The sequence below is a fragment of the Electrona antarctica genome (genome assembly GCF_951216825.1).
Source record: "Electrona antarctica genome assembly, chromosome: 16".
NCBI classification, from domain to species: Eukaryota; Metazoa; Chordata; class Actinopteri; order Myctophiformes; family Myctophidae; genus Electrona; species Electrona antarctica.
In genome coordinates, this window is record NC_136797.1 from 20,590,076 (window position 1) to 20,878,433 (window position 288,358).

The 288,358-nt window shown below is 43.3% G+C and overlaps 4 protein-coding genes across 17 annotated transcripts; 2 read left to right on the forward strand and 2 right to left on the reverse strand.

Moving 5' to 3' along the window:
- Window positions 1-30,769: 30,769 nt before the first annotated feature.
- Window positions 30,770-59,260, forward strand: egfl7 (EGF-like-domain, multiple 7). Of its 3 annotated transcripts, none has more exons than XM_079523644.1 (10): window positions 30,770-31,011; window positions 38,097-38,361; window positions 40,955-41,077; window positions 45,037-45,149; window positions 46,722-46,817; window positions 47,490-47,556; window positions 48,127-48,317; window positions 54,786-54,862; window positions 56,469-56,631; window positions 57,750-59,260. In XM_079523644.1, exons 2-10 carry the CDS (start codon window positions 38,279-38,281, stop codon window positions 57,767-57,769), a joined length of 933 nt encoding a protein of 310 aa, XP_079379770.1. In that variant the 5' UTR covers window positions 30,770-31,011; window positions 38,097-38,278; the 3' UTR covers window positions 57,770-59,260. The 3 variants fall into 3 exon arrangements, with proteins under 3 accessions (XP_079379770.1, XP_079379771.1, XP_079379772.1); XM_079523645.1 differs by lacking the exon at window positions 30,770-31,011 and adding an exon at window positions 31,574-31,625; XM_079523646.1 differs by lacking the exon at window positions 30,770-31,011 and adding an exon at window positions 33,550-33,685.
- Window positions 59,261-59,401: 141 nt separating this feature from the next.
- On the reverse strand, window positions 59,402-89,994 carry agpat2 (1-acylglycerol-3-phosphate O-acyltransferase 2 (lysophosphatidic acid acyltransferase, beta)). Its single transcript, XM_079523871.1, has 6 exons — window positions 89,327-89,994; window positions 76,176-76,309; window positions 71,329-71,504; window positions 68,654-68,749; window positions 64,524-64,596; window positions 59,402-63,233 (listed from the first exon to the last, which is right to left on the reverse strand). The coding sequence occupies exons 1-6, from the start codon at window positions 89,500-89,502 to the stop codon at window positions 63,055-63,057; spliced, it is 834 nt and encodes a 277-aa protein (XP_079379997.1). The 5' UTR covers window positions 89,503-89,994; the 3' UTR covers window positions 59,402-63,054.
- A 9,373-nt stretch (window positions 89,995-99,367) lies between these two features.
- Window positions 99,368-100,102, reverse strand: LOC306939342 (ubiquitin domain-containing protein 1-like; the record flags this gene model as incomplete). The annotated part of the gene is made up of 1 exon (XM_079523927.1): window positions 99,368-100,102. One exon carries the CDS (start codon window positions 100,100-100,102, stop codon window positions 99,368-99,370), a length of 735 nt encoding a protein of 244 aa, XP_079380053.1.
- A 1,382-nt stretch (window positions 100,103-101,484) lies between these two features.
- fnbp1b (formin binding protein 1b) lies at window positions 101,485-230,067 on the forward strand (the record flags this gene model as incomplete). Of its 12 annotated transcripts, XR_013791888.1 has the most annotated exons (19): window positions 101,485-101,827; window positions 139,501-139,616; window positions 149,933-149,989; window positions 151,371-151,518; window positions 168,844-168,906; window positions 172,127-172,231; window positions 187,613-187,741; window positions 188,796-188,942; window positions 190,972-191,163; window positions 193,813-194,007; window positions 206,124-206,138; window positions 210,895-211,004; window positions 211,840-211,972; window positions 220,914-221,050; window positions 221,281-221,447; window positions 221,762-221,920; window positions 223,298-223,347; window positions 225,044-229,494; window positions 229,526-230,067. XR_013791888.1 is itself a non-coding variant. In XM_079524169.1 (17 exons), the coding sequence occupies exons 1-17, from the start codon at window positions 101,804-101,806 to the stop codon at window positions 225,049-225,051; spliced, it is 1,905 nt and encodes a 634-aa protein (XP_079380295.1). In that variant the 5' UTR covers window positions 101,486-101,803. The 12 variants fall into 12 exon arrangements, 10 of the variants coding, with proteins under 10 accessions (XP_079380289.1, XP_079380296.1, XP_079380295.1 ...); XR_013791889.1 differs by lacking the exon at window positions 223,298-223,347 and having other exon boundaries at window positions 101,486-101,827; XM_079524169.1 differs by lacking the exon at window positions 223,298-223,347 and having other exon boundaries at window positions 101,486-101,827; window positions 225,044-230,067.
- Between the last annotated feature and the right edge of the window lie 58,291 nt (window positions 230,068-288,358).

A 288,358-nucleotide genomic window follows, 5' to 3' on the forward strand; every position in this document is an offset into this window, starting at 1 on the left:
CAGGATCAGGGCCCTTCCTTAGGGTCTCTGCAGTGGCCCATGGGGGTGGGGAAAGGGCACAGGGGTGTGTGTGTGTGTGTGTGTGTGTGTGTGTGTGTGTGTGTGTGTGTGTGTGTGTGTGTGTGTGTGTGTGTGTGTGTGTGTGTGTGTGTGTGTGTGTGTGTGTGTGTGTGTGTGTGTGTGCGCGCACGCGCGTGCTTGTATCAGTTCTGACTTCAAAATGTCTTCACAAGCATAGTAGAAATTAACATTGTGAGGACCATTTCCTGATCCTCACAAGAGAAATGCTTGTTTAATCGTTAAAAAAAGGAATATTTAGAGTTAAGATTACAAAAAGAGTTAGGTTTAAGGATTAGACATTTAGAGATTAGGTTCAGGGGTTGGCATTAGAGTTTTGCCTGATTTATACTTAGTTGTGCTTTAGTGTCGTGCGCCGAAAATAGCCGATATACAAGTTGTTAGTTTCAGCTTTAGGCTTCGGGTTGAAAATGGTGCGAAATTCAAAAAATGTCATTCACAAAATCGCCCATCCTAAAATAGTATAGTAAGTCGGCCTATAGTAATACAAACCTGTGCACGCACACGCGTGTGTGCGCGTTTGCTGAGGGAGGGTGTGTGTGCGTGGGGGTAATGAGGCCGTGGCCCCTGATGAAGCCCAGGCCCTTACAGGCAGAGATAAGTCGGGGGCCAAAGAGGGATTTGAGTTTCCTTTGATAGTGCAAAAGCTGTAAAAAGAAGCAGCTCCTTGGACAGGCTGAAAGCTGAGAGGTTACATCCCAACACACACTCTGTCCGTTCCTGCTACACTCCACTCCTGCCACTGATTTCCTATACTGTATGTCATCAGTGACAATCTGCACAAACACTCCGGTCAGATTCAGAAAATAAACCCCCATATAACTTTATTGTTTTCTCTCTGAAAAAAAAGGTCATTAGCTCTTGATGAGACGGGAAAGCGCCTCGTAGAGTTGAATTTATTTTTCCGTGAGTGAGAATTGTATTTTTTTATAGGGGGAGATTTCCTCTTTTCTGAAAAAGTGTTCATATAAAAGCATTTGCATTTGCACTGTATGCATCTTTTTACAACAGCAAAATGATGTATTAACTGTTTTGGGAATGTTTTGCTGTGGTCTCAAGCAGTGAAATGTTGATGGCATATTGATAACATAATACTGGAGTTTAATGAAATAAAAAGAACAAGAAGATACCATAAAAACATAGAAATAAGGTTAAATAGTACTGGTAAGATCCACACTCTAATCCTAAAAGGAACATTAGCAGCGAAAAAACATGAGAAATGAGGGATGTGCAATAGGGGATGTTCAGAAGTGGGGAGCGGGAGATCATTTAGATGCCAACAGATATATAATTTGTGGTTATAGATAACACATCTATATTATCAGGTACATCATCAGTATCTTTACTAGATTAAATTTGCAGACTAGATATCTTTATTGTGAGATTAGTCCAAAGACTGAACTGATTTAAAAGATTTGACAAAAGCATAATGATTTTGAGGCATCACATTTACATAGCTCCTACACAAGTTGGTGGCAGTGGCTCAGGAGCTGGAGCGGCCATCTTGAAATCTGAAGGTTCCGGGTTCGAACCCCGGCTCCTCCTGGCTACACGTCAAAGTGCCCTTGAGCAAGACGTCCGACAACCTAGGTTTATAGTCCTGCCTGACAGCGTGTCGCCGCTTCGAATCCAGATCCCGACGACCTTTGCTGCGTGCCACTCCCCATTTCCTGTCATTCTATTGTACACTATCAAATGAAGGCAGAAATATCTTTAAAGAAAAGACTGTCCTAGCTAAGACACTGAACCCCTAACTGGTTCGGATCAGATATTTAAAAAAAAATAGATGCCTCATTGGCCGTTGCAGTTCGTTGGAGCCATGTGTGTTGACGGGAGGGTGGAACAATTTACACTCTGGGGCGGAAGTGCGCCGGAAGTGCGGAAGACACACTACGTCACGCTGCCACTCAAGTGACTACTGGCCAATCACAGCGCATCTTTTCCGGGACTTGTCAGACCCGAACATCCACTCTGTGACGTACGTAGAAGCTTCTGTGAAGCACCAACGTGGAAGCTTGGCCTCTAATTGAGAGCATTCGCCCCAGAGCCGGAAGAGGCGTCTACCTTTCTATGTCTATATGGTTCCAATGAGCAGATTGGTGCCTTGCATGGTTTCCTCCACCATCGGTTTGTGCGTGTGCGCGTGTGCGTGTGTGTACATGCGTGCGTGCGAGTGTGAATGGTTGAATGTAAAATACACTGTATTAGCGTATAAGTTATACAGCCACTATTCCTCTGCAGAGTTTAGTTCACTTCATGCCGCTCTATGAGCTTGTAGAGCTGCTATTTTAGAAAAATCGTGAAAATGTGTGCAAATCTTTGAATATATATATATTTTCAAAGAGAACCATTTTAACTCAATTATTTGCTTCTGGGTGTCCCTGGAACAACATAGTTTCAGATGGGGGTCCGCAGCCAAATACATATAATGTTGGGGGTCCTTGACATGAAAACGTTTGAGAACTACTGACATTTGTAGAATCGACCTCAGGTCTTAATGGGTTAAAGGGTAAGACCACTTTTGTAGAGGTTTGGGTTGTGTAGTTACCTTGCCATGATGTAACTCCAAATGTGGACAAGAAATCAAAAATAATTTCTCCAGTGATTAGAAATTGATAATTCAAAATATGCTCCTCATTGACTTACATTGTACGCTGAAACAGCTCTCAAAGTCACTCTTTTAGTATGTAAACAAACACAAACAAAGTTGTTTCAGACAATATAGAGCAACACCAAAACTCATGTGGTTTTATTTCTTCATAAAAATGGTAACTTCCTGTTGATTTTACTATATGAAGATCTGGATCCGGATCCATGGATCCAGTCCGGGTTTTCTTCTGAATAAAAATGGACAAATCAACAGGAAGTTAACATTTTTATGAAGAAATAAAACCACATGAGTTTTGGTGTTGCTCTATATTGTCTGAAACAACTTTGTTTGTGTTTGTTTACGTACTAAAAGAGTGACTTTGAGAGCTGTTTCAGCGTACAATGTAAGTCAATGAGGAGCATATTTTGAATTATCAATTTCTAATCACTGGAGAAATTATTTTTGATTTCTTGTCCACATTTGGAGTTACATCATGGCAAGGTAACTACACAACCCAAACCTCTACAAAAGTGGTCTTACCCTTTAACTCTGGAGTGTACAAATGCAGCCAAATCTAGTTATATTTGTACACTCATCGGAGAACTCAAATGGATAAATGAACACTGGGAGTTTGTGTGTGTAGTCTGACCTCAAGTAAAGAGAGTAAAGGCACCCAAAGGAGAAGAATAATGTAGAGAGAAAACATTATTCGCTGTAGACATCGGAAAACCATTTGATGATTTTGGCTGAAGATGAATATTATGTTTGTACTTAAGCGCTTAAATTTACATAAAACCGAATGTGGTCCTCAAACTTGATGATCCGACTGTGCAAATAACTATATGAAAACATTGGCTCTGTCACGTTATTTAGCAAAGTCTATAGTTTTATTTAGTTTTTTTGGAAGGGGAAAATAATATATCTATGTCACTTTGCATCAGTTTTCCCCCCTAAATGAATTCTTTCATGTCCAGGAGAAAGGAGAGAGGGCATATGTGGAGGTCTAAAGGGGACGGGGACAGGTCATTTGCTAATCGCAGTATAAACAGAATCTATTAGCACTACAAAGACCGCGCTCGCCTCTCACTCACCCCCCCCCCCCCCCATGCAAGTGCCCCCCTCTCTTCACCTCATCTAGCATTGATTAAACCAACCCCTTTGTAGTCCTGGTGGTATGAATGAAACTAGTAGAATAGGACAAAAGTAAAGCTCTCTCTAGGCTAGATCGATGAGATCTGGTGAATTTATTAGAGCATCGAATTGGCATAAACATATACGTATAGTAGCAAAAGCGCTCATTAAGCACAATGTCCCGTTTCACAAGGTGTAAAACAATGTATTAGCATCTTTTGTAAATAGCAGAGCTTGTAGATCGGCTATTATCAAATAGCAAAAGTTCAAATAGGGCTGAAGTGGTTAATGTATGTTTTGTAATAATAATTAAAATCTACAAAGTCACTCACTAATAACTTGTAGTTAGTAAAAGTAAAAAGTATTTAAAATTGTAAAAATGTAATTAGTTACTGTGTGTGTGTGTGTGTGTGTGTGTGTGTGTGTGTGTGTGTGTGTGTGTGTGTGTGTGTGTGTGTGTGTGTGTGTGTGTGTGTGTGTGTGTGTGTGTGTGTGTGTGTGTGTGTGTGTGTGTGTGTGTGTGTGCGCTTCTCATTCGCGGGCGAATTTACCCACACAAGAATTCTGTAGGTAGATTACAGAAGAGATATATATGCCCGAGTCTGTTTCACTTCACAATGTCTGTCTCTATATTTGACGAGACGTGGAGCACATGGGAATACCGGCCAGGGTATGTCCTTCAGTTATGTTTGAAACAAGCTCTTTCTATCCAGATCTCAACAATGTTTTCTAACAGGCCATCTGTCTCTCTGACTTCTGATGCAGAGCAACTAATGAGCATGTCTGCTTGACCAAAGGCGCGTGCGCGCACGCACACACGCGCGCACGCACACACGCACGCACGCACGCACGCACGCACGCACGCACGCACCATATTTTTACTGTATTAAGCCCTGAATGGAAAAGAAGGAAAGCTTCCCAACACAGCGTGGCCCTGGAGAAGAACAAGCACAGAGGGCATCAAACGGAGTTAAGAAGACATATAGCTCATAGTGAGGAAGGAAACGTCCATTGGACACACATAAGCTGAAACACCTGTTCCTATAAGCCTAGTCTACTGTACCGGATGGTCCTTCTCTTCCACTCTGCTCCATTCACGCTCCGTCGCACCACGGTTTCACGTGCCCAAAACAGCCGATCTACAACAAGCTTGATATCAAATAATAATAATCTGCACCACATTTTCACGACTTTCAAAAATAGCAGACCTACAAGCTCGTAGCACGCCACTCGGTGGCGCGCTAGGACCTTGTAGATCGGCTATTTTTCAATAGCTAAAGTATAATGTAATGCTTAAAACACCAAAAGGGGTTCCTGCCCCAAAATGGGTTAAAGATATATTTTTGGGCTTTTTCTGCCTTTATTGGATAGTGTACACTACAGTATGGTGACAGGAAATGGGGAGAGAGATGGGGGGGGGGGGGGGGGGGTGACACGCGGCAAAGGTCGTCGGGCTAGCAGTCTAGGTGCCCGGACCGCTGCCGTACACTAGACTAGCCACCCGGGCCGACGTCTGCAGTTTTAAGCGTCATTCATTCACACTCAGCACTATAACTAAGACGATAACTATAACTATCTCGTTCACCATTGTATTTATTTTATAGTTGGTGAACTGCCGTCCACTTGACTTGACTTGATTTTTAAAACTATATTGTTATAGTGATACTGTGATCATGTCAGTTCTCATATTGTGTTTCTTGCCTGTTTGTTTTGCTTCTGATCTGTATAGCACTTTGGTCAATCTTGGTTGTTTTAAACGTGCTCTATAAATATAAAAGTTTGGTTTGATTTGATTTGATAGTTAGTGTGCTTAATACAATAAAGATTAGTCATCCTAGTCCTACATTCATAAACTGTTTAATACAATATGTAAGAGATTGATTGATTGATTGATTGATTGACAAAAATGCATACCCACAAGTTAATGACCATTATATTGGTACACATCTTTCAAAAAGAGAAACACAAAAGGAAGGAACGCAAAAACAAGTCCAAAGAAGCTTCGTTCTTTCCATTGTGGTCCTCCTTTGAGTGTGAACGTGTGTAAATGGAGTGCCATGTGATCCTGCAATTCAAGTTTCATTTGAGTGAATTCCACGCCCACATTCCTCTATCTGTGGCACACAGAGGTGTCGACATCGATGGACCGAAACTTTATTTCTCGTCAGAAGCGGTAACATTGTAACCACATCGAAGCATATAACATCAAATCGGTTCTGTTCAATCACCGCGGACGCGATTGGCTATACGCCCGATCACGTGACACGCGCGTCCAATGCAGTGCAATGCATGTTGGGTTATACGGATGCATGACGGGCTGCCGAGTTGAGGGTTTGTCATGTTAGGCTTGAGCGAACCGGAGGCGCGAGTACATTCTAGTACAATACAAGTAAGGGATCCTGCATTCGTATAAGAATATAGAAGTGAGAGAGAGCCTGCATTCATACAGTTTTAATACGACACAAGACGTTTAATACATACAATACAAAGTTTGTATTGTCATGCAACAAACGCTCTCTGAGCTAGCCAGTGTCCCCATTGTGTCAGCTGATGGCAGAGCCACCGTCGGGTAAACATCCCCCTCATAATTCATACGTGCGTCTATATCGAGACCGTAAGCAGGAAATGACTTCATGTCCCACATCCCGCAGTCTTCCCCTCTCTCTCTCTCTCTCTCTCTCTCTCTCGACTCACAGGAGAGAGCTCTCGAGAACAGGGGAAGATGGCGCTGGGAAAAGTGGGCGGAGCACATGTGCTGAAGCTGATGTGGGCCGGCTTTAGCAATTTGGATGGTTTCAACAGCCCTATAGGTCAGTGAGGTGGACATGCAGCTAATGGGTAATTGTAATTAGTATTAGTTATTCAAAACTATACAAATTTACAAAAGTCAGTGCGTTGACGTTTTGAAATGTAGAATATTTCCAATATTCATATGAAATGTTCAGAAATTCTCCAAAATAAGTGAATATATAGTACCTGGATTCAGTGGACTGAGAGGTCAGGGCCCTTAAAGACTTGAGATAATGAAATCATGCACTTAAATATGAATTGGACTTAGATAAACCTTTCTCCGTGGCTACAGATGGCTCCCTCTTTCAGTTGCTGTTCCTATGTGTACTGTCCTTATATACTGTCTTATATTAGTATTTATATCGTGTTTTTGCATGGTTGTTTGTATCGTCTGTTGTGCGTTTGTTTTGTAACAATGGAAACAAGTGTGTGTACAAGTGTGTGTGTGTGTGTGTGTGTGTGTGTGTGTGTGTGTGTGTGTGTGTGTGTGTGTGTGTGTGTGTGTGTGTGTGTGTGTGTGTGTGTGTGTGTGTGTGTGTGTGTCTGTCCATTTAAGCACGGAATGTGCTCAGCTGATTGGCTGAGCACGGAATGTGATGAATGATGATGTATGATGATAAGAGCGACCCTCACTTCACACAAGTGTGATTTTTCAGGGGCTCCTATATGCTCAGCTTTCCAGATGTGTGTGAACAAACATTGAAGCTAAAAGTGAGGGAAGAAAATTGAAGACGGAAATGTGAGGACGCAAATTGTGATTGGCCGGAATTACATTTGTGAGGATTTGATTGGTTGAGCACGGAATGCACAAACGCACACACGCACTTATAGATCCAGTCCTATTTTAAAGTGCGTTTATGCAGGGCTCGTGTGTGCGCGTTTTATGCACACACACGCTCGGTGTAGCTCGGCCGTGATGATAAGAGCCCCCTCACTTCACACGGGTGTGATTTTTCTATTCTGTATCCATTTTTGCGCATTCTGTCAGTAGGCCAAGGAAGACATTCCACGCCAAAGGTGGCCAATAACTCCTGAAACGTAGGTCGCCAAATACAAATTAAAGTTTCCCTGGATTCCTTGGATTGTGATGCAACTCCCAAGCATGGTCGTCTCCACCTATAACTGCATTTCTCACCATTTTGCATTTTCTTCATAACACACTTTATACTCCTACATATCCTTTGTCCAAAGCACACATTCCGGGATGGACCTATTTCTTCGTACCAAAGAAAATTACAAACATAATATATCACAAATTAGGTACAAATGATCTTGGACGTCATGGATGTGACCATAGGTCCCAAACAGGGTTTTGATATTCCATTTAGTTTGCCTGTAATTGGCTTCCAAAATTGATGATAGGGGCCTATTTCTTACAAAAAAATCATTAACGCAACCACCAATAAAGCCCTAATTGTAATCGTTTATTGAGAGGCCTCTATATAGAGCACATCTGGGGGCACCACAAACATAAAGTTTCACCGTATGTCGTAAACGCTACTTCCCCTCGCAGCGTCCTCGTCACCTGAAGGCTGCAACCTATGACTTACACCGCCCAGGCTAGGCAACCCAGGCTGGCAGAGACGTGCACTCTGAGGAGCACCACTTTCTGGCTCCTTTCTAAGTGCACTCTTCTGAGAGTGTGAAAACTCTGCACACTTGGACCAGGACCACACGGACCACAGGTAGGTCACCAATGTCACCAAACCCACCAACGCCATAGCATCGATGTAAATGTAAACGCTGATGAAGTTAAAAATGGCCATAACGCGGTATACTCTACAAGCAAGCCACAGCAACAACGGTCCAACTCTAATACTCTGGGTTATTAAACCGACCGACATGTTTATATTATGTCCCCAACTGTCCCAAGTTGGCGGCATCACAGGCGATTGGACGGGATTGAGATGAGGTCATCATGGTTACTATGGTAGCTGCCTGGGTTCCAACCATGCCCCGAGGACCGGGAGGAAGGCTGGTCTGTGACGAAGACGCATAAAGGAACTCTGTCTAGACTAGTATAGAGTCTAGAGTACTGTACATGTTTATGGGCCTCTGGTGTCACCAAAGCCCAGAGGGACAGAGATACTTTGGGGCGCCAGGGGACATGTGTTCTGGGTGAGCTAGTTTCATTGAAAAGAGTGGGTGGGGATTTTCTGTGCCCTCTCTCCGGATCATATTTAGCTCAATGGTTCCAACGTAGGGTAGGTACCCTCACAAAAAACATGCAGTATAGGCCTAATCTTGCTGCTGCTGGTGCTGCTGCTGGTCGAGTTCACGACTAGCAAGAGGAGCAGGGGTGATCGTGCTTTTGCGGCTGCGGGCCCCAAACTCTGGAACATGTTGCCCCACCACATTAGATCTGCCGAGTCAATTGGGGCTTTTAAATCCCTCCTCAAAACTCATCTGTTCTCACTCGCCTTTAATTGCACCTGATTTACCTGTTTATTGATTTCCAGCTCTGTGCTATTGTATGCTCTGTTTTATATTTTATTGTCTCTTTCATTGTTTTATATTGCTATGCTCTACTGTCTTGTTTTCACTCTGTTCAGCACTTTGGTCAGCTTTGGCTGTTGTGGTGCTATACAAATAAAGTTTGATTTGATTTGATTTGATAATCTTGGTCTCTATAATATGGCTTCCCCCTGGTCAGCCCGGGGCGTCTGATGGAGGGGAAGAAGCCAGTTGATAGGAAGCGGCCTGCTCACTCCTCATGCATTGCTGCAAACTGATTAGTGAAGTGGACAGGTGTTGTGTGTGGTCAGGCAACTCCAGGGCTGATTAGGGAGTGGAGAATAGATAAGTGAGTTACTGCTAGTATTTAAAGCTGCTATAAGCAATAATAATGGCTCCCAAATAAATGTAGTCTCTGTGACACATCTAGGGGCCGCAATCTGCATTCAAGGGTGTTCCTATAGAAGCTTTGTCATTGGTCGATAAAAACCCGGTCGCAAGGACTAAGCAGACAGGCAAATCGACCAATGACAAAGCTTCTAGGTCTAGGAAAATATTTGAATGCAGATTGCGGCCCCTAGATGTGTCACAGAGACTACATGTTTTTGGGGGGCGATATACCCATTGCTGGGTAAAAAAAATTTAATAAAAAATTTGACATATTATTGCTTATAGCAGCTTTAAAGTGAGATGGAATGCAATGTGAGAGTGGCCGGAGTCTATAGACAGCAGACAGACACAGAAGGAGAGAAACAGCTGTTTCGGAACCAGCGTTTTGGGTGACCAAATACGCAATTTTTTTAAACCAGGTCCCAGCGTGAACAAATCTGAAGATGCAATGCTTGCGTCTCCATGTGTACTACAAATACGCATCTTTCCTGAACCTTATAGCCTTTCAACCCTATAGCATCCGTAATCTGAGGGGAACATAGCAGATCTACAAGCACACAGTAGCAACGCACGCGGCGAGCTTGTATATGAGCGATTTTCGGCAAAGAGGTTTGGTGCAGAGGAAAAGAACAGCAACAGGTCAAGTTTACTTAGTATCGAGGGTTTACATGGTTTATTAGTGTCTGAAAATACACATGACCATGAATCCACCATATTGACAAGTCAACAAAACAAACATGAATTTACACTGATGATAGTCTATGACGCTATGAAACCTACGAAATGTTTAATCTGCAACACACACACACACCCACACACGCCCACCCACCCACCCACCCACCCACCCACACCCACACACACACACACACACACACACACACACACACACACACACACACACACACACACACACACACACACACACACACACACACACACACACACACACACACTCAGGAGGTAGAGCAGGTCGTCCAATGATCCATGGGTCGGCGCCGGCGGTTCGAATCCCGGCTCCTCCTGGCTACATGTCGAAGTGTCCTTGGGCAAGACACTGAACCCCAAATTGCTCCCGATGTGCTGGTTGGTACCTTGCATGGCTTCCGCCGCAATCGGTGTATGAATGTGTGTGTGAATGGGTGAATGTAATGCAGAATCTATGTAAAGCGCCTTGGATAAAGGCGCTATATAAATGCACCATTTACCACACACACACACACACACACACACACACACACACACACACACACACACACACACACACACACACACACACACACACACACACACACACACACACACACACACACACACACACACACACACACACACACACACACACACACACACACACACAGGATGTGCTTAAGTCTTTAGCCTGATATGTTGCATATGTTGCAACAGAAGGATGATTTGTCACCGACATCCTCCGACGAGCTCTTTGCTGTTGACATGTGTTTTTAAAGTTATACACGACATGCTCTGAAACGCTACAGATGCAGTAGCAGGTGGCAGGACGCTGAGGACGGAGACAAATCTGTTCCACCATCATGCTCACTTGTTTGGTATCCCTGAACGCAACTCAATCCAGGCTGAGGGTGGTCACGAAAACACGGGCGTTTGTTTAACTTAGGACCGTTTCAAAAAGAAACAAGCGTCTCAGTTGAGCTGCATGTTCACATGTGCGATCTATTCTATAGACCAGTTCTGGACGAACCTTTTCTGGATCAGGGCCTGCACTTGAAAATCTCAAAAGTGTTTTCTGCCCACCAATTTGAGGGTCCTTCGACATCAATATATGTGAGAACCACTTGGCGTACAGTGAGTGCTCCCTTCAACAGAATATAGCACAGAAAAGAGCTTAGTATTCTTTGAGACACACATACCGGTATTTTGGGGCGTGGGCCGCGGGGCCAAATCCGCCATTATTGTTTAGGGCTAAAGAACGCATGTGCACCATATAGGAACCTACACATTGTTTAATTTTATGGTTTTTCTTCATCCTACAGCTATATGGTATGGTCATGTATTGTAGTGTCGGGAAAACAGCAGCAACGTAAGAAATAAAAATGGGGACACCCAAATGGACTTTTTCCCTTGATCCCCAGCCATGAAAAGGAACCGGAGAGAAGAGCAGTCACACATATTTCGGTGGCGTGGCCCGGCCAGGGCATCTCCGGGGAGTGTGTATGGACACTCTCACACTTTTGTTTATACCGAGCTAACGTGCTTGGCTCCCTACAAAGTCAGCTGCCATTTTAAAACGGATAAGTCGATAAAACAACAGTTTAATGAAACCAACGACGAAAACTAGGAATTCTCACCGGAAACCCAGACTTTTGACGACTTCTGCACCGATTCCCACTTGTTTCAAGCTAGGGCCTTAGCTAGGGCTAACAGTCAGCTTGAAACTTTCAACCTGACTGTTAGCCCTTGCTAAGGCCCTAGCCATATTTCAAAATGGCGCAGACCACGCCCTGAACCAAACGTCACGCGTCACGCACGGCACGTGTAGGTAGAAGAATAATGAAATTCTCTCCAACGAGAGCAATCGGATCCATTCCCCGACACCTCACTGCGAGTTCTGGATCTCATCTGCAACGCACAGCTTCTTTTTATACGTGTGTGTGTGCACGGTCGTCCAGCCACCCTTCCTCCTCGGCCCAGTCCATCTCCTCGTCTATCAGCCTCCTGTGTGAGTCATGTATTATTGTAGCGTTAACACAGGGAAGCACCCGTCGGCCGGAAAATCTGCTTCTGGAGATTGAGTTGGTGGCTAAATGGCTCTTCCTGCCTCCCCACCTCTTATTCCCCTACTAATGTGACCTGCTAAACCTTTACATCAACAATGTCCTCATACTATAGTCTATGCTGACGCTATTAGTCTGTTTGAACTGGAGACTCCAGCCGCACGGCTATAGGCCTATAAGACCAGTAACACTCCTTTGAAATGTCATTCGTGCTAAATACCAAACGAAAAAATTCCAACTGTTATCGTGCATTCCCATGGACTAAAATGTATAACATATACATTTTTGTATTTATTTTTTGATCCTGGGAATAATCAACCACACCGCAAAAATGCGATTGTATACTGTGACTACTGTGATTTTACTGTGCGGGAGAAATGTTCAGGATTTGTGTCAATTTATATCAAAGAACCAGTCAAGATGAATCCTCTGTGGTCATTTATCCGTTTTTTGTAAGAGTATACAAATGTGTCCGCATCTGCATTCAATGAACAATTGAACACGGATGATTTTACATTTTGTCTCCCACAACAAGCCATGGTCCCCACAGCAAAATGGCATTTGAATCTGTGGAGAGCACACATTGCCAGTGCAGTCAGCATGGCTGTCCCTTTGTGCATTCACAGTGTGAAGAGAGAACATCATCTTCACCGAGACCTGTGTGTGTAGTGGTGGGTTTCTTCTTAATGGTTGTCACAACACAGCACGATTATGGCTTTAACGGGATTGCCTAATCCGGAGTTTTGGTGAAGATGAAGAAGTTGATATAGCCAATTCACAAGCTGTTACAAGATTTTGAATACAAGATTTTGAAAAATAAAAAAAAACTTGTTTTAAGTGGACCAAGCACAACTTTAGCCATTTTCAACCTATAGCTTCGTGCAATTCCTCACTGAGGAGTGCTGTCTGTGGACGGTTTGGAGGCCTGCGCTGCGCCGCGCCTACCAGGTACATCATCAGAATCAATATTTATGGTCACATCACATTACAAGTAAGGTGGGTGAAATATTCGTAGTTGTGCAGCCACGTCAGTGCAGTTAAAACCAGAGCAGCATACAGTACACAGCTGCAACCGTGCAACCGCGCCACCACGCAATCTTCCAATCCAATCCAATCCAATCCAACTTTATTTATAGAGCACATTTAAAAACAACAGAGTTGACCAAAGTGCTTTACATAACATAACAAAAAACACAAATAAAAGTGCACAAAATCGTCAAAAACATATTATAGACATACATACATATTATATTATTATAAAACAAACAATAAAACAAAAGATAAAAATAAAATAAAATAAATAAAAAATAACTCACTCTGGGGTAAAAGCTTGGGAATAAAAAAGTGTTTTAAGACGGGATTTAAAAATAGGGATAGAGGGGGACAGTTTTACTAAGAGGGGGAGTTAATTCCACAGTTTAGGGGCAGCTACAGAAAAGGCACGATCTCCCCTAAGTCTCAGTTTTGACTTAGGGACCTCCAGCAGAAGTTTGTTTGCTGATCTCAATGATCTTTCTGGGACATACAATTTTAAAAGATCTGAAATATAAGGAGGTGCTAGCCCATTAAGGGATTTAAAAACAAACAATAAAATCTTAAACTTGATCCTAAAACATACAGGGAGCCAGTGCAGTGAAGCTAATAGACATCAACCTTTTCAACCCGCTGCGATGTGAACCTGAAGGATAAAATAGGGCTGTGCCCATTGAACACCCAGTGCAAACATACCTGAATGTGTGCGTTTGGCTGGTGACAGGGTGGGGCTTTCGGGGGGGAAGGTGGGGGTTAGCCAGCCTGCAGGATTGAGATAATTTCAGAGCGGAGCAGATAGGAAGTTCCCTCACATCACTTCCTCTCTTTGTTTCGGGGCTGCTATTTTCAAGGTTTTGGAATGCAGTTCCTGTCGAGAGGTGAAGGAATTCAAAACAAGTTCATTAACCCCTCTCTGTGTGTGTGTGTGTGTGTGTGTGTGTGTGTGTGTGTGTGTGTGTGTGTGTGTGTGTGTGTGTGTGTGTGTGTGTGTGTGTGCGTGCGTGCGTGCGTGCGTGCGTGCGTGCGTGCGTGCGTGCGTGCGTGCGTGCGTGCGTGCGTGTTTGCGTGCGTGCGTGCGTGCGTGCGTGCGTGCGTGTGTGCGCTTGCACATGCGTGTGTGTGCGCTTACACATGCGTGTGCGTGCGTGCGTGCGTGCTGCTACGTTCAAAAACGTTTGTAACAAATGTAACCAAATGTACCAGATAATTAGCTGTCTGTATTCTCACAATGGATTGCAGTTTTAAACAGATTATTGCAATCACATGGCAATCCCAGATTTCAGATTCATAACTCGGAGAGCATACAAACGCGTGTGACCAAATGGACCCGCACAGGTCCATTTGGTCACACGTTTGTATACTCTCCAAGTTCAATTGCCAGAGAGTCTTTGCCTGCGCAGCAGTAGGCAGTGATCTGTATGTATGGGCTTGTGTGGGAGACTGAGAAAGCGGAGTTACCACACCCTGCACACATCCTGTTGTACCAGCCCAGGCTGTCCTTGTGTCTCAGGCCAGGGTCCCCGAGCAGAGCAGCATGCATACCAGAGCCCTGCGAATCCCACAATCCCACAGCACGCTGACATAAACACAGAGCCCTAAAAGGAAGTGTGTGTGCGTGCGACCGTGCGTGTCTGTGTGTGTCTCTGTACAACTGTGAATACATGAATGCACGCTCGCACAGTGCAATAAAGAGAAACCGACTGTGTGTGTGTGTGTGTGTGTGTGTGTGTGTGTGTGTGTGTGTGTGTGTGTGTGTGTGTGTGTAATAATGATGATGCCCCCTATTCCTGAATTATTTCTATCTACTAATCAAATTGATTGTATGTGCAACTTGTGTGTGTGTATGTTCACGCATACTTGCGTGAATGCATGTTATAACTTCAAATATGTTAACATACAGTACTGTCTGCAAGTCACAAATTACTTGTGACTATGAATGCCTCATATTTATGTACGAGTTATGATGAAGATAAGATGCATATACCACACCAAACGTAGAAGAAAGGAATGTCAGTCACTCCTCAGAGATAAACAGACGTCCGCTAATCCTCACGACCTCGGCCCTCCAGAAAAAGACCTCAATCTCCGTAACGACTCTCTAGGAAACTGCTTTCCAGCAGCCATGGGAGTTGAATTGGAATACGACAAGCCTTTTTCCAAGCCCACTTTGAGTGTTGACATAGCGTCAATTTATAACTTTATGTGAGAGAAATCAGGGACAGAAACCCGAGCGTGTGTGTGTGTGTGTGTGTATGTGCATGCGTGCGTGTGTCCATCGCACGCACGACTGCACGCGCTTCTATCTATAAAGGGACGCAAAGTTGATTCACAACTATTTTTACTATCACAACTAGACTCTCTCAGACAGGCCACTTGAGAAAACAAAACCAAAAACCCACTATTAGAAATACTGTCAGCAGGCACTTCTCTTGGTAGATGCTTTGTTTATCTTGTGGACCTGTGAACTTTACTTCCCTCGTTTTATCACCTTCCCTCAGCCAGCGGTCACCCATACCTCACTGCCGCGCTCTATCCCCCTTTCATCCCCTCCTTGTATCCCCTCTTTCGCATCGCCTCTCCTCCCTCCCGCATGCTGTCTGTATAGCGGTCGGTCTGCTCCATACTGTTGAACTGGAGATGGTTTGTTCACAGGACAGTGGCACTATACAACATGAACCCTTAGCGTTCACATTTTGGGGGCGAACGTTTGAGGAAAAAGTGCCGATCTACAAGCTCACAACACGTCGCAATTCAATGTGTTACTTAGCAGAGTCAAACAGATCATCATAAGTATAATACTGGATGTAATGAAGTCAAATGTTTTATTACAAATAAGATAGAAATATTTTAAAGTGTGTGGAGTTTGCATCTTCTCCCCGTGTCCCCTAGGGTAGGTACCCTCACAAAAAACATGCAGTAATCCTGGTCTCTAAATTGCCTCCCCCTGGTCAGCCAGGGCGCCTGAAAAAGGAACTGGGAAAGGAACTGGTTGGAATAACGTGTTCCTTCCACGCACTACGTCCAACCAGGGAAACTCCCCCCCTGTCAGGTGAAAAGGAGCGACATGAAGGAATCATGAGTTCAAGTCCGTTGCTCTCCCCAGGTTGGCGGTGGGTGTGTAGGGCCCAGGACCACATTTGATAATTGACACGGGGGTGAAAAATGGGTTACAAAATCGTGGGATAAAAAGTATTTAAAAAAAAAGGAAAAAAATATATTAAAGTACAGATAGCATGATAACCTTAAGATGGCATAGTGCCCTGCATGGGGAACCGCTGTGGTCAACTAAGTATATATAGGGTTTAAGTGGTTAAACAACTGCGGCACATTAGAGGCCTATACTGCTAACGTCTTTGACGCGGCCATGACAGCGCCGCGACTCATAAAGCTCACCACGGTATACTGCGAGGCGGCCATTACCAAAGTTAGCACTTTGTCAGGCTTGTTTGCAACCGCCAACCGCGAGCATGTTGTCAGGTTTAATAGACGGTCCTCGTTCACGCATGTCGGGCTCACTTTTTAAATGGTTTAATCTAGGCGTCCCTATTTTGGGCATTGTTTGGCCGAAACATGTCAAAAGTGGTGCATTGATCTACCACAGTGGTTCTCAACCTGTGGGTCGGACTCGGGGCCCTAAGGGTCCCCACATGTTGATTATTTTCACATGACAGTGAAGTGGCAATTTAAAGGACAACTTTAGTTTTTTTCAACCAAGGTTCATGTTTTAGGTTGTTATTAGAGAGAGTAAAAGATGAGTGTTAATTTTTTTTCATTTGCTGCTTTCTTTCGTTTTAGGGATTTTAACTGTTTTTGACAGGGGGGCGGGGGCATTCGAGCATGGGGCTATATATGTATATGTATGTATATGTATGTATGTACGCATTTTATAGCGATTTATTTTTGTATTATTTACTATAGTCCTACTAGACCCCAAGAAATTACATCTGGCCAAACTGACATATTGAGCCTATGACACACAGTGTGGCTCATTCAGTAGATCCTATGATCTTCTGTGGCCAGATGTAATTTCCCGAGGTCTATTAGGGCTATAGAAATCGCCATAATATTTTGTAAAAAAATACATATTTAGCCCCATGCTCGAATGCCCCTGCCCCCCTGTCAAAAACAGCTAAAATCCCTAAAACGAAAGAAAGCAGCAAATGAAAAAAAATTAACACTCATCTTTTACTTTCTCTAATAACAACATAAAACATGAACCTTGGTTGAAAAAAACTAAAGTTGTCCTTTAAGGACTTTATTACCTCAGACGAAAAAAGCTGGAATCATGACTTAAATCAGTCGTGGCGACTGAGAACTTTAACCTGTGTAAGATGCACACAGACAGACAGAACAGAAACATTTCTCATATATCCTTCGTCGCCGGGTGGAGCAAAAGCTGAAACAATGTAAGCACACTTTTCAGCCGTGCTTCCAAAGTACATGAGATTCCATTGTGCTTCCATAATAACGCAATGTGCTTCCAATGTGAAATGAGGTGCACCTTAGCGTTAAGTCTTCACTTCTCCATTGGTTCAGGGCCTACGTACACAAATATGACCAGATTTGACTGAGAGACTGCCATCGCGCAAATTCCAGCTTTTCATCAGAGGAGAAAAAAACGTTTTTTGTTTTTTTTCAAAATGAGTTAATTATACAGGCAGACTCTTCACATACCAGAGCATGTCTGAAATAAGTGTCAGAGCTGAAATCGACATGTAAATATGAAATAAATGCTTAAACATGTAGCTAGGTGTAATGTTAGAGACCACATAAGTGAACCTTTCAAGCCTGTTTTCTCAACTTGTTGTTTTCTGCAAGACATTACTCTTGCCGTATCTTCAAAACTGGTGAAAAAACGAAAATTAAAACAAATCCAATGGCAGTCCCTCAGTCAAATTTAGTCACAAATACTGACCCACAAGCCAACCACATAATCAGTCAGACAAACAGTCATTATCAGTATAAATCTATTGCTCTGAACATACCGATATCAATATCATCTAACTTTCATCTCCATCCAGCATAATGAAAAGTATAAGCCCATTGTCTCCATTCTCACGGTCCTCATTGTTTATTTTTCCTTTTTTTCTTCATTTACTATCATTATTATTACCTATGCTGCTGCACTGTCTGATGGAAGCCAAACAAAACACACACACACACACACACACACACACACACACACACACACACACACACACACACACACACACACACACACACACACACACACACACACACACGCACACACACGCACACACGCACACACGCACACACGCACACACACACACACACACAGAAGGGCAGGGGAAACCATGCAGACACCATCCTGCTCATCCAGAGCAGTCAAGGACACTTCAACACTAACCCAGGAGGAGCCGGGGATCGAACCGAGAACCTTCCAATTCCCTTTCAATCAGCCGCTGAACCACCTGAGCCACTGGTGCCCGTTTTTTAAACGCCATTGTTTGACAGGTCAACCAGAAAACATTTTTTAACTTTAATACAATTTATTCCTTATACATCTCATGGCAATACATGTTGTATGCAAGAATAGAACATTAGATCACTTTCTAACTGTAGGGGGAATTGTTCAGGATTGCTGTGGCCATGTGAACGTCTACACATATCAGGGTTCCAGCCAATAGCTGTGGGGAGATATTGGATCAAAGTCAACATGATCCCATGCTCCAAGCATTAGCCTCATAGTGGGAGAATTTGATCACTTTTGTAAATAAGCCAATTCTGGGGTGCCAAAATTGATTACGGTTACTGAAAAGAAGCGCTGCATGGGCAAGAAATGAATACGGAAGAACCATACAATTGCATATTAAAAGTTACTTACATAGTCATTGATGGTCAAAACAAGACAAGAGTATTTTTGTTTGTTTAATGGTCTTGTTTAATCCTATGCGTGCCGTTTGTCGTTTAAAAACAAGAACTCATTTTTCAAGATTTCAACACCCCGCAGGATTTGTTATAAAAGAATCCTTGAAGTCCGTTTATGTGCGGAACCGTTATTGTTTGGATTTCCACAAGGCCTCCAAGTGATTAGGTAGTTATTGTACTGGTGCACAGTGAAATCCTCAGTGTTACTTTATCCATTTGTAACTCATTAAGAGTTTGCGGGTTCATTTGGTTCAATTTGTACACAGAGTTAAATGAACACTGATTTTACTGCGTAGATGATGGCTGTCGGTGCTGAGAGGTGTGTAGGTGTGTGTGTGTGTGTGTGTGTGTGTGTGTGACCTTTATTACCTCAGACGAAAAAAGCAAGAAACTAGAAAAAGTGCCCTTCTGGCCATAGGTCTCCACCAGGAGGATGTTGTGTGTGTGTGTGTGTGTGTGTGTGTGTGTGTGTGTGTGTGTGTGTGTGTGTGTGTGTGTGTGTGTGTGGTGACCGGGTTGGTGGAGTATAGGCCTTGGGAGTAGGATATCCTCTTTGTCTGGTCAGCATGGAATACATACAGACCAGAGATCAATGTAGCATCACGTCAACCCACTGCTTTCTTTATTACAAAAACTAAAGGACAGTTGTGGTTAAATCTAAGAATGTTGCATAGGTAGAATGTTGTGATTATATGATTTAGGAACCGACATTTATCCGCTTGGCCCAATAAATGTGTTGATGCGCTCTCGGTTGGATCATCATCGGTTGTCTTTTGTCTATGTTGTTGTTGGTTGTTTTTAGGATTGATTTTAAAATTATGTTACTTGTTTATAAAGCTCTCAATTGTCTCGCACCTTCCTACCTACATGACTGCCTGCCTAAATATGTCCCAAACCGCCCCCTAAGGTCTTCCACTGCTGGCCTGCTCGCTTTGCCTAAAAAAATGGCAACTAAAAAATATAGGGAAGCAGCGTTTTGCTTCTACGGGCCGACGGCGTGGAACAAACTCCCACTGTACCTTCGACAGGCAGCCTCTGTAGACATTTTTAAAGCGCAGCTCAAGACCCACTTCTATACTCTTGCTTTTAATTGATCTTTTAATTATTATTATTTATTTTTTATTTATTTTGTTATTCATGTCCTCACTGTATTGCATTACTGCTCTTGTTTTTTTTTATGTTTATGCCTTGCTTTTCTTTTTTTTCTCCATTGCTCTGTAAAGCACTTTGAGCTGCATTTCATGTCATGAAAGGTGCTATGCAAATAAAGTTTTATTATTATTATTATTATGTCTAGAAATAAAAATTGGTGTGTCTGTCTGTCCCTTTTCTGCCCATTGTAGGATTCCTGATGTAATCAACTAGAGAGGGTCGGGCGGTTAAAGACAGATTCAGCCCGGAAGATGTTTGATTCCTAATGAAGCCCCAGCGGAACACATTGCTGGTGTACCGGTTTTTCTAGCCAGACGTTTTATACCGTAACACAACATCGCCGTCTGTTCTGTTGATTAACTATAACTAAAAATACATTGCGTGGATGCACCTCGGACGTATCCTCAGTGATGTATCCTGAGGTCAACAGGGTTTCGGGTCTATCAACATCATACCCCTCACTCAGGCGACCCAGCCGGGGTTGATCAAATCCCGATTTACGTCCCAGTAGCCCCTCGATCAGTCCATCAGGTAATGAGCAAGGACCAGATTCTGGCGCATGGAAGGACTAGGCTGTGTGGGTTGACTCCTGTCCGGGCCCCTCCTACGTCTCACCAGGTCCACTCCTGCTCTCACCAGGCCCAGGACCTGTGCGTTGCACCAGACTCCCAGCACCAGGCACTTCATTCAGGAGTGGTTGGATTATAATGCCCCTCCTAAAGGCCTCACCGAGGTTTGTTGGGCTTCCTCCTCACGGAGGACACAGGCTGGGGCGCTAACCCATACTGCGATTGAGTCATTTTAAGACGATAATGTGGCTAATAATGTTCTCTTTGGGCTGTACATGACACGAAAACTACGGAAACAACAATGGAGTAGGCTACAGACATTACGGCGATGGACTGCAAACAGTCAATCGCATTATAGTTCCCCTATGGCAGTGATGGAAGAAGTATTGACATAAGTAAAAGTATCAATACTGCAATGTAGATAACGTATCGGCATCATGTACGGTACTTCAAGTACCAAAAATGTCCCATATTCACACATTGTGAGTTTGTATGGTAGATCTGATATTTTCAAATGGCCGAAATATAGGGCTGAAGTGGTTAGTGTGTTTAGTTAAGAGTAAAAGCACAATATTTGTCTCCGAGATATAGTGGACTAGAAACAAAAGTATTGATAAAATGCCTCATAATTGTAAGTACAGTAGCCTACTTGAGTACATGTAGCCTACTAATATAATAACTATAGTAACTAGTACGTCTATAAACTCTACAGAAGATTACTATCAAACAACAACGCCACACACTAAAGCAACGTCTACTCCAGTAGTGTGCATGCAGGCACTGACACACAACACAAGTATATCACATATCTAAAAGCTCCAGAGAGTGGTAAACACAGCCAGTTCTGCTGTCTATGTTTGTGCCTTCACATTCCTTTATTTCTGTCAGCCAAAGAAGCTAAAACGCAGCACTGGATCCAAACTGACATTTTGACCCAGGGCTGCCAATCCCCCTGGATCCTGCAGGAGTCTCCTGGATCTCATCTCCTAGCTAGCAGACTCCTGCATTGTCCTTTCTCCTGGATTTGGTATAAAACTCCCCAAATTCACCAGAACAGGGGAAATCACATGTATTATGTTAAAATGGGCAGCGAATGCAATCATACAGATATGTTCACTTAAGTAATGAATGGTTGATTATTATGAAAGATGGGGCTTATACATTGCTTCAGTCATCAAATCAATTTCTGCAGGCCTATTTTTTTCATTACATAAATAACATTGCAGGATTTTAACACAAGGTAAGCAAGTAGCATACAGTTTAATGAATGGAGATGCAACTTACATACTAATAATGCATCAAGGTGGACACAGACATGGGGTTCTACCTCTTCACCCTTCAGCGTTCATACCAAAATGTTTGCTCTGAGAGTTCTACCTGGGCCTATATAGGCCTACCTCAGGTGTACCAGATTAGACTAACGCCAGGCTCCACCCACAACTACATGAAATGATTACAACCAGAGCCATAGAGTAAGACAGAGTTACGACAGTGAGGGGGCAGAAAACTGAGCTCTCGAGCGCTGTTCATGCAGCCTGGATAGAGAGGGACAAGCTGGAGTTGGAAATACATTGTTTTCAACGAGGCCGGCGCAAATATAAGCAATTTTAGGCATGTGTGCAACATGGCAACTGTTATACAATACAAAAGTATTGTACAGTGACAATAACTAAAGTCTCTGTACTTTTTATTTTGTACTATTACAAAAAAAAACGATCTAAAATAAAGGGATTTAAGATCATCATTAAAGCTGGGCTGTTGGGAGTCCAGTGCATTCTGCCAACTTCCGGTCCAGGACATTGTCACTCTTTGCCCACGCTGGGCAAGACCTACGCTGCCTGTAGAAAGTATCATTTGTTTTGGGGCGGCAGTTGCGGGATTTGGGCGGAAGTACCGCTGAAGGAAATTACGTTGACGCTTTACAAATCTGTTTACATCTCCGTGAATGAAACAAGTGTTTTCCGGGGGAAATACATCTGATGGATGTTCCGGCCCGACACATCCACCGATAGCGTCTCTGCCTTTGGCTGTGACCAGGCTTTTCTCTTCGCAGATGAGTAAGCCTGGGACAGAGGCTACTCTTCGCCTAGCACTTCGTCAATAGAGCGTCGCAGTCCCGCCCCCTCGAGAGACCCGGAAAATAAATCCCCGTTCATTTTCCTCATAGACTTTTCAGAAAGTATTTATTTAAAGACGTTTACGCATTGGACAAAGCCAACTCTTGTCGTGACAAATCATGACAATAAACACAATGTTTTGGGCCAAACAAAGAATTAGAAAGTAGAAAAAAACGGCAGGTTACAACACTTTTTTTGTTGTTTTTCTTCTTTGTAATTATTTGTTTGGTCCAAAATATTGTGTTTGTTGTCATGATTTGTCACGACTCGAGTTGGCTTCGTACGACGCTTAAAGGTCTATAAAATAAATACTTTTTGAAATGTCTATGGGAAAAATGCATTGGGATTCATTTCCTGGGCCTGGCGTCGTCATGAAAGGGGGCGGGACTGCGACGCTCAATAGAAGCCTATATGCTATGTAGAAGAGCCGCCATTGGACTGGCCCCATCGAAGTGAACAGAGTTGTCGTAACTCTGTCTTACTCTGTGGCTCTGATTACAACAGCATAATCTAACTCCACACCCTCCCAGCCAGAGAGTGAGGGGATTTTGTACAGATCTGAAATGCTCAGCCAGAATAGGGACGGCAGGGCTCATGTGATTAGGTGGTTAAAAATGAACCCTGAGGAGTTACATTAACACTGGAGGATTTGACTGTGTCCTAAAATAAGACCACATATCAGCACTCTATCTTGGACTGTCTCAGTCAGAATCAACCTCTGTATCATGGCCACACCGCACGCGCACACGCACACACACACACACACACACACACACACACACACACACACACACACACACACACACACACACACACACACACACACACACACACACACACCATTGTATGTGTCCAGACAATAAACAAGCAGTATGCGGTAGACTAGAGAAACTCCAGTTTCCAATACGCTTGCAAAGCAACACCAATATTTACTCTATGGGACGTCCTCTCCTTTCCCATACGTTTTGATGTGTTTTCTGCTTTCTCAATATTCTCCATCTTTACGTATCCTTCTGAATGTAATGTTATTCACTACGGTATTGTTCATTTGAACATTCACACAGGTGTATCGGTGATAGCTCTATATTCTGATAGTACTCGTTGAGAGCATACATGGGCAACTGCCGGCCCGGGGGCCACATGCGGCCCCCACCATCACTTAATTCGGCCCTCAGGTTAATATCAGAATATTGATATTACTGACTTCAGCTAATTACTAGACTTAAAATGTTATTGTCTTTTTTTATGTCCAATGTATTTGTATATAGTTCATGAAGTTAACATAACTACAACGAAATAGATTTGAAATTAAATACAAATATTACTTTTCAGGATTCCAGATTTGAATTTAAATATTTTTGTTCAATATTTAAATTCAAATATAGCAAAAATAGCTGTAGATCAGCTATTTTTGCCACGACAGTATATGCAATGTGGCCCTCTGGAGTGAGTGTGGAACTATAGTGGCCCTCTGGAGTGAGTGTGGAACTATAGTGGCCCTCTGGAGTGAGTGTGGAACTATAGTGGCCCTCTGGAGTGAGTGTGGAACTATAGTGGCCCTCTGGAGTGAGTGTGGAATTATAGTGGCCCTCTGGAGTGCGTGTGGAAATATAGTGGCCCTCTGGAGTGAGTGTGGAAATATAGTGGCCCTCTGGAGTGAGTGTGGAACTATAGTGGCCCTCTGGAGTGAGTGTGGAACTATAGTGGCCCTCTGGAGTGAGTGTGGAAATATAGTGGCCCTCTGGAGTGAGTGTGGAAATATATTGGCCCTCTGGAGTGAGTGTGGAAATATATTGGCCCTCTGGAGTGAGTGTGGAAATATAGTGGCCCTCTGGAGTGAGTGTGGAACTATAGTGGCCCTCTGGAGTGAGTGTGGAACTATAGTGGCCCTCTGGAGTGAGTGTGGAAATATAGTGGCCCTCTGGAGTGAGTGTGGAAATATATTGGCCCTCTGGAGTGAGTGTGGAAATATATTGGCCCTCTGGAGTGAGTGTGGAACTATAGTGGCCCTCTGGAGTGAGTGTGGAACTATAGTGGCCCTCTGGAGTGAGTGTGGAAATATATTGGCCCTCTGGAGTGAGTGTGGAAATATATTGGCCCTCTCCATCGTCAAAGTTGCCCACCACTGCATATAGAGGGTTTGTTCAGTAACAGCCGTCTCCTTGTCTCTCCAGCTCTTTAGTAAACAGAAAATAGGCTACATTTTGAGGTTGGGATACCAATTTCTTCCACTCGTGAAAATAGAAAACTCATACAGGATACAGAATGAACAAGTGAAATTGGAAGTAAGTGATGAAACAAAAACAGTGAGGTCACATTTTGAACTGGAACACTATAAAATTGAAGCTGATAAATGGGTTCTTTCTCCTGATTGGATACAATTGGTGACCTGAAAATGTATTTTCTTTTCATTAAAGAGCTGGAGGGAAGGGGAGACTCCTGTTACTGAACAAACTCTATAGCAATCATTACTGGAAAAACAGAATATAGAGCATTTTAACACAAACATCTTCATTTTAACCAAAAAACAAACAGTATCTTTAAGCCAGCTCTATACTGTGTTGTATGCCGGTGTAGCGCGCCCAAAATAGCAGATATAAAAGCTCACAACGTGTCACAGACTCAACAATGCAGTGAGCTTGTAGATCTGCTATTTTTGTCGCACGACACCGTCATATACGATGACGTGCAAAAATAAACCGCAGGGTTTCGCGGTATACGGTGGGGGCATGGCTGCCTATAGCTGCGCCTTCTGTTCATGCTCATGCCCCATTCAGGGTCACTGCTTCTGCCCTTTGGCGAAATCTGTCAGGCCCCCCTTTGACGCATGTCCGCTTCCCGTCCAAGTGGGATTTCTATTGTTCCAAAGGAGCAGACTCCAGAATCTCAGTCGCTCAGCCTTTTCCTGTTTCCTCTTTAAGAGGAAGTATTGCAATGCTTCATTCACCCCCCCACCCCCCCACCACCCCCCCACCCCCCCCCCCCCCCCCCCCATCCCGCCCTGCCCTGCCCCCGCCACCGTGTTGCATCTTTTCTGGGCCAAATCTGGAACTCTAACGACAACAAAAAAACGTTGCATGTCGGCCAAGTCTTGATTTCAAAGAATGAAGAGAGAGGTTCTCTTAAAAAAATATATATATATCATTCCCCTCCGTCTGCAGCACACACACCCATGCATGCATGAGCACACGTGCACTCTCTCTTTCTCTCTCTCTTGCACTCACACAATTTATGCTCCATGATGGTATGCCAGTGTGGCACACCAAAATAGCGGATCTCCAAGATCACAAGGTGTAGCAGGGCGCGCGTTACGACATTCAGGCGTCGCTCTCACACGCACGCACACACACGCGCACGCGCGCGTCATTAATAGCTTTGTCCCTTCGAGGTAGCAGGTGTGTGTTGAGCTGTGTATAGTCACCTGCGACCCCATATCGAGGCGGTCCCCGTGGCATTCCAGCACGTACACTTTTTGTTATCAAAGTGAAAACAGCTCTTTTGTCATGTGCAGGGAGGGTCGTCGCAGCGTACATTAATTCAATAGGTCCTTAACTGAACGCGAGCAATATAATACAGACACGGACAAAGCACTCTGAAACGTTCTTCTCTTGCACATTAGAGGTTACAAACATAAAGAGAAGTTCAAGTGCGTGCGTGCGTGCGTGCGTGCGTGCGTGCGTGCGTGCGTGCGTGCGTGCGTGCGTGCGTGCGTGCGTGCGAGTATGAGGTTGGGCAACATACATACATGACAAGTGAACAACGGTGCGGCATGCATGGACAGATTATCAACCGGGCCAGTAGAGCCAGTACCCAGCCAGGGGACCTTGACAACCAGGCCAGTAGAGCCAGTACCCAGCCAGGGGACCCAGTAGAGAGGGTACCCAGTAGAGCCAGTACCCAGCCAGGGGACCTTGACAACCAGGCACCCCTAAAAGAGAATTGGCCCAGAGAGGCCTCTGTGACTCTTAATCCATCTCTGCATGCAGTTCTTTATCTCTGGTTAAAGGACAGGGAGTAGGGACGTCAACTTAACTTTGCAAAACCATTCGCTATCAAAATGAGAGTATACATGTATACATTATATTAGATTTCACTCCACCCCTAACACATATTTTTGGGGCTTTTCCGAGCCTTTTATTAGATAGTCCAAGTGTAGAGAGAGTTGGAAACATGGGGACAGAGACAGCATAGGAGACTGACATGCAGCAAATGGTCTAGTCTAGCTGAGCAGGAATCAAACCGGGGACTCCCTGTCAGACGTTAGAGGCTATGTCGTATGCACCCTGGCCATGACAACTCCCTGTCAGACGTTAGAGGCTATGTCGTATGCACCCTGGCCATGACAACTCCCTGTCAGACGTTAGAGGCTATGTCGTATGCACCCTGGCCATGACAACTCCCTGTCAGACGTTAGAGGCTATGTCGTATGCACCCTGGCCATGACAACTCCCTGTCAGACGTTAGAGGCTATGTCGTATGCACCCTGGCCATGACAACTCCCTGTCAGACGTTGGAGGCTATGTCGTATGCACCCTGGCCATGACAACTCGGCTATCGTGTTACCCTTTCCCTTCTCTCTTGCATGATTTAATTCACACAATAAACAGAAGCAGAGCTCACATAATATGTCACGTGGGTCTTACAGAGATACTGTAATGTGTTACAGAGTAACACATTGACAACTTCACATGCACGATGAATGCACACACAGGCCCGTCACAATTCTGACATAATCGTCTGATTGCAATTATTAGAGATAATCACAATAATTTTTTTTAACATAATTGAGTACCACAGACGAAAAACAGTCCAAATTTCATTCTGACCCCTCCACGAAAAGGCCTCGTTGTCCTGAACCCTTATCTATCATTTATACATTATTTATGGATCAATAGTGTGGACTTAGACTGTTTTTCGTCTGTGGCATTCAATTGTCAAAATAATTTCCATGTTAAAAATGTTCAAGCATTTTCAAATATGGTCGAAAGAACAGATCTACAAGTTGTAGATGTTTTGTTGTTATCTGTCCTGTGAACCTATTTTTTTTTTTTTTTTTAATTTAAATTTTTATTTGCAGGTAAACATGAAATGACAGTCACAGTGCAAGGGTTCAAATACATCATTAATAAACAACGTATTCCAGTCCATTTATGAATGTCCATCATTGTTAACATCGGTGTCGTTCTGTTGATTTCTATATTCAGTCCATTTCTCCCATTTTTCAATGAATAGTTCCTCTTGTAGTCTCAATGTATGAGTTAGTTTCTCCATTACAAATATCTCCTCCACAATGCTCTGCCACTGCTCACAAACTGGAGGTTCTGGTTTGTACCAAAGCCTTGTTGCCCTGTGAACATTTAGCGAAGCCTAAAAGCCAAACAGAAATGTACTTTTTAAAATCGTTTATTGTAAACTATTTGAGTGGCAATTAACGGTCAAGTATAATTTCCCAATGGTGACAGCCCTGTGCACCTCCTCAGCAGTGGCGTGCACAGATAGACACTAGTGGGTGCTAGAGCACCCCCTGCCCTTTTCCCTCTGGATAAATGTGCCCTTTTGAAAAAAGAAATATGTTTTTTTTGTACAGTGTACAGTACACACTGTACAGCATGTGGACCATGGTGACATGGATCAATTCTTGATCAAAGGTTCTAATATATTATTTATGACCTAAAATCAATAAATCTCACACTATTAAGGCAACCTGCCGGTTCCACCCGCTGCACAAGGTGCCCTTTTTTCACTTGAGCAAAGCAAAGCAAAGCAAAGTTACTATATTTACCCAGGGTAACTGGACTAAGCATCAGATACTTGTTTCCAGCCAGGCCCTGCTCATAGAACATTTCATGGTAGTGGTTCAATGCCTTGCTCAAGGGCACTTCAGCGGTGGTAATTTTAACGTGCCGGTCCGGGGATACGAACTGGCAACCTTCCGGTATCAAGACCGCTCCGCAAACCGTTCGGCCACCGCTGCCCCTCTAAATGTCTGTGCACGCCACTGCTCCTCAGCGATACGAACTCATTACACGTCTCAGGTGGTCTGGGACAGGGTCTGCTTTCTGGAGCCAGAAGCCACTAAACGTGGAAAAGCAGTGTTCCGTTTTTATGCACCACACACATCTGGATAAAACACCCACAAACCTGCAGTTCTGCTACGACTCTTAGATCAAGACTTTTCTTTTTTGCTGATGTTCTCATGTATCTGTTTTATTTTGACCTCACATTTGAAATTGTATTCAAATGTCCTGTTATAATGTAACGTGTTTCTTGGCTTAATTAATGTTCTAATATTTCGTGTGGCACTTTGAATCGCATTGTTGTTGTCTAAATGTGCTATACAAATGAACTTGCATTACCTTTACAAATTGGAAAAGATAAATATTAATATTATTGTTATATTCAATTCCATATTAATTCTGTCTCTGTGCCAAGGTCAGTGTCAGGGGCCTTCGTGATTATTTGTGAAGAGGTAAGTAGGTAATTGACTTACTAATAAATTACTTTGATTTAAAAAGAATATCCACGGCACAAACTTACAATAAACTTAGCAAATTTCATGCCGAATAGAAACATTGCAGCCCCATAACATGACTGCATTTTGTCAAACTTGTCTCCCAGTTGCTGTTTTGTTGATAGGCGAGGGCCCACGCGTTTAGCCAGATAACGGCAGGATATGATTTGAAAGAGAAACAGACAGTGATTTTTAGAGAAGTCACCGTCAGCTGCAGAGTGTCACACCTCTGGTAAAACACAGGAGAAACAAAACATGAAAACTAAATTCTCAGCAGAATCCTGTCTTGTCACGTTCAGCCACAGTTTCACAGTTAACTTCACACAGATCTAAATCACATCAGATTGTAATGGTCTTAATCAACTGGGCTCTTTTTCTTTTTTTATTATCTGGCACGTTTTAACTGTTCTGAACAACATTTTTCATATGCACAGGGTATATGTGCACACTGAAATGTTTAGTGATAAGTTATCCAGAGTTTAGGGGCCCATTTGGTTACATTTGCATACTCAGAGTAAATTAACATAAAACATTGTACTGTGCTCTGTACATACAGTAAGGCATGAAAAGGTCCATGCCCCTTAAATCCGCTGAAATCCGAAAACGTCATAATGTCCCAAGATCTAAATAGGGACCGAGTAGTAGGGAGACCAACTACTGTAGATGTAGTACATAACATACTGTACTCTTCCATACAGATGTACTAGTTATATTGTATTAACATACTCTAACATACAGCTGTATATTGTATTCACATACTCTACCATACAGTTATATTGTACTGACATACTCTATACAGATGTACAGGTTATAATGTATTGACATATACCACCATACAGATACATTGTATTAACATACTGTACCAACCTATACAAAGCCATATAGTGTCCCTATTCTGGGGTGAACATTTGGCAAAAATAGAAGATCTTCGTTGTGAGAGCTCGGCTATTTTCGGCAAAGGGATTCGGTATGGAGTGAAATACTAGAGGATCCAGTATAGAGCCCTGTGGGACTACAGTGGACCAAGTATAGGCTATATAGGGTTTTAAAAAGTGGTTGAAATCAGTTTCCTGCATGGTGGCAGCTTTAAAGATGCCTATACCAGACCAGAGAGGACAGAAAGGTGCTTGAAAATGAGCCTCACAAAGCGGTTTGAGCAGGATGGGGAGTGTTTGTGCAGGAGAAGGATTTTATCAGCGCGAAACACTCACAGGAAGTCCGGTTTGGGGATTGTCCGTCCAATTCCTGCGTTCCACAGGAAACGCTGCATAAAAAGCAAGCGAATGACGCCCAAATACACCTCATTTCTCCGCGGCCGGTTCACGAGGAGCACCGACAATTAAGCCGTCTTGAGGTTTTTTGAATACTAATAGTAAAAAACCGTGGGATGACGAGCTTTTAAAAAGAAAAATGTATACGGGGGAAGAGTCAATCCAAGCCAGTCCACTGGGCCGGCACTGCAGCAGGCACGCTCGGTCCGCAACACGGCCTCTGACCCTCCGGGCCGGCCCGCGCCCAGAGCAAACACCCACCTACCTGATGACTGCATACTTGTGGGGTAAGAAGAATGTTTCTTTGAAAGTCTTTATCAGTGTTGCCGTGATTGTCGGCTTATTATAAGCACCTTGGGGCTTCTTTGTAATGTTGCTTGTAAATTGGTAGTGGTTGTGGGTCATATAAACTTAAATGTTGTTTTAAACCATGTGGATCTCTAACGTGTTCATGTCACGGACCCCCAAATTAAATATATTCGTCCCTAGCTCCCTAATCCCCATCTGAAAATATTTTGTGACAGGCAGTCCCGTACCAGATTTGTGTTGTTCAAATGTTTTAAAAAATCGTCCAAATATTCCACATTTAATTTCAAGATTGTATTATTTTAAATAGCTACACACTCACAAGACTATTGCTTATAGTAACTATTGCTACCTGCTTGCTTATATTTCTCTCACAAAATCTGAAAATCCCTGATGTCCACTTGCACACAAAGCCTTTCTCTATTAGACTATAGTAGCCTATACTTTACGGCTGTTTCCCCAAACATGGGCTTTTGAGAAATGTTCAAAACTAGGGCTTAGTTAGTGGTTCATTCATAATGAATTTACTACTTTTTTGTATACGTTTGTTTGTGTCCCGCGAAGAGACACCATTCTGGGGTCTCGATCTGAAAAGGTTTGAGAATATCCCTCTTCTCTTGGATAGCCTATACTGTGTAATGCTGCCTGTTTTATCTTTTATTTTGGTATAGTGTAAACAAACACAGGAAGCATGCAACGCCATGCTTTGGCCTTGAGGGTCAATTAAAAGTAACATTAAAAAACCCATAGACCTATCTGTAAAGATGTCTGTGATCAGATTGGTCATGTTTGTTGGTCAATGCTTTGTTGGCCTTGATCGGCTCTAAAATGTATATAGTTTACAGTATATTTTACAGTATAATTTACAGTATAGGCTATGTTAAGAGATAAACACACACATACTGTACAGAAAATGATATCCATATGGCTTTAGTCAACCAATCAATCAGAGTAAAGCAATACCACAATGTGGAAATGAATACAAAATGTGCTTGAGTAAAAAAAGTCATCAATATGTTGCAGCTGATAAAGGTGGGGTCGCTTTTAATTACCCAGTGCTGAGTAGCTTAACCCATAATAATACATCACGATACAGGCTATCAGTTAACCCATTTTGACCTGAGATCAGTTTCTAAAAATGTCTTCTACATCCTGACTATGTCAGTCGTTCTTCGATTTTTCAAAAATAGCAGACCTACAAGCTCGTAGCGCGCCACTCGGTGGTGCGCTATGAGCTTGTAGATCTGCTATTTTTCAATAGCTAAAGCATAACACCAAAAGGGGTTCCCGCCCTGTTTTTACTAATATAAATCTACCTAACTATTAACTCACGAAAATTGCAGTAAAGAGTAAAACGTATATGTACACTGTATATATTTGCCAGGTGAAGTGGAGTATAGTCAGAGGAAGTATAGGCCTATGCATGACATTTTAAATACTAAAGTAAAGTAAAAGTTGTACTTTTAAGTAAACGTATACAAGGCCTTATATCTGGTACTTTCCACCACTGGTTTAGTGGTGAGGCCTAAACTCCCTTAGGACATAATTTCTACTTCTGGACAAACCCATGTATTTAGAAGGCTGCTTTAGGGTTAGGCTGACTAGTGTTTTTAATTATTTGAGTCAGCAGATGTTTCCAGAAACTGGCTGTGATCCTGGTTTGTATATATAGGTCTATTTTATATGTTTGGAATGTCCCTCATAATCATACCCATTAAACGTTAAAACCATACAGTTGTAAAACAAATAGTGATGTATTTTCTATTGTCCATCTTCATTTGCCATAACTTGTATACACTCAGAGTAAGGGTTCATTATTTGGAATCCCCTACAATTCTACAAGCTCACAATGCAATGCAATGCACATAGACCTGCTATTTTCGTAATTTTTTGAACATTTAAAAATGTGTCTTTACCAGGACTAAAGTGGTTAAATAAAGTTTAAGTCCTATAGACATATACTATTTCCATCACCGCTAAACCCCAATATCCCTAAACTTTTTGCCTTTTTAAAATATTTTGCAAAACATTTTTGAATAGTTAAAATGGCCAGTCTACAAGCTCACAACGTGTCAATGTAGATTGGCTAGTTGAACTATTCAAAAATGTTTTGCAAAATAGTAAAAAAGGCAAATAAGTTCAGGGATAAGGGGTTTAGCGGTGACAAAAATGGAGCCCTTCAAGGGTTCCCAAACTAACTTTTCAGGCACACGATCATATACCCCCTCCAAAAAAATAAATAATAAATAATAACAATAATTTGGGGAAAACCACTGGCCTAACTCATGCAGTGACGTCACGGAAGTGTCCCCCATCTGATCTAGCCTCTCAGATGCAGGACACCCACCCTAACCCCCATCCATCCCATCCACGCTCCAGCTGTTCCACCTTACCCCCCATGCATGCAATGCGCGCTGCGCTGCGCTCTGCAGTGACAGTCCGATAGATCTGGGTGGGATAGGATAGGCTGAGGCTGAGCTGCGCTGCGCGTGGAGGATTCCGTGGTGGAACGAACAACAACTGAGAGTTTGATGATCATAACAACAACAGAGCAAACAGCAGATAAGAGGGAAATTATTACACGCGAGTCTGTGGAATATAAACGGGAATTACTTTGTTCAAGCACTTTTTCCAGTGGAATCAATCTGTGTTGTTGTAAGTTGCGCGATTCGTTTATAAGTTCATTGATTGCCGATTGCCCTGCAGACTCATATTGACCAGTGTAGCATAGGCTACTGCTTATTATTATATATGTGTAAGTGTATATAGCGTCTAATCCGTCTATATTATAACTTGTTGTGAAAATGTGTGTGGACTCATTCGCGAGAGAGAGAGAGAGAGAGAGAGAGAGAGAGAGAGATGATGGGGACAGAGAAAGATGGAGAGAGAGATGGAGCTGGGGGGGGGGGGGGGTAGATTGCGTGTGAATTGCTACACATTATCTGTCCACAGACAGTGTCCAGTTAAACAGCGCCACCCGTTGGCCATAGTAGCCTATTAGGACTATAGGCTGTGCTGTGTTTGGAAACTCCAATGATGTTTTCTTTCCATGTTAGGACGCACGGTGCTAACTACAGTATGCTGATATAATAGGCAATTAGTGAATTACAATTAAACGCCCCTCTCTCGATGACACAATATTTAACTAGTCCAAGATCCGTGCAGAATGTCATAAAAAAGTCTGTTTTGGATATTCATTATATTAATATAGCACCATGTGCACTCTTTTGATGACAACATTTTCCATCAGTTAGTAGCCTATGTTGTATTGTATAATCAATGCATGCATGCCTCAAGTCTGAAATCATCCTGCAGTTATACACCACATGCAAAGCTATTTGATGTGATTGCACTTTATGGTCAGAGTTTAGTGTGTGGCTTTTTGTATTGTCGTGTGTCTATTTTCAAACCAAGACAGTTGCACTGTGCGCGCGCGTGCACACACACACACACACACACACACACACACACACACACACACACACACACAATCTCTCTCTCTGTCTGTCTCTCTCTTTCTTTCTCTGTCTCTATCTCTGTCTCTCTCAAACACACACACACACACAGACAGTCCCAAAAACACACACACACACACACACACACACACACACACACACACACACACACACACACACACACACACACACACACACACACACACACACACACACACACACACACACACACACACACACACAGTCCAGTGAGTCTGGCTGCACGGTGATTTGTGAATGAATGCAGGCTTTAGCAGTGCATGTCCAATCTCCAGGCGTTGAGCCAGCAGCAGCGAATCAGAGGAGCATGCAAACTGTCAACCCAGGGCTTATAGCATCAATTGAATCCTCTTGCAGACCTCTTGCAGATCTCTCTCTCTCTCTCTCTCTCTCTCTCTCTCTCTCTCTCTCTCTCTCTCTCTCTCTCTCTCTCTCTCTCTCTCTCTCTCTCTCTCTTGACCTTTACTATCACACCAGGCAGGCGAGCCTGCCAAAAGTCCCCGCTGAACCAATACTATAGTGTCATGAAGAGCAGCTTCAAGTTTGACTCCAACACCACTCTTCATTTAGTTTGTCAGACTCATATTTTCAGAGAGCTGTCTTATACAGGACGGGAGTTCAGGGCTTGTTTGTTCCCACATGCCATTTAAATCATATATATAGCCTATATGAAATAGAGGAGGGAACTGTAAATTGCAAAAAGCACACGTTCCTTTGTCTTGTTGTATTGCTCACAGTCTGCAAGTGCGTGTTAAGATTTACTTCTCTGCATGCTGGAAAATAGCCAACATACAGCGCAATTAAGACTCGTTGTGCATGATGTGAGCTTGTAGATCAGCTATTTTCAGCACCGGTGTCGCTCGCACACATATACATACATATACAAGTACAAATTGAGCCTTTTAATTTAGTTTGGTTTGTACTTTGTCCTCAGGAACATAGTCATATGAACTCCTCGGTATGAGCTTACAATGCTTACGTAGGCTAGTGCATGTGCCTATTTCTGTACAGGGGCCTCTGTGGGTGGGTGGGTGTTGAAGGTGGGTCACAAGTTCAGCATGAAAACCACTAAAACCGGCCTGATACCACAAAGCCACTTCCTGAACAACCAGCCGCACTCTAGGCCAGGCAGGCAGACACCCAGCAGCCAGCGGGGAGGGCCATACCGGGGGGCAAATAATGCCATGTTTGGGGAATAGAATTCTCTTAACCCATTGAGACCTGTCCTGAGGCCGATTCTACAACAGTTTTCAGAAAAACGTATGTTTCTATTACAGTGGTTCTCAAACATTTTCATGTCAAGGACCCCCACAATTATATGTATTTGGCCCCCAACCCCCATCTCAAAATAATCAAAACCACACTATGTAAATACGTGCAGGAATGTTCACACCCCCAAAATGCGCAAATAAACTGTAAATACAGACATTTTTGCAATGTAATTGCAATGATTTAATGACACTAAAACGACTATCTGTTGGAATAAAAACCTTCAACATTCCAACTGTGTTAATGTGGCTAAAAACAAAAACCACCAAAAAAAAGAATCAAATGTATTATTTTGGTCGTTTGGTTTCATTAACGCCGACTTGTGATTGAAACCACTGGGACTGGTCACATATTTTGTTCCAGGGATCCCAAGAGCAAAGATTGGAGTTAAAAAATATATTATATTATAGCCTATATTCAAAGATTTTCACAAAATTGTTCACAATGTTTTTTAATTGGCAGAGCTATAAGCTTATAGTGCGGCACAAAGTGAGGTTAAGACAGATTTTCAATAAAAACAAAAAACAAATGGGTTCCCACCAGACTGGGAGAGCGGTAATCTAACCTCCTGAGATAAACTTGTAACTCCTTCCCATCATTAACACACACACACACACACACACACACACACACACACACACACACACACACACACACACACACACACACACACACACACACACACACACACACACACACACACACACACACACACACACACAACAAAGTAAGTGCTCTTAAACAGAGCATGACGCGCAAATAATATGGCATAAGGCGTTTTTACTGCCAGTCATAAATCAGAGGGAAAGGAGGTAGCTATAAGTGCTAAATCTGGGGCATCCGAACCTCCCACTATGGTACTTTCACCACCCTCCAGCCTCCATCCTCAATGTCAATTAATGTCCACGCCTACATGTAACAGTGTTGATCACATTAAAATGACTGAAGATTTATAAATATAAATATAACAAAATATTATTATTAAATACTATTTTATTAAATATTACTAGATTTGTTTGCCGCCTCAGCCATTTCTACTACTGTATGTGAAGGAATATTACATTAATTGATTCTTTTTTATATTCATAGTGTGGTTCTCCTAATGGCATCAAGGCAGTGATTTATGAATTGATATTGATAGCTGAGATTCTTGACAGTTTAATATTTCAGATGATCGCTGCTTTGAAAAGCAGTGAATGGCCCGTTCTCTTCTCATGTTGAAAAGTAGTAGCACACAGGTGCAGTGTCAATATTATTTGCAGAGCAGGGACGACCTTCGATTTGTAAAAGGAACAGACAGGGGAAAATCTTCTTAAAACCACTTATCCTGTAGGTAAGACAAATAGTAAAAACAAATAATAATAAATAAAGTGCCACACTACAAGAGCACAAATTGTGACTTGAGCTTGTAGATTAGCTACTGTTTTTGAATAAAAAGAGAAAACAAAACTACTCTTCTATACTGCTACTGTATATATCGTATATTAAACACTGTTTATAGTTCAGTAAAGCTCCCCAGAAGACAGTGCAAGGCTGCACACAGATCATACATAGTGCCGGTCCATGCATGGGGTCTGCTTTTGGTACGGCTGAGTTTCTGTTAGGATTGGCCAGAGCAGAGCTCATCTCTCCAGTGGTCTGCCTTCAAAGCATAGGAACTGAGCCAGCCTAGAGATGATACGTTTACAAGGACACTTGGGGAAAAAAATATGAGAATGTTGAAGTGAAATATTTTGGAAGATGAGTGGCATCCATTTTTTTGTCCTTTCTTTAGGCCCTGCATGTTTTTCTTTTCATATATTTCGTTTTACGATGGTGTCGTGCAGCGAAAATAGCTGAAGATCCACAACGCAACAATGTCAAAATTCAAGAGGTGTTTTTTGCATGTGTTTTAACCCATTTTGACCTGAGATCAGATTCTAAAAATGTCTTCTACATCCTGACAGTTTTCTGAAAAAGCTATGTTTCTATGTCAGTAGCTTTCTATGTCAGTAGCAGACCTACAAGCTCGTAGCGCGCCACTCGGTGGTGCGCTATGAGCTTGTAGATCTGCTATTTTTCAATAGCTAAAGCATAACACCAAAAGGGGTTCCCGCCCAAAATGGGTTTTAAAGTGCGGTGAAATGTGTGATGATTGGACGTGTCACTTTCTCTACTAACGTTTCCACTTACAGTACCCATGTAGATTTCAGCTTTTAGTTTTTGCTGTATGTCTGCGTTCTTGTCAATAAAAACAGAAATCAAATCAAAACTATCAATCAATCAATCAATCAAAACTAACCATTGATCTCTCTCTGTCTCAGGTAGGTGGAGTCATCACCCCTGGAGGAAGAAGAAGAAGTCCTAACACATCATCCTCATCTGAAGACCTCAGCCACAGACGTCCCCTCCTCGTCTCGTCTGTCCTCCTTGTGTCTCCTCCCGTCCAACTGGCAGAGAGAGAGAGAGAGAGAGAGAGAGAGAGAGTGGGAAGGACGGAGAAGACATGTACCAAACACTGCTCCTCTCCTCCACTGTCTTCATCCTTCATGTGACGATGGCGTCTCCTCACTTGTCTGGTCACCATGGGTAACTACTCTACTTTTTTACTCTGTTGTTTTAGTCTATCAACTAGTCACCTATACAGCAGTGGGTCAAAAGGGGCCAATTGGAAAAGAGAGGAAAACTATTAAATACATATTATTTATTATGATTATTATGATTGCGATTATTGTATAGCAATTGTGTGCGCAAGATTATTGTGCTAGGTTGACCACTCTCAATCCAGCCAGCGTCCCTATTTTTGGCATCTCGTTATTGTCAAAACAATTTGATAGCTAATCTACAACATCGCAAAACACTAGGTGTTATAATATATATATTTTTGAATTAATTGTATTCTCTATTTCACAATAGAGGGGGCGCAGCCTATGTTCTTCCAGGCTTGACATGGAGAAGTTTGGGAACGCCGGACTTGATTGAATGATTTTGATTGACTTAAGACTGCTTTGGCTCACATTGACTTGGTCCTACTGGCTCAATCTGTAGTTAAACATCTTTAGTTCAAGCCTAAATTAGGCTGCTTTGTTTGCAAAACCCTAAATGCTTGACCCGACATCCTCACCCTCAGTAAAAGTATGTCGAACGCTCAGATAACGTTACACATCTCTCTGCCACGTCCCTGACCTCAAACCAACCCTCTGGGTCATAAACTACTCATTTACGTTTTCAAGCTCTCCCACAAACTCCAAAATAAACTGAAAACCTTAGAGGAGAATGACAAGGGCCAAAGATCAACTTGTAACCACTTTCTATCTGGTGTCGCTATTTTGGGCTTGGCATTATAGGTGGAAAATGGTCAAACATTGTCAAGATTTTTCAAGAATTGTAAGAAGAATTTTAGCAAAATTGATGAATTGCAGATCAAACTCAGCGTTTTCCTTGATTGATTGAATATTTTATTAGACAGAAATGCAAACAGCACGAGTACAGTCATACAGTTTGTCTGAAGGGATAGACACAAAAAAAGTCCAGTGGACTTGTTTCCATTGAGGTGCTACAGTACACATTCAAATAACTCAGTTATTGTGAGTCTGTGTCCTTGTAGATCAGCTATATCTTTGCACGACCAGAGTATACTATGCATTGGGATGCATTCAGCACTGATCATAGGCCAAACGAAAGTAATTAACATATCAACTTTCAGAGGCACACAGAAATGTTTGTTAATATTGGTGAAGCAGAGCGAAGCAATCTGTCCTCAGCATTCTTTGGTAAATCCGTTAAGATGCCTCTTATATTCCAGAAACTGTCACAGCTCATCTTGCTGTTCAGTCTCTAGGAAGCCCAAGGCTAATTGTTTGGTTAGCTGAAGCTAGTGGTTCTCAAACCTTTTTATTTATTTATTTTTTCTCGTGTCAAGGATGCCCCAAATTAACCCCCAGATAAGATTTGTGTTTGAACATTTTTCATTATATTTTAAATCTACAAGCTCACTCTACAAGCTCACAACGCATCCTATCACGACACGCTGTGAGCTTGTAGATCGGCTAATTTCAATAGTTGATAGTTAAATTGACTTTGATGCTGTATTAAAGGAGTAGTTCACCCAGAAATGACTTATTTTCTATCAAGTCCATACCCCACAAAGCCTTGAATTCATGGAGATCTGTTTGTTTTTGTTGCATTCCGGAGCGAATAATTGGATGACCGGGTGGCTGGTCAGCAGGAGACCCAATGGGCTCTATGCACACAGAATAACTCCTCCTACTTCCGAGCTGCTTATCCCTACTTGGTGTTACCGACGGTACAAATTAAGGCTCTGTTCCATTTAGTGTGCAGTGGTTCTCAAACCTTTTTTAATTTCAAGGACCCCCATAACTCTTAAGAGTGTACAAATGGAACCAAATGGACCCGTAAGGTTCCATTTGTACACTCTCAGAGTTACACACATGCACCGTACGTACGGGGCCAGCATTTGGAACCCACTCAAGGACACTTTGAGACCCACTGGAGTAGCAGAGTGTTTCCAGTGAGCCAATAACACGCACAATAGCAGCACCCTGACTCTGTCTGCCCAGAATGGAACAGTTAGCCTTCATTAGTATCATTAACACTGACTCTGTCTGCCCAGAATGGAACAGCTAGCCTTCATTAGTATCATTAACAGTGACTCTGTCTGCCCAGAATGGAACAGCTAGCCTTCATTATTAGTATCAGCGGTAACACCTGTGAAGGAAGTAAGGAAGGGGCCCCAAGTTCTTTCCAAAATGGTGTGTGTGCATACTGCATAGAGCCCATTGAGTCTTGTAATGGTCATCAAATTATTAAGAATGCGACAAAAACTAAAAAACGAAATCTCCATGAATCCAAAGGCTTCATGAGGTGTGTAATTGATAGAAAATATGTTTTTTTATTTTTTTAAAGGACCACTTTTCAACCTTCTTCATATAATAGGTCCTCACTAATCATAATAATCATGATAAAATGGCAATTTTATCATGATTATTAGTGAGGACCAATTATATGAAGATAGGTGGAAAAGTGTTGAAGTGGTCCTTTAACTCATTTCGCTGCAGGTGACCCCCTGGAACCCACCCGACGACCCCTTGTGGTTCCCCCGGACCACCAGGGAACCAGTGCACCTGATGATGTTTTTCTTGTTTTCTTCCCCTCCACGCAGGAGGAGAGTGTGCGGCCATGAGGTGCGTCAGCGCGTTGTCACGACAACAGAGTCCTACATCCAGCCGGTGCACAAGCCGTATATCACACTGTGTCAGGGCCATCGCCTCTGCAGCACGTACAAGTAAGACTCACCGCACACACTGGAGCGCGCTGACTGACACACAGGGTTACACTTTTTAAAAAGACAAACACATTTTGTTTAATTTATTTGTTTATTTGCGAGGGACCGTATATAAGACCTGGAAAGCATCTGTGTCGTTTTAGATCTTTGCTAAAAAAAAAAAGAATGAAAAAAAAAGCATTATTTTGTACTTTCAGAAATATTCAGAAATAGCAGATATACAATTTGAAAAATCTTGAAAATGTGTGTTAAATCTTTGAACATGAATATATATTCTAAAGCAAACATTTTCAACTCAAATATTTGCTTCTGGCTGTCCCTAGAAGAAAATATTTTGAGATGGCGGTCTCGGCGGTCCAAATGCATATAATTTTGGAGGTCCTTGACATCCACGAAATAGTTTGAGCACCACTGATATAGAAACAGAAAACTGTTATAGCGTTTAAAAGACAATTGTGTAATCAGCCTCAGATATGAACCCATGTAGGACTGTTGCACCTATACGTTGTTATACCTTTCAAGGTGGGAACGCCTCTGTGTCATTTTCCTTTCTTGTTGCTATATTTCGCCGTTGTCTGGCAGAAACCTCTCATCTCCACATTCAAATTGTTCTTTCTTCTCGTAAATTAATACCCTACAATTAACACCCTACTTGATCACAGTCATCACACTACATGCGTCACGCAAAAGTATAAAAAATAGCAAATCGACAAGCTAGAAACGCGGCGCGAGAGCTTGTCGATCTGCTATTTTTGCTATATTTTTTTATTTGCCACAATGTGTTGTGTGTGGAAAAAACCATGGTGCAAACAGGACACATGGTGCAAACAGGACACTTCTTCCAGCTCTGAGAAATGCCATGTATACATTCTGTGACATGTCGACCATAACCGACGGCTCCACCCAAAGACATCATGTCACATATAGTCTCAACATGACCGTACTGATAACTGATATGAACGCCATCATTAAGATCAGAAGATCGCCATTTGTTGAAAGAGTAAAAAAGAGTTGAGGCTTGAGGGCCGCCCCATACCAAGCTCTAGAACTACAGTAACTATAATGTTGTGCCAAAACAATATACTGTAAAGTGTAAATATAATATAAAAACAATACAGGTATATCGTCGCTATCTACATATTTTACCTATTTTATTTATTTACCGTTTTTTTTTGTGTGTGTGTGTAAAGTAACGCCCTACTTGATCACACTACGGCGTCACACAAAAACATCAAAAGTAGCAGATCTGCAAGCTCTTAAGCGCGGGGCGACGAGACACATTTTGAGCTTGTAGATCTGCTACTTTCGCCATTTTCTAATTTGAATCGGGAAAAGTAACCATTTTTGGACAGAGAATGGATATTCATATCATAGTTACAGTGTGTTTGTCTTTTCTTTCTCTCACAACGGTATACTGTACAGTACACACACACACACATGTAAATACTGAACTGGGTCAGGGCATCGCATCACATATTTGGTGGGACTCTAAATATCTAAGTGCTCTGTGTAACTACGGGAAATGAACTGCCTGCCCACAGAGACCGCAGCGTTGTTTATCTTGGACAACCTCTCCCTCCATGCTTTACACACTCTCAATCTCTGCCCTCTCTCTCCCTCTCTCTCTCTCTCTCTCTCCCCCCCTCTCTCCCCCTCTCTCTCTCCCTCTCTCTCCCCCTCTCTCTCTCCCTCTCTCCCCCTCTCTCCCCCTCTCTCTCTCCCTCTCTCCCTCTCTCTCCCTCTCTCTCCCCCTCTCTCTCTCTCTCTCTCCCCCTCTCTCTCTCCCTCTCTCCCCCTCTCTCCCCCTCTCTCTTCCACACTCCCCGCATTCTCTCCCTTCGCCTCTTTGTCCCGGCCTTCCCTTTCTCTCTACACCAGTGGTTCTCAAACGTTTTCATGTCAAGGACCCCCAAATTGACACTGATTAGCCCGCGTACCCCCATTTGAAGAGATATGCCAGGGACCCCCACATAAGAGATTTTTTTACAGCTGACTTTAATTTTAAGGACCGCCGACATGAATTAGGCTACCCCCATTTAATGGCATTTCTATCGCTGAGACCCCAATTTATATTTAACTCTGAGAGTGTACAAATGGAACCAAATGGACCATTTGGTTCCATTTGTACACTGGTTCCATTTGTACACTCTCAAGAGTTACAGACCCATAAGGGTTCATTTGGTTCCAAACTATAATTTAGCTGGGGACCCCCTGGAACTCCCTCAAGGACCCCTGGGAGTCCCCGTACCCCACTTTGAGAACCAATGCTCTGTCTACACTCTTCTACGCTCACTTTCACTTTCTCCATTCTTTTGCTCTGAGACACACTCTAACAACTGTATGCAGTTGCACAACTTTAACCATTTCTTTGCTTTTAAGCCTTTTTCCTTTTTCTGAATTGTCGTCCATTTATTTCTGAATGTTCTCCTATCATGACGTGCCCAGACATGGCAGGCTGCTCCGAGTTAACATTTAAAGCTCCGTTTGGTCCGTTTTAGTCGGGCAAATCCAAAGTCTTTTCCCCCCTTGATGTCTGTCTTTCTTTTACCTTCATACACACCTCGTTCATTCTGTAGCTTAGCCTGTGCCAATTAAAGACCTCATGAGGCCGAAAAAAGGTCTTCTAAATCCTAACAGTTTTCTGAAAAACTTGTTTCTATGTCAACCTATGTCAACCCCAGAATTATCTGTATTTGGCCGTGAACCCCCATCTGAAAATATGTTGTTCCAGGGACGCCCCAGAAGCACTGAGCTAAAAAACGTTCGGTCTGAAAGAATATATATATTCAAACATTTGCGGCACATTTTCACGATTTTTCAAAAAGAGCAGATCTACAAGTGGCGCGCTATGAGCTTGTAGATCTGCTATTTTTCAATAGTATAACATAATGCTTAGTTAAAACACCAAAACGGGTTCCCGTCCAGAACGCGTTAATACCTAATATATTATCAGTGACATTTTCGCCACCAGCAAAAGCTCTGAATGTAGATTTGGGCCTTGCATCATGAACTCACTCATTCCCTGTCGTCCTCCGGCCACTCCATCCTCTCCTCATCTCTCTCAAACACTCGGATGTCAGCGGTCTGTGGTTCAGCTGTCCGTCACTGCCAAGCCAAAGCTTTTTGGGGGAGTGCTTGTTTTGGTTCACTCCACGTCTGCAGGCCGTATTATGCGCAAGGTTTTACAACAATTTTATATATATATATATATATATATATATATATATATATATATATGGTAAATGGTGCATTTGTATAGTTCCTTTCTCCAAAGCACTTTACAATGTGCATTATACATTCACACACACCACTGGCGGAGGAAACCTGCTCATCATCAGGAGTAGTTTGGGGTTCAGTGTCTCGCTCAAAGACACTTCGACAGTAGCCAAGTATACAGACCCACATCAACAAAGTATTTAAGGTTCATGTTTTTGAATCACCTTATTTATTTATTTAATGTCTACTGCTCTTACTGCATTTACTTATACCTGCATTAATGTATCACTTTTTACTGACATGTTTGCTCTCTGGTGAGATGCGGAAATACCTTTCGCTGTACTGTACTGTACTTGTACATTGACAATAAATTGAATCTCATCTCATCATCATCTCAAAACAAGTCAGGCGCACTGACAGCGGCCAGTTGAGTGCCTGCCCTGCACCGAGCGCAGTGTCCAAGTTGGCAGGCCGCAGTGGGACAGAATTAGGGTTTAATGTGACACAAAGCGAGCGCTCCCTCCGCACGTCACCCTGCTCCTTCTTGGCTCGGGCTTTGGCAGTGGCACACATGCACACATGCGGCTCCATATCCATGTGCATTTCCATTCTCTCATTAGCATTCTTGTGGTCTGATATGACATGGAAATGACTAGCGTGGCCTTAAACCACACGCAATGGTGATGACAATATAATGAATGACTGGTAAACCCTAAACCCTTTGTTTTCCCCCTTTTGAACAGGACCGTGTATAAGGTGGCATCGCGGCAGGTGAGCAAGACAGCGCCGCAGTCCCACTCCCACCCAGAGTGCTGCCCGGGGTGGCGCCGGTTTCACTCTCACAACTGTAATCAAGGTAAGTTTGAAGGACGATGTTATTAGAAGTATGTATGACCGGGTCCGGTTCAGGGTTGGATCATGTAGATCAACTTAAAACTTGCAATCCGTCATTTTTATGTCTTGCCCGCCGGCGCGGGATTTGTCTCTAGTCTCACGCATGATATCAAATGTCTAGCGGTCATCCAAGAGGCAATCACCCACTATACGCAGTACTACTTGTCAACCACTAGGTGTCCTACCCAAGTAGGGAGACCATCTCCAAGTCCAACCACTAGTTATATTGTATCAACAAGTTAACAAGTGAAACCCTATATTTTGTTGTCCAGGGTATCGCGAGGGAACGGTTCCTCGCCTTATGTTTAGTTTTGTTTTTGCCATTTTACTGAAAATAGACGATCTACAAGCTCACAAAGTATCACGTTGTGAGCTTGCAGCATCAGCTATTTTCACCAAATGTTAGGCTATAGTTTCACTGAATGTTGTTCAACTATTCATGACATACCCAGAACAGGGATGGGCTCATGTGGTTGACGACGTACTCTAAAATAAAGTTTTATTCATTCAAATGTGTTATGGATTTGCAATGTCAATAGTGTCAGTCAGAGCAGTGGTTTTCAACCAGTGGTCCTTGAAGAAGGGGTTCCAGGTGGTCCCCAGCTTAAATGATGTCGAGTTGGTAACCAAATGGACCAGATCTTTAACTCTTGAGAGTTAAATTTTTGTTAAACATCTGTATAACTTAATTTTCAAGAAGTCGACACAATTGGAGAATGTAGAATGATTGATATTTTCATCCACGCCAGTTGTCTCTCCTAGTCCTACCACATCACCACAACAATACAGCATGGAATTAAAATCTCATCCAATGACGGAGTTCTGGGTCTGAGAGGCTAAATGTCATCAAATGGCGGTCCGTGTGGCTCAAATGCCAAATAAATAATGGACCTCGATATGAAAAGGCCGGGTTGAAAATGAAAACAGGGCTGTGACTCTGAGTGTACAAATGAAACCAAATGGACCGCTACAGGGCTGTAACTCAGAGTGTACAAATGAAACCAAATGGACCGCTACAGGGCTGTAACTCAGAGTGTACAAATGAAACCAAATGGGGGCTGTGACTCTAAAGGCTCATACATAGTCTGGATTTTCGGACCACCGAACTACAACATGACGTCACGAGCTGCGGTGAAGAGCAAACCACCGCCACCGCTCCAGCCCTTCTCTCTGTTTTTACTCACCACCGCTCAACGTTATTTCAGCTCCGGTGGTCAGCTCACCACCGGAGCGGTGGTCACCTCACCACCGAAAATCCAGACTATGAATAGGCCTTGAGTGTACAAATTAAACCAAATGGACCGTTACAGGGCTGTGACTCTGAGTGTACAAATTAAACCAAATGGACCGTTACAGGGCTGTTTTTTGATTGATTGAAATATTTATTAACAGTTTGCAGAATTACAGTACATTTCAAGCACAACTCAATACAAAGACTGTTAACTGTGAGTGGACGACCCAATAAAGCATTACACTTGTTTACATATATATATATATATGAGGTGTTAAACTTGAAACACTCACTCTCTCACAGCAGTGTGTGGCCAGTCCTGTGTGAATGGAGGAACCTGTTTACGACCCAACCACTGTGCATGTCCACTGGGCTGGTCAGGACAACACTGCCAAACAGGTACACGCACACACGCACGCACGCACACACACACGTGGTGAGAACCCAAATGCAGGACAGCCAGGCAGAATTTAGTTCATAAGACCTTACAGACAAAAACACAATCAATGATTTGACAAGAACTGACTGGGGTTACAAGACTAATATACACATGAGGGCTGATTACACATGGGATACAGCTGGGGATTAAGACAAGGACATAGAACCAAAACAACAGGAATATAACAGAAATACAACACCTAGACATGCAAAGTCTGTGACTGAGACACACACACACACACACGCACGCACACGCGCATGCGCGCGCGCACACACACACACACACACACACACACACACACACGCACACACACGCACACACACACACACGCACAGAAACACAATGTCTGCACATATTCTTGTAAACACACAGACATGTTTGAGCAGCACACAGTACAATTGTCAGTTAGTGTTAGTGAACACATTTGTTTTTTTGTTTTTCGATTAATCGAATAATCGAGAAACCTCTTTTTCTTTTTTTGGGCCGTATCTTTTTTTTAAATTTAGTACTGTACATCACTGAATCAACATGAAAAACATTTACCATTTTTTACTTGAATCAATTGTTCTTTATTATGGACTATACTGTGGTTGCAGCCCTATTGTGTCTTAATGCTGTGGTGTTTGTTCCAGACATGGATGAGTGCAGCGAGCAGCAGCCCTGTCCCCAGCGCTGTGTCAACACGGCAGGCAGCTACAGGTCAGTGCTGACTGAGTCCACTATGAAACTATGACGGAATACCTTTTTTCACTGACGTAAACTAAATAAAAACGACGAGCCACGATGATTAAAACTATGACGGTGTGTCGACTACCTATTTTCACTGACGAAAACAAAATAAAATAAATGAGCCATGACGACTAAAACTGTGACTAAATATACTGACAATTTTGACTAAAATGTTAGGGAGGGACTAGTGGAGAAGAGATCATTTCATTTTTGGTTTGCTCGGGCATTCTGAAAATAGCACATCTACAAGCTCACAACGCGCATTGTGAGCTTGTAGATCGGCTATTTTCAGCATGCAATCAAGTGTAAAATCAGGCATTACGACGACGCCATCAAGGCCCCGGCAAAATGCTTCTTTGGTCTCGACAAAATCAACTGTAGATTTAGTCGCATAAAATCGCATGAGATTTAGTTGACTTCACTAGACTAACACTAAAACATCTCAGGTGACTTAAAATATGCCCCAAAAACAAGATGAAATTGTATTCAAAAAGACTATGGCTAAAACTAAAGTTGCTGTCCAAATCCTCCCTGCTACAGGTGTGTGTGTACAGAGGGCTTCACGCTGGCAGAGGACGGACGCTCCTGTCACAGACTGCACCCTAACGTCCCCGCTGTGCCCCATCGTCATCATCATCATCATCATCATCCTCCCCCCACCACCACCACCACTACCACCCAGAACAGCCAGATAACCATCCACGAACACAGACCCCACCCCAGTGGTTCAGGTAAAAACTTCACTTCACTTCACACCTGTGTGAAGTGAGGGTGCACTCTTCTCATGACGTAAAATAGACACTATGCCTATATTTGCTCAGACACTATGACGTAAGATTCTCCATTCATTGTCAATGGGAATTTAATGTTTGTGTAGGACAAGGTTTGTGAACATACACGAAAAGCTGGATATAGGAGGGGCTAGCGCCCCTCAAAAATAACCTAATACAGTAGGTTCTCGAACCTTTTTCATGTCAAGGACCCCCCAGATAAATGGGTATTTGGCCACGGACCCCCCCCCCCCCCCCCCCCCAGCAGAGATGATTTGTGCAACAATAGCTTACATGCGTGGCATGAAGGGACCCCCCCCTGCTCATTTCTTCTTCTTTTATTTGGCTGCCCTGGGGATAACTTTGTATCCCTGTCCCGGTCAGGCTGAATTAAATACATGCATTAACTTCCTGGGATGAATGATATGTTTGATATTTATGTTGGATCACAGTTCATCAATTTAATTAAAAATGTATCTTAACCACATTAACCCTTCTGGCCTCCTTATCTCGGGGCTTGGGCAAATTAGTATTTTCTTTTTTTTTAAATATATTTCAAATGTACGGTACTTTTGTTGCACGCCGAAAGTATACATAGGGCCTTATAACGTATAAGTGGTTAAGAAAATGCCCCCACCTCCCTCTGTTTTCTTTTACAAATTGAATCCTGGTGCATACAGTGTGTGTAGTGTGCGTGTGCGTGTGCGTGTGTGTGTGTGCGTGTGTGTGTGTGTGTGTGTGTGTGTGAATGTGTGTATTATTGCAGCAGCACGGCATTCAGAAGATGGGAACATAGCCAGCTTCGCGGTCCATTATTACTTTTGGTACGCGCTATGCCACTCTCAACTCGTACCGTGAGTAATAATGCACTGCGACTGGTGCCGACTGCAGAAACCACGTGACGTGGTCCAGACAACAGGAGCGACCGTGGAAGGAATTAAGTACTCGGACATGTTACCTATTGGTGGAGGTCAAGGACCCCCCAGTTTGACATGAATTAGGCAAGCTACGGACCCCCATTTGATGGCATTTCTATCTCTGAGACCCCAATTTATATTGTAAAATCAATGGTAATTTAACTCTGAGAGTGTACAAATGTCCCCAGCTAAATGATAGTTTGGAACCAAACGGACCCTAACGGGTCCATTTGGTTCCAAACTATCATTTAGCTGCAGGGGACCCCCTGGAACTCCCTCAAGGATCCCTGGGGGTCCCCGGACCCCACTTTGAGAACCACTGATCCAGACAACAGCAGTTGAGGTCCTATAGTTAGTAAGACCTCAACAGCTCTGCATGTATACAGTACAGTACAGTACAGTACAGTACAGTACAGTACAGTACAGTACAGTACAGTACAGTACAGTACAGTACAGTACAGTACAGTACAGTAGGACCTGGCTCCTACTGTACATGCAGAGCGTGTGATGTGGCCCAGACTCCAGACAAACAGCAGTTGAGGTCCTAGTTAGTAAGACCTCAACAGCTCTACATGTACAGTACAGTACAGTACAGTACAGTACAGTACAGTACAGTACAGTACAGTACAGTACAGTACAGTACAGTACAGTACAGTACAGTACAGTACAGTACAGTACAGTAGGACCTGGCTCCTACTGTACATGTATGCAGAGCGTGTGATGTGGTCCAGACTCCAGACAAACAGCAGTTAGTTGAGGTCTTACTGTACATGCATGCAGGTCCCATGGAACCCTCTGATAACATCTGAGCTAACAGAGGCTGATGCAATGTAAATATACAGTGTATGAGCAAAGCAAACATCCCACCGACTGTACTGTACTGTACTGTACTGTACTGTACTGTACTGTACTGTACTGTACTGTACCACGCTGGAAAAATCCTGGGTGTTTAACTAACCCTTTTTTCTTTCTTTTTTCCCAGTCAAAGCTTCTATATTCTGACTGCAATCATTGCTAAAGAGTGTTTGTTCGGTATAACATGGGTCGCGGTCTCTCCCTGTTTCTCCCAAGCTCTTTAATAAAAAAAACAGAAAATAGAATACAGTTTCTGGATATTAATATCCAGAATGAATATGAGAGAGAACAAACGCCACATGTATTAGCAGCTTCAATTGTATACAGTTCCAAAGGAGTTCGCCTTGTTGTGTTTCATCACTTCACTTCAGTTCTCGATACTGATCTAATCAAATCAAATCAAATCAAACTTTATTTATGTAGCACACAGTGGTTTTCAACCCTTTTCATTTCAAGGCCCATTATTTATTCTGCATTTGAGCCCACGTACTGTACGGATCGACCACCATTTGATGAAATGTATCCTCTCAGAGGCTAAATGTAGAATACTTGTCCACAATTCCATGCGCTGTGGTACCATTAGGAGAGATAACTGTAGGCAAATGTTGATAACAATTCTTCTACATTCTCTAATATGTAATAAGTTTGTAAATTAAGTAATGCAGATCATTAACAATAATATACTCTTGAGAGCATAAAAATTAAACCATTTCATTTTTCGCTCTCTAGAGTTAAAGATCTACATGTATCTATTCTATTCGAACCCCCTCGACCACTGGTGGTCCCCGGACCACTGGTTGCAAAACCACTGATGTAGCACATTTAAAACAAACAGAAGCTGCTTTAAGGGCATCGGCAACAGAGCATCGGCAGCGCCCATTTTGTGTTTACTAAAGAGATCGAGGGATTACAGGACAGGCCTACCGCTGTTATTGCACACTCTATAGCACTGGTTCATAAAGGTTGGGTCTGGGGACCCCCAGGGGTCCTTGAGGGGTTTCAGGGGGTCCCCCAGCTGTTAATACAGCATCACAATCATTTTTACTCACTTTATCCATTTATAAATGTTTGGAAACTCTTGAATATTCTTTTTTTATTGTATTTTTTGAGGGGCGCTAGCCCTACATGTTTAATGTTTGTCTGTCGTTCATTGTTTGTTTTTCAAATGTACGTCATATTGTGTCTTTATTGTTAATGACGTTTAATGTTTCTGTTCTGCACCTATTTTTTTAATCACCATTACATCACCTAATCAACATGAGTTGTACTTTAATATATTAGTGCCCCTCACTTCACACGCCACACGGTGTGTGATGTTTAACACAAATCTTCTCTTCTTGGGGCTCCTGGTGGCACAAAACCTTTTCAGATGGGGGTCCAATAGGCCTATCTCACAGCCCCCTTTCCACGCCCCCTTCCGGTAGATAGTGGTGTCATTTAACATTAGCATTTACATGTTTTTTTCTCTGGAGAATCTAAGTACATTTCCTAATGTAAAAACGTGACAGACCAATATTATTATGAAGCAAACAAGATGGTAAATCAGCTCGAACAGATAGAACAAACCTTACCTTGAGAAAACAAAAGTTGTAGACTTCTTAAATTACCTCTGTTAACATGTAGTGTCTATGGAGTGACGTCACGCTATCACCACTAACGCGGAAAGGGGGCGTATTAAGGGGGCAGGGAAATTCTGTGAGATAGGCCTATATGGCCAAACATATATAGTACATTTGGGGGTCCTTGGCACAAATAAGTTTGAGAACCACTGCTCTATTAGCAGTCATCGTCATTTGGATATTGAGCTATTTAACACGTATCCCACATTCATTCTGAGAGTGTAGGCTACACACAACACCCTCTCAAAGTTAAAAACAGATCAAATGAAGCACTGAGCATTTTACTGTTTAGTGCAGAGCCTCCTTTTATTGACCATAGCGACCCAGGATACTCCTCTCTCTCCCACTCCCACACTCTCTCCCTTCCCAAAGCATTTATCTCATTCCCGTACTACGAGTGTTTACTGTATCCTAGCAACAAGCAAACTATGTTGCATTTAAAACCCAGGGAAAATCTCTTTCATTCCCACCGCATATGTCAGCCCTATATATACTGTATATGTGCACCTCGGAGGATTACATGCAAATTAACCAATTTTTGGCGGGAACCCCTTTTGGTGTTTTAAACATTATGTTATAATTTAGATATTGAAAAATAGCAGATCTACAAGCTCATAGCGCGCCACCGAGTGGCGCGCTACGAGCTTGTAGGTCTGCTATTTTTGAAAAATCGTGAAAATATTTATTTCAGAAAACTGGAGGATTTAGAAGATTTTTTTTTTTTAATTTCGAGGTCAGGCCTAAATGGGTTAAGCTTTACAACGCTCCTCGCGGAAGACGTTTTGGGGATGATGACGTTCCTATATGTGGAATGATATGAAAGAATTACTAAGGATGTTCAGTATAAAAAGGCGATATGTTGGCCCGTACGTGTCCACGCATTTCTTGTCCCCTGTCTCCACCTATGGCTCCTCGACGCTCGGTGTCCGTTTCTTTCGGAAGGTTTTAAACACCAGATTTACAGATGAATCTGTTTATAGCCAGACTGAGGTTGTTCAACCCCCTGCAGAGTGCGCTCACTGGAAATGGATTGATGAGGGACATAGCTGTGTGTAGAACTATTGCTTAATACAGCACAGAGAGAGACACACACACACACACACACACACACACACACACACACACACACACACACACACACACACACACAGAGAGAGAGAGAGAGAAGGAACATTTCGTCTCTGTCGGGTGTGAACCTCATATGTCCCAAACTGCAGTCACATTCAAAAATAGCAAAAGTAGCTGATCTACAAGCTCAAAGCGTACTGCCGTCGCGCCATGTTTTGAGCTTGTAGATCTGCTACTTTTGATGCTTTTGTGTGACGCTGTATTAGTATGATCAAGTAGGGGCGGTCGGTCATTTACAGGAAAAAAACTAAAAACAAACACATAAAGTTAAAATACGGACATAAGAGTTTTCTGCCCGACAGCAACGATATATTACAAAACTCAACGTGGCTAAACTGAACTCTGTTTTTTTTGTTGGCCTGAGTTTCATCAGCGAGCAGCTTCTCACATGCAGGAATGCAAGGAGACAGCAACAGAGCTTTCACATCAGACTACTTTTTCTTTTTGGGGGGGGGAGCGTTTTACCCATTGCTGGCCGTCTCTGAATACCCCCCCCAAAAAAAGGGAAAAAAAGGTCATTAAAAGTTTGACATATTATTGCTTATAGCAGCTTTAATTGTTTATATCCATGTGGGGTGTTGCTTGTGATTACAAAGATAAACACACTTAACGAGTTCTCCAAATTTCAGACCGAAACAAAACATCTACAAGCTCACGACACGCTTTGAGCTTGTAGATCGTCTCTTTTCCAGCCACGCGATAATGGCATGCAACAAAGTATAAAGAGAATTTAGTTTCTTCTCTCTCGCGGGCGCGTGCTCTCTCTCTCCCTCTCTCTCTCTTCCTTCAGCTCTTGGCCACGACTCGAGTTCTCATTCCAGCTCCATCAACCTTGTCTGCTGGGGGTCACCCCCCCTCCCCTCCCCTCCACCTCACCCTGTTATTCAACTCACTCTTGTCTCAGTAATGGCCCACATCTGGGAGAGATTCAGCCGTTTCTCTCGGTCCGACTCGACTCGGGGGGGCCAGGCCAGGAGGACCGAGGACCTGGGGGGGTCTCCTTATTTCAGTGTTCTGATCTGACCGCTTGCCCCCCCCCCCCAAGCAGACACTTGTCGGTGACATGTCGGGATCACGGACCGACATGTCCCACCTCTGTCCCCTGGAAAGTGATACGGGGTGAGAAAGGATGATGGAGCTGTTTCTCTATTTAAAGTTCCCCTCTCTGTCAGTGTGTGCGTGCGTGCGTGCGTGCGTGCGTGCGTGCGTGCGTGCGTGCGTGCGTGCGTGCGTGCGTGCGTCCGTACGTGCGTGCGGTTCTCGTGTAAAGCGGTATTGTACATTCGCTCCCAAAAGGCCTGAACTCTCGTCATCGCCACCCTCTGGTCCGTGTGTCTTTGCTCGGGTTGTACTTCGGTGCACCTCAAGTGTGGCCATGAATCATCCTGGAAGGATTGATGATGTGGCAGGATGCTTTTAAACGTATGAACTTTGGTTCCGAATGAAGGGGATTAAACCACCATCATTTGATCTACGGTCCCAAGCACCACCTTTTCACCCATGCACTCTTCTAAATCAGGTCCGTCCGTCCGTCCGTCTGGGGACCCCCAGAGGGGTCCTTGAGGGGGTTTCCAGGGGATCCCCAGCTAAACGATTGATAGTTGGGAACCAAAATGGACCGCTACGACTATATGGGTCTGGAACTCGGAGAATGTACATTCCATTTGTACACTCTCAGAGTTAAATGAAAACTGATGATTCACAGTGCGGATTGGGTTTCTAGCTGGAAAAAACCTCTTATCTCTATATTCTAATGTGTGTTTTTTCTTTTTGTTGAGGGACGCTAGTAGTAGCTAGCACTGGTATAGGTCCCCGGACCACTGGTGGAAGACCACTGTTCTAAAATCAACTAACATAAATAGTTTATGTTTAATGTCTATAATGCTTCCATCTCCATATGTTGTGTGCAGATGAGACACTTGGCCTTGTGGAGAACGTGACAGAAGAGGTCCAGAGCCTACGCAACAGAGTGGAGATGCTGGAGCAGGTATAATTTAAAAAGATTTCTTCTAAATCATGACAATTTTCTGAAAAACCTCATGTCTCTATATCAGTGGTTCTCAATATTTCACATCAAGGACCCCAAAATGTATATGTAATTGGCCGTCGACCCCCATCTGAAAATATGTTGTTCCAGGGACCCCCCCCCCCCCCCAGAAGCAAAGATTTGAGTTCAAAACGTTCGCTCTGAGAGAATGTAAATTCAAAGATTTGCACTACATTTTCACGGTTTTTCAAAAAATAGCAGACCTACAAGCTCATAGCGCTATGAGCTTGTAGATCTGCTATTTTTCAATAGCTAAAGTATAATATAATGCTTGAAACACCAACAGGGGTTCCCGCCCAGAATGGGTTAAGCCCTTGATACCTGGCACCAGATTCTACAAATTCCTTCTAAATTCATGACGGTTTATATATGATGATAATATACTGACCTGACGAATTTGGATCGAAACGTTGTCGAAACATTGTAGAAACATTTTTTTTTAGAATCGGCCTCAGTCCTAAACGGGTTAAACACTTTATTGGATATTCAAACAGAGCAGATCTACAAGCTCGTGCCACACTGCAAGCTTGTACATGTGCTATTTATTATTATTATTATCTCGAAAAGAAGATTTTGAATAATTGTTGAACAAATCTTCTCTTCAGGGGGGGGGGGGGGGGGGTCGTCCCTGGCTCAAAACCTTTTCAGATGGGGGTCCGCCGCGGCCAAATATAAACAATTTGGGGGGCCAAAAAAGAGAGAAAAGAGAACCAATACTTTGTTCCCACGCAGTAGCCCTTAAAGAAATACTTAGTGTCTTTCTTTAGAATCATTCCTCTTTGCTCTTGGACCCAGTGGGAAAGAAAAGTAAATACAGCAGTGAGGGATTGGATGAAGGCTTTTTATTTCATTTCCAGTGCTGGAAAAAGTACTTAAAATACTATGTTTCAAGTAGTAACGGAAATTCTAAATTGACTTGAGTAAAAGTACAAAGGTATATCTGGCATCAAAAGTAAAAGTACTCGTTATGCAGAATGAATGTCCCATTTCACAAGTTTTCACAAGTAAAAAAGAAAATAAATCTTTTGAAAGTAGCCGATCTACATGCTCGCAAGGCTTGTGAGCATGTACATAGATATGCTATTTTCAAATGGCCGAAATGTTATATAGGGCCGAACTGTTGGCATACTGTTGGTTAGTGTGTTTTGTCCTAATAATAGTAAAATCACACCTGTGTGAAGTCTGAAGTACACAGTGGAACTATACTGTAATTGTTATACTGTACTGAACTCCTGTACAGAGTAGACACACTCAGACTGGTGTTACACTAAAAACTCAGCTTCCCATCATGCACTTGTGCACAGTGTGAAGCTCAACAGCGCCACTTTCTCACCTGTTGGTACCCTAAACAGACATAGGGACACACATAGGGACACACAAAGCTACATGTTGGAGACGGTGTGCCAACCGCTCAAACCGGTGACTAAAGTTGTCAAATAATTGTTAGTGAAGTAAAAGTATGAATATTTGCCTCTGAGATGTAGACAGTGGAGTATAGACATAAAAGTAGTGACAAGTGCCGTCCGTTCATAATCTCTGCACACAGAAGCTGCAGCTGGTGCTGGCGCCCTTCAACAGCCTGTTCCCACTGTCGCTGGACGAGGGTCTGTCCGAGAAGACCACCTTCCTGTCCCACTCCTTCCAGCAGCTGGACCGCATCGACTCGCTCAGCGAGCAGATCGGCTTCCTGGAGGAGCGCCTCGGCACTTGTGAGTAGTAGTGGCGCCTCTTATATTCTAAAAAGGGTATCTTTGAAAACAAGTAAGACGTGCGAACGCGGGAAGCGAACGCAGCTCGTAAATTGCAATAACAACAATTAGAATAAATTACGTACTTTTTAAAGTTTTTTTAAGTATTTTTTTTAGTGTGTGTGCGTGCGTGCGTGTTTTTTTAAAAAGTTTTCTTTACGTTTTTTTTAAAGTTATGTTTTTGTGTGTGTGTGTGTGTGTATGTTTTTGTGTGTGATACAGCTGTGCCCTCTGGTGGCGGGCCGGTGGTGTTACAGCATGACACACACAGACAGACAGACAGACAGTTTAGGCCATCTTCTATAGTTAGTGCTCACTGCGTTCGCAAACAAAGAAAAGGTCCCGCACACTGTCAGACACTTGCCAAAAATGTTGCTCTTTGTTAGGTCGACGTTTCGGTCCATTAGAGCTTCATCAGGACAAGACAATACAGTGCACAATAACCACCAAACATTTATAGACCACACACCCCCAGTGAAACCACTCAAAACCATATTAGACAATTAAGATAAGTCATATTAGTGGACCCAAAACCTCTTATATTCTAACTTTATATTCTAGTTATATACTTTATATTCTAGTTATATACTTTATATTCTAGTTATATACCACCTGGAACCCCTGGAGGGGGTTCCAGGTGGTCCCCAGCTAAATGATGGAGAGTGGTTAAAATGGTAACCAAATGGACCCATATAGATCTTTACCTCTTGAGTGTAAAATGAAACCAAATGGACCCTCCCGGGTCCATTTATTATTATTCTTGAGAGTGTATTATTACTCTTGAGTCCATTTGGTTTCATTTCATTCTACTGTATGTTCTAGCTTTACAGTCACTATATGTAGCCATGCCTCTCTCTTTCTTCCTATTCTCTTCTCTCTACACATTAATGTTGATAGATATATATATACACTTCAATTATTTTGTCTCCCTATTTAAGCGGTTTGTCTATCCTAGGAAAAGCACTCACAGAAAAGCTGTAGTTAAGTTAAAAGGTTAGTTTTGACCCCAGTCTCCCCTATGTATGTTTGTATACTACATAATAATAATAACACAGTATTATTTCCTCTTTCTACTGTAGGTGGCTGTCATGAAAATTAGAAAACTGGACACGGCTGAAACTTGAGGGCTCTTCACACAACTCCATGACATCATGGCTAGTAGATGGTTTGCTCTTAGGGATGTTTGACCGGTTTTGCTTTTTGGGAGAATTGACCACGTGGCGGCCATTTTGTAACAGTATCCTTGGTACAGTAGGGGTATCCTCCCCAGCACACATATGAATCAAACCACCCAAGCAGGGGTCTTCAATGTTTTACAGGCCAAGGACCCGTTAGCTGAGAGAGATAAAGCAGGGACCCCCCCACACACACACACTACATTGTATACAATTATGTTGTAGATTTAAACTTTTTCATCGATTTCATAGACAAGCGTTTCGGCTATCCAGCCTTCGTCAGTGTGTGTGAATTCCACACACTGACAAAGGCTGGATAGCCGAAACATTTGTTTCATTATGATGTAAAGATACAATATGAAGAGATAAAACTCACTCTTGCCACTGTGCTACCTGGTACCTTTTAAGGTAGAAAAGTAATTTTCTTTATTTCTGACATTAACCACTTAAACCCTCAATAGTAAAAGTAAACTTGACTTTAGCCTCTGTAAGTGGTTTGCTCTTTTTCCCCTTCTACACCAAACCTCTTTGATGAAGTGAAAATAGCCGTTGTTGTGAGCTTGTAGATCTGCCATTTTCCGCTAATGTTCCTCTGAGAATAGGGACGCTATAGCTATGCAATCTGGGAACCCATTGGCAAAACAAAGGAAAAAACAGAACCCTCTTTCGTGAGTCAACAGTCTGTCTCGAGAGACTAGGGTCCCGGACCTCCTGTTGAAGACCCCTGACCTAGAGCAGTGCTTCCCAAAGCTTTTCATGTCAAGGACCCCCAAATTGATACTCATTAGTCCCCATTTGAAGAGCTATGGCAAATCTTCCCCATAAGAGAATATTTTTTACAGCTCTAGCAGTGATTCTCAACCAGTTTATTTTTCACTACCACCAGTTTGACATGCATTAGTCTACAGACCCCATATTTAGTGGCATTTCTATCTCGGGGACCCCAATTTTATATTGTAAAATCAATTTGAGAGTGTACAAATGGAACCAAATGGACCCATTTGGTTCCATTGGACAGTGTTACAGACCCATAAGGGTCCATTTGGTTCCACACTATCATTTAGCTGGGGACCCCCTAGAACTCCCTCAAGGACCCCTGGGGGTCCCTGGACCCCACCTTGGGAAACACTGACCTAGAGAGTCCATGCTTCATTTGTACGATGATGATGTGTATGTAAAACAGGCCTCAGAGTGGAACTGGACATGTTTGTGTCTCTTATCCTGTTTCCATGAATGTTTGAGATCAGTGCAGCTGTTGTCTGCCCCACCCACATGTCCAGGGGCAGGGCAGACGTGAACATCCATATTTATCTATTTAAGTTATGATTACTTTTTATGTACTTCTCACTTTGTCCAATAGACTTTGTACTTTTTGTGTTTTTGTAAAATTTTCGAATAAAATGTGCTAATCGATATTGTATCGTGTGTGTGTGTAAAACCTGTGTAGATGTGACTCTACGTAGCCATTATTGAACAAGCACTAATACTATGCAGGGAAAAGAAAAGCAGGCCAAGGATAGAACCCTGTGGGGCTCCGGGTCAACGACGTATTGGGTTTAAGGTGTTTTAATAGCTTTGGTGAAAATCACATTTATTTTATTTTTTTTATACAAATACACCATCTAAACTCAACATGAAAAGTGCTTTATTTAGAATGTGAACACTTTTGAATCTTTTTTTCCCCATTTCTCCAATATCTTTAAATATAATTTAGTCAACGGTCAAATCAACCAGTGAGGTTGTTGCCGAGCCTGTTAGCCATCAGTCATTTTCTGTTCAGGAGACAAAGCTTACAAACCAGGAAATTGTATTTTACAAAATAACTTAAAAATGTAAAAAGAAAAGAGAGAGAGAAAAGAAAAGCAGGTACAACAACTGCAAAGAAATGTTGACCGTTTACATTTTGGAAGAAAACCAACTTGGTAGCAATAATGGTGAACATTCAAATCTCGTGGAACAATAAAAAAAAAAAAAGTTTATGTAGAATATACTTATAAATATGTTAAAGAAAAGAGAAACATCACAGAAGTTGATTATTTGCTATTAACTGAGGCATATCCCTCCAATACACGGTGGTGTGCTGGCTTTGAACAAAGATTAAACCCAGTAGGAGCAGTGGTATCCCAACGTTTTAGCTCGAGACCCCAAATAAAAATAAATGTTATGTCTCCCCAGGACACAACGGATGAACAAGCTTGTGAGCTTGAAGATCACCCATTTTCACTACTTCTTAAAAGTTAGATTTGGGGGTGGGGGGGTGTGTTGCAAATCTTTTGAAATAATATATTAAAAATAAATGTAGGAAACAAACAAAATAAAGGGATATTTACTTGCGACCCACAAATGGGTCCCGACCCACTGATGCCACGACGAGCCCAGCAGGGATAAATAAAAACACTCTATGAAGAGCAGTATACAGGCCTCTGTTTCTGTGCACATCAAATCAATCTAGGGGTGAATTTTACATCTAAATGTTTCGAATATAAATACATTTCCTATACTTGATATCAGCTGTATGCAAGACAACATCCCACCGGAATACAATAAAATAGTTTTTTATCCCATTAGTACACAAATATCCTGAATGTTGAAATACATTCTTAAGATGGTGCTGGGGGGGGGGGGGGGGGGGGGGCTGCAAACCAATGCATCTTTGCAAACTTAAATATAAAGGCAGCGAGCGAAATAAAACGTCCCAGAGGCAAATTAGACAGAGATGCTGCATTTTTCACGAATACATTTTCACTCATACCAGGTTAAATGTCATTGTCGATACATATTACAAAATATAAATCCTCTCATAAGTGTAATAGACTATTAGACTAACAGTCCAAAGTGACATGAAAACCCAACTCAAATATAGGGACACAACCTCCAGAATGAGTCAGTTATTTACCTAAAAAAAAATAAGAATATAGCAAATGCCACGACTGGAAATAAATTTGATTTTTTTTTTGCTTGTTTTTTTGCTTAACAAAAGCTGTTCTGTAATAGAATTCCCTTCTAACTGTAGGCCTATCTCTTCTCATCTACCGTAATTTAACAAAACATTTGAGTAATTACGATGCCTCTGATAAGCTACTGTACTGTATTTAGTAATCAGATACATTTCAGGTTCATCGGAAACGGAAGAAAACAAACCAGCCGGATTGTTTGCGATCTAAAGCCCTAACCACACCAGACTCGACCAGAGGGTCTCCATGCAACTCCTTGCAACCATTATTCCCAATGGCATGTTGCATTGGTGTGGTTTGTTTTGTTACAAGAAGTTGCAGCGGTGTGGTTTGGGCTTAATACACGTAATTGCTCGTCTTGCTACCACCCACGTCTTCATAGCAAAAAAACAACTTGCATGTTTATCAATGAAAACTGTAAACCTAAAGGCGATTTATACTCATTCGCACGCCGGCGTCTTGAACCGGAAACAGCCGATCCGCAAGTCCACAACGATGAGACACGGCATGGCGCAAACCAAGTGTAAATCAGGCATAACTGACCCATCACGGCATACGGCGTAATAGTGGCTTATATGAAGATCCCCCCTCCAAAAAAATAAAAAAGAGGCAAAAAAATAACACTTTGACATGGCACAACAGGTAGCTTGCACTTTGGAACACAGAACGATGGACATTGCACTTTATGAAATTACCTTTGACACATCTTGAGAAGTTTCCCATGGAGTTGCTTCTGAGGTGCGAAATGTGTAACCAACCACATTGTTTTTTTTTTTAAAACATCAAATCAAGTCCGTTGGATGAAGAAATAAATATAGCGCAACAAAGAAAAACAAATATAGAGAACACAGCAAGAAGACACTTTTTCAATGTACCATGCAGATTATTTCTCTTCCATTAGAAAAGTATAAGACAAAGCAAATGAAAGAATGTATGTACAACGACAACAATGCACATTGAATATTCAGTCAACTAATTCAGTCAAGATTTGCGTTGACGTTACCTTAAATCCTTTGCGTCTTTTGGCGTCATGTGCTGTAATGTCATTGAGTTATTGGTCAGTGAGTTGAAAAGCCCAAAATATGGATACAGTTGACTTCACGGAGACATACATCTTAAAGACATCCCTGGTTCACCTGGTCAACCTCTCAACTCCAAGCCTTTACACTTCTCCTGGAGAGCCAGCTCCTCTTGTCTTTCACAAAATAACTAGGCAAGAGACTGGATTGCAGAAAGAGAGAAAGGAAAGGAGGGGCATTCTTATTTGGAATACATGAGATAAGGGGTACAGGCTTTAGTTCCGACACTATTGTTGGTCCGACAGTCATTTGACCGACAACCTACCTCAAACCCTAACCGAACCATAAACCGCAAGCACGGGAGCAGCGCGTGTTCGAGCGCTAGTCCGACCGTTGTTGTTCCTGCATGTCGGACTAATGCTCCGTCGGATCTCGAGATACGAGGATAAGGGCCAACATCAGAGGAACACAGGAAATAACCAAAGATTCACGATGTGAGCAGAACAGAGGGAATAAAACACCCACGGTTCACAAACATAAAAAAAGGACAATAAAAAAAAGGAAAGGAAAACTTAAGGCAAAACGAATATACATGACTGTCCCAAGTAAGACGATTATAAAGACGGCCACTTTCAATCTGGTGTCCCTATTTTTGTTTTGTTTTTCTCTCAAAAAAAAATAATCGAAAACAAAATAGCACAAATAGCAGATCTACAAGCTCTTGATGTGTATTGTAGATCGGCTACTTCCGTTATTTTTCAAATAGGGCTTAAAGCGGATTAAAGCCAGACATCGAACAGACAAACCAACCAAGACAACGGAAGACGGAGAACTATCCTCCCCCCCCCCCCCCCCCCCCCAAAAAGGCATGCATTGATGAACGCGCGTCCATACTGTCGGAAACCGACCGTCCGTCACTCCCCTCACTGGCGTGTCGTCGAAGCCGCCGAGGAGGAGGACCCCACTTCGGGACACCGTGAGGATCGGGACGCGTCCCGGGACAAAAACGGACCCACGCTATATAGAGGCAGATTTTGGGGGAACCAGGGCTCTCAAATTAGACCACCAAAGTTGAGAATAGCATGACATATTAAAGACCTTGGGTGTCATGTTGTTTACTGGCCAGTTTGATAGGAACAAACTGGGGCGGGGGGAGAGAGTGTGTGTGTGTGTGGGTGACGTGTGAGGGGGGTGGGGGTTGAGGAGAACATGTGTAGCGAGGTTGGTGGTTATTGTTCAATGGCACGTGGTGGGGCCGTTGCTCTGGGGCACGGCGATGTTGTTGGAGGAGATGTTGGAGACCTCCTGGAAGTTGGCGAGCATCACCTCGAAGGTTTTGTCGAGGAGGGACGACACGTCCTCCGACGTCATCCCCTTCGTCTCGATCTTTGGAAGAACCCTCACCCCGATGGTTCCTGTTGTTGAGGTGTAAAAACAAAAAAAACGTGATCAGTTTGCACATTAACCCATTTGGGGCGGGAACCCCTTTTGGTGTTTTAAGGATTGTTATGCTTTAGCCATTGAAAAATAGCAGATCTACAAGCTCATAGCGCGGCACTGAGTGCCGTGCTATGAGCTTGTAGGTCTGCTATTTTTGAAAAATCATGCAAATGTGGCGCAAATCTTTGAATATATATTCTTTCAGGGCGAACGTTTTTAACTCAAATCTTTGCTTCTGGGGGTACCTGGAACAATATATTTTCAGATGGGGGTCGGCGGCCAATTTCATATAATTCTGGGGGTCTGTCATGATTGTCATGATTTAAAAGACTTTTGAATCGGTCAGGTCTTAAAGCCGGAAGTCGTGGTTTACTGTAGATTTGACAACAGCTAAGAGGCGTAGGGAAGCATGATGCTGAGCAGAGTGCTTCCGACCCTCTTGGCCGTTCTAAAATCAGGTAAACCGCGGCCTCTTGTCTTATTGCCAATAAATATCACTTACCCTACCTTTAACTGGTAGTTAATTAACTGTTTTTTTATTTTTTTAAGAACAGAATAATTTCGACAAGAAATTTCCACAAAGAGAAGTGCAAATGCTTGGAAGGTACCGAACAGTAAAATGAGCGCTTGTCTTAGGGCCGATTCATACTCCTATTTTACCGCAGTTTCGGCTGTAGTGCCGAAATGATTTCGGCTCGTCAGAAACTTTCAGTAGCACCGAAGAGCCGACTTTAGGACGGTACCCGCCCCCCCGAACCTCAAATGACGTCACATTGTAGGCTCTACAGAGCCGAACCGACTTTTATTCGGCTCTAAAATAGGAGTATGAGTATGTCTTAATTAGTTGTCAACTCTGCAAAAAAAAAAGCTTACCACTAGCTTTCTTCACAAATGTGTTCATAAAAGGTGACTACCTGATCAATTTGTTCCAACACAAGTCCCTTGGGAAAACTTGTGACAGCTGCTGAAAGTTGGGGTACGCTTTAAGTAGCATGTGACGGGTCAAACTAGGAGGTTCATGATTCTGAATCCATTGCAAGCATTAGTTTTGCACGAAAAACGAATTTAGCCCAAGGAGTGTTTTTCGTGCAAAACTAGTTTCGAAACTATAGTAAACTTGATGTTGGCGTTGGAGTGATACCGACACATGCAGTCTTTTTTTTTTTTTTTTGCAGAATCAAGCAATAACTATCCACTTTAGAATACCTATACCTCAATACTGATTTAGGAATAGCTCATAAATGACGAGAGCTGATTCCAAGTACCTGATTTAAACTGCTTTTCCTTCCGTAGGTAGAAGCTGCTGTACGACGAGAACACAATGGGTATGATGGGAACCTGGGAGGGAGGCGGAAGCACAGAAACATGGTTAACACAATGGGTATGATGGGAACCTGGGAGGGAGGCGGAAGCACAGAAACATGGTTAACACAATGGGTATGATGGGAACCTGGGAGGGAGGCGGAAGCACAGAAACATGGTTAACACAATGGGTATGATGGGAACCTGGGAGGGAGGCGGAAGCACAGAAACATGGTTAACACAATGGGTATGATGGGAACCTGGGAGGGAGGCGGAAGCACAGAAACATGGTTAACACAATGGGTATGATGGGAACCTGGGAGGGAGGCGGAAGCACAGAAACATGGTTAACACAATGGGTATGATGGGAACCTGGGAGGGAGGCGGAAGCACAGAAACATGAGAACACAATGGGTATGATGGGAACCTGGGAGGGAGGCGGAAGCACATAAACATTAACACAATGGGTATGATGGGAACCTGGGAGGGAGGCGGAAGCACAGAAACATGAGAACACAATGGGTATGATGGGAACCTGGGAGGGAGGCGGAAGCACATAAACATTAACACAATGGGTATGATGGGAACCTGGGAGGGAGGCGGAAGCACAGAAACATTAACACAATGGGTATGATGGGAACCTGGGAGGGAGGCGGAAGCACATAAACATTAACACAATGGGTATGAGGGAACCTGGGAGGGAGGCGGAAGCACAGAAACATTAACACAATGGGTATGATGGGAACCTGGGAGGGAGACGGAAGCACAGAAACATTAACACAATGGGTATGATGGGAACCTGGGAGGGAGGCGGAAGCACAGAAACATGAGAACACAATGGGTATGATGGGAACCTGGGAGGGAGGCGGAAGCACAGAAACATTAACACAATGGGTATGATGGGAACCTGGGAGGGAGGCGGAAGCACAGAAACATGAGAACACAATGGGTATGATGGGAACCTGGGAGGGAGGCGGAAGCACAGAAACATGGAAAGCAACGGTTAACACAAAGGGGGGAAAGAAAATAAGAAAACACAGAACTAGAGTGGATTTACAGGAATTATGAAATCAAACATGAACCGTGATATTAATCCAATTCTGTACGGGAATCCCTTCTGGTGTTTTAACCCATTCTGGACGGGAACCCCTTTTGGTGTTTTAACACATTTTGTGCCCAAAACGTCTGTGGACGTCTTGGGTATTACCGCACGTGCATAGCCCAAGACGTCTGTGGACGTCTTTGAAAAACAAAAATATATATATTTTTTTTTATTAAAAAAAGAAATCAGAAAAATCAAAACCTTTTCTTTTTCTTTTTTTTTTTTAATACGTGGTGCCAAAGTTTGTGTTTTCGCCATTGAGAATGCATTTGGCGTTTAAATTAAATAACTCAGAAACTATAAAACATTTCAAAGTAAAAAGTTCCAGCATGTGTCTCCACAGTCAGCTGAATTATAAATAATGTGAATGGATTTTCTAGGTGAAAGTGATTTTGGGCAGTTTTGCGTGGGCTCTCAATGTGTTAACTAAGCATTATGTTATACTTTAGCTATTGAAAAATAGCAGATCTACAAGCTCATAGTCAAAATCGTGACATATCTTCGAACATATATTCTTTCAGAGCGAACGTTTTTTTTATTTCGACGTCAGGTCTAAATGGGTTAAGCATTATGTTGTACTTTAGCTGTTGAAAAACAGCAGATCTAGAAGCTCATAGCGCGGCACCGAGTGCTGCGCTACTAGCTTGTAGGTCTGCTATTTTGGAAAAATCGTGAAAATGTGCCTGAAATCTTTGAAAATATATTCTTTCAGAGCGAGTTTATAACTCAAATTGCTACTGGGAGAGTCCCTCAAACAACATATTGTCAGATGGGGGTCGGCAGCCAATGTCATGTCCTTGACATGAATATGTTTGAGAACCACTGACATAGAAACATGGGTTTTTCAGAAAACTATCAGGATTTAGAAGACATTTTTTTTTATTTCGACGTCAGGCCGAAATGGGTTATTAGAGCAACAAAGTCTGATGTAATTTACAAATCCTACCTGTTTTTCTGTTTGTTTTTTTTCTCCATTCTAAATTCCCATAAACCATTCTCATATCGCGACTGTTTGGAATGTGTGTGGGGGGAAAATGGCGGACCGGCGACTAACACTTCCGGTTCAAGTGAGGACACAGCAGAATAAGGACCCATAATGTTCCAATGCTCCTAATAGAGAGACAGAGGGCCCCAAGTGGCCCTTCATCGGGACCGGTGGAGCCAAACGTGGCGCCCACTGGGGGCTGTCCCGTTTCCACTCAATCTGGCTGGCTGAATACAAAACAGACAGGCAGGGCTATGCTGGGCAACAGGGACATGTTGTGACAAGTTATCTCGGCTGAACGAGGCTGAAATGATGTAGCCTCGAAAATAGGAAAACACCAAAACGGAGAATATAATTCATCCAAAAGAATAAGTAGTCCATCACCTTAAACAGCAATACTCTTTTTGGGGTCCTGTTAAGTGTCTTATGTCAGTATATACGACAGTTCTAATATAACTCTAGGATTTGTGCTAATAGGGAGCAGCAGGTATTCATTTTTGTGGTTCCTCGCTGATGCCAAACAAAAATACCCACTGCTTCTGCCTAGGGGAGGCCTCCTTGTGGTTTAGAGCCAAGGTTTGATTGAAAAATTACTTTTGCTCTTTTTTTTGTTTTTTTTTGTTTTACTCCATTCCTTTAATTCATACCACTTGCATGATCTTAAATGGATGCTACAAGTTAAACTATTAAATAACTATTAAAGAAGACCACCCAAGTATACATAAACAGTCAAAACACTTTCTATATGAAAAGTCTATGGTCCAGTACCTGTAGTTTTCCCATAAACTCCTGTCTTAAACCCTATATATTTTGTTAACTGGAGCTCCCCATGGCTCTACACTTGCCCCCATCCCCCATACATTTATACCCCCACACCAAATCTCTCTCTTTCTCTCTCTCTCAAAAAAAAGAAAAGGGTCATGCAACTGTTCACCTACTTTTTTTCCTAGCATGACATTCCCAGAATACGGTCGACGTTAACACGTGGTTTTAAAAAAAAAAGGGCTATCTTTTATGCCCCAAACCCTGCCTTTCCTGATTAGAATGGCAGAGCCTGCACAAAATAACCAGGCATGAAATCAGTTGTATGTGATGTTGGCTCCCTCAGGGCCATGTCAAAGAAGAGAACAACGCAATTGTCTCCTCGAGTACTCCAGAGGGTCATGTACAGCGGGAACAGGGGAATAATATGGTCTCATCTTTCCAACAATGGTCTCACCGTACCAATGCTATCAATTCAACCCAGAACTCTATAGACTTTAGTATCAGTGGAGAACATGTTAGTTCATAAACTGCTTAGTCTTTAGGTGTTTTGTTGCTAGCTCCCTCATGTGTCTAAAAACTGCACAACACAGGCAAAGTGCCTGTGTTTTTTGCCTGTGTTGTGCAGTTTTCAACCCATTTTGGGCGGGAACCCCTTTTGGTGTTAGCATTATGTTATGCTTTAGCTATTGAAAAATAGCAGATCTACAAGCTCATAGCGCGCCACCAAGTGGCGTGCTATGAGCTTGTAGATCTGCTATTTTTTGAAAACTCGAAGAACGACTGACATAGAAACATAGCTTTTACAGAAAAAACATAGCTTTTTCAGAAAACTGTCAGGATGTAGAATACATTTTTAGAATCTGATCTCAGGTCAAAATGGGTTAAACCACAAAAAAGCATAAGGGCCCTTGAATAAACCCAGGGTCAGCAGCCTTTTGTGGCATGTGTGTATAATGTGTAAATACACGTGTCTCACTGGCATGCCCAATAAGTGAATTAACCTCCTTTGTTCCCAGACCGTTCCTTTGGTGGATTAAAAAACTAAATGCCAAGAGGAGAGAACTACTTGTGGCCACAAATAAAACAAGCCCACACAGGCGCACACACACACACACACACACACACACACACACACACACACACACACACACACACACACACACACACACACACACACACACACACACACACACACACACAGACACACACACTAAAGAGGGATTAAAGCAGAGTTAACCAACTTGTGCCTGCACTGCCAGGTGGAAGGCCCCCTTCTTGAACGGCAGCAAGTCTCCTCTCTGGTTGCGGGTTCCCTCTGGAAAGACCCAGAGCCGAATCTGGGGAGCACAATTCGGTCCAAATTTAGACTGACAGGAAATGGGAGACAGAGGGAGAGAGATGGGGAGTGACATGCAGCAAAGGTGGTCGGGGATCGGGATTCGAACCCGCGACACTCTGTCAGGCTTGCTTTGCGCGACTAAATCTACAGTTGATTTAGTCGAACAACATGTATTTTGGCAGGCCTTGATGCCGTCGTAATGACAGGTTTTTCCACTTGCTGAAAATAGACGACCTACAAGCCCACAGCCCCTTGTGGGCTTGTAGATCGTCTATTTTCAGCATGCAACTAATTGTAAAATTACTTATACCGGATCTCTTGTCCACTAGTCCCTTCCTAACATTTTAGTTTAGTTTTTATTTGTTGAAGAAATTGTCAGTATATTTAGTCTTAGTTTTAGTCGTCATAGCTTAGTTTCCATTTGGTTTCCATGTAGTTTTCGTCAGTGAAAAAAGGTAGTCGACGAACATTTTTCGTCTTGGTTTTAGTCGACGAAATCAACACTGCCCGGACCACCAGGCCGGCGGCCCAGGCCAGCATGTCATTTTTGAGGGGTTCTATCTATGCACCAGTGGGTCTCAACCTTTTCAAGCTGCTACACCCCAAAATAATCATTATTATTTGTGCTGAGGCATTCGGTTCCACAGATTAACTATTGTGGAAAGCCCAAAAGCCCACTAGATAAATGTCTCACCCAATTTTCAAAGCTCAGAGGCTTTATCTCCCACTTCTATCAGTTTATGGATACTCTGAACAAGCATAACATAGATAAAGTAATATCATCCTGGGAAGGGGACTTTAGAACTCACTACCAAATGGCAGACTGGAAGGCGAGCATTCTTTCCTGCAGTAGCACATTTTGCTGTAACAGACTTAGGGAGACCCAGTACAACATTTTGCATAGACAACACAGGACGCCATACATGTTGAACAAGTTTGATCCTTCAAGATCTCAGCTATGCTCTAAATGCAAAGACAAAACCGGTACTTACATTCACTGCTTTTGGGACTGTTTGACAATTTCTAAATTCTGGTCCTCTATTTCTAATGAGATAAATACAAAATTTAAATGTATAATTGCAAAAAAACAGGTCTCTTTTTGCTCAGCCTTCCGGAGCGGTATATGTCCCTGAACAACAGCTAATGTTATGCTTCTTAAAAAATTACTAGTTCTCGCCAGAAAATTGGATTATGGACAAACTACCAACAGTTACACAGTGGTACCGGGACATATATAAAATCTTACCCATGGAGAGAATGAGTGCTAGGTCTAAAGGCAATGAAGACATTTTTACCAAAATATGGAAACCTCTACTCGACCACCTACCGTCCAGCTGCCCTTAGCTAATACAGTATGTCTCTGAATAGCTGTTTTCAACCAATGGAAGGGAAGGCTTGATGGGTCTATGTAAAGCTGCTTTCTGCTCTGAATTAATGAGTCTCTGTTTAGCTGGTTAATTGTATCAAATGCATGCTGTGATTTGATATAGCTGATGAACTGCTCTGATTAACTAATACAAAAATAACCAATGACCAATGACAAAAAAAAAATTAATCATATTTAGGTATTTATTTTTTATTTTATTTATTTTTTTGTCTATTGTTTGTCTGCTTCTGTTAGCCTGTTTTGTACTTATCGTTGAATGTATTGAATGTAGGTGGTTTATTATTTGTCTTAAAAAAAATAAAATAAAGCACAGGGACGTTACAATGTAATGATACAAGCACGTGTATGTGTATACTGTAAATTGATGTGCTCAAATAAAAATAAAAAACTATTGTGGAAAGAGCCGATCTACTGTACGAGCTCATAACGTCTCTTGTAGATTACCCTTTTTTTTGTAGATTAGTTATTTCTTTATATTATTTGCAATTTGGCCAATGTTTCACCAGTTTATATAGTATACCAGTAGTTTGACTACTTTTGATTAGTGAAGTGCCAATGAGACATTTAGTCCGGTATCGATATCCAATATAATTAAATGCTGTTATGGCCGATTACCGATATTACCGATGTCGATATGATCTCATTATGTGTTAAAAAAAAAGAAGAAAATTGTCCATTCTGAAAAATACATGCAACAGGGTATCTGCACTGCAGGCTTAGGCAAGTCAGATTTAACTACAATACCTTATTTAATATTGTGAGCTTGTAGATCTGTTCAAGCTGTTACTTTGGGCTTGTTTATCTGTAAAGACAATCAGACCGATTAATGAATCGGTCCGATTGATTAATCATAAAATCTATGTGAATACAAGCAAAAATCTATGTCAATACAAGCAGATTAAAATTATGAACAGGTTTGTTTCAAGATGCGAATATAAGGATGTCCTGAAACGGCCAAAAGAGGAAATAGATTTGACAGAAAGAGGAAGCACATTCACAACCACTTCAGCTTGTTTCAAAGTTTGACATTAATGTTTTGTGCGCCGCACATCGAGCTTTCAGATCTGCTACTTTTGATACTTTGTGTGTAACGCTGTAGTCACAGAGATCAAGTATAGGGCATTGATTTACAAAGAATATACAAAAATGCAAAAAAACGTTTCTGCCCGATCATGGCATGACAGGTTTACCTGGTCGTCCAGCATGGTTTTGGCGGCGCCCGCCATGACAGTCTTGGCGTCGTTGGTCTTCTTGCGGTTGATGAAGACGATGCCCCCCAGCCAGCAGATGATGCCCACTGTGCCAGCGTAGATCAGCTCCTTCTTGGCGATCATGGTACAGCGGTCCGGAAGCATCTCCATCAAGCCTGACCAAACAACACATCATCCATCAAGCAGTGATTCTAAAACCTCTGTCCCGTCTCAATATAATAATATATGGCCAGTGGTTCTCAAATGGTTTCATGTCAAGGGTCTCCAAGTCGAGGTATTTGGCCGCGGTCTCCCATATCAAAAGATTTTGTTCCAAGACCCGCAGAAGAGAACACAGAGTCACTTTGTGACGTGCTGTGAGCTTGTAGATCAGCTATTTTTGAATAGGCATTAGGCAAAGTATAAAACAATGTGGTTTAAAAAAAACTGATTATTTTCAAGAGATTCAAGGATGCCTGGGGGTCCCCGGACCCCACTTTGAGAAGCAATTAATGCATTAGGCCACGGACCTCCATTTGATACAATTCATTTTATCATTCGTACCTCATTCTATGTCAGTGTTTTTATTTAGTGGAATTAAATGGAATTCTACCCTTTCAATATGCGACACGGGCAAACCAATGGGAAAAACTAAAACATTTATGGGTGTCCATTCTCAAAGTTACGGACCCATAAGGGTCCATTAGGAGCGATGGTGCTCCAAATCTAGCCTGGTCAACACTGCGGGTCTCGGAATTCACATTTAAATTTATTTAAACAACTTATTTACGTGAATTCCAGGCTAGTCCAAATCTACAGTACATAAGTAACACTTTAGAGCAAGGATTCTACATTAACATTGCTTTTGAAATATGCCCTAGTGGACACAGAACAAATGGAAGTAGGAAAGAGGTTAAACATTTCCCAATGGTTTGCCAGTGTCACACATGTTGAATGTAGCTATACGTGTAAACTGTAACGGCAAATGCACCGAGCGACCCTCCCAGATGAACTTTGGCCATGCCATTCTTATCTCCTCCACACAGTCTTATCAATGTCATTGGGAGGTCTGGTGATGTGCTGCTCATGGCTGATGTTGAAACAGAAAAGAAACGTCAAAATCGTCTTTGATCTCGCCGCAAAGCAGGTGCCTATGGGCTATATAGTTCCAAACATTGGAACTATCCCATTGGGATAGAATGAGCACTTTCCGCATTCCATTGTTACAATGGGAGTCAACGCTAGTGTCGCCACTCTCCTACTAGATAGACTAGATAGATTACTCTCCGAAAGGCCACACGTTAAGATGAATCCAACACGACGCTACACAAAGATAGTGCTGTCAAACAAGTCTATGAAGCGCTCTATTAATCTATGAAAAATGAAATGAAAAATCTGCAACACATTTTTATACATGTAGTGGGGGTTCCTGCTTCATCTCTCCCTCAGCCAGGGGGTCCTTTTTGGCCTGAAAAACGTTGAAGACCCCCGCATTAGACAATTGAAATGAAACTTGAAACATACTGTAGTGCTGAATTATGTTAAAACGGCTTCACAGCTTTTTTTGTTTTGTTTTTTTACAGCTGTATTGTATCTCTCTGGTGTATTCCGAGTTTAGAATTAAAAGGTGTACTTTAACTTGTCACAATGTCATGTCAACTTTTAAATGACCCTTGACGTTGATAAGGACGTTGGCTGCCAAGTTATTTGTGTCCAAAGCGGCGACTGATACCTGCAACCCATTCACTTTCACTTACTTCACTTTCAATGTTTTATTTTGGTCTTCAGTTCATGTACATAATGAAACAGTATAAAGATACATTTCTATGACCAAAAAAGGTGTATACTGAAGCTAATTAGATTATTTTGCCTACCCTCACCAACTACAAATAATATATATGACAAACAAAGAAAACAAAAATCAAAGTAATAAGTCTCTGTATGAATACAGGAAAAACATTTTTTTTTCTTAATATTGTGATAAGTATGATATGGTATGCAGATGTATGTATGTACATATACATATAATATGTAATGCCACAATATGAAATACAAGGTCATTCAGCAAGGGAACCCCTTTGTGTTTTAAGCATTATGTTACACTTCAGGTAACTTCACAAATCGTGAAAATGTGGCACAAATCTTTGAATATATATTCTTTCACTTCAAACGTTTTTTAACTCAAATCTTTGCTTCTGGGGGGGAGGGGGGGTCCCTGGAACAACATATTTTCAGATGGTGGCCCGCGGCCAATTACAGATAATTCTGGGGGTCCTTGAGTGATTGAGTTGAGTACCACTGGCACTGACATAGAAACATAGGTTCTCACACACAGCAGTATCAGGGCCTCAAAAAGACTGCAGACTGACAGGATGTGCCACCCACACCTCACTGTGTGTGTGTGTGTGTGTGTGTGTGTGTGTGTGTGTGTGTGTGTGTGTGTGTGTGTGTCATCGGAAATAACAGATGAGACACAGACGTCTGTAAAAATGCACAACAGGACACGAGAGACAGTCGATGCACCTGGCAGTGGGCACAGCAGCAGGGCTGTCACGATTATGACTTTTTACGCCAAAAAATATGTGATTTAACGATTTGTGTTTCTGTCGTAAAAGAAAATCTGTTCCGTTGGGCTTAGTGAACAAAGGTTGCGCAGGGCCGAAATGACAACCTAACTGATACATTTAATAACTTCATAAATAAATAAATACACATCAATAGTGAAAATAACTAATCTAAGTGCTCAAAACCTGTCGCACCGTGACACGTTTTGAGCTTGTAGATCTTCCATTTTCATAATTGTTTTACATGTTTGAATGTTTTCAACATGGATATGATCGTGATGATTATGATAAAAAACAGTAGGGCAAATGACAAACTGTTAACATTTTCTCAAACCTAACATTAACCCATACATTCACGCACACGGAATGGCGGAGACAACCACGCAAGGCACCGTGCTCATCAGCAGCAGCCGTTGGTTGGTTCGTTAGGGGGTTCAAGTGTCTTTCTCAAGGACACAAAGCCATGCTGTGAAGCTCATGGAGATAAAACACCCTCCATGGTCATCATTATCGCGTACCTATTTAAGATCAGCCGATATAATTGGCTGTGTGCTGCTACTGTACAGTTGGTATGGTAACCCAGATCAGCCTCCCGCTGACTTTCCTCAGGCATAGTAATTACATGAAGTGTCTCTCTCCCTCTGTGTCGCTCTCCTCTGGGCCTCAGCCAGGCCACGTCACTCAGTAGTGACTGCCATGCCTGGGCCATGGCTCAATGGTCCAGGCACCTTGGCTGGTAATCCAGTCTGGCAGTGTGCCGCAGGTTCGACTCCCGATCCCGACGGCCTTTACTGCATGTCTTCCCCCCCATCTCTCTCCCCATTTCCTGTCAGCCTACTGTCTGTCCCTCCATAAATAAATATAAAATAAAGGCGAAAGCCAAAAAAAAAAAAAATGTCTTCTAAATGATGACAATTTTCTGAAAAACCTCATGTTTCTATTAGGGGTGTGCTGAAATATCGATATGGCGATATATATCGATACGTCCTCCCGCGATAAATAATCGATATTGATTATTAAAATATCGATATCGAAAAAGAAAAAAAAACTTTTCGAGGGCCTAATATCGCGATATATATCGTATCGTGAGGAACCCATATCGTCCCACCCCTAGTTTCTATATCAGTGGTGCTCAATATTTCATGTCAAGGACCCCAAAAAAATAATATGTAATTGGTCGCCGACCCCCCATCTGAAAATATGTTGTTCCAGGGACCTCCCAGAAGCAAAGATTTGAGTTAAAACGTTCGCTCTGAAAGAATATGAATATATATATATATATATATATATATATATATATATATATATATATATATTTGAGCCATTTTCAAGATTTTTCAAAAAATAGCAGACCTACAAGCTCGTAGCGCTGCACTCGGTGCCGCGCTATGAGCTTGTAGATCTGCTATTTTTCAATAGCTAAAGTATAACATATGCTTGAAACACCAAAAGGGGTTCTCGCCCAGAATGGGTTATTGATAGGACAGTACTAGGCTGACAGGAAAATGGGGAGAGAGAGAGAGAGAGAGATGGGGAGCGACACGCAGCAAAAGGCTGTCGCGATCAGGACTCGAACCGGCGACATGCTGTCAGGCTGCATTGTAGCCTAGTAGTTGCCTGCTCGGACCTCAATTGAACGTTTTTAACTCAAATCTGTATTAAGGTGCCGTGTCGGCGGCCAAATAAAGTGTCATTTTGGGTGGTCCTTGTGACGATGAAAGAAGTTTGAGAACCACCGATATAGCAACATTTTTTTTTTATAGCAACAGAAAAGCGCACTAGAAGTTTCATATATATCCTAAAAAAAACGGGGTCGTATTATAAATCAGGACTAAGATTATTTGACATTCAATGTTCTTTTTCTGCAAATGAGTCTTGAAAAAAATGGGGATCGTCTTATGATCAGAGTCATCTTATATTCGGGCACAATACGGAATTATTTATTTATTTCTTAACCCATTCTGGGCGGGAACCCCTTGTGGTGTTTTAACTAAGCATTATGTTATGCTTTAGCTATTGAAAAATAGCAGATAGCTATGAGCTTGTAAATAGCAGTACAAGCTCATAGCGCGACACCGAGTGGCGCGCTACGAGCTTGTAGGTCTGCTATTTTTGAAAAATCGTGAAAATGCGGCACAAATCTTTGAATATATATTCTTTCAGAGCGAACGTTTTTTTTATTTTGACGTCAGGCCTAAATACCGTGACAAAAATGACACATTCTTTGACTAGTAGTGTAGTGTTGTTGCAAGGAAGGATCAATGAAACCCAACAATTACCCACCTAGAACGTCCAGGGAGCTCTGGTGGTTGGAGACGATGACGTAGGGTCCTTCCGTCTGCAGATGCTCCCATCCACTGACATCAAAGCGGAGACCGAGGAAGTACTTCACGTGACGAACCAGGCCGCGGATTATCCTGAGGGAGGAAAAGGGCTCATTAACGACGTACAGATAACGTATGGTTCTATCGCGCAATACATGATGGGCAACTGGAGGCCCCGGGGGGCCACATGTGGCCCCCACCTTCGCTTAACCCATTTTGACAAAAATGTCTTCTACATCCTGACAGTTTTCTGAAAAAGCTATGTTTCTATGTCAGTGGTTCTTTGATTTTTCAATAGCTAAAGCATAACATAATGCTAACACCAAAAGGGGTTCCCGCCCAAAATGGGTTAATGTGGTCCTCAGGTTCATCATCAGAATACTGCTATATTATTGCAAACATGACCTGCTTTAATTACTTCAGTCTAAATTAGTAGCTCAAGGAATAGTATTAAAATGTTAGTCTTTTTTTATGTCCAATGTATTTGTATTTAGTTCATAAAGTTTACATAACTATAATTAAAGGCATTTGAAATAAAATATATATATACTTTTTACGATTCAAAAATAGCAAAAAATTATCTCAGGATTTCAATTCAAATACAGGTAATAGCAAAAGAGCTTGTAGATTGGCTATATTTGCTACAACAGTAATATGCAATGTGGCCCTCTGGACTAGTGAGTCCTCTCCATCGTCAAAGTTGTCCACCCCTGGGTTTTTTGTGCGATACAACAGTACACTACAACCTACAACCCGTGCAGCAAAGCCTGAACATCAAATGAATGAACCAAGGTCATAACTAATGAAATATTCAAATATATTTCAAAATGGGACACAAATACAAATTCTGAGCACAATAAACCAGAGCGCTAAATCTGGGCTGTTGTAATGAATTAGTCTGCATGCAGCAAGCACAACGCTTCAATGAGTCTTATCAAACCGAGTGTTACCATCTGTCCGACATGCACTATAATAAGCAGGCTGATTCTGACACACTGCATACATATAGAGCGTCGCAGTCCCGCCCCCTACCATGGACCAGGAAATGAAACCCAATGCATTTTTCCCATAGACAAAGCCAACTCGAGTCGTGACAACTCATGACAACACAAACAATATTTTGGACCAAACAAAAAATTACAAAGAAGAACAACAACAAAAAAGGTGTTGTAACCTGCCGTTTTTTTCTTCTTTCTAATTATTTTTTCGGCCCCAAAAATTGTGTTTGTTGTCATGATTTGTCACGACCCGAGTTGGCTTTGTCCGCGGCGTAAACGTCTTTAAATAAATACTTTCTGAATTTTTTTTAGCGGAAATAGTTGATCTACAAGCTTACAACACGTGTTGTAAGCTTGTAGATCAACTATTTCTGCCATTTTTTTTTTTAAGTTTGAAAATGTATCTGGACATTTTTTAACATGGAAACGACTGATTATGCAGAAATAATTGCGATTATCTCAACTAATTGCGATTAGGCAATTATGTACTAATAATTGTGACAGGCCTACAAACATAGGCTACAGCAACTCGGCAAGATTCAGTCAACTCATTATATTAAGCTGTCTCGACATCCCAATTTGCCAAATCAATACATGATCCGAGAGGGATTGTGTCAGAAGTAAGTACACAAACATGAGTTTGACCTGCTCTGTGTAAATATTTTTGCACAAACTAATTATACTGTGCAAAATGTCACTCTGAACTTGATCCAACACAGATTGTAGGAGGGGGCGTGCAGTGCACACACTCCTCTGATTATATCATTTAGAGGAATTGGCTGACGGGTACATCTACATTGCACCAACACTGCATTAATTAAATTCACGGGGTCAGAAGATAGAGCATTGATGCTTGCTTTGATTAACCCATTTAGGACAGACATCAGATTCTATAAATGTTTTCTAAATCAGTTTGCTGAAAAACCTATGTTTCTATATCAGTGGTTTTCAAAATATTTCATGTCAAGGAGCCCAATTATATATATTTGGCCACCGACCCCCATCTGAAAATATGTTGTTCCAGAGACCCCCCAGAAGCAAACATTTGAGTTAAAAACGTTCGCTCTGAAAGAATATATATTCCAAATTTGTGCCTTTTTCAAAAATAGCAGACCTACAAGCTCTGAGCTTGCAGATCTGCTATTTTTCTAGCTAAAGCATAACATAAAAACATTAAAACACCAAAAGGGGTTCGCGTCTAGAATTTGTTAAAATACAAAGCTAGACCTTAAAAATAAAACCTTGCATTAGCTAGAGAATCATGAATCAAAAGTAGTATAATACATTTTATTCATAAGGTGCCTTTCAGGGAACTCAAGGTCGCCGTACAACAAGTTAAAAACAGTTAATAAAAAAAACACAGTTAAAAAGCAAAAGCAAAAAGTCTAGTACAGCTTGCAGCAGAAATAGAAATGTCTGGGTTTCCGAGGCTAGCAGCAGATAGACACAGAGGTCAGGCATGTCTAAACAGGTGGGTTTTGAGGTGGGTTTGGAGTATGGTGCCCGAGTCCACGTTTCTAATATCAGGAGGGAGGGAGTTCCAGAGGTGAGCGGCTGAAAGCTCTTGACCCCATGGGTGGACAGACGGGCTGGAAGGACATTCAGATTGATGGAGGAGGGCAGACCTAAGAGACCGGGTGGGAATGAATGTCGATGTGAACAAGGTCAGACAGGTATGCGGGGGCGAGGTTACGAATGGCCTTGAATGTATGAAGGAGGATCTTATAGTCAATGCGGTATTTGATGGCAAGCCAGTGGAGTTGGTGTAAAACAGGGGTGATGTGACTGATGACAGGGGTTCTGGTGATGATACGGGCAGCAGCGTTCTGGACCAGTTGGAGATAAGCTTTCTGCCAGACAGTGACGATATAGGATAAGGGGCTTTGTCGACTTTTATTCGACAGTTTTTTTTTGTTTTGTTTTTTAAGAGTGCAGCTTATGTTTTGAATTGTTTTCAAAGGGAGCGCAGCGTATTTATGCTATGCTGTAAACACCAGCAGCGTGACGAGGCAATGAGAGCCTATTCTGTGATGCGTGTTCACAAATGTTTCGTATCTGGTCGCACAGTTTACTTCTTTTTTTTTTTTTTTTAACTCTTTTCAGTTGGAGGGAAAAAAACACTTTGGTGGACAATCTGGACATGTACTGTACTATTTTAAGCTGTATAAAAGTGGTTTTCATCAACCAAAGTTCGGAAACCCCCACTGCTGTATGAGATAAAGTATCATGACACTGACAACTATTGACAGAAGTCCAATGTCACAAGCAATTTGTCATTCATTGAAGACTAGGGGCGGCCATAGCGGAGTGGGTAGAGAGGACAGGAAACTAGAAAAAGTGCCCTTCTGGGCACAGGTCTCCACCAGGAGGATAGGATGTTTAGGAGTAATATAAACATGTTTATGTGTTTGTTTTTTGCAACAATTGTCTTCATTTTGTTGAGGAAATGCAGAGCCTGATCACTCATAGCATCTCTGAGGATAGAATTCTGGATGAGCAGGACATGTGCAGCATTTTGAACGAAACGGGCCACTCCTGAAAACTTTGGAAGGCAATGTTAGCCAATCAGTGTAGAATCTGAGAAATCCAACAGACTCGTCTTGATCACATGACTACAGAGATCATGTGTACCGATTTGCGTGAGATTTGGATGAAATCTGTGCGACTAACATAAGCAATGTGTTTAGCAGAAATCGGCCTCATGGTGGCGCTATAACCGGCTGATGTGGAGGTATGCAGGGAAAATGTTTTTCCATGGCATCTAGGGAGTGCGCATACATAAGTTGTATACAGATTGATGTAGTTATAGCTAAAAACAGGAATTGGCCTGTTATAGCGCCACCATGAGGCTGATTTGGAAAAGAATGAGTGGCATGTCGTCCTCGGCCTAGTGGAATGTGCGTGTATAATTTCACGGAAATTGCACACTGTTTTTGTGATTTGTGGCATTTTGTTCGAAACGGACCAATCATGTGAGCTTTGGAAGCCAATATTAGCCAATCAGGATGGAAGATGGGAAATGGTGCAGATCCGTGTTGATCACATGACTATGTAGATAGTGTATACCGAATTGTGTGATGTATGGATAAAATGTGTACGGGTAATCTACAGAAATGTGTTTTGCCTAAATCGGCCTCATGGTGGCGCTATAACAGGCCGTTGAGGAATATTTGGGGCAGAGGTTCATCGTTGGCATCCATGGAGTGTGTGTGCACAGTTTGGCATGGATCGGGCAAACGGTGGCGGAGATTAGCTGATAACGGACGGACGGACGGACGGAAGGAAGGACACACACACACACACACACACACACACACACACACACACACACACACACACACACACACACACACACACACACACACACACACACACACACACACACACACACACACACACACACACACACACACACACACACACACACACACACACACACACACACACACACACACACACACACACACACACACACACACACACACACACACACACACACACACACACACACACACACACACAGAGAGTGCAAAACATACTCTCTCCCCATGCCTTCGGCCTGGTGGAGACAATAATATATCGATGCCAATGAACCAGTGTTACCAGATTTTGCGAGAGAAATAAGCAACCAGGTGTATGAAAACAAGCCCCCCCAAAAAACGACTAGTCTACGGCTATTTGAAAACAGCCGATCTACAAGACGCGTCTGCCGCTTTCAAAAAGGGCTTAAAAATATATATATAAAAAATGAAAAAAGTTAAAGAAAAAATGCAGACCCCTCATGCATTAGATAGAAGGACCCTCTAATGCATGAGGGGCCGTATTGTTTTTCTTTTTGAAGACATTTTTGCAAATATACGTGACAGTATACCGCTGAGGAGTTTATTCATTATCATTCACTGAAGAGGACATGAATTATTGACAAATTATTGTTAAGCCCTACTAATTCTAGTTATTCAAATAGATTAATCCCAGTGCATTTTGTGCATAATGGAAAACAGCAGTACACCTAAAAATAACCTAATTGATTAGACTGGGTGTTTGGCAGGTGGCTCCAGGGCAAAGACAACTTACCGTACTTATAGTCAGTTTAATTGCTTGGATTCCAGACACTGGGCTAATGCACAGAAAACGGAATGCTAATGTCCTACTAGCATGATCAGCACAAGAATGTGTAGGGCATTGTTTAAGGTTTAATGAATTCAATCCACACGCTGCTGGGTCTGTGCTCGCTGAATCTGCTTACATGAGCTCAGCAGCTGGCATTGCTCCCAAAATGTCCTGATTGGAATGCAGGAATTCATTCGGGAACGTATGTTAGTTAGGCTTTTAACCCGTTAAAAACCAGAGGCCGATTCTACAAATAAAAGAGTTAAATAAAAAACAGTTTTGAAAATATTTTGTTCCAAAAGCAAAGATTTGAGTTAAAAATGAAAGAAAATCCGTCCTCATCGAGGTAAAAGTCAAGTGTAATATTGTTGCTGCTAGCCTCTGACAAGCATCACAGCTGAATGGTTGAGACTGAGGCTGCCTGGTAGTCAGAAGAAGGTCCCAGGTACCCACCCCCCTTAGGGCTTACTTACATTTTTACCACTGAATTTCCAAATATCAATAGCCAAAACAATGCAACTATTTTTCCACAACCCTTGAAAGAATTCCAAACCTTTTCCAGGACTAGAAAATGATATATATTTTTTCTAAATTGAAAATATTTCCAAGCCTAACCCATGGCTCAGTGGTCCAGGCACCTTGGCTGGTAATCCAGTCTGGCAGTGTGCCGCGGGTTCGACTCCCGATCCCGACGGCCTTTACTGCATGTCCCCCCCCCCCCATCTCTCTCCCCATTTCCTGTCAGCCTACTGTCTGCAAAAAACAACAACAACAATGTAATTCAGTTTTTGTCAAGTAAGATTCCTTCAAACAAGCCCCTATGGCCGGCTCTAACAGAAGGAATGTTTATGTACCTTTCACCACGGAATTAGGACAGAGGAAGAACTTTACTTCATTGGCCGTTAGATGGAGTAAAAAAAAAAAGAACACACACTTCTAAACACTGTTTAACACATTACTACAGTATTTATAAAAAGGTATTTCCAATGCCGTTTTGCAAGCTACTCTACTTACTCTAGCGTGGGATACTGGACTAGAGTGTGCAATCCATCACAGGACATATTTCTTGGCTTGCTTTCAACGACATCAACTTGCTCTGGCCTGCATTATCTCGCACACTGGTATTTGGTACACGTTTTGGCTGCACTGGCTGCTTGCTTCATGCCATGATGAAAAACACTATTTTTATTTACACACACACGCACGCACAAACACGCACGCACGCACACATGCACACATGCACGATCTGGGAAGGCATCGGTGTGTCATTTTAGACTGCACATAGCAACATACTTTTTTCAGAAAACTCATTAAGATTTAGATTAGAACAGTGGCTCTCAAAAATGGCAGATATACAAACTCACAGCGTGTCACTTTGCGCCACAAATGACAGGAGTTTCAGTCACAGTCTGCCCAACTCAGTAGGAACATCGACCAAAGTGCCTTCTGCTCTGGGAAAGACAACAGATGAATAGACTTGGAAATTGACTCAAAAGCGCACCTTTGATGACGGTAATGATGCTCCTAGCTTTAGCGCTGTATGCAACAAGGCAAAACAGAAGAGTAAATCTTCCCCAGGTGACAGAGTGACAATGCAGGACGTAATTATTATTATTATTAGACTGTGTCAGCAAGAACAGGCCGTTGACAACTACAGAGAGGGACATTATAGTAGGGTTGCCGTGCATAAACCCTTCATTACAAAGACGAATGCACTTAATTGAGAGTTCAGTGTTGTATAAATCATAGGCACTGGTCAACAGAGGTGCGGGGGAAAAAGTGTTGCGGTCAAATGTAGGGATGGGATGGGACGATAACAGTTATCGTTTATCGTGGTATAAAAATGATCACAATAATCTTATCTCAGACATTTTTAATTTATCGTTAGATTGTCATCCGTTTTGTTGAGCTGCAAATTCAGTACCACTTTAAACCCTCCATACTTACTAAAACGGGTTGCATTTAGATTATTGCGATAATATTATCGTTAACCACAATTTATTTTTGTCACAATAATCGTGACATGTAATTTTCATATTGTCCCATCCCTCCTTAGGACCAACATGTTATACACAGAGCTTTCTCCACCACCATCGTCAAAAGAGCAAATGAGGAAATATGTTTAGTTAACTCAGAATGGAACTCCATTCTGAAATGGAGTTCCAGAGACTTATATCTATCCATCTACTACACTGCAGCATGCCAAGGCACAATTAATCGTTCCTGGCAGCTCATGGTAGCACAACACCTTACACTTCATTTACGGTTTCCCACAGTAAATGTCGCACTTGTGTGTGTGTGTGTGTGTGTGTGTGTGTGTGTGTGTGTGTGTACTGACACAAACACACACACACACACACACACACACACACACACAGTAGCAACTGTAGTATATCTATATTTTCTATCCATCCATCCATCTATATCCCCTATCTATTCAATTGTTTAGTGCTCTAAAGAAACTTAATTTTGGTTCAGAGCACTTTTTGCCTGGTTATGTTTATTGTTTTACTGGTTGTTGAGATGTGATATAACTTTAAAATGAATAAAGTATGATACTCCCCTCTTTTCCTCCAGTGACCCCCTCCCATTACTATCGAACATTAGGCCTAGGCCTACATCTACATTATGCTCAAGTGCATTTTAAGCCCGAAGGGGGAAAAAGGGCTGCTGCTAGTTAGTTTCTCTGCCATCTCACAATATGGTATACACAGCAGAGAGTCACATTATTAGGCTACAACTTTCAGAAATATTTTCAGAAATGCATGCAACCATCAGTTCCATGCAGCCAGCCATATCCAATAAGTGGTTCAGCTTCGAGCGTTCAGATCCCTGGCTGCTGGAAAACATCTTCCGTCCGGTATTCCAAATGACTAAAATATTTAAATGTGTTTTATGTACTCGTCGAGCTTCAGGACTACATTTAAAATCATGCTTGGCAACCTAGATCAGTGGTTCTCAACCTGTGGGTCTGGACCCCCAGGGTGGTCCCCACATGATTTGGGGGAGGTTCACAGATGACAGCAAATTACTTTTATAAATAAATAATGAAATGAAAAAAGACCATTACTGCATCAAAAGTAATCATATACTATAAAAATCATCTAGGAAAGAGGCAAAAATTGTGAAAATAGCCGATCTACAAGCTCACAACGCTATTTTCACAATATGTATCTGTGTAACGTCGGACTACTACTAAATGTAAGTAGATGCAGTTTTTTTCAAGGCAAATGTAACTGATCTGATCTTAAAGCTTTCAGTGTTTTAAACTAATGACAGACATGTGAGACTTTTTCCACTTAGCCTTGTTCGGATTGTCTCCATGTCTCATGACTCCAATTCAGCTTTATCCTCACACATTACTGGCACACGAACACGTGGACAATAGCCTGCCATTTACACTTCATTAACATAAACAAGACATTTCAAGCCAGGCTGCAAACTTCACCCATTATCTGTCAAGAAAGTGTGATAAAACATCTAGGCTTAGTGTTGTACGAAAGGCCTCTTTTAGTGATGCAACGACAATGGCTCTAGCAGGGCTGAAGCAAAGATTTGTAAAGAGGAATGAAGTGGCCATATTAACTGTGCACCGTTATGTCAAATCCATTTAACACACTCCCTTTGATTTATTTTAGGATCACAAGATAACCTTGCTGGTCAAAAGTTACACGTTCAAAATGGCTTAAAGGGACATTTCACTTAAAAAAAAGGGTCCATTTATCGTCTACTCTGGCTTTTGTGAACACCCCAGTAGGCCTGTCACAATTATTACATAATCGCCTAATCGCAATTATTTCAGATAATCACAATTATTTTTGCTTGGATGTTATGGATGATATGGACACAAAAGGGGGCATAGTACACAATTCAGCACACAACAAACTAGGACTTAAGTTGTCAAATGATCACAACTCGTTATCACAGACACTAGCATAAAAGTGTCAGGTCTGTTGTCATGCAGTTGTGGTGTGAATCCACTGAGAGTGATTTTTCAATCTTTAGTTATGGTGCTTGGTATGACTGTGGACAGCCTGCTCATTTCATTAGCTATCTATCACATTGGATGAAACCAGAGACTGAGATACTTTGGTACTGTGCGACACAAACAACAAGTGTCTACTTTTCAATATGTTGCAAGATCGATTTATCATGTCAAATAACTAATGTTACATGTGGTGTAATGGACTGATCTGGCCAATGTTACCTAACCACCACCATAACCGTTTTGCTGGTTTTGAGGAAGGTATGTGGTTCGAAACCATTAAATGTTACTACGCAGCCAGTGTGTGCACTACTTTTTCCCCCTCTTTTAAACTGACCACCAGTCTTACTTGCCTACTGTAATCTATTGGTCTAGGTTCCCAAAAAAGTAGGCAAAAACCTGGAATGAAGGCTTTCTGTTCCCCATAAGAAGGCAATTATGTCTGCGACAGGCTGCTGTGTCCTTGATGAATCTGTGAAGCGTGAAGACTTTCTGAAAAACGACGCATGTTTTATATGTCTTTTGCACCCTATGCCTCTGGAGTGTCTGGAATAAAGTTTGAAATGAACTGACCGCACACTTGTCTACAACTCCATTCTCTCCCTGTCCTTCATTAGTCACAGTGAATGGGTTCCAGATAACCTTTGAACTAACAGAATGGTGCGTTGGGTGCAACATGACACCGCCACAACAGCCAACATGACAGTTATTCTAAGGGCACTGGGGGGCAGCCAACGAGGCTGCTGTTGTTACTGACAGAGCCAACAATGTCCAGGAGAACTGGGCATTGATTACTAGGGGTGTACTGGGGTGGGCTCCAAGCCTCCAACATCTACACCAAAAATGTAAAAACCTAGCGAAGAGGAACACATGATCTGGCCTCTTCAACCCAATTAAATGCAGTTACTCCATGTCCAACAGTCTGAAGCCACAACACAGAGTTCCTCTGACGCAAAGTGGAAGTGGATACTGAGACTGAAGGCGTAATATCTCTATATCCTGGCCTGGGCAGTTGACCCAGTAAGGTCAGGTTTGACATAACAAACTTCCTTAAACATTAAGAACATAAGCTAGTGCATAACCAACGCATAGACCCTGGTACCTGTGAAAACAGGCGTTCTAAAACGGTTAGTCCCAATACTTGATTCTGATTGGCTGGTTACCGTCACGTGACCGTTGAAAATTTCACCGATAATCCACACCTTCAATCACTTTGTATCATCCTGCAGCCTTGTAGCTGTACTGGGGAAGGGGAGCACTTGATTGCCTTACACACACTGGCCGTGCGGGCGTGTAAGCACCGCCCGCACTCGTATGACTGTGAATGTGTGGCTCCAGGCAGCCCCGTAAAGACATCAAGCGCTATTCTCCCGTCACATAGTCTACTTGCAAGCAAAACAAGGAAGTGTGTGGCTCGCTCTGGTGGCGCAAAGCGTAGCTACTTTTGTGAATTTAATAGTTTTATGAGGTTAATATTGCTATATGTTTGTAACCGTTTTAGAAAAGCAATAAGCCACTCGAGGCCCCAGCTTACCAGGTATTTTACAATGGCTGGGAGGGTAGAAGACCCTCCGCTACGCGTCGGGTCTACCTACGCCTCCCAGCCATTGTAAAATACCTGGTAACCTGAGACCTCTCGTGGCTTATTGCTTAAATCTACAAGCTCACAGACCTGCTATTTTTGGCAAAGAGATGTGGTGTACAAGGAGGGGCCCTAGTTTAGACCCCTGGTGGACCCTAGTCAACTAAGTAGGCGGGTTTAAGTGTTTTTTTAAGGAGGCAATATTGTTGGCCTCACACATTTGATAAGGGTTAACGGATAGGTAACACGTCACACATTAATATTAGCCTTTGTTAACACTCCCATCGCCCAGGACGAAGTACTTTGTCCTTTCTATTAGTAACGCCCGATGCCAGGGCGAAGTATTGTCCAAAAGACGAAGATTATTGATATGAGAACGGATCGCATGGCTCTATATCCCAGGCGCGCCTGCTGGGCAATCCTCTGTGACGCGCAAGAGTGAGACGTCATTGAAAAACGCCCTCCCCTGTTTAGCTGATAAAAACGAAAATCTTAAAACGTTCATAACTCGCGATCTAAATCATCCCGTCTTTTCCTGAAAAAAGATTCTGTGTTAGACGGCGCTCCGCGGTCCAGTCGCTAGTCTCGATAGATTTATTCTTGTCTCCCGTTGTTGTCGATCGACTCGAACAACTTCTGCCGGTCCGTCCGGAAAAGGGGTCCGTGTTTATAAATCGAATGGGCGCTATAATGTAATGGATTAAATAACCCCGGGCAATTAAAGTGTTAACACCAACCATAATGCTGCTTACATTGATAACATTAACAAGTGACAAGTAAAGTGTTGGGAGTTTGGAAGTACTTGTTTTCATTAACGCAACGTGCTGCTTCTTCCTGCATTATGTGCAAATTCGAAACAGGTGGCACACGGGACCATTGAGTGTCTTCCAACGAGCTCTTCCAAACTCCAACACTATCGCCTGCACGATAGCAGAAAGTAGCTCATAACATGTCTAGGTGGATTCTTATGAAACAAACACTTTGCAGACAGAGGATAATTCAAGCTTTCCGTACAGCTGCAATGTTGGTGAGTTTAACATGGTTTAATACAATCAGCCCATCAATGAATGGGCTGTCAATGGTCGATCTAGTGTTGCAAATATGAGTTTTTGGAAATAATTAACTAACACGAAAAACAAGTAGGCATATTAGTACTGTCTGTGGCATACTATTAATTGAGGCTTATTTTTCTTATCTTATAATTTACAAGATTTGTTGGGCAGCAACTTTACCCCTCTACTGACAACAACTCAGCCCTGGCACTTGGTCCTTGGATACAATAGTTATGTTGTCATGAATGTTAGCCTGCTAACATTAGCATTAGAACATAGGTGTCGAGGTAAATGTTAGCGTTTTTAGCGCTAACGTGTTGCCTCTGCATACCCCCTGTCATCATAGTTTAAATAAAACATCACTCAATCTGTGCACGTCCATTGCTCATTTACATTCCAAAAGGGAAAGGTTTTTTTTTTTAGCACTTTGGTTGTAAAAGCTCCACCACAACCAACACTAGTACCATTTTATACCCACCACGTAACGTTTTTTAAAGTTATACAACGTTGCATAAAAGTGGAAGCATGTTATGTTGTGTGCATTAGTTTAATGTTATATATTTATAACGCGGCTCGCGGGCTAGCCGAGTGGCTAACAGGCTGTGCTTTAATTAACCAGGCAGGACCATAGGGCAGGACTGTGTGGGGAAAAAAGCCTGGTTCCCATTCCCGTTGTAACCGGTGACATCCTGCCTAGAGAGGCTAGAGCCCGCCTACTCTAGTCTACAGTGTGTAATATGTATCCCAACTGTATACCAGTGGTTCCCAAACTTTTTCATGTCAAGGACCTCCATTTGAAAAGATATGCCAGGGCAGGGAACCCCCCCCCATAAGAGAAGATTTTCACGGCTCTAGCAGTGATTCTCAACCCGTACCGCAATTTAAATAGTAAAAATCAATTTTAATTTAATTCTGATACTGTAGAACCAAATGGAAGGGTCCATTTGGTTCCATGTGTACAAGAGACCATTGCAGATATTTGGTTCCAAACTATAATTTAACTCTCTTCCCCCTGGAACCCAACTTTGGGAATCATTGTTGGTGTATGCCAGATTCCCAACTGTATATACTTGTATATACTTTCCATTTTCAACTATTTTTATTATATTTTGACACTTGCTTTGGCAACGTAAACGTCTTTTCTCATGCCAATAAAGCTCATTTGAATTGAATTGTGTATCCCGTCCACGCACATTAATAATTTCATGCAAAAAACCAAAAACAAGACCGTTTCCGTATCCGTCCGATTCTCCCCAGGCCCGGATACGCACACACAACTGGGAATCCCAACGCTACGGTAACAGCTCCTCCTTCCTTCCTCACGCCTGTGTATTATAGCAAAATAAATATACATATAATAATAACAACAACAGCAACTCGTACCTCATGTTTTCAACGTCTCTGCCGCCGCTCTTCAGCACGCACAGGGGAATGGCCACCAGGGCCAGGCACATCATGTACGCCACGTAAAAGCACTTCTTGAAGTAGAAGACGAACGTGCTGCTGCTCCACATCAGCAGCGGAACGACCAGCAGGGGAGTGATCCACATCGCATCCATGCTTGCTTTGCTTTGCCTTAGCGGCGGCGATCGCAGCCAGCCAGCCAGCGGGTGTACGGTCCACCAGGCAGCCCCGTCCACCAAAACACGAGCCCCCCCCCGGCTAGTAGCCAGGAACACGCACCGTTTGACGGGAGTGGCGCAAGCAGACCCCGCCGCCGCCGCTGCTTGGCTGCTCTTGGCTGCTGGGTGGTGGTGGCGGTCGTTGGCCACTACTAACTGTCACATGCGAGGCGATTATAGCTGCTCGGTGGTCCCCCGATGAACATTACAAGTTGAAAAGTAAAAGTGCTCTCTCTCCTCGATGTTTGGAGCTGTTTACATGCATACATACATACACCACATGTAAGAAGAGAGAGCGAGAGAGAGGGTCGGTAGTGTTGGTTGGTTTGGTCATATAAACGTTCTGAGTGAGTGAGTGAAAAATGAACGTGGTGCTGCCTGCCTTGCCTGGAAGTGTAAAGCTGTTCATCTGTTGCTAAATAGCATCATCATGAGGTGGAGTCAAAGTGCAGGCGTCATCATCATCGTCGGGGCTTGGAAGTTTTTCTTCCATTTCCGGTTGTTGCAGAAATGCAGATGTGGTGGACACCGTGGTTTGGTTTGGTTTGAGATAGTGTTGTTGTGACAGTCACACAGTGTCAGTTCTCACAGACAGTCAAAAGGTTTCATTTCAAGGACGCTCGCCATAACTCTCAGAGTTAATAGACCTGTAACTGTAATAAGGCCCTTTGGAATTGGAACACCCTCAAGGTCCCCTGGGGGTCCCCACTGAGAAGCATCTGTTTTTAGGTGGTGAATGGTGATGATGATGCTACTGCACATTGTGACCTCGTTTTAGAAGGTGCTGTAACTGAAGTGATATATGTTTGGTTAAAAACACAAAGTTTATTGTTAAAACAAAACAACAACTCCATATTATTATTTTTTGAACTTTGTTTTTATTTATTTTTTAAATCTTTCCACCAAATAATGAATAAATGAACAAAAATCAAACATAAATGTGAATCCAAGAAAAGAAACAAAAAACATAACAACTCCATATTATAATATAATAATAATAATATATTATAGAGTTCAGTAATATTGATTGATAATTGAATAGGCTACTTTTTTATCAATATGGAGAAGGTAGGACTGGCCTACAGACGTACGTTATACAATAATGCTTAAAGGATAACACAAAAAGCACTGAAAGCTTGTTTCCATTATATATACACAGTCACATACGCACGCCGAGACACACACACACACACGTTCTTTTGGTGGTAGCCTACTTTTGTACTGTACAGCACTATCTGCACCTGTGATGCAGACAGACAGATTGACCACATTAACTCTGGCGTCCCTATTTTGGTCAAAAAACGTGCAAACATTTTCAAATGCTTTCGGAGCTTGTAGATCAGCTATTTCCGCTATTTGTCCATTATGACAAAGTATATTTATTAAGTAGTTAAAACTGCCATGATGCACAGCCACATTGCTTTGTAGAGATGTGAGTGGAATGAGACTTATGCTTGCCTGGTTTTCTCCTCTCCTCTCTGACTGGCTTTCTGACTGTCACTGTCTCGCCCTGTCCAGTTGTAGGACATTAAAGGCTATATTGCTTTCTTATTATGTTGTATGTTAAGCATATGAAGGATGTGATTATGCCATCACTGGACTCTCAAATCCGCTCTCTGGACAGTTATACTGATAAGATGATTTACATGAGTCCGTTTGACAGACGATTACATGTAATTAGATTAGTGGTGATAATCCAGTCCTTGTCTGTAATCTGACACTGCAGTAGCCTATAGGCCTGTCAAGTAGACTCAATCCACGCAGAACAGCTCAAATTGAAATAATTTCGAAGTTTAGGATCAATTGGTCATTAATCCTAATGTAATACAGTAATCCTAATCGTGGTGTACCATCAACTGAACTTGGCATCAGTTTACTCGAACACAAATTGCATGATGAAAGCTAATGCATGATACTCGACTAACTCAAAACTAAGACCAAGAACTGGATACAATTACAGTATTGATCAATCAATATGTGCGCCACAGAGTTTATATGAGGAAGCCTGTGTTGTAGTAGTAATTAGCAAAAGGTACAAAAAAATCAAATGCATCTCTACTGTGCTCATGTTACTGTACTCGGTGCAGTACAGTACACTACGGTGTACTACAGTATGGTCTATGCCTGGTTATGCATGACCGTTACAATTACGCCGATATATTATTCATATGCATTGCATGACTACCGTACATGCACTGACTGCATAAAACGTTACTGTACACATGTAAAGTCTTATAGTCTTAAATGTTGGTGTTTATTCATAAAACAAAACAAAAATATGATTCGTTTTTTACTAATTGTAACAATTCACTTTGCATCCTTTACTTAAGTAAGACCACATTTATACAGTTACAGTAGTATGCAGATGCACATATTAGGCAAGGCAATTTTATTTGTACAGCACATTTAAAAAACAAGGCAATTCAATGTGCTTTACACAGAACATCAAGCAAAACACGATTATACAATTATAAAATGACATTAGGATCCATACAACAAAAGAAGTAACAATGTATAGATCTAGTTACAGTGCAGAAGAGAAAAGAAAAGAGAGAAAAATAAAATAACTCAATCAAAGGCAGCGGCAATCAGAAAGGTCTTAATTTGTGTTTTAAAATAAATAAGAGTGGCAGCAGAGCTGCAGTTTTCTGGGAGTTTGTTCCAGATACTGTATGTGTTGCATAAAAACTAAATGCTGCTTCCACGTTTATTTTTGGTTATAGGGACAGAAAGCAGGCCTTTCCCAGAGATGCCCTTAGAGGTCTGGATGGTTCATGATATTGTACATCAGAAATGTATTTTGGCCTAAAACCATTTAAAGCTTTATAGACCAACAGGAGTATTTTGAAATTGATTATTTGATACACAGGGAGCTAGTGTAAAGGCCAGTCCACACCAATGCAACTCCTTGCAACATGCAACTACTTACAAATACTTGCAATCATTATCCCCAATGGCAGTTGCAAGGAGTTGCACTGGTGTGGACTGGCCTTAAAACTGGAGTTGTGAGTTGCATTGGTGCGGTCTACCCTTAAGGATTGAAGAACTGGAGTGATGTTATGATTTGATATGATATTAGCACGGATACATACACAAGCGCAAACCCCACCAAACTTCCACTCCACAATGCATGGTCTTTTCATCTTTTCAATGCCAATATATGGACTTTGGTATTTAAACCAAAGCTTAATTTATAAGCGTCCCCCAGGGCTCTATACATTTACAGTATTTTATCCCTCTATACACCAAACCACTTTGCTGAAAATAGAGGAATGTTCACCCCAGAGCAGGACTGTAGGGTAATGTTTCATGTAGTTAATCTGTCTTTCTTTTGGCTACCTTTAGTTTTTCTGAGTTTGAAGACTGCATAGTGTTGACTGTAAAACCTTTGTTACAAGTTTCTTATCAGAGACAGAAACCCTGAAGTATCGTAAAATCCTCATGTGTGGCCGTGTTCCTGTCAGTTTGAGGTGGAGGGAGAAGCAGTTTGCTCTCTGTTGTGTTGTCAAACTACCTTTTCACAATTTACCCTTATCTAATCTCTCAAGACAGATCCTTCAGTTAAGATTTCAACAGAATCAGTTCCCAGAGTGACCCCTTTCAGAACGTTTGCATGTCCAAAAACATTACTTTTCACGAAATGGAAAGCCTTAATTAGTATCATTGGTAACAGTATGTCCCACGGCGCAAGTTTGGGTTATTGTTTTATTTATTTGTGTCATTATTTTAATATAAGTTATGCTTTAATTTTATGGGGAAATGGTGTTTACTTCATGGTTGACGTTTAAACTGAGACATGCCAGCAGTGAGATCCATTTAGTACACTGAAACATGCCAGCAGTGAGATCCATTTAGTACACTGAAACATGCCAGCAGTGAGATCCATTTAGTACACTGAAACATGCCAGCAGTGAGATCCATTTAGTACACTGAAACATGCCAGCAGTGAGATCCATTTAGTACACTGAAACATGCCAACAGTGAGATCCATTTAGTACACTGAAACATGCCAGCAGACGGTCAGATTCATGGCCATTGGAGCCTGGTAGGATGATGGCAAGTTGCCAACTTATTACTGTATATACTGTATATATTACAGTAGCTGCTGCATTTTGGTCTTGTAGATATCACCCCAGAAAGTCTGTCAATAGAGCGTCGCAGTCCCGCCTCCTACCCTGGACCAGGAAATGAAACCCAATGCATTATTCTCATAGACATTTCTTAAAGTATTTATTTAAAGACGGTTACGCCGCGGACAAAGCCAACTCGAGTCGTGACAACTCATGACAACACAAACAATATTTTGGACCAAACAAATAATTACAAAGAAGAAAAACAACAAAAAAAGTGTTGTAACCTGCCGTTTTTTTCTTCTTTCTAATTATTTGTTTGGTCCAAAATATTGTTTGTGTTGTCATGAGTTGTCACGACTCGAGTTGGCTTTGTCCGCGGCGTAACCGTCTTTAAATAAATACTTTAAGAAATGTCTATGAGAATAATGCATTGGGTTTCATTTCCTGGTCCAGGGTAGGAGGCGGGACTGCGACGCTCTATAGGGCCTGGGTTCAGTTTAGAGCAATGATTGATTGATTGATTGATTGATTGATTGATTGATTGATTGATTGAAATTTTTATTTCACAGTATGCAGAATGGGTACATTTCAAACGACAGCACAAGTCAATATAAAAACTGTTACTTTGTGGACGAACCATGATAAAGCACTAAACTTCTTTACAACCAGGGTCCACCTTTTTCAATTCATCAGATGCCAGCATTAGCTGGTGATTCAAAAAGTTAATTTCAAACCATGAGCTGTATATGTTCATGTCATGTGTGTGTTTTAGCTGCTGTGAGGCGTAACCGTCGGTCTGACGTCAGTGGCCATCGACATGACAAAGAAGTGTATTCAGACATCAAAGGATGGCTCCATCTGGCTCCTGACAGGGCTGGCGGCAGGACAGAGCACGTGAGAAGACACGAAGACACACTGCAGGATGTCCAGTAAGAGAACACACATTGAAGTTGTGAACTTAGTCCAATAGCTCCACACATCCTAGGCTCTTTTCTCTCCTGGCTCCCAAACTGTGGAATAAACTCCACCTTGCCAGGGCTGGATCCTACGTAAATCCATCCATAGGTCCCTGGGTGGGTCTGAGATTGCCTCAGAGCGCCCCCTGACCCGCACCGGCGCACCCCACCAACACACTTTGCCTTGTTTAACTATTTTTAAAAACATTTTTGAATAGTTCAACTAGCCCATCTACATCGACACGTTGTGAGCTTGTAGATTGGATATTTTAACTATTCAAAAATGTTTTTCAAAATAGTTTAGGGATAAGGGGTTTAGCATGGACAAAAATAGAGCCCTGGATGTATACACTCCACACAACTGCTGCCTGTCTATTTACATCCATAGGAAACCATAAACACATGTAATGTGCACAGACTTACCACCTGGAAGTTTGTGAAAAATATTACGATAACAAACTTGTGGAAAATAGGTTTACAAAGGGCTTTACGATAGCAGGATAAAATACAGCCAAAAGGAATAAATATAGTTTGTTTTTTTATGCTGAAATTAAATTAAATATATCGCACTCTCTCTGTCACACAATGTGGTGTGACCCCGATATATACTGATACTATATATGTCATGTCACACATTATACCCTGCATCTGAACCTTAGAGTATATGAATAGAGACGGCACCCGAGTTCTCCTCCCATCCACTTGCATCTAGTGCATTCTGGGATGGTTTGGGCCCAAACACATGAACGCGCTGCCGTTGACTATCATTGCACACGTTCATGTGTGTTCACGTATGAAACAGCTACATATTCAGTCAGACAACTCACCCCGAAAGTGAAGACAACTCACCCCGAAAGTGGCCGAAAGTGAAGACATCTCACCCCCGAAAGTGAAGACATCTCACCCCTGGTGAGTTGTCCGGACGTTCGGGGTGCCTGACAACTCACCAAAAGTGGCAAAAGGGGTGAGTTGTCTTGTTACCCTCATGAATCACATCAGCCCTATTATACATTTCGGCCATTTGAAAATAGACGATCTACAAGCTCACAATGTATCATGCGAGGCACTGCTATTTAAAAAATATTTGTATACATTTGAAATAGGACATTTTGTATAAAGACACAAGAGTACCTTTACTTTTAGTACACATTTTTATGCCAATTGTATTTTTTACTTGAGTACATTTTGTAGCATAAACAAATTAACTAGTCACCGAGTGACCTTAACAAAAGTCCAGTAGCATGGAACTCAAACAGTGAGTCCAGGTGGCACCAGGTGTGTGTGCGTGCGTGCAGTGGAAAGGGGAAGTGATGTATATTGCATCACAGCAGTTCTATTGAAATGTTGTGCAATAACATAGTGGAGTTTCATAATAACTGTACATTTAAATTGTGCAAGTGCATTAACAGTGAGAAAATGAATAGAGGGTATGCGCATGCTTAAAGTGAATGGCACATCGAGTGGCAAATCGAGTGGCAAATCTTAGCAACATGCAAAGTGAGTTTAACATTGTTTAACGTTGTTTAATGCAATCAGATATGACTTTTCTGTGTGGATGAATGGGCTGTCAAGGCCAGAAAGTAATTTTTTGCCACTCAGTAGGCCTTCCTGCATAACTTCCTGGTTTGATGATGATGTCAGTGTCACGTGCATACCCTGCCTTTTGCAGAAAAGCATCTAGCTCTGCATGGTCTTTGCCTGGCGGAAAAGGACCAGAGCTATAGAAAGCATCTATCATCGTAGGCATAATACAATTTATGTTTAAATTGTGTTGAGTTAGTTTGAGCTTGTGTGTGCTGTGAGACCCTGGCGAACGCTCCTCCGAACTCCATAGTGGCTATCATGCAAGTTCATTAACGGTGAGGGAAGCAGCTATCATTGTAAGCATAATACAATTTTTGTGTAAGATGTGGAGTCATTTTGAGCTTGCGTGTGCTATAACAACGATAACAATATAAACTTTATTTTTTAAATGTAATTAAATATAGCACTCTCTCTGGCACACAAGTGGCTATCGTAGTATTAGTGTATTAACGGTGAGGAATGCAGCTAGTATCGTAGGCATAATACTTAGCAATGTTTTTGTAAAATGTGGAGTCATATTGCGCTCGCGTGTGCTGTGAGACCCTTGCGAACGCTCCTCTGAACTCCATGGTGGCTGTTGTCAATTATTAGTAGTCGGCCAAGCGTTTCCGTTTTTCTTTTTTCCCACGCTGCAAGTTGAAGCCGCGCGCTAGCGTCATTTACATCCACCACCTGTTTAAAAACCCGGAAGAGATGCCTGGTCTAGGTGCTTTCTTGACGCCTCTTGGTAAATGGTAAATGGTGCATTTATATAGCGCCTTTATCCAAGGCGCTTTACATAGATTGTGCATTTACATTCACCCATTCACCCACACCGATGTCGGCGGAAACCATGCAAGGCACCAACCAGCACATCAGGAGCAATTAGGGGTTCAGTGTCTTGCTCAAGGACACTTCGACACTAACTCTGGGGGAGCCTGGGTTCGAACTGGCAACCTTGCGGTTGCCATCCGGCAACTCTACCCCTGAGCCACCGCCGCTTGGCGCTTATGTCTGGTCAGTCTGGATGTACCCAGTGCCAGACCTGTCACCCCACTCACTGACAGCACCTAGATCACACCCCCTGCCACATATGCCCAAAACTGTTACTTTTGGGGATTCAAAAATACCCGAGCTACAAATATACTACGTATACATACTGAATTCCAACATCCAACATTCCAACATCTATCTGAATGGATGCAAATTTGTCACTTTGTAGGATTTGGGTGTTTCTTCACCAATGGCCCAGAGAAGGAGAACTGAGTCCTCTATGGAAAACTCCTTCCTACAACAACGATTAAAACGTCCATCATTTCCGGTAAGAGAAAAGATATTGAAGTTGGGACCTTTAATGAGGTATTGATTGATTGATTGATTGATTGATTGTATTTATTTATTTATTGTTAACAAGTTTGTTAACAGTATACGTGTAGGTAGTACAGTCAAAGCTATGCTAAAAGTATAACCATTCATTGTGATACTATATATGTCATGTCACACATTATACCCTGCATCTGAACCTTAGAGTATATGAATAGAGACGGCACCCGAGTTCTCCTCCCATCCACTTGCATCTAGTGCATTCTGGGATGGTTTGGGCCCAAACACATGAACGCGCTGCCGTTGACTATCATTGCACACGTTCATGTGTGTTCACGTATGAAACAGCTACATATTCAGTCAGACAACTCACCCCGAAAGTGAAGACAACTCACCCCGAAAGTGGCCGAAAGTGAAGACATCTCACCCCCGAAAGTGAAGACATCTCACCCCTGGTGAGTTGTCCGGACGTTCGGGGTGCCTGACAACTCACCAAAAGTGGCAAAAGGGGTGAGTTGTCTTGTTACCCTCATGAATCACATCAGCCCTATTATACATTTCGGCCATTTGAAAATAGACGATCTACAAGCTCACAATGTATCATGCGAGGCACTGCTATTTAAAAAATATTTGTATACATTTGAAATAGGACATTTTGTATAAAGACACAAGAGTACCTTTACTTTTAGTACAGGTACTCTGTGGTCAGTCTCTAAGCTCACAATGCGATGCGTTGTGAGCTTGTAGATCTGCCACTTTAAAAAGATTGACATACATACTGACCTTGTGAAACGGGCCATTCTGCATAATGAGTACTTTTACTTTTGGTACTTTAAGTATATTTTGATGCCAATACTTTGTACTTTTACTCAAGTAAATTTAGATTACTAGACTTTTTACTTGTAACGGTGTATTTCTAGATTGTGGTAGGCCTATTTATACTTTTACTTACTTGCTACCCATTCAAGACGGGAACATTTTTGGTGTTTTTGTCATTTTTGAATTAATATTTGAAATTATTCCGAAAACGTAGTTCAGTATTTAGAAGGCGTTTTTTAGAATCGGCCTCAGTCCTAAGTATAACTTCTTGTCTTCTTCCACACTGGTCGAAAGTGTTCAAAAAGGGGGACACATCGGATAACCTGACTCCGCCAGATGGGGCAGCAGAGAGTACACTGGGTTCCCCGCTCCTGCTCCCATCTGGGAACTCTCAGGCAGACTTGATGCCCGGCCACAAAACGGCCTGGCCAATCAGCAGCAGCTATCCCGCCTCTAGCTGCTGCTGATTGGCCAGGCCGTTTTGTGGCCGGGCATCAAGTCTGCCTGAGAGTTCCCAGATGGGAGCAGGATGGGGGACTCTCTGCTGCCCCATCTGGCGGAGTCAGGTTACACATCGGATGCATAACATGTCAATATCAATGTTGTCACAAAAAGACATGACCAATAATGGTCAATGATGAAATAAACAAAAATGAGACGGGGTCTATCAGTTACCCATGTGGATCTCAGACTTCATGTGGTCAGTCTCTGACATCAATAATCATCAGTAATGTTAATGAAAGTAATCAGTAATTTTCCCCCAATAGAAACAAGCCAATAGGTTGTCCTTTCTTGGATTCATCCTTTTAGCAGACATTGTATTGTACTGTACTTCCCCGGGCGTGTCTCCATGTGGGCAAGGTTTCAGCCAGATCTGAACATTAACATCTATTCTAAAATGAAAGTTAAATATTTAAGAAAATATAAAACATTACATGTGGGGCGAGGGAAATTATGGCGATTCCTCCTTGGCCTATTGGCAGAGTGCACAATAATAGTGGCATTGAAAATTGTAAATTAAACAAGCAGCACACTTTTGAGTTTCTTCCTTTCTTCCGGTCAATAAATTCAGAGGCCCCCCGTGTTCACCATAATGACCTGGATAACGAAGTCCTTCTGGAACCTGCTGTCCTGCAGGCGGCTTTCATCCGTCAGCAGCTTCCCGAAGAAGTACCAGCGCTGGTGTGACACAGCGATGCCCTCTTGTGCCTGGAGCTGCGTCTTCAGCTCGCCGATGGTGTCCGTCATGCTGGCGCTCAAAAGCACGTCCTTCGCCGTCGACAGACGCACCTTAAGTTGAAACTCCTTCTTGGGTGCTACGGCGGGGCGCTTGGGGCCGTCGCTTTGGTCCTTATCGCCCGGCTCTGGGATGAGGTTGGCGGGTGGAGCCAGGCAGTAGCCGGGAATCTGGTAGCGGTTGCCCAGCTCGTCGTAGCAATCCGCCAGGGTCCCGTGTGGCAGCGTGATGCAGGCCCCGTCCACTATCGCCTGGGCCAGTTCCAGGTCGTTGCCCTCCAGGGCCGAGGCGGCGGCCCTCAAAGTGTCCCAGATCTCCTGGCGGCCCTCGAAGGCCGGAGCCGTGTGCCAGAACTCGTCCCGCTTGCTCCCGAGCTGAGCCTCCGACATCCGCTCGTCGCCGTTCCAGCTGGGACGGATTGTGACGACCCGCTCGTTGGGGCGCTCCTTCTTCAGAGGCTTGTTACGAAATCCGCATTTCCGGAGGCCTCGCCCTCTGTTGTTCCTGGACGAGCCGTGGGCCAGCGGTGTGTATGCCCATCCTATCCTGGCCAGACATGCTCCCATGGCGAGAGAGCTGGATATTCTTAAAGTGTCTCGCTGGCTGTTTGTTCCCCTGTTCTCCGTCCGTGCAACATTAAAAAACGTGAGCCACTACTAGAACCTTCAATAACAGCCTTGTGAATTCCTCACTCTGGTGTGAAGGACCGGGTAAGTGGGTGTCGAGATGTGAAGGATCCGACTTATACCCTCACACTGTGTGTAGTGTAGACATCAAACATGATGTCAGTCTTGCCGGATATGGAGTTCCACAAGGCTCCATGACTGGCCTTCACGTTTTGTTCCGGAACTGGTTACTACTGCTGCTGTTCTGACATCATAGACTACATATATGAGCATGGCTGACTCGTATAGTGACACGAGCATCCCGCCAAACCGTATGTGACCAAATTTGACTGAGGGACTACAATTGGATTATTTTGAATTTTCGTTTTTTCATGTCATATGAAAGCAGGGAATCATAGCTTCAAATTGGTTGTTCAGTTTGACCCACCAGTTTTGGAGATATGGCTTATAGAGTAATGTCTTGCAGAAAACAGCGAGTTGTGAAAACAGGCTTGAAAGGTTCACTTCTGTGGTCTCTAACATTACAATAGCTACATGTTTAAGCATTTATTTCATATTTACATGTCCATTTCAGCTCTGACACTTATTTCAGACATGCTCTAGTATGTGAAGAGTCTGCCTGTGCTATCGACCCATTTTTCTCCTCTGGTGAAAAGCTGGAATTTGCGCGATGGCAGGCTCTCAGTCAAATCTGGTCACATTATAAGCAGTCGTATAGTCTCAGTCTCAGAGATACCGCTGGCCTCCACATATCAACACTGACTGTGTACCTCAGATAACCAGGACAAGCATCCTGCAGTAGGAAAATCAAAACACTAGATGGCACTGTTGTACAGTATTACTCTGTGTTAGCAGGACTGATGATGATGATGATTTTTGACCATTCTGAAACGAGATGATAGTTCATAACTAAGTCAGCAGCACAGAATTAACACCATGTAATCCAGCCAGTCAACAGTCACATTGTTCACATTGCAGGGGACCACCCCGTTGTTGTGGATCATGTCTATAAAAGGAACTAGCTTTATTATACAGCCCTAAAATATATTTTTGATTAGGCTAATTTATGGGAACATCGTAATGATGTTTGAGAGGGAACCTTCAACCACTGAGTTCCAGAACATCACTTTCTTTGTGTTGGTAAACACAACCTACCCGCGGGGGGGCACCCCCCCCCCCTGCGGGGCGCCCCTGTTCCGTTGCAGCGTGATATGAGAGAGAGAGAGAGAGAGAGGCAGAGAGGGAGGGAGAGAGAGAGAGAGAGAGAGAGAGAGAAAGAGGCAGCAGCTGTCATTTGGTTAGGGGAGGCGGGTGCCCGCTCAGCGCATACACTACTACCCCACCGTTTGAAGATTATGCAGCAGGCAGCTACTGGCCATCTTGTATCAGACAGAATGAGGAGGTAAAAAAAAGAAAGAAGATACAGACAGGTTCTTTTAATATATATGAATATATAGGAACCCCAGATAGAAGCTATATTCTGAAAGGCTAGACACATATAGCCTAGCAAAAGCTGCCGCGGTGGGTTATTGAAATAATTAAAAGCCCCCCCCCCCCCAAAAAAAAGCCCCCCCTATACCCATCGGAGCTGTGGATTACTTTACTACGGGGGCTGGAGGAGAGTGAGACCGCTTTGGAACCATGAGTTGGGGGACAGAGCTATGGGTGAGTGTTTAAGAGCACTATCATTATTCTAAAACCCGCTTTTTTTTATCTGCACTGACTGGCGCGTTTTAGAACGTAACGGCTCTCTGACTCTCACACAGTCGCAATGGCTCAAAATCACAATGCATGCATTGCTGCTGTGTCTGCTGCTGCCCAGGGGGCTAATATATACACAACACACTGTTTAACTCCGAGAGTGGAGAGAAATGTATGTCTTATTTATTTGGTTATAGCTTTCAATGCCTACATTTTTGTTTGACTCTTTATGGGATTAGAAAGCTTTAAATCATGACATGAATGCCGAGACACTGTCTGTCTGTGTGGAGCATGCCTGCATGCTGCAATAATCGCGGTCGCATTTTTACTCGTAGGCTTTATTTGGTTCTCACGCGTGATGATGAGAGATTATAGGGCTATTAAGCCATGTTCTGTGACTGGAGGAGGCGTAATTATACTGCTTATTAGGCTACACATCGTAAAAAAGAATCACGTTATTGGTGGTCTAGTTAGTAGTCAAAATGGTAGCCAAGAAGATAATATGAGCCTTCATCATCATCATGCACAGACAGTAGGCTACACACACCCCCTCTCAGATAGGATATTATGTGCAGGAGAGCTTCACCATGACGTTATTGTTTGTTATGGCACAGATGTGCAGCTGGCTTCTTCTTGGAGATGTTGGCACACTGCGGCCAGCTTCTTCACAATGAGAGTGACGTTACGTCAGTGACAGCCATGGAGGCAAGAGTTCTTTGATGTAACATTTCTATAGGCTATATTTCTCGTGTCATTTTGGTATTTGTGATGTCAATTGACACAGGTGGCAATTTAACAATTTAAACAATTTACCAGTGATGAAGAAGTTGGCTACTCACATACTGTACTTAAATCAAAGTTAATATGCGATCACATAGAAATGCTTTACAATAAAAGTCAAAATATACTTACTAAAAGTAGGCTACTGTCGTATATTACGGAGCCACATTACGATGACATTTTATATAATGTTATATACTGTCTGTGCATGACGAACCTTCACTGACTGAGTTTCTGCATGTGAGCTCTGAGAGGCTTGATATTAGCTGGCCCACAGACACATTATTGAAAGGCTATTGAATTGGGCCGTGGGTACCTTTGTTTAGATTGTCATTAAAAAAGTGCTTGAATAGACAACTCAAGAGGCTACACTACCAACAGTAGAAGTACATATTGTTGTCCAAAGTCCCATTTCACAAGTTTCACAAATGTTTAAAATGTATACAAATATTTTGAAAATAGGAGATCTATAAGTTAATTTACAGTTACACCACTGCAATTTACAACACCTGACCTACTGTAGTACCTATTGCAATGCAGGCTACTTCTTTGCAACTTTGAAAAATAATAATAACATGCCTTCTAAATAGAAAACGGTGCATATCTCCACCAGGCCGGGTTGCCTATAGCCAGGGCGTGAGTTGTGCAGTTCCCAGGCTGTCGGCTTGGCAGACATAATTTAGTATTCTATGCAATGCTATTGGGCCACCTGTAAGTTTGCCTCTAGTCAAAGAAAACCTCTTTGACTAGAGGCAAATTCCTACGTCGTCATTGCAAATAGTTGACCTACAAGCTCACAACGCATTGTGGATATGATGTGTTGTGAGCTTGGAGGTCTTCTATTTGTGGTGAGCAACGCCATCATCCGGAAAAAAATTAAGCATTACAATGAAATTTGTGCGGGAAGACATGCATCCTGAACTCTTGTAAATGATGCAATAACTGTTGATGTTGTGGTTGATTGCAACATAAGGAATGCAATCACCCTCAGAACATGGGCTGATATTAGACGAGGATTCAGTAGAGGTTTAACTTGGGCGTCATGATATTTATCCTCGAGGGTATTTGCTGCACTCTTTCTGTCTCCAACAACTACAACCTTTTCATGTGGTTCTTTAGTATACCATTACATGGCCAAATGATCATGATTCAGACAGCTGTCTGCTACATGACACTAACAAACATGAGTCCATCGCTTTACCCACCAAAAACAGGAAGAAGAGAATGCTAAATTGTAGCCCTTACACATGCACCTTACAATAATACATTCCAATGCTATGATGTCACCAGTGGTGGAGAAAAAATCACACCCGTGTGAACTGAGTGGTGCAACTACACATTTATTGTTATAGTTACTGTACATTAGAACCAGGAAAGCATCTGTGTCATAAGTACAGATGTCAGTGACGTCACATACTAACCATAGCAACCGTGCTCGTTTTTTTGGTTGCTAACCATAGCAACCATGCTCGTTTTTTTGGTACGAACCAACACGGGTGCACGGGTACAAAGCCAGTTGTTGGAGTGGTTTGCACCACTCAAAAAGTACTCAAATGTTTTGAGGAAAAGTATCAATACTGCAACATAGAAGTAGTCAATTTAATATGTAAATGCGACATGCATTTGAGTACAAAAGTACAAGAGTATCGGCGTTGGTACTATAAGTATGTTTTGATGCCAATACCTTTTGTACTGTAAAGTACAATTTTGAATTTTACGTGGAATAATAGTTTTAAATGGTGGTATTTCTACTTTTACTTTTTAACTACCTATAACCACTACCAGATAGCGGCCTTTATCAGAACAACTCTAAGAAGAGCCTGCCGTTTATTACGCCAGACCTGCTAGATCTGACAACACGTACCAATCAATCAGCTTCACTTCTTCTTAACCACTTAAGCCATATACAGTACGTGTATTATGACTGGCATTGACTAGTAGTGAAAATAGGCAGCCGATCTGCATGCTCAAAACATTGTCGACTATGCGACACAATGCGAGCTTGTAGACCTGTTATTTTTTGCTAGGCATGGCCATTATACATTTTATTTTGGAAAATGTTTGCCTATAATGTCGGGACAGCGGGGTTGAAAGTGGCTTGCCTATATCTGTGGGACACTTTGTCTACATAGGAGTTCATCTGGAACACTTTTCCATGTGCAGTGTTGATTCCCCCCTGTCCTTTCTTCAGCTTCATCAGTCAAAGGAAGAGTCGGGTCTGGTCGTCTGGAGATGGTTAACCACATGAACCCTAGCGTTGCTATTCTGGGGTGAACTTTTTTGCAGAAATAGCCAATCTACAAGCTTACTGACATGCTGCAGTCGTGTATAGAATCCTGGGGGACTCTGGTCAATAACGTTTGACGTTTGCACAGCATAGGCTTTAAGTGCTTTAAGTCTATAACTATTTATTTATTTGTACAGTTGATCAGATTGTCGGTGTTTTCTTTCTTATGATTATGAATCAGGCTATGGTACAATCGTTAGGCCTACCTGAGAGTGTTTTATAGGCCCTGAGTGCTCGGTACAAACGTACTAGGCCTACCTGAGAGTGTTTTATAGGCCTTGAGCGCTTGGCCTCTGACGAGCTTGTGCAGCCTTTTGAAACAGACGGCGCTCTTGCAGAAAATAACGTATTGCAACCAGATGCTCCCCTTCTCCCCAGATTGGCCGAATGGAATCCAGACACTTGTTGCTTTAATCTTATGTTCTGGACACCAAGCTGTAATCGAGCTGTATTCCATCCATATACAGTTTAATTCGGAGAAGTTCAACACAGGAACCCTATACTTCCCATTGGGGTCCATTTTTGCATATACTGCAGTTAAAGGGACACCGGGGACATTTCTGTGCCGGTGGTCACAGTTTGAGAATGTAAACATCTTGTTTACTCAATGGGAAAAACAGAAAAGTAATTATATCAAAGTGGCGGTTGTATAGCATTCTCATATACCTTCTTCTGAGCAAGAACAGGGTAGCCTATTGTGGCCACCAGGCACACAGCACTAAGGCTTAATGTATTGCCTATATAGGCTATGGCGTTTCACACCAAAAATAGCCGATTGACAAGCATACACGTTGCGAGTCCACCACGTTGCAAGCTTTTAATTTAGATTGTCTGTTTTTGCCAGGATCAGCAGTGCAGAAGTTAAATTATGAATGAAGTCATCGTCTTTGCCGAGAAGAGGAAAGTATGTGATATTCTTGGAAATGAGGTTCTCAACCTTTGATGAACTTCATTGCAAGTCATCCTGTGATATTGCTCTCTGTTTTCCATTTCATAGTCCACTTTAATTGACTACAGCGGCGCCCGTTGGGCACTGTCCTACTTGGAACGATGCAAGTTGGAAATGAATGCCCCAGGCCACCCAGTTATTATGTCCGTGTCCCTTTTATGCCCATATATGGAGTTATTTGTCAGGCATGCCCAAATGTGGAGTCTATGCAGATGTCAGAACATCATTGTGATGTCAGAACAGGCCAGCTCCATATGTGGAGATCTAGGGTTGATCAGGTGTGATCAATAAATCTAATTTAGGATTACAGATGTACATACACTGATACACACGTACAGAGACGTGGTGAATGTATAGATAGATACTGCCTTCTTATTTAACATCTCTTTTTTCCACAAAACATTTGACCAAATAGTAAGTATAGCCTCTGCATACAGACATCGCCATGAACGTACGCCCTTTCTATATGGACTGTACCAGAGATAGAAAGAGTTGCGTTGATGAGGGGTCAGAAACACTACAGGTCACGTGGCGGTGCGTGTATCGTGTGTTCTTCACTATCACCCAGGATGCAACGTTTAACCTATTCTGGGCATTATGTTATACTTTAGCTATTGAAAAATAGCAGATCTACAAGCTCATAGCGAGGCACCGAGTGCCGCGCTACGAGCTTGTAGGTCTGCTATTTTTGAAAAATCGTGAAAATGTGGCGCAAACCTTTGAATATCTTCAAAGCGCAAGAGCGAACGTTTTTAACTCAAATCATTGCTTCTGGGGGGATCCCTGGAACTACATATTTTCAGACGGGGGTCGGCGGCCAATTACATACAATTCTGGGGGTCCTTGATATGAAATAGTTTGATATACTGATGATATGATACTGATGATAACTGATATATAGAAACATAGGTTTTTGTAGAAGCGACCTCAGGTCTAAATGGGTTAAAGTAGGTAAAGTGTAAGTGTTTGTGTAACTGCTGTACACAGTGTACAGTAATATTTGGCAATATGCACTAGCGATTGTTTGTAACTACACAGACACTACTATACAGTAGTCGTGTTTGTAACTACACAGACACTATAGAGCGTCGCAGTCCCGCCTCCTACCCTGGACCAGGAAATGAAACCCAATGCATTATTCTCATAGACATTTGAGTATTTATTTAAAGACGGTTACGCCGCGGACAAAGCCAACTCGAGTCGTGACAACTCATGACAACACAAACAATATTTTGGACCAAACAAATAATTACAAAGAAGAAAAACAACAAAAAAAGTGTTGTAACCTGCCGTTTTTTTCTTCTTTGTAATTATTTGTTTGGTCCAAAATATTGTTTGTGTTGTCATGAGTTGTCACGACTCGAGTTGGCTTTGTCCGCGGCGTAACCGTCTTTAAATAAATACTTTAAGAAATGTCTATGAGAATAATGCATTGGGTTTAATTTCCTGGTCCAGGGTAAGAGGCGGGACTGCGACGCTCTATAGAACTATACAGTAGTCGTGTTTGTAACTACACACTAGTGTTTGGAACTGTACTGTAGTTTTTGGAACTAGTACACACTTGTGTTTGGAACTATGCAGTGTTTCTAACTGTACACTTTGTACAGTAGTGTTTGGAACAACATGGTAATGTTGGAAACTGTACTGTAATGTTTGAAACTATTACAGTGGTGTTTACTATCCGTTGTCCAATGGCAAGTGTTAGTTCCACGTTCTGGTAAAATTATCTCTGATCACCAAAACATTCCAAATCAACTGTAAACTGGTTTTGGCAATATAAAAAAATATATATTAATATGAATATTCTTCAATCACATGATGTGTCATTGCTGTAAAATAACTGGGCTGATGGCGTGAACAGAGATGATGCAACTCTTTCATTGGCTATGGACTAGCTGTACCAATGCAGTCACTGAAGAAGGAAGTCGATTGTACTAAAACATGTGATTGTTTCTCAGTGGAACATAGTAAACAGATAAATAAAAGATAATAAAGAACTGGACCTGAAAAGACTCATGGAAGCTAATCTCTCTAGAGGCCAAGTATAACTTTGGCTAAATTAGCTGTTGCTTAAATGACACCAATTCAAACCTACACAATGTTTGACAAAGATCTTTGGGAATGAACAACTTGAACCCTATATATAGTTCTTGACCGGAGTCCCCCAGGGGACTGTACTTGGTGGGAACAATATACACCTTTATACCTAAAAAGGGAAACGGGACATTAAGTGAACCGTGTCCCCTGATGTTATGTTTCACGCACAGTCACCGGTTCATCTTTACGCACACACACACACACACGCACGCACGCACGCACGCACGCACGCACGCACGCACGCACGCACGCACGCACGCACGCACGCACAAATCAAATGTTTCACTTCTTTCAAGTGATTTTGCGCGTGTACGACTGTATGTACAGTGCGTTCTTTGTCATTCTCACACTGAGACATAGCCGGTCTAGGCAGACGCAGTAACATTTCATCCACACCGATGAGCCAAAATGGACAAGGTTGAGTTTCTAGTCAAAGAGCAGCAGCTGAAGGTGAGTTTGTGCACCACATGTCATCGGCATTAGCCTCGCCAGGGCGACACTATACCACCAAAGCGTCTTTATTTTATCTGTGACAGTGTAGTCTCTCAAGACAGTCTGTTGACTCACATCAAATTCAAGGAAAAGAGGGCACTGTTTTTCCTTTATTATTTGACGATGGGTTCTCAGATTGGTGACAGTGTGACACTATATAGGCCTGGAACTAGTATTTGTCTGACAGCGACGCGGTGGCAACAGGAGCGAGGAATGCTACGGTTGCTCTTGTAATCTTCTGTTGGCCCTCCAATGTACAGTACATGCAAGTGATGAGCAAAGGGTGACTTGATTGGAAAGGCTACGTGCGAACCACTTGAAGCACATCGTCCCTATTGTGAGGCGAACATTGTTAACATTCTTTCTACATGCCGCGTTGCGCCGCATTGTGAGCTTGTAGATTGGCTATTTTCAGTGGGTGCATGTGTTTGGTCCGACAGGCATTAGTCTGACACCCTACTAACCTAACCCTAACCTCGCAGGGAAGCCACAGGTTAGTTTTAACCTGCCACGCATGTTGGGAGCCACAGGTTAGTTTTTACCTGCCACACATGTCGGGAGTCACAGGTTAGTTGTAACCAGGGGCAGTGGCTCAGGGGCAGCAGTGGCCGCTTGGGAAGCGGAAGGTTCCCAGTTCGATCCCGGGCTCCTCCAGAGTTGGAGTGTCGAAGTGTACGTACTTGAGCAAGACACTGAACCCCTAATTGCTCCAAATGAGCAGGTTGGTTTCCTCTGCCATCGTGTGTAAATGGGTGAATGTAATGTGTGTAAAGAGCCTTGCATAAAGGCGCTATATAAATGTACAATTATTTTTAACCGGCCACGGGTTAGTTGTTGTCGACAGTGTTGTCGGTCTAATGCCTGTCGGTCTGTTAGTATGTCTATTTCTAACCAACGCATGCACCCATTTTCAGTGTTGAGACAAAACTGGAGGGGGGCCTAGTGTGGACCCCTTGAGTGGTCCAGGACACTAAGTATAGGATATACTGTAAAGTGGCGAAATAAAAACATCACTTTTTGCTCTCTCTCTCTCTTGTCCACTTATAGTGAACCTCCAGACATTAGACACATGCAGGCCCAGGGACACAGACAGGCTTGTTACTGCACAAGTTAAATCAAAACCTCATGGGTTTGCGCTGGTTAAGAATTGTATTGATTCATTGACGGTTGTGATATGAGAGCTAAGTTCCTGCCAGGTTTGTCTGAGCCGCATGCAAAGCCCACGCATCAACCTGCTGTCCTGGCTGACCGGTAAAATCATCAAGGTCCTTGCAGACTGGACGAGTTTCTTTTGGAAAACCGGCGGGAAAACACTGCTAAAAATCCGAAAAACGCAGCTGTGTGCAGTGACCTTTACTGTTAATGTATCCATTTGTAACGGATCCAGTTGGATGCATTTTGTACACTCTCAGAGTTAAATGAACACTCCGGATTTTGCAACGTGGTTTTCGATGTTGTGGCTTCACGCCCGTGCCTCGTCCCAGAAGCCCCTAGGATCCAGTCAAGTCACAAAGGCCCATCTATCATCATCATCATCATCATCATCATCCGTTGACCGCAGTTGATATAAAAGTCAATCTGACACGCCACTCTGGTTTAACCCATTTTGGGCGAGAACCCCTTTTGGTGTTTTAAACATTATGTTATAATTTAGCTATTGAAAAATAGCAGATCTACAAGCTCATAGCGCGCCACGAGCTTGTAGGTCTGCTATTTTTGAAAAAACGTGAAAATATTTATTTCAGAAAACTGGAGGATTTAGAAGAATTTAAAATGTTGAGGTCAGGCCTAAATGGGTTAACTGCCATTACTTCAGCCAGATGTTTCACTTGGAGAGGCCAGTGTCTCAATAGCATCTATCGTAGATAGTAAATGGACTTCTTCCTCTACTTGGGACATGGATAAGGACATAAGGTGATAAGGTGTTATCTCTGTGGCAATGTCCAGCAAAAACAGCACATCTTTGGGGGACTGTATAGTGGAATCTGGTGCCATGTCTCCTCCATACGGTATGTAGCCATCGACACATTTCTAAAATTCATTTCAGAACCACAGGATACTTTAAACACAGGCTTTTTTTTAGTCTAAAAAAAAAAGGAAATCTTGGTAGCTTTGGAGACTCTTGACTGCCAGATTGTATGTAGCCTGTTGCAGGCTGCCCTGCAGGCTTGACCCTTTCTAAAGGAGAAAGTCCTTTCTCCTGCCTGTCATAAAGAAGCTCCCCCCTCCCCCCCCTATAGGGGTCCAGCCTGGTCCCAGAAGCCCCCGGGGGGTCCAGTCTGGTGCCCTGCTGCTCACTTGACATTCAGGGCACTTCCAGGACTGACTGAAACCCGAGCCGGCTTGTTTCCCTTCTGCCCAGTGTCTGTGTCAGGGGGGTCAGTGGCGGCTGAGTCCTGGCATGGGGTGGGACGTATACGGTACGGGGGGGGGGAGCCTCGCTCCTCTTGTTTACATACATACACAAATCAATCGCTGGCCACCTGCTGGCTCTCAGTGTTATTTATGCTACAACACCCCAAATGTTCCCTTTACATCGTTTCTTTGACCCCAAGAGGGCGAAACCACGATGAATGGGTCCATTGATTTAAGTGGCAAACATACATTATATACAGAGAGAGGTGGAGAAGTCACCGGTCACTGAAAGAGTGTATAAATAAATCAATTATCCAGGAGTCACTGGCGTAGCAATCAGTATAAATCGCAATATTGAGTGACCAATAGTACAATGTTCATGCCTTTTTCAATGCCTTTTCTTCTTTTTTTAGAAGAAAAATAAATCGCTGATTTCTCTAATCATCTATTCTGGTGCTGTGCTAAAAGCATGACGTTGGAGTACAGTGAATGAAATGAAACGTGGAAAGCTCACAATCACAATGGCAATAACAAGTTTAATAGTTTATGGCGAAAATATTGAACATTACTTATTGTCGATAACATGCCCTACTGTATGAGAAGCATACAGAGGAAACCCACAAGGAAGTGATATTAGTTTTATAGTAGCCTATGCAGACAGACAGATCTCTCATTTTAACTGACTGACATGGAGAGGACACTGGACAGCACTGTTGTTGATAAGCCTTAATCTTCCCAAGACTTGGCATTATACCTTCAAAGGCATGCGGACATTTCAGCAGTCTTTTTTTCCCCGCGGCGCCCCTCCTGTTTCTGACTCATTACTGACTCAGATATCCAAGGCACTAATCTATCGGACGTGTCCCTTCTGCTCCTTGAAAAGGTGTCATCATAGCTGTTTTCATGACTGTGACACACTGGCCATTATTATAACACTGTTACTGTATGTGAATCCGCGTCACCGGAACACTGGCTTCTTTAACTGTATATAATATACCTGTAATCACAGTGACACAGGCTGTTGGATATGACTGTCATTTGTTAGTTGCAAGTTCCTTGTTTTGGACAAAAACAATATAAAAAGAAAAAGAAAAATTGTGATCCTCTGGCAAACAGACAAAAGAAACAACAGGTTGAAGACTAGTGTAGCTCTTGAACACACAAGCACATATAAGGCCTATGGTGTAGTTACAGTATAGGCTACTTCAGAGCATACCTATTTACACGCGCCTCGACAGTGGGTGCAGGGCCAATAAGGCAATCATGGAAGGTCAGTATACTGACCTGACGAAGATCTACTAAAATCGAAACGTTGTCGTTTATTCAATAAAGTAATGTTTTACCAAAAGAATGGTGTGCGGGCCCTACCTAGTATAGGCTACTCACACATGCACTGACTGCATACGAAAACGCACGCACACACATCTTACTTGGAGGTTATTGTATGAGATGGCTATAGCTAGCTATCCTATTTTGCAAAGCAAAGCAAAAGCAAAGTTCTTTGTTTACCCAGGGTGAATGGACTAAGCTCGAGATGCTTGTTTACAGCCAGACCCTGCTCATAGAACATTTCATGGTAGGGGTTCAATGCCTTGCTCAAGGGCACTTCAGCGGTGGTAATTTGCCTCGATGAGACGTCTGTCTACATTTCTCTCTCTTTTCTTTCTCAGCAAAGGAAATGTCCTAATGATTGCATCAGTTCTAGAAACACGTCTCAGTTGCTGAAAGACACATTGAGTCCAACCTGTTCATTGTAACGCTCTGGGATGTTCAAAGGCTCAAAGCTCACATCATGCACACAACACTAATTCAACAGCAGAGAGTTTGTTACAGAGTTTAACAGGGTTAAATAACAACTTTAAATCTGGTGACACAATGTCACTGTCATGACACACACACACACACACACACACACACACACACACACACACACACACACACACACACACACACACATACAACATTATTTCCTCAAATCTTTAGAGATAGCAGAAGCTTAATTACTTCTGCTCACTCACGATGCAACACTATTTTTGATATTTTCTCTTGACACCTTTTTACGGCAAAGAATAAAACTGAGCTTAAGTTAGCGGTAATCATGTATTTTACTGTATAACTTAGATGTTCCTGTTTTGTGATTTCACTTCACCTGGCCGACTGAAAATCTGAAATGTCTCCCAGTTCCATATTTCTACCTTTTAACTTCCATATTCCCCCCAAACTCATAAGCCTACCCGTACAATTTGATTCCTCTTTTACTTGGTCTAGCGAGAACCAATTGCCACATAATAAGATACTGTACAAATGTCATAGATTTCCCTTTGTGATTACAAAATGAGTTGTTATGAAAGAAGCAAGGCCTGCTCATCATGCTAGTCTGTTAATATTAATACAGATACTCATTAACGTCCTTTGGGTGTAAATGCTTAATTTATCCGTTCTGGATCACCTGAAATCACTTCTGGGGTCACTTTCACGTCTACTCTGGCCTTTTGGTGCACCCCAGACAACCTTTACGTTGCTTGAGTCACTATAAATTTGATTTTGATATTTTGTTTGATCAGAAACACCCCATCCTACTGTACTGTATATAATATGTGACCTGCCATTGGATTTTTTTTAATTTTCGTTTTTTCATGTCGTCATGAAAGCAGGGAATCATAGCTTCAAATTGACATATTGGTTGTTCAGTTTGACCCACCAGTTTTGGAGATATGGCTTATAGAGTAATGTCTTGCAGAAAACAGCGAGTTGAGAAAACAGGCTTGAAAGGTTCACTTCTGTGGTCTCTAACATTACACCTAGCTACATGTTTATTTATTTCATATTTACATGTCGATTTCAGCCCTGACACTTATTTCAGACATGCTCAAGTATGTAAAGGGTCTGCCTGTGCTATTAACTCATCTTTATTCAAAGATTTGCACACGTTTTCATGTTTTTTCAAAAACAGCAGATCTACAAGCTCGTATCGCTGCACTCGGTGCCGCGCCATGAGCTTGTAGATCTGCTCTTTTTCAACAGCTAAAGTTTAAGCGGTTTTAAAGTGTTTTTTTTAAAAAAGCTATAAGGCGACACAGACACGTCCTCGGGTCTAAATGGGTTAAAATGACCCCAGAAGTGTTTTTAATCCCCAACTCAGTTACGAGCAGCATGCCCATCTATCTATTCTGCACCATCAAACCTTTTTAATCTCAGCGACGGCGGCACGTTTTTGACTGTTTGAAGTGGAGTGTTTACTTTTCGAAATGAAAGAGGACCGCTGATTGGTCTCGTGGGAGAGATCCAGGCCCAGCAGTGTCTTGTTGGCAGTTTGCTTGGAGAGAAGCTGTCAACGTTATACCCGCAGAGGAAACGGCAGATGCAAACAGGAAGTTGTTGCAGTGGCTTTGATAGCTCTGCTCGTTTACAGGGGAATCCTATCGGTCATCAGAAACGCTCTCTCACAAGCAATAGCAAAATCACAGTCAAATTGTGATGTTCTTTTATCTTTTATCATGTCAAAATTAATACTAGAGGTGCAACAGTTAACCGAACTAATAGATTATATTTATTTTATAAATTTTAAATAAGATTTGTAAATTCTTCTTTTACATTATCATCATTCATTTAAACACTTTTGGCAATTAACTAACATCAACAGAAAAAGAGAGCATGTGCAACTTAAATGACAAAAATAGATTTATTGTAATATCTTTTAAATGGATCATTTGGATTTCTGCTGGAGAGAATTGTTACACTCTGTGAACTGCATGTTTAAAGATGACCTTTATTTAGCTGCATGATGTTTAGTTTCCAAGGTGATTCCATAGCTTCATAAAACACATTGTGATTGGTCCCATTTCTCCCGTATTCTGTCTCTCTACTGGATCATTCCTCACAGATGAGGTCATTACCTGGCTGTGTCTCTGAGGCCTTCAAGCGTGGCGGCATGCGGAATGGGCTTTTATTGTTTCAGTCATTTCTAAAAGAGCTTGCATAATGATACACAGAACTCCTCTGGATCAGTTTAAACGTATAGCCTGGCCCAGCCTGTATGATTTCTGGTCCAGAGGGGCGGGTGCCGGTCTGAAACAGGCGGTGGATCCTATTGGTTCACCGATCTGAGCGCCCACCCCTCCCCTTCTCCTGGAAGAAGGTTCAACCAAAGGGAAAACCAAATAGCAGTAGCGTGTGCTGTTGCATGGTGGGAGATCTTCCTCTCCCGTCATGACCTGTACGTCCTAGACTTGAGTCCTAGTCTGAAGACTGTGCAAGCTAGCGGTCGTTCAGTATGGTCTGGAGCAGTCTGGACTCCCACATGACATCAGGTGGGAACTGGCAGCATGACTACCAACAGCAACTGAAAAAGAAAATTAAGTCCACTATGACTCGCTGGCAAAGAGTCATAATCCACAGATAGCCTGAACACAGTCCATCATGTGTGTCTGTATTTCAAAGAGCAACCATTAGTAAGAGTTGTTTGGTAGATGCACTAAATGAGCACTTTTTGATTGTGATTTGTGTTCAATAATGAGACCCAGTAAGAACCTTGCCTATTTTAAGGCCGCAAATTGTTTTTCCATTTATTGGTGGCTTAATTCACACGTGACGTCATTTGACAGCCAAGCCGTAAATGTTTTCTTTAAGCAGCCCCCCCCCCCAGTGAACCCCCCCCCCCAGTGAAACCTCCCACAAGCGCCTTTATCCAAGGCGCTTTACATAGATTGTGCATTACATTCACCCATTCACAAACACACACATCCATACACCGATTGCGGCGGAAGCCATGCGGAAGCCATGCAAGGTACAGTGTCTTGCCCAAGGACACTTCGACATGTAGACAGGAGGAGCCGGGATTCGAACCGCCGACCCATGGATCATTGGACGACCTGCTCTACCTCTTGAGCCACAGTCGCCCCTAGTCTGTGTAGTTTGATGTGATCCGTGAACGCATTGTCGGCAGTGCTCGCCCCGGCACAAAGCCACAGGTTGAGAATCACTGCTCTATAGTCCACTTAGACCGAGGGCCGTTTGTCCTCCCCTGTCTAGCATCTATTTGAACACCTGCACTCTCTCATGCCTGCTTAAGTGGCTGCTATTTTTGTCGAACGTTCGCCTCAGAATTGGGGACGCTATGGGTTCGAGTGGTTAATAATTGCTGAGCCACATGAAGCCTAATCACCCGGGAACTGTGCTAATGGGCTGATGTGGCTGGATTCATTTCACTGACAACCATCACATCCTAGTCTTCAGTCATCCATAGCCACGCATTAAGATTACATTTCCCCGGCTGCATACAAAGAGGCTTACTGTATATACTGTTTACTGTACTAGCAAAGCGTTTAGTCTCAATGTCCCTTGCTCACCGGTTGATCAAGCTGTCCTTTTTCATGTCTTCCAGCATGTTTCTCAACAGCTTAAACCCATGTGTACTTTGACCCATGGATGCCCAAGGGTCTGGTATCGGGTCCCCTCGATCCTCCTTTTGTCCCTCTGTATCAAATATCCTCGCCATTACCCTGCGACTGTGGCTCAGGAGGTAGAGCAGGTCGTCCAATGATCCATGGGTCGGCGGTTCGAATCCCGGCTCCTCCTGTCTACATGTCGAAGTGTCCTTGGGCAAGACACTGAACCCCAAATTGCTCCCGGTGTGCTGGTTGGTACCTTGTATGGCTTCCGCTGCAATCGGTGTATGAATGTGTGTGTGAATGGGTGAATGTAATGCACAATCTATGTAAAGCGCCTTGGATAAAGGCGCTATATAAATGCACCATTTACCATTTACCCAACCTACAAGCTCACAACGTGTTGCAGCAGGACGCGTTGCAAGCTTGTAGATTGGCTGTTTTTTTTTTTTTTGGCTGTTTTTTTCCCCAAATGTGCACCTTCATTTTCAACGTTATGACCATTGCTATAGGGTTATTGGTCTTCATTATGCCGTATATCATTATAGCAGTGGTTCCCAAACTTTTTCACGTCAAGGACCCCCAAAATTGACACTAATTAGCCCGCAGACCCCCATTCGAAAAGATATGCCAGGAGCCCCCATAAGAGAGAGATTTTAAGGGCTCTAGCAGTGATTCTCAACCCGTTTCATTTCAAGGACCCCCAGTTTGACATGCATTAGTCTACGGTCCCCCATTTAATTGAGTGTACAAATGGAACCAAATGGACCCGTTTGGTTCCATTTATACACTTATTACAGACCCATAAGGGTCCATTTGGTTCCAAACTATCATTTAGCTGGGGACCCCCTGGAACTCCTTCAAGGACCCCTGGGGGTCCCCGGACCCCACTTTGGGATCCACTGTCATATAGGACCATAGGATACTTTAGATTCCTGCCACAGAAACGTTAACCCAACGTTCTCCATAATTCCAGAGCATGTGTTACATAAGAATTAAAGAGCATTATCTTCTTAAAAGAACAAAAACAACCTCGGGCAGAACAATGGGTAATGTGTGTGCTTGCTGGACCAGAATGGAGTGTAATCCTTGGAGAAACAGAGGTGTTGTATTGGGTGGTAGGGCTAGTTAGTGGGGTAAGAGTTCTAATCGCAGTGTAATCAGATTAATGGCATTATCAGACTGAGGCATGCAAGCTTGCAGGACATGTTTCAAACAGGAGAGTTGCTAGTACCGAAGGTTGATGACCGATTTGTCTTTCGAAATTCAATTTGTGTTCCTTTTTGTTTGTCAATCGATCTCCGTGAATTGAATGTGTGAGTTGAGAAGCAAAATGTGTGGGCTGGAGTTGAATGTGTGTTTGAGTTTATAAGGCATTACTGAGGTTCCGTTTGAATGCCCTGCATGGATTACGTTATTTTTCTAAACCCAAGCTGGACACTTTTATTTCTATTTCTCGATCAAGACAACTTCCGAATCTTCTGGAATTGAATAACTTCTTGGGCTTTCCCAATTGTCTCATGAGGACTACTGTGACCATGTTGAGTAGACGAAGCGAGTTTTATGTTTTCCTGGAGAGCATTCGCTCCTCTGTGAGACCACAGCCAGAGCCGGGTGATAAAGATGAGCACCAGCTTGCTGGAGCTGAGGAATACATGCACTCGGCCCTGCATATGAAGATGGTCACTGCTGTAAGTGGACACGTTCTTTTATTTTATTCTTTGTTTAAAAAAGGGGTTTCCCCCACCTCACCCCCCCCACCCCACAGGTTGAACAGCACTGCTGTAATTGGACAAATAAGGAGTATACCGTAGTAGCCCTCATTTTAGGATTAATATGTTATCAGTGGTGTAAAGTACTGTACTGTACTGTACTGTACTGTACTGTACTGTACTGTATTTATAACTTTGAGCTATTTTTAACTTTACTGTAGTATTTCCAATTTTCAGTAAAAAAGAAAATCACGTGTGTGTGCGACTGCGTGTGTGTGTGTGTGTGTGTGTGTGTGTGTGTGTGTGTGTGTGTGACTGCGTGTGCGACTGTGCGTGCGTGTGTGTGTGTGTGTGTGATAATCGATAATGTCAACAGTGCTCAACAACGGTGTACTGCCATGGGCTGACTAAATGAAAAGCTGCTGCAACATAGCCTGAGATCAGTTACTGTCAGTGGTAGTGGTGTTGTAAAGTAACATTTGGAACAGAGGCCTTTCACTTGTAACCGAGTACTTCTATATTGCGGTATTGCTACTTTTACTTAAACCATTTAGGCCTGACGTCGAAATAAAAAAAACGTTCGCTCTGAAAGAATATATATTCAAAGATTTGTGCCGCATTTTTACGATTTTTCAAAAAATAGCAGACCTACAAGCTCGTAGCGCGCCACTCGGTGGCGCGCTATGAGCTTGTAGATCTGCTATTTTTCAATAGCTACACCAAAGGGGTTCCCGTCCAGAATGGGTTAAGTAAAACATGTCTTAGTAGTAGTACGTCTCGGTTCAATAAAAAGTCCTAACCAGCAGAATCCTGAAACTCAGAATAGGGCAAAGGGCAGGCCTTCAATGTCATGAATGAGTCGACCAGCCTTCTTCCAGTTACTGTGACTCAATACCAGTTTCCTGTTGCTCAACCTCTGTGAGTGTGAACAATGTACGGGTGATTTATAGCCGTGCGCCATGTTGTTGAAAATAGCAGATCGACGCGCTTGCGTGAGCTTGCAGATCGGCTAGTTAAAAGACCTATGTTTCTATGTCAGTGGTTCTCAAACATTTTCATGTCAAGGACCCCCCAAAATATATGTAATTTGCCACAGACTCTCATCTGAAAATATGTTGTTCCAGGGACCCCCCAGAAGCAAAGATTTGAGTTAAAAACGTCCGCTCTGAAAGAACATAATATTCAAAGATTTGTGCCACATTTTCGCAAATCTTCAAAAATAGCTTGTAGGTTGTAGAGCTTGTAGATCTGCTATTTTGCAATAGCTAAAGTATAACATAATGCTTAAAACACCAGAATGCTTCCCGTCCAGAATGGGTTAAGACGAGCTGCCGTCACACTATAGTGAGCGTCGAAATAGGCAACTGTTATTAATGTTATGATTTCTTTCATTGAGAAAATACGGCTATAGAAAATGCATGTACTGTACTGTACTGTACATGCTGGTGGTGGTGCATGTGAACTGCAGAATGCTACATGTGTCTGTAGACGCCAACACGCACATTTCTGAGCAGCTGTGGTGGGTTTTCTATAAATAGCCGCATGCCATGGCATACAAACAAGTGCACATTAAGGTCATGCACACGCTGGCCCCAAACTGCAATTCATATGGCACAACAAGAATGTGTGTGTGTGTGTGTGTGTGTGTGTGTGTGTGTGTGTGTGTGTGTGTGTGTGTGTGTGTGTGCACATGAGCGTGTGCATGTGAGCACGTGAGAGTGCGTGTGTGCATGGGTGCATGCATGTGTGAATTGTAAATGGTGCATTTATATTTCATTTAATTTAGCGCCTTTCTCCAATGCACTTTACAACGTACATGAATTCAGACACTGGCTGTGGTGGAGGAAGCCACCATTGGTAGCAGTTAGGGTTTCGGTGTCTTGCTCAAGGACACTTCGACACACAGGGCCAGAAGGAACAGGGGATTGCACCCCCCTCCCCCTGTGGGTCGGTCGGTCCGTCCGTCCGTCCGTTGGTGTGTGTGTGTGTGTTGACAGAGAGCTGTGGGGCTAATTGTTCTGCGGTCTGCCTCACTTATATAAGACTTTATATAATTATAAATTGAGAAACATTTTGTATGTGACTCTCTAATCCCTGTTGTTTAGTTTGGCGTGTCGTGGAGATTTATCGGCACCTGCTTTGCATCGCTGCTCTTTCAGTTCACACAGGAAACCAGACCGACCTGTCGATCTGACTTGTAAACAAGTCTTGACCATAAAATTAAAAAAAATCACTCTGCTAGTGCTACTCCAATATCCAGTGTTTATACAGGATGACTCACAGATGTCTTGAAATTATCGCCCTTCCTGAACAAACATTTTTTTATTTAATTTTTTTATAGCCATTGCCATTTTAGGTATTTTGTGTGTGTGCAAGGGAGTACAACTCCAGAGCCATTAACCTGTTCAGTCCGGGAAAAGATAGGGGTCCGTAGCCATATATATAAACATTTGGGGGTCCTTCACCGTCCTTGGCACGAAACAGGTTTGAGAACTGATTATAAGGCATTCGTAGAATCGGCCTCTGCAGATCTTCATGGGTTCAGAATCTTCAGATAGGAAGAGTCTCAAGCAGCCAGACTATGTATGACCGAAAGCATTTGGAAATTGTGGGAGGCAACGGTCTGGCCACGTGAGACTTGGAACTATACCGTATAGAGTTTGGAACTATACAGTAGTGTTTGGAACTACTGTATACAGTAGTGTTTGGAACTATAGGATGGCAAGAGATACTGATGGCAAAGTGCTACTTTTGCAAGTTGACTTTGTCAATACATTATGCTTTGTTTACAACAGAAGCCTATATGGGAGTGTTGTAACTCTCTCTCTCAATGTCTCTGGGCTGTAGTGAAAGCGAGTGTGGGAGGGACTGAGGATAGTGTTTATTGAGTGTGTGACAGTTGGGACATGCCTTCCCAGCTCCCACTGGGGCTGCACGGTCGAAACCAAAAATTGCAACATTGACTAAACACAATATCTGGGAGTTAAGAATCAAACTTGGCACCGCCAGTGCTCAGACTGGCTAGCTCCCCCAGTGCATGGGCTCCATTCCTGGCAAGCGGTGCCTCTGGCCTGACAGGGAGGGAGCTCCAACAAACACGGTTTGCCAGCTGGTGTGTGTGTGTGTGGTGTGGGTGGGAAGAGAAGAGAAGAGAAGCCAGCAGGGGATTGTTGTGTCCTTGTTGCCGCACAAGCAACACTGACTGTTGTTCGGCAGGGCTAGGGGAGGGAGGAACTGGGAGGGGGAGAGATAGCGTGAAAAACCGCTGCACAAAATGCTAAGCTCTGCATAACATGGTAAAGCTGTACTGTATATATACTGTACGAGTGCAACGCCTCGTTGTCATGTTGACAACAAGCAGCTGGTGACTCAATTCAATTCACTGACTCCAGGTGTCAGGGGAGGCATGGTGGCCTATAGTCTATACCAGTGGTTTTCAACCAGTGGTTCCGGGGACCACCAGTGGTCCTTGAGGAGGTTCCAGGCGGTCCCCTGCAGAGAAATGATGGAGAGGTGGTAACCAAATGGACAACTTATTAGATCTAACCCATTTTGACCTGAGATCAGATTCTAAAAATGTCTTCTACATCCTGACAGTTTTCTGAAAAAGCTAGAAGCTAGAATGTAGATTTCTTTTGTTTGCCTGTTACAGCATGGCATTGTGTCCAAAATCTTATTCAACGATAACAAAATATTGTTTAGTTTTGGATCTGAGTGGCTAAATGTCATCAAATGCTGAATAAATAATGGGCCTTGATATGAAAAAGGTTGAAAAACTTTGGTGTACCTTCCACGACTGTAACACGACTGTTAGCCGGGCACAGGTTTATCTTCTCATCATCTCAAATATGATCCAAACGTTGATATCATGCCATCGTATCGTAAGCTGGTGAATACAATTATTTTTTTCTATAGGTGAGCCTCATCCCCATAACTCTTTTATTTAGCAACATTGAACAATACATCACAATAATATATTATTATGTAAGCTTAATCCAGAATAAACCGATAACCCAAAATCATATGCTAGCAGCTGAATCATCTGCAGACGACGTCCGGGACCACATGCTTTGATTGTGACGCATTTGTGACACATTTTACAGAGTATCTTAGTTTGCGGACTTGACTCAAACTGGAACAAACACTGGAGAAAGGGACGGCTTGGGGCCTCTCTGAGTAATCCGAGGTAACGGTGATTTAGACGCAGGGGGTTTAATGGGCATTTAAGTCTTCTTTGACTTTTTACGGCACAAAGTGAAATGTTTGTGGGAGACTCACTGGTTCAGCGCTACAGTATGCTGCTCAATATGTGCGTGCGTGCGTGCGTGCGTGCGTGCGTGCGTGCGTGCGTGCGTGCCTTCTGTAGAACAACGTTTTCGTCCAGGGTGCTAATATTGGTCTAAAATGGTCCATACTCCTTTTTCTTTTAGTTTTTATTGCCTTGTAGGTGGTTGTGAAAAATAAACATAAAAACCAACATGAAAAAAGAATCGTGATAACATCGTGGATCGTGATATTGTGATATAATATCTTTCCATATCGCCCACCCCGCCCTAGCGTGCGTGTGTGTGTGTGTGTGTGTGTGTGTGTGTGTGTGTGTGTGTGTGTGTGTGTGTGTGTGTGTGTGTGTGTGTGTGTGTGTGTGTGTGTGTGTGTGTGTGTGTGTGTGTGTGTGTGTGTGTGTGTGTGTGTGTGTGTGTGTGTGTGTGTGTGTGCGCGTGTGTGTCTGTGGTGTCCACTGTCCATTTGTTTACTGTCCATTTTCCTGGGACTGCATGAGTGCATGCTCTCTGGCACGTGGAGGACCGCTACAGAGGGGGCCTGTGGAAGCATTGTTCTGCACCAACGTTGTCGGACAAAGACTTGTGTGTGTCCAAAAGAAGGTTCGGCATCTCCCCCCCCCCCCACCCCTAAATATTTGTCCTTGTGGTCGGACGCCCACTTCTGTGAGGCACGCTGAAGAAATGCATTGACCTACTCGCGGCTTTAGTTCGCTCTTCTCCGACTCCTCTCTTATGTTCTGGTCATTGAGGGACACAGCACTGGTGGAGGAAGTATACTCGCATTTCTTTACTTGAATTTAAGTAGCGATATGTTGAAGTTCTGTATTCATGCATTATTGCATTTACAAAATGTATCAAAAGGCATCAAAATATATACTTGAAGTACCAAAAGTAAAAGTAGGCATTGTGCAGAAAATGTGTCAACATCGTGAAACGCATCGCGATGCGAGCCATTGTGAGCTTGTAGATCGGCTATATTTCAATAGACTTGTAGAAAATAGGGCTTAATTGGTTAATGTATTGTTTAGTGATAATTAATTATCCTCCAATGGAGTAAAAAGTACAAGAGTTGCCTGGACATCATATACTAAAAAAAGTATATAGTAAAAGTACCTCAAAACTGTACTGTACAGTCAGTAATTGAGCAAATGCCTATCACCTGGTTGTGCTAGCTGGTCAGTGAGCGAAAGCGAGGGAGAGGAATGAAATGGTTGCTAAGAGAACAACCGCAGGGGATAGACATTTGCTCATTTGCTCAACCACGCTGTTTATGGAGTAGTAGTTTTAAGTCCAGTTGATTCATGCATTTTCTTTCACTTTCTTCTAATTCCGTGTGCAATTAAGAAGAGCATTTTTATTAACAGACTCGGTGAGACTGGGAGGCCGGGGGTTGAGTCATACCAAAGAGTCATACCAAAGACTATAAATATGGTGCCAATGCCCCCCGGCTCCGTGCTTGGCACTCACTCAGCATCAAGGGTTGCACTGGGGGTAAGTCCCTGTTACAGACTACATGCAAGGGGGGTACATCATATGACATACTAGCCTCACGTCCAGGGGGTGTTCTTGTACATAAAGCTGCTTCTTTCTTTTTTTTAACAATATATTCATTGCATTTTTTTTTTGTACAAACAGACAATACATAATACATCAGACAATACAATTACTTAAAAAACAAAACAAAAAACAAAACAAAAAGCAAAACAAACATACAGTACATACATATAAATACAGTATATTAAAATAAGGGCACTTAGACTGGTAACAACAACAGAGTCCTTATGGCCACAAGACCAAATAGCTGCAGAGAATACAATTAGACATTTTCAGTTTCCACCATTAAATAAGATAAATCATTAACCGTAATATATTGGATAAACCGTCCCCATATCTTATCAAACATCTTTTGTTTATTTTTCAAAGTTTAAGTGATTCTTTCCAGAGGAAGACACAATGACAGCTCCCTAAACCACTGAGCAATACTGGGTTTGCCTATCTTTTTCCACGATAAAGCTATAGCCCTTTTGGCTTGTAGTAAACATAAATCTAGAAATCTTTGTTCGCTACTCTGAATCTTATGGCCAGGTGGGTAAAGACCTAATAGAAACAGTTTCGGGTCAAGCTCAATATTTATCAACAATATCTTCTGAATCTCCCTCCTTACTTCTTCCCAGAATTCTTTCACTCTTGGGCATGCCCACAGACAATGGAAAAGTGTACCTTTGTCTTTACCACATCTGATACAACAAGTATCTGGAATATCTACACTAAATGTATTTAATTTCTCTGGAGTGATATACACCCTCATCAGCCAATTATATTGCAATAGTTTTAACCGAGTGTTACCCGTCTGGGATTGAGCCTCCATACAGGCTGTGCTCCACTCTTCCAATGTCAATTCCTCTTGTAGATCAGCATTCCATGCATTATATTTGGATTCAGAGGATTCGGGAGAGAATTCTATAAAGCTGCTTCTTGGCTCGGGAACGGTTTGTTCCAGGGGCTAGAGTTCTCAAATTCTGCCCGAACCGGACCATACCCGTCCCAACGTTTTTTGGGCCTGGCCTGGTCCAAAATGTATGCTAGTTAGTCGGGCGAGGCCGAGCCTTTTGTGTTCCGTGAAAAAACAAAACAAAATCTACTACCCCCAAAAAATAATGTTTTTTTTGGGGGGGGGGGGGTAAGGCTGACAAATGGATGTGGATGTGTTGGATTTGTCGCCGTCCCACCTTCCTAGACCGTGGTATTAAAGAAAAACGGGCGACAATGGCCAACACTCAATCGAAAATCGGCGATCGAAAATCGGCGAAACTGGCCATTATCTCCGGAACGGAAGGTTTCATCTGTTCAGTTCAAAGCTTTTTGGACGCGTGACTTTGAGGACATTAAGCGCATATTGACACTTTTTCGGGTTTTCAGGGCCTAAAGGTATGGTAATTGTTCAGGTCGGGGCCAAGCCTTGAGCCGTCCCAGTAGGGCCCAGTTAGGGCAAGGCCTTCAGGCCTATTAAGAACTCTATCCAGGGCTACGTGCTTTAGTCAAAGTACAAAAGTATTGGCATCAAAAAATGATACTTATAATAAATATATGCCCCAAACATATTTGAGTGAACATGTGGAGGCCACATTCTTAACCACTTAAACCCTATATTCCCCAGGGGGGAGGGGGGGGGGGGGTCTATACTTAAGTTGTGCCCACTTGTGGATCGGCTATACTTTCAGCAAACATCTGCCGAATGTGACGATGGGTTTCATGCGGTCAAGTGGACAAAAGAAAAGAAAAGGAGTGACTCAGACAATAGCCTCCATAGTCCGTGCGTGTAGTTTGACAGCCATTGTCCTCACTCCCTCCAGCAGCCAGTTGGAACATCTGCTCAGGCCTGCTGTGTGTGGCTATACTTTCAAACCACCTCTCTGGCATCTGCTCTCCTCTCCTCTCCTCTTCTCTTCTGGACAGCTTTCCTGTCAGAGGGATAATCTTAAGCCTTCTTTTGCTTTTGTTTCGGAAGACTATCACTTTCAGACTATATGTATGATCCATGTTTCTGGCAGCATCCCTTATTATCACGGTATACCGCATGTGCAGTGTTCAGTGTGCACGTATTGTTGCGTGTTGCATGCAAAGTCTGCATTGTACCTATTTTGTCCCTATTTAAAAAAAGATATATAGAATTACAGATTGTACAAAATGTGCAAAAATTGCACACAGTAGTTCACAACACGTCACACTGCGATCCCATATGGGCTTGTAGATTGGCTATTTTGCATATTCATTGTACAACAATGTTTACGTTGTAGAAATACGTAACAGCATCGCCGTTTTCCTATTCATTCCCCTGAACCAGCCATGAAAAAAAAGAGAAATAAACGTATTTTACTGTCAAGTGACTTGTGCAGACTAGGTATACTGTAATGGTGGCTGTAATACAGCAAAGACCATCTTAGGATGATCATGCCTGTTCTTTGAGGGCTACAATAAACATTCCTGTGATGTCATGCGTCTGGCGATGCTGCTGCTTTGAAGTGTGTTGTTCAGCTATCAGCTCGTCGCTTATTACAACCCACCATTTCAGAAAAAAGGAGGCACTTAGCAAGGAAGTCTTTGAGTCCGTCACCCAACAAGAACTCCGTTAAACAGTCCACACGTCTGGGTGCTGTTGGTTTGTTCCATTATAACGTTTGTTGTTGCCTTTCATTTCCTAATGAGAGGTGGCCTTGACGTGTGTTTGCTCAAGGCCATGCAGTGCAGTCCTCATGCATCATGTCGTGACTTTTACAGGTGTGTTATTACGCAGTTCATGTTCTCTTCCTGCACATTGTCTAGTTTCTGTATCTGTCTTGTCTTGTTGTTTTTCATAACAGCGGACTGTGATACTTATTTCTTACTGCCTGTATTTCCCCCAATGGGATCAGTAAGGTTCTGTCTTATATCTATTGCATTGGTTCTCAAAGTCGAAGCCCAGGGGTCCTGGGGGGGGTTCCAGGGGGTCCCCAGCACAAGTAGTTTGACGACGACGTAGCATCACAATCATTCTAACCACTTTATCCAATTATATGTTGGCTATTCAAAAGATAGCTCTTTGTGAGCAGTGTGCAAATAGACATGCAGGTGAGGAGCTGGAAAGTCCATCTAACAGACATGGCAGACACATGCAGTGTCACCAGACACGATGATGTTGTCAGAACTGCGCTGTTGAATCAGCTGCTTCGAATCTGCAGTCAATCCTTCAACGTGGATGTTAAGGTGTGATTGGTGCTGGAAGCTCATATGGGCTCTATAGTCAAGCCCCCAGTGTGAGGCTCTCCAACGTTGAAGCACTGGGCCCTAGTGGTAAGAGGTGGGACCACATTTTGGTGTCCAAATTGGAAGTAGACAGTTCTTCCGGGTGCTTCAAAACGCCACTGAGCAACTTCCACTGAAATTAATAGTCGGGGGGGGGGGGGGGGGGGGGCTCTAGTATACACACGCCATTTTGGAAAGAACTTGGGGCCCCTTCCCTACTTTCTTCACATGTGTTGCCGATGATACTAATGAAGGCTCTGTTCCATTCTGGTCAAGCAAAGTCAGGGTGCTGCTCTATTTTGCATGTTGGCTCACTGGGAACACTCTGCTACACCAGTGCGGTCTCAAGGTGTCCTTGAGTGGCTTCCAAATTATGGCCCTGTAATGGGTGTGTAACTCTGACAGTGTACAAATGGAACCCAATAGTCACTTACGGGTCCATTTGGTTGCATTTGTACACTCTTAAGAGTTATGGGGGTCCTTGAAATTAAAACGTTTGAGAACCACTGTACACTAAATGGAACAGAGCCTTCATTTGTATCATCAGTAACACCTGAGGGAAGTAGGGAAGTGGCCCCGGAAGTAGTTAGAGTTATTGTGTGAACCCATGTGCATACAGAGTAGAGATGCCGCCGATTAATCGATTTTCCGATTAATCGCCGGAGTCTCCGAAATCGATTTTAATATTTCATAATCGAAAATCGAAAAAAATAGCCAAAATATAGGCTAATAAGTAAGGCTGCATGATATATCAAACATGTACCTTCATCAGAGTGGAGAATAAATCAAGTTGAGCAAAGCCACTCTTCTCTGCCCCTCTCTCTAACAGACACAGTTAACGATTGCTTGTTAAGTGCCTGCCAGGCAGACAATCAGATGAAATGAAGGCAGTTGTAGAGTAGAGTGTAGACTAGTGAACTGAACGTTTTCTGTTTATATCAAGTACTTCATACCAGCTCATCAAAACTGATTATAAAACTGTAACCATCAAAGCATGCACACAACATATAATGGTTGTGTGACCATGGCATGTGCATAATATAAAATCTTAAAAGTTGTATCTGATATTGATAATGGGGGGGGGGGTTCAATTAATCGATTATTAATCGGCAGAGCTGTTATTCGATTTGGCTGATGGTCACTTTCTGGCATCCCTAATACAGAGCCAATTAATCTGAGTCGATGGCCGAATTGGATGTCAAATTGAAGAATGAGAAGCAAGGGGGCGTTTTGGTAACATGGAGGTCAAACACGCGCCCACCAGCAGCGCACAGGCCTGTGTTCTGTTCCCATGCAGCGCCGGTGCTTCCCAACAGAATATTTCAGTGTTCATGAGTGGGAGGGCATCGGGGGAAATGCGTCCTTGCTTTCCTTGTCGCTGAACCGGCGATTCCTACAGGTTTGATCCTGGGGGGGGGAAGGTATGTGTGGATATAGTGTGAACCTCTGCATGTCCATTGTAAATAATAATAGGGGAATCCCGCCAATACTGTACCTTGTTATAATAATAATAATAGTTAGACCTATTTCATCGCACGTGGGGGAATTCAGTTTTCAGCTTCACCCACACCCCTAGCTTTTCACAGAGGGGTGTGCGGGGATCATTGGGTGTAAGTAATCTCTTTGCCGATGGGGTTAAGTGTCTTGCTTAAGGCATCTCAGACCCAAATAATGTACTTTTTTCTTTTTTTAAAGATTTGTTTTAGGCTTTTCTGCCTTTATTGATAGTATCAAGTGAAGATAGACGGGAAAGAGGGAGAGAGAGAGAAGGGGAGAGACACGCAGCAAAGGTCATCATGAACGGGACTCGAACACGCGACGCGGGCCAAGCCTACATGTGGCATGCACCACTTGGCCAGCGGGCACCCCAAATGTTGTACTTTAGTTACTACTACTCTACTACACTATATTTTCGGGCCGGTGCATCGCGGTCGGGCCGGTGCATCGGGCCGGTGCATCGCGGTCGGGCCGGTGCATCGGGCCGGTGCATCGGGCCGGTGCATCGGGCCGGTGCATCGGGCCGGTGCATCGCGGTCGGGCCGGTGCATCGGGCCGGTGCATCGGGCCGGTGCATCGCGGTCGGGCCGGTGCATCGGGCCGGTGCATCGGGCCGGTGCATCGCGGTCGGGCCGGTGCATCGGGCCGGTGCATCGGGCCGGTGCATCGCGGTCGGGCCGGTGCATCGGGCCGGTGCATCGGGCCGGTGCATCGGGCCGGTGCATCGGGCCGGTGCATCGCGGTCGGGCCGGTGCATCGGGCCGGTGCATCGGGCCGGTGCATCGGGCCGGTGCATCGGGCCGGTGCATCGCGGTCGGGCCGGTGCATCGGGCCGGTGCATCGGGCCGGTGCATCGGGCCGGTGCATCGGGCCGGTGCATCGCGGTCGGGCCGGTGCATCGGGCCGGTGCATCGGGCCGGTGCATCGCGGTCGGGCCGGTGCATCGGCCCGACCTAGTGCTGCGCTACGAGCTTGTAGATCTGCTATTTTTCAACAGCCAAAGTTTTAACATAATGGTTAAAGTGGTTCAAAGGTGACACAGATGCATTCACGTAGTAAATGGGATAAATTTACAGTGGGGATTATACTGTCTGTAGTTATAAAAGTAATCGTAGGGCCCTCAAAACGCTCCTATTGATTTTCATCCCCATATACAGTACTTGATCTGCTATTTCAATCAAGAAATCGGATTGGCAATAGGAGGTCAAATAATGCGCATTAGTTGAGATTAACTGGCACTATGCACGTGCATTAAAAAAAAAAGGAAAAACTCTCTGTAATCTCTGTGACCAGTTGGAAAGGGTGAGAGGCCAGTGGGTTGATCCTTAAACAAGCAGGAGTTGTGTTTGCTTGTTTTGGTTTGTACAGTATGTGTATCCTGCGCGTATCCTGGCTGTCGAGTGGAAACCTTGTATGTCCAAAACCGCCAGTAAATGGAAACATAATAGTAAGAACCTGTGTTACAATGAAGCCAATGTGGTTATTATTTAGTCACGTAAGCTCATACTTTTCTATTGGTTAAATGTAAATGGTATTATGGTGCATTTATATAGTGCTTTTATCAAAGGCGCTTTCACTTTCCACGTTCACTTTCAAAATGTTTCTATAAAATAGTGAAAATAGCCGATCTACAAGCTCACGACATGTCCCGATGCCAAGCGTTGTGAGCTTGAAGATCTGCTATTTTTTGATACGTTTGCTAATGTGCGACAAAGTATACAAGAGCATTCATCATTTACAAACAAAACACATTAAAAGTTACAACAGGGATATAAGGTTTCTGCCCGACAGTCGCCAACGATATATTTAGTACCACTACCTGCTATGGATCTCCTTTTAAGACCCGAGTTTACAAATGCTTTCTAAATCAGTGCTTCTCAAACGTCTTGTCAAGGGCCCCCCCATCTGAAAATGTTTTGTGACCAGCTAGGGAGTCTGGACCCCCCCCAGAAGAGAAGGATCTGCAGATCTGCAGTTCAAAAAGACACTTTCAAGATGTCTCAATAAAATACATGCAGACGGGAGTCGAATTGGCAGCCGAGGTGCCCGGACCACTATAGGCCGGCCCGGACCACTATAGGCCGGCCCGGGCCACTATAGGCCGGCCCGGACCACTATAGGCCGGCCCGGGCCAGTAGCTAAATTCTAAAATGACACAGATGCTTCCCCTCACTTTTCATTTAAGGGGTTAAGTGAGAATCCTGTGGGTGTTTTGAGCATGAAGCAGATGTTGTTATCCTCAGTGTTAGAGAAGAGCTGTGCCACTATACTACTTCCAATGGTTTATCTACAAAGCATGAGTCACACAATGATTCATTCGTACTAGGAATCATTCAGAACCGTACAGAGTACAACGCGATTGCAATAAGTGTATTTAAATTACAGCAACAAACCTGAGGTACCCTGATTGATTGATTGATTGATTGAAATATTTATTAACAGTTTGCAGAATTACCGTACATTTCAAGCACAAACTCAATACAAAGACTGTTAACTGTGAGTGGACGACCCAATTAAGCATTACACTTGTTTACAAGAGGGTCCACCTTGTTCAATTCATCAAAACATTTAGAGACGTACAAATAGACACTTCTATAATAGTCAAAGAACAGAACAGGAATTCATCATAAAGGAGGTAAAAAGGGAAAAGAAACATATACAGTGAGGGGAAAAGGGGGTGGGGGGGATTCACAAAAAACATGCAGTAATCCTGGTCTCTATACCGCCTCCCCTTGGCCAGCCGGGGCACCTGATGGAGGGGGAAGGAACTGGTCGGAATAACGTGTTCCGTCCACGCGCTACGTCCGGCCGGGGAAACTCCCCCCCCCCCCTGTCAGGTGAAAAGAAGCAGCTTGGACTCCTCATGCATAGAAGGTAGCATGAGGCTAAATCAAAAATATTGTTTAGTTTTGGATCTGAGAGGCTAAATCTCAATGGTGGTCCGTGGCTCAAATCTGCCAAATAAATAATGGACCTTGATATGCAAAAGGTTGAAAACCACTGCCCTAAATCCATATATTATAAGACAAAATATACACAGGCTATAGTTTGTGATGTGTTGCTATACTCAACAGTATCCCATGTGTATTCTGTAGTTCTCTCTCTCTGTGGCTTTCTTGATATTTTCCTCACAATGGTTAATAATTGATTAATGGCCACTTTTCTCTTGCACTCGAGGGCTTGCATCGTTGCCGGTGAATTTTCCCTTTCAGCGGAGCGGGCATTTCTCCCACGCCACGCCCCCCATCTTCTGTCTCACGCACAATGATTAGTTTGTTCAAAAAGCAGACGCCATCGCCATACATTATCAGTGCTGTATGTAGTGGAGGTTATATGGACAAAGATAATATGCTGTATTCCAGTAAATCTCTGCAAAAAATAAATTTGGCCAGGCGGGACCCCCAAACCAGTGAAAACAGCAGATCTACAAGCTCACAACCCCGTCTGGATCCCCATCAAGGACCCCTGGGTATCCCCAGAACCCCCACATTAAAAACCTCCGCTGCAAATACATGTATATACGCACTAGTGATGCACAGGTCGACCCACAGGTATAGCGTGGTATTGGACTGACCTCCCGTTAGTCCGAACATTATTAACACTATCCCTAACCTAACCCTAACCTCACAGGAAGCCACGAGTGATTTGTAACCCGCAGCACGGGTGATTTGTAACCCGCAGCACGGGTGATTTGTAACCTGCAGCACGGGTGATTTGTAACCTGCAGCACGGGTGATTTGTAACCTGCAGCACGGGTGATTTGTAACCTGCAGCACGGGTGATTTGTAACCCGCAGCACGGGTCATTTGTAACCTGCAGCACGGGTGATTTGTAACCCGCAGCACGGGTGATTTGTAACCTGCAGCACGGGTGATTTGTAACCCGCAGCACGGGTGATTTGTAACCTGCAGCACGGGTGATTTGTAACCCGCAGCACGGGTGATTTGTAACCTGCAGCACGGGTGATTTGTAACCCGCAGCACGGGTGATTTGTAACCCGCAGCACGGGTGATTTGTAACCTGCAGCACGGGTGATTTGTAACCCGCAGCACGGGTGATTTGTAACCCGCAGCACGGGTGATTTGTAACCCGCAGCACGGGTGATTTGTAACCCGCAGCACGGGTGATTTGTAACCCGCAGTCACAGTCTGTTCTTGAGTTGTAAGGCATATCGTACAAATATGATGAGCCATGAGACGGATAAATAAAACCTGAGTCAGCGTTCTTCTGCGCCGCAGAGTAAAGAGCAAGCCGCACTCTACAGTCTACACAGGCTCCTTCTTCTCGTCAGCAGCATTCTACCAAGAACACAATTTGCCACTTTGCAGCAGAAAAATAATCTAAACTCCTGGGATGAGGTTGTGTGGAGTTCTGCTATACTCTGCCCTGCGGCCGTTTGATGTGGGGTGGTGTAAGGGCTGTGTGGGTCGGGTCAGGTTCAAGTGCTTAACGGATGCATATTTCTGCATATTAACAATAATTTGATGACCGGCGGAGTCTATCCGGTACGAGACTCAAAAGAGTCTGAGCAGCCACCCGGTCATCAAGCTATTGGCTCAGGAATGCGGTAAAACATGTATAATAACAATAATATTAATAATAATGGATTTTTATTTATAATGCACTTTACATTTGTGTGCAAAGCTCCATGAATTCATTCACGGGGTGTGTGATTGATCGAAAATAAGTCATATTTTGGGCCGGACTATTCCTTTTGAAACTATAGGTGAATATGGAAATCTCACTCGCCACACAGGATGGTTGTGTGTGTTATATTTATCCAGCAATGTGGGCTAATGCTTCACCGACAAAAAAAAAAGTGTCCCGTCAATTTAATCTCCTCCCATAATCCCTCCTCTTCTATTCTTTGCGCGGTACTCCCTTTTGTTGTACCTCCGGTCTCTTCTCCCCCTTTTATTCCACCTTATGCCTGACGGAGCATTAATCTCCCAACGCTGCCTGGTGTGGGAGGCTCTGGGGCTGCCCCTGACCTCAGATGCAGTCAGTGTGTGTGAGAGAGAGAGAGAGAGAGAGAGAGAGAGTAGCGGTCCCGGCTTTTGCTTCCTGCTTGGAATTCTCTCCGCTTCCCGACAATCAGGGGTTACTTACTCACTCAGGCAAACCGCGGTGTGTGTGTGTGTGTGTGTGTTTGTGTGTGGGTGGGTGGGTGCTGTGCCTTTGTGTGGGAACGGGGTCATGGAACCAAGTTCCTAATCTATAACGGGGGGGTCCTTGGAATCTTTACAGCCCTCCTCGCTCCGTTTCGGATACACAGAGAGGATATGGGCTCACCGCGGATACCCTTTCTAACCTAAACCGCTGTACGCCTTTGCCTGTCCGTCCGTCCGTCCGTCCGTCCTGCTTCTTTGGAAAGGGAAGAGGGTGGACAATCGTTTGGGATTTTGGGATAACCGTGTGAGACAAAGCGGACACAATGGTGCCCCTGCAGAAACGGGTAATCTTGACTTGTCTGTGTGGAGAAATGCACGTGTGTGTGTGTGTGTGTGTGTGTGTGTGTGTGTGTGTGTGTGTGTGTGTGTGTGTGTGTGTGTGTGTGTGTGTGTGTGTGTGTGTGTGTGTGTGTGTGTGTGTGTGTGTGTGTGTGTGTGTGTGTGTGTGTGTGTGTGTGTGTGTGTGTGTGTGTGTGTGTGTGTGTGGGGACTGTTATGTGCATGTCGGTGTCTGTGTGTCCTATATACAGTACAGTGTCTTTGTGGCCAGGGGTTTATTTGATATCATGATGAGACCGTCATGATTAATCAGGAATGACTGACTGCTGCCCAGCGTTTAATGAACTAAATGCTGCAATAAAATGAGCTGACTGTGTTTGAAACGTAGGTGGAACAATGGGCACACACTTTAAGAAGACAGATACTACTTGGAGACAACAACAGAACAAAACAACAGAGAAGGCTTAAGCCTTAAGGAGTGTGTTCAGTCTATTTGTTATACCTATATCATTTGCTTTGGTCGACGAACAGCAGACATCGCCGAACTATAACCTCACAACTGCCTCGATGTGAAATATTGTGAGCTGCTATTGTTTTTGAGAATTCACGGGAGTTTGTTTTCTCTCTCTTTCTCTTTTTTAAGTCGTTTTGTAAACCTAAGCTTATAGTGAGTAATGAAATGCCCAGAATGGATTGCCAATCGTGAAAGGGGTTAATATTAAATATTTACTAATTGTTTTCGTTCCATCTTGCCAAAGTTGCTTCCGTTGAGAGATGGATGAATGATGATTGCTCATCGAGACCGAGTAATGACGTGGAATAATGATGATAATAATAAATGGAATACCCCCCCGTTCATCAAATCGGGACTCACTGCATTAGTAATCATTTTCTCTTTAACATAGTGTGGCCTAAGAGACCAACATTTGTTCTCAACGCAGGGTCTGGGGACTAAAATAGACACTTATACGGGTCTTCTCAGTGCTCATTTGACCCTTTCCGACCTGAGTCCGATTCTGTTTATAATTGAGAAACACTTGCTGATAGAGATGCTCCGATAATCGGCAACCGATCAGAGATCGGCCGTTTCGGCCGATATTCACTCCGATCGGTGATCTATAGTGTAATATAATTTAGCATTTTTGTGACCTCCACACACAAGAACAGTTTTGATGTGGGTTTTTACATAATTATAATAATTTTGGAAATATTCAAATTTGCCTCTTACGCACAAGATCGGTATCGGCCATATCGGTATCGGCCGATCATGAGAAAAACAATCGGTGATCGGGGATCGGCCCCAAAAGACCTGATCGGAGCATCCCTACTTGCTGAGACTATGGATGAAACAACTGATACGTAGTACTGTACTTACTGTAGTTGTATGATCCTTGTAGCCAGAATAGCCAAACAATATGCTCATTGTGGCATGATGATACATGGACTTGTTGAGCAGCAGTGTTTTTTTTAAACTTTCCCTTTCGACAACCACTTCCTGCATGTGTCTCAGTCAGTGCAGTGTCAGAAATGGGTGTATAAAGGTGTACAGATGGGCTTAGTTAGTGGTAGTGTGCAGGAATAGTGCAGGCTTATGCACCACCTATTGTTCCTTCTGACTGGGCTCAGACGGGACGGACCGTTGTACCAGGAGGAGTCGTTGGAACCCGGCGGGTTCACAAAGAAATGTTAGTAGCGAAGATGGGGGACTGTTGGAGCCAAACCAAGGTCATATTCAATTATATCATAGCTCGCATATCATCATAGCTGTGTTTCATTTTTATGTTTTCCTAGCTGTGGCTTGGAGGTGATTTGTATGATAAGTGTCTTACAGTATGTCGCTGTGTGGACGTGTAAGAAAATGTTCCTTTGGTATCACCACCGATGGTAACGTCACGTGTAATGATGGCCTATTTGCGCTGTGGTGAGTTTAGCTTAAAACAAACTAGGCTTTTTGTTTTAGAGGTTTTCTAAATTAGATGGCTGCTTATTATATTCGATAATGGTGGTGAGGGGCGGCAGGGGGCTCAGGTGGTGGAGCGGCCGACCGCCTTGGGATCGGAAGGTCGACAGGTTCGATCTCCCCGCTCCTTCTGCTGACTACTACGTGTTGAAGTGTCCTTGAGCAAGACGCCAAAAACCCCTAATGATGAGCAGGTTGGTGGTCATCGCCATGTTGGCTTGTCAACATGTTTTCTTTTTGCCACAGACATACAAAATGAGTGGACGATAATATGACCAGAATCACAAATTGATAGCCCTGAATAACAGGTCTGTGACTCTGAGAGTGTTCAAATGGAACCAAGCGGTCCATTTCGTTCCAGAGTTAAGGAGATCTTTGCAAATAAAACATTTGAGAACCACTAGTACTAGTTTGGCCATAGTTTGGACTATAGTTTGGCATAGTTTGTCATAGTCAATAAATAATTGAAATACATATTCTGAAGAAAACCTGGAGATTGACATTCAGTATATGGGTGTTATGATCAAAATGAGAACATTATAATGGTGTGTGTGTAAAACTAAAATTGGTCACGGACACATTTGTCCGTGTACGGACTGTATGTTGGTGACCCCTGGGTTGGTGGCTTGCACGTTTTTTCTTCGCCTGTGTGTGTGTGTGTGTGTGTGTGTGTGTGTGTGTGTGTGTGTGTGTGTGTGTGTGTGTGAGAGTGAATGGGTGAATGTGAAAATGCATACATTGTAAAACGCTTTGGAGAAACAAATGCAGTCCATTGACCATTTGTTTTAGAGGCTTTCTAAATGAGATACTTATAATAACGACGACATGCAGCCAAGGGTTTGGAGATCACACATGGTGTCTTTATTTCCTGGAAGCTACAGTTTACAGTACAGTATCAGACAACGCTGCTTTGCCGTGATGATGCTGTGGTACGAAGCGGAGAGACAATGTCTAGCTACACAGGAAACCGTTGCAGTGTGTGGGGGAGCACATGTGACGGCCATGATAAGATAGATGACCTCAAGCTGTCGTCACGTCAGCCATGTGATTTGTGCAGATGTCACAGAAGAACAAACGACCCTGCACAGCTTGAATAGCTCCATGGGTTATTAAATCTGTAGGGCAGGGGTCATTTTTCAAGCCAAGGAGAGAGAGAGAGAGAGAGAGAGAGATGAAGCAGGGACCCCCCCACTACATGTTGTATAAAATTGTGTTGCTGTTGCACATTAAACCTTTGGCACTGGCCTACTTGGAATGATGCAAGTTGGAAATGCATGCCCCCACCCAGTTATTACGTCTGTGTCCCTTTTAGGCCCATATATGGAGTTCTTTGTCAGGCTTGCCCAAATATGGAGTCTATGCATGATGCCAGAACATCATTGTGATGTCAGAACAGGCCAGCTTCATATGGAGATATAGGCGGTGATCAGGTCCAGTGTCCGGACAGAGGCATTTGTGCTGGTTCTGGACAACCGGCTATCCGACGGACTCGACACCGGGCACTGACTGCACTCCCTGTGGGGGTGTGGAACAGTGGAACCACTCCCTGTGGGGGTGTGGAACAGTGGAACCACTCCCTGTGGGGGTGTGGAACAGTGGAACCACTCCCTGTGGGGGTGTGGAACAGTGGCACGCGGTTGTCGAATTTGAAGTCGGTGGGACGAACGGTTCTGGAGTTACAGTACATGGATGACAGACGTACGTACTGTACACACAGAGACAGATAGATTTCATAGATAGCTTCATATTGTTTGACAGCTCCATCGTTGTGTTGGATTCACGTCCATGTGTATTTTCAGACAGTTATGCTCAAACCTCTTTGCTGAAAATAGCCGATGTACAATCACACCGCCTCGCGCCGGTGTGAGCTTGTACATCGGCTATTTTCGGCTAATGCTTCCCTCAGAATAGGGACGCTAGGGTTCGAGTAGGTAAATGTAAAAAAAAAAAAAAAAAGCTCTGAGGAGTGAGGACCCCCTAGGACTTGGGGGTCCCGGACCCCTGTTGAAGACCCCTGCTATCAGTGCCCTAGTAATGTAACTAGCCCTTAGTTACATTTGCAAAATGTTGTTTAGTTGTTTAGAGGTTTAGAGGTCATTTGCCTTGCCCTTTACCCACCCCGCTTCTGCTTCTGACGAGTGGAGAGATACATGATTGCTCGTTGAAACTGAGTAATGTCATTAACTAGAATAGGCATTATTTTTGTCTGGAAAGCCCCAAACTGATGTCTTTGATCACTCCAATTAACCATCACACTACATGTGCTGCGTGCACCACTGCATTCCACATTCCTCTCTATTCATCATAATGTGGACAAGACTATTGTTCGTCTTTCTTTACCCACTTAGATATTATATAAACTAAAGGCATTACTGATATGGAATTTTGATCTATCAAAACTCTCACTGTGTAAATGTTGTGTCAACAAACCAGCTAGTCTTCAGGTATTTGTTTTATGTTTGATTTTTTTTTGTCCATAATGTCCCGGCTCTAAGTGACTTCACGTTGGTCCATAACAGAATAGGTATACTTGTAGTATAGCCTATACATAGTTGTTGTACTGTATACGGTTGATGAGTACAGACGTAGGCTACTGGTGATTAATTAGACGAAATATAAAAATGTATCGTTGTATCAAGTTTTGTTGCATTTTGCACAAAGTGGAGAGATAGAGAGATAGATAGATAGATAGATAGATAGATAGATAGATATTTTGGGGCGTTTTTGCCTTTATTGATTGGGTACAGTAGATAGGAAAGGGGGAGAGAGATGGGGGGGAGACATACGGCCTTTCGGGACCGCTCAGCCGCGGCCCAGGCCGAACTGAGAGCACAGTTTAGAACTGAGAGAAGACAAATATGAAAAATGATATTATGAATATAAAGGATAAAAAGCATTAAAAAGGTGTCACTCACTGGGAATTATAATCCTTTGTTATTACACATAGCCCATCTGTAACTAAAACCAGGTGTCCAGTTCGTTTTATAAGCCTAGCCGCACAAGCTGGTGCAGCTAGGCTTAAATAATATAGTAGTAGGGAGCGTTGCATAATATTATTCTATTTCATTTCTTATTTCTCTATGCTTCTTTTCATTATTGCAGCGGATGATGCAGCACATGTTTGATCATTTATACCAGCGGTTTTCAACCAGTGGTCCGGGGACCACCAGTGGGCCTTGAGGGGGTTCCAGGTAGTCCCCAGGAAAAGTTGGTAACCAAATGGACCCTTATATATCTTTAAATCTTGAGCCGGGACCATTTGGTTTCATTTTACGCTCTCAAGAGTCACATTATTGTTAAACATCTGCATTATTTAATTTACCAGAAGTCTACACAATTCAACGTTTGCCTGTTATCTCTATATGGTACCAACATCGATACAGCATGGAATTGTGGACAAAATCTTGTCCAACGACAACAAAAAAGTTTTGGGTCTGAGAGGCTAAATGTCATCAAATGGTGGTCCGTTGTTGCTCAATTACCCAATAAATAATGGGCCTGGATATGGGAAAAGGTTGAAAACCCACTGATTCATACTATCGCCAACACCACTCTCTGACTTCGTCGTGTTCTAATCGTCCGCTCCGTCTTTCTCTCCTCCTGCAGGATCAATTTGACAACTTGGAGAAGCACACGCAGTGGGGCATCGAGTTTGTCGAGCGGTACACCAAATTTGTCAAGGAGAGATCGGAGATCGAAGCCAGCTATGCAAAGCAAATGAGGTGAGCACTTATAGGTCTTAGGAGGAGGAGGAGGATGCGTGAGCGATGGTGTGTTGGGTTCGGTGTGTCCATCACCGCGCTGCACGTACTGCTGCAACCAGGGTGACGTTATTGCTCCTCGGTGAGAGACGGGCTGCTTCTTTATCCAGGTGTTGTAACGAGGCGATGTTATGTTATTGTTCCTGCAGTGAGAGATGAGTTCAGGTGCAAACCTTGGCCTGGAGCATAAATCTAGCTCAGGCTCTCGGCCTCTGTTGTTTGCTATGCCTCGATCTGCCTCTCTCTCTCTCTCTCTCTCTCTCTCTCTCTCTCTCTCTCCCTCAGTCCCTCTCTCCCACCTCTCTTTCTCTCCATCTCTCTCTCCCTCCCTATCTCTCTGTCTCACTCTCAGTCCCTCTCTCCCACCTCTCTTTCTCTCCATCTCTCTTTATCCCCCCCCCCTCTATGTCTCTCTCTCTCTCTCTCTCTCTCTCTCTCTCTCTCTCTCTCTCTCTCTCCCCCTCTCTGCCCCCCCCTCCCCTCTCTGTTTTTGTCACTGGCTTGTGCTTCAGGGCTCTGAGAGGAAGTCAGGTTAGGTTAGTGGGGGATGGGGGTGGAGCTTGTGTTTCCATGGTGACTGAGGTATCAGCGTTATCATCCTCCAACAGTCTGACCCACATTTGTTTCTCCCTCCAACCACAAGTGTTGGCCCCGCCCCCCACCCCCCCCATCACATACTGTGCGTGCCTGACGCCTCCACTGGGTTTACTGGCAAAGAGACGAGGCGTGTGACTGGTCCCTTTGCTCTGAGAGATGGGCCAATGGGCTTAGGAGATCCCTCTCCTACTGCATTTACGTCCCAACAACAAGCTGCAGGAGACCCATCCTAAAACCTATACCAAAAAAAACATAAAACCAAGTATTATGTGACCCAATTCCATACCGTCTGACCGACATATCTATACCCATTCAGAATGCCAGATTGTCTACAGCTGTGGTTTTCAACCAGTGGTCCTTGAGGGGGTTCCAGGTGGTCCCCAGCTAAATGATGGACAGTTGGTAACCAAATGGACACTTAGGTCTTTAACCAAATTTTACACGCAGGGACCGAAACGATGCATTATTAAAGAAAATACTCTTGTACCGAGAAAATACACAGTGTGCGGGTGTATTCTATATTCCTTCCATTGATACACACTCAAGAGTTAAATTATTGTTAAATATCTGCATTACTTAATTTACAAGAAGTCTACACAATTAGAGAATGTGAAGAAAGTGAGATGAGAACGTTTTGGGTCTGAGAGGCTAAATGTCATCCAATGGTGGTCCGTGGCTCAAATGCCTAATAAATAATGGACCTTGATGAGAAAAAGGTTGAAAAGGAGGAGGAGGTCCAATTATTATTTTGAAGATAGGTTGAAAATCACTTTAAGCACTTTATCAATTTACATGTTGGCTATTGAAAAGATCCAAAAGCGTCCAGATAATAGATAGTCTATAACTAGAAATGCACTCTCTCTCAAGGTGCCAACTTGTGCGCAAGCAGAGCACGCCATGAGGTGCGCTCACCACTGGCATCACCAGGAATACTGGTCTCTCATTGGCTGTTAACAATGACGTTGCCAGAGATGCTGGTCCCTGATTGGGCTACGGTCTTAAACAAGAGACACCGACATACATACCACGACATACATACATACCCAGCCGATCGCAGTACTTGCGTGCTCTGCTTGCGCAAGTAAATATTGAAAATGTTTTTTTTTTATATCTATAAGTCTATATATAAATCTTCTCTTCTGGGGGTCTCTGACGCAAAGCCTTTTCAGAGGGTGGTCTGCGGCCAACTTCTGGGGGTCCCTGTCACAAAGCTTTTTCAGATGGTGGTCTGCGGCGAAATACGTATCATTTTGGGGGTCCGGGGTTACAGACCCGTAAGGGTACAAATTGTTGTTCCTAACTATCAATCATTTAGCTGGGGACCCCCCTGGATCCCCAGGGGGTTGGAGGTTTTTTGACCCCCAGGGGTTAGCTGGGGACAGGGAGGAACTCCTTATATGGTCAGCACACTATAGTATCACAACAAAACAAAAAAAATATTTGAATTAAGTGAAATCACTGAATATACCTGGAACATTTTACTCTTTCTACATTGAATATAGGTCTACTGTGTATATATACCATAACTTTACTGGCTAGAGTTTCCTTTTTAAACCATTTAGACCTGAGGACGATTCTACAAATGTCTTCTAAAATCCTGAAAGTTTTATGAAAAAAATGTTTCTATGTCAGTCGTTCTCAAACATTTTCATGTCAAGGACCCCCAAAAATATATGTAATTGGCAGCCGACCCCCATCTGAAAATATGTTGTTCCAGGGACCCCCCCAGAAGCAAAGATTTGAGTTAAAAACGTTCGCTCTGAAATAATATATATTCAATGATTTGCAGCACATTTTCACGATTTTTCTAAAAAAAACGCAGACCTACAAGCTGAGCTTGTAGATATTTTTCAATAGCTAAAGTGTTACATAATGCTTAAAACACCAAAAGGGGTTCCCGCCCTGAATGGGGCTAATTTGACCTTCTGCAAAACAAACTTGGAGTGGTGTGAGAGAGAAGAATACTTGAGGTGCACAAGTACATACTGTACTGTACACACTGTTCTTATTTTTTTTATTTTTTTTATTATTATTCATGAAATTTTCTTTTCTAACATTTATTTTTAATTTCTGAAAATGTTAGATAAAAAAAAAGGCATATTGGGATATGGACAACAGTGCTTTACATTTTATTTAGTTATAGTTTGATTATATTATTCACTCTTTCGCAGCTTAATGCAAGATTTTGGATGGCTTTTATTGAACCTGGGACTCAACAGATGGCGCAGCTGTTTTAATTCACTTCAATTCACTCTCTCTCTCTCACACACACACACACACACACACACACACACACACACACACACACACACACACACACACACACACACACACACACACACACACACACACACACACACACACAAAAGAGGAAATTAGGTTTTACAGAGATTATGTATGTCAAAATATAGCGTCTAGTCGGGTGGAAACCTCATACTGTATGTCGAAAACTGTTACTACTTCAGGATTCATATTCAAAGGTTTTCTGAAAATCCTATGTCAGTGGTGCTCAACCTTTTTCATGTCAAGGACCCCCAGACTTATCTGTATTTGGCCGCGGACCCTCATCTGAAAATATGTTGTTCCAGGGACCCCTCCCAGAAGCAAATATTTGAGTTAAAAATGTTCGCTATGAAAGAATATATATTCAAAGACTTGCACCACATTTTCATGATTTTTCAAAAATAGGGTGCCGCGCAACGCGCTTGTAGATCTGCTATTTTTCAATAGCTAAAGTATAACATAATGCTCAAAACATCAAAAGGGGTTCCCGCCCAGAATGGGTTAATGGTATTGGCCATTCCACTTTTGTCTATTCAATTTTATTTATTGGGGCGGCAGTGGCTCGGGAGGTAGAGCGACCGCTTGCCTCGGGAATCGGAAAGGTTCCCGGTTCGATCCCGGGCTTCCCATGTGTTTGTGTCGAAGTAAATAAAACGTCTGGGTTTCCGAGGCTAGTGTCGAAGTGACGTCCTTGAGCAAGACACTGAACCCATAACTGCTCCTGATGAGCAGGTCGGTGCCTTGCTTGGTTTCCTCCGCCAGTGGTGTGTGAATGGGTCAATCAATGTAACGCACATTGTAAAGTGCGTTGGATAAAATATAATACCAGTAAGACGCCTTATAGGCGAGAGCGACCGCAGGGCTGAGCCACTTGTTTCATTTTAAATTGTCTCATATAAGCAGGGGGGAACATTATTATTTTTGGCTAGTACTCAAAGGAGCACCTGTACGTATCCTGCCACAACGTTATGCTGCTTTCACACGGGCAGATGCAAAAGATACAAAGATGCAAAGCTGCCCAGTGTATTTGTAGTCAGTCGTTAAGCAGCAGGAGGATCCCACTAGCAGCAGGTGTCCGTTTATCACTAGCACAACCACAAACGTCCAACACATATAATTACTCGCCTAATGCTGCAGGTTCCATGTTTAATTCCAACGTGTGTAACCTACATTGTTTAAGTGACAGATCATACATGGTTTTCATATTGAAAATAGCCTATATGGTCGCTAACGTGGCGACTAGCACTTTGACAGCTCATCCATCGTAGCTTGTTTACAAAATGTGAAATGGACTTCCTGTGCAGAAACGGCCTCATCAAAATAAGAGCCACTTGTAATGAACAACACTAGTTTTATTTCTAAGTCTACTTACAAAGACGGGATGAACATTCTGTATGTCATGTACATTTTAACCACGTGAACCCATAGTCCCTATTCTGAGCATGTCATCAAAGGCGAAAATAGCGGATCTATGCGAGCTCAAAAGGTGTCACAATGCAACGCTGCTGTGCGCTTGTGTAGATCATCTATTTCCAACAAAATACAATTGACCACGTGAACCCTATTCTAGGTGAAAAGAGCAGATCTACAACACGTCGCGCTGCGATGTGTTGTGAGCTTGTGAATATATATATATATTTTTTACAGACATACCAGACCACACTAGAACTGTGCTATTGCTGTTACTATCACCCACCAATCTCTCTGTCTCTCACACACGCACACACACGCACACACACACACACACACACACACACACACACACACACACACACACACACACACACACACACACGTATGCACACTTGTGTAATCCAGGATTAATCCTCTTGCACTGTAATGGCCTGTAGCCTGGTGCAGGGCAATGTGAATGACCTCCCTCCCCCAAAATTCCACTGACCTAATAATCCATATTACAGTAGATAGAGAGAGTACAGTGGTTCTCAAAGTGTGGTCCCCGGACTGGCTGATTCTTAAAAAAAAGGCTTCTAAATCCTAACAGTTTTCTGAAAAACCTATGTTTCTATGTCCGTGGTTCTCAACCTTTTTCATGTCGAGAACCGCCAGAATTATCTGCATTTGGCTGCGGACCCCCATCTGAAAACATGTTGGTCATGCAGGGACCCCCCCCCCCCCCCCCCCTCCAGGTCCCTGCATGACCAAGATTTTAGTTCAAAAACGTTCGCTCTGAAAGAATATATATTCAAAGATTTGCGGTACACAATTTTTCAAAAATAGCAGATCTACAGTATAACAGAATGCTTAAAACACCAAAAGGGGTTCCCGACCGTCCAGAATTTAATATACACCCAAATCCTTCTCTAAAATCAGAGAGAGAGAGAGAGAGAGAGAGAGAGAGAGAGAGAGAGAGAGAGAGAGAGAGAGGATGACTGAGAAATGAAGAGAGTGATATTCTGCCTAGCAACAGAGCAGACAGGGAGGGGTATAGTAGAGAGAGGAGGATGGAGTGCAAACAGAGTGCCAGAACATTACTGTTTTGGAGCATGCATTATTAATTTCCGTTGGAATTATAACCATGCACCTCCACACAACAGAGACATTCATTTTAGTGTCCATTATACTGTCTATTCCCTTCAGTGCCTGGTGAGTTATTGTATTGTCATGTAAACTGGTGAGTGCCTCATATAATTATATGAGGCACACTAATTATGGTAACGGTTTCATCAAACATTTCTCACATTTCAAACGCGTCTCGGAAACCTATCTATATAGTGTATATATTATATTATGGGGTAAACATTCAGTGAAAATGGCTGATCTACCATGAGGCTCACAACTTTAGGATCCGCTATATTTCCGGTGAGGTACAACAAGTAGGGGCCTAACGTAGACCCCTGGAGGGTCCTGGTTAATATTAATATATCACTGATGTCGTCGCACGGATACCTCGTATCTCCACATTTTCATGCATCGTTTGTGTAAATGAATACCCTATTTCTTCACGCAACGGTGTCGTCGTGTGTATAACAAGTTACTTGTTACACAAGTCTTAGCTTGTATAGATCATGTATTTTTTTTGTTATTTTTAAGATTTAACATTTAACATTTAAAGTGAGACCCTTCACTGTCGGGTGAAAAGAAGATGGTGGCTTGACGGCCCTGAGTACCGGGTGGAGAACCGAGGCTATATCTTCACCCTCCCAATGACTTATCGTGGGGGGTTAGCGTTAGCAGAGATGGAGTACTCGTAGAGAGGCTGGGGCATTGGGAATTGGCATACATATCAATTGGGACAAAATCAATAAATTGGGAGAAAATGTTTTTTTTCCTTATGTGTGTGTGTGTGTGTGTGTCTTTTCATTATTTGCCTTCCCCCCCAGATCTCTGAGATATTGAAAAGAACATTGCAGTGGTTTTATAAAAATGTAACCAATAACAAGAGCTTGTGACTAAATAACAACGACACTGGTTCCACGTACACGTACAGGAGTGTTCTGAAAAGTATAGCGGTTTTGAACAAGGTTTCCACCTGCCAGCGCCAATATATAGGGTTTAAAGGGTTAATGAGAAACACAGTGACATCATGCATCAGACGACACATCGCTGTGTGTGAAGGCAACACATCGGTGCTTTTTGATGTGTCACTATGTGAAATGTGTCATTATGTCACTATAGCGGACGTAGAATACGCACATCGACAGGCTGGGCTAAAGAAACTTCAGTAGATATTGGATGGAGCCCTGTTGCACACCACAGGTACAAGAAAGGACGTCTTTCTTGTCAGAATTCTCAATAAAGAACGTCTTTCTTGTACCTGTGGTGTGCGCGGGCTCCATCCAATATCTCATTATGTCACTATGTCAGACATGTCCCCCCTACCTGAATGCTCACCTCTCATTGAAAATTAATGACTAGGCGGCAAGCGTGTTCACTCGCTTCCCGTGCGAGAAGGCCTTCAGGCACCTGAACAACAGCTGGAAAAGAGACAAGAGTATAAACCCACCCTTGACTATCCCACAAAGTCTTGGGAAAAGGCCTTTAGGCGTGATCATTAACCACGTCATTCAACATAACGACATGCCCAACACATCTTGGGCATGTCATTATCTATAGGCACACAACCTTTTTCATTTCAAACGATCCCCACTAGATTGTGGGCTCTAGGGGCGTGTTAACCACGTCATTCAACATAACGACATGCCCAACACATCTTGGGCATGTCATTATCTATAGGCACACAACCTTTTTCATTTCAAACGATCCCCACTAGATTGTGGGCTCTAGGGGCGTGTTCATCAGTGCCAATACCCTATAGGTGGGTTTGGCGAAAGGGTCTTTCTGTGTGGAGTTTGCATGTTATCCCCGTGTCCCCTGGGGGTATAGGTACCATCACAAAAAACATGCAGTAATCCATGGTCTCTAAACTGCCTCCCCCTGGCCAGCCGGGGCACCTAATGGAAGGGAAAGGAACTGGTTGGAATATAATGTGGTCCTTCCACGCGTAACTGGGTAAACTCCCCCACTGTCAGGTGAAAAGACGCGGCTTGGACTCCTCATGCATTGAAGGAAGCATGAGGTAGGTCCGTTTCTCTCCCCAGGTTGGCAGAGCGAGTGTATAGCGCCCAGGATTGCATTAGACAATTGACACTGGGTAAAAAAAGAAAGGGGTGAAAAAAAGTTAGAGACCTGTGAAGGTCCATTTGGACCCCTGGTGGTCCGCGGACCTGACGTTGAGAAACAGCAGTCGCTCAGGAGGTAGAGAGGCTGCTCGGGAACCGGAGGGGACCTGGGGGACTTGGTCCCCCAGAGTTAGTGTAGATCGGCTATTTTCAGCAAGTGTAAAATCAGCCATTACGACAGCATCACGGCTCGCCAAAACACATTTTAGTCGACTAAATCAACTGTAGAATTAGTCGACTAAAATCACATGACATTTAGTCGACTAAAACTAGACTAACACTAAAACATTCCAGGTGACTAAAATATGACTAAAACTAAATGAAGTTTCATTCCAAACACTAGGACTAAACTAAAATAGAAATTTGCTGCCAAAAACAACACTCCCCCAGAGTTAGTGTCGAAGTGTCCTTGAGCAAGACACACTCAACCCCTAACTGCTCCCGACGAGCATGGGGCATTGCATGGTTTCCTCCTAACTGCTCCCGACGAGCATGGGGCATTGCATGGTTTCCTCCTAACTGCTCCCGACGAGCATGGGGCATTGCATGGTTTCCTCCTAACTGCTCCCGACGAGCATGGGGCATTGCATGGTTTCCTCCTAACTGCTCCCGACGAGCATGGGGCATTGCATGGTTTCCTCCTAACTGCTCCCGACGAGCATGGGGCATTGCATGGTTTCCTCCTAACTGCTCCCGACGAGCATGGGGCATTGCATGGTTTCCTCCGCCATCCATCGGTGTATGAATGTAATCGGGGAAGGTAATGCACATTGTGAAGTGCCTTATGGATAAAGAGCATATACTGCTCATTTGTAAATTGTATGTAAGCGGCGCGCTAGGGCTTTAAGCAACTAGTCGACTATTCAACTAGTCGACTAGTAAATCCACTATACTAGTTGACCTCGTTGGTCATGAAAACAAACAAAAACAATCAAAACGTTTTTGTAGGCCTCAAGATCAGGTAGATTATAGTTATAGTCACCAATGTACACCGTTTCTAAATGTACACATATTATTAAAAAGAATAAAAATAAACGTATTTATAATGTAATTTTTTTTTACATAATAGGTAGGACTAGTTAAACAACTAGTCGACTAGGCAACTAGTCAACTAGTAAAAGTCACTAGAAGTGAAAGCCCTACGGCGCGCTGTCTCAGCCATATACTTATACCATACGCTGCCTGTCCATCCATCATCCATCTCCTCCTCCTGCTTGGTGACAGCAGTGTCACCATGGCTGGCCTGGCCTACAATTCAACTTAACTCCTCCACGCCACGGGCCCAATGCCACTCAATGTCAAAATGGGGACATGGCCAACATACAGTGTACTGTGCGGAACTCCAGCTCTCTCGTTCCTGATGACTGCTTCTGTATGTGTGTGTGCTTCTCCTGAGTCCTGGGGCAATGACTTATACTGCTACTGGAAGAGAGGGGGGGGGGGGGGGGGGTCATTCATTAACCCATTTTGGGCGGGAACCCCTGTTGGTGTTTTAAGCATTATGTTATGCTTTAGCTATTGAAAAATAGCAGATCTACAAGCTCATAGCGCGGCACCGAATGCCGCGCTACGAGTTTGTAGGTCTGCTATTTTTGAAAAAGCGTGCAAATGTGGCGCAAATCTATGAATATATCGTTTTTAACTCAAATCTTTGCTTCTTGGGGGGTCCCTGGAACAATTTTCATATGAGGGTCGGAGGCCAATTACATATATTTTAGGGGGTCCTTGACATGAAAATGTTTGAGAACGACTGACATAGAAACATAGGTTTCTCAGAAAACTGTCAGGATTTAGAAGACATTTGTAGAATCGTTCCCAGGTCAAAACGGGTTAATATGAGAGAGTAGTACTCTGGCAGACCAGTTCTGCAGTGGACCATGTGACATGTGTACACATAAGGACAGTAATAATAATAGGAAGAAATGCAGTTAGTCTACTGAAAATTTAATGAACCCAGAAATGGTGGTTAGTATATAAATTTAATGAAATTCAGCTTGTTGCACGTTGAGCAATTTGAGTAATTAGCATAATAAGTGACCATATACCATTAACATCCTGTATAAGGCAAAATATATATATCTAAATTTCACCAGTCTTTAAGTATCATGTGATGTGTCAAACTATAGGGGGTTTTCACGATTATTAATCCATTCCACGCATTAGTTTTGCACAAAAACACAAAAACACGTCCATAGCCACTTTTTAGCATCATGAAAACCCCCTAGTTTGACACATCACATGATACTTAAACAGGATGTTAATGGTATGGTCACATATTATGCTAATTACTCACATTTCTCAACGTGCAACTTTTAGCAACCAAGCTTAATCGCATCTGCTAAGCTGACATTTGTGGCGCGCTACGAGCTTGTAGGTCTGCTATTTTTGAAAAATCGTGAAAATATTTATTTCAGAAAACTGGAGGATTTAGAAGATTTTTTTTTAAATTTTGAGGTCAGGCCTAAATGGGTTAAAGATTTATAAGGGTCCATTTGGTTACCAACTCTCCCCTCATTTAGCTGGGGACCACCTGGAACCCCCTCAAGGACCACTGGTGGTCCCCGGACCACTGCTTGAGAACCACTGCCTTTTTGTTTTAATCTTTGGGACCCCAGAGATAACATTTAACTCTGCTATAGTAACTGTCAGAGTTACAGACCCCAAAAGGGTCCCCTCGTGGACCCCAGACCCCATGTTGAGAAACAGTGGTCGTGTATTCGTATTTCAAAACTGACTGGATCTTTTTTTCCCTTACAGAAATCTATCAAAGAAGTATCAACCCAAGAAGAGCTCGCGAGAAGAGGAGGAGAGCAAGTGAGTTTATTTTCATTTTTCTGTTTCCGTGTTTTTTTTTAGAAGAAGGCAATTGGCCGCTTTTAAAGCAGACAATCCGGGATTTATTTGAATGAATACAATGTAATTTGAATGATTCAATTCAATTCAAACGTTATTCCAGACACACAGGGAGGGGGGCCAAACCCGGTCTCACCCAAACACGGTGAAATAACACGGATTGGCAAATCAATACTAGAACCCACCCTCAAACAACTGCACTGGCTTCCTGTCAAGTTCCGTATCAATTATAAACTCCTCCTTCTCACCTACAAAATGTCAAAAAGCCCTGTAGCTCCACAGTACCTCTCAGGCCTCCTCCATAAACCTTCCGTGACACGGAACCTGCGGTCCACAAACTTGGACCTCCTCTCTGTCCCCGCAAGGCAGTCAAGCGAACCTTCGGGGACAGAACGTTCAGTGTGGCAGCCCCCCCCCCACCCCCACCCTGTGGAACTCTCTTCCAATAGAGATTCGTCATGCTCCAACACTGGACTCTTTTTAAGGCTGCCTTGAAAAGACACTTATTCTCTCAGGCTTATGGCATATAGTTGTTGTTTGTTGTTGGTACATTTGGTAAAGCGTCCTTGGGTTCATGAAAGGCGCTATATAAATTCAAGTTATTATTATTATTATTATTATTATTATAAAACCCCACATCCGTACATATTACACTGAAGTCCTTTCCATAGGCCGCGATGGAGGGGCGCCGTCTCAAGCGAACTAGAGCCACAAGAGACGCCACAGAGCGAGCTAAAGCGAGCGAGTTGCCGTGGCGAACGTTGCGAAGTCGACTGTTGGGCGAGCAGTGAGCACCCAATAGCCGACCTGTACAGAGGCCTGTACAGAGGCCTGTACAGAGGCCTGTACAGCCTGTACAGAGGCCTGTTGGGCGAGCAGTGAGCACCCAACAGCCGACCTGTACAGAGGCCTGTTGGGCGAGCAGTGAGCACCCAACAGCCGACCTGTACAGAGGCCTGTTGGGCGAGCAGTGAGCACCCAACAGCCGACCTGTACAGAGGCCTGTTGGGCGAGCAGTGAGCACCCAACAGCCGACCTGTACAGAGGCCTGTTGGGCGAGCAGGAGGCACCCAACAGCCGACCTGTACAGAGGCCTGTTGGGCGAGCAGTGAGCACCCAACAGCCGACCTGTACAGAGGCCTGTTGGGCGAGCAGTGAGCACCCAACAGCCGACCTGTACAGAGGCCTGTACAGAGGCCTGTACAGAGGCCTGTACAGAGGCCTGTACAGCCTGTACAGAGGCCTGTACAATGGATTACTGATTTAAAACGTTCATACTGTAACTGCCTCGCCACCTAATCGTCTCTGTGATGTCACTTCCTGTGTATTTTTTCCGGCACAGATACACATTCTGCCGAGCGTTCCTGGCGAGCCTCAACGAGCTGAACGACTACGCCGGTCAACACGAGGTCATCTCGGAGAACCTGAACTCTCAGATCATCAGCGTGCTGACCAACTACCTGCAGGAGCATAAGACCGAGAGGAAATCGGTAAGACGCCTTTTTACATTTCTGTGAGTTGTTGTCACTGCTGTTGCATCCTAGCCTCGCGTAGCGATACTAATATCATTGCGTGGATATCTCAGGGTTAGATTTTTTTGGGGGGCTTTTACTTTTACTTATTGATAGTTATTAGTGAAGACAGACAGGAAAGTGGGAGGGAGAGATGCAGCAAAGGTCGTCATGAACGGGACTCGAACACGCGACGCGCTGTCAGGCCATATGTGGCATGCGCCTGGACCGTTTGGCCAGCGGGCGCCCAGTGTTAGATTTTCTTTCCGCGACTCCCGCCCCATATTTGAATACTGAGCCCTGGTTGGTTATAGCCTGGTTCCAGACGAGTCTGGTTGGCCGTCTCCATTTCGTCCTCCCACTTCAGAGAGGGGCCAGACTTAATCCTCCTGGGGGCAAAATGCATTGATAAAGGCAGATGAAGGCTGGCTACGCGATGCTATAGTTGCATCCTCACCTATACCACTGAGGAGCCCCCACCGGGAGGACATAGCGCCTTCGCCCTACTCCTCCCGGCCGCCCCAACGCTCCAACTTCCACCCCAGATCGTATAGGAATACGTGCAGTGACAAATATGACCCTCCCAGCCCGGCTTCCCCTCCCTGAACAATCTGTTGACCCCCCCCCCCCCCCCCCTCCCATCTATTGTTGTTACTCTACAAAAGCATATTTCACTTCAGCCCATCCTGTTGTACTGTTCCTCATGATTCTTCAACATAGTGACCGTCTCCAACTAAAACAAACTCAATCAGCATCGCACACATACACAGTCCCGCTTCTAGAATCCTTCCCATACCCGTATACTTCTAAAGACACGAGCCTGTCACGCTCCCAGCACTGACAAGAGAGAGCGGAATAACGCTGAGATCACCCCCTTCAGTCGTCACTGAAGGGGGTCCAGGCCATCTGGACGGAGACGTAGCACTTTGAGGTGGCGGGGGGGAACGTAGCTTTTGTAGGAGTCTTTTTTCCACTCCGTCATTTGCAGCATTAAACAGACCCCCCCCCCCCCTCTCCCTGACACGTTGTTGTGTGTGTGTGTGTGTGTGTGAAGCCTGATTTATACTTTAGTTGCACACTGGTGTTGTCCTCAGTAAACAGCAGATGTATTGTAGACTGTACGGGTGCAGTATAGAGCGTCGCAGTCCCGCCCCCTACCATGGACCAGGAAATGATTCTCCGTTCATTTTCCTCATAGACATTTCAGAAAGTATTTATTTAAAGACGTTTACGCCGCGGACAAAGCCAACTCGAGTCGTGACAAATCATGACAACAAACACAATTTTTTGGGCCGAACAAATAATTAGAAAGAAGAAAAAAACGGCAGGTTACAACACTTTTTTTGTTGTTTTTCTTCTTTGTAATTATTTGTTTGGTCCAAAATATTGTTTGTGTTGTCATGAGTTGTCACGACTCGAGTTGGCTTTGTCCGCGGCGTAACCGTCTTTAAATAAATACTTTAAGAAATGTCTATGGGAAAAATGCATTGGGTTTCATTTCCTGGTCCATGGTAGGGGGCGGGACTGCGACGCTCTATACTTAGTTCAGGCTATAGTCATTGGTCCGACAAACATGCGTGTTTCTACAGTATGCTACCGTATACCTTGTTGCGTGTTTCTACAGTATGTCCAACGGGCTCTGAAAACAAATATCACTCTGGGCCCCATGTCTAATCTAAAAACTAATCTAGTTGAATATTACAGTCGAGTAGGGGTTCCCAGACCCTTCAGCCCCCGAGTCAAGACCCCCAAAAAAAGACACAAAGTAAAATAAAACAAACAAACATGACATTATGAATTAAGCACTTAAGCCCTTTTTTTTCTCCAATACATAAATACAAATAGTGTGTTGCAGATTGGCTTGTAGATTGGATATTCTCACCACTGTTTTTAATTAGGAAACATGGATCTTTTTATTTTTTTTATTTTTTTTTAACATTCAGATTTTTTTTTTGAAAAACCTTGTTTATTTTAGCGACCCATTATAATGGGTCCCTAGTGTGGGGACACACTGCACTATAGTATAGGACTATTATCTCACACACACACACACACACACACGCACGCGCACACACACACACACACACACACACACACACTGCCGGGGCTAACGCTAGTACGCTGAAAGAGAGAGAGCAGCCGTTCCCTCCTTCCGTCCAGCCGATCCTTCCTGCGCTGAGGTCATGGCTGAGTAAATATAGATACACACTGGGACAGCCGGGAACGCCGGCCAACAGCATGACCGGTCCGGGACCCCTGTGTCCTCCTGGCCAACAGCAGCAGACCCTCATGACCGGTCCGGGGCCCCTGTGTCCTCCTGGACACAGAAATAATGTCTTATCTTATACTCGTGTTGTCTCGTCTTCTTCAGAGATTACATGTCTGGGACCACATAGAATTCTTTAAAAGCCACGTCCTCCCTGGTCAATATCAAAGCAGATTATCTCTGTCGGGTGGAAACCTTGTGTGTCCAAAACTGTTACTTTTCACGATCCAAATACAAAACCATCAAAAGTATAGCATAAACTCAGCTATACTCCTTTTTCATGTCAAGGACCCCCAGAATTATCTGTATTTGGCTGCGGACCCCCATCTGAAAATATGTAGTTCCAGGGACCCCCCCCTGGAAGCAAAGATTTTAGTTAAATACGTTACGTGAAAGAATATATATATTCAAAGATTTGCGCCACATTTTCATGATTTTTTCAAAAATAGCAGCTCTATAAGCTCGTACCGCGGCATTCGGTGCCGCACTATGAGCTTGTAGATCTGCTATTTCACAATAGCTAAAGTATAACATAACACCAGAATGGGTTAAACTTGCAGTGACACATTGTGAGCTTGCCGATCTGGTATATTGGCTGAATGTTAGCCCCCCTCAGCAGGGCCCCGAGGGTGATTAATCTAACTCAGAGGAGTGTACTGTACAACTGTAACCAGATGGACTCGTGCACTCGCCCAGAAACACACAAACATATTAAAGAACACCTGTTCGCATTATAAACACAGTGTAGAGACTGTGAGCTGCAGCGGTGGCCATATGCGGTGTCACTATCTAAAGCCCATTTCCTGCGCTTATTTCTGATGATTCCGCACGCACGCACGCACGCGCACGCACGCACGCACGCACGCACGCACGCACGCACACAGGAAGCTCTAGTGCAGACGCTGACTCCAGACCAGCTAAGTACAGTACAAGCTGTGCTGGTGTCTGCAGTGCGCAGTGGTGGAAAGTAACTAAGGACATTTACATTAACGGTATACTGTCACATCCGCTTCATCGCTTGTTCATGATCAGAATTGAGAGCCGCCGTTGCTCCAGACTGTATGGCGGAAGCATTTGATCATTGTGGGAGGCAACAGTCTGGCCATGTGTGCATGGATTAAAGTTCTCAGTCTCCATGGCTGAGTTCAGTCTTTTTGATTCCATATAGAAGCCATCCATCATCATGTCTTCTTTGGTTGCACAGCGAAAACATGCTCTCAATGCGTCGCGCATTGAGAACTTGTAGATCGTCTATTTTCGGTTGTTCTTTTAGAGCATTTGATGTGGTCAAAAAATGTTCTGAAGCATCTTCTTAATAATAGTAATAGTCTTGGTCGGATATCTCATATGAAAGCAAAGGTTAAAGCCTCAATCTGTGATTTCTTTAACCTGGTTGACAGCAGGGACAATACTAATGTTACTAAAACGCCATGACGCCATGTTCCTGACCAAAAACCTGTCATGAAAATGTGGTCTCACTTCCTTCCTGGACTACAAAGTCACACCTCCATGCAGCCTCCCCCCTCTCCAGAAGGAGGGGAAGTGCACTAAAGCAGGGGTTCTCAACGTTTTTGGCCGGGGACCCCCGGAAATGCTTTGGCAATGTCTCGGGACCCCCGCCCCGCCCCCTCCCGACCCCCAATATAAATTGACTGCTACAATAACCTTAAACCATTTTGGGCGGGAACCCCTTTTGGTGTTTTTAGCATTGTTATAATTTAGCTATTGAAAAATAGCAGATCTACAAGCTCATAGCGCGCCACCGAGTGGCGCGCTACGAGCTTGTAGGTCTGCTATTTTTGAAAAATCATGAAAATAAATTTTAAAAAATATATATATATATATATTTTTTTAAAATAATTTGGGGACCCCCTAAAATAATTTGGCGACCCCCCGAGGGGTCGCGACCCACGGGTTGAGAACCCCTGCACTAAAGCATTATGGGCATTGTAGAAATTCAGCAATGCATTCGAACGCTATAGTCAAACACACAGACCTTTTCTGGCCATAGGGTGCAAATTTCAAATGTTATCTACTAGAAATACTATTAGTGACTGCAGTTTCTTCCAGCGGTGAAATGTCCCTTTAATCCATGCATGCAAGACTAGTGCTTGGTGTAGGAGATATCCAGGAAGCTCTAGACACTGACTCCAGACCAGTTAGTATAGTACAGTACACGCCGTGCTGGTGTAGGAGATATCCAGGAAGCTCTATAGACACTGACTCCAGACCAGCTAGTATAGTACAGTACAAGCTGTGCTGGTGTAGGAGATATCTAGGAAGCTCTAGACACTGACTCCAGACCAGTTAGTATAGTACAGTACACGCTGTGCTGGTGTAGGAGATATCCAGGAAGCTCTAGACACTGACTCCAGACCAGTTAGTATAGTACAGTACACGCTGTGCTTGGTGTAGGAGATATCCAGGAAGCTCTAGACACTGACTCCAGACCAGCTAGTATAGTACAGTACACGCTGTGCTTGGTGTAGGAGATATCCAGGAAGCTCTAGACACTGACTCCAGACCAGCTAGTATAGTACAGTACACGCTGTGCTTGGTGTAGGAGATATCCAGGAAGCTCTATATACACTGACTCCAGACCAGCTAGTATAGTACAGTACAAGCTGTGCTGGTGTAGGAGATATCCATGAAGCTCTAGACACTGACTCCAGACCAGTTATAGTATAGTACAGTACAAGCTGTGCTGGTGTAGGAGATATCCAGGAAGCTCTATAGACACTGACTCCAGACCAGCTATAGTATAGTACAGTACAAGCTGTGCTGGTGTAGGATAGTGAATAGTGATACACAGGAAGCTCTAGACACTGACTCCAGACCAGCTATAGTATAGTACAGTACAAGCTGTGCTGGTGTAGGATAGTGGATATAGTGATACACAGGAAGCTCTAGACACTGACTCCAGACCAGCTATAGTATAGTACAGTACAAGCTGTGCTGGTGTAGGAGCTATCAAGGAAGCTCTATAGACACTGACTCCAGACCAGTTATAGTATAGTACAGTACAAGCTGTGCTGGTGTAGGAGATATCCAGGAAGCTCTATAGACACTGACTCCAGACCAGCTATAGTATAGTACAGTGCAAGCTGTGCTGGTGTAGGAGGATAGTGAATAGTGATATAGTGATACTTAAAGTAGAAGCTATTCTGCTGTAACGGTGGTAATAGCAGCTTGGTGAGTACACACGCACAGCTCTCACAAAATGTACAAAACATAACTTGTAGTGTGTGTAGTAGTAGTGTACCCTCTCGGTTGTACTCTCTCGGTTACATGTTCTACCCTCTCGGTTGTATCGTCTAGCATGTTGAATGAACACTGTGTACGGTGTGTTCCTCTCTGGGCGTGCCCCCCAGCCTGCGTTGGTGGCTGTTCACTGCTCCTTATAGGAGGACACATTTACCAGGGGGATAATGAAGTCAAATCTAATCATTGCAGTCTGAAGCATTAAAGCTACAGGCTAATAATAATAATGACCCCGCACCGACATTATCGTTGCCGTTGGGCAGACACCTTGCATCCTTCAATATTATGTCCACATTGTGTTATTGTTTGTAAATGTAATGCTACTTGCTACTTTCTCTATAGAAAAATCATGTGTGTGTGTGTGTGTGTGTGTGTGTGTGTGTGTGTGTGTGTGTGTGTGTGTGTGTGTGTGTGTGTGTGTGTGTGTGTGTGTGTGTGTGTGTGTGTGTGTGTGTGTGTGTGTGTGTGTGTGTGTGTGAATGTAATGCACAATCTACTGTATGTATTGCATTCCCTGAAGAAGACCTTACATGTCGAAACGTTGGCTTCTTTTTAATAAAATGGTGGCAATGAGTGTGCACTGCCTTTTTATCGCCTTAGGCCTTCAGCACCTCACCAATACTGGTGTGCGCCCTTCTCCTGTTTGCCTGTTTGTCTGTGCTCCCTTCTCCTGTTTGCCTGTTTGTCTGTGCTCCCTTCTCCTGTTTGCCTGTTTGTCTGTGCTCCCTTCTCCTGTTTGCCTGTTTGTCTGTGCTCCCTTCTCCTGTTTGCCTGTTTGTCTGTGCTCCCTTCTCCTGTTTGCCTGTTTGTCTGTGCGCCCTTCTCCTGTTTGCCTGTTTGTCTGTGCTCCCTTCTCCTGTTTGCCTGTTTGTCTGTGCTCCCTTCTCCTGTTTGCCTGTTTGTCTGTGCTCCCTTCTTCTGTTTGCCTGTTTGTCTGTGCTCCCTTCTCCTGTTTGCCTGTTTGTCTGTGCGCCCTTCTCCTGTTTGCCTGTTTGTCTGTGCTCCCTTCTCCTGTTTGCCTGTTTGTCTGTGCTCCCTTCTCCTGTTTGCCTGTTTGTCTGTGCTCCCTTCTCCTGTTTGCCTGTTTGTCTGTGCTCCCTTCTCCTGTTTGCCTGTTTGTCTGTGCGCCCTTCTCCTGTTTGTCTACCCATCTATGTAAAGCACCTTGGATAAAGGCGCTATATAAATGCACCATTTACCATCTTATTTAATTCTTTCTTCAATTTCAGTAAGAGTTATTTGGAGGTACAATAAGGTTTCATTCAGTGCTCCTGTGTGCACAGCAGCAGCAGCAGCAGTGCTGCTGCTGCTGGCGCATGGTGGAAGCAGACAGGGTTAATATGGGATGAACGGTCTAATAGTCTCAGTGGCCTCTCAGTGTTTGTGCTGAGGAGAGCGGCATTAGAAACGTTGGGCTCAGCACAACGGCCGTCCCGCTCCACTCCGCTCACCCGTCATGGCTACCTGAGATCACACTCGGCTTAGGTGTCTCCTCTAATGAAGCCTGATAAAGACCCTTAAACACGACCAGGCCAGTCCCCATGGGGAGTGACAGTGATCCGCGACACTTGTCGTAATAAACTGTACACAGTGCAGTCGTTGTAAAGTGATACCTGACAGTTTATAAACTGTACACAGTGCAGTCGTTGTAAAGTGATACCTGACAGTTTATCGACCTTCTCTGTTGTGAGACAGAGGTTCTTCTCAACCTTTTTACAGGATCAGGACCGGACTTGGAATATCTCAAAAGTGTCCGCGCGGCCCCCTAAAGCAGGGGTTCTCAACGTTTTTAGGCCGGGGACCCCCGGAAATGCTTTGGCAATGTCTCGGGACCCCCACCCCGACCCCCAATATAAATTGACTGCTACAATAACCTTAACACTTAGCGCGCCATTGCCGACGATTAAAGTCAATTGAAGCCTAATTTTGATACTGCCGCTTAACGCCATTGCCGACGGCCTTCGGCAATTGAGCTTTTATAGCGCGTTCGATTGCTTGAGCCAAAATGCTACTCACATTAGCCGGTTAGCTAGCTGTGTTGTTAGCACAGCACTGGATCGCCCATCTTAGATCGTCGTCGCCATAAGAATCCATTCTATCCATTTCTTTCAATCGCCTGTATCTCCTATTCCTTGTCCCAGATGGCATTTTGGTCAAAACAGCGTTTCTTTGGCGGCACAGATCGGATGATGTAGAGCTCTCCAGAGCTCCGGTCTGGCTTCAGATGGTAAACAAGGCCTGTCCGCTCCGTGTAGCTTCCTAGGTTATGACTCATGGACCGGAAATGGCGGCTTTTCAAAATAAGAGCTCAAATTAAAAAAATGCTGGCGTGAATTAGATCCTAATTTTTCAATAAATGCTAGCGGCCTAAGTGTTAATAATAGAGACAATACACCATAAATAAATACTGAAAGCAGATATAATCATTAGGGAAGGTGTATGCATGTACTATGTGTACCATGTAAACTCTTCATTTCCATTTTCCAGCCATTCAGTTGCAAAAAAAATAAAATTTGGGGACCCCCCCCCAAAATAATTTGGCGACCCCCCGAGGGGTCGCGACCCACGGGTTGAGAACCCCTTCCCTAAAGCACTGTTTCCCAAACAGTGGGTCGGGGACCCATTTGTGGGTCGTGGACACATTCTTATGGGTCCCTTTCCGACATTTTGTTTTTAATTATTGTTTCAAAATATATATATTTTTTAAATGTAACTCTACACTGGGAACTAATGGGAGGCAGACGGGCCAACCAGGGTCCACCGTTGGCCGGCAATCACCCACCCCAGCCTCCGATGCTGTGTCTCGCCCCGGTGGCCGCGGCCAGGGGGGGCATTCCGTCTCCATTAGGGGGGGGGGGGGCGTTTTTCTCACTTGTAGTGAAACATACAGTATATATACAGTATATTATGCACATAGGTGAAATTCGTCCTCAGCATTTTCCCATCGTATACCAACTACGTCAGTGAGCAATGGAAAAAGGCCAGTGAGCAGCCATTCTGCGGCGCTCGAGGAGAAATTCGGGTTTAAGAGTCTTAACCCATTTTGGGCGGGAACCCCTTTTGGTGTTTTAAACATTATGTTATAATTTAGCTATTGAAAAATAGCAGATCTACAAGCTCATAGCGTGAAAATGTGAAAATGTGGTGCAAATCTTTGAATATATATTTCAGAGCAAACATTTTTAACTAAAATATTTACTTCTGGGGGGTCCCTGGAACAACATATTTTGAGATGGGGGTCCGTGGCCCAATAGAGATAATTCTGGGGGTCCTTGACATGAAAAAGGTTGAGCACAACTGACATAGAAACATAGGTTTTTCAGAAAAATGTTAGGATTTAGAAGCCTTTTTTTTAATCGACCTCAGTCCAAAATGGGTTAATGCTCAGGGACACATCGACACATTGCTGACCTGGCTTGGAATCGTACCCATGGGACAACCAGGAGCTCCCTGGTTCCCCCGGGCGGGCTCACTAACCACTCAGCTATGGCCGCCCAAACAAATATATGACCTTGTCTTAGACATGTACATTAGTTTATAAATATGCAGCAGTTCCAGACGTGTGTAGGTAATGTGCATAATCTAACAGGCAATGTGCATATTATGCATACTGTAATAAACTGTATAATAGTTCCACAGAAATATAAACATGGAGACATCATCATAGATCTGGCCACATGAAGTCCCAGATCCACATGGAAGCCACGCCGTAATTAGTCCCTGTCTTGTTTATTTTAGTCATGGCTTTTTTTATTATTTGGGATGTTTCTGTGCCAGGAGACAGATGCTACTGTAGGTTCATTTATTTATTTTACCTGGTATCCTACTTTCTCTGAGGCACTAACATTGTTCTCTCTCCGTGTGGCTATTTACCTTGTTGTTTGAGAGAGAGAGAGAGAGAGAGAGAGAGAGAGAGAGAGAGAGAGAGAGAGAGAGAGAGAGAGAGAGAGAGAGAGAGAGAGAGAGAGAGAGAGAGAACCCCTTAGTGAATGTGTGTGGACAGTAGCATACATGGGAGGAAAAAAGAAAATAATGAAATAAGAAAAGTGTGGAGATTTAGATATTTGCATTTGAACCGAAACCAAATACTTTTGTCAGATATGTCACATCATCCTGTGACATGATGTACTATCTTAAACAAACCACCGATGGCTCCGTCTGTGTGTTCAACATGAACAACTGAAAACATCACATGGGCTGCATGTGTCTGTTCAACCAAACATGTCCTGATTATCATCACGCTTTTCCTCTACGTTTTCCAAGTTTGCGCAGCTGTCGTAGGCTATCCTCTGGTGCTGTGTGTGTGTGTGTGTGCGTGTGCGTGTGTGTGTGCGTGTGTGTGTGCGCGTGTGTGCGGCGCGTGCGTGTGTGTGTTGGTGTAATTGGTTTATCTTCAACGGGGAGGACGTGTTGAGAGACTTTGGAAGGTGTTGCCATGGATACTAATAGGGTGATGGTGACGTCATCCAACCGCGCCGCTCGCGTCGTGTTGTGAAACGCCCGTCAACATGCGGATGAATAAAAATTTTGACGATCGTCTCAGATTATGAACCCGTCGTGGAAATAACTCGTTTTCACAATGGTAAATGGTAAATGGTGCATTTATATAGCGCCTTTATCCAAGGCGCTTTACATAGATTGTGCATTACATTCACCCATTCACACACACATTCATACACCGATTGCGGCGGAAGCCATGCAAGGTACCAACCAGCACATCGGGAGCAATTTGGGGTTCAGTGTCTTGTCCAAGGACACTTCGACATGTAGACAGGAGGAGCCGGGATTCGAACCGCCGACCCATGGATCATTGGACGACCTGCTCTACCTCTTGAGCCACAGTCGCACCACAATGAACTGACACGGCTCGTAAGCCCAAACCACACCAGTTGCAACTACTTGCAACACAACCGTTTTAAGGTCAACCTTAAAACGGTTGACCTTGACCCCTTTAGACCTGAGGCAGATAAAAAAAAAAAGGCTTCTATAAACAGTTTTCTGAAAAACCCATGTTTCTATGTTTCTATGTCGGCGGTGCTCAACCTTTTTCATGTCAAGGACCCCCAGAATTATCTGTATTTGGCCGCGGACACCCATCTGAAATCATGTTGTTCCAGGGACCCCCCCGGAAGCAAAGATTTTAGTCAAAAACGTTCACTCTGAAAGAATATATTATTCAAAGATTTGCACAGATTTTTCAAAAATAGCAGATCTACAAGCTCGTAGATCTGCTATTGAAAAATAGCCAACGTGTAACATAATGCTTAAAACACCAAAATTGGGTTCCCGTCCTGAATGGAGGTCAACCACAACCAATGCAACTCCTTGAGTTGGTGTGGTTGACCTTAAAACGGTTTTGTTGCAAGGAGTTGCAACTTGGTGTGGTTTAGGCTTTTAGCCCGCGTCATTATGTGAAAGGCCAACATACTTCAGTTCAATCAGCACACCTGGCCGTTGAAATGGATCCGCTAACGCAGTCTCCACAACGTCCCCTTTCCTTTAAAGAGCTCAAGTACTTCCTCCGAGCACGGTGGAGCACTTCCTTATTTGGCTTATCTTCCCTAACATTGTCAGGGAAGTGAGATCGCGTCAGTTAAACCATGGTCTCACATACAGAATCGTCAGTATCCTTTATGCAATCATATCCACACTGTCCACCACACTGGGCTTGCTTATAAACTTAACTGTTATTTTGCAGTTACAAGCAAGATTATAATGCATTATAATCTGTCAATCATAGTTGACCTTATAACTTAGTCACATGTTATGATTATCTTTATAAAGGATTCCGTGTATGAGTTCATTCATATATAACTATAATTCTACACAGTAATATTATTATGAGCAGATTGTAATGCATTTTTGACAGGGGGCAGGCAGTCTACTGTACCACACTTTGAATGCTAGTGAGAGCCTCAACTTCTTGCAATTAGAAGCATTTGTGACTAAATTTGACTGAGGGACTGCCATTGGATTTTTTTGAATTTTCGTTTTTTTCATGTCATATGAACAACAAAATGGACATATTGGTTGTTCAGTTTGACCCACCAGTTTTGGAGATATGGCTTATAGAGTAATGTCTTGCAGAAAACAGGCGTGAAAGGTTCACTTCTGTGATCTCTAACATTACACCTAGCTACACCTAGCTACACTTATTTCAGACATGCTCTATAGTATGTGAAGAGTCTGCCTGTGCTATTAACTCATTAAAAAAAAAGGGAAAAAAAAGGTTTTTCTCCTCTGGTGAAAAGCTGTAATTTGCGCGATGGCAGTCTCTCAGTCAAATCTGGTCACATTTGAAGTTCCGGTGAAATCCACCCAACGGCTTTTCGTCGTGTCCGTCTGTGTCTGTCACTGAATGGCAGGAGAGTCATCAGTATTCATCTCAGCTATACTGTTGCCAGCACCGGTGGCCTGGGAAAAACCCAAAATCAATAGCCTGTTCACTTAGGTTCAACATTCCTGATACACTTGTATTGACAGCTGATATACCTACAACACATGATCAGTTAAGCCTCCGTTATACCTACTCCGTTTTGTGCCGGTGTCGTGCTCCGTTGATAGCAGATCCACAAGCGAGCTCACGCTCACGAATGTGACGCGCCGTGAGCTTGTAGCTCTGCTATTTATGGCATGCAGCACTAGCGTGCAATGAAGTATAACTGAGGCTTTTACTGTCACCGGTGTCATCGGTATACAAACGCCAAAGGGTTTGCGAAAGATGTGCGCTCGCTAATATCCCATTTCATAAGTTTAAAGTAAAAAAAAGTACAATATTTGCCTCTTGACACGCAGTGGAGTAGAAGTAAAAGTATTGGAAATTGGAAATACACCAGCAGTATTTGAGTAAATGTACAGAGTACCAGTTAGGTTTCACCACGCAGTGTTTTAGTGGTGGTTTTCCGCTGGATCTGGCTGTGATCCAGGATGCACAGGGCTGGGTGTGGACAAAGTGCTCTGTCTGCTCCCCTGCTGGAGTGAGTCGGGTCACAGCGTCACGTTTCCAGTGTGCAGCGTATACTGCAGACAGTACCAGCTGCCTGACTCCAGCTAATGAGACTCGTGAGCTGGCTGTGATGATGACACACCTGTTGTGCATCAAGCTAATCGATGCACAAGAGCATGAATCAGCCACCCCGCCCCTCCCCACACACACACACACACACACACGCACACGCACACACACGCACGTGCATGCACGCACTCAAGGGAGAGAGGGGGAGGAGAGCTTCTGTTATGGCAGTTGTTGTGTGTTGTTGCTGTCGAACAGAAGCCTCTTATCGCCATATTAGTCTTCGTGTTCTTTGGTACATTAACGCCCTACTTGATCATACCTCACACAAAAGTATCCAAGATGGCAGATCCACATGCCTGAGGAAGGTCCGGAGGGACCGAAACGTTGCTTCATTAAATAAGACAATACTCATGTACCGAGCAAATACACAGCGTGCGGGTGTACCTTATTGCTTTCATTGAGATCCACAAGCTCGAAACACGGTTCGAAGCTACGCGTCTTGACTTGAGATCTGCACATCTGCTACATAATGCTGCTTGAAATCCTGAAAAGTAACCGTTTTGGTTTCCACCGGACAGAAACAATACAGTTGGGTGCCACCGATATTGTCCCTTATCATTTGACCCATTTAGGCCTGACCTCAACATTTTAAAAAATCCTTCTAAATCCTCCAGTTTTCTGAAATAAATATTTTCACGATTTTTCAAAAATAGCAGACCTACAAGCTCGTAGCGCGCCACTCGGTGGCGCGCTATGAGCTTGTAGATCTGCTATTTTCCAACAGCTAAATTATAACATAATGTTTAAAACACCAAAAGGGGTTCCCGCCCAAAATGGGTTAACTGTCCTTTTGCGCAGATCACGCAAACCTCAGCAAAAAGAAAAGGACAATATCGATGGCCTCCAACTGTATGTCTGCTCTTGTTTTCATGGGATGATACAGTACATACTCCCGTGGCGATAGAATATCGTAGGGTTGGTTACGATAATATCGATAACACTTAGCGTAAGTAATATCACAATATCCTAGATGATATATCTAGTGTCATGTCACACTATTGATTATAGTAAGCCTTGCCGAGACATGAGGCCCATAGGGGCCTATCTCCTGTTTCTGACACTAGTACGTCGCAGGGACTTTACCCCCCAATCCGATGCTACCAAGCAGGGTCCCATTTTTCATAGTCTTTGGGTATGACCTGACCCCGACCTCCCAGTCCCAGGGCGGACACTCTAACCACAAGGCCACTGAGCTTATTGACATTGATTATAGTATCGATACATTTGCCCAGCCTAGTTTGAATGGAAACGCTGCAGTCATGTATATTATAGAGCGTCGCAGTCCCGCCCCCTTTCATGACGACGACGACTTTTTCCCCATTCATTTTTCCCAAAAAGTATTTATTTAAATACCTTTAAAGCCTCGAACAAAGCCAACTCGGATCGTGACAAATCATGGTAAATGGTAAATGGTGCATTTATATAGCGCCTTTATCCAAGGCGCTTTACATAGATTGTGCATTGCATTCACCCATTCATACACAGATGGCAGCGGAAACCATGCAAGGCACCAACTAGCACATCGGGAGCAATTAGGGGTTCAGTGTCTTGCTCAAGGACACTTCGACAGTAACTCTGGGGGAGCCCGGGTTCGAACTGGCAACCTTGCGGTTCCCATCCAGGCACTCTACCCCTGAGCCACCGCCGCCCCAAATCATGACAACAAACACAATTTTTGGGCAGAAAAAAAATGAATGAGAAAGCTGCCTGCGTGCGTGCGTGCGTGCGTGCGTGCCTGCGTGCCTGCGTGCCTGCGTGCGTGCGTGCCTGCATGCGTGCGTGCGTGCGTGCGTGCGTGCGTGCGTGAGCGCACTCACAACACTCATTCACCCTCTGGTGGAGCACAGAGTTGAAATGAGGATGTGAGAGTCGTACTGTAGGTCACGTTTAGAACCTCTGGGCTTTTGCACTGGATCTAATTCTCACTGCATTGCACAGCACTTCTCTGCAGCATGCACTTTACACTCTCTCTGATTTTCAACTCTCTCTCTTCCCATTTATCGCTCTCCGTTAGGGGGTGTAAAATCCCCCCTAATCCGTTAGGGGGTGTAAAATCCCCCCTAATCCGTTAGGGGGTGTAAAATCGACATTCCGATACAGTTACTATATCGTTACACTCTTACTTTCATTTATTTCTTTTCAAAATCTTTTTATTTTGGTTTTATAACAGTATGGGTGTCAAGTCACAGGTTCATAGAAAAAAATAATAAAACATCAGATTTTAGTATCAGTGACTGAGCTATACAAACGTACTGTATGAATCACAGAGATCGTGGGCAGACTATATTATTGTGCAAAACATGCCCCTTTCAAGACAAAAGAAAAACATTTTCTCCCCTTCAAGTCCCAATTTAGTAATATATTTTTATATTTAATTCGGAATGTTGTCTGAATTAGAGTTGAATCTCAATTCCACTGATTCGTGCAGGTCTTTGCTGTTATTTATTACGAAGTGGCTTTTTCGTCGTGTCCGTCTGTGTCTCTCACTGAATGGCAGGAGAGGAGAGTCATCAGTATTCAGCTCAGCTATACTGTTGCCAGCACCGGTGGCCTGGGAAAGAAACCCCAAATCAATAGCCTGTTCTCTGGGACGCTTAGATTCAACATTCCTGATACACACACACACACACACACACACACACACACACACACACACACACACACACACACACACACACACACACACACACACACAGTCACACACAGTCACACACACACACGCACACACACACACACACACACACACACACACACACACACACACACACACACACACACACACACACACACACACACACACAGAGTGCAAGATTTTTGTCTCGATAGCTGATACACCTACAACTAATGATCGGTGTTGTGCTCAGTAAATACAACAGCTTGGGAAGTATGCTTCGTGGGGGTGTGTGTGTGTGTGTGTGTGTGTGTGTGTGTGTGTGTGTGTGTGTGTGTGTGTGTGTGTGTGTGTGTGACACTTATTATTGCTATAGAAACCATAACCGATAAATATTTGTATGAAACAAACCGCGTCACATGGTTGGACCATTTCCTCTTCTGTGTTTTGACTCGGAGGCCCAGTGTTGCTATGAGTGGACATTCTGTACACCAGTACAGTGTTGCTATGAGTGGACATTCTGTACACCAGTACAGTGTTGCTATGAGTGGACATTCTGTACACCAGTACAGTGTTGCTATGAGTGGACATTCTGTACACCAGTACAGTGTTGCTATGAGTGGACATTCTGTACACCAGTACAGTGTTGCTATGAGTGGACATTCTGTACACCAGTACAGTGTTGCTATGAGTGGACATTCTGTACACCAGTACAGTGTTGCTATGAGTGGACATTCTGTACACAAGTACAGTGTTGCTATGAGTGGACATTCTGTACACCAGTACTGAACTATCAGGCAGTGTTGACTAAAACTTAAGAAGAAACATGTTCGTCCACTATACCCTTTTTCACTGACGAAAACTATACATGGAAACAACATGAAAACTAAGCTATGATGACTAAAAACTAAGGCTAAATATATTGACAATTTCGTTCAACAAATAAAAACTAGACTGAAATGTTAGGAAGGGGACTAGTGGACAAGAGATCCAGTATAAGTCATTTTCCTGGTGACTAAAATGTGACAAACTAAAGGAAAACTATTCACAAGACTGTGGCTAAAACTAAAATCAAAGATTGCTGCCAAAAACAACACTGGTATCAGGCTAGTAAGCTATACTGTTTATACAGTAAGTTATGGATAGGTAAGTTTAGGGATAATGTTTAAGGCGGCGCGCAGCAACAGCCCCCCCCTCCCCTCCCCTCCCCTCCCCTCCCCCTGAGCGCTCATCATGACCACCTGAGTGGCTGAAACTGAATTAATTTCCCGTTTTGGACTAATAAAGGTCTTAACCCATTTTGGGGCGGGAATCCCTTTTGGTGTTCTAAGCATTATGTTGTACTTTAGCTGTTGAAAAATAGCAGATCTACAAGCTCGTAGCGCAGCACCGAGTGCCGGGCTACGAGCTTGTAGGTCTGCTATTTTTGAAAAATCGTGAAAATTTGGCCCAAATGTTTGAATATATTCTTTCAGAGCGAACGTTTTTAACTAAAATCATTGCTTCTCGGAGGTCCCTGGAACAACATATTTTCAGATGGGGGTCGGCGGGCAATTACATATATTTTTGGGGGTCCTTGATGTTTGAGAACGACTGATATAGAAACAGAGGTTTTTCTGAAAACTGTCATGATTTAGAAGGAATTTGTAGAATCGTCCTCAGGTCTAAATGGGATAAACAACAAAAACTAAAAAATCAGTGTGAACTGAGTGGTGCAATTCCCCCCCCCCCCCCCCCTCTCTCTCTCATTAGCAGGCAGCAGTGCAGCACTATCTCTCTCTCCGTTTCTGGCACAACAGCGCCACTTTTGGTACTCATTGGTACTGGTGCTCATTAACGTCACACACATGTCACACACAAACATAGTCACGGACATTGCTGTTCCTTGGAGTGGTTGCACCACTCAAAAAGTATACAACCCTGGGGGACCCTGGTCAACAATAATAACTTAAGAGGTTACATTCCTAAGCAGTTTAAAAGGGCTTTGTATAATTTCTTGCGTGCAGCGTCGCGCACCAAAAAACATCAGATCTTCAAGCTATAAAAGCACACTATAACTCCTGCCTCTCTTTCTCCTTGTTGTCCTGACAGCATTTCCATGATGGAAGAAAGGCACAGCAACAGATCGAGAGCTCGTGGAAGCAGCTGGAAGTGGTGAGTGACATCGACAACTTCTCCTTTGTTTCCATTCGTTTTACCTCCGTCAGTGGCGTGCACAGATAGACACTAGGGGGTGCTAGAGCACCCCCTGCCCTTTTGGAAAAAAATATAATTATTAATTATTATTATTTTTATTTTTTTGTACAGTATGTGGACCATGGTGACATTGATCAATTCTTGATAAAAAGCTTCTAATATATTATTTAGACCCCAAAATCTATAAATATCACACTATTAAGACACCCGGCCGGTTTCACGCGCTGCACAAGGTGCCCTTTTTTTCACTTGAGCACCTGCCCCTCTAAATGTCTGTGCACGCCACTGGCCTCCGTTCAGTGGCGGCTCAAAACTCTTACAGAAAAGTAGGCTGCAACAGTAACTGATAGTTCAATTCATTATCTTTGTGATATTCACACGGTTGTACCAAGGGGCTGTTGACAGTTTATATATTCACACGGTTGTACCAAGGGGCTGTTGACAGTTTTCCCTCAAGGTCATTCACAGAGTGTGCAGCATAAGCGAATAGCAACATTGTGATGTGTGCCATTGAAAACGTGCCAAAAGCTAATCTCGCATTCTTTATGGCACATTTTTGGCAGTAGAAAATACAGAAGGCTTAAGTTCATGGCCAGCGGATACTCCTTATATACTTGACCCTAATCTTGGCAGCGTTGACCTAAAGGTGAGAGGAGGTGCAGCTTGCCACTGGCCACAAGGTCCCCGGTTCAATCCTCCATATACATACCTGAAGGAGTACGGGGGATTGAAGTGAGTGACTATACCACTCATATCAGCCATCCTTGAGCAAGGAACTGAAGCACAAACTACAGCAGAGCTGCTCAGCGGTCAACAACCAGTATATAGGGCCTTTCAAACGTGAAGCGATTTAACGCGCCTATAGTTCGTTTTCAATGAGACCGCGGAGCACTGGGGAGCAGTCGCGGTGCGACAACGCAAGCGTATTTACGCGAGCGCGGTGCCGTGAATTTGTTGCGCGCGTGCTCGTTTCGTACACACGCCCGCGACTCACCAGACCTGGATTCTGTTTTACGCTTGCATTGTTGCGCCTCTCTTGAGCAGACCTGTAGAAGACCTGTCGTTGATCCAGGCAACGAGAGGGAGAGGGAGAGGGAGAGGGAGAGGGAGAGGGAGAGGGAGAGAGAGGGAGGGAGAGAGAGGGAGAGAGAGAGAGGGAGAGAGAGCAGACACCTTGTATCTCCACATTAAAAAAAGACAGAGAAATCTGAAAATCACTGCCCTACTTTGTTGTATAAGAGTGTATAAGCACAAAAGTAGTGAAAAAGCGGATATATACAAGCTCACGACGTGTTCGCATCGCGGCGCCTTGCGGGCTTGTAGAACGGCAAACAAAAAGTAATGATTATTCATTTGGAACACATGAGGTTCTTTTTTTTTCTCTCCACATCCTGAAAAGTATTGGATTTTGGACATACAAGGTTTCCACCCGACAGTGACGATATAATATATGACTGCCTTGTCCCCCGTGCGTGCGTGCGTGCGTGCGTGTGTGCGTGCGTGCGTGCGTGCGTGCGTGCGTGCGTGCGTGCGTGCGTGCGTGCGGGCGTGAGACTGTTGCGCGCTCAATGATTCCATTGTGTGCGTGGCAGCCTGGCAGGGTTCAGAGGGCACACTCACACAACAACCAGTGATTGTTCAGTCCGAGGGTCAGAGAGAGGGACGGATGAATCGCCTTTCTGTACACAAAGAAATGGCCACCATGAACATTTGTTTAATCTGCGGACTGTAAAACTCAGACAGAACCCGGCTTTTTGCTGCCGAGCCCTGCAGCCAGAGACAGACAGCGACTGGCCTCTGTTGCGTTTTACAATGCGCGCTCTGATATGCATATGACGAACGCGCATATGCTCTCTGACGTCCATTGAAATCCTTATTTAAAGGTCGTTGCATATATAGAGTATAACGCAGTATAACTGTGCGTGTGCTATATTAAATGTATATGTATGTAATGTATATCAAATGCCGGCTAAGGTGGCAGTTTTTTTTTCCAGCTCCAGTCTAGTTAGAATCTAGTTTTTGCGAGCCAGACCGTTGCCTCCCACAATGTTCAAATGCTTTCCATCACACAGTCTGGAGCAACGGAAGCGCTGGAAATGATCTCCCCCCCAACTGTAAATCAAAAAGCTTCAAAGCATAATATAGCTTGGTCCTTAGCAGAAATGAAATTATGACGAAGATATGACGGGAGGTGTAGTTCCAGACTCTACAGTATACAGTATACATAGCATTCAGAGATTGTGGAATAGTAGTTTGGCCACACGTCACACGTGGATATTTTCAAATGGCCGAAATGAAGTGGTTAATGTAGAATCAGAATGTCAGAATCTACCAAGTCACCAGTAACTAAAGTTATAAAATTGTAGCGGAGTAAAAGTACAATATTTGCCTAGAAGTGGAGTGGAAGTACTGAAAATTGGAAATACTCCATCCATCCATCCATCCATCTTCAACCGCTTATCCGTAGTCGGGTTGCGGGGGCAACAGCTCCACCAGAGTTTAGTGACTCCCTCCTGGGGGATTCCGAGACATTCCAAGGCATTTCCAAGGAAATAAGTAAAGTAAAAGTACCATAAAATTGTACTTAATTACAGTACGTAAGCTAATGTCATTAATTACTTTCCACCACTGGATATAGATATTCGTCCATGGGACGATTACATCAACCAATATCTATATCCGGTCTAGACCGGATCACACTACCGTAGTCAGTAAAAAATAAAAATAAAAACTCCTTTCCACCATGTGGTAAACCTGGTGGCGTGAGGTTATTAACCCATTTAGACCTTTTAAAAAATGTCTTCATGACAGTTTTCTGAAATACCCATGTTTCTATATCAGTGCCGCTCAATATTTCATGTCAAGGACCCCAAAAAGTATATGTAATTGGCCGCCGACCCCCCATCTGAAAATATGTTGCTCCAAGGACCCCTCAGAAAGAGTTAAAAAAGTTCGCTCTGAAAGAATATACATGCAAAGATTTGCGCCACATTTTCACGATTTTTCAAAAATAGCAGCTCTACAAGCTCGTGGCGCGCCACTCGGTGGCGCGCTACGAGCTTGTAGAGCTGCAATTTTTCAATAGCTAGAGCATAACATACTGCTTAAAACACCAACAGGGGTTCTAAAGCCTGCAGTCAAGTGATGTGATTGTGTTTTTCCTGTGGACATTCTCCAGTGTAAAAGACGGTTCGAGAGGGACTGCAAAGAGGCGGACAGAGCACAGCAGTACTTCGAGAAGATGGACTCTGACATTAACGTGACTAAAGCTGACGTGGAGAAGGTACGTAACGTAGCATCATTCATTCAGAGTTTACAGACGTGTAAGGGTCCATTTGGTTCCATTTGTACACTCTCATATAGTTACAGACCTGTAAGGGTCCATTTGGTTCCATTTGTACACTCTCATATAGTTACAGACCTGTAAGGGTCCATTTGGTTCCATGTGTACACTCTCAGAGTTACAGACCTGTAAGGGTCCATTTGGTTCCATTTGTACACTCTCATACAGTTACAGACCTGTAAGGGTCCATTTGGTTCCATTTGTACACTCTCATATAGTTACAGACCTGTAAGGGTCCATTTGGTTCCATGTGTACACTCTCAGAGTTACATACCTGTAAGGGTCCATTTGGTTCCATTTGTACACTCTCATATAGTTACAGACCTGTAAGGGTCCATTTGGTTCCATGTGTACACTCTCAGAGTTACAGACCTGTAAGGGTCCATTTGTATACAGTACTCTCAGAGTTACAGACCTGTAAGGGTCCATTTGTATACAGTACTCTCAGAGTTACAGACCTGTAAGGGTCCATTTGGTTCCATTTGTACACTCTCAAGAGTCACAGACCTGTAAGGGTCCATTTGGTTCCATTTGTACACTCTCAGAGTTACAGACCCGTAAGGGTCCATTTGGTTCCATGTGTACACTCAGAGTTACAGACCTGTAAGGGTCCATTTGTATACAGTACTCTCAGAGTTACAGACCTGTAAGTGTCCATTTGGTTCCATTTGTACACTCTCAAGAGTCACAGACCTGTAAGGGTCCATTTGGTTCCATTTGTACACTCTCAGAGTTACAGACCCGTAAGGGTCCATTTGGTTCCATGTGTACACTCTCAGAGTTACAGACCCGTAAGGGTCCATTTGGTTCCATGTGTTACACTCTCAGAGTTACAGACCTGTAATGGTCCATTTGGTTCCATTTGTTCACTCTCACAGTTACAGACCTGTAAGGAACTGGCCTTGAGTCCAGACTGTATATTTTTTTTCTCAGGCTGGTACACCTGCTATTTGCTACTGTCAGAACGGTCCCGACCAATCAGAGGCGCTGCGGCTTCTGATTGGTCTCTAATAAAGTCACTTCCTGACTTGCCTACATATAGGTGACGTTTGGGAAATCCAGCTCAAACAGTATGATAGCCAGACGGAGATGCAAAGTGGGGGGGGGGGGGGGGGGGGGATTTGGAACGCCCTAAATTAATCAATGAAGGGAAGCGTTAAGGAAATCGGACCGTAGGCCTTATATACACAGATAAGAGAAGTGTGTTTGTCTCTGCACATCTCATGCACAGTAAATCTATGACCAGCATGTGCTGAAGTGTAAGTGTGTGTGTGCGTGTGCGTGTGTGCGCGTGTGTGTGTGAGTGTGTGTGCGTGTGCGTGTGTGTGTGTGTGTGTGTGCGTGTGCGTGTGCGCGTGTGCGTGCGCTTTCTGCTGGCTCATATCCATCAGTATACGATCAATGCATGCAGTGATGAGCACACAATATGAAGCAGCCCTCTGGCAGCTGATATGTCACGTCTAGGGGTGCAGAAGAGATTCATCAAACTAATTGATTTTACCATAAAAAAATATTTTGAGTGAAACGTTTGAAATGTTATTTTTTTTTTCTTTTTCATTCAAGTTTATTTTTTCTCGAAATTACACTGAGTAATTCAAAGTCATTTTCAGTGTTGTCGAGTAATAGAAAATGTGAATTAAAAGAAATCTAAAAAATACGGGAAATAGAAGATCGAAAGTCGTCGTGAGACATGCAGAAATAGTAAATACTCGGACTCTCCAATGGAAGAGTAATCGTGAACACAGCTTCTGAACCATTCTTTAGCCCCATGGTCACTGAACGAAGTATTGGACCCCATAGACACAACAAGCCACACAATCTTCCCAAGATGTTTCATAATAAAATGGCATTTTTTTCTCCCCCAGAGAGAAAATCAACTTGCAGGGTATCGACCTTTCGCTGTCCCAGCAACGCACTCTCGCGGGATCTATAGCACCAGTCAACGATACATAAAAGACGCCCACTTAGGAGACCATTTGTAGGATTTGTGTACCATTTCGCCTCTAGTGGCTTCCAATTGGGACGGTCTATCTTCCTAAATCAACCATCTTTGGTGCTAGTGCTTCTCCATTAACATTCAGAGCAGGGCGAGCTTAGCAAAGCACTATGGGTAATGATTGTGTGCTGGTGCCGCTTCATCAGCAGTCGGAGCAGGGCGGGCTCAGAGTCGACGTGCTTTGGACACGATTGTTATGCTAATATGGACCAGAACAACGACTCCCTCTGTCCCGCCGGACCCCGCGGCCAAAGAGCCACAATAGGCTGAGAATAGCCCTGACTGGACCGAGAGTATCGGGCCTTTCTGTCTGGACTGTATGTAGGCTATATGAGTTTAGAACACACACACACACACGCACCCACATGCGTGCACGCAAGCGTGCATGCACGCACACACGCACGCACGCACGCACGCACGCACGCACGCACGCACGCACGCACGCACGCACGCACGCACGCAGCATGAGGCTATTTTCGTCAAAGAGTTTTTGGTGCAGAGGCAAAATAACGCTAGCGGACCTAGAATAGAGTCATGGGGAAACCAGCCAATGAAGTATACAGTATAGTTCATCCAGGTTTGTCTATAGATCACACCAGCATAATATAATATTGAAGTATTTAAGTAATGTAAATTGATCTGACTGGTTTTAAGTGATGAACACTTGCTGTATGCTAGAAAGACAGATGCCACGATCGACAAGCCTGGGGCTCGCCAGCCCCAGGCTTGTCAAAACAAAGTCAAATAATTTAAAGTAATTTACTGTAGATCGATCTGAGCAGCAATACATGCTGCATTATAGTACGCTACGTTACAATTAGGTTAGGTTAGGCCAATCCTTTGAAGAAGCCTTATTTTGTATCTTAATTCAGTGAAGTCTCACTGAAAGAACAGGCCTATATACAGTACATGTGCGCAGGCATGTTGATGTGCGAGTCTGTGTTGTCATCTGTCTTCAGGGGCAATATACAGTAGGTCAGCTCTCGGATTACAATCATATTACGCCTTATTTATACTATAGTATAAAAAGAAACATGTAAAGGTCAGCTTGGAATATATCCCTAACATTAACATTTTATTGTGCTGCCGGGATTCCACGTGGGAATCTATTATCTGTTTTGGATTTAGTTTGATTAGATTTTCATCTCTCGTGCAGGGCCCTATCTGACCTCGTCTTTTCCCAAACCCTCGCAAAAGTGACATACCGCACAGGGAGAGCAAAAAAATGGCTGCCGTGTGAACATGCCATATCGGGCTTTTATTATTCCCCCCCAAGAGTCATTAGAACTCTATTAAAAAGTGAATTTCAGAAGGCCTCCTTTGTCCCTGATCTGTATCTCCCCCGGTCAGGGCTAATGAATAGAGACGGGTGTTTATGGAGCTGTGCTTTTTTTGAGGTTTGCTGTGTAGTTTCTAGCAAAACCTCAAAGTGCTCCCTCGATCCTCTCGCTGGAAGACAGAACCCTCAATTTGGGGTCTGGATTCCACAGCCCTGATATCCGGGCTTCCCTTCATGCGGTTCTTTAGGCTAGGGGATCCCTCAAACGCACGCACGCACGCACGCACGCACGCACGCACGCACGCACGCACGCACGCACGCACGCACGCACGCACACACACACACACACACACACACACTGGTGAGATGTATTAGTAACTAAGTACATTTACTCTAAGTACTGTAATTTTGGGGTGAAAACAAAGAGGTATTTTGTTAAAAGGTTAACCCATTAAGACCTGAGGCTGATTCTACAAATGCCTTCTAAATCAGTAGTTCTCACATTTTCATGACCAGCGATTAGGCTTTGGTGCACTACTCCTCCTTGTGGATAAGGGGAGGGCTGTCTTACTGAGACGACATGTAGTCCAGGAAGTAAGTTAGCCCAGTGTCCATGACATCACGGACACTAAAATATCTAAAAAACCCACATGTAAACCCCCAGGAAACTGTTTCTTGTCTCCCAAACATCATTCAAATAAGATCTGGTTGCGAAAGGGGTGAAGTGTCACAACTAGTAGACCCAGTAGTGACTTCCCCCCCCCCCCCCGACTGTGGAGAAGCGTAATTGTAAACCATCGAGGAACAGGAAACAACGGTCCCGCCCTCCACTTCCCCGACAGTTGAAGTGGTTTGGCCGTCATGTGGAGGGTGGCCGTGTTGATACTCATTCCAACATACCCACTCACTCACTCACACAGTCTGTGGTGTACGTATGTCAGGCCCCGTGGAGGTCCGCGGACTCCGCGCCATGCTTCTGTAACAGGATATCGTTACGCTGGAAATGGCTTTCTCTTTGAGGGGCGCTATACCCAGCTTTTAGTTGTGTGTTCACAAACTTTGTCTTACGCAAACATTAAATTCCCATTGTCGATGAATGGAGAATTTTACGTCATAGTGTCTGAGCAAATGGACATAGGGCTGCATCTTGCACCACCCCATCCCTAAACTTATTTGCCATTTTTTACTATTTTAAAACATCTAAAAATAGTTCAACTATAGCCAATCTACATCGACACATTGTCAGCTTGTAGATCGGCTATTTGTACTATTTTAAAATGTTTTAAAATAGTAAAAAATGGCAAATAAGTTTAGGGGTAAGGGATAAGGGGTGGCGCAAGATCTAGGGCAGAGTGTCTATTCTACGTCATGATGATGTACGATGATAAGAGCGCCCCGCACTTCACAGGGGTGTGATTTTAATTTGTTTTTCCCACGATTTTGCAACCCATTCTTTCACCTAGTGTCAATATTATTTCATGTAATCCTGGGCGCTACACTTCCTCTGCCGACCTGGGGAGAGCAGTGGACTGCTGGAAATGGCTAACAATTCTTTCTGCTTGTGTGTGTGTGTGCGTGTGTGCGCGTGTGTGTGTGTGTGTGCGTGCGTGTACGTGTGTGTGTGTGTGTGTGTGTGTGCGCGCGCGTGTGCGTGCGTGCATTTGTGTGTGTGTGTGTGTGTGTGCGTGCGTGTGTGTGTGTGTGTGTGAATGTGCGTGCGTGTTTGTGTACATTTTATTTTTCTGCCATGCCTTGAAGCGATGTTCGAAGGTAGGTAGGTCCACTGGACACAGAATGAGTGGGAGCACAATGTGGGAATGCACGCACACACACACACACACACACACACACACACACACACACACACACACACACACACACACACACACACACACACACACACACACCCCTATATATATATACAGTGGCGTCTGAGACACGGCCGCAAACATGTACACACAAATCCACAGTGTTGATTTAACGCTTAAGAGTTAAAGGCCATTCCCTGTGTTTTTATGTAACAAAACAATACATATTTTCTTTACCCGTCATTTCCCTATAGTTAGGGACAGTCATTCTGTCCCTATTCCAGCAGTCAGCCACTACCCGTAGGTAGTTGTATATTGGTGTTTTCACTGTTTATTTTGGGTAGACGAGGCCGTTTCTGGGGCTACCAAAACACCAACATACAGCTATGAAGGCTTATGTATGTTTCTGCGGGTAAACACCACCACCACACACTAGGGCATTAAGCAACTAGTCGACTAGTTTACTAGTCGACTAGTAAATCCACTAGTCGACCTTGTTGGTACTAGTTGACTAGTTGATAAGAAAAAAATAAAAATAAAAAAGTTTATTTTTTATTTATTTTTATTTTTTCCCGATTTTGTAGGCCTCAAGATCAGGTAGATTATAGTTATAGTCACCAATGTACACAGTTTTTAAATGTACAAATATGTATTTTAAAACAACTAGTCAACTAGTAAAAATGACTAGAAGTGAATGCCCTACCACACACTACTCCAGTGGCTGGTGAATGGTGACGCCTGCCGGTATAGAGGAGAGAATGATGGGTACAAAATGTTATACACAGGTTTGTTATGTAAACACAGGGCAAAGTTCCATATACGCCTTATGCCTTTAAAACTATATGGCCTATAGTTCAGACTCGCGCTTCGAGACGAGATCAGGGTTTTTTAAGCCCGGTTTTCACCGCGGCGTACGGCGGTGTCGCGCGGCAAAAATAGCCGACCTACAGGCGACGCGTGAGCTCGTGTTGGTCGGCTCTTATCGGTGAGCGACACCAACGCACGCCGGCTGTCCTGGAGCATAACTATAATGTCGTCTCTTGTCGGGTGCAAACCTCATATTATGTCCAAAACTGTTGACTTTTCAGGAATCAAATTCGAAAAATGGCAAAAAGCAGCAAAGATCGACACGCTCCTGTCAGTTTTATGTGACAGGAAGAAATGTTTTATAGATCGGAGGTTTCTGCCCGACAACGACGATGTGTTTAGACATTAGAACGTTGTGGAGACAAATCAAAGCGGTCTGAATCACCCTTTGACACTGTGCGTTTGTTTTGTATGCCGATCCCTCCGACACACACCTCTTGTCCCATCTGCCCATTCTGCTCTGCTGTCCATGCCACGGTCTGCCTCCCTGTCCTCCACTGGGCCTTGTGTTTCTCCTAGAGGTGTGCAAAAAGAAGAGACAAAGGGGCTTTGGTATAATGTGGGCTGAGCGTTGTGTCTTGAGTTGGTGTCTGTCTGTCTGTGTCTTAATCAAAATATCGTTTTACAAATTCTAATAGTCTATGACTGTGTCAAAGGCATAGCCATTTCCCCAGTTCAATTATGATTATTTCAGGGGGGTCATGGCCTAAAAAAGGTAGAGAACCCCATATTGCTGTAGTGTAGATATAGCTAGTGGTACAGTACTTCCTTGTCAGCGGCAACAGGATGTGGGGAGGTTATGGTGACAGTAATCTCGCGTTGCCAGACTGTTGCCTCTCGCAATTTTCAACCGCTTCCGTCATAGAGTCTGGAGCAACGGAAGCTCCGTCATGAGTCAAATATAAAGCGGAAGTGGAGCCTCCTCCCCACTTCCGTTTCCTCTTTACAGTCGCACAAATGTATCCTACTGTGATATAAATAGAAATAATATAAGCATATATTGCTTGCTTGCTTGCTGCTTAGCAGGAATGGAAATAAAATCATAAAATGTAGAGATATTAGGGTTGCCATGGTGACATAGTGTACAGAATCATGCCTCGTCATAACACACCTGCTTTGCAGTTCAACTTGCATGCGTACACACACACACACACACACACACACACACACACACACACACACACACACACACACACACACACACACACACACACACACACACACACACACACACACGTGTAGTACATTGCACACACATGTAGTGTGCATGTCTGCACCACATGTGCACGGTCCGTGAGATGTGTTGTGAACGCATGCACACATGCAAGCACTCACACACGCAGTAGGCCTGGCTGTCACTACATAATCCTAAAGCCTGGATCGCAATTCTTCTAAATAATCGCTATTACTTTTGCATAATTGTCCGAATTGATTCCATTCATCTGTATTAATTAATCTGTTGAAAAAAATAAGATGATCGGCAAGCTCACAAACTATTTTAGATATTTTTGAAAAGTTTTGTACAATTAGTAAGTATTATGGCCTGCTTTGGGCATATTTTATTTTGTTTATGAAAAAAACATTTGTTATTTCCAGTGTTCAATATCAAAAACACAATTAAATCATTAATTGCATTTCGGATAACTCACGAATAGATTGAACAAATATTTATTGTAGAATGGCGTTCGACTCTGCTACCTTTTCTCCCCGTTCGGCACCAATTATACAGCCCTCATTAAACATTAAGAGCAGGGAGATAGATATACAATAACAAACCCCCCCATGGGGAACAGAAATAGCAGAGCCCACCGGTGTTGCTGGGGTGGCGGTGGGAGCAAACGGCGCATAACAACCAACCAGGAACGCATAACAGAAGGAGCAATGCAGTCTTATAGGTGAGCTTAAATACCCCACCCAATTGGTCAGCTGATTGCCACGTCAGCGTATATATATGACATGTGGGTCTTGCATAACACTGAATTCACCCCTCGAGTATACATCCGACTGAACTAACTCCGCGAGCTATACGTATCATTTATTTGTACAACAAATCTATCGCCAACAAAAACATTATGGTGACCGTCCTTGTTCACACGCCGTGGTAGAGCTGTTTCCTGGATTAGCCCATTCTTCTTTTTATTGGCCGTGGTGGATCGTGTCATTTTCCACTGAGGTATTATTAATTGTCAGGCTTCCAGTGCTGGAAATAATAGAGCATCTGTGTGACTGTCTGTGTGTGTGGGACGTCCTGCTGCAGTTTACCTATCACCTAACCATGTGTGCATGAGAGAGAGAGAGGGAGGGAGAGAGACAAAGAGGGGGAGAGAGAAAGAATCAGGACACAGACTCAGACATATTTGTCTGTGTGTGCGTGCGCATGTGCATGCATGCGTGCGTGCGTGTATGTGTGTGACTGTGCGTGCGCACGTGCACGCATGTGTGTGTGTGTGAGTGTGTGTGTGTGTGTGTGAACAGGTATTATCATACTGTACTTCTGGGGGCCAGATGTCCCCTTAAGACTTAAGTAAAGTACAAGTTGAGAGAGAGAGAAATGGACCTTGTGAGAACCATTTAACTTGAGCCCACAAGGGAAACATTTTCATGGGTATAAGAAAGGATTTCTTTTTTTTTTAGAGTTGACGTTATGATGAGGAAAAGATTCATGCTGGGACTTGACATTTAGGGGTTAAGTTAAAGGAGCATTCAGTGATTTGGGTGATTTGGAAAACCACCCAGTCCGCCCCGGTAACAAAATGTGCACATGCACGCTCTACAGTGGGGGGAAGTGCAACAGGCCAACAGCATGTGCACCAAGGCCCGCCCCCACTCGATCATGATTGGAGGAAGGCCCCTCTCATCCTGATTGGATGAAGGCTTTGCCACCCGCCACCAAAACTGAAACTAGGGGTTTTTGACCCCAGGGGCTCACTGGGGACAGGGAGGAACTCCTTATATGGTCAGCACACTCTATAGTAGGGAGGATTATCCAGAAAAAAAGAAAAAATAAGTGATATTTGAATTAAGTCAAATCACTGAATATACCTTTAAGGGGTTAGGATTAGAGTTAAAAATGCTAAAAAAAAAAGGGGTATAAATGTCCTTTAGTAATCCCATTAAAACGTAGCCTGGTTTCCAGCCCATAGACCCCGCCCACTCCACTGAGCTCAGAGTCTGACAATCAGGCTAATTAAAACGGGGAAAGCTTCTGTGTCGTGTTAGATTTCACCGTCGGCTATTCAAAAAGCAGCAGATATACAAGCTCACCGCACGTCACTTCATGCCATGCTGCAAGCTTGTACATCTGCTATTTTTGAACATTTTTGGAAAAAAATCTTGCAACAAGTGAAGAGAACTACTGATTCAGAAGACATGATTTTGGTAGAATCGGCCAGTGCGCAAAGCAGAGAATTATTAGCTTAGAGACTAGACATTCGATCCGTCCCCCCTAGACTAATTTATAATCCAGTACTGTTTTACAGTATGTGGGAGAAAACTGGACATGTTATCCTACCAGCCCCTTAGCTGGTACCAATAAAACCTGCGATTACCTCATAAGATACCACATTTTAATAATATCTCTGCTGTCGGGCAGAAACCAGATACATTACCAAAATATGAACTTTTCAGGAAATTAAGAAAAAGAAAAAAAAAAGATCATAACTTTTTTTTTTTATATATTTTTTTGGGTGGATTTCTGCCTTTATTGACACAGTAGAGAGAGACAGAGACGGGCAGTGACACAAAGGCTGCCGGGCTTGGGAATTCGAACCGACGACTCGCTGTCAGGCTGCAATAGAGCCTTATGTGCTCATTATTCACCTTAACCACTAGGCCAGTGGCGGTCCTTTGGAAAATATGAGCGTCGAAATGACGGTGCATTTACCTAACCTCGGATCCCAGTGAAATGACGGTGCATTTACCTAACCTCGGATCCCAGTGAAATGACGGTGCATTTACCTAACCTCGGATCCCAGTGAAAGGTGGATAGAAGGGATTCGGCAGGAGGCTGCGTTCCAGGTGGGAACATCAATAATGTCCAACTTCAGCGAATAACCACACGCCAACTAAAGCTGTCGATGTGTGTCGTCGTGTTTGTTTATAGTCTAGTGCAGTGCACATACCTCAGGCACTGGTTTAATAATACATTCAACTCTAACCGATTTTGTTGCCAGATATACATTTTTTTTTAAGATATTTTTTTTGCGGCTTATGCCTTTTATTGGTTTTTGAAGGGACAGACAGTAGGCTGACAGGAAACGGGAGAGAGATGGGGGAAGACATGCAGTAAAGGCCGTGTCGGGCTCGGGAGTCGAACCCGCGGCACACTGCGACTGGATTACCAGTCGGGTGCCCAGACGGTTACGCCACCGCCTGGGCCAGATATAAATTGTTTGATCAAATTTTAGGTTGGCAGTTTGGCACATTCGGTCAGAGAAACACAGAAGGACTCTGCATACTAATTGTTTAGCCACGCCCTCAGCGGGTGAGCCGTTCACTCTTTTCCAGCCGTGCTGTTTGAGAAGAGAAATGTCTCCGATCCGAAATCCACTCGGAGACGACATTGGAGGACTGGACCTGCAGTGTCGACCTCCAATGCATCGAGACATATTCTGAGCTTATATAGATGACGGCTACTATCAAAAGGCCGAAATGTATAGGGCTGAAGTGGTTAATGTATGTTTAGTAATAATCTTCTAAAGTAGTAAAAACAAAAGTACAATATTTGCCCCTGAGGTTGTAGTGGAATATAGAAGTAAGAGTTCTAATACTTCATGTCACTGTGGCCCTGAGTGCACCACGGCTCCGGGTCGCTGCATGGCCGACACGGCCCATTATGGATGGATGAGCCAGTGTAATCAGTGTTTCCACTGGGGGGGTGGAGGACTGACTGGGCCTCTGGTTCTGCCAGAGGACGTTCTGTCTGGACTGTGTCCACTGCTGGAGATAACAGACACACATGAGGAGGAGGAGGAGGTCGAATACAGCAGTGGTGGAAAAACCCACTCACTTTTTTTTAATTTTTTTACTGCAATGTAGAAATTGCAGTAACATTTACTTGAGTAAATGGTGTTGGCATCGACCGGAACGCACTAAAAGCACTCGTTATGCGGAGCGTCGATCCTGTTTCACAAGGTGTCATAATGTACAGTATGACGTGTGTTAAGGCCTGACGTCGAAATTTAAAAAAATGTCTTAGAAATCCTTGTTTCTGTATCAGTAGTTCTCAAAAAAGGCACATTTTCACGATTTTTCAAAAATAGCAGACCTACAAGTTCATAGCGCGGCACTCGGTGCCCAAGCCGACCCTCGGAATAACAATTTTCTCCGCGGCTCTGCCGCGTAATAACGAGCGGGCCGTGTGTGCGTCCGTCCTCGCAAACGGCGAAAATAGCCGATCTGCTTGAGGACAACAAAGCGCTCTCGTTGGGAGGGGGGGGCAGCACACATATCCTACGAGTAGGGCAACCAAATGGTCAGCTACGTCCCTGTCTACAAGCTCACAACGCACTGTGTCACTTGACAAAATGCACGCACTTATGCAATGCACACACCCATGCGTTCCACACACCCACCCACCCACCCACGCACGCACGGACGGACGGACGGACGCACGCACGCACGCACACCACATGTTGTCTGGCTGAGATAATCTGGTCTCCATCTGGTCACGATTGATCTCTAATAGGCTCTCAGGCTGCTATTCTCTCTGCCTTCTCTTCCATCTGCCTTCTCTTTTGCATGGGCTCAAATAAAATCATCCACATTTCTGTCAACACAGATATAGGCTTGACTGATATTATGCATGTAGTGTGAGTTAAGTGCTTCACAGTTTAAAAAAAGTAGTTTGTTCCATAAAAGTATAGTTCCATAAGACTCCATAACTACTTTCATAAAGACAATATTCTGTACAGTATTACTGTACAGTACATTATAGAGTCTGTAACTATTTCAAGTGCTAGATATAGATAGATAGATAGATAGATAGATAGATAGATAGATAGATTTTTAACATCAACGTATACAATGGACAATTTGAAAGTGCTAGAGAAATACACAAAAGAGGGTCTTTACCACAAAAAAAAACATAAAAAAGAGGGTCTTTAGCTGCTTTTAAATCATTTAAGTAAAAAAAAAAAAAGAAAGAAAATATTTAGCTTCTCTAATATCTATAGGATGTTTGTTCCATAGGTTGGGTACAGAACTTGAAAATGCTCCGTCCGCAAATGTTATTTGGCCATGGTTTTGTACAGTATATGTCTAGTGGAGAACCTCAGGGGGGCTGGTGGTGAGGGAGGCACTAAGGAGACAGTGAAGAATACTGCATGGCGTAGGCCGTTTAGAGCTTTATCCCATTCAGGCCTGACGTCGAAATTTAAAAAAAAAAAGTTTTCTAAATCATGACAATTTTCGGAAAGATTTGAGGCACATTTTAACGATTTTTCAAAAATAGCAGACCTACAAGTTCATAGCGCGCCACTCGGTGGCGCGCTATGAGCTTGTAGATCTGCTATTTTTCAATAGCTAAATTATAATATAATGTATGTACTGTAACACCAAAAGGGGTTCCCGCTCAAAATGGGTTATTAATGAGTTGGAGAGCTCTGGAATCGATGCTGTATGCCACAGGGAGCCCGTGCAATATGTGAGGCTTGAAAGTGTGAAAACTGACCTGTGTACTGGTCCATTTGCGTCCATTTTTACTCTCTCAGAGCATCGACAATAAATCAAATACAATAATAATAATACCTGCAGACTGCCAGCCTGCGCGTACAGGAGCAAAACTTTAATTCAGGAAGCTAATGTTTCGGTGTCACACACACGACTTTCCCCAGGCACACTGTAATACAAACTTTACTTACTAAATACACACACCTGGCTCAGGATCAACCAATCAGAGTTGAGTATGTGATTAATACAAAGAGGTAAACTGATCGGTGATCAACGGCATCATTAAAATTACATGACACAAGCGCATAATAATAATAATAATAATAATACGATAAATACGTCATTGAAAGTGTGAACACCCAAAATTCATAAACATTCATACAATTAGAACAATTACAAGGAAGTCAACAATAATAATCCAACGTGAAGAAGTCACAAAGTCACAATCGGTCCTGACCGAAATGGTCAGAGAGTACAGCGAATACAGCGCCGTGAACACCATTTCACTCTCAATTTAAAATGAAAACTTTACGATTCCGATGGTTCTGATGCGAGGAGATCAACACCTACAAAGTATGTCTTCTGTGAATTTCTCAGTGAAATGACTTGAGCGTACGGAATGTATATATACGACCAATGACGTCAACAGAGAAACACACAGAAAAGACAGGGCATTTATTTATTTTGAAGTTTTCCTTCAACACTGAGGATTTAACTGTGTTTACACACTGAGTTACAGGCAGCACACCTGTCATTTTGTGTGCTATATGTGTGTGCGTTGCGTTCGTGTCCTGCGCATGTGCATGCACGAATGAGAGTCTCCAATAATACGTGAGGGGAACGTGTAGGCGGGCCTGCCCATGTGCCTGTACATCTGTCTATAATGTTTTTATAAGGGGACATTTCCTGGGGGGGACATTTATCTATTTGTAACTCTTGCAGGTCCATTTGGTTATATTTGTACACTTTTCACAGTTAAAGTGATATAAAGCTTTGTTAAAACAAAACCTGTATAGTTAAATAGGTAAAGCTCTCATAGTAATTATTGCTATAGAGTGTTTGTTCAGTAACAGCTGGGGTTATGTCTCCCTGTTACTCAAGCTCCAACTTCCTTGGCGTCGCTCACACATAAAAGACAGCGAGCTATCTTGCTGTCCTTGTGGGAGGGGGGGGGGCAGAGCAACTCGCAATTCATTTTCAACGGGAGACAGTCACATGGTTTTGACGAGACAAGCTTGCTCCGTGGCTGTCTTCGGCCTCATTCACACCTAAAAGACACCTGTCTTGTCCGTGTCTTGTGTCTTGTCCGTGTTTAATGGCCGCCCCCAATGCATTTCCAATGGAAGTCACATGGTTTGACCAAACATTTTTGTTTGATGGCTGTGTTCTGCCCCGCATCAAACAAAGATGTTTGGTCAAACCATGTGACTTCCATGTGGAAATGCATTGGGGCGGCCATTAAACACGGACAAGACACAAGACACGGACAAGACAGGTGTTTTTTAGGTGTGAATGAGGCCTTCTGCCCCACCCTCCCCCACAACACAGCCACGGAGCAAGTTTGTCTCGAAAAGTGAATTGCGAGCTGCTCTGCCCCCCCCCCCCCCCCCTCCCCCAAGGACAGCAAGAGAGCACGCTGTCTTTATATCGTGTGAGCGTCGACGCATTTTCAGGTGCGTTAGGATTAGGAACTTGGTCCAATCAGGAGATAGACCCCGCCCACCCACAGAGATCATTCATCAGCTTGTGTTCAAGTTCCGGCTGCTCATTGGCTGCTCATTTTGTTTGTTTCATCACTGATCCAATTGTCACTTGTTTATCTTGTTTATACTGCATGAGTTCTCTCTCCTGATTGGATGAAATTGGTATCCCAAACTGTTAAAATGTATGTTCTTCTGTTGCTAAAGAACTGAGAAGATGGACAGACAGACCCAGCATGTTACTGAATTAACACTGTATGGAAAAGACTACTAACAGGATATAGAGCTAACACCATGGCTATTAACCAAACATACTCTGTGCCTTTACAGTTCCTTTACCAGGGGTCTTCAACAGGGGTTCCGTGACCCCTACAAGGGTCCTCAGACTTACTGCAGGGAGACCACCAAATATTTGTGTGATAGGAGTTTATATATTAAACACTTGAACATTGCATCGCTATTCTGAGGAGAAATTAGCAGATATATACAACAAGCTCACAACGCCTCCGCACCGTGAGGCGTTGAGCTTGTAGATCGACTATTTTCGGCGAAGGGGTTTGGGTATATAGGGGGGGAGAATAAAGCAGACTAAGTACCGAGTGAAAGGTGAGGTTGACTAAGTATTGACGGTTTAAGTGCATCGTTGAATGTCTGAAGATACACATTAATTAACATGAATCCAACATCATGCGCTGATGTCACAGTGCTGTCAAACAAAAACTCTATGAAGCAACCTATGAAATCTATGTAAAAAAAGTTCAATCTGCGACACAAATGTATACAATATGTAGTGTGGGGGGGGGGGGGGGGGGGGTCCCTGCTTGGGGGTCCTTAATTGGCATGAAGAAATGTTGAAGACCCCTGTTTTAATGGAACACTCAGAGTTTCATCATTGTGCGTCCAGGGTGTTCCAGGGGGTACAGTGAGGCATTGCGAGGACGTTGTGTTTGTGATGATGATGATGTTGTGCATGTGTTCATGTGTTCATGTTTGTGTCCTCAGGCACGGCAGCAGGCTCAGACACGGCACCAGATGGCCTCCGACAGTAAGAATGAATACTCCTCCTACCTCCACAAGTTCAACCAGGAGCAGAACCAACATTACTACACCGTAATCCCAGACATATTCCAGGTATGTAGAGTCTATAGGGGCGTGTGTGTGTGTGTGTGTCCATGTCCAAAACCCCTTTGTCAAAGGCAGGGCCATATTTGGAAAAAAATATGAAAATGCCTCAGGGCCTCATGCTGTGTACTGTAGCCTACCTGTTTGGACCGTGACAATGGCACATGCAAATGCATCGCACAGTGCAATATTGACAACCTTGCAGGCTTAAAAGGCTAAAATGTAATTTAGATAGCATGTACTGTACTATGTAAACTGATGCCAGGTTAATTTGTAGACCTGTCATTCTATAGTGTGTATAGTTTCAATGTAGGCTACAGTACACACACACACACACACACACACACACATTACTAGATTACTATTACTATGCGTTTGATGTACAGTATTATCTCATGTTTTCCTGGCTCCATCGTTCTGGATTAAGAGTGTCTGCTAAAGGCCTAAATTGTAACAATAGTCCTTTTGTAGGCAGTGTAGCCTGCATGCACATGCATACTGCATACACTGCATTACTATTGTTTACAGTCCAATACGTTGTCTTTTGCTTAAATGGCAATGTAGTCTGATGTACAGTATGAAGGGTGAAAAGGTAACACCTGATTCCCCTGGGAAGGAGCAAGCAGTTAGGAATCCTTACAAATGCTAATGAGAAATATAATTAAATAAAATACAAAAGACCGTTACGGTATTCTTTGAGTCATTGAGTCACAGCAGTGGACATGTATACAAACAGTGGCGTGCACAGATAGACACTAGGGGGTGCTAGAGCCCTTTTGGCAATGTGCCCTTTAAAAAAAAAACTTTTATTTTTATTTTTTATTTGTTTTGTACAGTGTACACTGTACAGTATGTGGACCATGGTGACATTGATCACTTCTTAATAAAAAGCTTCTAATATATTATTTAGTCCCCAGAATCTATAAATCTCACACTATTTAGGCAACCGGCCGGTTCCACGCGCTGCACAAGGTGCCCTTTTTTTTCCTTGAGCACCTGCCCCTCTAAATGTCTGTGCACGCCACTGTATACAAAACACCGTTTTTCCCCCTGCTGTGTACAGAAACTGCAGGAGATGGAGGAGAAGAGAATCGAGAGGATAGGAGTGTGTATGAAGTCGTTTGCAGAGGTGGACCGCCAGGTCATCCCCATCGTAGGGAAATGTCTAGACGGGATGACGATAGCTGCTGAATCCATTGAGCCCAAGAATGTAAGGAGAAACTTTATCGTCAAGTCCTGGTTTATACTCTGTTGTGTGCCGGTGTTGCAAAGGGTGTTCAATAGCATTGATTTATAAAAAAAAAAAAAGATAATCAAAAACCTGAAAAATGGAGTTGGTTTTTGCCGGACAGTAACCATATGCCTTTTGAGTACTTTGAATGCCAACCTGAACCATGTGAAAGAAAACCAACAGTGAGTGTATTACGTAGATGGAGATGTCTCATGTTGTCCGTCTGCCTTCCCTGCCAGAGAAAGCTGTCCCCTCGTGTGTGCGTGCGTGTGTGTGTGCGTGCGTGCGTGCGTGCGTGCGTGCGTGCGTGCGTGCGTGCGTGCGTGCGTGCGTGCGTGCGTGCGTGCGTGCGTGCGTGCGTGCGTGCGTGCGTGCGTGCGTGCGTGCGTGCGTGCGTGCGTATCTAGCTGTGATCGTGGACTAGCTCCAAGGAGATGACTAAGACCTATGACTGTAGTCCAGTTTTCAGTAAACAACAGCAGAGGAAGAACAGATCTCATGTCCGCTAGCATCTCTTTCTCCGACTGCTCTCTTTGGTTTATAGCGCACACCAATAGCCAGGCTTTGACCCTTTCAGACCCTTAACCCGACCATTTGCCCCCATCAGGTCCGACAGGGAGATGCACGTTGCTCACTGATGATGAATCTGCTTTTCCCTCTCCCTATTGACACGTACAAGTACCTGTGTTGTTTTTTTGACCTAATTGTGTTCGTCATAACTCCAGCTAGACAGATCTAGGTCTCCGCTTCCTTTCTCTGGTCAACAGAGTGAGTGAAGACAGCCTTTCTCCTCCTCACTGCCTGGAGGGGGGACAAAAAAAGAGAGAAAACTTTCCACCAGGTCAACGGAATGATAACGGAAAGACCCTCAGTATAAACAATTAAGTCACCAACAAGTCACACATTATCTGGAAGTTGTATGTTCACACAACCCCTGATTAACCTCAGCTAAATGGCGACTCTTGGCTATTGTATGATTCTTTATTTACATAACTAGAATGTGTATATAGTTTATAGTTGTTTTGACATCAAACACAGTATAGAAATCCTTATAAAAGAAACCTTGTATCTCCAAATGTCATGTTTCTATTGTCGTCATAAACTAAATCCCATATATACCGTATATTGTATACTTAACGCCATCGCACAGTGATTTCTAGGCTATAATAACAGCTAGGCCAGGTTGAAAGTTATTACGTTTGTCTGTGGAATTCTGAGAAATATTTAACCAATGAAAATTATTAACAAGAGCTTGTGACTAAATAATAAGAACTACATTTGGATCCATTGGAACACATTTTTTCCATTTCCTGAAAAGTTCAATTTTTTTTCCCTTTGGACATGCAAGGTTTCCGCCAAAAGCAACAACAGACAAAATATCAGTCATTGATTGTTCTCACTGGTGGAGGAAGTATACTGACATTTTGTACTTGAGTAAAAGTACAAACGTACGTGGCACCAAAATATACTTATAGTTATAGGCTACTCATTGTGCATTTTCCACATTTAATAAATCCTTTAAAAATAGTAGATTGACTATTTTCAAATAGCCAAAGTAGGTATTCGGTATAGGTCTGAACTAGTAACTAAAGTTTTCAAATAGTTGTAGTGGAGTAACATTTGCCTCTGAGATGTGCATTACAACTGAAAGTATTGATAACTGGAAATACTCCATCAAGTAAAAAGTACAAAGTCATCACAGCCGTGTGAAGTGAGGGGCACTCTTTATCATATACATCATCTCATTCCGGCCAATCACAATTTACGTCCTCACTTTTGTCTTCAATGTTTGAAGACAAAAGTTGTGTCCTCAAAGCTGGACATTATGAAGGGCTAGCGCCCCTCAAAAACTCCTACTCAAGTACAGTACTTGAGTGCATGTACTTATATTTACTTTCCACAACTGATTGTTCTGCTCTCTCTCTCTCTCTCTCTCTCTCTCTCTCTCTCTCTCTGTGTGTCTCTCTCTCTGTCTCTCTGTGTCTCTCTCTCTCTCTCCGTCTCACAGGACTCCAAGCAGGTGGTGGAGTCCTACAAGTCGGGTTTCGAGCCTCCGGGGGACGTGGACTTCGAGGACTACGGCCAGGCCATGACGAGGACGGTGTCGGAGACCAGCCTGGGCAGGGAGAGCGTGAGGGAGAGGCCGAGCGGAGGCAAGAGCAAAGGCAAACTGTGGCCTTTCATTAAAAACAAGAACAAGGTAGGAGGACACGATGAGCAGCGAGTACTAGCTCCCCCATTGGCCGAACCTGTCGTAGTACGCGGAAGGCGTATGGATACTGTACTTCGTTTGGTTTTCCATCTTACAGTATGTCCCCGTTTTTTGAAGGTCGGCTTGTGCTGGAGTCCGTGGTGACACTCTGGGGACATTTTTGTATGAGGCAATACCGTGTAATTAATTAGTGGCTACATTTTAAATGCCCTTCAAACGTTCAATTCTTGATAATGACACGGTTTATTTGTTTGTTTTTGTCTTTATTTTTGGTCTATGCTAGAATACATAGAGTTTTATTCTGTTCTGTTTTAAGTTTAAGAAATTAGTTGCTGGCTCACTGTTAAGCCTTATTTATAACTTTGTCGCATGGCGGTGTCGTCGCGCGTCGAAAAATAGCTGAAAGCTCACGGCGCGCTTTCATTGATCGGCCTATTCTTTCGCCGCAACACACTGCCGTACGGCGAAGGTTTGTCGTTGTAGTTATTATTATTTGCCACCCCTGTCTGTATCCCTCCTCTGCTGGTCATTCACTGGCATTACCCCTCACTGGTGGTGTGTGGAGCCTCCCCATCTGTAACGTTAACACACTAATGCATCTCTACCCCCCTCTCTCTCTCTCCCTCTCTCTCTCTCACTCTGTGGATGGACTCAACTGACAGATCTTAACGTGCTCTTTGTAGATGTAGGGAATAACAGTCTCCGTCACCTTGTTCCATTGTCTGACTGACTGACTGACTGCTGATCAGCCTCTAGCGGTCAACCCCTCTGCTCACAGTGGTAACCGGAAGGCTCGCCCCCAAAACACACTCGCCCCCGTTTTTTTGCCCCCTTGTATTTCTTATATTCGTTTTTTACTGAGGATAAGGTTTGGAATAAGTTTAAAGTTAGGCATAGTTTTACTGAGGTTACGTTTAGGAATAAGGTTAGGTTTAGACATAGTTTTACTGAGGTTAACTTTAGGAATAAGGTTAGGTTTAGACATAATTTTACTGAGGTTAACTTTAGGAATAAGGTTAGGCTTAGACATAGTTTTACTGAGGTTAACTTTAGGAATAAGGTTAGGTTTAGACATAGTTTTACTGAGGTTAACTTTAGGAATAAGGTTAGGTTTAGACATAGTTTTACTGAGGTTACTTATGTTTGGGAATGCGTGTTGGCGACCGCGCTGAGGTCGCCGGATTTGACCCCGGGGGCGAGCGTGTTTTGGAGCGAGCGCTCTTGTATTCCTCACAGCTGGCCTCTAATTGGCCACATCGTTAATGGTTCTGTGGTGGAAGGGTGTAGTACGGCTGAAACCATCATTTATGTACTTCTCAGCCACCATTCTATCGATTACGCTGCCGATGAATCGAAAATAATCGAGAAGTCTAGTTTATTCTAATGACTGATTTAGAGATGGAGATGGTGTGTGAGTGAGTGCGTGCCTGAGACAGAGAGTGAATGAAGGAATCAATCAAATGGCAAATCAAAGGAAGGATTGCTTTTGTAATCCCAAGATGTAAGGGTGGTCGATTTAGTAGAGGCATATTATACTGTACCACACAACGGTACCACTGCTTTAGTAACATAAAGTAAGTTACATATTGCATGGGAGTGATCAGGAGCACCGAAATGATTAATAGTATACACAGGCAGGTGCTATGGCCCCTAAAAATAAACACACAGACAACCACGCACGCACGCACGCACGCACGCACGCACGCACGCATGCACGCGTTTGCCTTCTTAGGTCCCCGAGCACAGACATATAAACTCCTCAGTGAATAGAAAACAGTAGTAATTGTCGGAGCCTTCGTTGACACCGGTGTGCACTCCTTGCTTTGATTCAAGGAAAAGGGGTTTCTGAATCCCTCATCGCCCCGGTCCGTGCACGCTCACCAGGAGGCCTATCAGAACTAATCACAGCAGCACCCAAACCCACTAGCTTATTAACTGGGCAGTCGAGGCTTTTTTGTCTTTCTTTTTCCAGAAAGCAAAAAAAAAAAGGCAATTAGGTTTGTGTGATGATGACCTAACTTTCGGGCTGCTAGCTGGAACATCCCGGGGGATGTGAGTGATTTTCTAGTCCAAGAGCTTTGCATGTGATGAAGAGGTTGGAGGAATAACAAGGATTCCTGCACAGGGATGGTTGCATGTGCTTTAATGCGATCCTTGTTCGCTTCGTCGCAGCCCGCTTGCTTTAATACCCCCCCCCCCTAACAGCTTCCTGTACTTACTTACTTACTCCTTCTCTGGTTGACATGTCGTTGTTAATTGTCGTTTTCACCACGTTTTTTTTTTTTTACATTTTCGTTTTATGTTTGATTGACAAGTCAGAAATTGCATAACAAACAGCTCAAACAACTGGATTCAATATGTCACTAGTCCGGTTTTGTCCTTCTCGTGTTTCCGTTTTGTGTTAATTTTAACATTTTGTTGGCGGCTTATTTATTTCGTTTTGTGTTCCCCTCCTCCTCCTCCTCCTTCTTCTTCTTTCTTCGTCTTGTTTTTGTTCGATTCTTGCCTCCCCCTCCCCCCCCCAAAACCCCCCACCACCCCCCAAAAAATCCTCCTCTCTCTCTCTCTCTCTCTCTCTCTCTCTCTCTCTCTCTCTCTCCCCTCCTCTTCGTCGACGGCTCCTTGTCTTACCGGTAGCTTATGTCCCTGTTAACGTCCCCCCACCAGCCCCCCCCTGCCCCCCCACCGGCCCAGACCCCGCCCTCACCCTCTGCTGTTCCCACCGACCCCCTCCCGTCTCCCAAGCAGCACAAGGAGCCCCTCTCGCACCGGCTCAACGACTTCATGACGTCCAAGCCCAAAATGCATTGCCTCCGGAGCCTGAGGCGCGGGGTAAGTCGTGTTGTGACGCTGTGTTGTTGTTGTTGATGTTGTTGTTGTTGTTGTTGTGGCTCGTGTTTGTTTTGCATGGTGCGTGTCCCTCCCTCCTGCCTCTCCTCTCCTCTCCCTTGTCAGAGCTTCTTCCTACTTGCACCGCTGTATGGGATAGGGTCAGTAGGGGTTCCCCAAACGTCTCCATTAGGGCTGTGAATCTTTGGGTGTCCCACGATTCGATTCCGATTCTTGGGGTCACGATTCGATTCAACTCGATTCTCAATCCAAAAACGATTCAAAATGATTCTCGATTCAATACATAGGATTTCATCACAATCTACTCCAGTCTTGAACTGAAGTGACTACAGTAACTTGAAAATGACTGAAGACATGTTTACTGTGATTAGGGTAAGCTTACATTTCATATCACAGACACCATGTAGTCAAAACTCCTCCCCCACACACACACACACCCCTGATTGCAACCCCCTGATGGATTCATATTAAAAATCCAAAACCAAAATGGCCGATCTAAAAGATACCAGATGTGTCACGACGTGGTGTGTCGTCGTGACCTTGTAGATTGGCTATTTTTGGATAAGTTAGTTAGATAATAATGACCAGCTCAAAATAGGGTGAAAGAAAGTGTTTTAAATAAATAAAACACTGTGGAGCAGAGCTGTTGTAACTTCCACCAGCGAGGGACCGGGTGTGCACAGCCCTCTTGTTTTTTTTAACCCATTTTGACCTATGTTTCTATGTCAGTCGTTCTTCGATTTTTCAAAAATAGCAGATCTACAAGCTCGTAGCGCGCCACTCGGTGGCGCGCTATGAGCTTGTAGATCTGCTATTTTTCAATAGCTAAAGCATAACATAATGCTAACACCAAAAGGGGTTCCCGCCCAAAATGGGTTAAACCAGCTCAAAATAGGAACACCGTGGTTGAAAGTATAGATGAAGTGGCACAACAATCTTATAAATTGAATTTAAATCCAATTGGCCACCCTAGACGTCCCCCGGGGGGGCTGGCTGTGGCCCTAACTTTTAGAACAAAGTTGGAAGCCACACGTCGTCTATCACTGTGTGTGTGTGTGTGTGTGTGTGTGTGTGTGTGTGTGTGTGTGTGTGTGTGCGTGTCCTGTGGGTCCCCATGCATCCACGCCGTCCAGTGTCTTAACAGCTCTGTGATGTCATTCAAAGACGTGAATGTGAAAAATGTAGCTCAAACACAACAAAATACTCACATTTACCCTTTATTTGTCTAGAACCTGCCCTGTATTATATTGCCATGAAGATATGTTATCTTCACATCCATGTGGTTCACATTCAGTAATATAACTGAACACTGTTATTGTAGATACTGTACACGCAATGTGACCACGCTACAGTACACAGTAGAACTTTACTTCCCCAGTAAAAGTAGCATCTGAGATGCTACTTTGCCTTGCAAAGCTAAACAGAATCCAGGTCTGGTGAGTCACGGGCGTGTGCACGTAACGAGCACGCGCGCAAGCAACAAATTCACGGGACCGCGCTCACGTAAATTCGCTTGCATTGTCGCACCGAGACAACGCTCCGCGCAAAAACGCAGGTCTCGTTGAGAATGAACTATAGGCGCGTTTTATCGCTCCCCGTTTGCAAGGCCCTTTCAGTGTCATGTAATGTTACCTCAGAATTGTACTGAGAACAGTACTTGGGTAAATGTACTGTATTTAGTTACTTTCCACCACTGGCTAGCTAAATAGAAAGGAATTTAAAGCTAATATCCTGAATCCTGAATATCCTTATTAACCGTTTCCGTCCGTAGGACGTCGCCACACGTCCTAGGGGTCCCAATCGACGCGTACATACGTCGTCCTCAGACGTCCTAGCGCATCCTCAATGATACGGGGCGAGATAAGAATATTCTGATTTTTTCCCTTTTTTTATTTGGCAATAATTGTTAGCTTACCATTGACTTAGCTGTTAGCGCGGCGGAAAGAATGACTCATCTCTCCTAATCCAGGGCGCTCTCCGTGGTTTTGAACGGATCGATATACTGGCGCTTCATTTCTGCTCCTCATCCATCTCTCCCGCAAAATATGAACGCTTTTTGGATCATATATCGTATAAATTAAAACGATCGCAATGTAAGCTAGCTATGTAAAGTAAACTTTTTTTAGTGGATTGTTTCCGGGTCGTGGGTTTCCATGTCTTTCCGGCACCCCAGAGCTCCTATTTTGAAGGACTTCCGGCACTGATTGTGTTAAGGGACAAAGTCCGGGACAAACATGCTTTCTCCAGTTAACATCATCAAAAAGAAAATGGTGAATAACAATAACGTCAGCCTCCGATGCCCTCACCCATACAGTGTTCTGCCAACCTGCTTCTAAAGCATTCTTCCATATTAAGACATAGTTGTGTAACTTCATGGTCCGTGTCTGTCTCAGCAACGCCACTCCACTCTCTGTCCTTTCATCATCCTCCATGTTTAACACTGCATAACGACAGGTTGCGTGTCCACTCTCTCTACGCCCTCCAGTCCACAGAAGACATCAAGGACGGTACCCCAACAGTCTCATAGTGGCGATCGTATAGCGGCGGCTGGCACAGATTATGGCTTGTGCCAAGTGTGCATGTGCATTCACAGCTAGGGGCCCTGAGCTAATGGAGGCTAATTGGATTCAAATTGTCCTAAAGGTCACGCTTCCAACAAGCTATATGAAGTGAGCGGATTGGACTTTCCGTTCCAGAGATAATGGCCAAAACATCTTGAAAAACTGCCTATTTTCGATTGAGTTTTGGGGGCCTTTGCGATTTTGTGCACAGGGCCTATTTTCACTTGAATCCGTCCATGAGTAAAATGAAACCAAATGGAGCCGGGAGGATCCATTTGGTTTAATTTTACGCTCTCAAGAGTTAAAGATCTACATGGGTCCATTTGGTTACCGACTCTCCATTTATCTGGGGACCACCTGGAACCTCAAACCACTGGTTAAAATCATTCCAGTGTGACAAGTACCAGTGTATATAAAAGTACAAAAGTGCAACATTTGCCCGATTCAGACTTTACTAAACTGCTTTAGTAAATAAAGGATCTGTTTTGGAATTAAAAGACTTTCGGCTGATACAACATAATATGTGACCGGGTCTGGCAAATAGGCCCTCATCTCGACCAGAGTCATTTTTCAGTTTTTTACAGATTATTAAAGTACAGAATGTAAGCTTTCATATGATGTATCATTCAATGAAATTGGAAAATATTTGAAGGAGATATGACCATTTTAAAATGATTGTGCCGTTAAAATCAAGTTTATTTTAGATTTTCTGCCTTTTCATTATAGGCGAGATGAGGACCATTTTGCTAGACCTGGTCACATATGGAAAAGGCAGCATCTGAACCGGCATCACATGGTGGTGCTCTGTGTTTTTGCTGTTATTTTTTTATTCTAAAAATAAAATAATTCCATGTCGTTAATGGAATATGGCGAGGAGGAGGTTGTGGCAGGTCACCGAATGCGGGTCACCATACCTATACAGGCCCAGGTCCAGATCACTCTGACCTCAGGATGGAATGGGCGGGCGGGCAGCGGCTATTCACGTATTGTTCCTTCCCAACAAATAATAGTTTGTTTATACACTTGGAGCTTTTTTTTCAAAGGCAGCATTTACTCCTAGTGAAAACATGTCTATACGTCTGAACAAGCAAAGGAACAATACAGCTGAGGACGAGCACACACACACACACACACACACACACACACACACACACACACACACACACACACACACACACACACACACACACACACACACACACACACACACACATTGCGCAGGAAATGGAATGGAAGGTCACCTGAAAGAGGAAGTGTGTCATTTCTTTTTTTTTTTTTTTTTTTTGTAAAGTTGAGCAGATCTGCAGCAGGAAGGGCACGTTTCTGTGAGAGGAAGTGCTGAAACGGCTCTAAAAAAAAGATAGAGATAAAAGTAAAACGTGTCGTGGCAAAAATTAGACTCATTGTTTTTGACTGGTTGCTTAAAAAAATACTTTTGAACTTACTGTCTGTAATACTTCACTGAAGTGAAGGACAAACTAATGTTTCGAGTTTGTATAACAGGGAAAACAATATTACAAAAACCATAAAGGCTGTGTGTGTGTGTGTGTGTGTGTGTGTGTGTGTGTGTGTGTGTGTGTGTGTGTGTGTGTGTGTGTGTGTGTGTGTGTGTGTGTGTGTGTGTGTGTGTGTGTGTGTGTGTGTGTGTGTGTGTGTGTGTGTGTGTGTGTGTGTGCGTGCGCGCGCGCACGCGCGCGCGCGCGCGTGCGTGCGTGCGTGCGTGCGTGCGTGCGTGCGGCGTGCGTGCGTGCGTGCGTGCGTGCGTGCGTGCGTGCGTGCGTGCGTGCGCGTGCGCGTGCAGTGACAACAGTGACACTTGGCGGTCAACAAACGCTATTTCCGTACTCAGACAGACATACAGACGGTACTCGAACATACGGACACACATTTCTGTCTATAGGAGTGGCTAGCACCACTCAAAAAAAATAAAAGAGAGAGAGAGAGAGAGAGAGAGAGAGAGAGCATAAGTAAAATGAGAGAAAGAAATAAGAGGATATGTTTGTCTTGCTTAGACCCATTGCAGCCATATTGCCATCATGTCATTCATCACTCAGGCGAAGGAAAAGATAGCTCGTTTAAATTCCTTTGCACTTCTTTTCACATCCCATACAGTTACCTACCTTATAGTATCTATATTATTATGTTTCGTCATGTATATAAATGTTGTTTTGAGTTTGATTATTACTGTTCTGTGGTGTTTGTCGTCGTTGTTCTCTCTATGGATTAAATGAACTTTATTACACAGTAGACAAACGGATGTAACAGGAAACCTAGATGCTCGTATGAAGTAAAATGCAGGTTTTAGGAGAACTAACCTTTGTGGCCGCTTGCCTTTCTATGGCAATAGCATTCAACAGGATGAAGAGCCAGAGGGTCTAACCACACCTATCTGTCTGACGAACTGGCCTATATTTCTCTGCCCATGTTATGATTCATGTAAAAACAGTTCTACACAAACGTTTTCCGCTCTACCTAAAATCGGTCGATTGTCATAGAAATTAATGTGGAGAAAAAAAAACAAGATTTGAATTGATGTCATGAATTTATGGATTTTTATTTATTTTGTATTTTTTTTAGATTGCATCATCCTGTCCTTACCTCCTTGTACGTACTGTATGTCGTCAGATTCCAATCTGGATACGAAACGTAGTTTTGAGGCGTCTAAATGTCGAGTGGCAGGGCAGAGGATGAGAGAGTGATTCAGAATAGATCATTCATTACAAGCTAGTTTGTCAACAGTCCTCACGCATGCAATGCTTTATGTTTCCCTCAAGACTTCACATCTTGCAAAACAGGACTTGTCAGCATAACGCGTTTGAGGCTAAACCACCTAAATCCTATATAATGTGCTTACTTGTGAGTTGTAGATCGGCCATTTGCTGAATGTTCACGTATTATGACGTGCCCAGAATTGGAATATAGGATTATAGGATTCAATGTGGTTAAAGACCATTCCCTTAAAGACCATTCCATTAAGTCTTTGTATGTTGAAAACACAACTTGTCAGCAAAGATCGTTTGTAGCTTGAAGAGCGTTACGAGGAAGGACAGTTTGTTCATTGGGCCAACATCCTGGCTGCTAGATATGTTACTCATTTTACGTCATATATGCGTTATTTTTTTCAAAAGTACAGCTTGCTGACAGACAATAAGGGGCATAGCTCTGGTGACGTTAAAACTCAAAGTGTGCTTTTCTTTTGGTTTCTTACTGGAGGCGGATCACATTGTTAGTTAGTGTGGTATGAGATGATTTTTTTATTAGTAAAAAAAATCATATATAATATATATTGGTTCCATCCTACGGTACCACTAAAGTGCACTGTACCATATTATTAAGGACCAGGGGGACCTGTGCCAATGCAGTTCAGTGCAGCCCGTTTGGGGCTTTCACTCTGGCACTGTGTGTGTGTGTGTGTGTGTGTGTGTGTGTGTGTGTGTGTGTGTGTGTGTGTGTGTGTGTGTGTGTGTGTGTGTGTGTGTGTGTGTGTGTGTGTGTGTGTGTGTGTGTGTGTCTGACTGACTGACTGACTGTGTGTGGCTGTGTGTGCGCGCCTGGGGCGGGGGGGGGGGGGGGGGGGGCGTTGGAGAGAGAGAGAGAGAGAGAGAGAGAGAGAGAGAGAGAGAGCGTGTAATGGGGATGTACAAAGGTGTAACAATAGAAGCATTTACTGTAAGACAGCACTGGTTGGTTTTGTTCTGAGCCAGTGGTTCTCAACCTGTGGGTCGTGACCCCCCATGGGGGTCCCCACCTGATTTTGGCAGGGTCCCCAGATGACAGTGAAGTGCCAATTTAAGGACTTTTAAGATCTTTTCGATCCCTCAAAAGGAAACCATTAATGCATCAAAATAGTCACCAACGATGATATCAAAACTGTCAAAGGGTAGCTATACTGCTCACAAAAACATGCAGTAATCCTGGCCTCTAAACTACCTCCCCCTAGGAACTGGTTGGAATAACGTGTTCCTTCCACGCGTTATGTCCAACCAAGGAAACTTGGACTCGCCGTTACTTTGAAGGCAGCATGAGGTCAGTCCGTTGCTCTCCCCAGGTTGGCAGAGGGAGTGTATAGAGCCCAGGATTACATTAGATAATTGACACTGGGTGAAAAAGATGGGTTACAAGATCGTGCGATAAAAATAGCCGATCTACAAGCTATAGATCTGCTTTTTTTCCACGATATTTATCTGTGGAACAGTCAAACTAAGGGCTAAGTGCGTTCGGAAATACTGCACCTGGACCACACTCGCCTATTAGTTTGCATTGCACAGTGCGCTCTATTTCTGAACGCGCCCCAAATGTAATACTGCAACAGGGTGGGGGTTGAGAACCACTGATACAGTGCAGAGTGATGGAGCTGTGTGTGTGTGTGTGTGTGTGTTCTCTCTGATGACCATTGCAGCAGCCGTCTCCTCGTTCACTCATTTATCACAAAGAGCTCATGAAGAGGACTCTCGGGCGACCTACGTATGCTTTCGAGGCCAGGCAATATGTTGTAAGTGTGTGTGTGATGATGGATGGATGGAGGGATGTGTGCGGGCGTTCGTGTGTGTGTGTGTGTGTGTGAGTGTGTGTGCGTGTGTGCATGGGTGTGCATCTGTTAGCGCTGCAACTATTGATAATTTGGTTTTCTGCTTTTTCGATGAATCGACTAATCTTGATAATTTATTTCATGTTTTATGTATCAACGAATCCGCATGAAAATCCTAAAAAGGTTGTCTTGTGACAAAATTGGTTGACATTATTAATTTCGAGTCCAATTAGCTGTTGCACTCTAGCATATATGTCCACGTGTGTGTGTGTGTGTGTGTGTGTGCGTGTGCGTACGTGCGTCCGATCGACCGAGCGAAGATGAAAAGCCTATGTGTGATTGGTTGGTTAAGGCCATGTGCAGCACAGACACTAGACTCATTAATGATAATACTAGTAGAGAGACTGACAAAACAATTTATCTTTTGATACGCTTGTGTCTCTCTCTCTCGGTCCCCCCCCCCCATCCATTTCTTTCTGGCCGGGCCAGGGGAATCACTGAGAGCTTTTTATATTCTCTCCCCACAAAGGAGGCTAGTGTCTGTGACTGTGCTCCGCGCCGCGTCACATGGCCGTGACACATGCAGCAAGCAGTCAAATGATCAGAGGGAGAGACGATGACATCATCATCCGCCATCACCACACATACATACATGTCCAGGGACGCGTGCAGAGAGTGTTAGAGAGAGGCAGGGGCTGACATCCCGTAAGAGGGGGCACTTTTGGTGAAAATAGCAGATCTACAAGCTCACAACGCGTCGCACTGCGACGCGTTGAGAGCTTGTAGATCAGCTATTTTCGGGGGGGGGGGGGGGGGGGGGGGGAGTTGTTTTACAGACGGGGTAAAAGGGCAGGGGGATGAAGCCCCCTTTGATGTCTTATGTGTGCACGTCCCTGTACATGTCAGCTCCGCGGCTTATATCGCCCTCTCCCTCCGCGTTTCGTCTCCCCGAAACCAACCTGCTGCCTGGACGACGCTCTCTGCTGCTGAGCTGCTGGGGGGGGTGGGGGGGGCAATTCACAAAGTGTCACAAGCACCCCCCGGGGGACCTGGTGGTTGGGACCGCACGCGGAAAATCCATTTAACTCCTGACACTTGATTCACACCAGCAGCCTGCAGCGATTCATTTCTAATCGCACTATTCCAAAAAAAATGTGGCAGCCTCCAAAAAAAGAAAAGGTTAGAAGAGAAAGCAATGACGTCTTTTATGTTGCCATTACCCTCTAAACAAACATTAAAGTCAATAGACTTGGCTGGCACAAATTACAGGCAGCGCCCCTCAAAAAGAGCCAGTGCCAGGGACGTTGTGCACGCATAAAGCAGCATGAGGCAGCCTCGTAAATGAGCCGAGTGGCGATCCAAGAGAGAGAGAGAGAGCTGTGCCGCTCCATGCAGCTCATCAAGCCCAGCACAGCCACAGCCACGGTGTGCCCTCCGCCCGGCAGCCGAGCACACAGACAGGGGAAAGATACAAGGACAGTACACTGCATGCCTGTCTCTGGCATATAGCAACTAGTCGACTAGTTTACTAGTCGACTAGTAAATCCACTAGTCGACCTTGTTGGTACTAGTTGACTAGTTGATAAGAAAGAAGGAATTATTATTATTTTTTCCCGATTTTGTAGGCCTCAAGATCAGGTAGATTATAGTTATAGTCACCATGTACACCGTTTTTCAATGTACAAATATTTATTTCAAAAAAAAAGAAAGAAATGTATTTATTTATTTATTTTATTTTTTACATAATAGGTAGTTAAACAACTAGTCGACTAGTAAACTAGGCAACTAGTCAACTAGTAAAAATGACTAGAAGTGAATGCCCTAGCATATACATCAGGGGTATAGGCAACCGTATAGGCAACCGTATAGGCACGGGGAGGCATGGTGCTGTAGGTGCGAGTGGTTTTCTTTTCAAATTTAAATATTCAAAACAAGCTTACCGTAGTAGAATTAAGGCCACTCACATCTACAAATTACACCCTGCACATGATTCTACATTCATTCAAACTGATAATTCTGATTGGTTTATTGCTCTGACTGGGTTATTGAGTCTAGTGATCGTACAGTACAGTACAGTACAGTACGGTACGGTACGGTACGGTACGGTACGGTGCGGTGCGGTGCGGTACAGTACAGTACAGTACAGTACAGTACAGTACAGTACAGTACAGTACAGTACAGTACAGTACAGTACAGTACAGTACAGAAGAAAGACAATAAAGGTTGATGTATATCTTATGGGCATATCAATTGGAAATATTAGATGTTGATGTGGTGTCATAATTAAACTTAAATGTTTATGGCACACTGACTGACTGTCAAACAATGAAACAAATGAAAACATGAGACTTCATGTGTGTCAAGAAGGTTACCGGCCCCTGCCATACATTGTAGGTAAGGAAACAGGCCATGCGGTTGCTCAATCTTTAACTAAATCCAAATGGTGTAAAACTTTGTTATCATTCTCTCTTCACTTCCATCGAGCCGTCTGTTTCTGTCTATCTCAAGAGGTGTGAGGTGTGTATGCCTATATATATATATATATATATATATATATATATAGTACACACATTCTTCAGGCAACAGCAATCTCTGCTCTTCCGCTTTGTCTCGACCAGTCGCTGCATGGCGACTGGTCGCAAAAAACAAAACACAACTAGCAGTCAAAAAACCAAGCTAAATGGACAACACCCCTCCACATTCTGTTGTTGACAATAGCGATTATATCATCTGTAATGTATTACAAATTGTTAATGCAACAATCCTTTAATATACAACTAAAAGTATATATAAGTTGGGTCCAGTCTGTGAGCTGGTGTTAGCTGAGCTCTTCTAGTTTGTCAGTATCAGCCTGGCTGCAGTGATAACTAATGCATGTTGTGCCTTGGTGCAGCCGGCAACATGAACGTTCCTCAACTTTGTTTCTCTGCTTATTGCTGCGGCTCCGCCTCTTGCTGCGCTGGGAGACTGGTTGCCCTTCTCCACAGACCACCAGACCCTGGTTTGACCCTCATGACGTGAGCCAAATGCCGCTGCTGGTGTGAATTCAGCGTAGGAATATATAGGATTTTTAACGGTGCCTGTAGCATTATATGTGGAACTACTCTGCGCGGTTCCCCAGTCCTCCTCCTCTTGACTGGCAGGCCAGTTGGTAACATCAGGAGGGGCGCTTGTAATACTTTGAATGTTTGGTTTAGCTCTCAATACAGAATTCACCCCTCCAGGGCTTTCTGTGTGCGCTGGTGTCCCATACATAGTCCTGTGATCTGTCTATAGCTGTATATCTCTGTCTGTCTGGGAGATCATAAAAGATTTACACAAGAGTCCAAATAAGATGAACGCCATCAATGCCAGGGGGTGGAGGTATGTTCTAAATTGAACTGAAGTCAGTCATTGCACTGAGACATCATGGGCTCATTAGAAGATAATTGCCGTGTGAGATTCCCAGTAGAGACGAGCATGACGTAACCGAGAGTGAGACACGCCGTTCTTCTTGGTTCTTGGAACCATTTTGAGCTTGGATTCATTATTCGTGGTATGACAGTGTCGCATCACAGCATAGCCGGATATAGCCGACCTATAAGCTCACAGTGCACTGCAGATCATGGACGCAGCGCGTTGTGAGCTCTTATAGGCCTGCTGTTTTCAGCACGTGACACCCGTCGTATAGGACGGAGCATTGATGTGAGCATTAGGAACGTCTGAATTGCCCTTCGGGGAAACGCTGAGAGAACATCTTAAAGAGTTTGAGGTGGGGTTAGAGAGGGGTTGGAAGGGGCCACGGGAAGGCAGCCTAATAGTTTACCATTTCAGATGGATGAATCGATTAGTGGACCAAAGTGAATAGAGCTCCTGAGTGCGCTAGCCTGTAAAACCTCTAAATGGATCTCTCTAACATCATCTGCTTATCAGCAGTGAATGGTCCTATATAACTCCTGCTCTGCTTTTTTTGTGTTTCAAAGAAAAACATATGGCATCCTAACAGACTGTATCATTGACATATTAAAATCAAACTCGTTAACAATTTATTTGGTCTGCGGCCTAATTTTCCATGATTTGCTTTTATTTAATGAGCAGTCATTTTCTGCTTCTTTGCAACTTTTGGTTTTCAATTTGCGGAAGCACATCAAGGACTGTGACATGTCACAGCTCTGTATACAGTACGGGTGACAATGTTGTCGAGGTAAGTCACAGGTTTTGAACGCAGAGCAGCTTCTCTTCCAGACTACATTGTATTACTTAATAGTTCCTACAGAAGCATCTCTCTGCCCACTGTGAAACATACTGTACTTATAGTGCCCTCTAGTGTCTTCTGCGTGCCACAACAACAACACAGAGGATCAGGGAGAAGCAATGGGGTACCTCCATCCCTGTCTGTCACACAATGCTCACTCACCTCTGTCCCTCGATCTCTACTTCATCCACCTGTCATATCTGTTGTCTCCTATTCTGCCTTCAATGCTTGAGCACTAGACTAGCGGGTTGGACTTTTGGCCAACTCGCCATTTCTCATTCATTCAACCCATTCTAGCTGAAATGGTAAACTTCACCAAATGAGAAAAGAGTGGCGGGGGTTTATTGTGGCTATTGGTTAAATGTAGCCATTCTTTGACTATTTTTTATTATATTGTTAACCGCAATTATGCACTGGTTTGTGCCCAGATTTTGAACAACCTGGTTTCAAACGTTTTGAGTAAAAAAATGTTCACTTAAAACTAAAAGGATTTGCACAAAGTGGTTAAAATGAAAAAAAATGACTCCACGTCTCACATACCGCAGTCTGTCCTCTTTTCATCAAATGGTGAAGTTTGCCAAAGGAAATAGTTGTTGAATTCAGTTGATATAACGAATATCCCATGTCTATGTCTATTATTGTATGTGTGCCGTAAAATGACCAAGTTATGCTTCCTTTACATTTGTGATGATGACGTATGTGTCTCTTTGTCTCTCCTTCCTGCCCCGCGCCATTTCTCTCTACTGTCCCCCCCGTCCCCAAAACACACATGAAGCTTTCTCTCAAGCTGGTAAGCATGACCGTTTAACCGCACGATTGAAGCGGCATGACGTTCGCATGCATGTCACGTCCCTCGCTCCCAGTTAACACATGGTTCATAACGTTGTTTTTTGTGTGTGTGGCTTTTCACACTTTTCCCCCCCAATTATGTTATTCATTTATTCTCCTGTTTTGCCGTAAGGATGGATTTCAGACCCATGTTGTTGTTGTTGTTGTTGCTGTTGTTTTCATATATGTTATTTTATTTTACGTGTGTGTTTCTGTGTTGTGGTGTTGTCTTGTCGTCTCTCCCCCCCCCAACCCAACTGTTGTGGTCTCTAAATGCAGATCACACTCAATTCCCACGTCCGGAATCTCATTGAGGTGATCAGAGTTATTCTATGTCATATCTGTCCGTCTCTTCTTCTTCTCCTCGCTGTCTACGTAGTAGCAGTTATTTCTTCTTCTTTTCATTATCTCTGTGTTGTTCTGATCGACTTTAAATCGAGCGTTAAATGTGCTGTGAATCGTCCTGTATTCGGTGATCACTAATGTTCTTTCAAAGTGCATGCTGAAATCTGTAGATAATGAGGTTTTAATACCGTATCTGTAGTACTAGTGTTTCTTCTTTCAGTGACACCGATGAATATGTCAAATAAAATCAGTCTAAACCTGCTAATGACGATAAGCCTGCAAGGAACAGATAGAAAATGAAAATTATTCATATTTTTTTCCATAATAGACTACCGTAGTCATATCAATCATTTGCATTCATTACCAAGTTAGCTATAATGAAAAGAATAAGTTGACCATACTCGCCAGTAGTTTTAGTTCAAGGGATTGTGACATTAAAAAAAAGTTTTTTGTAAAAAACATTTTTTAGGTTTTCTGAGCTCAATTGCACCCAAAAACCCTGAACTTTTAACATTCAGTAGTTTTTCTGTGGTCTGGGGTTTTCTGACTCTCTGATTTTCCTGCTGACTGTGATGTCACAGTCGGCAAATCCCATATATGACATAGGAATCTGCCAGCAGATGTCACTGTTTTCACTGTTTTGCCTGTTTTTTCATTGCAGCTCAAAAGGCTTCACATACACAGAAAAAATCCCACACCACAGAAAATCCACTGAATGTTCAAAGTTCAGGGTTTTTTGGGGGGGTGTAATTGAGGTCATGAAACATAAAAGAAAAACGAAAAATAAATGAAAATTAATGTCATGAAACCTTTAAAGGATTTTCAACCTATCTTCATATCTCACTAATGTCCTCACTATGAGAACATTTCTGTCTACTCACTCTGTGTCTCAGTGAGAGGCTGTGGACAGTTCAGAAACCTGCCTACAGTGACATCATCGGTAGGCAGGCACATTGAAACTAGTATAAAGTATTTATATTATTGTTGTTGTGAGTACAGTGACTTCTTTGTCAGCATGCTACACAGTAAACTTTCCAGGAAGATAAAGTTGTAGTTTGCAGTTTGCATTAGCTTGGAATCCCCATCGATGATGTCACTGGTAGGTAGGCATATGTTTCTGAACCTTGAACAGTCCACAGTAGGGTTGTCCCGATCCGATCACGTGATCGTAAATCGGGATCGATCACATCATTTTGAAAAGATCGGAATCAGATCGGAAAACGTGATCAGGACATCCCTAGTCCCAATTATATATTATAGATATTATACACCGCAGGGACAACGCTAAAACCGTCTTGACCCTTTGGTGTGGTCAGGGCTTTAGACTGGATATTGTCTGTGATTTTGGATATTGTACTATTGTGATATGGCATAATATCGGATCGGGAAAAATCGGTATCTGCAGATACTCAAAATCAAAATGATCAGAATCTGATCGGGAGCAACAACAAAAAAATGTGATCGGACAATCCCTAATTCACAGCCCACCGCAAAGCGAGTAGACAGAAATGCTGCCATCTTTCGATGAGAGGACCGATTTATGAAGATAAGGTTGAAAACAGCTGAAGTGCTCCTTTATTTAACTCATTATTGATCAGTCTGATGATGTAAAAAATGAAATACGTAACGTTTTTACATAATGCCATTTGTGACGTATAATAATCAGTGTCTGATATGGTGTCACCATGTATCTATCGTTATCACGTAGCATGTCATTGCGACAGTAAGTGAGCATGTGTCACTCACTGCATGACGAGTGATGAGCTATCTGTTTTACGTTGCATGAAGTGATGCATGCTGGGACACGGTGAACGGGGTAAGGTCACCATGGTTACCTGTATCTGACTCCTGACCTCAAGGGCTCTATTTTCGTTCCATGCTAAACCCCTAATCCATAAACCTACTTTGCCTTTTTTTTTTTCTTTCTTTTTACTATTTTGAAAAAAACATTTTTGAATAGTTAAAATAGCCAATCTACATCGACAAGTTGTGAGCTTGTACATTGGCTATTTTAACTATTCAAAAATGTTTTTCAAAATAGTAGTAAAAACGGTAAAAGTAGTTTAGCGTGGACGAAAATAGAGCCCCGAGTCTATAGAATCTAAAGCTGTGGTTCCCAAACTGTGGGTCGAGGCCTTAGAGTACAGTATATATTAAGAGAGACGTCACCGGATTTCTCCTCCCATCCACTTGCATTGAGTTGCTCAAAAGCGCATGAGGGCGATTTCACTCCTCCTTCCGGTTAGGAACAGGGTGCATTCCGGGATGGCATTGGGCCAAATCGTGAACGCGCTGGGCCGTTGACTATCATTGCGCCGTTTGCACGCGTTCACGTATGAAACATAGCGTTCACGTGTCATTGCCCCCAATAACATGAACGTGCGCAATGATAGACAACGGCCCAGCGCTGGCTGGCTGGCTGGCTGCAATACCAACTTCGGCCACTATGTCCATTTTGCCTCAGGGTTTCCTCTCGGTGACGTCTCTATTATATTTATACTCCAAGGTCGAGGCACACTGGTGTGACAAGTCCTGGTGTGCCAGCCACACATTATTATTATTACTACTATTATTATTATTACAGTTTATTATATCGTTGCTGTCGGGCAGACACCCAAAATAATTTAAAGTTCTTTTCGTAAATGAACTTGATCATACTACAGCATCAAAAGTAGCAGATCCATAAGCCAAGTGCGAAACGTGGCATCACGAAGCAACATGTTCTGAGCTTGTCGATCTGCTATCTTAGCTATTTTTTGGACATATGGGGCCCTATCTTGCGCCACCCCTTACCCCTTATCCCTAAACGTATTTGCCGTTTTTTACTATTTTGAGAAACATTTTCAAATTTCAAACTAGCCAATCTACATCGACACGTTGTGAGCTTGTAGATTGGCTATTTGAAGTAAGTAAGGAAGGAAGGGCATGGCGCAAGATATAGCCCATGATGTTTCCAATCCACCCGACAGAAACGATATCCAAATATATTTTAGCCACCCTATTTTGGGCATGTCAATATAGGCACCCCAAAATTGCCAATTTACAAACTCACAACATGTCATAATGGGATGTTTTGGGAGCTTAATTGTAGATTGGGCATTTCGCTATTTTAGAAAAGTTTAACTTTTTGTTTGATTGATTGATTGTTTGATTGATTGATGAGATTGATAACACGGGTTAGAGAGAGGCTACCACAGTTTGAAAACCACTGACCTGATCCGCAGTACAGCATATTGTTTGATTTCACTGTCAAATGAATCGTGGTGTCCTAACCTATCCAGTCCAAGCACTATACAGAGCTGTTTCAGAGCCAGTGTTAATTAAACTCATGTAACATTTTCTTCACTAATACTACTAGTGCAGTACGTCACAATAAATACATGTAACAGTTTAATTCCATGATAGCCTTTCAGGGGTTTTCAGTCAGAAATCCCAACAACCACCGTCTGACTCTCTGACATACTTCAAAAGTATATTGTAAACCACAGGGTACGGGGGTTTGGTATCTCAACAAAGATTTGGAGAGAGATCTGAGCAGTATGACTCATCATTTTAAGATGGATGGTTTCTCGTCAGGAAATATAATAGGCCCACGCTAGGCGTGCCAAGACCACTCGCACTCAGACAAGCTTCATTTTTGAAGCAGGCACAGTCATCCTGTTAGAAAACGGTTGGACAGCGAATACTGTATCCATTAACCATAATTGGAATACTGCATAACAGGATGTATGCAATAGTTTGTCTATACATTTACAGAGAGTGCTGGTCCAGGCTTGGGGCTGAATAGGTTAGCAATCTCAACATACAGTAAACATATACGAGCCTCAGTACGTGTGTGTGTGTGTTTGTGTGTTAGAGATGTGCTGCCCTATACCCTTCAGTGTACACTGAGATATGCACACACACACACACACACACACACACACACACACACACACACACACACACACACACACACACACACACACACAGAATACAAATCATTTAATAATGATTTGCCGAGTTTCACTGCCTCAACCCAATAGCGTCCGCCTATTCTAGGGCAGAAACACAGCCAATCTACAACTTCATAATGCATCGTTGTGAGCTTGCAGATTAGCTGTTGTCTGTAATGATATGTTATGGAGCAATAGTAGGAGTTGGCCTGGTACAGAGCCCTGGTGGACTCCAGTCAGTAAGGTACAGAGAGTTGAAGTGGTAAAAGAGTCGGGGAAATAGTGCACCTAAATTACACCACACTTCTACACGACATGTAGAACTTAATTTGTTCGCGGTTTCCTGATATCAGATTATTTTCTTTCTTTCTTTCTTTCTTTCTTTCTTTCTTTCTTTCTTTCTTTCTTTCTTTCTTTCTTTCCTTGGTCTCCTCTCAGGGTTCTGGACCAGAGGACTTCAGTCACCTGCCTCCAGAGCAGAGGAGGAAGAAGCTGCAGAGCAAGATAGATGAGCTGAACAAAGACATCCATAAGGAGACGGATGCCAGGTAAGATACCAGTACCACACTACCATCACATGACATGGTGTTGGACCTATAGAGATATATCCGTAAGGAGACGGATGCCAGGTAAGATACCAGTACCACACTACCATCACATGACATGGTGTTGGACCTATAGAGATATATCCGTAAGGAGACGGATGCCAGGTAAGATACCAGTACCACACTACCATCACATGACATGGTGTTGGACCTATAGAGATATATCCGTAAGGGTTGGATGCCAGGTAAGATACCAGTACCACACTACCATCACATGACATGGTGTTGGACCTATAGAGATATATCCGTAAGGAGACGGATGCCAGGTAAGATACCAGTACCACACTACCATCACATGACATGGTGTTGGACCTATAGAGATATATCCGTAAGGAGACGGATGCCAGGTAAGATACCAGTACCACACTACCATCACATGACATGGTGTTGGACCTATAGAGATATATCCGTAAGGAGACGGATGCCAGGTAAGATACCAGTACCACACTACCATCACATGACATGGTGTTGGACCTATAGAGATATATCCGTAAGGAGACGGATGCCAGGTAAGATACCAGTACCACACTACCATCACATGACATGGTGTTGGACCTATAGAGATATATCCGTAAGGAGACGGATGCCAGGTAAGATACCAGTACCACACTACCATCACATGACATGGTGTTGGACCTATAGAGATATATCCGTAAGGAGACGGATGCCAGGTAAGATTGAGAAAAAACAAAAACAAATCACAGACTGACTAAACTTTTCAGTCGTGATATTTGTTTGTTTTTTTAATTGTTTTTGCTGGGTCCTTTCCCCCTCCTAGGGACGCCCTGGCCAAGATGAAAGACGTGTACGAGAAGAACCCCCAGATGGGAGACCCCGCCAGCGTGGACCCTCGGCTAGCGGAGGTCGGGCAGAACATCGAGAAGCTCCAGTTTGAAGTGCAGAAGTTTGAAGTGAGTATAACGTCACGTAACGTTGGCCCGCATCTGCATCTCATTTCTGCTGGATGTGTTTGTGTTGGCAGGGGGAGTCCTGTTTGGCTTATCGGAGACAGTAAATAATGAGGACTTCAAAACAGCCGTCTTCCTCTCTCTCTCTCTCTATACTCCAGGGAGTTCCAAGGCATCTGGCTGCCCTTCCTTATTAGGAGAACGCACACAGAACGCAGCGCATGTGCTGCGTTCTCCCTGTGAGCTGGGGCCAGCTGGGCTTTATAGGCAAAAAAAAACCTGCAGGGAAAGAGGCAGTGGTGTGACATAATGAAGTGCAAGTACTTTGTTATATATAGTGTGCAAGTCGTTTTTATTTTTGATCCAGCTTTCGGTGTACGTGCTAACACAAACATTGCGTAACACAAACATTGAAGACGTACATCATCATGTATGATGATGTACGATGATAAGAGCGCCCTCACTTCACACGGGTGTGATTTTTGTTTATTAGGATCTTTTTCTTTTTTGAGGGCCTCCTACAGTATATACAGCTTTGTCCCACTCACGTCTCATATTTGCCATTGACAATGAAAGGAGAAATTTGGTCAAATGTCCGCCAAATATGACGTAAATTTGTGGCAACACAAACATTAAATGCCATGGGACGAATACATCGGCAATCGTTGATCAGTCACTTCACATGGGTGTGATTTTTTTAACGTTCTGTTTATTACATTTTAGACGTTTTTAAGAGGCGCTAGCCCCTTCTATAAACAGCTTTTGTCCCCACACGTCTCAAGATTTGCCATTGACAATGAAAGGGGAATTCAGGTCAAATGTCCGCTATGTCAATTTACAATTTACAATTTAGGCATTTAGCAGACGCTCTTAATCCAGAGCGATTTACATTAAGCAATAACAAAAAGCATGGCATACATCACATGTATAAAAAGTAGTTATCATGAATCATGCGTAAACTAAGAACGTAACAGTGGAGTATCTATGTAAACTATACATACTATACTATATAATATATTATACATGTGTACTATAAAGTGCTATGACTACATAAAGTGCAATTCTAGAGCTGTCTACATAACAAGCTATAAGTCTGTTTAAAATACTATCTAAGTCTACATAATGTGCTATCTAAGGGGCCAAAATAATCACACCCGTGTGAACTGAGTGGTGTAAGGTCTTATATAGACTGATCAGCTGTGGTCTGACGTAATGTCTGACGTAATGAAATCACACCCGTGTGAACTGGGTGACCATAGCAACCATGCTCATTTTTTTGGTATTGACAGACACGTACACTAACAATGCCAGTTGTAGGAGTGGTTTACACCACTCAAAAACGAGCATGGTTGCTATGGTTAGTACGTGACATCACAGATATCACGTCAGAGTGAATCAATCTCTATATAATCAATCTTTATAGTTATTCCTCAACAGATGTTAGGCATAGTGGCAAAAGATCATATTGGAGATATTTCACTTTAGAAGACGATATGGAAAAATCAAAAGACCCTGAATTACATAGAAATACCTTAGGGACATGTAGAGGAATAGATACAAATACCTTATATCATTTGTTTGGGTTGAGAGTTAAAGCCGAATTGAAAAAGTGCTCAGTTGGTGTATGTATAGTTTGTGATAAATCAAAAGTTCGACTGCAGGATGAAGACTTCTCACTGTTGAGACTGAATTCATGCGGAGAGTACTTATGACACAGATGCTTTCCTGGTTCTAATGTACAGTAACTATAACAATACATGTGTAGTTGCACCACTCAGTTCACACAGGTGTGATTTTTATATAACAAATGCAGAGACAAGATGAGAAAGATAAAAAGAGTGTTTATCAGGATCTATTCTATACTTTACTTGTGTATTTTTTTTTTTTTCAACAATATATTTATTTTCCTTTTTACACACAAATGACAATACACATATACAAAAAACAACAATGAACAGTACAAGACAATTACTGATATAAAGAAAGCAAAACAACAATAACCAAAAACAACAAAACAAAACAAAAAACAACAACAACAACAGCACTACTCCTCTTCAGCTCCATCCATTAGATGTGACAAATTATTGTTCTTTATGTATCTCATAAAACGGCCCCACACCTCCTGAAACATTTCTTGTTTGTCCTTAAGAATGTATGCAATCTTTTCCAAAGGTAGACATAAAGACAATTCTCTGAACCACTGTGTAATACTTGGTTTGTCCGGCCTCTTCCAGGTCAATGCTATCACTCTCTTAGCTTGTAAAAGACATATATCTATAAACATTTGTTCATTACGCTTTATCTTGTGTCCCTCCGGATATAGACCGAGCAGGAAGAACTTTGGTTCTGGTACAATATTTATTGACAAAATCTTCTGTATTTCCTGCCCGACCTTCCCCCAAAACTCAATCAATTTTGGACAGGACCATAGACAGTGGAACAATGTGCCTCTATCTTCACCGCATCTGGTGCATACATCTGGAATATTACAATTATACTTATTAAGTTTAACTGGTGTAATGTACACTCTCATAAGCCAATTGTATTGTAGAAGTTTTAGACGAGTATTCCCAGTCTGGGATTGAGCTTGTGCACAAGCCGTACTCCATTGTTCCACTGTTAAATCCTCCTGAATATCTGTTCTCCAGGCATTAAGCCTATCTTCCGAGGATTCCGGAGAAAAGTCAACCAATAGGGCGTAGAAATCTGATATTAACCCCCTTCCGAATGGGTCATTAACCAAAGCTTTCTCCAGCACAGACATGGATGGGGCCAGCATGGATTGCCCCAGATTAGTTCTAATAAAGTCCCTCAGTTGCAGATATTTAAAGAAGTGTTTGCGAGGGATATCATATTTAATGACCAGTTCCTCAAACGAGAGCATACTCCCCCGACCCCTCTCAAATACATCCCTTAATTGACCTATTCCCCTATCAGCCCACAATTTAAACCCCCCATCAGCTCTACCTGGCACAAATTGATTATTACCCCATATTGGGCTGAAGCGAGAGAGACGTGGATGTTCTCCCAAAAATATATTAACCTCATGCCAGACTTTAATCATTGTTTTAACTATAGGATTGCTTGTAATTCTTTTTAGGTTTTTATAAGTATCTGAGTAAATATAAAGGGGGAGTGGTAACTTCAAGGAGCTTGTTTCCACATCTTTCCATGCCGGCGCCGCATCCGTTGTAAAGTAGAACATTAGTGTTCTCAATTGAGCTGCCCAAAAATACCACAGCAAGTTAGGACACTGTAATCCTCCCCTATCATAGGGTAGATAAAGTAAGGACAATCTAAGTCTAGGACGTCTATTGTTCCAAATAAAGTTGGTAAACAATTTCCTGGTTCTAGAAAAGAAGTTTGGTGGAGGTGACAAGGGTACGTTCTGAAACAAATACAATAGCTTGGGAAGTACATTCATTTTGAGTATATTAATTCTGCCGATCAAAGATATTGAAAGACTTGACCATCTATTAATTGAATTTTCGATTGTGGCTAAAATTGGGTTATAATTGGCATTCACAACCTCTTCCAACCTTGGCACGATTTGGATTCCCAAATAAGTAAAGGCATTTACTGGTCTGAAGTGACGAACATGACCGGGAGGGTTTGATCTTTCTTCCGAGTTCAGAAGCATAATGGATGACTTAGAGTTGTTTACTTTGTAGCCAGATATGCGACCATACGATGTTATTAGATCCAGAATAGCTGGGACAGATATCTCCAAATTTTTCAGGAATAATATTACATCATCAGCATATAAAGATATGCGGTGCTCTAGATTTTCTATATTAATACCTGTAATTAGTGTATGTTCCCTTACAGCAATTGCAAATGGTTCAATTGCGATCAAAAATAAGAGTGGTGATAAAGGGCATCCCTGTCTACAGCCTCTATGGATCCTAATCGGTCTAGATATATTATTGTTGGTTAGTATTTCTGCATATGGATCGTTATACAACAGTCTTACCCATTTACAAAAGTTCTCCCCCAAGCCAAATCGACCAAGAAGTTCAAATAGAAACGGCCACTCTACGCGGTCGAAAGCTTTTTCCCCATCGAGAGATAAAAAGGCTGTATCTGGCGCCCCCTCCTGGACATGCAATAAATCCAATACTCTCCTTACATTGTGAAAACCCTGGCGGGCCACCATGAACCCATTCTGGTCCTCATCTATAATTTCAGGTAGAATAAGTTCTAGTCTCTTTGCAAGTATTTTGCAAAGTATCTTAAGATCAGAATTTAAGAGGCTGATTGGACGCATATTTTCGCATCTATCATTTGATTTACCAGGTTTTGGCAAAAGTATAATGAGGGCTCCTCTCAAAGTGGGAGGCAATACTCCCTCTTCAAAAGATTCAGTATACATGTCCAAGAGGGGTCTCACCAATCTGCCCGCAAATCTTTTATAAATGTCTATCGGCAGACCATCAGGCCCTGCAGCTTTTCCAGACTTCATATTACTCATTGCCTCCAAAATCTCACCAATACTCACATCTGCCCCCAGCTTTTTACTGTCTTCCTCTCGAATTTTAGGAATATTAATTCCATCCAAAAAGGAACTCTCAACTACATCTTCTTGATTTGTCTCGGAGCTATATAATTTACCATAGTAATCTCTAAATGCCTCGCAAATTTGGATAGGGTCTTCTATCGTCTCCCCAACATCATTTTTTAACATGTTGATTGCTCTTTCAGTTTGCATTTGTTTAATGCGCCAGGCTAGAACCCTGCCAGACTTCTCACCCTGGTCAAAGATAGTTTGTTTGAGCTTTAACAAATTAGCTGCTGCTTTGGAAGCGGATATTTCATTATATTGTGCACGTAATAATAATATTTCCTGATGTAATTTAGGACAAGGCTTCTTAAAGTAAGAGCCTTCCATAGCTTTAATTTTTGATTCCAGTAATATAACTTTTTGTTTGTTTTTCTTTGTTTTGGAGCTCGTAAAATTTATAATCTGTCCCCTAATAAAAGCCTTAAATGCTTCCCACCTTATAGTTGCCGATGTTTCATCTCTATTTGTTCTTCCAAAAAAGTTATCAGCTCAGGGTCCTGGAGCCATCTCTGCTCAAACCTCCACTTAGGGGGGTCCCGCATCCGACCTGGGTCTACATAAATCAAACTATTAGGAGCATGATCTGAAATTAGGATACTATCATACACACAGTCCTTAACTCTATTTACAAGACTTGCAGAAACCAGAAATAAATCAATTCTACTGTACGTTTTGTATGTACTAGAGTAGCATGAGTATGCAGATACACCAGGGTTTCTATCTCTCCATATGTCTCTAAGATTTAAGTCTTTGGAAAACTGGTGAATAACTTCCCTACTTTTAGAGTGAGTTGTGTCTGAATGAGTAGATCTATCTTCAGTAGGATTAGGGGTCACATTCCAGTCCCCCGCTATCAGATAATGACCCCCAAGAGATGTCAATAATATAAATAAGTTACTGAAAAACTTTGGGTCATCATTGTTCGGTGCGTATATATTTACCAAAATAAGACACTCTGCAAAAAGATTACCTTGAATTATCAAATATCGCCCCATTTTATCGGCAATTACCTTAGTAACATTAAATGGGATAGATTTGTGTATAAGAGTCATGACCCCCCTAGCCTGGGAAGTGAAAGGTGCTGAAAACACCTCCCCTCGCCATCTTTTCCTAATCCTAATATCCTCATTCAGTATCAAATGCGTTTCCTGGAGAAAGACAATACTCGAGTGGATATCTTTTAACCTTCCCATCACCTGCTTAACCTTTTTGATTTTTTGTAAACCCCTACAATTCCATGAAGTGAATTTAACCTCCAATTCTCTAGCCATAATCACATATCTCAAATGACTTTTCTGAACCTGAATTTAGAGCAGTGCCTTCAACAAACAAATAAACACATAACATGAAAACAAAGGCTGCGACAGTGAGCCTGAAAAACAAAAACCCCAAAACCCCTGAGCCCATCGAGTAGGCTTGCCCCCCCCCCCCTGCTTCCCACTTCAAAAAGGTTAAAGACCACTCCACACAATGTGAGGAATGACCCAGCATCACCATTCGCCTCGTGATAAACTCTCCCTCCCCCAATATAAGTGAAAACAGAATTTAAACCTTAGTATTAGACCTTGAGCAGAAAATAAAAAATAAATAAAAAAAATAAAATATTTCTTTTTTACAACCGATGTTCAATCTTTTCCCTTCCCCCATCTCTCTCTCTCTTTTTTTTAAAATATATAATATAATTATACTTTATTTTTTAATAAATTATTTTTTGTATAATAATACTGTATATACACATGCACATACACGCACATGCATGCATATACATACATGTGCACACACAACCCTTAGTAGTGAACTATCCAAAACCATAGTTTTCCTGGTTTTATTAAATCCCCCCCCCCCCCCACCCATTGCCTTCTTTTAAATTTAGATTGTGTATTTAATGTAAAACGAAATATAAATGTGTACCAAAAGAGTACACTATTCTGCAATCTATCCCTTCAAAGTTGTGCCATGAAAGCCCTGTGGCAGGGGACACTACACAAAATGCTATACTATAAATCCGGGTGTAGTACCGGAGGGTACCAGCAGTGGTGCTCCCTCAAAATTAAGATGACCCTTAGGTCTGTACAATGATCCGGAACTGAAATACAAAACCGGGACCCAGATGCATCATGGGAAATTGAGTCCCGTGCCGAGACACGGTACTATAGTGTCATCATTTATCCCCAATTACTATAATAAGTACAAACCACACGATCTAGTTATAGGATAATAATAATATAAAGCTTCCCCAACCAAAAAAAAACATCAGCCTGAACCATAAACAAAGACGGGGAGAAAAAAAGAACCCCCACGGCCCCCAACATATTAGCCTTCAGCTAATAGTAGCTCCAAGATAGCAACAAGCTAGCATATCATTCAAAACAAATCGAGACACCAAAACCAAAACATTTAACGTCATTCAGAGTACAACTCAGTATAAAATAATATCGCGTGCCGAGCACAACTATGATCTGAACATATCAAAATTATATCACGGTTTACTGTATAGAAAAAAATACATTAAAGGGATATATAAAAAGTTCTGTGCCCCGTGTTGGTTTAGCTGCCTCGGGCTAGCTAGCTAGCCAGCCTACCTCACATCCTCACTTCTCCGCGGCTCCACTGCTGACTGCTCCAGACACGTCTTTTATTCGTCGAATAAAGTCATCCACGTCCGCTGGTTTGTCAAAGGACTGAGTTTTGTTTTTATATGTCACCAATAACCTAGCTGGAAACATTATTCCTTGACGTAGCCCAGGGATCTCTCGAAGTTTTTGTCGGACCGAGTCAAAAACTTTTTGCTGCTTGCGCACCTCATCGGTTAAATCGGGATAAAGTTTTATAGATGTATCCCCGTGCTTGATTTGGCCCTTGGTTCGAGCAGCCCTCATCACCTTCACCTTGTCTCTATTGTCCAGGAATTTCATGATGAGAGTCCTCGGAGGAGCGTTGTCTTCTCTTCTCGGCCCAATCCTGTGGGCCACTTCAATGGTTAGCTTCGACGTTAAGTCCAATGTTTTTACCAGCCACTGCTCGAGAAAGTCACAAGCATCAGAACCCTCTGTCTTCTCTGGCAAATTTACCAATCTCACATTGGATCTTCTGGACCTTGTTTCTCCGCTCAGAACCTTTAGCTCCATTTGCTTGTACTTCTTTTCCAGGTCCTGGACCTTAGCCTGTAAGCTAGCAACAATGTCCTCGGTGCCAGAGATGCGAGTCTCCGCACCCTTGACTCGTTCTTTGCAATCTCCGACCTCTTTCTTCATACCTTCAATCGCCGACATGACTGAATCTAACTTTTGTGAGAATTCGGATTTCATCTCCTTGATAGCCTCGAGAATAGAGCAACTTGCACTCTCCGAGCGACGGCCCGTGTCTTCCATCTCAGCTTCCGAGCTCTCAGCCCCAGCCATGTTGCTAGCATTAGCTTCCCCGCTTTCCTTGGACCCAGCAGAACCAAAGCTCAACTTGGCTTGGTTTTTGCCACCTCGTCTGGACATTCTTTTGTTATTCATCATCAGGTTGCTTAAATAAAACTGCTCACTTTTCCATTAGTCTGTTTTTTTTGTTAAATAGTTTGTAACAAGCTGCGGAGTTGAGAGACACACGTCCGTCTAGCTTGCCGCCATCTTGAAAAGTCTTACTTGTGTATTTTAATGCATTTAAAAAGAGACACTTTTAGTCTACTACTTTAACTTTAACCAGCTCATACAAGTCATATGGGGCGGCAGTGGCTCAGGAGTAGAGTGGCCGGTAGAGCGGCCAGAAGGGAACTGCAGGGTTCCCAGTTCGATCCCGAGCTCCCCCAGAGTTAGTGTCGAAGTGTCCTTGGGCAAGACTCTGAACCCCTAATTGCTCCCGATGTGCAGGTTGGTGCCTTGCATGGTTTCCTCCGACATCGGTGTGTGAATGCGTGTGTGAAATGCGTGAATGTAATGCATCTATATGTAAAGTGCTTTGGATAAAAGCTCTATATAAAATCCACCATTTACCATTTATGGCCAAAGGCTTTAAAAATGGTACCCAATGCCTCCCTGTTTGGAACCTGGACTGGGGGCAAGTCTCTGCGACATACTATCAGACGAGTACATCCAGGGGATTTACTTGTACACAAAATTCGACCGCTCGTTACTTGCTACAGCATAAACTAGGATCAGAATATCGTATAGTCTCTACGATATTGGACAACTGGACGGACTGTGCCGTATTCGTGAGAGAACACTTGGCTCCCTCGGCAAGTTGAGGGTGACATTATCTCCCCGAAGTTCACACAGCCGAAGCGGCTTTTACATAGTCTTCATCTCTGCGAAACGATGATGTGGATGAACGTCATAATAGTAAGACTGCCAAAAATCTACAACCTTAGTTGTTTAAGATGCATGTTTTGTATTTCAGGGCTGGTTAGCGGAGGTGGAAGGCAGGATGCCGTCTAAGAGCGACGCCCACCGGAGACAAAGTGGACTCTATGAGACGCAGAACAGCAACAGCACGACGCCCGTGGGGAATAACAACTGTGCCCAGGACAGAGAGAGGTATAGGATATACACGCACGCACACGCACACGCACACACACACACACACACACACACACACACACACACACACACACACACACACACACACACACACACACACACAATCGGTTAGTTTGATTTGATTTAACTGTTGCCTCCCTATTGTTTCTTTTCAGAAGATTACGCCATTATATTCCTAAATGTTGTTGTTTTTTTAACACTGTTATGGTGTTTGTTTGTCTTTTGAGCAGCCCGGATGGCAGTTACACAGAGGAGCAGAGTTCGGAGACTCAGGTGAAAATCAACGCCAACCCCACCCTCGCTACCTCCAGCACGCCGGAGTTCGACGACGAGTTTGACGATGAAGAGACCCTACCCACCATTGGCACCTGCAAAGCCCTGTACCCTTTTGAAGGTAGGCCTAGCCAGTGTTGTTTTTGTCGACTAATACTAAGACGAAAAATGTTCGTCGACTACCTTTTTTCACGGACGAAAACTGAATGGAAACTAAATGAAAACTAAGCTATGATGACTAAAACCAAGACTAAATATATTGACAATTTCGTCAACAAATAAAAACTAGACAAAATGTTAGGAAGGGACTAGTGGACAAGAGATCCAGTACACGTCCTTTTACACTTGGTTACATGCTGAAAATAGCAGATCTACAAGCTCACAACGCGTCGCACTCTCCTTCTTGGCCAACCGTTCTTCTTGTGTTCCCTTCAGGTAAAAATGAAGGCACCATCTCGGTGGCGGAGGGCGAGCTGCTTTACGTCATCGAGGAGGACAAAGGAGACGGGTGGACACGAGTCCGCAGGAACGAGGACGAGGAGGGATACATCCCCTCGTCCTACGTCGAAGTCTTTTTGGAAACCAACGCCAAAGGTGCTATGACATACATTTAACTCCCAAACATTCTTTGTTCTTTAGATTCTTTTCTTCTTTACCTGTGAGTCAGAAAATGGATCCTTCTCTTTCCCGGACGTGATTTCCGATAAGAGAATGCGATCACAGAATGCCCCGACTTCTTCCTGTCTTGTCATCGACAACGATGGACCAATCCCACCTGTCCATTTTGCCTGTACAAAGGCAGTTGGATTAGGTGGGGTTAGTTGCAGCTGGAGTTAATATTAGTATTCTGAATTTGCATTGCTGTTACAACAGTGGTGCCCAAACTTGTTAGCTCGTCGAGACCCCAAAGACAATTTCTGTTTCTTTTCCGGTATCCAAATATGAGTTAATCAACCTAGGCTCCATTTCAAAAGCTGTGAAAATGTACGAATCTACAAGCTCACAACGTGACGCACCCCACGGCGACATGGTGAGTTTGCAGATGTGCTATTTTCGCTATTTCTTAGGAAACGTAAAAAAATGGGTGTTTTTTAAACCACTGTATTACAACATTTGTCCCAGAAAACACTGAGACAAGCCGCTGTCCAGTAAGTGAGAAGAACTGATAATGGACTTTTCTCCTTCATCTGGAGAATAGAAGTCATATTCACTGCAGTGTCACCTAGTGGTCACAGAAGATAAGACAAGGCATAGTGTAGTTTAACCTTAATGCTCGCCCACTGACAGCTGTACATATTAGATACACATGTCACAAATCATGTTTTTCAGCGGGAGTTTTGATGTATGGTTTTGTCTCAGATTTCTACGCAGAGCCTGACATGTTAGGTCAGTGGAAAGTGGCTTATTGTTTGTATGGTCCACGACGTCTTCAATCAAATGAGCCATTGTGCTAACGAGCCACTGAATTCACTCATTTTATGAATAATTATGCTGAAAATGACAATGGGCAATGAATGTCAAGTCACTGATCAAATCGACGATCGATCGACAATAATGTGTTTTCCTTGTTTGCTGTACCTAATAGGAAAGCATGCCTGTTGTGCAATGTGAAATCGTGCAAACAGAAAAAGTAATTTGAATATTATGTAATATACAGTATATATATATACATTATGGAAGAAAAAAATATTTTTGTAGGCTATAAAAAAAAAAAAAAAAAAGACTGCTCCCACTCATAAGTAGTATTGCATGCTACAGTATAGCTCAGTACTAGTACTGGTAGACATAAACAACTTAATGTTATGTTGTTAAGGATAATATGTTTTACCCTTACTTAATAGTTAGTCTCTTGAAATAATGGATACAGAAAATGTCATGTTAATGAATGGGCACAGCTAAACAAAAGTCTTTCTTTTTGCAATTGCAAGCCATTGCATTTGGTAATGCTAGTGTTGGGCTGTGTTTCTGCAGGCCCATAAAGGAATACAGGAGTGAGAATTAGCTGTACTAAAACTCCCATGGTGAGATCAGGTTTCTGACACGCAGGGCTCATCATGATGTCTAAGGCTCTGTTGTGGTGTCCTGCATGCGTTGTGGAGGGCCGCCTGTGTGTACGTGTGTGTGCGTGTGTGTGTGCTTGTGCGCGTGTGTGTGTGCACGTGCGTGTGTGTGCGCGTGCGTGCGTGTGTGCGTGCGTGTGTGTTTGAAAGCATGATCTGTGTGGAACGCGCTTTATGGTCCTTACCATTTAAAATGTCTGCAATGTTACAGCGTGATTTAGGGGCTGTGTCCACCAAGGCCTTTCTTTCCCCAGCTGAAAAACGCCAAGAAGGCGCTCACCTGAAAAACACTTCCAAAAATATAGTTCAGCTCTCGGCAAAGCAAAGCAAATAAAACGCATGAGCTTGCAAGAGCAAAATAAAAGCTCAGCACCTGGGGTGTTCAAAAATGTGACGCTCCAATTGTGAACAATTCAAAAAATATGTTTGCCTTTTATTTGATACAGTGTACAGTAATGTGACAGGAAAGGGGGAGAGAGATGGGGGGCCGAGGGGCTTGGGACTCGAGCCCACGGCACGCCGCCATGCTGGATTACCGGCCTAGGTGCCTGGACCGCTCTGCCGCGGCCCAGGCCAGGAAAAAGGATCTTGTTGGACATGCTACCCTTAATACTTTGTTGCACTACAACATTGCAATGCCTAAAATAGCAGATCTACAGGCTCGGGTCGCGGACGCAACAGATTGTGAGCTTGTAGGTCTGCCATTTTTAGGCGTACAACATCATCTGGCGATGGAGCATAAATTAGGCATATATCTCTGCTGATTTATTTTTGAGGAGTGGTTTGATTTAGACGTATAGGCTGAGATCTACAAAACTGCTCATTTGTTTTCTGCCACAGCTCATGGTTCAAGTTGGAAAATATCATTTACATTTCACCATTTCACACTGAGCACTTTAACTGTAGAACTACTGTATACAACAATAAGCTATAGTTTTAAAAATCGTTCTATAAAGTCAAGCGGATGGCAGAGTTCACACCACAATTATAACAAACACAATGTAGTGCTCAGTGTGAGCGGCCCTTTGTGGAGGATGTGCCGCACGCATGCTAGCCCATTTCGTGATAACATGTGCTTTCAGCATGTCGTGGTTAAATTGGGTTTTTCGTTTGACGTGCATTTCATGCCAGACCATAAACCAGAGCAGAATATGCTGAATTGATTAAATTGATTGATTGATTGATTTTTTTGCTCATGGTACAGTAACTGCTAAACAAAACTATATTGTCACCTGGCATGTTTCACCTAGTTGTGAACAGATTACGTGTACCTCGCTGACACCATGGCATCATTCATCCAACAATACTTTAACCACTGAAACCCTACTTTGTTGACGGGAGTGACGCAAGGGTCTATATTAAGCCCCCCCTCCTCCTTTTCCCCCACCAAATCTATTTGCCGGAATTAGCCGATCTACAAGCTCGAATTGTGCCACGCTGTGAGCTTGCAGTTCTGCTAATGTTCGCCCCCTGAACAGCGGGCGCGCTAAGGGTTCACGTGGTTAACGCAATGCAATGACATGCTTTTCGTCCTTCATTTCTATATCTGTCTGAATAGCTTTTGGGTTGCTGTGATTTTAAACTTGATTTCCTCGAGAGCTATATCTAACTTCTTTTTCTTTTTGTCATTCTTTTTTTTTCCTTTTCTGATTTTCAGATTCCTAAAAGTGTGAGGCTGGATGAGGACTGGCAGGGCAAGCAGCCTGGGAGAAAACCGTCGTGCTAAAGTCAGAGAGACAAAGTGAACGATGAACACATTGATTAAAGCATCTCTCAATTTACAAACAATTGCAAAAAAAAAACATCGACATAGTATTACGCTTCTCCTGTAAACGTCGCTGGCACGAAGCGACGATGAAAGAAATTCCCTCCAAATTTTTGTTTTAGCACCGATAACCTTTCCGTTCTCATAACACGTGTACAACAACAATCACACGCACACAAAACAATATAGATTTTTTTTGTCTACGTTGTCTCATGCAAAGCTTGGCATCTCGATGCAACCTGACTCCGCTTGGGCTACCGTGTGTTGGCTCTCTGTCTGTCTGTCTCTCTCTCTCTCTCGCTCGCTCTGAGAACCTCTGCCCTTTACCGCTTCTCTCTCTCCTCACCTTTTGCCCCAACAACACACTCATGCACATAGAGTAGGCAGGGTGGGGTCAGAAATTAGAATCAGGACGGTGGGACCGGCTGGAGACAGACCTGGATAGACTCTGCCTGGCAACCCGGTTCAAATATAACCAGGCGGTTGTGTGTTTTTGGTCTGTTGGGTCAGTGATTCGAAACCTTTATTCATTTCAAGGACCCCCAGTTAGATTTGCATTAGGCCACGGACCCCCATTTGATACCATTGTTTGTCCCTGGGACCCCCGATCTACGCTGTCAAATCTGCCAGTGGTAATTTAACTGTTACGAACTGAACCAGTTCTAGAACCAAAGTTATTTTGGGGCCAGAGTTATAGACCTGTAAAGGTCCATCGTTGAGAAGCAGTCTGTTCGGTCACGGACACAGATTACTGGTCACTGATTAAATGGCATTGCTGACCCATCTAGGAGTGGAATCAAAGCTGCAATCCATAACGTTCTTGTCCTACGTGTGATTTGATCCCAGGTACCCTTTGCAAGCACTGGCATTTCTACTGCTAAAAAAAAAAACATTCTGTGGTAAAAATAATAATAAAAAAGGATATCTGCATAGTAAACTAGCCTTTGTCAAAAAATAACTAAACAAAAAAAGGTAACAACAAAGGAGTCTGAAGAGGTGCAGTCTTCAGTCGGGAGATTGGGAGCAAGTCTGCAGTTCTGACTGCAAGAGGGAGTTCATACCACAGTTTGGGAGAGAAGAGTCTAGGACGTGTGGAGTGTTTTAGGGAAGCCTCGGACAGTGTTCCTACAGTATGTTAGCTGGTCTAAGAGAGCTGGAGGGCTTGTAGGTTTTGATCATGCCTTGTAGGTTGGGGGGGGGGGGGGGTGTCCTACCCAATGATGGGATAGAAGAACGGGCAGGCCAAGTACAACCACCACAGTTGTGTTATATTGTTAGTTTTAACATACCGTTCCATACAGGTTGATCAGAATTAGAAAGTTATGGATTGCAGCTTTTAAGGCGACCTACCATTCATTCCACTCACAAACATAGCTCTATATCACCAGGTTACAAACCGTATACGTGAAGGAAGGACAGAGATATGTATGCTGAATGTTGTTTTGTTTCGTGTGTGTGTGTGTGTTCGTGCGTGCGTGCGTGCGTGCGTGTAACTCAGTGAGGATCTTGGTATTGTGTGTTTCACTGACTGAATCATGCCGTGCATATTTTCCACATCAACCATAATAACTCGGGAGTCCATCCATACTGGGACTGGTATCCGGTCTCATAGTGACTGGTCTGGTCTGAGAGGAGCAGGAACACTTTAGAACACGTCTGAGGTCATTCCAGCTTTTGTGTGCACTCCAGACAGTTTCTAAGTTGCTCGATTCAATATTTAGATACTTAATATTCATTCGATCGGACACGAAAACCCTCCTATATAAGCTCATTCACTATTTCATTGTGCTAATATTATCGGTTGCATCCAGGAGTCCCATGCATGAAGTCCATGCATGAAATATTGAATCAAAACTGTCCGGGGTGCGCACAAAACGTTAACACGGCCCTAGAAGTGTTTCACAGTGTATTAACTCCCCTTTAAACTCCATCATCTTACGACGGCGTCAGCTTGTAAGGTCAGCCATTTTACGGGCAAGCGATGCCGTCGTATATAGCGACGTATGCATCAGACTTCATCGTCACTCTCACTGGTGTCACCTTCCTCTCTCGGACTCACACACACCTCATGCATCATCTCCTTTCCTAACCGCTCTCTCCCCTCGATCCCTCCTCTAGCGTCTTGTTGTTGTATTATTATGGGCTGCTTTGAGCACTGTGCAGCGGCAGTGTGGTCGTTTCGAAATTCTGCATGCTTGCCCTGTCTCCTCCTCCACCCCTCTGCTGTCGGCCCAGGGTGGTCGACCGGCCTTTCTGATTCAGTTAACCCCCCCCTCATTTGCCTGGTCACTCACCTTCTTAATTAACCTGATACGCCACCTTCCTGGTTCCGTGCCTGTGGTTTTTTTTTTTTTTCTTTTTCTTTTTTCAATGATTTTAGTTTTTCAAAGAAAGCTCTTATTATGTCATTATAACAGTGAGTAAGTCATGCCCTCCTTAGTATTACCCAGCTTAAAGCTGCAATCCGTAATGTTTAGGCCTGGGACCCAATTAAGCATTACACTTGTTTACAAGAGGGTCCACCTTGTTCAATTCATCAAGACCTACCAGACGGCAGCAGGGGCTACATTTCTAAATAGAAGAGCAGGGCAGACCATCTAGCCTCGCGTAGCGATACTAATATCACTGCGTGGATATTAGTCTCGTCCCTCTCTGTGTTAGATTTTCTTTCGCAATGTCCCGCCCCATATTTTAATACTGGGCCCTGGTTCCAGACGAATCTGGTTGGCTCGTCACCACTTTGGCCGTGAAGTCCTCCCACTATTGAGAGGGGCCAGACTTAATCTGCCTGGGGCAATCAATGTGCGCTGCAAAGGCAGATGAAGGCTGGCTACGCGAGGCTAGAGACCATCTACAACAACCACTGTTGGACATGTGCTGGAGAATGTCTGGAACATAGTCTAACGTTTTATTCACTAAAATAAGTTATGGATTGCAGCTTTAATCTCGTTACTCTTAACTAAGCAATTGACGTTAGAGGTCAGACAATGTCTTTTTTTTTCTCTCTCAACTGTGCTATGATTGGATGGGAGGGTTATGAATGTGTCATGCTGTGATCATCACACAGTGACACAGTATGGTTGTGATAATGTCAGACTCAGCAGTGTCCGACTCCCGTTTGTGTTGAAAAGCAAATGGTTTGGGATAGTTTACAGTTATTATTATCAACCTTGTCGTGTACCACAGGTGTGTCAAATGTCTCCGTAATGCCCCCCCCCACCCCCCACCCCCACGCGCCTGCTTCTATCCAATGCTTTTATTATGGTCTGTTTACTGCTGTCTACCGACACTGTATGTGAAAATATGCCGTGATTCACTCCCACGCAATGTCACGTGACTGAAATCATTAAACGAGGCACAGTTCTCAATTTTGGGCCTTAAAACCACTTAAACCCTATTATACTTTGTTGAGCGGAGTGACTATACTACGCTCGCTCCTTTTCCCCCCCCGTCTACAACAAAGCTCTTTGACGAAAATAGCCACTCTACGAGTCCACGACGTGTGTGGCGTAGCTCGTAACATCTGAGCGTGTATTTTCTTCATCAAATGTTTGCTAGAGTTCTTGTTGTTAACCAGTTTTCATGTTACCACTGTATTTGAAAAACAATGCTGATTTCATCTGTGGTACAAAAACAACAAAAAAAGGATTTTAAACGTGATTTTTCAGCTTTGTTTGGGGGCAACACGAGATTCTGTCAGACTGCGCAGATACTATTATGTCCACTGTTTCCCTATCTCAAAGGCACATAAGGTTAACATTTGTATTTTATTTTTTGATGACATTTGGGTCGAAGAAATGTTTTGCTTTTTATGTTTTTAGTGTAGTTTGTTTGTTTTTAAGCTGGAAAAAAACATTTGCACCTGTTTCTTTTCTTTTTTTTTAATACCAGCAACTTGATCTGCCTATATGTTGGACTGAAATCCCTTAACTGCAAATATGTGTAATAAATATTTTTCTGTTTTGTTTTGATTTAAAACAAAAAATTAAGCCTGTCAAGATCTCGTCTCCGTAAGTATTTTAATACATTTTTTTTTAAATGTAGGCTATAGTACTGATCGACATTAATTAAAGTGTCAAATCTGGAATAAACAGTGAATCGGTTGGTCTCTGTGGTTAACATGGGTGCAACGACTAAATGCAAACACCTGCTTCCTTTCCGGCAGGGAATCAAGTCTGAGAGCCCCAATTTTGTAGCTTTTCTTTGCCCCTTCCACCCTTATCTTGATCTGTGAATACATATGAAAAAAGAAAAGCCACTTATCGTGTCATGAAAATACAAATCGAATATTCGTAAGAGTCAAATCATTTCAAAGTAGGTGAGATGGATCGGAGAACATTTAGGTGAAGCACACATACCGAGTATATATGTAAGAGTATATACACATACCGAGTATATATGTAAGAGCGGTAGCTTTATGCAGTAAAAATGCACCATTTGTAACTCTGGGAATGTACGGATGTGACCAAATGGACCCAAGGGTCCATTTGGTCACATTCGTACACTCCTCAGAGTCAAATTAACTCGCAAATCTTGACAGTGTACAGACAGCCACGTCTACCAATGTTTAGCCAGTTCACCGGAGAATAAGGCTATATCTGTACAGAAGAAATGGCTTATTGGAATTAGAGAAAATATATGAATATATAAATACATTTTAAACTAAGAAAAAAAGAAAAACATCTATTTTAACTATTGAAGTTATACTGTTACCTTTTCTGCTTTGCTAAGTAATGACTTGTTTTTTTCTGTCTCTTTTTTGTTTTGTTTTTTGTTTTTGTAAAGTCTACCAAATGGTGTGTTTTTGCACTTTTCGTTTTGTGTTCCATTTGGTAGCCTATGCTTGTGTTTTTTGGAGCACTGAATACTTTGTATTGTGTTAACTGTGCCAATTAAATATACTTGGTAAGCAGACAGTCATGTGTTATGGTCATTTTCTTTCCATACGATACAAAATAAATAGCCATAATCACACACCAGGCCTGGACTATCCACATATGTTACAATGACATCAAATGGTGGTGTACGTGATATTTCTTTTTGTGTTTAAAAGCGTTAAATAACTCTATAGCTGATAGTAATCACTGTTTGTTCGACAGCTCTCCAGATACATGTTCAGGTCAGGATATCAATTTCATCCAGTGAGAGAACGTATGCAGGACAAAGAAAAAGTTCAAATGGAATGAAAAGTGTAACCCACCTCAAAATGTATGTTCTGTTTATTAAATAATACATAAATAATGCATGAGATTTATATAACCTAGTGCTTTTCCAAGTTCAGCTCAGTGGCCTTGTGGTTAGAGTGTCCGCCCTGAGACTGGGAGGTCGGGGTTTGATCACCGGCCGGGTCATACCAAAGACTCTAAAAATGTAAAAATGGGACCCAGTGCCTCCCTGCTTGACACTCAGCATCAAGGGTTGGATTGGGGGTAAGTTCCTGCGACATACTAGCGTCATGTCCAGGGGGTGTACTTGTACATCAAGCTGTCTCACGCTACAGAAACAGGAGATAGGCTCCTGCCCTATGGGCCTCATGGCTTGGCAAGGCTACTACTTACTTTTTTCCAAGTACTCAAAGTCGCTTTACAAGTGTGTATGGGGGGGGGGGGGTGGGTGCAAGTAAAAACATCCTTATTAGGGAAAAAAGAGATTAAAAAGAGATGAAAGAACACTAAAAACATCAGTACAGAGATGGGGAGTCACTGAACAAACACTCAGTATAGCAATGATTACCATCAGAATTTAGACATTTGACCTTTTGACAATTAACTTTTTGTTTTATGACTTAGGCTACTTTAGTTACATCAATCACCTTTAAAAAGTATCTACCCCTATAAGGCACAAAATGAGTGATTTTGCTGCCATCTAAAGGGTAGACCTATATATGCTTATCTTAGTACACCAGACTACACTAAGTTCATAATGGTTGTAACGGGTGTTTTCACATATTATGTCCCATTTCAGCCCTCAAAACGAGCTCAGACCGTTTAGGGAGAATTCTTTGCTCATTATGTGAACACTCCAAAGGGACACGGACCCCTTTGAAGTGACCCGAACTCAGACCACGTCACGAGGTCAGAGTTCTGTTCGCTTTAACATAAGCGTGAACAAAACGTGCTCTAGGTTTACTTATCAATATCACAATGTAGAAATAAAAAATAAAAAAGTCTGGAATTCAAAATTAACTTCAGTAAAGTATTGGTATCAATTCAAAATGTGCCTAAAAGTACCGAAAGTAAATGTGCTCAGTCATTATACAGATTATTTAAAATAAAAATGCTTTGAAAATAGCAGATCTACAAACTCACAATGCATCGCAATGCAGTGCATTGTGGGCTGCAATTTTCAAATGGCCAAAATGTAAACGAGGGCTGAAGTGGTTACTGTATGTTTTGTCATAATTATAATCTACAAAGTAACTAATTGCCTCTGAGATGTTATGTAGTGGAGTAGCAGTAAAAGTGGCACTAGGTGTCACATGGACGGACCGCATCAGAAATGTGGACCTCTAGAGTCTATGGGGACCTACCACGGGTCACGGACAAAGTCAGAGAGAGAAGGATGAGGCTGGCAGGGCACTGTGTGAGGCACCCAGAACTTGAGGCAAGTAAATTGACCCTATGGGAGCCAATCCAGGGCAAAGCCAGGAGGGGAAAGAAGCGTACCACCTATGTAGACGTGCTGCGGCGCGACAGCTTGGCTGACAACACTGCAGAGCTCAATAACCTAGTTAATAAGCCTATCTCACAGAATTTCCCCGCCCCCCTTAATACGCCCCCTTTCGGGGTTAGTGGTGATAGCGTGACGTCACTCCATAGACGCTACATGTTAACAGAGTCTACAACTTTTGTTTTCTCAAGGTAAGGTTTGTTCTATCTGTTCGAGCTGATTTACCATCTTGTTTGCTTCATAATAATATTGGTCTGTCACATTTTTACATTAGAAAATGTACTTAGATTCTCCAGAGAAAAAAACGTGTAAATGCTAATGTTAATGACACCACTATTTACCGGAAGTGGGCGTGAAAAGCGGGCTGTGAGATAGGCCTATTGTGGAGGGCAGCGATCCAGGAATCCCAAGTTGGTGTTGGCTAGACCTCACTCTCGCAGAAACTAACTAGCAGTAAAAGTACTGAAAATTAGAAATATACTACTGTAAATATACCTCAAAACTGTACTTAAGTACATTTCTTTACACCACTGCCTTTTGCCCTCTGCTGCCTCAGTTATAATTGACAGCCACTTTGTTTACACTACAATATTACAAGAAAGTGTTACAGAAAGCTTTTGTAGTACTAGGTTATAAAAGTCCATGGCATGCTGATTTTTGGGGCGCATGAATAAGACATAAAAACATTAAAAGTCCATAGACTTGGCTGCCACATGTCATGTCTGAAAGCCAGATGTTGGAGGGGCTGAGTACTTCTTCCACAGTTGAGGACACCATCACATGACTTAGGACAGTGATTATAATTTAACCTTTTTTTTAATTCAAGGACTCCCAGTTTGAACGCTGTAACATCTTCAGTGTTTATAACTCTGAGAGTGTACCCACCATGGATCCAAAGGGACCCTGTTCCATGGGTACACTCTGAGTAAACACTCCATTTTGACCCCCGGATGGTCCACAGACCTGACGTTGAGAAACGGTGACAAAGACACAATTCCCAATGGCAAACGTGTTTCTATTATACATCTTTATTTCTGTGTTTATATTTGAACAATACTAGCAATTCAAAACAGTTGTCCTCAAAACCACACCTCCAGTCGCTGTCATAAGAACGGGAGGTGCGCTCATGATCACGGCAGCAGAGCCTATTTGTGCACGGCTGCACGCGCACCTGCAGTCCATCAAGTATAATGTATGCTTCGTCCCGCGATGGTGTCGCGCACGCAGACCTCTACGCTCTTTACACCTGGGAAAAACTGAATCCATTCTCTTTGGCTCTAATAGTAATCTCAGCAAGGCAAATGGCTTCTTGGTTAGAGTGGGTGACAATGTTATCACACGTAAAGATGAAATTACCTACCTAGGTTCCATCCTGGAGGCTAATCTTTCCGGTGATAAAATGGCCACCAACGTAATCAAAAAGGTCAACCATAGAACAAGATTCCTTTACAGGATCTCCTCACTGGTCAACAAAAACACCTTGAAGACCCTAACAGGAGCCCTTGTACAGGGTTTCTTTGACTATGCATGCACCTCCTGGTACCACAGCACCTCAAAGGCCCTTAAAACCAGGCTCCAGACTTCCCAAAACAAACTGGTCAGGCTCCTACTTGACCTAGCCCCCCGAACCCACCTCACCCCTGCCCACTTCGACAGGCTGGAATGGCTTAGGGTCGACGACAGAGTACAGCATCTTGCAATGGGTCTGGTCCACAAGATTCGATACACCACCAAGATACCCATGTACCTGTCTAGATACTTCCTAAATGTTAACGAAGTCCACACCCACAACACCAGAGGGAGTGCAACGAACCATGTACAACCCAGATTCGGCACAAACAAGGGACTAAATTCTTTTCGCTCCTATGCCACCAAAATGTGGAACGCCCTACCAATCATTAAGACATGCGAATCCTTTGACTCTTTCAAAACCGCTCTCAAAGGGCACCTACGGACGGCTGCAATTCGAAACTGGCCCCTGTAAAATCGGAATCCCTCAAACACGAACGCAAGGACAACACAAGAGACGGTCGCGGCCACACAGCCAACTCAAGGTATGGCCACTGAGCCGACTTGGGGACCCATCGCAAGGACAACACAAGAGACGGTCACGGCTACACAGCCAACTCAAGGTACGGCCACGGAGTCGACTTGGGGACCCAACGCAGCTCCTCCAAGGAAAACAAACAAATTAACGGAGCTGAACGTGAATCCCCCCCACCGCCCACCCCTTTTTTTCCCTCACTGTATATGTTTCTTTTCCCTTTTTACCTCCTTTATGATGAATTCCTGTTCTGTCTATAGAAGTGTCTATTTGTACGTCTCTAAATGTTTTGATGATTTGAACATGGTGGACCCTATTGGAAACAAGTGTAATGCTTAATTGGGTCGTCCACTCACAGTTAACAGCCTTTGTATTGAGTTTGTGCTTGAAATGTACTGTAATTCTGCAAACTGTTAATAAATTCTTCAATCAATCAATCAAAACAGTCGCATCTGCGATGCGATGTGAGCTTGTATATCAGCTGTTCTCTGTGCGCAATACTGTTGGGCATTGAAGTATAAATGTCTCCTAGGGTGCACCTCACTAGCCAACTCACAAGAGGAGGTTGAATGGACTGAAACCAGCGCTCCCCAAAACAACAGGTTTGGAGATCTGTTGGGAATTGATTACATGAAACAGTCACCCGTGCGCCCAGTCCCAATGTTTGTAAAAAATAAATAATTGGTCTATGGGACAGCACTTTGAAGATGAGTCCGCCATTCATTCAGTGGACTTGAATCACTTGAGCACTGTGACAGTTATCCAGAAAGCATCACACTGTAATTATCAGAACTTTATAACTGTAGCATGAAAAACGTAATGCCAGTTAAAGACTAAAGAGCTAGTGAGAATATGTTTGAAGATACAGTTAGACAATAACTACATGTCTGCTTATACAAATCTTAACTATTCACTAACAATCACCACATCATAACCAGATCATTATTTTTTACTTAGGCTATACAGTTATTAATTAAATGAAAAAGACACCATGGTAACACGTAAATATCTTAAGGTCGAGGACAATGGCCTAGTCAGCTATGTGGTCGATGTCCGGACCTTGATTATTTCCTATTCAAAAATAAAAATCAGGGATAACTTGACAATGGGTTTATGTGTAGGTTTGTGTAATTTTCTCACAAATAAGCTTCAATTAACAAAGCGCCCTGGCTACCGTTGATTAGAGCATACACCTTCTTCATTAGTTCAGTCACCTGGTGTCCGTTTGACTTCTTGTTCTCAAATACATGGTACCTGTCACCACTTACTTACGCCTATCGCCCAACCTTGGGCATAGGCCACGAACAAGAGCTCTCCAGGCATCCCGGTCCTGGGCCATTCTCTCCAGCTGTCCCCATGTATGGCCAGATCTCTCCACATCTACATCTAGGTCACACCGCCAGGTGTTTCTTGGTCTGCCCCTTTTCCTTCTCCCTTGTGGGTTCCAGAACAGGGTGTATCTTGTGATACTAGATGCAGGCTTCCGAAGGGTGTGGCCAATCCATCGCCAGCGTCTTTGTAGTATTTCTTCTTCCACAGGGTGTTGGCCTAATTGCTGCCACAGTTCCAGGTTGCTGATTGTGTTAGGCCAGTGAATTCGGAGGATTCTTCTCAGGCAGGTGTTTATGAAAGTCTGGATTTTCTTCATGGTGTTAACAGTTGTTCTCCAAGTTTCTGCTCCATACAGCAGAACAGGCTTTACCATGGAGTTAAAGATCCTGATCTTTGTTTTTTTTGGGAAGATCTGAGGATCCCCAGACGTTCTTCAGCTGGTGGAAAGCTGCTCTTGCCTTTCCCATCCTAACTTTCATGTCAGCGTCTGTCCCGCCCAGTTTGTCCACGATACTGCCTAGATAGGTAAAGCTCTCCCCCTCCTCTAGTGCTTCGCCCTCTAATGTGATGGGAGTAACGTTGTCGGTGTTTATTTTAAGGACCTTGCTCTTTCCTCTGTGGATGGTGAGGCCAAGGCGTGATGAGATGGCTGAGACTATGTTTGTCTTCTCCTGCATTTGATGTTGGGTGTGGGATAGAAGAGCAAGGTCATCAGCAAAGTCAAGATGGTCTAACTGTGTTCATGGTGTCCACTGTATGCCATTTATTTTCTGTGCTGTGGATGTCTTCATGACCCAATCGATGGCCAACAGGAACAGAAAAGGTGACAAAAGGCAGCCCTGCCTCACTCCTGTCTTCACCTGGAAGGCATTTGTGAGCTGCTGCCCATGTATCACTCTGCAGGTCATCCCATCATAAGAGTTCCTGATAATGTTGGTTATCTTTTCAGGAACCCCATAGTGCCTCAGTAGTTTCCAGATTGTCTCCCTATCCACACTGTCAAACGCCTTTTCATAGTCAATAAAATTGACATAAAGAGGCGAGTTCCACTCCAGTGACTGTTCCAGAATGATCCGCAACATTGCAATCGGGTCCGTGCAAGATCTATTCTTTCGGAATCCAGCTTGATGGTCTCGGAGGTGTGGGTCAACTGCATCTTTCATCCTATTTAAGAGCACTCTGTTGAAGGTCTTCCCTGGTATAGACAACAATGTAATTCCCCTGTAATTGGAACATGAAGCTAGGTCACCTTTCTTTGGGAGCTTGATGAGGTGGCCCTCCTTCCACTCTGACGGTATTTCCTCTCTCTCCCAAATGTCTCGAAAGAGAGGGTAGAGCATTTCAACACTGGTTTCAACATCAGCTTTCAGTGCTTCTGCTGGAATGTTGTCTGGCCCTGCAGCCTTTCCATTTCTTAGTTGTTTTATGGCCTTGTGAATCTCATCCTTGGATGGGAAATCACAGGCAATCGGCAGGTCACTTTCGGCTGGCTGGATGTCCACTGGATTGGGTGGAGCTGGTCTATTTAACAGCTCTTCAAAATGCTCCTCCCATCTACGTCTCTGTCCTTCCGCATCTGGAATTTTCCTCCCTTCTTTGTCCTGCACTGGTCTCTCAGGTTTGCTAAGCTTTCCGGATATCTTTTTAATGGTGTCATACAGGGTCTTCATGTTTCCATGCTGTGCTGCTTCCTCTGCCTCTACTGCCAAAGCCTCTATATAGCTCCTCTTATCTGCCCTTATACCTTTCCCTTCGATGGTCTCTTCCTCTCCCTGCTCTTGTAGGATCTGGTACTTGTTGGAGAGTGTGATCTTGAACACTTCTAGCCCGGCTGGTTCGTTGAGAGGTATGGTGTTGTACCTCTGGCGATTATTGGTTTCCCCAGTCCAGTTCCTCTTCAGTTTTAGTTTGACGCGGGCGACCAGGAGATGGTGGTCCGAAGCAACATCTGCTCCTCTTCTGACGAGCACATCTTCTGAACTGTTTTCCAATGCACACATGGTCGATTTGGTTTTCCGTCATCAGGTCTGGTGATATCCAAGTTGCCTTGTGAATCCTTCTGTGATGGAAAACGCTCCCGCCGATGACAAGGTTGCTTGTGGCACAAAGGTTGGCAAATCTCTCTCCATTCTCATTAATTTCCCCCAGACCTTGCTGCCCCATTATTTCCTCATATCCCCGGTTATCACTGCCAATTTTTGCGTTGAAGTCGCCCATAGTGATGATGATGTTTCGTCTTGGGCGGGCCTGAATGATGGACAGCAGTCTGTGGTAGAACTCCTCCTTGACATCCTCATCGCTCTCATTGGTCGGGGCGTAGCACTGGACGATGTCCATATTGATCCTCCTCTTTCCTGTTCCCATCCAATGAGAGCCCTCTGTGCATTTTTGGTCAACATCAGGGCCACTCCCTGGCTGTGGGGCGCGTTGTCTTCCTCGTGGCCCGAGAACAACAACATCTCCCCTGTGGCTAACCTCTTCTGACCGGAGCCGGTCCACCTTGCCTCACTGATTCCCAGGAGTTCCAGATTGTACCTTCTCATCTCGGCTCTCACTTGTGCTGTTTTGCCACTTTCGAACATGGTTCTGACGTTCCATGTTCCCATGTAGCTTCCAGGTGAGTCTGACTTTCACTACTACGCGTCATATATCCTCTAGCTGGAGGACCATCTTCTCCCAGGACCGTAGTTTCTGTTGATACTCTTGTTCGCGTCGCCTGTCACCACACTGCTCAACTAAGTCCTTCAGATGGACAGTGCGATTCACAAATGCTTCCAGGGATGTGTTTTCATGTTTTAGGCTTTCACCATGAGTAAAGAGGATGATTGTCTTCTCTCTAATTTTCTGACTGAAAGCTTCTTCCAAGTTTTTTAGTATGCATCTCTGACCATCTGTGAATCTGCCTAACTGCATCACCAGTAAGTACACACAATGCCCTGGCTGAAGGAGAGTTTCGCAATCCCTCACATGTTCTTTTTGTGTTTGCATGTCTACGTCGTCATAGTCTGGTGAATCAATGACAGTGATACGTGTACCACGGAAAAACAATTCTCCTTTCTCATACTTTCTAGTAACCGGTGATCCGCTGACTTCTGATCGGAAGAACTGTGACTCTCCCAGGATTGATCGGAAGAACTGTGACTCTCCCAGGATTGATCGGAAGAACTGTGACTCTGCCAGGATTGTATTTCCACATGCACTTTTTCCAGTGCCTGTCTGTCCAAGCAGAATGATGTTGATTCCTGTGTAAAACGAGAGAAAACAAAATGTACATAGATTAGCAGCCAGGCATTCATCGTTGCCAAGGATATCCAACTGAGGACCAGAGTTATCAGCCAGAGCAGTGGACTAGGGGAAAAAAGGGGGAAATCCCAGACCCAATATTACCATTGACAGTAATGTTAATCTATTTATGCAATTAAAGTGTTGATCAACATCGGGCACATGTACATCAGCTCTTAGGCCGGCTTTACACTGCAGTCACTTCAAGTCAGATCCGATTCAAATCCAATTTTTTTCTCAAAAAATCCGATCTTTTTTGTCATTCACACTACCGTTTGCAAGTGACCACATTCAGACTGATTTTAACAACTCAACGCAAAGCCGCCCTGCATCGACATATCTGCTTTGGTAACCGAGTTGTTTTTTTTCAGGTTTGCAATGCCGTCAGCCCGTTGATCAATAGGCCTATCACTCACACACTGTATTTTTTTGGACCCACATTAATGAATTAAATAAAAAAAGAACCCCCCCCGCAGTACAATTGCACAAATGAACCTCAGCTGCGTGGATCTCCGCTGATTTCATTCCACAGTGGCGAGGCGCATCATAACATTTAAATATTAAAACGGTGGAAGTAAACACATTATGTTTAGCTGTATATTAGCTATCCAACTTCATTTAACTTTGCCATTGTTTAATATGTTGATACGAGGATGGGATTGTCTGTGAGGGAAGGTTTTTGAAACATCGGGTTTCATGGATCATGTGCGCTGCATGCGGCTGCTGCGGCCTCGTTATTAAACACTACGTAATGTTCACTGGATCAAGTTCCATATGTTGCCCACCATGTCCACGTAATGTTACAGTAGGCTACCTGGCTACAGGCTTATTTGGTCACAAACATGTTTAGTTGTAGGCTTGTAGCCTATATTCCATTGCGCGCCGTGCATCATTGATTATGTTGTCCAAAAGAAGGCCTATGTCTGTTTTTTGGGGGGTAGCCGACCCGACGCACGTTACGCATTGGAACAAGCCATGGGTTTGAGAGGCTGATTGATGTAAACCGTAAACTTACAGTATTAGATATTTAATAGCATATTTAAAGTTGTCACTTGTCACGATGTGACGACGATATAGCTGTATAGCTCTATTTTGGAACATTGCACGAATAAGATGAATGAAAAAGGTAAGCTTTTCGAACGGAGACACAGTAACAGGTCAGGTCGCCCCAATTCCATCTCGCCCCAGCTTTTTTCCGCCGACCTCACGCCAACAGCTCGGTGCGGCGGTTCTTGTATTCTTTATTTTGTTTTACTGAGAATAAGGTTAGAAATAAGTTTAGGTTTAGGCATCGTTTTACAGGCACCCCAATATCTTGTGGATCTCCTACACCCCTATAACCCTCCCCGCACCCTTAGGTCTTCAGACGGGGCTCTCCTAAAGGTTCCAGAGAAATTCCATCGTGTAAATAAGGGAGAACGAGCCTTCTCCATCCGTGCCCCTAAAATTTGGAATACCCTTCCCAAATCCATCCGACAAGCAGATACCATTGCATCTTTTAAATCACTTCTCAAAACGTATTTGTTCATAAAAGCATTCCCCCCCCTGCCCCGTTAAATGTTTTTTCACTGAACTTTGTCGGTATTATTATCTATTTTTATCTATTACATTGTTGTTTTTATATTGCTGACTGTAAGTTGTTGATTTGTTGCTTTTATTGATTGTGTTGTACAGCACTTTGTGACTCCGTCCAGAAAAGTGCTATATAAATAAAGTTATTATTATTATTATTACTGAGGTTGAGGTTAGGAATAAGGTTAGGTTTAACCGTTTAAGCATAATTTACTTGAATTACTTTAGGAATACCAGGCCGCACTGTTCCGCCGGCTGTACGCCCGGGGCGAGTTGGTAATGGGGCGAGCAGTCTCGTATTCGAGAGAAGTAGGGAGAAGCTTAGCGATAATAATATTAAAACGTTAGCGATTTAGCGATAATAATATTAAAACGCCAACATTTATCTGTCGCCGTCCCCGATAAAAGGTAAGCCTTGTAACTGTAATTGTCTCGTGAACACTTCTTTTTGTTGTAGTTTGCACAGGCCTACATATTCAGTCAGACAACTCACCCCGAAAGTGAAGACAACTCACCCCGAAAGTGCCCGAAAGTGAAGACAGCTCACCCCCGAAAGTGAAGACATCTCACCGGGGTGAGATGTCTGGTGAGTTGTCCGAACTTTCGGGGTGAGATGTCCGGACAACTCACTTGGAGGTGCAAAAAGGGTGAGTTGTCTTGTTACCTATATAATACGCCTACTAGATTCAAGTGTAACAATTACATTACATTTCCTAAAGGCTAGGCTAACTCAATTTGGTTCAATTCAGTTCAATTCAAATGTATTAAAGTGTCAAACCGACAGAGATCCCACAGTCCCACCCAGAGCAAGCAATATTGCAAATTTTGTTGGCTACACAACACACCCACAGTTAAATTAGCTATATGTCTATGAATGTTTAGCAACAGAGGTTATATCTACAGGAGAAAAGTCATAAAACTTCGTATTGTTAGTCTACTTAAAGGGGAATACCACTCATTTTCAACATTTTACTATGTCATTAATATACCTTAGAGGTGTTAAATAATAAAAAAAAAAGTCCCCCCCATTCTGGTAAAGAATGATAAAAAATCATTAACATGGTGAATCACATCTTGATGTCATCAAGATGTGATTCACCATGTTAATGATTTTTTTCAGACCTCCAGTTCTAGGAAAGGTAACAAGACAACTCACCCCTTTTGCCACTTTTGGTGAGTCACCCCGAACGTCCGGACAACTCACCAGGGGTGAGATGTCTTCACTTTCGGGGGTGAGATGTCTTCACTTTCGGCCACTTTCGGGGTGAGTTGTCTTCACTTTCGGGGTGAGTTGTCTGACTGAATATGTAGCCTTTGAGCTCTTTTATATACTTTACTGAACTAATGGTGACATAGTTCCTATTGGATATTGAAGTAGTCTATTTTCAGAACTTTACAACAACAACAATTTCTACAATAATATATAAGTATAATTAAGTCAAGGCATGATAGCACAATCACAATATAGGCTACAGATGTAAATATATTTATGACACAGTAAAATGTCGAGAATTAGTGCTATTCCCCTTTAAGTATGTCAAGGTCAAATTCATACATTTAATAAACCTTACAAATACAAACATTATTGTTTGTATGTAGGCTACCCAGTAGCCTACCCATATGATTAGATGAATGTGCAACATTGTTTCCATCTTCCAAGCATATTCCTGACAAAATGGAGATCTTAAATTGTTGAAAATGTCTTTAAACCTCTGATTCCACTCATTTCCTTGTATAATCTGAATGATTTATCCTTAATATAATCTAGATTCATTCAACCTTATTAAAGTGTGTGTGTGTGTGTGTGTGTGTGTGTGTGTGTGTGTGTGTGTGTGTGTGTGTGTGTGTGTGTGTGTGTGTGTGTGTTTTAAACTTCTGAAGAAATGTGAACTGAACCCCTCCTAATTTGGTTACTCCAGATGGCTGAATGGTTGGGGGACTTTTTTATTATTTCCACACAACAGCTCTAAGGTATATTAATGACATAGTAAAATGTTGAAAATGAGTGGAATGCCCTTTTAAAGTAGTAGGCCTATAGGCCTACAAAAAAGCTGACAGATATTTGTATTAGTTAACTAATAAAAATGTCTGTCTGCTTTATTGGTTGTTTTTGTAAGTCTTCTAAATTGTGTGTTTTTGCACTTTAGGTTGTGTTAATCTCTTTTAAAAAAAACATTTTTTGCTAGAATGGACAGCAGAGCGCGCTCATGTTCTATCAATAGACATTAGTTTGGCAGCAATGGCGTTTTGTTCTCACTCACATTCAGCACGGTTGTTTAAATAATAGGGTACAATACAACATCACACTGTACATATTGAGCTTTTGAGCATATTGCATGCATTAATATCGAGAATATGCCTGGCTGTCTGTGATCTAAGCCAGTTTAAAAATACATGTTGTAACTTGTAGGCGCATTACGTTCCCCATCTAGCCTGGTGAAACCACCCCCCCTGCTGGACAACAAAGTTTCTGCGCACCTGACCTGATGAAAGGCTAAAGCCTGCTGACTCCCCTGCTACTATAGTGCTCCCGGGTTCACAAAGTAAACAACACAACTATTAACAATAACATCTTACTGTCTGCCTAATGTAGACTTCTGCTTTCAGTGCGTTGTTTTAACATATATGTAGAGACTAGAAAGTGTCACGTATAAAAAAATAAACGTGTCGAATAATCTTCGCAGAGGCCAGCACTTGAAGGTAAATAAATATGGTATGTTGTGTCTCGAGCGAGGAGATAAGCCACGCAACCACGATACGACCTAAATGCCAACTTGAACGTTGTAGTTTGTAGTTGATAAATTAGACGTCCAATAGCTATACCGTATATATTTTTGTCATAGTGAGTCTTATACAGTACTGCAAGTTTCACTTCAACAACATTAAAATGATAGGCTGTTGTTCCCCGCCTTTTCAAGGTAGACCTGTATGCTGTATTGCTGCTGTTGCCTTGTAGGCTTAGGCTAGCCTGCATTCAATTTCGAGGAATTAAATCATGGTTTCACTAACTATGCCAAGTGTTAACACTTGGCTTGTAGGTCTGCTATTTTCATTATTTTTTTCAAAGCAGCTCGCAATTAATTTTCAATGGGAGTCACTGGGTTTCACAGAGGCTCTGTGACAACTCTGACAATTGTTTCGGGTTTTCATAGTAAACTACAACCTATGGTTTGTAACTACTTAAATACTAATTGGCTCTTGACCTTGTCTAGTTTTGAACAGTGGTGGGAGAAGTACTTAGATGTGTGTTTACCTAAGTAAAAGTAACAATGGCTAAAACTGTTCAGTGACAAAAATGCTTCAAAGAAATGTTGACATAATATATGTTGCTACGATGTGAATACTGTAAAAGTAGCTCTGTTATTGGGAGAAGGTGGGTGAGAGTCTTACACTCTCAGGCCCCTTTTCCACCAAAATAATTAACTTTGGTTCTGAAAGAAACCCAACTGTTTTTCTCCTTCTCGCCCTCTGCCACTCAGGTTGAAGACCACACCGATCACTGCATGCCTTGGCTGGCGTCTCACTGTCGAAGTCTTCCCTCCACCTGACTGAGCTTCTCATCTTGCCAGGTAAGTCCTGCACCATGCAGGATGTCAATATGTCCATCAACTACTGTACCTGGTGTCTGCTGTTCCAACCGCCACCAACCTGAGAAATGGTCCTGGACAGTCTGTCCTTCAAGGCACACAACTGCAGCGCTCGCCCAATAATCCTGTGAAGTTTACACTATACATTTACACTATACATTTGGGGGGGGCATGCCCACTCACTGAATGCTGCAGCATGCCTGCGCACCCTGCACAAAACACTGATATTGCAGTACAAGGTGACCACAGGCATGACATCCCTGCCATGAATGAGCCAACCCTATACAGCCCAACTGATCACTTACTGTACTGTGTAGAAGAGCAGCAGGAACATGGGATTGTTGTCCGAGCCTTCCCTAATCTAAAAGACCCTTCAGACTGATCCAGCTCCCCCCTAGAACTCCCATGTCTTTGTATCTATTCTTTTTACATTTTCTCTATTAGATGCATGCTAGTTGCAGATAAATGTTGGTTACTTGTTGTTTGTGTTTGTAATTTATTTGTTCTATTAACGAATGTTATTTAGAGAGTATGTTTCTTAGACGGAGAGATGCTAGCGTTAATTGTCTACCTGGTATCTTTGCACTATTTATTCACCTTGTTGTTTACTGACTAGAGTAATCTATACTTACTCTATCTCACACCTTTAAATTGGTCTGGATAAGAGAGTCTGCTATTCATTTATGCATCTGGCTAAACGTGTCATCTGTGATGATAGACTGGGAAATCTATAAGCTATGTATTCTCTTAGTGTTTTGCGTTTAACCATTTCTAATCGCTTATGAACAATGAGGTGCATTCTTATCATTTAGTCTTAGTGTACAACATTTAGATTTACAGCAGATGCATTTTACCCACCATAATGGTTCCTAAAACACACAAAACAAGAGCAGTGTCAAGGATACAATACACAATAGACAGAGAACAATATTTTAATGTTTACACACAAGGGAATTTTCAAATCAAATTTAAAACTTTTGCCATGATTTTTTAAAAGAAATTGCGAAAACAGCAGATCTAAAAGCCCACAACATGTTGTAGTGTGTCACATTGTGAGCTTGTAGATTTCACTAATTTAGCAAACCACTGTTGTTCAACAAAGTATGATACAGGGTTAATCAGACTAATGAATTTAGTCCATTATAAAAATGTGTTTAGAATGTTTTATGTTGATTCATTGATATATAAGACATTTTCGATTAATCTAAAAAAAAGCAAGATTAAAGGTCTCCACACACCGGGTGCGAATCGGATGCAAATTCAGATTTTTAGCTGTGTTTCTCCATCGGTTTTCCGAAAAACGCGGCCGGTGTGCAACCACCTTAAGATTCAAGATTCAAGATTCAATAATTTATTTGCCATGTCAACAAGTTGATAGGAATTTGTCTTGGTTCATACTCAACATATACAGACAACCATAGATACAAAAACAAAAAGGACAATACAATACAAAAACCAGCAGCATAGGGAATTACATTCAGTTTTTAAAGTGCTATATGCATATTGCTACATACATACATCTAGTTCAGATGTCTAATGGCTACGAGGTAAGTGCTATCTCTGAAGCGAGATGTTGAGCTCTTGATGCTTCTATATCTCCTGCCTGATGGGAGGAGATTGAAGAGGTAATGTGCAGGAAAGTCTGTTATTGGTTCTAATATTGGTTTTCAATATATTATTTTCTGTTAATTGGCAGGCAAGTACAGTGGTAGAAGGACCTGAAAACTATGGATACCAGAAATAACTTGTTGAAGTTTGGCCATGATGTTGCAGGGCTGCACTGATGTTGCAGGACTGCAGTTTATGCAACAGTCAAGGCTCCAATAATCTTTGGATATGACTCAAAAATTGGACACTGTGTATGTTGTTGTTGGCCAGGAGAGGGCGCTCATGCTCTACCAATAAGATTTTAGTTTGGCGGCCAGCAATGCAGTGTCAGGGTTCTTTCTCTTCTTTTTTCTTACTTTTTTTTTTCTAAATAAAACTAAAAAAGCCCTTTTCCTCTCTCACTGTGCTTTTTGGAGGATGTAAGCACTTATCTACATTTCATAGCAAACTGTAAATTTGTACATTTCAAATTAGAGCTGGCTTATTCATTATTCGACCGTGTTGGGAGCCTTTACAGTCTTTACACTGCAGTGTAATCTCTGGCGGCAGATGATAGATCAGATATAATATGAGCTACATCCCACAAAACGTTGCCTATAAATACAATCTGATAATTTCTATCAAGCCTAATGCATGTATTTGTACAAAATGTGGCCCAGCAGTCTCAATTTACTCATTAATCAGCAACCAATGGTATCATACGTGTATGTTTACCATGGCTGGCTTGAAAACAGCACATTACGTTGATCTTGTTGGTTTGAAACGCTTGATGTTGAGAGACTCACTGAACTCCCGCGCGTATATGTAAAATAATTAGAAGCTTGGGACATTCGTACTTCTGCCAACAACCCACAGCCCATGCCAAATTAATGATGCATGGAGATCATTATCTCAGTCATGAGATTTTCATTCTCTTTTGGTCCCAAGTTCCCAACTGGCATGTTTGTATTTCATTCACGGGAGCCACTTGCCGTTTCTTTTTTAACCCAGTGGATTCAAATTGCACGCTCAGCAGTTACGGAATCCACATTATACAACGCTGTGTCTTGGAAGCTAATCGTCTACAGTAATTTGTGTGCATGTGAAAAACCTCCCTGTAGCCAAAGCAGATATACAGTACAAAGCTATACAGCCTAAGGGCTTTTCTCTTCCATACAGTCACTGACAGTGGAGCTCAAAGCCCTTTTGTGACCTACAATATGAGCTAATGCTTAATCTAACGGATATCTTATGAAACGGTAATGGTATACTTTTACCCATGAACCATATAGCATCGCCTATTCTGAGGTGAACATACGGCAAAAATATTTAGCAGACTAGTGCTGTCCCCGACTAAGGATTTGTATAGTCGAAATTAATATGAATACATTTGCTGTTAGTCGACTGATAGTCGACTGAACACCCCCCTGCCCTGGAAAAAAACAAAAAAAACAAACATTTTTTTTTATTTATTTTTTATTACTACAACTACAATTAGGACATACCAGTCATTGTGAGAGCGTTTCTAGCATATGGCTTTTCTAGCATTAGTTGCCTAATTACTGTATGCCCTGTTGCACACCCTTCACATATAATGCTTGGGTTAATCCATCCCTGACCGCTGACAGATCATACAATAGCCTAAATATATATATACTAATGGTTTGTCATAATGGATATAGATTTTTAAAATTAATTTAATTTGAAATGAACATTGTCAGATATTAAGAAATGGAATAATGTTACAGCTACGTTTGTATGGTGTATGGAGTTTGAGTGTGTATTCAATATCATTTACCATTGCATTCTATAAAACAATGGCAGTGAATCGTGATGCATTGGGAGATTGTAGATCTGCTACTTTCGCATCATTTTTAAAAGTGTAACACATTTTCTTCATACTTTAGTAACTTTAAAAACACAAGAAAAAAGTCGACTGAGACCCGTTCCGACCGATTAGTCGACTATTCGACTAATCGAGGTCAGCACTATAGCAGACACGTGGCACGTACGTTACGCGCGCCAGCCAGGAGCTATAGGCTCGACGGACCTCCACAACCAGGCAGGTAACGCGTGCTTTCGACTACCCAGAATAGGTGTGTACCACCGAGGAACCAGGGCAGGGTACCTATCCACACCGCTGCCACCAATGTAGCCTCGGCCGGGAGGCAAACCTGGGACCTTTAAATCCTATGGCACGTACAGTACGTTACCAGTCGGCTAAAGAGCCATGGCCCGATAGCCGTATAGCTAGCCCAATGGTTCCCAAAGTCCTTGGGGGAGAGAGCCAATATTGCACTTTTGCACAAAATAAAACCTTGACCTCTTTGGTGGGGACGTAACAACTACAAATAAAGATAAGAAAGACTTCTAGTATGGAATTCTCCTTTAACAAGACGGGGTGGTCTATTGGCGGCATGGCTTCCATGTGGATCTCAGACGTCATGTGGTCAGTAATTTGCCACTGATCGGTCCAGTGGTTGCAAGGGTGATAACTGACAGTTGTAACACAGAGCCCGCAATCGCAGTGCATTAACGGCACGCTTAAAACGTGCCTGATTTAAGGGCCTTTCAAACGGGAAGCGAGGAACGCTAGGCGTTGTTGCCTGGATCAACGACAGGTCTCCTCCAGGTCTGCTCAAGAGGGGCGCGACAACGCAAGCGTAAAAGAAAAAAGCTGAACAGAATCCAGGTCTGGTGAGTCGTGGGCGTGTGCACGTAACGAGCTCGCGCTCAAACAAATTCACTGGACCGCGCTCGCGTAAATACGCTTGCGTCGTCGCACCGCGACTTCTCCTCGCAAAAAAACGCAGGTCTCATTGAAAATGAACTATAAGTGCGTTAAATCGCTTCACGTTTGTAGTCTTCGAGAGTCTTTGAGCTTGTTTATTCAGTCTTTGTTTCCTTCTACGAGATTACTGAAATCTCAAAAAGGTCGGCATAATAAGCTTCGGCTTCAGCCCTTCCCTTTTCGTTCAATTGTATCATGTCAACCCCTTTTCTGTATGTAACAATGTTGGATAAACCATGACCGAGACAAATAAACTATCTATCTATCTCTAAAGCACGGCTCTGACTTCAGACTGTCCATCTGCGGAGCACGTTCAGCAACTATCTGTGTAAACAAACATTCTCTTGGAAGAAGATCAGCGATTTCATAAACGAGATCCATCCCTCATAGACAAACAAAGTATAGTGTGATATTCTGAAAGTGGCCAACTGGCCGTTGCTCCGGACGTCATTTCCAAGAGTTGATTAACTGGAACATCAAACAAATGTGTCCGTTCACACCCCTTACATATATGTACTGTACGATATCATGTTATGTTATCTTTTAGGCAGATCATCTGTTAGATTTATAGGATCTGTAGAAATTGCTTCTCTCAAAGAATTATGTTTTTCATGGTCTTGTTTTAACTGAACGCCGCGTACGCACGCATGCATCCCATGCACACTCTGGGGTTTGTTTAAATGCCAAGCTGGTGTAGGCCTACTGGTCGAACAGTCAGATAAAGGAAAATATCATTTGGCTTTGTGGCCATAGAAGCAAATAGAGTTTTGTTTTATTTAAAATGTATCTGACTCATTTCCAAAACGGATCTTCTTGTGTTGAAAATATGCCTCACTAGTTTTTAGACTTTTAGTTTCACAGACGAGGATGATTTGTCTAGATAGACGGTGCATTTGGCTTTTTCCAGTTTAATAAGTTGCCATCATGCATGCATTGCTGTTACATATATTTGGTGACTGCATTAGATAGATGCTGATAGAGTCTAATTAATTCATCTTATGATAGCTCAACCCATTCAGGATGGGAACCCAGTTGGTGTTTTAAGCATTATGTTATTCTTCAGCTGTTGGAAAATAGCAGATCTACAAGCTCGTAGATCTGCTATTTTTTGAAAGATCGTGAAAATGTGGCTCAAATCTTTGAACATATATTATTTCAGAGCGAATGTTTTTAACTCAAATCTTTGCTTCTGGGGGGGGGGGGGGGGGGGGGGGGTCCCTGGAACAACATATTTTCAGATGAGGATTGGCGGCCAATTACTGTATATATTTTTGGGGGTCCTTGACATGAAAATGTTTGAGAACGACTGACATAGAAACAACAAGACACTTGTAGAATCGGCCTCAGTCCAAACTGGGTTAAGGGGTGCGCGGCTAATAGAGTCTGGGCATGTTCATGTAACTCTGTACACGTGGAACACATGCATGGGGCCATTCGGTTCCATTTGTACAGTGTCAGCATTACGTTAACCCCCAGTGTATGTTCTGTGTGCAGTCAGCCCTACCCCATACGTCAAGTCTATTGCCGTGCACCTTGTGTCAGGGACGTGCACGAGAGTGCTAAAGAGGCAGGGGCTGAAATCTCATAAGAGGGCACTTTTGGACGAAAATAGCGAAAATTGAAGATCTGCAAGCTCAGCTATTTTCGGGGCGCAAACCCAGCACACTTTTATCTACTGGAGATGCAAAATGCTGCGTTCAAGTTCCGGAGAAAAAAAAAAGCTATTCTCCTGAGCGCTGTCTTCCGGTATAAATTTGGAAAGGAGTGGCATTTGCATTTCTTTCACAAAAGTCAATGCTGCATTCATGGTGTGGAGAGGGCAGTTGTTTTACAGACGGGTAAAAGGGCAGGGGCTGAAGCCCCCTTTGATGTCTATGTGTGCACGTCCCTGCTTTGTGTTCTGCTTCATATAAGCCTCAAACCCACTTTCAAGCGGGAAGCGAGGAACGCAGGCGTTGTTGCCTGGATCAACACAGGTCTCCTCCAGGTCTGCTCAAGAGGGGTGCAACAACGCAAGCGTAAAAAAAAAAAGCTAAACAGAATCCAGGTCTGGTGAGTCGCGGGCGTGTGCACGTAACGAGCACGCGCGCAACAAATTCGGGTAAATACGCTTGCGTCGTCGCACCGCGACTTCTCCGCGCAAAAACGCAGGTCTCATTGAAAATGAACTATAATCGCGTTAAATCGCTTCACGTTTGAAAGGCCCTTAATGAGTAGTATTAAAATGTTTGTTTTCTTGTGTCCAATGTATTTGTATTTAGTTCATAAAGTTAACATAACTATAAAGGCATTTGAAAAGGCATTTTAAATTAAATAAAATGTTTACTTTCCCATCCATCCATCCATCTGTATACTTCCACTTATCCGTCGTGGGGGCAACAGCTCCACCAGAGAGCTCCAGACTTCCTCCTGGGGGATCCCGAGACGTTCCAAGGCCAGTGAGTCGATGTAATCCCTTCATCTGCGCCATGGTCTGCCCCGGGGTCTCCTCCCAGTGGGACGTGCATCGAGGACCTCCTTAGGGAGACGCCCGAGAGGCATCCTAACCAGATGCCCGAACCACCTAAGCTGGCTCCTTTCCAGGCCAAGGAGCAGCGGCTCTACTCCGAGTCTCTCCCGTGTAACTTCTCACCCTATCTCTAAGGGAGATGCCAGCCACCCGTCGGAGAAAACTCATTTCGGCCGATTGTATTCGCAACCTTATTCTTTCGGTCATGACCCACACTTCATGACCATAGGTGAGAGTAGGAACGAAGATTGCTCGGTAGACAGAGAGCTTTGCCTTCTGGCTCAACTCTCTTTTCGTCACAACAGTGCGGTACAGCGACTGCAATACCGCCCCTGCCGCTCCGGTTCCCCGGCCGATCTTATGCCGGGGCTCCACCGGGCGCGTCAGAGTCGCGTCTCCGTCACCGTCAGGGAATGTTCCCTTTTAAATCAATGAAGGGTGGCTCCACTGCCTACGATGCTCACCAAGTCGAATACCCTCTCCGCCACAACTTCACAATCACAAACAGGGTAGGGGACAATGCACAGCCCTGGCGGAGGATTACAATTCAAAAATCACACCCGTGTGAAATGAGGGGCGCTAAGTCTAACTCATGTTGATTAGGTGATGTAATGGTGATGTAAAACAAACGGTGTCAAAACAAACATTAAATTATCTTTATTGTTAATGGCATTTAATGTTTGTGTTAGGGACAAGATGGAGTAAATTTTGTCCCTTCATTGTCAATGGCGTTTTTAAAACGCCATTGACAATGGAGCGCCCCTAAAAAATAGACGCGTTTTGAGCTTGTAGATCAGCTATTTTTGCTCCTCTGGAGTGAGTGTGGAAATATAGTGGTCAAAGTCCTCAAAGTTGCCCAACCCTGCTATAGAGCTCAGAGCTGACAATGAGGTTATATCTTCCCTTCTTCTCTGGAATCCTGCCTCAAAGCAGACCAGAAGTAGAAAACTGTTGTTCCCTGATGTCATCGCTATAGGGACACATGCATCAGTAAGCAGGAACTGGGGATGGCAATGAAGGACCGGAAAGTCTGATTCTGGCTGAATCTGTCAGCACCGCTGCCCTAAACATGCTGTGATGTTGTTAGTAGGAATAAACACAGAAGACGAAGTGGGCCAAACACAACTGAGGAGGTGGTGCCCCCAGTGGCAAAACCAAAAGCCTTTTTTTATTTGGGTTCCCAGAATATTGGGTTATTGGGTTCCCAGAATAGATTTGGTCCTCGCGGACGCACGGGCACGAGTTTGAATCCGGACGGACGGACGGAAAGTAACTATGTTTTTGAGGGGGCGCAAGCCCCTCCAACGCCTGGCTTTCAGACATGGACCAAGTCTATGGACTTCAAATGTTTGTTTTGTTTATGCCCCCCCCCCCCCCCCCCCCACAAAAAAAAAACAACAAGCCCCCACTCAGGACGTCATGTGGCAGCCAAGCCTATGGACGTTCAATGTTTGCTTCAAGCAGTGACATCATGTTGCAGCCCCTCACTTCACACAAGTGTGAAGTGTGAATTTATTTTACGTATGTACACGGTGGCTAGCAGACCTTTAGGGCCTAGCGGACCACAATCACTATCCCACTAATAAAGTTGATTGTGCATTTATATTGAAATAACTGATATATTAGAGTATAATGGGTACAGGTGCGGCGGATTGAGCAAAGTAGTCCTTTTCTTTGTGTTTGTCATGGCAATTTTAATACATCTGCAAACGGGCTCGCCATTGAACAGGGCTCGGTAACAGTAACTTCAGTTTCCTTGGTAGCTTACTGTACTTTTTGAGCCAAAACGTACTGGATCCATTCCAGAAATATGAGGCACTCAATGTTGGGAACGTGAAAGAATGAAAGACGCAAACCATCAGGCAACAAGAGCTCATACTGTACATTGTGCCACATTTGACAAATAGCCTGTCTGCTTTCATAACTGCACATTAATAAACTGGGATAGAAGTCTGTAAAGCGCTTTTTCTTTTCTTTTTTTCATCAAACCCACTCTCCGAAATGGCATTTCCTAAAATGAAAAGACATTGGTTACCAATGCAAGAAAAAAAAATGAGGGGAAAAAAAAGTCTCTGAAAAGCATGAAAAGTGAAAGTAGGTCAGAGCAGCTGGTTCCTCCATCTGGAAGAGATATGCTGTCAGAGAGAGCTAAGCACAGCGTACTGGGCCAGACCGGGTGAGATAATGCTTGGACCGAGGCTCTGGTGGACTACTATAATAAATTAATAATACTAATAACTATAATACTATAATACTACTAATAACTATTAAGCATGATGTATACAGTATGTCTCAGTATGTCTCATATGTCCAAACACTTTTCAGGATTCAAATTCCAAAGTAGCAACCTCAAAACGCGTCGCTTCGGGACATTTTTGAGCTTGTGGACCTTACTACTTTTTGAGGCTTTTGTGTGTCAAGCAAATTGATGGCTTCCTTTTAAAAGAGGCCTAAAATGTCACCTGTCAGCAGGTCAGAGGGAGAGGAGGTGAAGATCGAGTGTTGTTTTAGATCATTGTTCATGACTGTATTATATGTGTGAGTGCATGGGACCCGAATGGAAACAAGACCGCAAGGTCTTTCTTCGGAAATCCCTTTGGACCAAAATGCCTGACTGTACCTTGTGCTGTTTGCATTTTTTTATATTGTCTAATTAAATATTCAAAAACGCTGTATTATGATCAAGTTAATTAATTATGAAAATAGAATAATCACTGGGGGAAAAAAACTTTACATGCCCCAAAGAATTGCAGATCTACAAGCTCTCTAAGCTTGAAGATGTGCTATTTTCATAGCACGTCTAACACTGAGTGAGTATACCCTAAATAGCAATGGTTCACATTGCTAGTTGCTACATCTTTTTTTTTTTTTTTAGATTTGTTTTTGGCTTTTCTGCCTTTATTGATAGTTTCAACTGAAGACAGACAGGAAAGAGGGAGAGAGAGAGAAGGGGAGAGACACTCAGCAAAGGTCGTCATGAACGGGACTCGAACACGCAAAACGCTGTCAGGCCAAAGCCTATATGTGGCATGCGCCTGGACCTCTTGGCCAGCGGGCACCCCAACCCGACTACATCTTACTTAGAAAAGTAGAAGAGGAAACCATAGACTGTATGATGCTATATGAAAGGATGACAAACCGCCTTTTGAAGAATATAATATAACAAGAATTTGAGTGAAAGAGTTGCAAGTAGTGCCTCCTGAGCAGGTTAATTTGGCAATAAGTCCTGTTTTTGTGTTAATATGTTAAAAAAATTGCAAACTTTCTGTTCAATAACAGTTGTGCTAGTCAGGTTTTTTGGTTTATCGTTCTACAGAGTAGCAGGCTCTCTCAAAGTCTGTCGATGTTTTATCATTAAACCTAACTAGAAGCTCCGTTTCCAGACTAGCCTGCCTGTCTTGCCTGGATGTGTTTGTGACCATGAGTTGATCTGTATACTCAGTATACTATACTGATTTTACTGGAGAGTTTACCCTATTTTCTTCCTTTTCTTCCTTTTAATTATTTCCTTGTTTCGTTTGGTAGTCTTGATTTGTGTGGTTTTCTTCATGCGTGTGTGTGTGTGTGTTGTTTGTTACTCTGTTTGTGTTTCAATTTATCTGCACATGTAAAAAACATCTGAAATAATTTAATAAACAGAACGTTAGCAAAGCTAGTCTCGCTCTAGCGCCACGGGGGAAAAATAAATAAGAAAGTAACGCAGAAAGTAACGCAGATTCTACAGTGGCCTGTAGAATGATATTACCATAGGTGCTTGTCGCTGTTTAATGATGTTGCATAGAGTGGTCCTAATGGGCCAAAGAGGTGGCTGACATGTGCCTGAATAATGCGTTTTATATTAACTGTACAATATGTGAAGAGAGACCCCTGGGAGGAGACCCCGGGGCAGACCAAGGCGCAGTTGGAGGAAATACATCGACTCACTGGCCTTGGAACGTCTCGGAATCCCCCAGGAGGAAGTCACTAATGTTGCTCTGGAGAGGGAAGTCTGGAGCACTCTGGTGGAGCTGTTGCCCCCGCGACCCGACTACGGATAAGCGGTTGAAGATGGATGGATGGATGGAATATGTGAAGACATTGAGGGAGGCATAATAAGCCTAGACCCAAGGCAGAGTACTTGTGAAATAGTCTGTGGAAGTGTGGAGGCAAGTGGAGTGCTGGTAAGCTCGGCCCTATAGCAACCAGACACCATGTCGACCCTATAGAGCGTTGCAGTCCCGCCCCCTACCATGGACCAGGAAATGAAACCCAATGCATTTTTCCCATAGACATTTCTTAAAGTATTTATTTAAAGACGGTTACGCCGCGGACAAAGCCAACTCGAGTCGTGACAACTCATGACAACACAAACAATATTTTGGACCAAACAAATAATTACAAAGAAGAAAAACAACAAAAAGTGTTGTAACCTGCCGTTTTTTTCTTCTTTCTAATTATGTGTTCGGCCCAAAAACATTGTGTTTGTTGTCATGATTTGTCACGACTCGAGTTGGCTTTGTCCGCGGCGTAAACGTCTTTAAATAAATACTTTCTGAAATGTCTATGAGGAAAATGAACGGAGAATCATTTCCTGGTCCAGGGTAGGAGGCGGGACTGCAACGCTCTATTCTGATTCTGGTAATGGGATAAACTAAGTGTTTCCATTTTCTCTCACGTATACGTACCCCCCTTGTAGTACCTCTGTGTATCCCTAGGAGTACACGTATCCCCATTTGAGGGAAGGAGGAAAAAAAATCCCGGCCTACAGAACCCCACCGACAGCTCAACACGGTCAACTCTCCTAACAACAACAAAAGCTGCTGAGATAATGTTTGGACTGAGGCTCCAGTGTGACTTCTATAATATTCTACGTATCAAACGAGCCCACTGACGGCTCCACACAACTGTCAAACTCTCCCAGTCAAACAATAACACTGTGACCCTGTTATTATGACATCCCATCTGGAAGCAAAAAAGAAAACTCCACATTGTCAACGGGGGGAGCAAAAAAAAAATCTGTTCTGCAAGAGGGATGCAACCCTATATAGTCCAGAGTATATAGACTCACTCAGACACTGTACGAAAAACAACAAACAATATGGGTTTGAACACAACGTGAATTGAATTAATAAACATATTGACCCATTGAGACCGGAAAAAAAGCGTTATTTTAATTTTATATTTTGGCTATTCAAAAATGGCAAATATATAAAAGCTCTTAGCACGGCAGTGATGGCACGCAGTCGTCAAGACACCTTTGCATGATGTCACCTAAATGTTATGTGCTGCTAGCATGTAATTTAAGCACGCCTGGAGGTGTATCAGCAGCGAAGACCTCTTTACTTTCCCTTTGCAGCAAAGGCCGCGACTGCCGGTCACTCTGTCGCGTCTCCTCTCTAATTAGCAGCTGCTAATTAGAGACGGAGCTAACGACCACGGGTCAGAGAGAGACCATAGGATAGCCTACCGTACCTCTCAACCGACCAGCTCTCTCTCTCTCTACCTGCTCTCCCTCTCTCTCTCTCTCTCTCTCTCTCTCTCTCTCTCTCTCTACCTGCTCTCTCTCTCTGCTGTCTCTCTCTGCTCTCTCTCTCTACCTGCTCTCTCTCTGCTCTCTCTCTCTCTCTCTCTCTCTCTCTCTCTCTCTCTCTCTACCTGCTCTCTCTCTGCTCTCTCTCTCTCTCTCGCTCGCTCTCTCTCTCTCTCTCTCTCTCTCTCTCTCTACCTGCTCTCTCTCTGCTGTCTCTCTCTCTCTCTCTCTCTCTCTCTCTCTGCTGTCTCTCTCTGCTGTCTCTCTCTCTCTCTCTATACTCCCTCTCTAGGCCAAGAGCGAAAATAAGCAACCATGATTACTAAGGTAAAACCATGCACCATAGTGACAACCTCAACATATCCCACTGGGGCTGTGTTCATTTGTATTTTGATCTCATTCTTTAGTCGTTTGCTTCACAGTCACTTATTACACACGCACACGCACGTACACACACAAGCCTGCATGAGCCTTGCCTCTTGTCAGTTCCCAGCCATGTATTCCAGCCTGTGCAAGCGCACCGTTGTAATTTGATGGGAGGTAGTAGTGCAAAGATTTTGTGACCAGAACCAGAGTTCTGTGTTTTACTTTTCAATGAGTCTAACATGGAGTTTGAAGTTGACAGGGCTTATATTGGAGCGTGTCGCGTCTGATCGAAGAATGAATATCAAATGAAATCTAAATATTGAATGAAGCAACTTAAAAACTGTGTGGGGTGCACACAACAAAAATGTTCGTTGACTATACCTTTTTTTCACTGTCGGAAACTAAATGAAAACTAAGCTACGATGACTAAATATATTGACAATTTCATCAACAAATAAAAACTACAAAAATGATTGGAAGGGACTGGTGGACAAGAGATCCAATATAAGTCACTTTACACTTGGTTGCATGCTGAAAATAGCTGATCTCCAAGCTCACAACGCGCCGCGCTGCGACGCGTTGTGAGCTTGTAGATCGGCTATTTTCAGCAAGTGTAAAATCATTAGTCATTACGACGGCGGACAAAATACATTTTAGTCGACTAAACCAACTGCAGATTTAGTCAACTAAATTATCATGATATTCAGTCGACTAAAACTAGACTAACACTAAAACGTTCCAGGTGACTAAAACGTGACTAAAACTAAATGAGAGCTATTCAAGAGACCATAATATGGTCTCTTGAATAGCTCTCATTTTGATTTTAGTTTATTTTAGTCATATTATGACTAAAATAAACTAAAATCAAAATTTTCTGTCAAAAACAACACTGACCGACAGACCAGCTATAAATTGAGCATCAGAGGGTACACTGAAGTGGGAGGAGGCGAAAACAGAAGTGAAAGAAGTGCTGCCAAGATAGTGGTGTGGTTTTACATGAAAATCTGCAACATCTGGTGGTGCAAAAACAGACTCGTATGATAGATGAAGGGGTGGTTCATGAATCTGTGTATAATTTTCAAGAATATCAGTCAATCTTTAGTTGATTTAAGATTAAGACATTTTTGTAGGAAAACCACAACCAAAATGGCCATCATCATTCTAAGTTTCTCCCAATGTCCTATCATTTTACACAGGCCCGGTGCTTCCTACAGGCCGACGAAGCCACCCGCTTCGAGCGCCATGGGGGGGGGGCGCAAAAAAAAAAACAAAAAAAAACACCGTGTCCCCACTGGGGGGGGGGGGGGGGGGGCGCCGCGAAAAATCCTGCTTGGGGCGCCAGATTGCTCAGGACCGGCCCTGATTTTACACCTATAACAGTTTTCTATTCACATTAGTTATAGTTTAAGCAAAAATAAGTGTTGGGTTTGGGAACCATGTGTGAACCTGTAGTTTGGCCGAAATTGGACAAATGCACAATGCTTCGCATGGGAGCTTGTAGATCATCTAAGTTTGGCGTGCTACACAGTCGTACGACGAAGCCAAAACAATCTGGCTTGAGAGAGAAAGGGAAGGTAGAGGAGGGTGAGATAGTTCCAAGAACCCCCTTTCAAGAACCTCCTCCCACTCATAAAAACAAGAATGACCAACAATGGAATTCCAGCGGTGACCTGGTCACTTCACTTGTGGTGTAATTACATTTCAGCAGCACTCGGAGCAACATGCTCACATTGCGCCGTGACTTTTTCACATGGATGGCCTACCTGCAGTGTGACCATTTTCTGAACGAGTGATAAATCATGCACGCACACACACACACACACACACTTCTACTAAAGTAAAAGTAGCATACGGGTCAAGCACGTGCACATGCACTGCACGCACCACCACAATGGGTCATGACATTTGGAAATGCAAGGCAGTGGACATTCATGGTTATATGAAGGAATGTGTTCTCGACAGGAACAAAGGAACGTCTGTTGTCTGTCGGCAACCCACTGTAATCTCAGGACAGTTCTGACAAAGACTTTTGTCTTACCATGTGTGACTGCACTAGTAGAAGCACATCTGTAATCTTTGGACCTTTTTGGTTGTTGTTGTTGTTGTTGGTTTTTTTAACAAAGGTCCGACCCTGTGTGCCTGCCGGTGTCAACCAACCCCAGCACTTGAGTCGAAGTATAAATATACGGCCTACTAGGGATGGGAATTATCAAAACTTATCAATGAATTAATTAATTATTAACCTATCTATTAACCAGTTAGTTGAGATATGCAGCATATTTGTAAAAAATCTGAGAATCTTAATACAAAAATAATACAAAAGGCATATTATATTCCTTAATCAAATATTTGTTTGACCATACATCTTTGTATGTGCGTTCCTCGGCCACGATTAACTATTAACCGTTTCCGTCCGTAGGACGTGTCCACACATCCTAGGGATCCCAAACGACGCGTACAAAGGACGTGTGTAGACGTCCTCCTCAATGATACCGGGCGAGAGAAGAATATCCTGAATTTTTTCCTTTTTTTAATTTTTCAGTTCGCCTCTCGGCTACCGTATGTATGCTACACTCTGGGCTCATGTTAGCTTACCGTTGACTTAGCTGTTAACGCGGCAGAAAGAATGCCTCGTCTCTCCTAATCCAGGGTTTTGATCTGATGGATATACTAGCGCTTCATTTCTGCTCCTCATCCGTCTCTCCCTCAAAATATGAACGCTTTTTGGATCATATATCGTATAAATTAAAACGATAGCAATGTAAGCTAGCAATGTAAAGCACACTTTTTCCGGATTATTTCCGGGTCGTGGGTAAAAGCGGCCATGTCTTTCCGGCACCCCAGAGCTCCTATTTTGAAGGAATCCCGGCACAGATTGTGTTACCATCCCTAGGGCCTACTCGTGGCCAATATTACAAAGAAATACTTTTGCATAGAGCGTACTGGAGTACTGTATTCAAATTGTATTCAAATTGTATTCAAAAGTAAATGCTATTTTTGAGAAATCGTGAAAATATTTATTTCAGAAAACTGTAGGATTTAGAGGATTTTGACACTAATAGAGGCACTTGCCCATTCTTGTTCTTCTTGTCCAAAGGACATGCCCACTTGCCCATTCTTGTTCTTCTTGTCCAAAGGACATGGCCACTTTCCCATTCTTGTTCTACTTGTCCAAAGGACATGCCCACTTGCCCATTCTTGTTCTTCTTGTCCAAAGGACATGCCCACTTGCCCATTCTTGTTCTACTTGTCCAAAGGACATGCCCACTTGCCCATTCTTGTTCTACTTGTCCAAAGGACATGCCCACTTGCCCATTCTTGTTCTTCTTGTCCAAAGGACATGCCCACTTGCCCATTCTTGTTCTTCTTGTCCAAAGGACATGCCCACTTGCCCATTCTTGTTCTACTTGTCCAAAGGACATGCCCACTTGCCCATTCTTGTTCTTCTTGTCCAAAGGACATGCCCACTTGCCCATTCTTGTTCTTCTTGTCCAAAGGACATGCCCACTTGCCCATTCTTGTTCTACTTGTCCAAAAGACATGCCCGCTTGCCCATTCTTGTTCTACTTGTCCAAAGGACATGCCCACTTGCCCATTCTTGTTCTTCTTGTCCAAAGGACATGCCCACTTGCCCATTCTTGTTCTTCTTGTCCAAAGGACATGCCCACTTGCCCATTCTTGTTCTACTTGTCCAAAGGACATGCCCACTTGCCCATTCTTGTTCTACTTGTCCAAAGGAAATCCTCACATACAAAATTCTAGGTAAAATGTGTGCTTGTAAGAACAAATTAATGTTAAATCCAATCGACTAATTGCAGAGACAGTCACTTTGAAAAACAGAATTAGTGCAACTGCTATAGTTGTGAAGAGGTAGCATCATTGTTCTTCATGAATAGCCAATGATATTTCATGAAGACAGAATGCACTTGCCTGTCGGGAAAACTTGCCCGGACGTTTTATTGACCTTTTATTCAACCGTTAGTGTCAAATCCCTGTTCCTAGATAATGTAGTGCATGAAATCGAACGTACGATATTTTTGTCTTTGAAATGGAAAGTGGCGTGAAAGTCATAAGTAACTAACTATCAAAAAGATACAAATATACTCTGGTAAAGTAAAGAACAAAATAAGTATGCTACTTAAAGGACAACTTTAGTTTTTTTCAAACAAGGTTCATGTTGTAGGTTGTTATTAGAGAAAGTAAAAGATGAGTGTTAATTTTTGAGTGTAAACCACTCCTACAACTGGCTTTGTTTGTGCAGAAAAAATGAGCATGGTTGCTATGTTCACCCTGTTCACCCGACCCGGGTGTGATTTAATTACGTCAGACATGATTTCATTACGTCAGACAGGCTATATTACACCACTCAGTTCACACGGGTGTGATTTTTTTTCATTTTAGCTGTTTTTGACAGGGGGCATTCGAGCATGGGGCTAAATATGTATTTCTTTACGATTTGTTTTTATTATTATTTACTATAGTCCTACTACAGTCCAAGAAATTACATCTGGCCACAAAAGATCACAGGATCTACTGAATGTGAAGGTAGCCTACTGGGGGGAAGCCACACTGTGTGTCATAGGCTCAATATGTCAGTTTGACACATTCAGTCAGACTGTAGTAGGACTATAGTAAATAATAAAAAAATAAATCACTATAACATTTTGTAAAGAAATACATATTTAGCCCCATGCTCTAATGCCCCTGTCAAAAATAGCTAAAATCGCTAAAACGAAAGAAAGCAGCAAATGAAGAACAATTAACAACCTAAAACATGAACCTTGGTTGAAACAAACTAAAGTTGTCCTTTAAACATAAGTACTCAGTAAATGTCCTTGGCTACTGTCCACCACTGGTGACTTTGCAGCAAAAGGCACATCATGTCCAGACCGTGGAGCCACCTCTGTCTCCAGGCAATGGCGATATACCACAGAGAAGCAGATGAGATGGTCCGACCGCATTCAACCCCATGATAACAGGGTGCACATACTGGAGCTCCTGAAATCATGGTTGCACACAAGACAAGCCCTTATCTGCTACACCAGTGCTTTTCAACCAGTGGCCAGGGGACCACCAGTGGTCCTTGAGGGGGTTCCAGGTGGTCCCCATGCTAAATGATGGAGAGATGGTAACCAAATGGAACCTTATACTGTAGGCGTTTAACTCTTGGGAGTGTAAAATGGGTCCATTTGGTTTTATTTGGGGCTGAATAAATAATGGGCCTTATATGAAAAGGGTTGAAAACCACTGTGCTACACTGTGAAAAGGCTACAAAATGTAGCTCTGAGAGTGTACAAATGTAACCAAATTGACTCTTATGTACCCGCACGCAGGGGGGCCTCCAACGGCCGCGCGTCGCCTCCTCCTCCTCCTCCTAACCGGCGTCACTTATTCATCCTCCCGTTAAGCAACGCCCGGCCGTCCGGTCGTGGGGCCCCCTGTTGTCCCCCTTTGCGCTGCGCAGTGCCGTGCTAGCTTGCGCTGCAGAATTAGAGCAGATCTACAAGCTCACAATGCGTTGCAGCGCGACGCGTTGTGAGCTTGTAGATCGGCCGCGCGACCGCGCAACGCAGTCGAATTATACACTGAAGTATGTATTAATTAATTAATTAATTCAAAAAAATCGCGCGCGCTAGCGCGCGCACATTGTTCCCCCAAAACATATCGCACAGGGCCTCGCATTTCTCCCAGACGCCTCTGCCCGCACGTACACTGTCTTCAAAGCCTTTAAAGATGGAGTGCCACAATTATTTTCCACCCTAAAACATGATCATCTGGTATTATTATAATATAAGGAAGAAGAACTCTTTTCCAAAAAGTGTACAGTATTTGTTAAAATCATGCTTTTATGTGGACACGCCCACCAGTTCATTAAGTATGCCTGGTTTGCCTGGTGGGTGGTGATCCACCTGAACTGAAGCTGCACCCACAGCTGTAGTTGTATGCTAAAGGGGGAGGGGTTAGGGGAGGGGCTGATAGTGTGATGTCACTATATTACTGTTTATTTCATTGGCCCGTTTGACTGTCAAGGGTTCAGCCTCCAGGAAGAAACCCTAAATACAACGTTAATACACAATTGCACATGAAAACGACTCCAGGGTGTCTAATGAAGTACTGTCACCTCATAGACACATGAAAAACTGGAAAAAACGCTTAGGTCTATTAGACCATCATCGGGTTGTCTTGACACTGTCAGAGCAGAACACTCTGGATTTTACTGTGTAGACCTGGTGAAGGAACGTGCACGCACGCACGCACTCACTCACTCACTCACTCACTCACTCACTCACTCACACACACACACACACACACACACACACACACACACACACACACACACACACGTGCACTCTCTCTCTCTTTAAAATGTATCCTCCCTTCCTCTCTGTCACTTCAAACAAAATCGAGATATATTGCTTCCTGCTCTCCTTTTCATTCGATTCTCTCCCCATTTGCAATTGTTTCATCTCAGCTAATCAACGAGTGTAGAGACTTGTCTTGCCTTCAAACCATTCAGTGCCTTCGAGTAGTAGTTCAATATATTATGCATGAATGCATGAATAATGCATAGGGTGTGTGATAAAGTGTCAAAATGTCAGGGTGAGAAAAAGTCCCGCATTTGTGTTTTCATCTCGTCTCGTCTCTCTCGCTCTCTCTCTCAGTCAAAGTCCCGGGTCTCCCTCTCTCGCTCGCACTTTCTCTCTGTATTTCATCATTTGTTTTAAACGCTGACACTGACACATGAACTGACTTTTTTTTAATTATTATGAATTGATTGATTGATGTTTTTATTGACAAAAACTCCTATACATGACCATATATTTGTACGCAGGGGTAAAGTTCCTGGAGTCTATTGGTTATAGGAGAAGATGTACTTGTACACAAGATGTAACGATAGAAACCTTCACCTTGACCGTGGCCAGGTGTTCCAGCAAATGTGTGGACAACTCTTTCAGAAGGTGGCACTTATGGCCTTAGTTATGGACCAATCTTTTTTAAATATATTTTTTTGGCTTTTTCTGCCTTTTATTGATAGGTTGAAAGTAATCTGACAGGAAATGAGGAGAGAGACACGCGGCAAAGGCCGTCGGGATCGGGAGTCGAACCCGCGGCACGCCGTTAGGCTGGCTCAACAGCCTAGGTGCCCAGACGGTAAAGCTAACCGTCCGGGCACCGGAATGCACATTATTGAATGTTTGGCTGAAATCGATCGATATACCAATATTGGAATATAAGTTTCCAACAAGGTTTACCTGTTATGCTGCATTCACATGGAATCAGGCAAGCGGTAGACGGCAAAGTACATTTTAGTGGACGGGAGCAGGACGGTGAACGGAACAGCACAGCACGGCACGGCAGCCAGAACCGGCGACGGACCGGTAACGGCAGACGGCAATGTTTTTACCGTTCCGTGCCGTCCAGCAGGTTTTTCCGTTTTGCCGTCTACCGCTTGCCTGATTCCATATGAATGCAGCATTGCGGTAGCTCTCCATCGCACCGATGTCAGCGGCGGTAAGCGCTGGGAAAACAATCTGCTGTTGAATGGGTGGTGGGTACGCTGCCACGTCGGGTCGCAAGTTGTAGGGAAGCGTCAAAAGCCGATTGGTCAACATCATCGTTCGGCGATGTGTTCTGCAGGACTACTTATTAGAAAGCGTCCCCGGGAAAAACACTGATACAATCTGCTGACTTCAGTCACCACAATATAGGCTTTTTCAGCATCACAGAGCTAAAACAGCTTAAATTGTTAAAACAAAAGGATATTTTGTCTTATACGGTTCGATACCGACGATTCAGATTCCTTTTATTAGCCATTGTGTAACACACAGGAATTTGTTTTGGCATTTGCGCGTGTGCATTCCATACTTTTTTCACATATAACAAATAAATACGAACAACACAAAGACGGATAAATAAATAAATAAAAGAGTTATAGTCATAGTGCAAACAATTGTCCGGTGACACTCGCTAGGGGATACATTAATGCGTCATTTGGTTTGTTGCTTTGGCATTCTGTCCATTATAGAGCGTCGCAGTCCCACCATGGACCAGGAAATGAATCCCAATGCATTTTTCCCATAGACATTTCTTAAAGTATTTATTTAAAGACGGTTACGCCGCGGACAAAGCCAACTCGAGTCGTGACAACTCATGACAACACAAACAATATTTTGGACCAAACAAATAATTACAAAGAAGAAAAACAACAAAAAAAGTGTTTTTCTTCTTTCTAATTATTTGTTCGGCCCAAAAAATTGTGTTTGTTGTCATGATTTGTCACGACTCGAGTTGGCTTTGTCCACGGCGTAAACGTCTTTAAATAAATACTTTCTGAAATGTCTATGAGGAAAATGAACGGAGAATCATTTCCTGGTCCATGGTAGGGGGCGGGACTGCGACGCTCTGTTGGCTTGTGTACTTTGTGTGCTGGCTATTTATTTGTCTGGACTGCAAGAACCTTTGTTGCTGATTATGTCTAGCATTTCAACATGACTGGCAGTCTGTCAATGAAATTATTTGAACTTTAAACACATACACCGTGTGATTACCAAAATGAAAGTGAGTGAGGTTTGACCAAAAAAAAGGGGAAGCAGAGAAGAATAGTGCAGGTCAGATTCAACTTTGCGTGCTTATACTTGAGTCTGGCCTCTTGTTTTCTATTACCTAAAAAAATGTTTTATCAAAGACTCAAAGAATGTTAGCAAGACTTGCCACGTAGCAAAGTGTGTGTAAAAAAATAAAGAGAGAAATATTGGCCATATGGAGCTTAATGTGATGGGGGGGGGGACACCAGTAGTTTAACCCATTTTGGGCGGGAACCCCTTTTGGTGTTTTAAACCTTATGTTATAATTTAGCTATTGAAAAATTAGCAGTTCTACAAGTCTGCTATTTTTGAAAAATCGTAAAAATGTGGCGCAAATCTTTGAATATATATTCTTTCAAAGTGAATGTTTTTAACTCAGGTCTAACTGGGTTAAGGCAGTGGTTCCCCAAATGTTTTTGGGTGGTCCCCAGGTGATTAGGCAACATTGTTCACTCAACAGTAAACAAACATACAGTATCTGCACATTTCTAAAATGACAATTGAAGAACTTTTATTGTCAAATATTACGTAAGGAAGAGGCAAAAACATTGTTAAAATAGCCCATCTACGAGGCATTGTGGGCTTGTAGTTAGATTATTTTCACAATATTTATCTGTGGAACGGAGTCAAACAAAATGTAATGCAATACAATTCAAGGGACAAGTGCTTTTCAGGGTGGGGGGGTCCCCCAGTTAAAATATGATTATTTTGGGGGGGTCGCGGCCTGAACGATTAGGGAACCCTTTGTTTAAGGGAAAGATGGCACGGAGTGCCCTTTTGTTTCAACTTTCCCTGGCACTGTGCTAATGCAGTCTCTACTATTTCTCAGCTTGAGTTAATAATCAGGTGTTTGGCTTCAAAGGGACATTTTGGCCAAGCCTTGTATTCATTTATGTCCATCATGGGAAACTAAAACCAGGTGTGAGACGACCTCTTGTCTGTTTCTTTCCTTGCTTTCAGTAACGCCGACTAGTATCGTACGGATTCCAAGATGAAGTCCTGAGATTGTATTGTTTAGATTATTAGTTGTAACCGAGTATAACAGGTCACCCATGGGGTGCCCCCGGAGATTATTGCAGATAGACTTCAACTGGGCGCTCTGTCAAACGGAGACGGAAGAGATCTGTCTTTGGGAGCGGAACAACCAAGTCCTTGACCTCTCATGAACCACTTTCAACCTGGTGTCCCTATTTTGGGAATTTATTTTTAATAAAACAAAACAAACAGAAAAATTGAAGATATACACATTTTTTACCAAAAAAAAACAGCATTATCATTATCGGTGTGATATTAGTGCCACAATGTCAATATCGATGTAGGCCTACTCGATCTATTTGGGCTGGTTCAGCCAGTTAACGCACAGAACATTAACCCATTCTGAACGGGAACCCCTTTTGGTGTTTTAACTAAGCATTATGTTATACTTTAGCTATTGAAAAGTAGCAGATCTACAAGCTCAGTGGCGCGCTACGAGCTTGTAGGTCTGCTATTTTTGAAAAATCGGCACAAATCTTTGAATATATTCTTTCAGAAGACTTTTTTTTATTTGGACGTCAGGCCCAGAACATTAATGCTCCTTGTGAGTGTGAGGACCCTGGTTCAAATCCGACCCGCGTCTTGTCGGTCCTATCTGAACGACTACAACAACAACAACAAAAATAATAATAATAATGATTGTTGAATGGATGTTGGATTGAGCACATTCTTACAGTTGACATGGACAGAAATAGAAACCGGTTGACCATGTCTCTACTGCCATGTTTGGTCATCAGGAAACGTGGAGAAGTTTGAGTGCGGCGTGCCTTTACATGGAACATAGTGCCAACGACGACAACGCGCCGAGTACCGCGGTAACACATGGCGTTAAGTGGTTAATCACAAAGGTGAATCTTAAACAATCACCCCCACAATGCCATGAACCCTTTCTGCTCAGTTTTGAGTTTCCGTGGTCTCAAAAAGAAAGAAAATAATGAATCGGGGTCTGTTACCGTGTCTTTTGCTGTGTGTGGGTGGGCTGCAGACAGTGCAGACCGACCCGTACTGCTCGATGGCTGGAGGTAATTTGATTCAGGGTCAGCGATAAGCCGTGAACTGGTACAACACACAGACAGTACAATCCATAGTTTAGCTATTGAAAAATAGCAGATCTACAAGCTCATGGCGCGCCACCGAGTGGCGTGCTACGAGCTTGTAGGTCTGCTATTTTTGAAAACTCGGGAAAATATTTATTTCAGAAAACTGGAGGATTTAGAAGGATTTTTTTTAATTTCGAGGTCAGGCCAAAATGGATTAAAACAGTGGACCACCGACATCATGTACTCCGGTTCACGTGTCAAAAGTACTCGACAGACACTCCCTGAGTTAACATCTGCTTGGATAGCCTTCATGTCTATTTGCTAATTGCTCAACTGCTGTGTTTTTAAGTTATAACGTTCCCTAATTGGAGGTCTTCTGAGAGTACCCGCAGTACCGTATAGGTACTCCTCCTGTCAGCTGTTGGTCTGACACGTGGAATTCCAGCTGGGATAATATCAGGCCCAGAGAGAGAGAGAGAGGGACATGATGGGTCGCTGTCCTTCATTAGTCATGGCCTTGTTCCTGATCCTCCCCAGATACCCCACATACGTTGCAGGCCACACGCTGTGGACCTTCATTCACGCCGCCGACTTATTTCCGCCTCTCCCCGGCAATTTGTATTTATGCTGCGGTCGCCTAGCGACCGCCATAACACTCACCCCCTTCCCCTCTATCGTATCCTTCCCTGTTCCTCGCAATGTGTCTTTCTGTCGTTCTTCTTTGCTCACACACACACACACACACACACACACACACACACACACACACACACACACACACACACACACACACACACACACACTCCTCACCCCCGCCTCTCTCTCCCCCTCCTGCTTGAGTAGTAAACGTAGCCCTGACACGTTAGCCCATTTGCACAAGTCACATCTGGTGCAGCCAGAGAGCTATACCTTTTTTTTTTCTTTTAGCCATCCAGATTCCATTGGCAGTATGTGGGCATATGTTCTCCACAGGAATACAAGGAAGAATTGTTCTCTTCAGGTATAGCGTATTACTGCACATGTGTCCGGTACTGTACACTCAACTTTAATGCCCACTCAGTGGGTTTACCATGGGCAGACGGCCATGACTCAGAACAATGCTGCGTCCATCCACCACATTATGAACTGAGCGAAGCTCGTTCATACTTCAAAAAATAGCCAATCTACAAGCTCACAACGCATTGCAATGTGACGCTGTGACAGCATTGTAACTTGTAACATGTAAGATTAATGTCTTCTTAAAAGACAAGGACAAAGTCCAGGAACAATCTGCTCTGTAAACTTGCTGGTGCAAAATGGGGGGCGGCAGCCTCCACCCTGCGCACCTCAGCACTGGCCCTGTCATACTCTGCAGCAGAATATTGTGCCCCTGTCTGGTCTAGGTCATCACACACACACCAAGTGGACACCCAGCTCAACACCACCATGAGAACCATAACCGGGACTATTCGCTCCACACCACTCCCCTGGCTCCCAGTATTATCAAACATAGCCCCCCCACATATCCGGCGAGCAGCAGTCTCTCAAAGGATGCTTCAAAAGGTCAAAGACTCTCCCCACCTACCAATCCATGCAGACATATTTAACCCACCCACTGCTCGACTCCCATCTAGACGACCAATTTGGAAGAACCCACCATCAGCTGACTTCACCATCCAATCAGCTTGGAAAAGGGAATGGGAGTCCAATGAGGTCTCAAACAAACACCTGGTGTCAGACCCCAACCAACAGGTCCCTGGCACCACCCTCCCAAGGAGACAGTGGTCTACGTTGAATAGGTTCAGGACTGGACATGGCCCCTGCTTGGCCAGCCTTCACAAGTGGGGCAGTAGCCCAAGCCCACTGTGTGCGTGTGGTGAGGAGCAAACTATGAAGCACATCATAGAAGTTTGCCCTCTCCAAAGACTGGAAGGAGGATTAATCACCCTCCATACAGCAGACCAGGAGGCAACCGATTGGCTAAAGGACTTTGCATTCGCTAAATAAATAAATAATGTCTTCTACATCCTGACAGCTCTCTGAAAAAGCTATGTTTCTATGTCAGTGGTTCTTCGATTTTTTTTAAATAGCAGACCTACAAGCTCGTGGCGCGCCACTCGGTGATGCGCTATGAGCTTGTAGATCTGCTATTTTTCACAGCTAAAGCATAACATAATGCTAACACCAAAAGGGGTTCCCGCACCCAAAATGGGTTAATATAAATGTGAGGAAGAAGTGACTACTACAGGAAGGAACTGAATCTGTCAAATAATGGTAGTGGAGAAGCCGTACATACAATATAAGAGTCAATACACTTCAGTTATAGTTTACATTCCACCAATGCTATCGATTGGCCCATCACGTTGTAAATGCTCAAAATCAAAGTCAAAGTCGTACGATTAGTCACACACGTTACCACAGTGAAATTTGTTCTCCGCATTTGACCCATCTCTTGGAGCGGTGAGCCGCAGCGTGCGCCGCGCTCGGGAATCATTAATTGATTTGACCCCCAATCCAACCCATTGATGCCGAGTGCCAAGCAGGGAGGCATTGGGTACCATTTTTTGTCTTTGGTATGACCCGGCCGGGAATCGAACCCCCGACCTCCCAGTTTCAGGGCGGACACTCTAAACACAAGGCCACTGTCTGGTTAGAGTGTGTTAGTGTGAGTTTATATAAATGTAATATCCAAATCAAATTCCCACGTGTGTTCAACTCCAAGCCCAGAGTTGTGGACTTGTAGATAAGCTGTTTCTGGCGCGCGATACAGCCTAGCTGTCATATGACGTATAGTTGCTCTAAAGGACTCATTTGACATTGCTGGGCATTAAGCGTATTGTGGGTTTTGCGCCGAGTTCTGTCCTGGAACTGATCAACTCCCTCTTCCTCCTTCTCCTCCTCCCTCATCCACAATGAATGTTTTCTGGAGGAGAAGAAAAGTCTCAGAGTCCAGCAGCGCCTCCGGTCTGTTCTATGACATCATCCTCTGCACACATCTGGAACTGCTAGAGCGCGTGTGTGTGTGTGTGTGTGTGTGTGTGTGTGTGTGTGTGTGTGTGTGTGTGTGTGTGTGTGTGTGTGTGTGTGTGTGTGTGTGTGTGTGTGTGTGTGTGTGTGTGTGTGTGTGTGTGTGTGTGTGTGTGTGTGTGTGTGTGTGTGTGTACTTGTGTTACTGTACTTGTGAGGTCTGAATGTCCCCACAAGTATAGTAGAATTTGAGGAAAGATCACAAGATAAATGGTTGTTTTCTGGTTATGAACAGATTTTGGGGAGTTGGGTTGGAAGTAGGAAAAGATTCAGGTTGGGATTAGGATTAGGCATTTAAGGGTTTAGGATCAGAGTTAGGCCTACGTCTGATTTATGCGAAGTTACTCGGGCTGGAAAATTGCCGATTTACTTACCTATTTTCTGGCAATTTTGTGTGTGTGTGTGTGTGTGTGTGTGTGTGTGTGTGTGTGTGTGTGTGTGTGTGTGTGTGTGTGTGTGTGTGTGTGTGTGTGTGTGTGTGTGTGTGTGTGTGTGTGTGTGTGTGTGTGTGTGTGTGTGTGTGTGTGTGTGTGTGTGTGTGTGTGTGTGTGTGTGGGGTTAGCTACTGAGAACAGGGGTGTGTGGGGGGACACATCAGCAATACGGGGAAAGATCGAGCAGGGGATGGAGGAAGAAAAAAACGAAAATGACTGTTTATCTGAAAACACAGACAGCGCAGAGATGTATAACCCGTTCTGTGTAAACACTGTATTTTCTGCCAGAACACTAATGAATGTGAAACCATGCCCTTTTCCAACAACAACGACTAAAAGACAAACGCTAGAACTCCTCGCCTATTCATTTTGTATAAAAAGTCACAGTCAATTTTCTTTTCTCCTCCTCCTCCTTCTTCTTCTAATCTAAGGCAGTGGTTCCCAAACCTTTTCAATGGCAAGGACCCCCAAATTTACGCTAATTAATTAGCCCGCGGACCCCCCATTAGAAAATATCCGCCAAGGAGAGAAGATCTTTATGGCTCTAGCAGTGATTTTCAACCATTTTCACTTCAAGGACCGCCCGGTTTGACTTGAATTAGGCTACGGTCCCCTATTTAATGGCATTTTTTGTAATCTCTGGGACCCCCAATGTATATCGTACAATCAAAGCTAATTTAACTCTGGGGAGTGTACAAATGGAACCAAATGGACCCGTTAGGGGCATTTGGTTCCATTTGTACACTCTCAGAGTTACAGACCCATATATAAGGCTCCATTTGGTACACTCTCAGAGTTACAGACCCATATGAGGCTCCATTTGGTACACTCTCAGAGTTACAGACCCATATGAGGCTCCATTTGGTACACTCTCAGAGTTACAGACCCATATGAGGCTCCATTTGGTACACTCTCAGAGTTACAGACCCATATAAGGCTCCATTTGGTACACTCTCAGAGTTACAGACCCATATAAGGCTCCATTTGGTACACTCTCAGAGTTACAGACCCATATGAGGCTCCATTTGGTACACTCTCAGAGTTACAGACCCATATAAGGCTCCATTTGGTACACTCTCAGAGTTACAGACCCATATGAGGCTCCATTTGGTACACTCTCAGAGTTACAGACCCATATGAGGCTCCATTTGGTACACTCTCAGAGTTACAGACCCATATATAAGGCTCCATTTGGTACACTCTCAGAGTTACAGACCCATATGAGGCTCCATTTGGTACACTCTCAGAGTTACAGACCCATTATAAGGCTCCATTTGGTACACTCTCAGAGTTACAGACCCATATGAGGCTCCATTTGGTACACTCTCAGAGTTACAGACCCATATAAGGCTTCATTTGGTACACTCTCAGAGTTACAGACCCATATAAGGCTCCATTTGGTACACTCTCAAGTTACAGACCCATATGAGGCTCCATTTGGTACACTCTCAGAGTTACAGACCCATATGAGGCTCCATTTGGTACACTCTCAGAGTTACAGACCCATATGAGGCTCCATTTGGTACACTCTCAGAGTTACAGACCCATATAAGGCTCCATTTGGTACACTCTCAGAGTTACAGACCCATATAAGGCTCCATTTGGTACACTCTCAGAGTTACAGACCCATATATAAGGCTCCATTTGGTACACTCTCAGAGTTACAGACCCATATGAGGCTCCATTTGGTACACTCTCAGAGTTACAGACCCATATAAGGCTCCATTTGGTACACTCTCAGAGTTACAGACCCATATAAGGCTCCATTTGGTACACTCTCAGAGTTACAGACCCATATAAGGCTCCATTTGGTACACTCTCAGAGTTACAGACCCATATGAGGCTCCATTTGGTTCCTAGTAACTATCATTTGAGCTGGGGACCCCCTGGGACTGCCTCAGGGACCCCTAGCTTTAGGAGCCACTGTTCTAAGGGATACAATTCTGCAGAATGCGAGGAATTGAGGTATGCCATTTCGGGCCCCCAGTCGTGTCGTTTTACTGTTTTGTTAACCTTACTGAAGGACACGACAACACAGAAACGGTTGCTGCAACCACATCTAAGGACAACAGCTTCTTTCAGACTGGGTTTGTGTGTTTGTGTGTGTGTGTGTGTGTGTGTGTGTGTGTGTGTGTGTGTGTGTGTGTGTGTGTGTGTGTGTGTGTGTGTGTGTGTGTGTGTGTGTGTGTGTGTGTGTGTGTGTGTGTGTGTGTGTGTGTGTGTGTGTGTGTGTGTGTGTGTGTGTGTGTGTGTGTGTGTGTGTCCTTTGTTTATTTTCCTGTTTATCGTAACAAGTAATACTGTAGTTATTTTTGCTCACATGTTTAAAAGTCGTTGCTTCTGCAGATTCTGTACGACGGTTGTTTCTCAAATTTTTTTCTAATTTGAAAGGACCCCCATTTTGACGTCTACGGGACCCTCATAACTGTGTACACCAGTGGTTCCCAAAGTGGCATGCGGGGACCCCCAGGGGTCCTTGAGGGAGTTCCAGGGGGTCCCCAGCTACATGATAGTTTGGAACCAAATAGACCCTTATGGGTCTGTAACTTGTTAGGGTCCATTTGGTTCCATTTGTACACTCACAGAGTTAAATTAACATTGATTTTACAATATAAATTGTGGGTCCCAGAGATAGAAATACCATTAAATGGGGGACCGTAGCCTAATTTAGGTCAAACAGGGGGCCCCTTGAAATGAAAATGGCTGAAAATCACTGCTAGAGCTGTAAAAATCTTCTCTTATGGGGGGGGGGGGGGGGGGTCCCTGGCATGTATTTTCAAATGTATTTTCAAACGGGCTAATGAGTGTCAATGTGGGGGTCCTTGACGTGAAAAGGTTTGGGAACCCCTGGTGCACACTGTACAGTACAAATGGAACCCCCAGGTCCATTTGGTTCCATTTGTATATTCTGAGTTACCACACCCATTAAGTGTCCATTTGGTTCCTATGAGTCATTTAGCTGGGGAGTGGGGACCCATTGGAACCCCCCAAGGACCCCTGGGGGTCTCCATCCGGACACCACTGCTGTATAGCAGACTATTTGGCAGAGAGAATATATGAGAGGAGATTGGGCACCATCATGGTCTGTTATACTGCTCGCCAGCCACTAGGGGGCAGATTATACTTATCGTGCAGTGTGATCATTGAGCTGGTGTGTGAGACAGTGACTCATTGGCATGTGATGTGCAATGCAGTCTCTGGTGGCCATAATGAGAGAACTACCAGCGGTGGTCAGTATTTTTCAGTACTTTTACTGGAATACTATCTATCTATCTATCTATCTATCTATCTATACACACGCGCGCACGCTCGCGCGCACGCACGCACGCGCGCGCGCACATACACATACACACACACACTCTCTCTTATGACTTCCACTATACATTTCAAAGAGAGGTGCTGAGCTTTTGACTCCACTACATTTCTAGGAAGGGGAAAACAAACATTATGAATATTATTAACCACTTTCAAATCATAGAAAATCTATACCAAGCTCTCCACCACTCTCTAAAGTACTCCAGTATGTTAATTCAAACTGTACACATTTGACAGAGACCAACTTTCACTTGTACTGTAGCTGAGTAATATTTGACCACGAGTATCTATACTTTGGCTCAAGCACTGGGTTAGCTTGAGTAGGCTACATTGTTCACCCTTGATGGCTGGAGTATTCTCATATTCAGGTTAATGATCCCGGTTCCGGTCTGATTCCCTAATGCTTCCCATCAACCCATTTAGTCGAAATTTAAAAAATGTCTTCTAAATCATGACAGTTTTCTGAAATACCTACTGTATGTAGGTATATCTATGTCAGTGGTGCTCACATTTTTCATGTGAAGGACCCCCAGAAATTATATGTAATTGGCCGCCGACCCCCATCTGAAAATATGTTCTTCCAGTGACCTCCCAGAAGCAAAGATTTGAGTTAAAAACGTCCGCTGTGAAATATATATTCAAAGATTTGCGCCACATTTTCACGATTTTTCAAAAATAGCAGACCTACAAGTTCATAGCGCGGCACTCTGTGCCGCGCTATGAGCTTGTAGATCTGCTATTTTTCAATAGCTAAAGTAGAACGTAATGCTTTAAAACACCAAAAGGCGTTCCCGCTCAAAATGGGTTAACGATTCCTGTAGGGGGTTCTAAATGGTTCATTACAGTGTACTGTTGTGTACAAATAGAACCAAATGGACCCATGAGGTCCATTCGTACACTCTCAGAGTTCTGGTGGTCCTTGAAATGAAAGAGTTTGAGAACCACCCGTATTGTAATTGTATAGCAGACGTTGAAGTCTGTTGTGACCAAAAGAGAGCTGAGCCATGAAGGCAAAGTTCTCTGTAGTTTAGGGGCAGCGGTGGCCGAATGGTTTGCTGAGCGCGGTCTTGATACCGGAAGGTCGCCAGTTCGAATCCCCGAACCGCCACGTTCAAATTACCACCGCTGAAGTGCCCTTGAGCAAGGCATTGAACCCCAACCATGAAATGTTCTATGAGCAGGGCGTGGCTGTAAACAAGCATCTCGAGCTTAGTCCACTTACCCTGGGTAAACAAAGAACTTTGCTTTGCTTTTTTCTGTCTACCGAGCAATCTCCGTTCCTACTCTCACCTATAATATAGGTGACCATATTATGGTCATGAAGTGTGGGTCGAATGAATAAGGTCGCGAATACAAGCAGAACCACCTAAACAAAACTCCGCACCATGGGGGACCGGGCCTTCTGCTCAGCTGCTCCTCGGCTGTGGAACGCCCGACCACCTGAGAGCACCACAGTGCGTAGATGCTTTTAAAAAGGGACTAAAGACCTTCCTTTTTAGCAAGGCATTTGCCTAGTTGGACTTTTAAGCTGCCCTGTGTGCTTCTTTTAGCTGCTTAGGTGTCCACAGAATGTTTTAACTGTTTTTATTCTTATTTTTCTTTTTAAATATTTCTGCTTGTAGCACTTTGAGATTTGTTTCAAATGTAAAGTGCGTTATAAATCAAATGTATTATTATCATTATTATTAAGCAGCCGAAAAGAGTTTTCTTCGACGGGTGGCTGGCATCTCCCATAGAGATAGATAGGGTGAGACGTTCAGTCACGAGACTCAGAGTAGAGTCGCTGCTTCTTCGCCCTGGAAAGGAGCCAGCTTAGGTGGTTCGGGCATCTGGTTATAGGATGCCTCTCGGGCGTCTCCCTAGGGAGGGTCCTCGAGGCACGTCCCACTGGGAGGAGACCCCTGGCCTTGGGACTCCTCGGGATTCCCCAGAAGGAAGTCACTAATGTTGCTCTGGAGAGGGAAGTCTGGAGCTCTCTGGTGGAACTGTTTCCCCCGCCCGCGCGACCCGACTACGGAGAATAAGCGGTTGAAGATGGATGGATTTATAGATGGATGGATGTATAGATGGATGGATGCATGGACGTGCGGACGTGAAGTCTGCATACCAGCGCTGACAGTGTGATTGAAAACCGGTTCCCGGAAACGATTCTCAAAATGTGATGGAACCGATTCCTGATTCCTCAATGCTGGATCCGGTTCCCCCGGTGCTTGATCCCAACCCTAATTCAGCCCTGCTGTTGCATTTATCGATGGCCAGTGAATTCATAGAAAGCCTGGCTCAATGAAGGAGCCAGGCTTGCTCAATGAAGGAGTACAGCTAAACAAGATCTCATGTTCGTCCTGACCCTAGAGCCAGTCTGGGCTGATATATTGGCCATTATTTTACTTTTTTATTAATGACATTACTGTCTGTAATTATGCTGCCGATGTGTCCACACTTTTGAACACTTTTTTTTCTTCAAAAAATGGACAAAATGCAAGCTCATAACGCGTTGCAGCGCTAGTTATTTGTTTATTTTTAGAGTATTTATTTTTTTAGCATTAAAGGTAAATGTTCTCAAAACTTTCATTCACTTTAATCAATTCAGAATGGTCGGAATATTTTTGCCCTTATTGACAAAATATGGGTAAAAAAACCCCATTTGGTAATCAGTGGAGTCTCCATCATCAGAGCTGAAAATCTGGCATCGGTCTGTAGTACAGTTCTCGAGTTCGTTCCTCAATCTCATTCATATAAACTTCACTCCTCACGCACAGGAAACGGCAGATGATAGAGGAAGTGGTACACAGCGAGAGAGGGACGCACTTTGGGAGAAGGGAGGGGTGGAGGGGCTAGATGGAGGGGATAAGTAGACCAGAGCTGTTTGCCAGATGTCTGTTCTCAGACTGTAGAGAGGCACAAAAATGTAAGTTCACCTCTGCTTTTATTTACACTCATCTCCCATTTTGTCCCTACTTGTCCCAATTACTTATTTGCCTATAAACACATGTGTTGCCACATGTGCTAAAACATTTTTTTTTTAAAAGGAACACGTAAGCAATGCAGATCCGTTTTGTCCAATGTGGCCGTGTGATGTCCAGCGTGTCAAATACAAATTCTACGCGTGGATTTATCCGACCCGAATCACCGTATTGTGGCATCCAGAGTGACCCACACAGCTCGTCGAACGTCAATGAATGAACCTGTTGCTTCTTCTCTGCCCAACCCACCTAAAAGCATTGTCTTCTCGCGTCTTATGCGATATGGCTCCATGACTGAACTTCAAGAATAGGAAAGCGACGTGGAGGCAATGAAAGAGTAGGGAGGGAGAGAGAGAGAGAGAGAGAGAGAGAGAGACTAAAATTAAAACTGAGTTAAAAGTCAGTTTAAAAGTCAGTATGAGAGGGGAAACTGAACTTTATATGAGAGACTGGGGTAGGAAAGCATGCAGCAAAAAAGGGGGGAGTAGTACAACGATCCACCAAATCCATTATGCAAGAAAAAAATTAATGGGGGCCGAGGGACAGAAGGAGAAAAGAAAGAAAGGAAGAAAGAAAAAGAGGGAGGGTGAGGGGGGTTGGGGAGTTGCGTGGGTTGCAGCGAGAGACACGTGTAATGTTTAGGAGATGTATGGAGCACTCTTTGACATATTTACTGTACTGTGACCGGCCGTGTGCTCTCTCCTCTCTCTCTGCTCACGTAGCGCTGCAAACGAGGCTGCAGTAATAACCGTAGTCTCCAGCAGGGCCTGCAGAGCACGACGGACCCACAGTGGTATACACAATACAGCTGTACTGCTGCTCTCTCTCTCTCTCTCTCTCTCTCTCTCTCTCTCTCTCTCTCTCTCTCTCTCTCTCTCTCTCTCTCTCTCTCTCTCTCTAACCCTCATCTCCATCCTCTGTTGGACTGGGATGCAGAACCACCACGACCACAGGCAGTGACATAACCACCTCTCTCTCTCTCTCTCTCTCTCTCTCTCTCTCTCTCTCTCTCTCTCTCTCTCTCTCTCTCCCCCCCCCTCCCCACTAGTGGTTGGAAAGAAAAGTACTCACATTTTGTACTTAAGTAAAAAAGTATCAATACTGCAATATAGAAATACTCTGTTAACCCATTTAGACCTGACACTAGATTCTAGATTCTACAAAATGTCAGATCTGCTATTTTTCAATAGCAAAAGTATAATGTAATGTAAAAGTGCGGAATTCAATGTGTTCTTGAGTAAAAAAAAGACAAAAAGTACAAACGTGTTGGCTTCAAAAGATCTACAATGCGTCGCATCGCGTCAGTGTTAATTTAACTCTATATATGACAGTTTAACACAATAATGCACACGCTCTCCCCTTTACAGATCCATTTTGGTTCCAGGTAACAATTTAGGTTCTTATCTATCATACCCCCCCCACCCACCCAACCCCCCACCTCCTCATGTGGTCGACGGACCACTGGGGGTCCCCATACACCACCACGTCGAGGGTCAGTTAGGTTAGTGAATCAGTGATCTGAAGATCCTGTGGGTTCTCATGGAATGTTTGTCCACTAACAGCGTGTTCATAAATATGTTCCAGCAAGTTAACCCATTGGAAAGTATAACCAAGTACATTTACTCATGGTTCTGTACTTGAGTAACATATTTTGAGGTACTTACGTATACTTACTTTACTAGAGTATTTTTCACGTTTCATATACGTTTACTTTTGCTCCATTAAATCTCAGTGGCAAATATTGTACTTTTACTCCAGTGCAATGATTTGAAAACTTTAGTTAAGTTTTCACAATGCGTTAGATCTGCTATTTTCAAAAAATAATGTCATACATAAATGATGCCTTTTGCATAATGACTATACTTTTACTTTTGATTTAGGATGCCATTAGCTTTCTAGTACTTAATGTTGATTACCGTCCTGACTTGTAGCCTACTTGTAACAGGGTGTTGCTACAGTACATTGCAGTATTGCCACTTTTACTTAAGAGTAAAAAAGTAGCACTTTTTCCACCTCTTGTGTGGATTGTGCTTGGGGAGGAGAGAGGGCGGGGTGGGGTGGGGCGGTGCATGCTGTCCGGGGTGGTCTGGGGGTGGGTGGGGGGAAGGGTATTCCTACTCCTACACCCCCACTAAAACAGTCAGAAGACGGCTGGAACCCCCTGTGGGCTTTCCTTCCTTCAGTGTGGAAAAAAAGTAAAGGGTTTAACCCATTTAGGATTGAGAGTCTGAGACCAGATTCTACAAAATGTCTTCTAAATCACGACAGTTTTCTGAAAAATGTGTACTAAATATGTTTCTATATCAGTGGTTTTCAAACTATTTCATGTCAAAGACCCCAAAAATTATATGTAATTGGCCGCCGACCCCCCACCCCATCTGAAAATATGTTGTTCCAGGGACCCAAACAAACAAAGATATTGGTTCGCTAACCCTAACCCAAATTTGCGCCACATTTTCCACGATTTTTCGAAAATTGCAGATCTACAAGCTCGTAGCGCGGCGGTGCCGCGCTACGAGCTTGTAGATCTGCTATTTTTCCCAATAGCTAAAGTATAACGCAATGCTTTAAAACACCAAAAGGGGTTCCCGTCCCAAAGTGGTTAAAAAAGCTCTGACTCACAGGATGATTAATTATCTTCCCATGTTGAAGTATTTCACATGAACACTCGTTCATTACAGGCTACGAGTTGGCACAAATTGCTAATAATAATTTAGCACTTAAACCCTATATACTTGACTGTGTACTTAGTTGATCGTAGTCCCCTAGGGGCTCCACACTAGGCCCCCTTCTTCTTTTCCCTCTACATGCACCAAATGTGACTCTTTTTGATACAGAGACAGTCATGGTGGCAAGACTTAACTGTTCAGGAGAGGAGAAAAACAGATTTTCTTTTTCTTTAATCCAAAATGAGCTAATAGCACAGGCAGACACTTCACATAATTATTAGAGCATGTCTGAAATAAATGTCAGAGCTGAAATCGACATGTAAATATGAAATAAATGTTTAAACATGTAGCTAGGTGTAATGTCAGAGTCCACAGAAGTGAAACTTTCAAGCCTGTTTTCTCAACTCGCTGTTTCTCTGCACGACATTACTCTATAAGCCATATCTCCAAAACTGGTGGGTCAAACTGAACAACCAATATGTTAATTTGAAGCTATGATTCCCTGCTTCCATATGACATGTGAAAATACTAAAGTTAAAAAAAGAAATCCAATGACTTGGCCTCAGTCAGAAACTGTCACAAATCTATTTGCTGGGAATGGCCAGCCTACAAGCTTGTAGATCTGCTATATTTTTGAGGGGCGCTAGCCCCTCCTATGTCCAGCTTTGAGGGTTTGTGTAAACACAAACATTGAATGCCATCGACAATGAATGGCCAGCTTTGAGGGGTTTGTGTAAACTGAAACATGGAAGACAAAGTGAATTCCCGGCATAGACAGTTTCAGGGTTTGTGTAAACGCGTAAACACAAAAATGTAAGACAAAAGTGAGGACGCAAATTGTGATTGGCCAGAATGTGATGATGTATGATGACGTGTGATGACAAGAGCGCCCCTCACACTTCACACAGGAGTGATTTTTTTAAATTACTGAACATTCTCCCCAGAATAGGGACGCTATAGATAAAAATGTGTTTAGATAATTAACCAAAGCTCTATTCTATACTTCATTGTACGGAGGTGTTGTGCGGAAGTAGAGCTAATAGTTTAAAGCAATAGAGCGTCCCGCCCCCTACCATGGCCCAGGAAATGATTCTCCGTTCATTTTCCTCATAGACATTTCAGAAAGTATTTATTTAAAGACGTTTACGCCGCGGACAAAGCCAACTCGAGTCGTGACAAATCATGACAACAAACACATTTTTTTGGGCCGAACAAATAATTAGAAAGAAGAAAAAAACGGCAGGTTACAACACTTTTTTTGTTGTTTTTTCTTCTTTGTAAGTATTTGTTTGGTCCAAAATATTGTTTGTGTTGTCATGAGTTGTCAGGACTCGAGTTGGCTTTGTCCGCGGCGTAACCGTCTTTAAATAAATACTTTTTGAAATGTCTATGGGAAAAATGCATTGGGATTCATTTCCTGGTCCATGGTAGGGGGCGGGACTGCGACGCTCTATAAGCAATGCAACACCAGATGTGTTGAGGTTACCTTGTATTTTATAATGGCTGAGAGGTGGCGCTGTGAGGCATGAGGTGAAGTCGAGTGCCTCCCGAGTGCCGCCCGGGCCGGAGTCACTCAGTCACCACTCACCATCCTATGTGCGCGGGCGGTGCTTAGAAGCCCGCACGGCCAGGGTTTGTAAGGAAATCAAGCGCTTCTCTTCCCTAGTTCAGCTACATATCACTGTAACGCACCTGGGATTGATATAAACTGATTTAAGGTGTAGATTAACGTGAGATTTACTACGTGGTCTAATCAGAAACAAGCCATTCAGAATCAAGTACTGGGACTATAACCGTTTCTGAATTAATCTCTTTTTTTAAGCAATTTCTTTGAAAGATTTTGCATTTATTGATATTCCTGAAATTGACATGCCAGAAAGTGGTTGATGATTAAAGGCAACAATTTATAAAAAGAAAAGCCCAGCCCATGTTTGTATGGGAGCTGTAGTATATAGCAGATAGATGGACACGTCAGGCAAATCTCACTGAATGCCAATGGACTGTCATCAACATATAGTCTATGGATTCTCCTTTTTTTTACTCCTCTCTCTCTCTCTCTCCTCCTACATGGGTTTCCGATATTAAAAGTGTGTCAGATTTTCCATGTTGTTGAGCTTTCTTCCTGGTGAGTTATTGCGGTTAAGTGTTACTTGGCCGCGTCAAGACTATGAGCTTTCAAAACACTTGTTTTCAGACCTTGGCTTTCTGAGTAGACTTTCAGGTTTCAGGTTACTCTACATCTTAACTTGTCCATGCCCGTTTGGCTTAACTTATGCTCTTCTCATCGTTGCACATGCATGTTTTTCACGAATGTTTTATATTGTATGCACAGACAGTCCCTAAACTACACTCTTTCTCATCATCACTCTTGCATCACTCTGCAATAACAAAATAATGACATATTGTGCATAATAGCAGCTGATTGCTAATGATGAGCAATAAGTTAAAGCCACAGCTGTGAGTTTATAAATCATCATTCGGGATATTAGCTAAGACCAAAGAAGAACAAACTTAATTCCCAGCTGCAGCCTTAAGTCCTGCTCTCCTGAAAAATAACGTCATCCGCAATAAAGACCAACAAGCTGTTCTCAATCAAACATCACAATCCAAACTTTCCCTCCCTTTTCCCCATTCATCCTCCTGCTCTTCTCTAAACAAATGCAGAGAGCCATTTTCTCCTCTGCACCACGATACAGGGAGATAATGTGGAGAAACCGTCAGGGCTGCGTAATTACGCCCAGTTTGAATACAGTACCCGGAGGGAGGCTCTGATATAGGTCTCTGTGTTTAAAGGAGGGATTCTTTTCCGTCTGCTTATAGAGCCTTAAAAGCAGCTGATGGCTGCTCAGATGGCTCTGTTGAGCGCACAGAGCTGCCATTTTGAAAAGATATTTACACATTTGAAAACTTGAAATGGGACATTCTGCATAATGAGTACTTTTACTGCTTTTGGCACTTTTAAGTACATTTTGATACCAATACTCACTTGTATTTCACTGCGTGAAAAGAGGAGTTAACGGGCAATTATGGGCACTAGATTTGCCCGTAAACCTCAAATTTAGTAGGCATATACAGTAATATACGGTAATATACAGGTGTGATGGTAGAATTCGGTTTCCTGTAATATTCACATCCGTATTCCATGCTTTTTGCGCAAATTTCCTACATTGCACTATTGATACATTTACTTCAGTAAAACAAAGTACTTTTTCCACCACTGCCTACAGCTGAGCGGAGCTGAGGGTCGAAGCAGTGACCTTCCGAGTACCAGACAGCCTCTCTAGGTGCTGCCACACTATCGAAAGAGCTGCGCACGTTCTCGGCTGCGCGCAGCTTAAATTCTGAGTTTTTAGACAGCTGGTGGATGGAAAAGAAGCTCCACCTCCGCTGACTTTTTGCGCGACGGCCAGATTCCCGGAAATGCTCTCCTCCGCGCAAAAAGTCTGCGGAGGTGGAGCTTCTTTTCCATCCACCAGCTGTCTAAAAACTCGGAAATTAAGCTGCGCAGAGCTTAAGAAGTGCGTGGCTGTCGACCGTTTTGCGCTTAGGTGTGGAAAGGGCTTCTCTCTACCCACTCGGCCTCAGATGCCCATTGTTAATTCAACTCTGGGAGTGTAAAAATGACTCTGTATTAATGACTAGGTAGGCTAAACGCACAACATTGCTGCTTAACCCAGCAACACAAATGCTTAGGCGCGAGTACCTTCAGGTGGAATGGGGATCAGCCACGGAAAAAAAACTGCTATTATGTCAACAGGAAAAGTATAGGAGTTCTTTTTAAGATTGTTTCTTGAAAAGACAGGATGAAAGATGTGAAAGGGATACGTGCATGTTCTTGCATCCATGCCGGCTGGCGTCACCAACTTTATTTTCAACACAGCTGTTAGCACATTTCTCTTGTTGCAAATTTTCCTCATCAGTTTTACACTCCAAAGTTTCCAAATTATGCATCGCACATGTGTCCCTCCGTTTTGTGTCCCAGGCTGTCAAAAGAAAAGATCTTTTCAGCAGTTGTAGAAGTTGCGGATGCCCATAGCACAGCAGTGTCGTACATTTAACATCATCTGTTGTGTGCTGAGTGCTGACATATAGTACGTATTTGGGAGGGGGAGGTCGGAATGGACCATCCGGTGCAGGGGTGTTGGAGAGTGTAAATCAGCAGCAATTGCTGTCTTCCTCTTCCTCCAATGTTTTGGATAATTGACAACCAAAGTATTTACAGTGGAGGTAAGGGGGGGGGGGGGGGGGGGGGTTGGCTGGAAGCTCACAGATCGAGTCCTGGGCTGACCTCTATGGATTTTGAAAGCTGGACTGAGTTGGGAAATCAGATGTAAGACTCACAAACTAGAGTAAGAATTAAAAAGTCTGCACACCAATTTCAGCTCCCGGTAATTCTTTACTTATAGAAAAGTGGTAACGTTTCGGGCCGAAGCCCTTCCTCAGACCTTCACAAGACAAGAGTATAAACAGTACATAGTGTGACATACCACACCTGTGGCCCATCAACCATCATTGGCCCACCAATCATTGTCACCGGTTCAGGTGACATTGACAATAGTGCTTAGTACATGTCTCAGTGTACATCCATCACCTTAGATACAGATTATAATACACAATATATTATCATCCCACACTTTAACAGACATTACTAGTGTACACAGAAAGAACTCATGGCTGACAAAGCCGTCACACTGGCAGTGTGTCACTGCTACCTAAGAGGCGGCCTCTTGTCTACTCTAAATGTAAGTCAGGGACAAAAATACCTTGCGATCAATTAAAAACAGGAGAATTTTCTATTCATGGAAAACAACCAGGATTGGACCGCTCGAGGAGAAGATGATGTATATAAATATGTCCGTAGATACCATGGAGTTGATACCATGTGTGCATCTATAGAGCGTCGGAGTCCCGCCCCCTTTCATGATGACGCCTGGCCCAGGAAATGAATCACAATGCAGTTTTCCCATAGACATTTCAAAAAGTATTTATTTAAAGACCTTATAAGCGTCGTACAAAGCCAACTCGAGTCGTGACAAATCATGACAACATACACAATATTTTGGACCAAACAAATAATTACATAGAAGAAAAACAACAAAAAGGTGTTGTAACCTGCCGTTTTTTTCTACTTTCAAATTCTTTGTTTGGCCCGAAAAATTGTGTTTGTTGTCACGACAAGAGTTGGCTTTGTCCGCGGCGTAAACGTCTTTAAATAAATACTTTCTGAAATGTCTATGAGGAAAATGAACAGAGAATCATTTCCTGGGCCATGGTAGGGGGCGGGACTGCAACGCTCTATAGGGAAAGAGAAATGGGCGGAGTTTGGGCAGAGCCTGCCTTAGAAGGACTCGTTCTGGGCACCATGTTGTTTGTTGGCTTGCTCTGAGGCTACAGTGTTTAGTACAGCTAGCGACCAGTGACACCATTGAAAGCTAGACTCACGACACAACAGATTAATACTCATTGGTAATGACAGAAGATGGATCGAGCAATTTATCAATATCTTGTTTATGGAATGAGGTTTTGCACCCTTGTTGACTAGCTAGGCTAGCCCAGTAGCACTGTCATGTAAACAAAGGCTAGAACCACGTTATATGTAAACAACAGCGTGTAGCATTAATGTTTGGATTCTAACTTACCTGGTCTGAAAATGCCATAAACACACAAAAATGTTGTTGAAAGTTATGTTCCAAGCCATACGATACGACGTTTCTTTGATAACTCCGACATCTCATGTCCTTGGTTTTGCTTCCACTTTGCATTGCATCCGACACAAGTAACACAACGCTGGACTGCCGTATGGTATGCGGTCGCGTACAATCTAAACAGAGACGTCAAAGATAGTAAAGAGATGGAAGATGGTAGGCCTATACACAATCCAAGTTGTAGTTTTTTGCTAAACATAGATAGTGGATTGATGGAAGATCGTGTACACTGCCCGAGTTCAGTGCATTCAGTGCTTGCTTTGACTACAGAGTGACGTATCAAACAACATGGCGGCCGAGTTATGCCGCCGTCGGCCCGAATGTCAACCATCTCGTCACCTCGCTCTTTCCCTATAGACACATCAAACACAAGTAGAAACTCAGAGGTATACAACAAGGGAGTATATACCCCAACCCCAGAAGGCCATTTATAGAAAAGGTCTAACGTCGTGCTCTTCATTTGGACCTTTCGGAGCCAGAGTCTGTAGTGTGTGTATACTCACAAACTATGCCTAGACTTCACAAACACTATGCCTAACCCTAGTGGCAGCGGTGGCCGAACGGTTTGCGGAGCGGTCTTGATACCGGAAGGTCGCCAGTTCGTATCCCCGGACCGGCACGTTAAAATTACCACCGCTGAAGTGCCCTTGAGCAAGGCATTGAACCACTACCATGAAATGTTCTATGAGCAGGGCCTGCCTGTAAACAAGTATCTGATGCTTAGTCCAGTTACCCTGGGTAAATATAGTAACTTTGCTTTGCTTTGCTTAACCCTAACCTCACAGAAGAATATAACCTCAAAACCACTCCCCACCGGGGTCGAAAGCTCTGGGAAAGAGTGAGACCTGTAAGAGGAAGATGGGGGCCCCTCAATGAGGATATACGGTGGAGAGACATATGGTCCCCAATGGGCGTGGTGGAGTTGAGTGTCTCTTACACTGGGTGACGTCACATTATAGCTTGACATTGAGCTGTGTTTGGCCGGCGTTCTTTTGAACACGGAATCTCTTCGGAATATTTGCACAACAGTAGTTGATGGAAGCATGCAGCACACGCTGATTTACATTATCTCTTGGCGACGTTTTGGAAATGCACTTAACCCATTTTGGGCGGGAACCCCTTTTGGTGTTTTAAGCATTACAGTATGTTATACTTTAGCTAATGGAAAATAGCAGATCTACAAGCTTGTAGGTCTGCTATTTTTGAAAAATCGTGAAAATGTGGCGCAAATCTTTGAATATACCCTTATATATTCTTTCAGAGCCAAAGTTTTTAACTCAAATCTTTGCTTCTGGGGGAGGTCCCTGGAACAACATATTCTGAGATGGGGGTCGGCGGCCAAATACAGATAATCTTGGGGGTCCTCGACATGAAAATGTTTGAGCACAAGTTACTGACAAAGGTTTTTCAGAAAACTGTCATGATTTAGAAGACATTTTGTAGAATGGGTCTAAATAGGTTAACATTTTTGCACAGCGTTTGGATAGACACGTGGCCCGATGTCATCGCGTTCCCTCCTGTACATCTTGAGAAGATCTGCTCAGTTACCTCTCTCTGTGGGGAATCGTGCACTCGTGGCTCCGCACAGAAGGAAACGGGGGGGGTATATAGAGGCACGTGCTGCACATTTATTACATTTAGAAACTTTATAACAATATTTTTTCACATTTTATATTTGTCTTAAAGGGGAGCGTTTCCCTCTGGAAAAACATGGAAAACGTGCTGCAAAAGCACGGGAAGGTATCGAGTTTGAAAATCACTCAAATCATCACATTATATCGAATTAATTGTCGAATACTATTATATACTACTATACTACTATACTATAGTCTACAGCAGTGGTTTTCAACCCTTTTCATTTCAAGGCCCATTATGTATTCGTCATTTGAGCCATATGGACCACCATTTGATGACATTTAGGCTCTCAGGCCCAAAACTAAAGAATATTTTGTTGTCGTTGATCAAAATAACAATTCTTCTACATTCTCTAATAGAGGGTATGCGTGTGACATCATCATCAAACCAGGAAGTTATGCAGGAAAGCCTACTGAGTGGCAAAAAACTACTTTCTGGCCTTGACAGCCCATACATCCACACAGAAAAGTCTTATCTGATTGCATTAAACAACATTAAACAATGTTAAACTCACTTTGCCTGTTGCTTTGCCACTCGATTTGCCACTCGATGTGCCATTCACTTTAAGCATGCGCATACTCTCTATTGTGTAGACTTCTTGTAAATGAAGTATGGAGATGTTTAACAATAATTGAACTCATGAGAGAGTAAAAATGTACGCTCAAGAGGTTAAAGATAAGGGTCCATTTGGTTACCAACTCTCCATCATTTAGCTGAGGACCACCTGGAACCGCTTCAAGGACCACTGATGGTCCCCGGACCACTGGTTGAAAACCACCGGTCTACAGGAAATATCTATAGATTATATTATGCTGTTCTATGATGCTCCTCGTGATGGAACCTTCTCTTTCTTTGAGCTTATTTTAACTTGTTATGATTGATGGAGGACAGACATCCGCTCACATATGGCTCAGGCTCCCACGCTATATAGATTTTAGAGCTGAACATAAGCAAAGTCTTGCCTGTCAGCTTCCCACAAATCAAGAGGAATCTTTATGGCCAAGGGAAAAGTATCAGTCAAAAGATGAAGAGGTAAAACCCCCCCCAAAATATCAAAGTGAGATGGATATAGCACACACCTTACACAGAGCTGATGGGCAGTAGGAGGGATCGATGTGATTTCAGGTTTAAGGCCTTTTTCAGACAGGGGGGAGCGGCTGACACGCCTAGTAATGAGAGGTGTGCGTTTGTTTATTTTGGACGTGCCGAGAAGTTGAGAGGTCAAAACGCGAGCGTATTTTCACGGGCGTGGTCGTTTCGCGCACACACCTGTGGACTAGAACTGGATTTGCGGTGAGTTTTTATTTTTCACGATACGCGCCTACGCACGCCCCTCATGAGCAGACCTGTTCCAGGTGAGAACGCCTGCGTCACGTCTGAAAATGCCTTATAGTGCAAAGGAAGGTCAAATTTACCACCATGCAACCTGAGGCTGTGGTGTCTATGGTCTATGTGGTATATGAGGTCTGAAAGTCGGAAATCAAACATTGTCACAGTTTTTACAGGTGTAAAGGAGTGCACTTCCCCAACCCTATTAAAGTCACCCCCTCCCTCGACTTCCTTCAAAACCAC

Excerpts from the sequence above, each read along its gene's own strand:
- egfl7 (XM_079523644.1), top strand. The coding sequence starts at position 38,279 with ATGTACCAAACACTGCTCCTCTCCTCCACTGTCTTCATCCTTCATGTG. Across the intron at positions 48,318-54,785 it reads ACCCCACCCCAGTGGTTCAG|ATGAGACACTTGGCCTTGTG; the intron begins GTAAAAACTTCA and ends TGTTGTGTGCAG. Across the intron at positions 56,632-57,749 it reads GGAGGAGCGCCTCGGCACTT|GTGGCTGTCATGAAAATTAG; the intron begins GTGAGTAGTAGT and ends TTTCTACTGTAG.
- agpat2 (XM_079523871.1), bottom strand. The coding sequence starts at position 89,502 with ATGGATGCGATGTGGATCACTCCCCTGCTGGTCGTTCCGCTGCTGATG. Across the intron at positions 76,310-89,326 it reads AGAGACGTTGAAAACATGAG|GATAATCCGCGGCCTGGTTC; the intron begins GTACGAGTTGCT and ends TTCCTCCCTCAG. Across the intron at positions 71,505-76,175 it reads GAGCTCCCTGGACGTTCTAG|GCTTGATGGAGATGCTTCCG; the intron begins GTGGGTAATTGT and ends TTGTTTGGTCAG.